This window comes from Pinus tabuliformis, chromosome 8 (assembly GCF_031772625.1).
Source record: "Pinus tabuliformis cultivar Carrire ecotype Pingquan chromosome 8, CPIR1, whole genome shotgun sequence".
In the NCBI taxonomy this organism is placed as follows: domain Eukaryota; kingdom Viridiplantae; phylum Streptophyta; class Pinopsida; order Pinales; family Pinaceae; genus Pinus; species Pinus tabuliformis.
The window spans coordinates 736,899,886-737,188,243 of NC_142294.1; the positions used below are offsets into that span (position 1 = coordinate 736,899,886).

The 288,358-nt window shown below is 38.6% G+C and overlaps 1 pseudogene; it reads left to right on the forward strand.

Annotated features, from left to right (window-relative positions):
- The first annotated feature begins 102,073 nt into the window (after positions 1 to 102,073).
- LOC149237688 (3-ketoacyl-CoA thiolase 2, peroxisomal-like) lies at positions 102,074 to 207,264 on the forward strand (annotated as a pseudogene).
- The last annotated feature ends 81,094 nt before the right edge of the window (positions 207,265 to 288,358 follow it).

The following is a 288,358-nucleotide window of genomic DNA, read 5'->3' on the forward strand; positions in this document are numbered from 1 at the left end:
TAAATCTTAATCAAGGGCTAGAATCATCTTGAAGTCGATATGTGTGAGTTTCTCGAGAATTCTCACCTTGATTTAATTAATTTTGATTAATTAACCAGATTTCCTAAGTTTAGACTTAGGAAACATTAAAAAATAGGTTAATAATCTAATTAAGTCATATCTAGGTGGAACTTCCATAAACGATTTATGGGTTTTGGAGATCTCATGTATTATAACCCTTCCACTAAGTTTTGTGACCAGAACACGTTGGATGCTACAAAAACTAACATTCCCTCTTAGTGAGGGTTGTGTTCTAGTGCTGCACATCCAGCTACAACATTAGGTCTTTGTATCATCCTCTACCACGTTGTTGATGTCTGACAAAAAACTTTGTTGGAAATGACTGTGTTGCTCCCTTAGTCACAATGCTTCTCCCTAAGTCACAATGTTGCTTCCTCAGTCACTGTGTTGTTTCCTCAGTCATTGTGTTGTTCCCTTAGTTATTGTGTTATTCCCTCAGTCATTGTCCATCAACCACTACACAACTCTAATGTTGCAATTGTTTTGTTGTTGACACTGTTATATTGTTGCCAACTCTGCATCTACACTGTAACTTCCTCTCATTGGTTGCTGCTACAACTGCGATTACTAACTACAACTGAGAAGCATATGAAATACTTAATCATTTGTGTCTACTGCATCTCTTGAGTCTTGACTGCTACTATCTTCTGCACTGTCACTGAAGAATTTGCATTGCTGCTAACTTTGCACTGAGCCTCTTGCTCTGTTGTCAACACTGCACTTTTCTCCTCAACACCTGACTGCTACTAGTCAGCGACTGTTACTCTGATATTGATTGCATCTCCTGACACTGATCCATCCTGCTACTAAATATTGTGGGCCCCCGTAGCAAGGTAATGATCCATGAGGTGGAATTCTCAAGGACATTGCCCATATTTGTAGTTATTTAGGGATACAACACTAAGTTACCCCACCTCACTCCTAGAGGTATATCAATGAACATCGCAAAATCTTCCCCCAACCTAGAGGACAACTTATTTATTTCAGCATGTGTTTCTGCCTAGTCCTGCTTGTCCTTCTTCCTGAGAGGACATTGGATACTGTGGTGGCCAAACTTGCCACACCTAAAGCACTTGACGTTATATAGGTCCTTCTTCTTCGTCTTCTTCTCCCTTTGCCCCTAACTAGAACCCTTAGATGCAAGTGCTGCATTCTCCTCCTTATTCACACTCGTCGATCTGTTGCTACTATTGTCGTTGATGGAGCTCTTAAATAGAGCTCGCCTCAACTCCTCCTGTTGTAAGTCGGCCCACATCCTGTCCTGTCTTGGAAAAGTGTCTCTGCCCAATATACTTTGGACAAACACTTTCCAATCCTCCGAGACATTGTTTAGTGCCAATCGCACTAGATCTGATGGTTTAGGTGTTGCTCCAACAAGTGCAAGTTGATCTCGAACTTCCTGAATCCTGTTGAAGAAGGGATCTATGCCTTCTCCCTTCTACATCCTAATGCATCTTATCTTTTCTTCTAGGAACATCTTCCGCTGCACGGAACTACTTCGATACAGCGTGGAGAGAGCATCCCACATCTCTTTGGTTGTACCCTTATCTGCTACATGTGAGACTATATGATCTCTGACTCTATCCAAGATCAATCGCTTTGCCCTTTTCATCTCCTTCATGTATTCTTTTTGTTGATTGGCATCCTGGGGAACTGCCACAACATTATCTGTGTAGGCTTTCAAGCCACCTTCATCTAGAAGGAAGGACATCCTAGCCTTCCATTTGACATAGTTGGAAGCTCCATCCAACCTATCCTAATCTCTAAGCCCTATTGTGGCCATTTCTGATCAAGTCGAAAACTCCATCTTTCCCTATGCTTAGTTGATGCTCTGATACTCATACTCCCTCATGGAATGCGTAGACCTACTAGCTACTACTGCTAATCTGCTTGGAAAAATCGAACTTCTAAGATTCAAAGTTCCCTGAGAGAAACTTTCCCTCTGTGTGTGTGCTTTTCTCTTCCACACAATGTTGGTTCTGTTGCTACAAAACCCTCTATGTCCAACTAGAAATCTTCTCAGTGAAAAATTTGAGTTATTGTTGCTCCTCCTAACTACTGGAATCACTATCCCGAGAAACTTATCTTTTTTGCAACCCTGCAACTGAAAATCAAATTTCTTCCCCAACAATTCAGCTTGTCTATCAAGGAACTACGCAACCTTTGAGAATTTCGGTCTGCTGCTCCCTCTAAGCTATGAAATTCTTTCCTCCACTTCTAAGCTTCCTGGCGATCGCTCACGCTTTGGTACCATGTGAAAATTTCATCTATCATGGCAACTCGGAATTAGTTGTTAATTTTATTTAACAATTTATTTGTAGTTTGCTACGACAAATACTGAATAATTCACATTGTGGTTTTCACAAATAAACTGCGGAAAAATAATAGCACTGGAAACTGAGAAATTCTAGCACACACACATAAAAATGACATCGTTATTTTTGGACAAAAGTCCCCGAAAAAACCCAACTTGGGAAAATTGGTGCAACAACTGAGGGTTTTTAGTATTACATAGTAGTGAGAAATCCTAAGTACAATCTAGATGCCGAAATCTGGCTATCCTACAGAGAAAATACTAGCAAAAATATCTAGAGGGAAATTACCCTCTCTCCGGGCAATTTTGGCACTAGATTGCCTTTGAAAAGCAATTCGTCCAACTCGGCCTGTGTTATCTCTGCGTCACACTAAAGCTGCCAAGCACACGTGCTGCTTGAATCGACTACCAATATAGATGTCCTACTTGTTGCTTCCTAGGAAAACATATCTTCAGCACTTTGGAACCTCTGTCCAACCTCTAGAATTGAAAAAAATAAAAATAAAAATAAAAATATATATATATATATATATATATATATATATATATATATTGTCCTCTTCAACAAATCGAGTTGCCTTCTTGAGGCTCTGCACAGCCTCTTGGAGACATCTCGACCTCTCTGCAAATGTACTCACATGATTTGGAAAACTTCCTCCAACCTTACTATCCCTACCCCTCACTGTCCCTACTTCGATCTCTAGCTCTCTGACAACTACTACTGCTCTCTGGAAATCGATCTGCCAAGGAAATCGAAATGTTGAAGTGTATTCTCCAAGTGCCGATCAACTTCTTCTTATAATCCTCTATTGAGACTCCAACAGCCAATATTAAATCGTAATCAAGGGCTATGATCATCTTGAAGTCGATATGTGTGAGTTTCTACAGAATTTTCACCTTAACTTAATCAATTGTGATTAATTAACCAGTTTTCCCAAGTTTAGACTTAGAACTCATTAAAAAAATAAGTAATAATCTAATTAAGTCATCTCTAGATGGAATTTCTACAAACGATTTTTGGGTTTTGGATATCTCATGTATTCTAGCTTCTCCACCAAGTTTTGTGACTAGAACACATCTAATGCTACAAAAACTAACACAAGGACTTCTACAAAGATTTAGTTTGCAATCACATAAGAAAATATTATAAAAAGGTTGAACATATAGAATGGCTTAGAAAGAGATCGAGGGAAATTCAAATTACACAATTACATAACCCAATGTTAATTGAACTATGAATCCACCCCACACTATCATAATTTTTCATAATTATTGCAATTACAATCGACAATTATTATTTCCATAATTTAGTTATGCCATATAAGAAGCCAACAATTATAGGTCATTATACACCCTCTACGACCAATTATAAATAGTCTATTCAATTTCAAAATTACTATACATGAATATTTTTATAATAGAAAAAATCCTAACAAAGGTGTAAGGGGTGGTACATGTTTGTATATGTCTTCTTTTTACATAAACGATTAGGATTTGTATTATACATGTTGTGTATGTTCTTCTTTTACCTAAACGATTAGGATTTGTATTATAAAAAAGTTGCATGGCAATGAGTACATATGTTTAGGTACCTTTGTAGCAAAAGTTTTCCAATATTTTTTCCAAAAAAGAAAATTAGAAGGTAAAGGACTTCTTAAAAAAAATACTTGTATAGATTCTTACATATAAGCCTTGTAGTAATTTAACTTTACAAAACATTATAATAAAAAAAAAAAAAAACTTTTATCATTATAATTGTAAATCCAAATTGACCAAGTGTTGAGTTTCTTTTAAATGTTCTTAAGCCCTTAAGCCCTTATTTATTACCTTTGATTCTTCTTTTTTTTATCTTGATTGACTGGAGCTTCTTCCATGGGAATCAAGGAGACAATATAAGGTTGATTTGGAACTGTAGAGTGTAGGATCATTTGTGCTATTTTTATGCTCAATTTATTATTTACCTTCTTCAGATTGGAAAGTTATGCTCCATAAGTTGATAAAGTGTTGAGAATAAACATGATTTGTTGGTTGTGTGCTCAAGTCTGGTTATTATAAATATGCCTAATTCACTCAATTTCCACTTGCAACCCCTTAACTTTATTACCCGCATAAGGTTCAAAATTGGAGAGGAGAGGGGCTTTGTGCCACACAAGAATTGTTTGAGGCCCATAAACCAAAGGAGAAATCATGGTGATGAGGAGTGACAATTAAGGCTATTCATGCTTCCCAAAGTGAATAAAGGAATGACCTTGAATAAGAATGAGTTAGACAAATCAGGGCAACCAAGAAAGGAGTGAAAATAATTAAAGGGAGTGATGAGAACCAAAGGAGTTTGAAGGTTGATGCAATAAAAGGTCAATGGAACAAAGTCCTATTAGACCCAAAAACATCCACATATGAAACCAAATGAAGCTAACAAAGCATGCCGGGGTAGAAGTTCAAGAGCCAACAAATGAAATGGAAATCAACATGGGGAGGATATAAGGCTCTCCACACGACATATGTTGGATGAGATAGAGCATTCGAGAAAGGAAAAAATGAGATTTTCAAGAGGAAGAGATGAGAACCTGAGAAGTGACCCAAAGGATGCAAAGATAATAGATTGGAATAAAATTTGATCACACATGAATTTTTCCATAGATGAAGCCAATAGAAACTGGTGGTTAATTTGAAAGGAGACATAGCAAATCCAAGATAGGGGAGCTTGTGAACACACCGTTACATGTCGTCAAACACACAATCATAGATTATACCACCCCAATTGATCATGTAACAATCCATGAGATTAAATGGAAGGGATCAAGCCATTGTAGATATAGTATTTGCTACCTCAAGATGAGGAGGAGGGGAGAGATATGATGTAACATGTGTCAAGCTTGTGGATTGATGGCTTAGCAATTCAAATGAGTGGGTGTTAATCAAGGTTAAGATCCAATTTTGGTTTATTGGATGCATTAAATATTCAATGAATATGGAAACCATTGTTCCTTAAAGAGGTAAAGAGGGATCATTTTGAAGGGAGGAAACCTCTTTAGCTAAGATATTAGCCCTTTCATTAAATTTCTTGAGGATCTAATCAAACTTTACCTATTCAAATTTTTAATTTCTTGCTGGATTTAGACAATATTTTGTTCAAAGGGGGGGAGAAACATTTACCTTTTTATTATGCACTGAGATAATCATCGAGAACCACAAGTATTTTAACATGTTGTACATGTTGTTTTTTGATAATTAGGCCAATATTGAAATATTTTAAGCAAACCATTATAGTTTTGTAACTACTATCCTGCTAGATGGGAAACCAAAATAGTAGCACAAAAGTAAGTCACTTGTCAAAAATATCAAACCAATTCTCATATAGTATTTGTCTAAATACCTGAGGTTGAGCTTATTAGATAAGAAAAAATAGCCATAAGATTTAAACTATCAGTTATCCCAACATGCTTGCTTATTTGCAAAAAAAATTAAAAACCCTAAGTTGTAAATAACATTTAAGCAGCGGGGGAGCCTACTTGAATTGGTGTTGGATTGCATGCTTCCTCATCATTGTTGTTAAAGTCCAAATCAATTATTTTCTTGGCGAGCACTGAAACTATGTTGTCTAGCTGGGTGAGTTGCAACTTTAGGGCATCCATGCTGAGAAAAATCCCTTATTAGGCCTCATTGTAATATACTATAACTTTTCTCATAATGGTTTATATTTGTTAGTGGATATCGGCCATCTACATGTACCAAGTATGCCCAAAGTAGGTGTTACCGTTGTCTCATATCCACTACCCCATGTTCTCTTCAACCTCAATGTCATAAAGGAATCGTCTCTCCACTCTTACTACCTACTCAATGATGTCCACTTCTTATCTGGCTACATTGGAGGTATGTGCCCAATAGTGAGCCACCAAGGCCTGTATGTTAGATTGGGCCCAACTACGAGGGACTTCACTCCTTCCCTCTTCTTCTCCAACGAGTAGAGGAAGAGACATGATGAGGCATGGTAAGAAATGAGACTAGGATGAGAGGGGGATAAAAGAAGCCTGCTAATGAAGCAAAGTACAAAGCTCACAAACCTACAAGCAACCCTTTGCTAGGAACACACACCAAAAAAGGGGATAGAAATATGGATTTGTACTATAGAGGGTGGTAGTAGACCAGAAAATGAGGAAGCAAGAAGAGCCATGGTGAGCACAAAGATAGAGAGGAAAATGTGTTCTTAAAGACTAGAATCAACATGAGATTGCTACCAAACTGAGGCACATTGCAAATAAGTTATGGAAACTCGTAGCAACTTACGCAAATGAGGTGGAGAACTAGGTATCTATCCAAAATCTCAAAGTTATTAAGGATGTTGAACCATAGATCTAAAGTGACAACTATCTTGGTTATGGAGTGCTCTTTAGCCAAGTCACAATAATGTTCAAATGCAGGGATGATCATCAATGAATGAAGGGATTAATTGAAGTGATCACGCTTAATTTCTTCCCTATTATGGCCATCACACATGTTGACTAACTTCACCAACTATCCGCATTTCACAACCAATGTTGAAGATGACTTCATGGAGATGGGGATCATCGTGTATGGTGTCTATATTATACACATGTTGTGAGGAAACGTATTGTACATGTTAGCAATGAGATGGTGAGCCACACACACACACAAAATTCAAAGCCATTTTAATATTAAGAAACAAAAAATAAACCTTGCATTACAATTAATAATATAGTTGTAAAATCATCAATTATAAATGAAAAAATAAAATTATTATAATCAATCAATTTAAACTTTACACTTACACTTCCCTTAACAATGCCTTTTGTATATATAATCTTTAATATCACATTAATATAATTCAAATATATTTTAACATTAAAAGGAGATTTAAACCTTGCATTGTAATCAACAATATATTTATCAATTCATCAATCATGAATGTATAAGTACTATAATCAATCGATCTAAACTTTACACTTCCCTTAGCAATACGTTATCCACCCATTAAGCCCATCACAATAATGTAGTGTTATCATGATGAGAAGAAAAATTATGTATGGGCACACACACATTTGTATTTTAATCATGCAAGGATGATATAAATTATCATTCTCCACTAAACATTTCAAGCATTTTATTGATCAAAATTGGCATGTTTGGTTTTTCATATTTATCTCAATAACTTAGAACACTAACTTGAATATCATGTATTAAGGGCTAAATTAACTAAAGGTATGGGACATAATTATTATGGAGAGCTTGCTTGGCCCAATAATCTTTCATATATTTTTCCAATAGTAATTTAGGTACTATTGTGGCACATGGTTGGGCTAGGACTTTAGATGTAAGATTGGCCCTGGGATTATTGGTGGTGGGACTGGATTAAAGATCAGTTGTGTTGATAATATTGGAGAAGTGTAATAACAACATTTTTTCATCATTTTAAGTTATGTTTCATCCTCTTTGTTTGCCCCTTTAAGGTGTATATTAATGTGTAGCATAAAACACACACCACCATCAACATCACAATTATCAACAACATATTTTATTGTTAAATCTACTGCTAATATTTATATTATATTGGAAAAAGTTTGATATGGTTATATATTTATTGGTGTAATAACTCACCACAAGGAATCAATTCTTATGGAGCCTTTAGAGATTTTTGTGCTCTTTGGAACTCGATAATATTATCTTTCTCTTATGTGAGGGCTTCAATATGTTGGTTGATAATCTCTCTTACTCATCTTCCCTCTAGCAAGGAATTCAACGTCATCAATGTGTATATGCCTATAGTGTATTCGGAGAAACAATATTTTTGTAGCACTCTCGAATCCTTTTAGGATTTCCCATTTGGCTTGTAATGTATGTTTGTTAGTGATTTAATACCACTCTCAATCTCAGGGGAAATAAGGAGGAAATTTGTTATGTGATCCCTTCTGAGAGAGTATGAAGTACCTCATATCAAGCTAAAACCTGATGGACATTCAGAAAATTAAAAGTAAATTCACTAGGATAAATAGAAGAACGGGATCAAGCCATATCACGACTCATTTGGATATGTTTATGGTGCACAACTCATTCTTGGAGGATCCTTTAATCTTATCCTCCTTTGTCCTTGCTTGGAGTGGGTGGGATCATTATCTTATCTCCCTCCTTCTATTAAAGAAAAAAGATTATTGGCCCCTTCCATTTTGTTTTAATCCCCTCTAGACTCATGATCCTTATTTCTTAGAGGTGCTTTGTTACACATGTAGCACATGGTTGATAGGATCTCTAATATACACATTAGAGAAAAAATTCAAACAAGCAAAAGCAACCTTAAAAGCATGGGTAAATAAAACATTTAAATGTTTGGCAAGTGAAATAAGCTCCCTTCAAATTGTCTGGAATAAATACAAAGTAGAATGGAGCAAGGTGAAGTCACTCCCTCCACGTGAAATGAATAAAAAGAAGCCTTCACACATATGTTGATTGCATTTATATTTGGGGATTGAAGTCTATAAGGTTATGGATTAGATCAAGGGATCAAAATACAAAAAAATAAAAAATAAAAAAATCACAACTTTTGATGGGAAGTGACTTAACACATGTGATGGGACTAAAGATGGAAGGTTTTAACAATTTGCAAATCTATACATGGAAGAAGGTTCTATATGCTTGAATGATTTTTTTTTTGTTTTTTTGTTTTTTGTTTTTTTTTTTTTAGAGCATATCATGTCTCTCATTAACAGGGGATAAAATGAATGCCTCACAGTTCTGATCTCTTAAGATGAAGTCAGATCAGTCGTAAAATCACTTGAACTAGAGAAGACTCCTGGACTAAATGGATTCACAATCCACTTGTATATCAAATGTTGGCATATAATCAAGGTAGACGTGCTTCAAATGATTCAATATGTCAAAATTATGCTTGCCTAGGAGGAGTCATCACCTCTAGTTTCTTAAAACTAATCCCAAAAGAGGCGAATTTGTCATCCTTTCCTAGCTTTAGGCCCATCTTGTTGAAAATAGCAACAAGAAATGCTGAAAATAACATTGTTATAGATAGCATTTCAGGATATATTCCAATTTTAATTTGTCCTTGAATTAAAATTCGAATTTAGTCTCACCAGCTGTTTGAAAAATAATTAATTAATTCATCTTGAGTTAATTAGTTGATGAAAATCAAACATGAAGTGTTTGTGAAGACATGCAACGATTATCCCTTTGATTGAGGATGTTATCCCTTAATTAAGGAGATAAGGATGAGTTGTATTTGAGTTGTAATTAGTTAGCTCAGTTAACAGATTAAGTCGAGTTAAATTAGTTCCAAACAGTTTGTGGAACTAATTGTGAGCTTAGTCAGTTAATGCATGCATGCATGCAACTAGTGTTCTCCAGATAACTAAATATTCTCTCATAAATAACTCATGCATGTCAACTTAGACAGAGACCTAGTTGAGATTAAAGGTAGGGACAGTGTACTATCAATTGCTAGAATATTCCCATGTGAATATCTCTTGCATGCAGAAGGAATTCATTCCTTGAGGATTGTGCAGTTACTACAGAGGTCAGAGCAGTGTGTGAGGTGAGAATCACACAGGTGGCAGCTAGAGGACCCAGGAGAAACTGTGCAAGGAAATAGGAGGCTTGGAGGACTGAAGGAAGGCATATGTGTTGTCTATTCTGTCTATGAGCAGCAGTGAGGGATTGTATTGCAAGATCGATAGCTTGAGAGCTAAAGCTTTGTGTAATCCTAAGATATTTCCACTTGTATGATAATACAGATAGCGGGGTTTTTAGCTGAGGCTTTCCCCAGAGTATTCTTCTGTGTTTCATGTGTGATTGAATCTTCTTCTCTGTTATATGTGTTCTGTTTGATCTTGCTCAAAATCGATTAAGCTTCTGCAAGTTTGATTGTAGAAGTAGATTAAGTATTTTGCTTTAGTACATTGCATAATCAGTTTAATCTACAGTGAGAATTTCTACATGGTATCAGAGCCAAGTTTATCGAAGCAAAGGTGATCAAAGCGGAGAACAGTATACAAAGAAGGGAGAAGTTTGAAGTTCTTGATTGTAGGTACAAAATCGATTTCTTATCACATCTCAAAGTTCACCAATGGCATTCAATGGCTTGAGACTCGAGTATGCCCTGGATGGCAGCTCAAATTACATAGCATGGAAGGATCGCATGGAAGCGGTATTAGAGGACAATGGTTTGAAGGACTTCATTGATCAAGAAGTCCCCAAGCCAGTAGCAACTAATGCCCAAGAATTGGCAGAATGGAAGAAATGTGTGGCGAGAGCGAGGAGGATTATTTTGGAGGGAGTTCGAGACCATATTGTCTCAAGTCTCCATGGGAAGGAGACTTCGTTTTCAATGTGGAAGACATTAAAGGATCTATATCAGAACAACAACGACCAGAGGAAGCTGGCGCTGAAGGACAAGCTTCAGAAAATCAAGTGTGAAAAGGGCGACATGATCTCTACATATCTGAACAAGCTCACCACCTGCAGAGATGAGCTTGGAAGTGTAGGAATCACAACAACTGATGATGATATGGTGAGTCTTGCTCTCCTTGGTCTTCCTAAGAGCTGGCATAGCTACTAGGACTCAGTGAATGGAAGAGAGAAACTGCTAGATTAGGAACGACTATGGTTGATTTGATGCAGGAGGAGATCAGGAGAAGCACCAAAGATGGTTCTTCATCAAAGCATGATGATGAAGAAAATCTAGCCTTAGCAAGTAAGGTGCGGAAAGGGAAAGGGAAGGCTTCCCATTCCAAATCGAGTTCTTCCCATGGTGGGAAGAATATTGACAAATCTAAAGTGAGATTCTTTAATTGTCATGAGGTGGGCCACTATGCAACTAATTGTCCATTGAAGAAATCCAATAAGGGATCCTCAAAAGGATCAGATGGTGAGGCACTGGCCTCACAGTTCAAATTGGATTTTACCCTCATTACATGCATGGTTTCATCGATGGTGGGTTGTGTTTGGTACCTGGACAGTGGAGCCTCATTCCACATGACCGACGATAAGAGTTTATTCAGTACCTTGGAGGAGAAAGACCTTCAGATGCGCATAGAGATGGGCGATGATGGAAAGTACCGTGTTTTAGGTGAAGGTACGGTTGTGTTTTAGAGGGAGCATGGAGCTCCTCTCACCCTGACTAATGTAAAGTATGTGCCTGGACTAAAGAAAAATTTGGTATCAGTCGCGATGTTGGAAGACAAAGGCTATGATGTAGTCTTCAACAAAGGGAAGGTGTTCCTAAGACACATAGCCACGAGTCAGACCAAGAGGATTAGGATTCAAGTGAAGAATCTCTACAAGCTAGAGGTAGATGATTGTGCTGCATTGAGTTCCAAATCAGAATTGGTGCAAAGCCAAGATATTGGCGAGTTATGGCATAGACGGTTGGGCCACTTGCATCATGGGGCCTTGAAGATAATGCAGCAGATTTCTATCAGACTTCCCAAAGGTAAACTTGAGCAAGTGGACACATGCAAAGGTTGTACCTTGGGTAAGTATGCAAAATCTTCTTTTCATGATCGAGACAGTTGAGCTGAAGCAATCTTGGAGCGAGTTCATACAGATGTGTGTGGACCATTCTCGACAGCATCCACCACTAAACAAAGGTATTATGTGATTTTCATTGATGATTTTTCTCGTAGACGCTAGATCTATTTCATGCGGAAGAAGGATTAAACCTTCTCAAGGTTTTGTGAGTTCAAAGCCTTGGTTGAGAAAGAATCAGGAAAGAAGATCAGGGCCTTGCAAAGCGACAATGGTGGAGAGTATGTCTCTCAAGAGTTTAAGGACTTCTGTGTTGTAGAATGAATTAATCGGGAGTTGATGGCACCTCATAACCCACAGTAGAATGGGGTGGCCGAGAGGAAGAACAGAACAATTGTGGGAGCAGCTCGGGCGATGCTGCATGACCAAGGCCTACCACTTCATTTGTGGGCTGAGGCATGCAACACAGCGGTTTACTTGCAGAATAGAAGCCCACATCGCATACTTGGGATGAAGACACCAGAGGAAGCTTTCTCCGGGAAGAGACCAGATGTGGGTCACTTTAGGATCTTTGGCTCATCAATTTATTGCCATGTGACCAAGGATGCCCGGAAGAAGCTAGAGCCGACAGCAGAGTTGGGGATACTTGTGGGGTACACTGATACTCCCCACAACTATTGGGTGTATTTGTCTACTAGTCAGAGGACAGTGGTTCGCAAAGATCTTAAGTTCGATGAGCTGAAGGCCATGCGAGTTTCCCTTGAGAGGGAGCTCAAGTTGCAGGTAGAGGAGGAACTTTTGGCTCCTAAGGAGGAGGAGTCTCAAACTGATGCGGAGGAACTGCATGCAAAGATTTCAGGAGTGGAGACATCCACTCATGTAGAGTCTTCTAGAGAGGGGCGAAAATGCACAAGGGAAGCTGACAGATTGTTGATGGATGCGAGAGAGAATGTGGGAGAGCCATCTTCTTAGCGTAGACAGAGGAGGTCACTTGGGCGGTACACTGGTTACATGGCCCTTGTTGGGGAATGTGTAGAGACCGAACCATATTCCTTTGAGGAAGCAGTGCAACAGCTGGTTTGGGTTGATGTTATGGAGGAGGAGTATGACTCCATAGTTCAGAACAATGTTTGGGATGTGGTTCCAAGACCAGAGAACAAGTCAGTTGTGAGTTCCCGCTGGCTTTAAAGCAAGCTGTTGAAGGTAGCGTGGAGAAACATAAGGCAAGATTTGTTGCCTGTGGTTTCTCATAGGTCAAGGGGATCGACTATGATGAGACTTTTGCTCCTGTAGCAAGGTACTCATCTATCAGATTGATGTTGGCACTATCAGCACAGATGGGTTGGAAGATCCATCAGATGGATGTGAAGACTGCATTCCTCAATGGAAAGATTTAGGAAGAGGTGTACATAGAGCAGCCGGAAGGTTTTGAGACCTTCGATCGTGAGTCACATGTGTGCCGACTCAAGAGAGATTTGTACGGGCTGAAGCAAGCACCTCGTGTTTGGTACACCAGGATAGACAACTATTTCACCGGGTTGAGCTTCACAAAGAGTGAAGCGGATGTGAACTTGTACCACATCATGGTGGAAGGTAAGCAATTGATCATTGTTCTTTATGTTGATGATCTAATATTGACAGGTGATGATCAATTGATCATGTCTCAAGATGAAAGAAATGGGTCTCATGCACTACTTTCTAGGCATGGAAGTGTGGCATAAGGACGGGGAAGTGTTTGTGTCTCAGGGCAAGTATGCTAATGAGATACTCAGGAGATTCCACGTGGAGAAGTGCAAGCCCATGCAGACTCCTCTTGCAGGTAACTAGAGGAAGGAGGATGCTACTTCAGGAGAAGTAGTAGAAGCTACTATGTATCGACAACTTGTGGGTTCACTGATGTACTTAGTGAACACACGAACAAATTTGTGCTATGCGGTGAACCAACTGAGTCAAGCTATGGTTTAGCCTACCAAGCTGTTTTGGAAGGCAGCGAAGCATGTTTTGAGATACCTCAGAGGCACATCTCAGTATGGATTATGGTACAAATGGACAAAGGGAGTGAAGCTATAGGGCTTCACAGATGCAGATTGGGCAGGGAGTCCATCAGATCAGAAGAGCACATCAGGAGGAATTTTCAACCTTGGTTCAACTACAGTTTCTTGGTACAGTAGGAAACAGAGGTCAGTTGCACTCAGCTCAGTAGAGGTTGAATACATGGCTGCAAGTCAGGCAGCATGTGAGGCCATTTGGATGCGGAAAATTCTAGTTGGTTTGTTTGATTAGAGGATGGATCCAACTGTGATCTATTGTGATAATCAGAGTTGTATCAAACTCTTTGAGAATCCAATATTTCATGACAGGTCCAAGCATATCGACATTCGGTATCATCATCTCAGAGACTGTGTGGCGAGGAGGATCATGTTGTTGTAGTATATTTCGATCGAGGAGCAAGATGCTGACATTTTGACTAAGGCATTGTCAAAGTGTAAATTCGAGTTCCATAGAGATAGGATCGGGGTGGCAGATAATCCCTTTCTTGTTGAGAGGGAGTGTTGAAAATAGCAACAAGAAATGCTAAAAATAACATTGCTATAGATAACATTTCAAGATATATTCCAATTTTAATTTGTCCTTGAATTAAAATTCGAATTTAGTCTCACCAGTTGTTTGAAAAATAATTAATTAATTCATCTTGAGTTAATTAGTTGGTGAAAATCAAACATGAAGTCTTTATGAAGACATGCAACAGTTATCCCTTTGATTGAGGAAGTTATCTCTTAATTAAGGAGATAAGGATGAGTTGTATTTGAGTTGTAATTAGTTAGCTCAGTTAACTGAGTTAAGTCCAGTTAAATTAGTTCCAAACAATTTGTGGAACTAATTGTGAGTTCAGTTAATTAATGCATGCATGCATGTAACTAGTGTTCTCCAGATAACTAAATATTATCTCATAAAGAACTCATGCATGTCAGTTCAGACAGAGATCCAGTTGAGATTAAAGGCAGGGAAAATTTACTATCAGTTGCTAAAATATTCCCATGTGAATATCTCTTGCATGCAAAAGGAATTCATTCCTTGAGGATTGCGCAATTACTACAAAGGTCAGAGCAGTGTGTGAGGTGAGAATCACACAGATGGTAGTTGGAGGACCCAGGAGAAACTGCGTAAGGAAATAGGAGGCTTGGAGGACTAAAGGAAGGCATATATGTTGTTTATTCTGTCTATGAGCAGTAGTGAGGGATTGTACTGAGAACTGGATAGCTTGAGAGCTAAAGCTTTGTGTAATCTTGAGATATTTCCACTTGTATGATAATACAGATGGCGGGGTTTTTAGCTGAGGCTTTCCCTAGAGTATTCTTCTGTGTTTCATGTGTGATTGAATCTTCTTCTTTGTTATATGTGTTCTGTTTGATCTTGCTCAAAATTGATTAAGCTTCCGCAAGTTTGATTGTATAAGTAGATTAAGTATTTTGCTTTAGTACATTGCATAATCAGTTTAATCTATAGTGAGAATTTCCACACATCTCATTGTGTAATGTTTGCCACAAGATCATCTCCAAAGCTATTTCTACTCACCTCAAAGACATCTTCCCAACGCTCATTTTAGATACTAAGGGGGCTTTTATGGCCTAATGGTAGATTGTAGATAATATAATATTAATCCAAGAAGCTTTCCACTCAACAAAAAAAGAAGCAAAAATGACGTGTTCATTAAACTAGACATGGCCAATGCATTTCCAAAAGTACATCATAGTTTCCTACTCAAGGTGCTCCAAAGATTTGGTTTATGTATTGCTTGGTTCTCCTCTTGTTTCAATAGCCCCTAGATCTCACCATTGGTGAATGGATTATTCTTTCAGAATGTTTGGGTGCATTTTGGATTGCCCACATCCATTGTTAGTGATCGAGATTCTCGCTTTATTAGGAATTTTTGGTCAAGCTTGTGGGGATTCATGGACACCAAATTGAAAGAAAGTACAACTTTTCATCCACACAAAGATGGTCAAATAGAAGTGGTGAACATAACAGTGATACATCTTCTTCGTGGGTATTGCAACAAGCATCCTAAGTTGTGGGATGAACATTTGCACTATATTCAACATGCTTACAACTGAGCCAAGCACTTTTCAACTCAAACATCGGCATTTGAGGCATGTTTGGGATACTTGCCTAAGTCTCCTTTGGATTTTATTTTTGGCAAAGATGTTGCTATTGAAGGTCATAACAATATAGACAAAGCAAGAAAGTTCATTGAACAAATCCAATTAGTACATCAAAAGGTTCAAGCACAACTTGAGAAAAGCCAAGGAAAGTATAAAGCAAGGCACAACAAGCATCGCCAACATCACAAGTTCCATGTTGGTGATGAAGTTTGGCTTCACATTAACAAAGAGAGGCTCCAAGGAGAAGGTAAAAAACTAAAACCAATTAGATATGGTCCATTCAGAATTTTGGAAAAGATTGGTAACAATGCCTTCATGTTGGATTTGCCTTCATATATGCAAATATATATTGTTGTTAATGTTGAGAATTTAAGGTTGTACGAGCCTCCTTTGACTAAATATCAAGGAGAGAATATTCAAATTCCATCTATTGAAGACCTTTCTCCATAATTCCTTGATTATATTTAGCAAGACACTATACTTGACAAAAGAACATGGACATCAAAAAGGGGAAGTATCGATTATCTTCGAGTGGGGCTCAAGGGTACAAATCCTTTAAAAGCTAAATGGATAGAGGTTGGAAAGGTGAGGGAACTATACCCTCACTTGCTAGACAATTGAAAGTGATCTTTTGGGGTCCAAAAGGCTTCCAATGGGGAGTAGTGATCAGGTGCTAAAAATTAGGCTCAAAACTCAAAGTGGCAGAATCTCGATAAACTTAGCTTCATATCAAAGTGCTCGTCATCCTGATTCCAACGTGAAAACGACACTCGAATCTAAGCTCATATGAAGAAGTTAAGATCAAGTCAGAGTTCAAGTTTGACTCGGATAGATGGCAAGAGAAGATGACGTGGCAGGACTCTTCAGCGAATAGGGAAGCGCCAAGGTGCAGGCTGCAATTGGCCCTGCATTTCACAAATTGCATATCGGAGGCAGTTTGGTGTTAAAGAATCGGCTCTAGAGCAAGCCAAGGTGTGATGTGATAATCGCAATCGCACATTGCAACAAGAAAGCCATGGTGCAATGCGATGATCACAAACACACATCGCATAAGGGCAGTGTTATAGAATTGGCCCCAACAAGATCAGGTTGTGATTGCGATATCGTAATCACACATCGCACATTGCAAGTCTCGTTATATGTATTACCCTGGCTCCACCGATTGCGATAATCCAGATGCGATACAATTATCTTGCAGTTGATAGTTCCACCGGGTTCGCCGCTTATCACAATCGCAAATTGCCCACACTATGTTCACAAACCATAATAACCGCTGGTTCTCGCCGATTGTGATTTGCAATGGAGCTATTGGTGCCGATAACTTATGGCCATCGTGCGGCAAATTTTTTGCCTAGTTAGCGTTTTTTGGAGTGAAATTGTAGGGTCATGGCGGAAATGGTGCAATTTGTGGAGTGAATATTGGGAAAACTAGGAGAGGTGATAACTTCTTCAGTGTTCCACCAAATTGGATGCAAAAAGAGGCTAGATAGCCATTTTTGGACATTCCGAACTCCTTGGAGTAGGTTTCAGAAGAATTTGAGCATTGTAAACACATATTTTTACACTTTTGAGCATAATAGAGAGGCTCAAGCCATTGGAAGTTGGACCAAGGAGATGTAGCCCAAGATGGGTGAACTCCTTTATTATGCTCTTGTTGTAATGTGTTTTTGATGATGTTCTGTACATGTTTAAGCTGTTGTTCAGTCTCTTATTTATGCTAAATTTCTCTTGCTCATAAAATTAACATAAAAACTCATCATTTCACTTGCAAAAATTCATGAATCTTTAAGCACAATGAAATAATTTTGTTTCTAATCAGAGGAGGATCTTAGCACAACAATCTGATATTCTAAATCAGATCAGGGGATTAAATAATGATTTAATTTTGTCTGAATGTGTCTCTTATATTGATATAGATCAACTTGTGTTTAATTAATAATCTTGTGCTTAACATAATCAATTACTTGGGATTGAAGATAATAATCAATTAATTGGTCCCCATCATGATATTAATCACAAGATATTTGCATCAAGTGATGAGGGTTCAAAATTATTGTTTAATTGCCACTTCATATCAAATTGTTGGCTTTAGTATATGTAGTTTTGATAATAATTATCAAGAGAATATGACATTTCAATTAATAACTTTGACAAATTCTTATTTTCTTGATGTGATCTTTGAAATATATCCTAATGATGATATCAAGATTCTTTTACAAAACTCTACTCATCATCAAGGACCTTTTGCATCTTCACGTTCTTTCAAATGATTCAATGTTAATATTTGTGTCTATCAGGATATGATTGGAGATTGGCTTGAGTAGTCTTATCAAGTAAAGTTCGCGCATAATGGTAAGATCATACTTGCCTCTTTTTTCCATGAAGACTTTCCAGGTAAGCATGATTTGTTTATTTTTTATTTCAGGATGCTCCAATTCATTTTACTAATTGGGGATCCCTTTGTTGTTATAGGATTGGAGTTGCATCAATGGTTACATTGGAAATATGACTTTACTTGATGTTGTGGCCATTGAATAATTTAGGGTAAGATAGTTAGGTCAATTTTGTTGATTGATTTTACTTCCTTTAAATTGAATAATGCAGGTATGAAAAGCATGAGTTGGAGACAAGTCATCATTATGACAATGTTGGGGGAGTTTGCTTAACTTTTTTTATTTTTGTTCTTTGTATTCTTAATACAATTTTTATCCTTAGATTAGCAAACAATAATGCATTTAGTGAAATAATAATTCATAAAGTTCTCTTTAGTTTTCATGGCTCTCTTTAGTTTTGAGATAAACATCATAACTACATATTTACTTTTGTTTTTTTAACACTTGATTTCTCTATTGTGTAATAAAAGGTTAAATCATTAAACATCTCACATGATGTTTAAATTTCAAGTCCAAGTGTATATTTATAAAAGGGATAAAGTATTAAGGGGAATAAAATATAAGTAAATTTTTAAAATTTCATATCATCCCTATAATTTTTTTCTTTATTATTATCTTTATTGGCTTGCGATTTGATTAATACATTATCGGATGTTTATTAGTTTTTGGCCTATTTTTATGCTTTTGTTTCCTTTTCTTGATTTGATACATGTAGGTTTGACAATCCTTCCCTCCTTGGTTTGGAAAGGGGTAAAATTTTATATTTATGGGTTCTCCTTGGCCTGGTCATTGGGCAATTAGTTTATCCTTTGAGATACATAAATAAAATCTCATCTTTAAGGAAATATTTTTGCAAAGATGTTCCTTATGCTGACACTCAACTTTCTTGATAAGTTAATTTTATGATTTTGTGAACTTATTATTAAATTGTACTTAATGTTTTTTTTCCTAATATTTCCACCATTTTTCAAAAGCTTCATCTTAGACCCAAAAAGGAAGATATTTATATGATAGTTTCCTTAAGAATGAGTCTTTGGGATAACAAGACTAACCAGTAAAGATTAGTCATTATAAACTTTTAATGCCATCCCTTGCTTTTAAGGAGTGTATTTGCCTCCCCATTTATTAAGTAATCTATTAAAAATTAATCATAATCAAAGTTTATTTAAACATAGAAGCATTAACTAAGGGTTAGGAGGTTTCAATACTGGCCGACATACCGTGATTATGAGTCCTAACCAAAGTGACAATACCGCTACTAGTCACCAAGCCAGGGTAATGGCTTTTGCCTATAAAACTAAAAGACAAGAGGTCTCATCACGAGCTGACTTGTTCACTTCTGTTAGTTCTTGTGAATGACATTATCACCATATAATTACTAAGCCAGGACAATGATCTTGAATTAATGTTAAAGTAAATTTCACAAGTAAAGTAAACATTCTCAAAAAAATTTGAATCTATATCTAATAGGTGGGATAAAGACATTTCATTGCATTAAAAGGAATCCCTATAAAGGTTATAGATGCCTTCTGGCAGCAATGGCCATGCATATGGTATTAAAGTTAACCTCACAACTATGATTTACTTGGTTGTCTTGTCTTTCCCTAAACTCACTATCAATAAAGTTTACTGATTTCATTTACAGGTTCATATTTTATCTATTTTTTGAATTATGGTGGAAATGATTTGGGCATGTTCCAAGTATCGAATTTTTGTTTATACAAATACGAAGTGAAACTTTACGGGTTACTTGAGGATCAACATTCTACAACATCTAATTTTTATTCCTTGATTTTTATATGTTTTGGATCATTCAACCAAATATAATTGGTTCACCTAGTCAGTTGCCATTTGTTGGTCTACCAACAACACCCCTATATTTTAGCTTAAAATGTAGGGGTCCCTATTGAAAATTTCAAAAATCCCCTTATTGAATCGCACTTGAGAGGTAATTGGCTTATCCTATTTGAGTTGGATGGTCTTTGTGCTTCTTAATCTTCCAAGGTTTAACACGTTTGTGTGGTCTTTGTTGAGTTTTAATATTAACTTTTGATTGCCTTGTTTTAGCTTTTCAATGATTGAGACTGTCATACATCCTTACAATTTGAGAGATTTATTCTTTATGTCATTTTGGCACCTTACCTTGATGAATTTATTCTTTAAGTGGCCTTGATTTTGATCTCACCTTAATTTCATCTGGTTTTTCCTTAATACAATAACATGTAACACAATTTGTAAAAAAATCATATATTTATATATAATAAAAATACTTACACATATAAGATTAATAATTATACAAATAATAAAAATAATAAAAATTTCCTTTATATATTATAAATTATAATTAAATTAGACACAATATTGTAACAACATATTTTATATATATATATATATATATATGTATTGTGAATATTATATATATTATAACATATAATTATGCACATGTTATAATAGCGATCCACTTAAATTAAAGATTTAAAATATATATGCATATATTACATTACATTGTACATAAACAAATTTATATGTAATATGTAACCTAAAAATACAAAAAGTGGAACTATATATTAAACGAGGGTTGCGGGGGCTGAGCGAGATGGGGTGGGAGCTAGGGTTCCTGCACTGTCCACAGCTGCGGAGTACAGGGTATGTAGACCACACTCACCGACTGCCCCCGTAAGCTTCTACTGCTATCGCCTCTGCCATCCACTGCCCACGTTACCTGTTTCCTTCCTTGCCACTTCCCGTTCACGTTCACCTTAACCTCAGCTGTTACCGGTTTGGCATTTTTACCTGGGCAGTTTAACCTTCCCACTGAATACCCATCTCCCTATTTTTTGCTTCGAATCTTCAGGCAACTGTCAGCAGGCAGTTTTGACAGTTATGGGCGACCTCTTGGACTATTCTAAGGACCCTTTGGAAGGTGAGCCCATTTGGACGGAACCCAGGACAACTCTGGAGGGTTTCTACTCTTTTGACAATGAGCTCTCCGAAGAGATACATGCACTTCCCTCCATCTCTAGCTCTCATATCACGTTAGTCTCGCTGCCTGAAGACACCCCTGTAAACCTTGACCTTGACTACATTTCTCAGCTGCTCTCACCAAATTCCTTGGCTTTTGTTGAGCCTTAAAATACCCTAGGCGGACAAACCCTAGGAGCGATCTCTGTTTCGAACCCCTCCTCGTCTGGCATCAACAAACCCTCGACTGACCACCTTTCGGCTTCCGCATCTCAGGCATCTGCCACTTCTACTTTTCTTTCCCCAATGGCTCCCTTGCAAGGTAATTTCACTGGAATTGGCTCCATCCCAAGTTTCTTTGCCTCCATCCCATCTTCCACAACTAGGGTTTCATCCTCACTGGTGACTGCACAACCTTCTAACATACTTGAAGCATCGGCCACCAGGTTCAGAGAGGGGTCTAAGAAGAAATGGAGCCTTAAGCTTCGAAATTGCAAAGTCTTCCTCAAGCTCACCGAGGATACACCATTGATGGAGACTATGGAGTCGGCAAAGAAAGTTCTTGTTGGCCGGGTCAGAAGCAGACACTATAGTGTGGAGCAACTACATAAATGGACAATGGAGACATGGGGCCATCATCTAAATGACCCCCCCAGGGTGCAAACTTTTGTTAAAGGTTAGTTCGCGCTGTAGTTTAGTTGTTTGGCTCACACCAACTGGGTCCTGTCAACTATTTGGCACATCGACCAAGCCCCTGTACTTCTTCGGAGGTGGACACCGATGTTCGATCCTGAACAAGAAAGGGTGGATGCGAGACCTATCAGGATTCATCTCCCGAGGCTTCCATTTCACTTCTGGACAGAGGACATTTTCAAGAGAATTGGGAATGCAATTGGTAACTATCTCACTTTTGATGCCTCCTTTCAGATCTCCAGGCATATGGCCTACGCCAGGATCCTGGTTCACATGGATCTGATTGATGGACTTCTGGAACATATCAATATACAATGGAGAAATATATCTAGGTGACATATCCTAGACTATGAGGGAGTCCCATTCAGGTGCAGGAGATGCCACAAAGTCGGGCATTTGTTTAAATATTGCCCCCTTAATGGAGAACCATCCAGGAAACCTCCAAGACAAGAGCCATTGTCTCGAGAAGCTTCTGAACAAGAGGAACAACCTCGAATTCCGAAGGAACTGCCTCGGCATGTTGCATCCCCTGCTAGGAGTACTGAAGCACAAACAACCCCTATGGATTCGGCTTCAGCTCCTACCAAGTCTACTCAGAAAAAGCGAGGAAGGCCTCCCTTATGTCCTCCTCCCCCACCACCTGATCGTGCCATGTTTGCATCCGGAGACTCCAACATCTCGGGTATGAGCATGCCCCTTCCTTTTTCCTCTCTATGCTGCTCATCATGATTTCTTGTCATCTAGTTTTTCTTTGGCTTTGGGTATGGGTACGACACCTTCCTCTGCTACCTATACCCAGATTAGCTATGACATTGCCCCCTTTCATCCTATCATTACCCCTTCTCCTCCCTCTTTGTCGATTACCCCCCCTACTCCTCATACTTCCTCCACTCTTACCCCTGCATTGCAGGGGTACATGACCCATTCGAAAGCCAAGAGACAGGCGGTGGATCACGTTGGCCTCGACATTATCACTTCCCCCCCTCCGCTCAAACTCCACCGAGGCCGACCCTCCTCTATCACTAAAGCACAATCCCAAGCGGGAGACGATATCATAGCTGGTAAATAGTACACTATCCTTGGGGTCCTTAGAGCTAGAGAAACCCCCTTAGAACCCCCTCCATGAAGATTCTTTCTTTCAATTGTCGAGGGCTTGCTAGGCCTGACAAAAAACTAGCACTTCGCCGGATAGTTCAATCCGACCCACTTGACATCATTTTTTTACAAGAGACCCTTGCCCCCGCTACTGACATTTCTCGATTCCTTGAGCACATGCTTCCAGGTTGGAAATTCATTGGTCTAGATGCTCATGGGAGATCTGGGGGTATATCCTTCGGATATAATGCCCGCTCTATTAAACTGATCAACTGTTGGGGAGGGGCTGGACATATTGGAGCTGATATTTTTTCAGCGGACATAGGCATGAATTTTAGAATTTTTAACATCTATGGGTTGTGCCAAAATAGACCGGAATTTTGGGAAAACCTCTTGAGGTCGGATACCTTCTCTGTTGATCATCTGATTCTTGGTGGAGACTTAAATTTCTCCATTGGTCACTCGGAGTCGTGGGGCCATCGTGCACAGAGAGATTCACTCTCGGACTACTTTTCTTCCATCCTGGATAATCACCAGCTAATAGACATTCCCTCAGCCAAGATACAAGCCACTTGGAAAAATAATCGGACTGGGGAAGATAGTCTAGCTCACAGATTGGACCGATTCCTAGTCAAAGAGGGTATTCTTGACTTGGGGTTTCGCATTAGACAATGGGTCGGAATGGGAGGGATCTCTGACCACCTCCCTATTTATATGGAATTTGATGGAGGAAGAGAAAAACCCAAAGGACCATATAAATTATGTTCAGCATGGCTCAAGGAAGCCTCCTATATCAGCATGGTTACAGACTTCTGGAAAGCGAACCCACCTGGGGAAGGGAGGAACTTCACAAATGGCTTTTTACACAACCTCAATATGGTGAAGAAAATGTCCAAGCAATGGGCACACAATAAGAGGACACAGGACGATATCTCTTCGAGACAAATTGAATTTGAACTGTCGAATTTTGAAAATGATAAGGTTGGACTGTTCAATACAGCTGAACATAAGGAGATGATAACATCCCTTTACTTTGCAAGAGGGAAAATCCTTAAGGACCGTGAAGAAGTCTGGAGGCTAAGAAGCAGGGAGATATGGATGCAGGAAGGGGATGCTAACACAAAATTCTATCATAAGTTCGCCAATGGTAGAAAGGCGATTAACACTATCTGGCAGCTCCAGAACGAAGAAGGACAAACAACAAACACATTCCCGCAATTAGCCTCTCTTGCTACCTCTCATTTTAAAAGAGTGTTCAGTGCCCCTCAGGAAGCAAATCTGGCGGATATCATCAGGGTTTCCCAGCTCTTCCCATAGTTCGTGGAGCAAGATGAGTGAGGGGAACTAATAAAGGAAGTCACCCTGGAAGAACTGCAGACCACATTGGAATGGTTCAAGAAAGATAAATCCCTAGACCAGATGGATGGACCATCGAGTTTTATCTGGCTTTCTTTGATGTCATAGGTACAGATCTGCTACATGTTATTGAGGACTCCAGAATAAGTGGGCGAATTGAGCCATCCATCACATCTACTTTTATTGCACTTATCCCTAAAGCTGATAATCCATCCTCCTTTGATGAGTATCGCCCTATCTCTCTTTGCAACTGCATATACAAGATTATTGCTAAAATCATAGCAAATCGGATGAGGCCTATTCTTTCCAAGCACATCTCCTCGGAACAATTTGCCTTCCTACAAGACAGACAGATCTATGAAGTTGTCGGCACTGCTCAGGAAGTTCTGCACACTCTTCATACCAAGAAATGCAAAGGTATGATTCTGAAAGTTGATTTATCTAAAGCCTTTGATAGAGTAAATTGGTTATACATCAGAATGCTTTTAACCCATCTAGGGTTCCCCTTCACTTACATAAAATGGATTATGAGCTGTATCACTAACATTCCCTACAACATCCTGGTCAATGGTAGTGCATCCCCTTTTTTTCTCTCGGAAAGAGGACTAAGGCAGGGCTGTCCACTTTCTCCATTACTTTTCCTCCTTGTCATGGAAGGACTCAACAGGAAGATAATTGAGGAGCATAGAAGAGGCAGACTACAAGGCATCAAGATTACAGATGATTGCAGGCTCACACATCTACTTTTTGTGGATGATGTCCTGATCTTTCTGAATGGAAGCATTGGTGATGTGACCAACATCATATCCATTTTTTCTTTATTCATGTCAACTACAGGTATGGTATTAAATGAAAACAAATCAACACTGACAGCGACAACATGCACTCAGCATGAATTACAATTTTTACTTCATCGTTTCCAGTTCACTCAGTTGGGTCTTGCAAAAGGTCTGAAATATTTGGGGTACAAGTTAAAGCCCTTGGGCTATAAGATTGCAGATTAGACTTGGCTAATAGCTAAGATGGAGAAAAGACTTAACATCTGGTATCTCAAATCTCGTGTCGGCCGCCTCACTCTCATAAAGAGTGTTTCAGAAGCCACTCCTGTGTACTGGATGTCCCTGGCCTGGATCCCTAGAGGGATCCTTACCAGGATTCAAGCCCTTTGCTGCAGATTTATATGGAAGGATAGCCAATTGGGCAAGATATTTGCTTGGGTCGAATGGGACGCTCTGATTCTGCCTAAAAAGTGGGGAGGATGGGGACTTTAAAAACTTGATGATTTCTCCACTGGTCTCGCTGCAAAGCTCGGATGGCATCTGCTCATTGGCTAACAGCCTATGGATGAGAGTGAAAAAATCAAAATATATCACCCCCCTTCAGATCCTGAACTGGATCAGGAGACCTATTAGAAGCACATCTGGGATTTCGACTATATGGAAAGCTGTCATTAAGGCATTGGGTCCTATCGAGACTCACCTGGAGAATCCACTCAGGACAAAAAGTACGGGTTGGTATTGACTCGTGGATTGGGTGTGGGAATACACACAGTCTACCTGAAAATCTTCTACTGTAGCTACGTGAACAAAATGTCACTCATATTGCTCATATTGCTGATAGAGAAAACTCCACCTTCCTACATCAGGCCTGGAAAATAACTCATCAACTTAACATTCCCCCTCAATGGCACCAACTTTGGGAGGATTACACTCAGGTACTATCAGAATCCCATATTCGCATTTCTGATGAAGATGATGAGATTATCTGGGCCCTCTCAAAATTTGGAAGATTCTCTCCAAAAGATGGATATTTGGTGTTGGCTGAGACAAGGAAGCCACAGATTATTGAAGCATGGTGGAAACAACTTTGGAATCTGAAGGCCCCCCCACGAACCAGATTGCCCATGTGGTGCATTTTACGAAATAAGATCCCTACTGGGGATAATTTCCTCAAACAAGCTCATTACGGGCCACACTGGTGCCACCTCTGTAAATGCGAAAATGAATCTGTCAACCACCTTTTCCTTGACTGTGTGGAAGCCCGTAAGCTGTGGGAATTGGTCATCCCGGATGTCGCCCCCCCTGTAACTGGACCGCTGCATCTGTAGCTGAGGCCTGGACCACCTGGTTTACCACTGTTACCTCCCTCAAGCAGCGCAACCTCCCAGCTCTGATTTGTTGGGCTATTTGGATTGCCCGCAATTTCCTCATTTTTCAGAACTTACCTCCTCGTTGGCCTATCATTGCGGCCAAGGTGCTGGCTGATTATGCTCTCATCCTGGAAGACCCTCCTCCCCAGAGACCCAGAATTATCATCCCCAAACACATTGACTACAACAAGCCATGGGCTTACTTCGATGGGGCCGCGCAGGAGAATGGCTATTGGGGGGGGGGGGGGGGGGGGCATTTTACATATCTCTCCTCAACACTCTTTTAACATGCTTATGGGTTTCAAAAGAGGCACAAATAATTTTGTAGAATTATCAATAGCAAAACATCTTATTCATTTTGCATTGGAGAAAAATTGCAGAGATTTACAATTATTTGGGGATTCCAAAATTGTTTGTAATTAGTTGATTAGGACTGCTAGATGCTCTACTTACTCATTGAGTCACATTCTGGAAGAGACTCTGAGATTGATTACATTTTTTGACACATTTACAGGGAGCAGAACGCAACAGCTGACAGCCTTTCCAAAGAAGCTGTGCTCCGGGAACTGGGCACTATGATGATCCGGGAACTGCTCGATGGAGCACACTATTAGTATTACCATTGACCTTTCATGGAAATTAATGCATAAATTTATAGGGCATATGGTTTTTTGATTATGTACATATAATCATCTTTTGGACAGTTTTGGTTTTATATCAGTTTTTGTTTTTTGTTTTTCGTTTTTTGTTTTTTGTTTTTTGTTTTTTGTTTTTTTTGTTTTTTGTTGTTGTTGTTGTTTTGTTGTTGTTGTTGTTGTTTTTTTTTTTTATTGTTACCTCCCTGCGTGGATCAAGGTAACAACATATTAGAACATTGGTCTCTTGATGATGACAACTGGTCATTGACATGTTCAGCATATGCATACGCATCTACAAAAATGTAATTTCTTTCTTTAATGAAATCATGATTTTTCCTATGGGAAAAAAAGGAGGGTTGCGGGGCAGCAAGCCCTTTCCTTCTACCTTCAGAACTTGTTGTGGATGAATAGAGATACATCAGGGATAAGATCAGGGCTGCAATACACAAGTATGAAAGCCAGCCAAATCAGTGTTACATGAAAGATTGATACTTAATCATTTTATTGTATTTTTCAATTATCATGCATCACTAACAAACTTGCACACCCAAACTCAATATAGATCACAGAAAACATGACTATTCCTGTCAATGCTTCATTGTATTAGCTCAAATTTCCAGGGACCTTTTTACAAGACAAAAGGGCTAAAAGTATGAAAAGCTTGATTCCATCAGAAGCATAGGAGGTAGAGATAGTTTACTTTGTTTACTCGGAATCGGTGAATGTGCTAGTTTATCATGCGAGTGGAGAAACACTTGTTTTAGTTCGAAAGCTACTAGTTTCAGATCCTTTCGTTCAAGAGTAAGAGGCGGCTAGAGAATATAGGCATATGTGCTCGAGGAAAAGGTGGATATAGATGCAATAAAGTCAGTGTAGGAGCCAAGTACTGAACTTCGTCTAATTATCCAGTTTTGTATAATAAAAATGAGTTGAGATCATGTTGAATAAGGAACCACTGGTTCAATCAACTGGATATTCTGATATAGTAAGAATTCCATTTCCAAAACTTTTCCTAATGGATACTTTGGAAGAGCATGTTGGTTACGACTTAATGAGCATATACAGGCTAGGTGCCAGACAAGAGCATGTTTCTGGTATTACTAGGCTATTGCTTGTCCCATGTTTTGGAAACTCTCTGGTGGTGAGAAAGCGTGTAAGGTTGATACTATTCTGGACCCATTTATAGGTGATTTGGCTGGACAGGAAAATACCCATCACTATAATGGTTATCCATGCTATTACAAGGTTGTTGCAGGATGGGCATAACCCCACTAATGCATTCTTTGTTCATGTTCCAACATTGAAGGATGGAGCTGTTGCAAAAGAGAAAATGGACCTATGCTTTCAATATGGCATGAAATTTCCAAATCGTGGCTATGATATAGCCTCAATCAACAATCTGTCAACTAGCAAGGCAACACAATTGCTATTTACAAGGGTGTTACAGACCTACCAAAGGGAAAAGTGCTTGAAACATGCTACATGTGACTGACATTTGTGATGCCAAAGTGAATTTGAACTAGGAATTTCTTGCTATACCCTCCGGGGGATAGGTGAGGTATCTCATTAATGAGATCCTATAGAATGTATTGAATGCAAAGGATCAAAACCAAAACTTTCTGTTTGGAATTTTCTTGCGACTAACAACATTCTCTTCATGGGTGGAGCTTGCAGGTGTTCAATTGCCATGGTGGGATCAACAGGTCGACTTTGTTTCTGCTAAGTATGAATTCCTCTCATATTTGTCAGACAAAGTAGAGCAAGTTGTTATTGATACTGTATCAAAAATTACTATTAGGCCATGTATTACATTATCATGTAGACTACTAGGATCATTATTGGCATTATTGAGGCACATGGTTGACAGTACCAATTTGAAGTGGCGAGACACTACTACCCAATGAGACCACGACTATTAGAAGGTAGTGTGAATCTGTAGGTGGAGGTTTGGACCTGATATTTCATGTTGATGGATATGCTTGTTGAGCAGGCCATACAGAAATGGGCCCACGTGGTTGAAGGTAGTGAAAGAAGCAATGAAGTGGAGACTATTGGAAGAAGGCATAGAGAAAGAAATTAGAGTGGGGAAAAACCCTTGGCTCGACATGATGCCATTTCTGAAACTTTCCCTAATGGAGTCTTTGGAAGAGCATGTTGGTTATGACTTAATGAGCATATACAGGCTAGGTGCCAGAAAATTCCATGTTTATGGAGGGGGAATAATTTGCTTTTAGGTTCAACAACTTTATGCTTGTTGGCTTTAATTAATCATTTTTGGGGTAGACTTGCTTTCGATCCAAATAGAATTATAATGAAAGGAGGGGGAAAGGAAAAACATATCAGTTGATTATGCGCAGTTGGTACAACAGAAATCAAATTAAATTTAATTCCCCACAACAAATCATTTTGATACGGTCAGAGATAAGGGGAACCCCTTCGGGTAATTAAAATGGAGGTAACTAAAGAAAGGAGTAGCATATGCATATTTAGATTGATACCCAGTATATGTACTCGTTATTTAGCAAGGCACTCGTTAATAGATTCACCTGCTTGTCCAAATATTTGCTTTGTGCTGCACATGACCTAGGAGCCATTTCTGAGTCCATCTATGCAAGGCTAAGTAAAAGTAGAGTGACCCACCTATTGGAGATAGAGCAAGCGCAACATAGTTGACAACAAAATGATAAAACACATGGGTGAAAGTCAATAGTAAAGGTAAGCGGTTGGGACAAACAATTGAAAGGTATAACAGGTTCTAAAGTAGGCATTAGAGACAAAGGCAAAGCCATAACTTGCATCTCTTCCATATCGAGATTGAGAACCTCTAGCAGCATCATATCTTCCAGATCAATAGGCATAGCCCACAACGCCCTATTAAATAAATGAAAAAGGGTGGGGCAACCCTAAGCGATATTGAAGTAATTGATAATTAGGCATTGTGTTATAGATTGATATCTAGCGACAGAGGCAGAGATTAAAGAATGCAGGAGCAATTGAATTAGCACCCACTGATAGATCAATTCAATAGCCAGTTGATCAAGTTCAAGCACTCATTTCCTCGCAATTTATAGACATAAGCTGAAGCATATAAGGAAACAAAGACATAGTGAGAGGCAAAGGTGGTAGTTTCATCGGTTGGAGATCAAGCATAAGAGGCGAAGGCTTCTTCGATAGCACAAATCCAATTATAGAGTCCCCGACAACAGGGAAGGAGGAATCATTTGAGATAGATCGAGACCTAGATCCCATTAAAGCACCTGTTGAAGCACTCATTGATGACTCAGTTACATGGGCCCAAAACCTATTGAATTTGACCTAGAAGAAACACTTTTTAATTGAGTTTAGTTAGTTTTGGAACCTATTGAAGTTTATCTACAAGCAGTTGAAGCTAAAGCAGTTCTATGGTTAATGTTTTATGTCATTCATTTAGTCATAAGGAAATCACTTCTAGTCATATTCTATATGGTGAGAAATTTGCAGATTCCAGATGCAGGAAAACCATTGCAAGGTCCTCTTGAAAGTCCAAGAAGACCAAGGAAGCCCAAGATCGGTGATCCAGATGCTGCACAAGCCCATGAGAAGGAGGAACAATAATTTAAAGCTCACTTTGAACGAATGGAGCAAAATATGGAAGATATTCAGATATTGGTGATAACTCTATGATGTGCTAATGACAGACGAGAATGGGAGGACCGAGGAAGACAAGCCATAAAGCTCTCATTTTCATTAGCATGATGAAAAACATGAAAAACATTGTTAACCCTTTTAATGTTGAAGCAAATCTGAACATACCTCCATATGATGGCACTGTAGATGTTAAAAAGTTAGACAATTGGCTGAGACAACTGAAGGTTTATTTTGGTTGTAATTGTTTAAATTTACTTCACCAAACCCAAAATAAGTAGGAATGTATTTATCATGGTGGAAGGCATATTGATAGAGATTATAGAAAGGAAGAGCAACACTGGTAACAAACTGGGAACAATTTAAATGTTTGCTGAAGAAATAGTGGGATATGGAAGATCCCAATAGATACAATAACAACATATTCACCAAAAATTGGATCAGAATGTACAAGAATTTACTAATCAGCTCAGGCAGCAGGCCATTTAGATGAGCAATGTAGGAAATTCATCTAGTTGTTAGCAAAATACATTGGAAGCCTGCATGATTATTTATAGGGCGAGTTGGCATTGTTTGAGGTGAACACCATTGACAAAGCCAACATTAAAACTTAAATCCCTCTATCTGGAGACAAGGATAAAGAAGATTAGTATCAACAAGAGTTCATAAGTGTATATTCAAATTTTCACTGCCATCTAGTTAGGTTGACAAGGTAGAGTGCAATGTGGTTCCTTTGGACATACGCAAAATTGTTTCAGAAAGCCATTACTTATATGACAAATATACCATATGTTTGAGGGAAAACAAATACATGGTAATAAAGGATAGGAAAGAATTATTTGTCAAGGCTAGTCAAGGCAACAACAAGAGCTCCCTGGTAGCAGCAAATCAGACCAAGAGATTGATCAATTCCACTAAAACATTAGCATTGTTGGTTGTGAACAAAAGGCCAAGAACAATGGAGCACAAGAGTGGTTTCCAAGCCTCCTATGACACAACCTCTAAACTTTTGATGGCTATGTGACCTTTCACAATGTGTCTTTTCGGGTGAGGTTGTATAGGTGTTGGAGTATAAAACAAATATAATAAACTAAAACTAGTGCAAGGATTCTAATATGCATGTAATTGAATGAATTTAATCAAACAAATAATCAGTTTCTTTTTAGGTTTAAAAGGACAATAGATGTTATATTAATTAAAATAGACATCTTGTACAAGACCATAAGACCATTACTTCAATTGAGTATTTTTAGATAAAACTCTTTTTAGGTTTAAAAGGACAATAGATGTTATATTAATTAAAATACACATCTTGTACAAGACCATAACTTCAATTGAGTATTACTAGGTAAAACATTAAAATCAGAATAGCATAGGTAAAGCACCAAACTTAAGTAGTACCTGGGAAAGCAGGAACCTGCTCGAATGTACAAAAAGTCATTGCTATACTCATCAAACAATGTTATTGCAGAAACAATGTGTTTCCTATTTTATTCGTACATAACATATGTTAAAAAAAAACACTAACATTATTTATGATCAAATCCAAGTAACAACTGATCTCTTAACTGTGCAATTTCAAATTGAACATATAGTGATAAGAGTTCCCCGAGGTTGAACATATAGTGAGAAGAGTTCCCTAAGGTTGATCAAATGAAGGTTCCCTTTGTTTTCTATGACTAGGAGGCTTCTGCACAGAATTTCCTTACATATTGAAGTCCTTGATTTCTGGGGAGCTTAAAATAAATCATGGCAAGGCTTAGAAAGAAGCTCTGAGAGCAACATGTAATTGCAAATAGTGGAACTAAAGATGGGAGAGTAAATCACTCTACTTTTTGATGTCAATATATTGCAAAATATATATTTTACCTATGGATTTAATGCTTTTCAAGCAAAATCTGCTTCAAATCCAAATCCAACAAGAGTATTCACAGGTCCTCCATTTTCGTTCAAATAAATGTAAAATATGGTGCTACCAAGTTCCAAAATGGCTCTATGTTCGATAATTCAATGGCAAGTATTGACATTTCAAGTAGAAAATAAAACTATGGACTAGACATAATGGATTTAAATTGAATCATTTATGGGTAATTATCACATCTTAAGCATGCTTCATTTCTAGTGCTCGGTAATTGTACTATTGGAGCTGCACACCTTTAAAAAAGTTATTCTGCTCCGTTTTATGAAGGTTTTTAGCAGTTAATGTATGAAAGTTTTCAAGTATTGAACTCTGTGGGTCATATGGACTTATGCTCAAGTTACAAAAGACCTTCCACTCAAGTCCTGGTCTCCAAAAATGGGCAGAATATATGGGTACTAAATAAAACAAATAAGAAATGAAATAACTAAAATAATAAAATATTTATGAATGGAGGAACAAGCTAGTGTTGGTAGCTTGATTGTCATAGAAAAAAATAAGTCAAAATAACCAAATTAAAAATAAAACATAGGTACTCTTGTAATTGCTGAAATTAGGGAAGAAAATCAAAACAATATAATTACTAAAATTAGGGAAGAAAATAAAAAAATCAAAACAATATTCTAGGATGTGGTTGTTTCTTATGTTCTGGGAGCAACAAATCTTGAAAGATATGCTGAAATATAAAGTTTAGTATAAATCTAAGCACCTTTTTTCTTCCAGAACAAAAACTGTGATCAATATCCCTGACAAACCAATATGCATGGTAAAGAAGTCCCCCGCCTTGTTCTAATTTAGCCTTTCTGATTGGTTATATTGGTTGCACTGTTATTAACAGAAATAACAATGCCCTTGATGCTCTACAAAAGAACTTTCAAAAGAACTTTCGGATGCTTTACAACAGTAAATAAAGTATGATGAGGTTGTTGTTTTGTTTATGGAACCTACAAAGAAAAATTTTATACTAATAGTTTCCAAAAAGTCCATAGTAACAGAAGCTCTTTCGACATTTCTTCTGCTATCAATGCCTTCGTAGATAATCCACTTGTATGCAAGAGTAAAGTTGTTGGTGTTATTTTTTTAATATATGTAAATAAAAATAATTTTTTAAATTAAAATAAATAAATATTAAATAATTTTAAATAAAATAAAATATAAAGGAAACTGCCAAGTGGGGTTTGCATGCAGCCACTGTCCACATCCACGACTATGTTTTGAACCACACCATGTCTTCTTGTTAATTGCATCTGCATGCCTCCATCGTTGCCCATATGTCTTAATTGCATGTGCATGTTTCCACTATGCCAACCCAGCCGCCATAGCAAAGGTAGTAGACCCAAGACCAACCAACTCCCACCCCAGCTATTACTCCCACCTAGCCAACAAGCTAGACAGTTATAAAGCCAAAGCCAACTGCTTCTGTTGCTCTAGCTGGTTCAACAGGACTTGGATCTAGTTCTTTTCCTCGGGGTCATATTGCATTATAGGACAATAGAGAAGACAAACTATAGTGTCAGTAATACCAGAATAAATCAACGAATGCTCTTTCATCTAATGCTGCAAATGACCCTGAAATGGTTACAGCCAACATGAAGAAGACCTACTACATAACTTATTTGACAAAATATGCACGCCTACTTGATCACTAAACTTAGCCTTGGAGAGAGGAAAAGGGTTTGGCAGCCAAAAATGACTTAGAATAGCATTTTGAAACACACTCTTCCTATTGGGAAAAATTGATTGGACAAGATGCGGGAGAAAAAATATCTTACACAATCTTTAGGTTGGTTCTCATTTGACAAGAGTAAGCTCCCTTGAAAGAGTTTCCCTAAACTATTCTCTAAGAAAAGGCTGGGGGTGGATTGATCTCTCTCGTAAACCAGAAGTGCTAATGCAACCAAGTGAGAGGTAGAGTTCTTAGTAGGCACCTTCAAAGCTTAATCCATAAGTTGAGGTCATAAGGGTCGTTATAAGGTATGGGCTTGAGATTTCAAGGAAGTTGATTTGGAATCAAAACCTACGTGGAGGAAATGGATGCTAGCCCACAAGAGTTAACCATTCGTCAGTAATAAGCAAGAAAGGGTTTCCTGGACCAGTCAATAGTAATAAAAATAAGCAAGTCATAATCAAGTAAGAACAGGAAGCAGCAAGCTAGGGTTTATTGGACTAGCCAAGAGTAATGAAAATAAACCAATCATAATCAAGTAAAAACCGGAAGCAACAATTGCATCATGGAGAGCTCAGGACTATGACAGAATGTGGGAGACCGCTTTTAGTTATATGATATGGTAAAAAAATTAGTTCGTATAGTAAAAGGCATAATACCATGAAGGTATGAAGCCAAACCATCCTCTGACTTTCTTGGCTCTTTTGAAACTGCAAACCTTTTCATTGACAAGTGAAAATCATTGGGTCTTGGCGTCCATAGAGGGAACTTGGTGAACATAAACATAGCGAAGGGCCTTACATTAGGGGAATTTTGACGTCTAAAATGGGCCTCTTAAGGAAATTATAAAATAATAGTGGAAATAATAAAGTAAGATTAGATTCCCCGATTGGGGTGCGTGCTTGAGGATGGAAGGGATGTCAGACAATAACGTTAGTTATGAGGATTAATGGAGGGGTACCACCCACCGCCCCCCACATGCTCATGGCAATGGGTGTGGTGGCCTCTCGCATGCATAATGGTAGAGGAGATAGGAAAGGTGGCGGGCATGGCAAGGATGAGGTGGGAGGTGATGAATGTAAGGAAGGACAGGGGAAAGGATATGGTAGGTTATATTGGGGAGTTAAGGCAATTTGAGAGGGGGACAATTGCATTGTTGTGAACACTAGTGGGAGCTGGAGCACTGGAGCAAGCAGGCAGAGCTACTGTCGTTGGCATCAGTGGAGCATATTTGGGTATGTGTCTTGGTTCTGCTATCCCATTGCTATGGCATCTCTGTTTGTTTATGGATGGGGGGTTTGAGAGAAGCCAGGGGAGGGGAACTGGGGGGTTAGTCAGGGAGAACACCGCAAGCTGGGGGTGACAGTGGTCTGGCTTAGTGTCCTGGCTTTGAGAGCCTTGAGTGCCGATTGGGCAAGTAGACGGGACGCTTCTCTTGAGAGCGGCAGAGTGGCTTCGCATGAATATGAGGGTGGAGTGGCAGAAGCAATGCAATGGGGAAGTGTAGACATGAGGGAACGTAGAGGAGGGGCACAACTTAACTAGGCAGAGGGGCATGGGAAGGCTCAACCTCACTGGGGAACCCTTAATGGCGTAGAGGGGAATGGGAAGATTCACCTGGGCAGGGGCATTTTTGCTTGGCCGCGTGAGGGGTGGGTCAACCACAATATGTATGAGAGGCATGGGGTTGGGAACAGAGACCAGCACGACAGGAAAAGTCATCTGGCCTCGCTTCCCGCTCGGGCTGCCACCCAACTAGTCTTTGTCTTTAAATCCATTAGGGATAGACCAAAGCATAAACATAACGGTGGTATGCAACATCTGAGGTTAATTCATCATGCTTTTCAACAGGGAGCAGATAGAGCAGAGATGGCTCGGTCGGCAAGAAGAAGAGGGCGCGGAAGATGGGGGTGGGAGTCTGCACAGGAAAATGGCTCGAGCAAATCAGAACCAAGACTAGGCAGGAAACCGATAGAACACCTCATTAGCGAAGCTGCGGCGACCTACAGGGAGGGAACGAATGCTGGCATCCGAAAGTTGTTGGAAGAATGGGAGGGGGAAATTAAAAAGGAAGGTGAATCCGAAGAGGAGATGGAGAACTGGTGAACTGTAATTCCAAATCTCGGGAACACCAGAGACTGAATAACCCAGTTTAAGCAGACCCTTTACCTTTATTTGCTTATGAAAATCCTTATGGGAAAGGTGATGGAGCAAATATCAGTGGGGATGTCATTGACACTCCAAGACATGCCTAACTATAAAAAAAGATTTGCAGGCAATCCAATTTCAGCTTCACAAGCAGGACATTCGCCTGGACAGAATTCAAAGGCACATCCCTTGCATCATCGAACTAGCTGAGATGCCTGGTGACTCAACCAAGGACCTGGCTCCGGTCGAGTCAGCTTTAGAAGAATAGCAGGAATAGCCAATTACTTGGGCATTTTTTGTTTTTACGGGTAGCATTTACTTTAAAATATGCATGTTTATGATAGATAGGCATATAGAATCTTATCATGAAACTGATACTTATCTAGCTTGGTTAAAACGACTAATACTTTACTGTTTTTGGATGACTTATAACGAGGATAGGTGACCAACAGACTTGGTTTCCCACTAGGCAAGTTGAGGCCACCTATATCACATATGTGGTGTAAATTTTTTGTTTATAAATAGAAAAAGAAGGACCTGCCAAGCTTAACAAAAAAATAAAGCAAGATTAGATTATATCATCAAATTTTAGAGGGGAAAAAAAAAAAAAAAACCCTAAATTTTCAACTCGTATTTTCAACTTATCTCCCTATGGGTTTACTCAAATTTCAAGCGGAAACACTTGTTGGATACAAAATTTGATTCCTCATCCAAGGAGTACCCATGTTGCATACTTTCGATGGACCCTACTACACAAAAAAAAGAGAAATACATGAAAAACATGATTGCAATCACGTTTTTCATGTATTTCTCAATTTTCATGTAGCAGGGCCCATCGAAAGTATGCAACATGGGTACCCCTTGGATGAGGAATTAAATTTTGCATCCAACGAGTACTCCTGCTTGAAATTTGAGTAAAACCTTAGGGAGATAAGTTTAAAATACGAGTTGAAAAAACAGTTTTATTATTTTACTATTTTTAATCTTTTTACTTTTTTATTCCAAAAATGGTGAATCATCCCCCATGGTTGACATCATCATATTGAACTATATTGGTTCTTATAAAGTTTATTTTGGTTGTACATTTTTCTTAGGAGGCCCATTTTAGACCTCAAAATTCCCCTAATGCTCCATCAACGGACACCAATTGAGAAAAACCTGCCTTCAATATCAGCAAACCATCCCTTCCCTCTTCAGCTAGAGCGAAAAACCATGAAGAGAGAATCATACTTAGATCATTATCTAACTCCCATTATTCATACTTGGATCATTAGCTAACTACCATCATTCGCTGGATAGACTATTGCTTCACTTGGTCGTGTTCACACCAAACTCAAAATCCTCGTTGCTTCTATTTTTCCACTCACATAGTTTAGACCAGTCAAAATTGAGGCACAAATATAATGGTGGAATATGGTGCCTTCATCCATTCCCCTCATGAGGGTCATCAACCATGGCGTCGAAGAGAAAAAACTTGAGAGAGGTTCAGAGGCAGATTCTGTGTTGAAAATACAGGACAGAGCAACCCTCAGAGTATTTGACATACCAAGGTCATGCATCAAACCATTTCACTTAGCATTAGACACCATAAATGACATTGCGGTAGACACGATCTCACATGCACAACACCATCTGCCATGTTCTACACCATCTGTCTCTATTCTAATTGTTCTAATTTTATAGTCATATTTCTAAGATTATAAGATAACATTTAATATTTATGAACTAATGTTAGCATTAGTTTCCTGATAGAAAATGTTAACGAAATAGATGGAATATCGTATGAAGAATATAGAAAATATCATAGGTATAGCCTCTTCCCCTCAGAGAGAAATTATCTCATTGGTCCTCATAAATCAATATGATAATTTGATAAATTGTACGATGGTTGGTAAACGCTAATGCTAACTAAAATTTTCAATTACTATAGTCCCATGCAGGGACGACCAGGACTAAACAAAAAACAAAAAAAAACATGTCTCGTTTGTTGTTTTGGGAAAACTATTTCCAAACGGAACGTAATTCTATTGATCATGTGTGTCCCCATCACCTTTATAATGTATATTTGAAATGAGATTATATATATAGACCATACATCGACAAAATGGCATGGTTTAAAATCATGCAAATTTTATGTGTGGTGACATTTTAAAGGTTGTATTGCATCGCGTGGAGTTTTGGATTTAATATTTTCACCGTGGTACATGTTTCATTTTATATTATATTTTGGCTATAAGAAGGCTAGGTGGGAATGGATATATTAATGAATTTTTCCCAACTTAGCATGAATGATCACCTGTTTATACTTTTGCAATGCACCAAAAAACCCAAAATTTTATATATGTTTATGATATTAATGTTCACAAAGAAAATTTATTATTGTAATGTGTGTTTGTCTTGCAATTTTGAAAACAAACAAATTGTTACGTGTTGACGAGTGTGAATCGTAAGATGTTTTTGGGCATACCCTCACATATTCTCAGTGGAATTTGCATAACGCCAACTCATTTGGAACTCAATTTACGATTGCATTCATTTATTTCTTATTTTTCTCATTTTTTATTGCATATTATTATTATTATCTAATTTTAAGCTCACGACTAAGTTAGACACCAAATTAGTGTATAAGACCCTTTTATTTATAGGACAAAAAACCCATTTCTATAACATGAATAAATAAGTTGCAAAGCTTACATAGATATTGTCATAAGCTTAGACCACCTAAAATATTGACGGTTGAATACCAAAATGGAAATACCCAATGAAATTTGCAATCATCGAATGCTAAAAATAACTCCATGCACAAATATGTTACTTATCCAACAGATGATTTGATTATTTTTTAGATCCGATCATGAGCTTGGAGCGCCATATTTTTATTATGGAAGTTAACCAACGAACCTTTCAAATGTTGTTCCATAGCTCGTGAATACCCAAAAGAAATGATGGATTCTATATTCTCACTAATTTGGTTCTATACCTACCTTGATTTCGTATTTATTTTATCGATAATTGTTTGGTTTTTTTTATAGTAATTTTGTAGCTATGTTGGGTTTGTTCTTGATTAGATTCCATAGTGACCAACAAAGAGGAAAAAAATTGAGTTTGAGTCTTTTTTATTGGGGATTTCTCATTCAGATTGGAAAAAAATTCTTCAATGCTTCTTGTCTCCTTTAACGATGTATTAATTCGTATAAGATTCAGGAAAAATATATCAGCAAACACAATCATTTGATTGCATATGAGATATCTCTATAACTGAAAAAGGGGCAATCTGTCTATGTATAAAAGGGATTGATTTATTTGCATCAAGGGGAGGGATAAAATAATATAGAGTGAGCTCACAAAATGGTTGAGGCTGCAGACTGTAAGCCATGTGACTATGGAGTTTTTCTAGTAATAATAATAGGTTTATGTATTTGATTTTAGTCCATCCATATTCTTATTGTGTTGTGTTTCTATAGTCATAAACATTGTGTCCCATATCTTTTATGGATTGATCTCTCAAGATTAGGAAGATATAAGTTCACAATTTTGGTGATTTAATTCCATAAAGAACCCAGAACGATTATTCCATTTCTTTTCTCGTTATATATTAGTCTAGTTGTATCCAATCAACATGGCTCTCCATTGACTTAGGTCTTGAGGTCAATAGTTGATTTGGTGGCTGGTTTAGATAATTGTGATTTGATTCCAGTTATTTAATTGAAGAAGGACACCACCCTTTATATGCAATTTGGATTAACATTCTCACTGTATCAATTCCTATTTAATATCATTATTTTTAATTATAGGTTTATTGGTTTTATTCATAAACTTGTGATTGAAATTTGTTCGTAGTGTTATTGTTCCTCTTAGACATGCCCCAGCTGAGAATTTCTTTTACGATTCATACATTCTTAATGTATGGTGTTGAAACTTACAATATTTGAATTCTATTAGTTTGAAAGACTCAAAATTTTATTTTATGCAATTTCTTGTCTTTCACTTTTATTGCATTAAAGAATCATTTTCTTTTAATTTAATTTAGAACTGCATTTATAAATTTGATAACAATTAGTATATTGCATTTCCATTTCAATATATCATTTCATAAGGTTTATTCATACTTCTCATACTCGATACAATATATGTTTTGGCACTCACCTTTTGTATCATACTCTTGTATATTTTTGTATTATAATGCCTCATTTTAGTTTCTATAATATTATTATGTAACATATAATCATGTAGGAGGTTGTTAGTTTTAGATATATTTGACATTAGTTAGGCTTACGTAGACAATATAGTTTCCCTCTTATCTTTCCTTTTCGTGAGAGGAAGAGGCGAAAGGCTAACAAAGCCTCTAAACTTGTTAGGAGTGACTACTCCGAACGACTTGGGTTATTAAAGAGCTTCAATCTGGGTCACTTCCTCTTTGTTGACTTGGGTGCATAAAACCCACGTCAACAAAATGATGCTAGAAGGAGGGCTTCAGGAAAATTAATAGTTAAATAATTGATTATGCAGACACAAGCAATTCCAGATTTTTTTTTTCTTCCTTTTAGTGTCATTATAACTGACACATTGTCCTCACAAAATGCTAGTTTTTGAAAGTTTTTAATTGCTCATGACTCCTTTTCTAACTTATGTTTTGGAGCATGCTTTAGTTCATGCCAGCCTACTAGGAGCATTTCCAAAAGGACAATCAACCACTTGTCAAAGCTAAGATTTGATGATGAGGATTTTGTTTCTTCTCTTGTACATCTTTGTCATTTTCGGTTTGAATGTAAATGTTTTGGAGATTTTACTAATGATGAGGTATGCAAGTTGTTTACTCTTACTTTCTAGGGGAGCATTCGAAATTGGTTCAAAGTGTTGCCACCGAAATATATTCATTCTTGGAACCAATTCGATAAAGTATTTCTCAATGCTCATCAAGACTATGATTATGATTCATTGTGTTCATAAATTAACAATTTATTTATGCATGAAAATGAATCATTGCAAGAATTTTCTCCTAGGTTTCTTGTACTTTGTTGGAGGTTTCATTTAGAAAATTTAACCCCCAGGCACGAGTTAACCTTATGGTTTCTTAAACTTCCTCTAGCTGGAAATAAATATAAAAAAGAAAAGTACTTAGATTGTTCATAGGTTGAGCATGACATTAAGCCAATGGTTAATCTTGATCTTGCCTTGGAATCTTTAGTGCAAATTGATTAATCTCAAATATCTTTACAACCACTTTCTACAGGAATTGATATTCCACATTCTCACCAATCTGAAATTAATTTAGGTTGTAATTCTCAATTGGAAACTATTCTTGAAACTCCTTTGAATGTAAGTTGTCAAGAGGAAAACTCAACAAAGGAAGACCTTGTAGGAAATATAGAAAAAAAAAATGATCATGTTTTTCCCTTAGAGGTTAATCTAGAAGCAATCCCTACTATTCTAGCAGAGTATTTATCCATTAACCAAAGTCCAACTGATAGTATCATGGAAGATGTTTAATTTTATGAAAATCACATATACTCTGGTAATCATTATTTCATGTATCCTGATTTGCTATAAACCTGAATGCATGCAATAATGATTTAATTGATCTTCATGCTCAAAGTTATATTTTGATTGGTTAAAATTTAATGGAAGAGGAAAAGCATGCAAATCAACGCAATGAGTTTGATGAGGTTTCCTTAGACCTTGTTCATGAAATCGAGGTTGATCAATGTTTTAAGGATTCTCTTACATATCCATTTGTTGAAGGTAATGAATCTAATATTTGTTATGATTTGCAGGAGAAGGAAGTTTGTTATGATGATTATGATGATGATTTTCCAGATGATGACATATAACTCCCTCAACATAATTATGAATTCCCAATTTTATGTTATTCTAATGACAATATTTGTTACTATGAACTTATTAATTCTTTATTAGGGGGATTAAATAATGATTTAAATTTGTCCCAATGTATATCTTCTATTGATTTAGATCAACCTTTGTTTAATTAAGAATCTTGTGTTTATCATAATTAATTACTTGGGATTGAAGATAATAATAAAATAATTGGTTCTCATCACAATATTAATCACAAGATATTTGCATCAAGTGATGAGAGTTCAAAATTATTGTTTAATTGTCACTTCATCTCAAATTGCAGGCTTTAGTATATATAGTTTTTATAAGAATTATCAAGAGAATTGGACATTTTGATGGGGATGAAAAATTGCGCTAAGGCAATACCCTTTTCATTCCCATTTATCGATCTTGGGACCTATGGGTTATGAGCCCATTACTTATCGGAAGCGTTTAATCACTCTTTGCATTAAAAACTCGGGACTTCAACTATCGGGATACACAGGAATACATGAGAAACAAAGGAAAACCCTGCTACGAACCCTTGGGCTGGACTTTAAAAACATTACGGCCCCAACTATAAAATGTCGGGTCCGCTCCTCCAATGCTTCCAACAACGCCGCTCAGATTTCTGAAACGTCGATACCTCCAATCGTGCCTCATTGCATATCGCGATATCGCTTCATCGGCCCTCGGTCTATCACAATATCACATGTCGGCACATCGACATTCCTCCGACTTCCAACTCTTAACCTCTTCGGTTTGCGATTAGCGATTAGATCGCGACCGTCGATCCTGACTCTCGATCCGACGGTCCATGATCTATCGCATCATCGCTATCACAATCGCTCCTCAGCCAGTTCTGATAATACTCAAGGCTTTCTCCAATGCGATATATCAGCGATCGCGGATTGCGATTGTCCAAGGCCTAAGGTATGCCCTTGTGTATGAACTTCGTCGATGCGATATTTATGGTTCTGCTACATGCAACATGATCTAGACCGTTGATCTCACAAATCCAACGGATCCTGTGCACTCTCTCATCTATTCTTCCTTGGCTCGGTTTTGCTTGCCTTCAATGGACTTTTGTGTTAAGCATGGTTCTCTGCCATACTCCGTTTAACACATGATAACTCCACATATATAATAATCACTCGATATCTTTGGATCGCCATCGATCCTACAATGATCGATGGTCGATCGACACACTTACAAATGGGATTTAAACCATCAACACCTATATATACAAGATAACTGAAAAGGTCATAATACACAGACATGCGGAAATCCACAAAACACACAATCTATTCATTATACAATATTGAATACAGGCTAAGGCATCTTAGCCTTAGAAACAAACTCCCAATCGATTACACTTTGAATACTCTATCTCTCACTCTGTATTACTATATTACTCTCCCTTCATAACACTCAGGTTCATAACATATATATATAAGGAAACCTTGGATCGGATCACTGAGAAGGATCCGATCAAATCCACTCCTTGATTTCCTCCCCTAAATCACTCAACTACACGCATACATGGAAAATTACATTTAGTTAAGTCCATCTAATTAGCTCTGTTTTAAACAGATTTTCCCGGTTTTGCTCCAATGGTCCACGTCCTCTCGTTCTCCGCTTTGGATTCCTCTTTTGATTAGGGGGGGTCAGATGCTCCTGCATCACATTTCAATTAATAACTTGACAAATTCTTATTTTCTTGATGTGATCTTTGAAATGTATCTTAATGATGGTATCAAGATTCTTTTACAAAAATCTCTTCATCATCAAGGACCTTTTGCATCTCCACATTCTTTCAAACGATTCAATGGTAATATTTGTGCCTATCAGGTTATGATTAGAGATTGGCTTGAGTAGTCTTATCAAGCAAAGTTCTCGCAGATTGGTAAGATCATACTTGCCTTTGTTTTCAATGAAGGCTTTTCAGGTAAGCATGATTTGTTTATTTTTTTATTTCAGGACACTCCAATAAATTTTACTAATTAGGGATCTCCTTTTTGTTGTAGGATTGGAGCTACACCAATGGTTACATTGGAAATATGACTTTACTTGATGTTGTGACTATTGAATAACTTAGGGTAGGATAGTTAGGTCAATTTTGTTGATTTCCTTTATTTCCTTTAACTTGAATAATGAAGGTATTAAAAGCATGAGTTGGAGACAAGCCATCATTATGACATTGTTAGTGTAGTTTGCTTAACTTTGTTATTTTTATCCTTAAATTAGCAAACAATTGTGAAATAATTATTCATAAAATTCTTTATAGTTTTCATGGATCTCTTTAGTTTTGAGATAAACATCATAACTACATATTTACTTTTGTTTGTTTAATGCTTGATTTCTCTAGTGTGTAATAAAAGGTTAAATTATTAAACATCTCACATGATGTTTAACTTTTAAGGCCAAGTATATATTTATAAAAGGGATAAAGTATTAAAGGGAATAAAATATATGTAAATTTTTAAAATTTCATATCATCCCTACATTATGATGATGATGATGATGATGATTATTATTATTATTATTATATGTGTGTGTGTGTGTGGCTTGCGATTTGATTAATACATTATCAGATGTTTATTATTTTCTGGCCTATTTTTATGCTTTTATTTCCTTTGCTTGATTTGATACATGTAGGCTTTGATAGTCCTTCCCTCCTTGGTTTGGAAAGGGGTAGACTTTTATATTTATAGGTTATCCTTGGTCTGATCATTAGGCAATTAGTTTATCCTTTAAAATACATAAACAAAATCTCATCTTTTAGGAAGTATTTTTTGCAAAGATGTTTCCTTGTGTTGACGCTCACCTTTTTTTATAAGTTGAGTTTATGATTTTGTGAACCTATTATTAAATTGTGCTTAATTTTTTTTCCTAATATTTCCACCATTTTTCAAAAGCTTCATCTTAAACCCAAAAAAGAAGATCTTTACATGATAGTTTCCTTAAGAATGAGTCTTTTGGATAGAAAGACTAACGATTAAAAATTAGTCATTATAAACTTTTAATGCCATCCCTTACTTTTAAGGAGCAAATTTTCCTCCCCATTTATTAAGTAATCTATTATATATTAATCATAATCAGAGTTTATTTAAACATGAAAGCATTAAATAAGGGATAGGAGGTCTCATTACTAGTCGACATACCATGATTATCGGTCTAACAAAAGTGACATTACCGCTACTAGTCACCAAGCCAGGGTAATGGCTTTTGGTTGTAAAAATGAAGGACAAGAGGTCTCATCACGAGTTGACTTGTTCACTTATGTTAGTTCTTGTGAATGACACTATCACCATCTAGTTACCAAGCCAAGGCAACAACCTCAATTAATTTTAAAGTAAATTTCACAAGTAAAGTAAACATTCTAAAAAAAATTGAATCTATATCTAATAAGTGGGATAAAGACATTTCATTGCGTTAAAAGGAATCCCTATAAAGGCTATAGATGCTTGTTGGCAATAGTGGCCATGCCTATGGTATAAATTTAACCTCACAACTATGATTTACTTGTTTTCCTTGTCTTTCCCTAAACTCACTATCAATAAATTTTAGCGATTTCATTTACAAGTTCATATTTTATCTAGTTTTTGAATTATGGTGGAAATGATTTGGGTATGTGCCAAGTATCTAATTGTTGTTTAAACAAATAAGATGTGAAGCTTTATGGGTTACTTGAGGATTACCATTCTACAACATCTAATTTCTATTCCTTGATTTTTATAGGTTTTGGATCATTCATCCAAAGATAACTGGTTCACATAGTGATGCAGAAGCATCCAATTAGAGAGGTAACAACTGGCTATGTTGTTTCAGTTTTTTTTTTTAAACAAAAAGACTATTTTAATTTTCAATTTTCTTTATTGTATCGTTTTTTCAAGAAGGTTGTCACAACCAATGTCATTATTTCTTTTATTTCTTTTAAAAGTCAATAGATTAGGGAGTGACCTTCATAGATTAATTTTTGAAAACAGAAAACGGAATGTAACTATAAAGTTGTAACTGCAAGTAGTTCCTCAACTGAATGAGGCCACAAGCAGTTTATATACATGAAAAAAAACAAGAAGCAGGTTGTTGCTGCCAAACAAAAGAACAGAAGCTAGATAGTGTAAATCTCTGACAGAACAATTTCTCTTTTCTTGAATAGTGAAATAAATTATTTCAGGTAACCATCAGTATTTAATATGAATGACTTCTACCGTGTACGAAGTTAACTATTAGAGGACTGTAACGAGACTGTGCATCGAACTAAGTGACTATATACTGCTAGCAAACTCATTAAGGTATTTCACAAGACAACATATTGAAATTCTTACAAACAACAAAAGCATTCATTTCTTTCCATAAATACATACATATATATATCGCATAAATATTTGTTACAGTAGAGAAAGTATCCTGTAACCCTACGCGGGTTAAAAGTCTAAGGCAAGTTGCCTTTCCAAACAAAATATACAAATACCAGAGACAGTCTGTAGACATTTTGTTTTAGACCTAGGAGGGTTTCTGAAACCCAAGAGAAAAAAACTATTACAAAATAGACAAGATAGCCCAGGACTTTCAACGGAGGAACAAGCTCAAGCATAAACAGAATGAGACTACGTCTCTGAAAGGTCCAACCTATAGCTATCAAGTAAAACACACAGGAAATACACTACCCGTTTCGAGTGACCATGGCCACGGAGAAGTGAAGGAACAGAGGCCATCGAGGGCCAAACCCTCGTCACCACCGCCGAGGAACGAACCACCTGCACAACAAACAAAAGATGTTTAGAGAGGCAACATAACCGACATACAGAAAGCAAATCGAAAGAAGGGACACAACATTACAGTCAGAGGGTTACCTGAGATGGAGGGCGGGTTTCATAGTCGAACCTGGAACTGACAGCGTTCAAACCACAACCACAGAGCCACGAAACCCCAACTGCTCACAAGGAGCAAACCTGTTAGTAAACGAAGAGCAAGCAAGAAGTTTGAAACTGGAGCGGAAGAATTACCTTGCATGAAGACCGAATCGTCACCAGGGAAGTCGGGCTGAGGACCTGACAACAACTACCACCAACTGTCACCAACAAAACGCAGAAGAAAATGAACCAGTAGTTACAGCAAACAAGTTACAGTCACAGAACAAACCTCGCATACCCAGAACAATCACAAGGCTCGACAGCGTTTCATGAAACCATACAAGGAGCAGCCACCAAGTTCGACGGAATAGCATCCCTAAGTTGCCCAAAGGCATAGAACCAAGGCCGAGACCGGGACCAGGAAACGACATTAAGGATTTACTGGAGGAAATCCAAGATATGTTGCATGAATTTAGCGATATAGTGGTGGACGATTTGCCCGATAAGTTACCTCTAAAACGGAGTATTAGCCACCATATCGACTTTATACCAGGAGCCAGCTTACCCAACAAAGCCGCTTATCGAATGAGCCCGAAAGACAATGAAGAGATTAGAAAACAGGTACAAGAATTGTTGGACAAGGGACTGATTCGGGAAAGCCTAAGTCCGTGTGCAGTACCAACAGTTTTGGCTCCCAAGAAAGGAGGAGAGTGGCGAATGTGTACCGAATCCCAAGCAATCAATAAGATTACTATAAGATATAGGTTTCCTTTACCATGCATGGACGATATGATGGATTGCTTAAGTGGAGCAACATACTTTTCCAGGATTGATTTGAAAAGTGGTTATCATCAGATACAGATTCAGGAAGGAGATGAGTGGAAGACCGCTTTTAAGACCAATGAGGGCCTGTATGAGTGGTTGGTCATGCCATTCGGATTGAGTAATGCACCCAGCACGTTCATGCGCTTGATGAATGAGATGCTGAAAGAGTACATTGGGAAGTTCGTTATCGTGTACTTGGATGATATTCTTATTTTCAATAAGACTAGGGAGGAACATTTCAGACATGTCAGGTGTGTCTTGGAAAAACTACAGCAAAATAAATTGCTATTAAATTTGAAGAAATGCACGTTTTTCAAGAAGGAATTGATTTATTTGGGGTTCGTGATCTCAAAGAATGAGTTGAAGATGGATCCGGAAAAGGTTGCAGCCATAGTTAGCTAGCCGTCCCCAAAAAGTTTATTTGAAGTGTGAAGTTTTCATGGGATAACAAGTTTTTACAGGAAGTCTTTAAGGGATTTTAGCGGTATCTACGCGCCCATGGTGGAAACTATCAAGAAGGCCAATCGGCCATTTCAGTGAACTAATTTAGCTGAAATGAGTTTTCAGCTGCTGAAAAAGAAGATTACGAAACAACCTATTTTACGGTTACCAGATTTCAACAAACTTTTTCAAGTTCGTTGCGATGCCAGCAGGACAGCCATTGGAGCAATGCTGAGTCAAGAGGATAAACCGGTGGCCTATTTCAGTGAAAAATTAAATGAGAGCAGACATAAATATTCGTCCTATGATAAGGAATTCTATGCAATAGTACAAGCACTGAAACACTGGAGACACTATTTGTTGGGAAATGAATTCATCCTGTTTTCAGACAATTCTGCTCTGCAATATGTTATGCAATAGCACAAGTTAAACCACAAACATGCAAAGTGGGTGGAATATCTCCAAAGTTTCACGTTTGTATTAAAACACATCAGTGGACAAGCCAATAAAGTGGCAGATGCATTAAGTCGAAGGAGTTTGATTTTGCAGGAAAGCAAACTATAGGTGTTGGGTTTTGAACATCTTAAAGATCTGTACGAAACAGATGCAGATTTTCGCGAAGCATATGAAGCTTGCCAGAATCCGTTGTTGAGGGACAACAGCTTTTGGTTAGATTATAACTTGCAGGAAGGATTGTTATTCAAAGGTGGACAATTGTGCATCCCAGAGTGTTCAATGAGGGAAAATCTAATCCAGGAGAAGCACAATGGTGGTCTAGCCGGACATTTTGGCATAGACAAGACATTGGACCAGGTAAGTCATTTTTATTATTGGCCAAGGATGCAACGAGACATGCAACAATATGTGGCTAGATGCAAGATGTGTCAATTGGCGAAGGGACATAGTCAAAATACAGGATTGTATACACCATTACCTGTACCAGACAGGCCTTGGGATTTAGTCAACTTAGATTTTGTTTTGGGTTTGCCGAGAACACGAAAAGGATACAATTCAATTATGGTAGTGGTGGATCGATTTACAAAAATGGCACATTTTATTCCTTGCAAGAAGACCAACGATGCCACGCATGTAGCGCATCTATTTTTTACAAAAATTGTCAGCCTGCATGGCTTACCGAAGTCTATTCTTTCAGATAGGGACGTGAAGTTTACGGGCCATTTCTTGCAAAATTTGTGGAAGAAACTAGATATTAAACTAAATTTTAGTTTAGGTTATCATCCACAGACTGACGAGCAAACTGAAGTAGTAAACCTAAGTTTGGGAAATCTGCTACGTAGCCTAGTTGGAGAGAATTCACGATAGTGGGATCGCGTACTCGCCCAGGCAGAGTTTGCTTATAACGACTCTCCAAATAGGAGCACCGGCAGAAGCCCTTTCTAGATCCTGTATGGCATGCACCCTCGCGGAGTGCACGAGTTACGGGATTTGGGTCGGTTGGAACAGAGGAGTGCCGACGGAGAATATTTCACCAAAATGATTAATGATCTTCACGAACAGGTGAAAGCTAAATTGTAGAATAACAACCAAAAATACAAGCAGAGAACAGATTTAAAACGACGGGAAGTGCAATTTAATGTAGGAGACCTAGTACTGGCACACCTATGGAAGGAGAGGTTTCCTAAAGGGGAATACAACAAGCTTAAATTGAAAAAGATAGGGCCTTGCCGGGTACTACGAAAGTTTTCTACCAATGCATATGAACTACAATTACCCCCGGGCATTGGGATCTCGCCCATTTTTAATGTAGCAGACCTATACCCTTATATTTCTGATAACATGGACGACAGCTTGACAGGACACACACGGGACACCCAAGGAGACGAAGAGACAGAAACATGGATCAAACAGATGCCACCAGCCAAGCCTTTGGAGATTGACCAAATACTGGACACTCAGGTAGCCAGGCGCACATGCCGAAAGGAGTACTTGCAGTACTTGGTTAAGTGGAAGGACCATCCGATTGAGGACAGTACCTGGTTGGATGCCAGACAGATTCAACGCATAGGGTATTTGATCGACGAGCTCATGGACCGGAGCCATGAGAATCAATCACCCCAGGAGCTTGATGCAGGAGCATCCAATTAGGGAGGCGACAGCTGGCCATGCTGTTTCAGTTTGTTTTTTTTTAAACAGAAAGACAATTTTAATTTTTAGTTTTCTTTATTGTATCGTTTTTTCAAGAAGGTTGTCATAGCCAATGTCATTATTTCTTTTATTTCTTTTAAAAGTCAATAGATTAGGGAGTGACCTTCATAGATTAATTTTTGAAAACAGAAAACGAAATGTAACTATAAAGTTATAACTGCAAGTAGTTCCTCAACTGAATGAGGCCACAAGCAGTTTATATACATGAAAAAAAACAAGAAGCAGGTTGTCGGTGCCAAACAAAAGAACAGTAGCTAGATAGTGTAAATCTCTGACAGAACAATTTCTCTTTTCCTGAATAGTGAAAGAAATTATTTCAGGTAACCATCAGTATTTAATATGAATGACTGCTACCGTGTACGAAGTTAACTATTAGAGGACTGTAACGAGACTGTGCATCGAAATAAGCAACTACAGATTGCTAGCGAACTCATTCAGGTATTTCACAAGACAACATATTGAAATTCTTACAAACAAAAAAAGCATTCATTTCTTTCCATAAATACATACATATATATATATATCACATAAATATTTGTTACAGTAGAGAAAGTATCTTGTAACCCTACGCGGGTTCAGAGTCTAAGGCAAGTTGCCTTTCCAAACAAAATATACAAATACCAGAGACAATCCATAGACATTTCATTTTAGACCTAGGAGGGTTTCTGGAACCTAAGACAAAAAAACAATTACAAAATAGACAAGATAGCCCAGGACTTTCAACGGAGGAACATGCTCAAGCATAAACAGAATGAGACTACATCTTTGAAAGATCCAACCTACAGCTATCAAGTAAAACACACAGGAAAGATACTACCCGTTTCGAGTGACCATGGCCACAGAGAAGTGAAGGAACAGAGGCCATCGAGGGCCAAACCCTCGTCACCACCGCCAAGGAACAAACCACCTGCACAGAAAACAAAATATGTTTAGAGAGGCAGCATAAATGACAAACAAAAATCAAATCGAAAGAAGGGACACAACATTACAGTCAGAGGGTTACCTGAGACGGAGGGCAGGTTTCATAGTCGAACCCAGAACTGACAGCGTTCAAACCACGACCACAGAGCCACGAAACCCCAACTGCTCATAAGGAGAAAACCTGTTAGTAAACGAAGAGCAAGCAAGAAGTTTGAAACTGAAGCGGAAGAATTACCTTGCATGAAGACCGAATCGTCGCCAGGGAAGTCGAGCTGAGGACCTGACAACAACTACCACCAACTGTCACCAACAAAACGCAGAAGAAAATGAACCAGTAGTTACAACAAACAAGTTACAGTCACAGAACAAACCTCGCATACCCAGAACAGTCACAAGGCTCGGCAGCATTTCATGAAACCATACAAGGAGTAGCCACCAAGTTCGACGGAATAGCATCCCTAAGTTGCCCAGAGGCATAGAACCAAGGCCGAGACCGGGACCAGCAAACGGCGGAAGGCATAGGGACATTGTTGTTGGCATAAGGAACAAGGTAAGGAACAGAGCGAGTCCAGTAGTGACAAATGACCAAGCAAACCCATGAAGACACAATAGAACCCTAGCATAGAGGCTGAGGATACCTTGGGGAGGAGGCGAAGTTATTGCGCCATTAAACCCTCACCAAAACCTAGCTACCTTTCAGCGCGGGAAATGGTCACGTGGGCCAGTCGCCACGTAGGTGCCACCTCAGGGTTTTGGGGTGAGTCATTACCCAATCAGTTTCCATTTGTTGGCGCACCAACAATGCCCATGTATTTTAGCTTAAAATGTAGGGGCCCCTATTGAAATTTTAAAAAATCCCCTTGTTGAATCACACTTGACTGGTAATTGGCTTATCCTGTTTGGGTTGAATGGTTTTTGCACTTCTTTATCTTCTAGAGATTAACACGTTTGTGTGGTCTTTGTTGAGTTTGCATATTAACTTTGGATTACCTTGTTTTAGTTTTTCAATGATTAAGATTGTCACACTTGTCATCACAATTTGAAAGATTTATTCTTTATATCATTTTTACGCCTTACCTTAATAAAGCTATTCTTTAAGTGACATTGATTTTGATCTCGACTTAACTTATATGGTTTCCCTTAACACAATAACATGTAACATACTTCGTAAACCATTAACATAATAACTTGTAACATAATTTATAAAGAAATCATATTCATACATAATAATAATAATACTTACACATTAATAATTATACAAATAATAAAATTTTCCTTCATATACTATAACTTATAATTAAATTAGACACAAGAGTATATATACAACAACATATTATTTATATATATATATATATATATATATATAATGCAAACACTGTTCACAATGAAATTTATGAGTGTAATGTGCGTTTGTCTGGCCGGTTTGAAAACACAGAAATTGTTACGTGTTGACCAATGCGAATCGTAAGATGTTTTTGGGCATACACAACCCATGCCAACTCATTTGGAACTCAATTTACGATGACATCCATTTATTTCTTACCTTTCACATTCTTCATTGGCATATGACATGAATAAATAAGCTGCAAAGCCTACGTCGACGTCGTCATAAGCTTACACCACGGACGATATTGATTATTGAATACCAAAATGGAAATGACCAACAAAATTTGCAACCATCAAATGTTGTGAAAATATGTTGCTTATCCAACAGAGGAATTGATCGTATTTTCAGAGCTTGGAGCGCCATATTTTTATTCTGGCAGTTAACCAACGAACCTTTCAAATGAAGTTCCAGAGCTCGCGAATGCCAAGAAGAGATAATTGATTCTATCTTCTCACTAAATCGATTCTATACCTGCCCTGATTTCGTATTTATTTTTATCGATAATTGTTTGGTTTTTTAATAGTAATTTTGTTGCTATGTTGCAGCGTTTGATCTTGACTGGATTCCATAATGACCAACAGAGAGGACAAATATCGAGTTTGGGTCTTTTTTATCGGGGATTTCTCACTTCCTATTGGAAAACAACTCTTCAACGCTTCCTGTCTCCTTAACGATGTACTAATTTGTATATGATTCGGGGAAAATGGATATGCGTTATCTATGTAATTAGAAAAGGGAACTGATCTGTAACTTAAAAAGGGACAAGCCCTTTATGTATAAAAGGGATTGATTTATTTGCATCAAGGGGAGGGATAGGGGAATACAGAGCAAGCTCGCAAAATGGCTGAGGTTGCAAGCTGCAACATAGGGGGATTTGTGGATGGAAAGAAAACATTGTAAGGTATGTGACTATGGATAGAATTAATAAGTTTATGAATTCGATTTTATTTGGACCATATTTTTGTTGTGTTGTCTTTCTATAGTTATAAATATTATCTCTGATATCTTTTGTGGTTTGATCTCTAAAGATTAGGAAGATGTAAGTTTGTTGTTTTGGTGAATTGATTCTATAAACAACCTACAATAATTATTCTATTTCTTTTCTTGTTATATGTTAGTTCAGTGGTGTCCAATCAACATTGGTCTCCATCGACTTATGAGGTCAATAGTCGATCTTGGCATTTTACTACTTTAGATAACTGTGATTTGATTCCAATTATTTAATTTAAGAAGGACGTCACCCTTTGTATGCAATTTGGATTAACATTCTTATTGTAGCAATCTCTCTTATTTAGCTAAAATAAATGGTTGGACAACTATGTGTTATAATGCATGGTGTTTCCCTTCAATGATCGATCTCATTCCTAAAAGCAAAACAAAAGTAAGCAAAAAAATGTACAATGATTAGAGCCATAAATAAATGGTACATTCAACCAAGCTATAAGCTGTCTATCAGAATGAAAGAAAAGAAACTTAGCTATACTACATCACAAAAAAGAAAGGAATGGGGCAGTGTGGGCCAGGTTGGTGGGCCCTCCAACTAGCGCCACACTTCCTAAGAGGCTACAAAACCAAGATTAATATACACCACAAATGATCTAAAACATCAACAATCAACTCTTTGTCATTAAGGATAAATCTTCATAAATATATCACCTAATTGGAAACTCCCATCATCAATTGATCAACAATCTCTTTGTTATAGATATGAACAATGATTTTTTTCAACCTAGCTACCCCCACCCAACTTGCCCTCAACAATACATTCATACAAAAGAGCGAGGGGGCAAATTGGATCCAACTCCCCCAATTATGGATTGTCAACTCATGGTTAGATTGCAAGATATTGTGTTTTATACATTCTTGGTGGACCTTGATTGAAAAAAAACAAAATATGTGATTACATATAATTCATTTAACATATAATTATCTGAGAATAGGCTAGAGTTAGTTCCTTGGCTGGTTGGTTGCTTTGTTTGGGGCGTAGCTTGATAACAACTGCAACCAGAAAGATGCCCTTGAAATAAACACATGTATCTCTCAATCCACACATTCTTTAGGGAAACGAATTGCAAGTCTCCTAATTGGGGTTGTTCTAAACAAAACCCAAGTTGCCGAATTTCTAGATTCTTCATCATTTCTCCATAAATGGTGTCTGCATTTCGTTACTCCTTTCTGCCAGACACACTTTGACTGAGACATTCATGATGAGATGGAGGCATGTGGAATCGACTTGGGCACAATCTAGATAACATAAACCAATTCATCAACTCTAGGAACAAAACCCACACCCATAAATTCCACCTAAAGCTACGTAGATATGCCAACCTTGGAGGTTAGCTACAAGACTACATAGGAACAAAACTAGGTAAAAACCATCATTAGTAATAATCAACTCATAATCCTCTGATTTCACAAAAAAGTAATGGAGACGGAATTTAAATGAGCAACATAGTTACCTTATAGCTTCAGATATCATTTCTAGTAAAAATCATCAAATAACATATCAAAAGGCTTAAAAGGAGATGTGAAAGCATAAGATATTGTAAGTGGAAAGGGATTACATGACAATGAAAATAACGTCAAATTGGAGGCCCGACAATGTCCATGAGAAAAAGTGTGAAAAGAAGAAGAATCAAGGGTAATGTTATGTTTCTTCATCGTTGTTTCTAAGGCCTACATCTTTTTAAAACATTTAGACTCTAGATGAACAACTTTCCCACAAAAGTTGAAATGTTTGTCAATATTGTACTCTTTGATTTTGGTCATTTCTCACCATTGGGAGTACAATATAGTTGAAAGGGTTTGGGACCCTTGTTTTTCTTGTCGTTGTGAGGATATCACTCCTTGGGATGTTTGGTTTTGTTGGGCCACTAAGTCTTTGTTAGATGTACCTGTAGTGATAATCACTCTAAGATGCAATAGCTTATATTGTTTTCTAATTATGGAATCACAAAAAGATTCAAGAGTGGGATCTTGATATATATCCCCTAGATCTTGTCTAGTGACATCAAATGTATATACAAAAACAAATATGTAATATCAAGCTTGTTAAGTTAAGGCACGAATAAGCATTCATTATTACTTTATTACTTATGGTTAAGTTATCTTAGAGGTAGGTTATATCATGTCACTTTATATCCTACTAAGCAATAAAGGATATTCATGTGTATAGGCATCATATCTAGCACATTGGATTCATTGTAAAAGAGGTTTCCCGTTTGAAATGGATTGTATTCATTAACCTTTTAACATTTTCATGGTGTTTGGTTCATAGCATTTGGTATTAGAGCTATGATCCTAGGGTTTTCCTTCTTCATTCAATACATTTCGAAATTTCCAATCAAGACATCTTGAAATTTTCACTATAGACATTTTCAATATATGATTAATTGGATGAGGACATAGTGATATAAGCTTCTCTTTTGATTTCTTGGTGAGACTATGTGGAGGTGTTATGGGACATTTAGCATTTTTTGCTCCTTTAGATGTTGCAATATTCTAATATGATATAAATAGATGAGACTAAATATCCCCTCACACATTACATACTTTTGAACCAAGAGGGTTAATTCATCACAAGGATGTTTCAACAATGTTTTAGGCATACCTTTAGGCTAATTGGGTTTTGTCCTTTATTTTTTTTATAAATGGCGTCCATTCCCTTTCCTCTAATTTTTTATCCTTGAACCATCTTTCCCCATCTTGGGGCAACCTTATAATTTGTGCCATTGTATGTTCAAATAAATGTATTACTAAATTCCCCACTAGAGCACTTTATCCATAAAATGTATAAGCAAAGGCTTTAGTCACTTCACCATTGTATCCATGAAATTTTGAAAGAAAACCTAGCCATCTCGCCTCTCGTAAAATCTTCACTGTATCAACATGCAATTTGGTTATTTCAAACTTGGATGTCTTAACTCTAATTATCATTCTTAAAATATCGTGTTGCAAATCCTATGAACACTATAATTTTATTAATAATATCTGCCTTTGGAAAGGAAAATAGACCAGTGTTTCCAAAAACCAAAAAGAACACTATAGTTTCCCATAAGGAAGTGCAATCATTCTTTGGGGAGATAAAGTTTGTTCCAATATTTATACCACATTTTTCCTCAATAGTGAATCCCATAAACAAGTTGTTAAATAAAGATCAAATATTTGAATAGACCCAAAAAACACATGGCTTTCATGAATACCAAACAAGAAATTACAACAACCCCAATATTGGCAAGTCCATGTAACATCCCTCACTTTACCCATATTTTTGTAATATTAAATAGTGATTGTAATGCCAACATGGGAGCCACGACTTGCAGAGACAATATGTTGTAACACATCAAATAAATTATTTAAAATTCATGGCCAACTGAAGGAGATGATTTCCTTGTGGATCCATTGTTTGAGGGAAGAGCTTGTGAGCCATGAAAGGCCATGAACCTAGCCTAGAGTTGATTGTTGATAGTCAATGATGAGATAAGTCCTACATGGGAGGGATTTTTGTGTGTCATGATTGAAACAAAGCCAATTGCATTGATTTGCCTAACACCCTAGATAATTAACCCACCCACCCACGTTGACAAAATTTATGAGATGGGTTTGTGCATATGGGCGGAGGAATGCACCCTTCCCCATCCCCTTCATGGATCGAAGCAAGGAGATTCGTTGCCTCAAGAAGAAAAGAGGGGAGTCAACAGGGAAGGTGACATAAGGAGATTGGGAAAAGAATGCTAAGGAGCAGCGAAAAGCATTGGCCATTCGAGGAGCACCCCAAAAAAGGGAAAGGAGCTACTAGAGCTAAGCATGAATACTTAGCAGTGCTAGAGTTTTGGCTAAGCACAATACTCATGGATTTGGGGTTTTATCCCATGTATTGATGTTTTTGAGGCCATTGGATTGTGTTTCAAGCCTGAAGGTTCAGAGGGAGGCTTAATGGATGATCAAAACATTGTGGTACTTGTTATATAGTTGTTAAACCACTTAGATAGGGTAACATGATCCATTATGGTGCTTGATGGAAGAGTTGTTAAACCATCTATATAATGGACTACAGACACTTGTGATGCTTTCTAAAGGAATACAACTATAACCACCTAAAAAACTACATTCAATCTCCTGGAACTTTGCAAAAGTCCATCTGGAATTTTGGTGAAACCTTGTGATTGAACTTAGAGAGTAAGTAGGTCACTATGTGCTCACTGCTAGAGAGTAGTTGTTAAACCATTAGGATAGTGAACTCCATTTTGTGGTGTCTAACAAGCTTTGGTGTGAATTTCCCTAAGTAAGCATCACCTCAGACTTTAGATCCAACTCGGGGGTGGCTAGCTGCAAGAAAGACTACAATGTAGCTAGCTTATGGTTGGATCGAGAGTTGAAGTCCCTCCTTCAGTTGTTATCCATCTCCACACACTCAGATAACTCAAACACAATTATATATTGAGTTATGATTTGTGGTGTTCCATGAATTGCATATGTTTGTATCAAATCTTATATATTATTGAATGTTAATGAATACCAAAATGGTGAAGATCATCATTATGCTCATGATTTGCATGATATCTTAGATGTTATGAATTCAGTAGATGTGTGGACTATGTTGTCTAATGCTATGTTCATGATGGATGTGATAAATTGTGTGTTTATGCTCACTTAGATGACTGCTAAGGCTTATGAATAAATATAGTTCAACTTGATCATTGGGTTTGTGATGCCTCATAGATAGACTATATTTATGCATTTGCAGTTATTCAAAGCAATGCTTTCATGTAAGTAAATGATAAATCCCATGTATTTCAATGAGTTTAACTAGCATATATTAAGGTAGTAGAACTAGATTAAATGGTACATTACTCCCCACGCAACATTGATAATGAATGGAAATTTTAGGACCTCACAGCCACAAGCCTCAATACATAAAGGAGATGGCTTAGGGAAACCACCCTTCTTTTTTTAGGTGAACACCCTAGCTTAGTGCTTCATTTGGTCACTTGAACCAATGGAGCAAAATAACCTTTGACATGTACATATAAGTGTATGGGAGAAGGCTAACAGCGAGGGGAGAGGTTCCAACCCTTAGGAACCAAGACTTGTGGACCCCATTGGACCGTTAGACCGATGGGGTAGTTCCATTAGCCTTGGTGTGGAGAGGCTTGATGTCAATGGGCCAATATCGGCCATCGACCACAAAATGTATATCCGCGAGGAAGAAAGGAATCCTCGATGGCAAGGCATCAAGATGACATGGATCGATGGGCTCCACCTATGGTTTCAGGACTCAGACCTTGACATTTTCCAATAGAAGTTAGAGAAGATGGAGATGAGGAACCCCGATGCCAAGGCACCAAGATGACGTGGATAAGAGGGATCCACCTCAAGCACATGGCATGGGATAGGAATACCCTCATCTTTATCCGCGTGTAAAGCAAATTATGGAAAACAACAATAAATTCTAGTGGTTTTTCCCCACACTTAAAGTTTTAAGGTTGGAACTCCTTTCAAATGGGGCAAAATTATTTTGATTGGATCGTGCACGTGGAGAGTGGTATCACCTATTCACCCATGAATTTTGTGTTAAACTACATGCAAGTTAGATGGGAAAAATATATGACAACCATCAAATCAAGGGACTTTACACACAGTACAATGGATTGATGTCGTTGAGTCTTAGACCTTGGACCTCAAACTTTTATACTTGAGGTTAGAGTAGAGAGAAGGTTGAGAACCTGATGCCAAGATGAGATGGCTAGGGTTGTCATGGCCAAGGTGACGTGGCTTGGGGGTGGACCCTACTATCAGATCTCAGACATCAGACCTCAAACCTTTGTGTTTTCCTATTGAATTTGGAGTAGAGAGAAGGTTGAGAACCTAATTCCTAGATGATGTGGCTTGGGGTGATATGCCCTGGAGTGACGTAGCTTGGGCGTGGACCCTATCGAGATTGCGGGTCTTTGGGCCACTAATATTTTCAAAGGAAATAATTCGAGATAAATTCTAGAGATTGATGGTTGAGATTGATTAAGGGCCCCCCCTCATGGTTGATGTTTAACATAGGGTGGGGGGTGCATTTGCGATTAGTGTCAACTCGCCCATCTCCAATCAACGACTGTGATTAATTGAAGGGCCCCCTTCCCGCAATTCAAAACCACCATTTAGGGGTCCGCCTACGAGCTATTTTAGTCAAGGTAGTTTCATACCACAACACGATGCACAATAGGGAAAGTGACCAAAGAAATAGGTAAGTGGTCACAACAGTGCCACAAGGGTACCACATGGAGATCCATGGACTGATGTGGACCCTTCTTATTATTAAACTTATAATGGGCATTTATTTTGATCTGGAACTCAGATTGAGTTAAATTATATCATAAAAAACTCTTGATGAGTTGTTGACAATGGTGGTATCATAATTAAATTCCATAAACTTTCAAAGATGAATTTTTTTCTAACCCCATATTCATAACATATCTTGGAGATCAGGTCAAAACAAACAAGTAACCCTACTGCAACCCTAGAAAACATAAGGGGGTGGGAGGGAGTGATACAAATTGAGAGAGTTACAAAGTGTTATGAGATTCTAGGTTACATACTCGAAGTGGATGGGCCTTAAAAGAGAATTTATTCTGATAATATAATTGTTATATATGTTGAATTTAAACTTGTAGATGTCGTGGATGCTAACCTTGATAGAGTTCTCACATGTCTTTTTATTTCCTAGAGTATGTAACTGGCATGGGTTTTAGATGTGTGAACAACATCATATCAACATGATTAGTGTTGACATGTCAATGTAATGAATTGATATGATTATGATTAATTTAGCTGATAAATGTGTGTGTGTGACAGCACATAAGAAAACACAATTGTAACAAAAATGGAAGAGAAAGTAGCAAAATGGTTCGCTATAGTATGGACCAAATCCATCATGAGTAAGAAGAAATCTCAATAGGAAAAAGTTCAAAAGAAAATTCCCATGATCAAATGGAATCCTTCTGGAGCTTCAGAGCTGAAATCAGGAGTTGCAAAGCATATAATGAAAGACTCGTTAGAAAATAAAAAGAATAGGCAAGGATAAATACAGTGAGCTGCTACAGAACCTATCATACATTCAAGGGTTATTGCAACATGGACCAACCATTGGATAAATGGAAGGGTTTCGTAATGAAAATGGTCAAGGAAAAACATCCTAAGGTAAGAAGGAAAGGCCATTGAAATCTCAACATTTTGGAGGAGAACACCCGATATGTGAATTTCCTCACAAATAACAAAATAAGGATAACACGTGCAAACTCTAGAGACATGAACCGTCAACCAACAATGTAGAAGGAAGTAAATCAAAGAGGAAGGCATTGAAATGCTTTGGTTGCAGAAAGAAACACCTTATTTGTTACTGCCCTTATAAGAACCATGTGAGAAAGGAAATTTTTGATGTCCAAGAGACTACCTCAATGAAAAAAACACGCAACAATGCATTAGGGATAGGTACAACAATGGAAAACCAACAGAAAGAATCCTTGGTAGTGGCATAAAATATCACTAAGAGTTGGCTTGTGCCTGGAGAACTTAAGAAGGTTGAGTCACCCAACTTTGGTGGTAAGGTGAAGAGAGATGTGGGAGAATCCCCACAAGCTCTCTAAAATATTGAAATATCCATGGTAGTATTATGGTAATTACAAACTAATAGTGCATGGCTAAGGCAATCTACTTGCATAACAATGCAAGTGGTAAGGTTTCCCTTGAACTATTTAGAAGGATTTTTGGGATCTTAAGGTTGTTATAGGCCTTAGGATAGACTTTGATTAAATGTTGTGCATATGTTAAGTGCTCTTGCTGAAGTAAATATAGAAGGTTTGAATTGTTACAAATGTCTAATACACAATTGTCATGCAAAACTCAAGAATTTAAGAATATTGAATTGGTTGTGAAATTGAGATGCTATAACTCATGCATGAATTAATTGACTAACAAATAATGTGAGTGTAGGAAACTAATGTGCACATGAGTGAAAAGGTAAATGAACTCCATAATTGTTACAAGAAAGGAATCTGTGTTGCAAGCCTGATAAAAATTTGAGAAAACTTATTTCTATGTTTAATAAAGTTGTTGTGTTTATTCATGTGGCGAATTTTTTAATGAGCTTGGAAGTCTGCCTTACATAGTTGCATTAGAGGGCAGGTGTGGATAAAGGATCAATCAAGGAAGACTTGGTTGGGTCCATATGAAAAAGATGTTACAACTATGGAAATGGCTTAAGAAGGGAGCTTCCATTAACTGGAATTTGTTCTTGGATGATATATTTTATTTTCAAAATAATATGAATGTGTAAATGGTAAGAAAATAAGAAACTAGTACTTCATATGTTTTGGGTAATATGGTGAGGTTACCTAATAGATTCCAAGCCACATGGAATATTCATATGGCAAGTGATCAAGAATGATATCTTGTTGTTAGCTACCACAAGAAAGAAAATAGTGTGCTTATGCTTATGCTCATCAGATATGTTGTGTGAATAATTGAAAACAACAAAGGCTAAAAATTCAGGCTAAAAATAACAATGTGTGAATAGCATAGAATATGTGTGTATATGGCACATGCATGACGTAATGTATATGCACATGTTTGGGTCTATGGTAGAAGACATTGGTTAAATATGTAAATTTGATATCTAATGCAAATTCCCTTTATGAAATCTCAAGGGAACTCGTAAGCAACTGAAATGATAGAGTTGTGACTAATATGTGAGTTTGAAGATAATTTCAGGGACTGCTAGATATTGCAACATTAGATATTCTAAAATCCAGCAGGAATCCTTGAAAAGACTTCATTCTGGATTATCTGTGATGGTATCCAAGTAAACAAGGCAAGCAACAAGCAAAGGTAAAAAGGTAAAGGAAAGGAATTGGATTAGAATTCCTTTTAGCTGAATTTGATATCTTTTGGTTTTCATATTAATGCATGTATTGCATGAGCAGGGGTATGTGATCCAGGTGGATATTGGTGGCCACCTGCCAAGTCCACCTGGACCCCCACCATTGTCTTTCTCAGCATTTTCAGTTTCCTTAATTGTAGCACAACTTACTATTTTTAGCAGTTTTTCGGGTCCTGAACTTCCGGAGCCGTTTTGAGGCCCTAAACGACGTTTTTTGGGAAATCTGGGGGCAACATGGGTCCATGGACCCATGTTTCCCTTCCCAAAGTGGTAGTGCTTGGATAGATCTTTCTAACGAGCTATTGTACGCGTCAAACGGAGATCGTATGCCAAAGTTACGACCCCGGGAAGTTGATGTACCAATTTACCCAAACGGGGCCCACAGTTTGGCGTTTCATCTCCTAGGGTTAGATTTTGGAATGTTAAGGGTTGTCCATTGTTTCTCAACAATAAATAGGCCTTCGAGCCTCATTGTAACACAGTTCAGAGGCATGTAGCCATCACATCTCTTCTCAGAGATATGCTACCATCGCCCTAGCTAGTTTATTGCCATTTCTGTTTGTAAGCATATTTCAGTATTTTCCATTAATGAAATGAAGTATTATTTCCGCTGCATCTTTGTGTATATGGTTATCTCTGTAATTTGTTGCGTTCCTGTTTAAATCCGGATCAGTGGTATCAGAGCGGTCTGCTTTTTCTCTGTTTTTCTTTGCATGTCCCCAACAAGGTCGGGATATAAGGAGTTAGGGCTTGAACTGGTTGAACCTTTGCAAGACCAGCCTCGCAAATCCCGACGGCCTCCCATGGCGGACGAGAAGAAAGACGAGGGGGCAGGAGATCCCATCAAAATCTTGCTCGAAGAAGCGCTCGAGCGACAACGGAACGCGATGATGGACAGCTTTGCGCAGATCCTTCAGCGGCTACCCAGAAGCGGCGCATCGGCTTCCAGTAGCTCCTCTGGAAACGCCACACCCTTTAAGGTACAAGTTAATTTTGAAATCCCCATATTCGAGGGTCAGATAGACGCCGATGCTGTAGATAAATGGTTAAATCTGCTAGAGGGTTATTTTTCTGTTCATGAATTTTCGAGTCGGGAAAAGATTGTTTTTGCTCTTCTCAAAGCAGCCCCCCACGTCAAGGACTGGTGGGAAACCTACTGCGAGCAGAAGGATGAAAGTACTGGCTCACTATTTTCAGCCGCACCCACCTGGGATTCGTTCTGGGATGCCATCAAGGAGCAGTACTACCCTGTCGGAAGCTATGAGGATGAATACATAAAGTGGACCACGCTGCGGCAGGGAAGGGACCAAGACGTGCCGGAGTTCACCAATCTTTTCCATACCCTTCGCACAAAGTTGGGTATCAAGGATTCGGAGCAACATTTGATACTCAAATACCGTGGCTGCCTGCACAAGTACATCCAGGAAGAAATACAGTTCCTAAACATCCCCTCGCTCAGCGCAGCATACCGGTATGCCGTCAAGGTCGAGCAGAAGTTTAAACAAAAGAAGCGAGACTTTGGATCTGCGAATCCAAAGCAGGGGAAAGGTGCCCCTAAACCACAGAACAAAGGACAAAGCCAAGGCGGGACAGCCCAAGACAACCAGCCGAAGCTGCAAGCAAAGAGCAACGCCGCGAAGCCGAGAAAGGACACTGGAAAATGGTGCGAGTTCCATAAGAGCTCCACTCACAACACAAGTGAGTGTCGGGCCAAGCAGTCACTGGTGGCTGAGCTAAAGGTTTCAGAATCAGATGCATGTTCCGACTCTGAGTCAGAACCCGATAAGGGGTATGAAAAAGGGAAGCAGATCATTGATGCGGATCCCAGCGCCACTGTTGCTACCGCAAAGATCCAGAAAAATGAACCCGAAGATCCAGAGGAGGAGGAGCGTCTCTTCCACTCCCAGATGTGGGTAAAGGGCTCCCCGATACAGTTCATTGTTGATAGCGGGAGTCAAAAGAACCTCATTTCGGCAGAGGTCGTGAAGCGGTTGGGCTTACCGACCACAGCACATCCACAACCATACACCATTGGGTGGCTTCACCAAGGGCGAGATCTTCGCGTGAGCCAGCAGTGTCGCCTTCCATACAACATCAAGCCCTTCACGGATGAGGTATTGTGTGACATTGCTCCCCTTGAAGTTTGTGATGTATTACTAGGACAACCATACTTGTGGAAGCGACATGCTGTGTATGAATCAAGGCCCCGTGCTGTTATTATTACATTGGGAAATAAGTTGTTCAGGATACCAGAGGTAGCACCACCTGCCGCCATCTCTTTGATTACTGCAAAACAATGCAGTAAGATCATTTCCAAAACCAGGAAATTTGTTTTCCTGATGATACGCCCTCAAGGGAAGAAGAAGACAGTGGCCGCGGCCTCCAAACGGGGTTCCTCTGCACGGCAGCTACAGATGGACAAGATTGTGGAGGAGTACGAAGACATCTTCACCTCCCCGGCAGGGGTTCCTCTGCACTGTCAAGTCAAGCACTCCATCGATCTGACCCCAGGTGCGCCGCTACCCAATGGACCAATTTATCGGCGCTCCGTTCTGGAGAACAATGAAATCAAGAGACAGATTCAGGAGCTCCTGCAGAAAGGTCACATCCGTCCGAGTTCTTCGCCCTGTGGGAGCCCGATAGTGTTGGTACAGAAGAAGGATGGGACGTGGAGACTCTGTATTGACTATCGGGCGCTGAACAAGATCACTGTCCGTAATAGGTACCCGATCCCGCGGATTGATGACCTCCTAGACCAACTAAAGGGGGCGAAATATTTCAGCAAGATCGATCTGAAGTCAGGATATCACCAGGTACCAATTGAACCCTCAGATGTGTGGAAGACTGCCTTCAAATCCAAGGAGGGCCTCTTCGAATGGTTGGTCATGCCTTTCGGATTGACGAATGCTCCTGCAACCTTTATGAGGCTAATGGATGACATCTTGCGGCCATTCACCAACTCCTTTGTAGTAGTATACTTGGATGACATTCTGATCTTCAGCCAGAGTTGGGAAGAGCACCTCCACCACATCCGACAGGTTCTCCAAACACTGCGGCAACACAAGCTATGTGCCAATTTGGAGAAATGCACTTTTGGCATGACCGAGGTTCAGTATCTGGGATACATCATTGATGAACAGGGGGTGCATGTCGATCCAGCCAAGGTCCAAGTCATTCGGGATTGGCCCTCTCCAACCACTCTAACAGAGCTCCGCAGCTTTCTAGGTCTTGCCAACTTCTACCGCAGGTTTGTGTTGGGATTTTCTCATATTTCTTGGCCCTTGAGTCAAGTCACCAAGGGCGGGGCGAAAGCAAAATTCTTTTGGTCTGAATCTCAACAGAAGGCATTCAGGGAGTTGAAGGATCGCCTCTGCACGGCACCAGTGCTCGCGTTACCAGATTTACAACAACCATTTGAGGTCGAGACAGATGCCTCTGACTATGCTATTGGGGCAGTCCTTACTCAACATGGACATCCAGTGGCATATCACAGTGAAACACTTTCAGACACAGTCCGGAAGTACCCCACTTATGATAAAGAGATGTATTCCATTGTACAGGCCTGCCGACAATGGAAGCATTACATTTTGGGGAAGGAAACGGTCATCCACACAGACCACCGACCTCTGCAGTTCATACAGACCCAAGGGAAATTGCAGAATGATCGCCATCAGAAGTGGTCTACATACCTGCAACAGTTTCACTTGAATATCAAGTATAAAAAGGGCAGCACCAATAATGTTGCAGATTGCCTCAGTCGACCACCGATCATGGCGCTAACCACCGTGCTCAACTCTTGCGGGCACGAGACTTCTGATTGGCCACTTCTCTACAAAAGCGACCCAGAATTCGGCCACACATACCAGACACTCTTGGAGGGTCGGCAGGTTGCAGATTTTCACCTCCAGGATGCCCTATTATGCCACCTCGGTCACCTTTGTGTTCCTTCAAGCGAGCGTGCCAAGATGATTTGGGAAGCACACTACAGTCGGGCTGCTGGGCATTTCGGGGTCGAGAAAACAGTGGCAGTACTGCAAAACTATTTCTATTGGCCGAATCTTCGACAGGATGTTGGGAAGTACATCCGATCATGTACTGCCTGTGCCATTGCCAAACCGACCATTAAGAAGCAAGGCCTCTATACCCCGTTGCCTACCCCTAGTCGACCTTGGGAATCCATCTCCATGGATTACATGTCAGGCCTTCCTTCCACTAAGCATGGAAATGACTGTGTTTTTGTGGTCGTCGACAGGTTCTCAAAGATGGCCATTATGATGGCCTGCAAGAAGAATATCACAGCAGAAGCCACTGCTAAACTCTTCTTTGAACGAGTGTGGGTGCACTTTGGGATCCCACAGTCTATCATCTCAGATCGGGACAGTCGGTTTCTCAGCACCTTTTGGTCCAGTCTCTGGTCAATGCTGGACACCAAACTCACGAAGTCCACAGCCTTCCATCCTCAAACTGATGGCCAGACAGAGGTTGTCAATAGGATGATTGTGCACATTCTGCGCATGTATAACTCAAAGCATCCACGCACATGGGACGAGAGCCTCCCCTACGTTCAGCACAGCTACAACCGAGCTCTTCACAGCTCCACTGGCCATAGCCCTTTTCAGGTGGGTTTGGGATTCCAGCCACTATGCCCCATTGATGTGGCCATGCCACTTGCAGCTACTCACATGAATTCAGCTCATGTCCAGTCCGAAACAGATAAGGCCACCAGCTTCATTGAGCGAATCCAACATATTCGCCAGCAGGTCCATGACATTCTTGAGAAATCAAATGCCAAGTACAAGCAGCGACATGATCAACATCGGGTGCCACACAAGTTTCAGGTGGGCGACAAAGTCTGGTTGCATTTGCAAAAGGAACGCCTTACTGGAGCCTATCGGAAATTGAGACCACTCCGATATGGTCCTTACACCATTACTAAGGCGATGGGAGACAATGAATTTGAGCTCAGCATTCCCCCATTCCTTGGCCTGCACCCAGTATTTAATGTGGACCGCCTTCGGCCATACTTTCCACCATTGCTAGACACATCCGACATTGCAGAACAGCTCAAACCCACAGAATTAAATCCAGATTGCATGGAACAAGCTGCAACTGATCGGATCATGGACACACAGATCAAGAACACTCGCCAACAGAATATCCAACTGTATCGAGTTGTCAAAGCGGGCCAACTCCTTCAGCAGGGCAAGTGGCTCACCAGGGAACAAGTTCAGCAGAAGTTTCCTCATCTCATGGAGGAGCTCAACGCAATGGGGACCATTGCTTCCTAAGGGGGGAGGAATGATCCAGGTGGATATTGGTGGCCACCTGCCAAGTCCACCTGGACCCCCACCATTGTCTTTCTCAGCATTTTCAGTTTCCTTAATTGTAGCACAACTTACTATTTTTAGCAGTTTTTCGGGTCCTGAACTTCCGGAGCCGTTTTGAGGCCCTAAACGACGTTTTTTGGGAAATCTGAGGGCAACATGGGTCCATGGACCCATGTTGCCCTTCCCAAAGTGGTAGTGCTCGGATAGATCTTTCTAACGAGCTATTGTACGCGTCAAACGGAGATCGTATGCCAAAGTTACGACCCCGGGAAGTTGATGTACCAATTTACCCAAACGGGGCCCACAGTTTGGCGTTTCATCTCCTAGGGTTAGGTTTTGGAATGTTAAGGGTTGTCCATTGTTTCTCAACAATAAATAGGCCTTCGAGCCTCATTGTAACACAGTTCAGAGGCATGTAGCCATCACATCTCTTCTCAGAGATATGCTACCATCGCCCTAGCTAGTTTATTGCCATTTCTGTTTGTAAGCATATTTCAGTATTTTCCATTAATGAAATGAAGTATTATTTCCGCTGCATCTTTGTGTATATGGTTATCTCTGTAATTTGTTGCGTTCCTGTTTAAATCCGGATCAGTATGGTTAAGATAGGAAACCTTCAGTGTGAAAATATTGTTAGGGATTTTGTGATGTCTGCAAAACAAGATGGAGAGATAAAATTTCTCATGGATTTAAAGATATGCATCTCTCATCTTTCATCCTTGCACTTTGACTTGCAGAAATGTTTGAATAAATTTTTTACTTGCATTTTGAAATGCTTAGAATGGTGTGACACATATATAATGCCATGATAATTTCATTTCAATCTATTTGAACTCAATTGAAGGTGATACAATTATTACATGTGTAATAATTATATGATCACTTCAGGATGTGTATTTTTGCAATGAATAGATTGTATGTATGAACATTGGAAGTTATTGGTTGATTGAAAGATTAGATTGCAGGTAGAGTGTTGTAATGTGGTGTGAGATAGAAGCAATAATGATAGAATATCACCGCATGCAAGGGAGCCCAACAATGTGACTAAAAGCATCATGTTTATTAGATTTGGTTTCTGAATGAAGCACATTTGGGAAATTAAACTTTTTTATTTAAATTTTTTGAGTATATCTCATGGGAATTGGATGTTGTGACATAGGTGAAATGATGGGGAGAGGAACCTAGGAACAAGACCTTTGTGCAGACATTGCAACCCTGTGACACTTTGATTACCTTATTGAGACACTTTGATTTTGATTCGATGCAATTCTGGTACCCCTTACTCTAGAAGTATAAATCCCTTAGTTCCTCTTTTATCTAATATGTAATTTATTCCTTGCATAATGTAGGAAAATGTTGGCTCATCCTTCGACCAATAGGTGCTCCAATGAAACCCTGATCCTTTTTTAAAGAAAGTGAATTTTTCAAATTCAAGAAATTTCATTTACTTGCTTGTTCGGATTTGAAGTGAAACCTTTGATGTTTCCAATCTATGTTTGTGACAAGTTTTTCATGGCATAAGTGTGTTGATAGTACAATTCCTAGGTGCATTTATTTAACGAAAAAATAAAGAAACAATTTATACCTTTGACTATCGAACATGGCAATTTTATTGTCAAAAGTATTTCCAACATTGATGAATGTGTTGCTTACCTAGGGAGTTTTAAATTAATGTATTAGATGCAATCAAGAGTTTCAACCCTAAAAATATTTTTCATGCCCATATTAATTCTACTAGATATGGTGTTACCTTTCAAGTAAGGTAGGTTGAAGGTGTAAGAGACAAACAAGTCTTACCTGACACCCCTCAAGTTTTTCATGAATATCGCATCACCTTGCATAGTACTAATATGTTCCAGATGCAACATGGACACTCTATTTGAAGTGATAGTTCTACCTTATAGAAATCCCAAAAGAGTACTTCTACGTCTAGGAGTCAATATCAAATAAAAGAACCAACGAGAAACAATAGAGGTGATGTTGGAGAATGTGGTGATGCGAATCACCCCAAATTTAATTTAGAAAAGACTCGTGTTGTAGGAGTTGGTTCAAGAAGGAAAAGAAGTAACACATAAGGGAATGTTGAGATTGCAACAAGATGATGGAGCTTAGTGAAAAGAGTCGCCTTCACTAAGTGGGCCCGCAGGCAAATTATGGCGCAAGTTCTATTTTTGATCACAATGTGAGTGATCACAATGTGGGTGACCAAAGTGTGGGTGATCAAAGTCTATTTTTAGACTGGCTGTAAAAAATAGAAAAGTTAAATATTATTGTCTCATAATAATATTTGGACTATAAACTTGATCTTATTCTCTTGGAGCACTTCAGTTTGAGCTACAGATGTGGCCCATGCAGCTGTCAGAAGGAAGTACGCTTTTCTTATGAGTCAGTTGAGTTGCTGCATGCATGACTTCAGTTAGAACTCAATCAATTGAGTTTGGTGGAGTTGATTGTGGAGTTGTTGGAGTTGTGTTCAGTTTGACTTGGTTAAACTAGTTGTAGTTAGTCTAACTGCAAATAGACTAATGATGAGTTGTTAAACTAATTATTAACTCATAATACAACTATAGAATACATCAGTTAACTCAGTTTCATGTCAGTGCATGTTCAGTTCAGCAGGGACAGGTGTTAGAGAATCAGATTGCTATCAGTTGTGACTATAGTTGTGCATCAGATCTTGCACAATCAAGGGATTGAGTATGCCAATGAGTTTGCTCATGTATTTGCCCAGTTTGTAGCTTCTGCTCACGTCTTACACATTGTGAGTGATTCTTTGGAGGTGAAATACGAGTTTGGTAGACCATTCTCATTCATTCTTGAGCAGGTATTGAGTAGTGGAGGCAGGCAAGCAGTGGAATAGATTTGGAGATCAGATCTTAGCTATATTGTGTGTAACAGGTGGAGCTGGTACTGGATTGCTTGTGATAAGCATTGTACTTTGTAATGTTACATGGTCTCAATCATTAATATACAGATAGTGTGGGGTTTTTAGCGAGATGCTTTCCCCGGGTTACATACTGTGTTAATGTGTGAATGCTCTTGATGTTTTATTGTTATTGATGCTGCTATATTGATGATTAACGTAGAGGAGCTTATGTATTGTGTATGTATTCCGCAATAGTACATGATCAGGATAATCTCTGTTGAATATGTGTTAAATTATTCAAAAATTCTACATGGTTTCAGAGCAGTTGATCATCAGATCTACTATTCAGGAAGTGTTTACATTCTATTTCTTCAGGCAGAGTCTGTAATCGGGCCAGGTATCCTCTGGATTCATCCTTCCTTTGGAAGGTGAGATATCCGGCGAATGCCCATACAGTCAATCTCTGTACGAGAAATATTGTGTTCTCACGAATCTTAGATCGGAAGCGGTTGAGTTGGTAGCTGGTGGAATTCGAATTTGCAGGAGTGTTGTTGAAATGTCTTTCAACGGATTGCGAATGTTATTCCAAAGCAAGAGCGACCTGGCGCTCAAGGATAAACTCAGTAACAATAAGTATGAGAATGGATCTTCATCAAAGGTATCTGATGAAGAGAATTGTGCTTTGGCTGCCAAAGCAAAGAAAGGGAAGAGCAAGAAAGCTTCTCAGTCTGGTGCGAAAGGCAAGAAGCAGGATATGTCCAAGGTGAAGTGTTTTCACTGTCACCAGCACAGACACTATGCCACTAATTGTCCGCAGAAGAAGAAGAACAAGCAGGCTGCTGGATCTTCAGCAGGAGAGGCTCTAGCCTCACAGTTTGAGCTTGATTTTTCATTGATCGCATGCTTGGTTTCAAGTGTGATGGGATCAGTGTGGTTCTTGGACAATGGTGCGTCTTTTCACATGACGGGAGATAGAGATTTGTTCTCTGATCTGGAGGACAAAGATCTTGGAGTGCACATCAAGATGGGCGATGACGGTAGATACAGTGCGACCAGTATCGGTACCATTTCCTTTGAGAGGGAGTCTGGTAAACCCTTCGTATTGAAGGAAGTCATGCATGTTCCAGGATTGACGAAGAATCTCATCTCAGTGGCGATGTTAGAAGACAAGGGGTATGATGTTGTTTTCAGCGAGGGAAAGGCTTTCCTGTGCAGCAAGACAACTGGTGAGACCCGGAAGATAGGGGTTCGAGTGAGGAACCTTTATCAGTTGCATGTAGATGGATGCGCAGCAATGGCGGGCAAGGCAGAAGGATTGGTGAGCCGGGATGATGGCGAGTTGTGGCACAGGAGATTGGGTCACCTTCACCATGGAGCCTTGAAAATACTACAGCAGATCACTACAGGGCTTCCTAAAGGCACACTTGCGCAGTCAGATCAGTGCAAGGGGTGTACTTTGGGGAAGTTTGTGAAAGCCACCTTTCACGAGAAGGATAGTCGCGCCACGACGATCCTTGAGAGAATTCACACAGACGTGTGTGGACCTTTCTCAGTTGCTTCGACAGCAAAACACAGGTATTATGTGATTTTTGTTGATGATTTCTCTCGTAAGTGCTGGATCTTCTTCATGCAGAAGAAGAGCGAGACATATTCAAAGTTATGTGAATTCAAAGCACTGGTCGAGAAGGATTCGGGGAAGAAGGTGAAGGCTCTTAGGAGCGACAATGGTGGTGAATACATCTCGGACGAGTTCAAGGATTTCTGCAAGGCAGAAGGGATTCGTAGAGAGCTCATAGCTCCCCATAACCCACAATAGAACGGGGTAGCTGAGCGGAAGAACAGAACGATTGTGGGTGCTGCATGGGCAATGTTGCATGATCAGGGCCTACCCCTTCACTTGTGGGCGGAAGCATGCAATACAACAGTTTATGTGCAGAACCGTTGTCCTCATAGGATACTTGGCATGAGTACACCTGAGGAGACTTATTCTGGTAAGAACCCTGATCTTTCTCATTTGAGGATTTTTGGTGCTAACATTTACATGCATGTGACGAAGGATGCCAAGAAAAAGTTGGAGCCGACCGCAGAGGTTGGGATATTTGTGGGGTACACTGATACTCCCCACAACTATCGTGTGTATTTGCCAGACAGTGGTAAAACTGTTGTGCGACGGGATATGAAATTTCAGGAGGAGAAAGCCATGAAGTGTTCGCTTGAGAGGGAGCTACACTTGCATGCAGATGAGGAGCTATTAGTTCCTAAGGATGAGCTTCAGGACGTGGATCAGCCACAGGACGAGGTTCATGGAGTGGAAGAGACCACTCATGCAGCGCCAACCATCAGAGGGCGAAAGCGCTTGATAGAAGCTGAGCGACTGGCTCAAGATGCAGAGAAAGTTGTAGGACCACCTACAGCCCAACGCAGGCAGAGACAGTCACCTGATCGGTACACTGGATACATGGCTCTGATGAGCAAGTGTGTTGTGACTGAGCCATCCTCTTTCAAGGAAGCTGTGGAGGATCCCGCATGGGTAGACACCATGGTGGAAGAGCATGATTCTATTGTCAGAAACAGTGCATGGGAGATTGTTCCTAGACCGGAAGGGAAATCAGTGGTGGGTTCGAGATGGATCTACAAGGTCAAGCAGGCAGTTGACGGGAGTGTGGAGAAGTACAAGGCAAGATTTGTTGCCCGAGGCTTTTCACAGATAGAGGGGATCGATTATGAGGAGACCTTTGCACCTGTCGCAAGGTGTTCTTCCATACGGACGATTCTTGCTCTCTCAGCGCAGATGGGATGGCACATTCATCAGATGGATGTGAAGACTGCGTTCCTCAATGGAGTCATTGAGGAGGAGGTGTACATTGAGCAGCCCGAAGGCTTTGAGGTCTTCAGCAGCGAGTCGCATGTGTGCAGGCTCAAGAGAGCGCTGTATGGGTTGAAGCAAGCACCACGTGCTTGGTACACACGGATAGACAACTATTTCACAGGACTTGGATTCTCCAAGAGCGAGGTAGATCCTAACCTATACTAGATTGTGGTGGAGGGTAAGTTGCTTATCATTGTACTGTATGTTGATGATTTGATTCTAACGGGTGATGAGATGTTGATATTGTCATGCAAGAAGGATCTTGCTACAGAGTTTGAGATGAAGGACTTGGGCCACCTTCACTATTTCCTAGGATTGGAAATATGGCAGCGCAGTGGTGGACTGTTTGTTTCTCAGGGCAAGTATGCTCGGGAGATACTGGAGAAGTTCAACATGCATGGTTGCAAGCCTGTTGATAATCCTCTTCCTGGAGGTTGGAGGAAGGAGGATGCCACTTCGGGAGAAGAAGTGGATGCCACTGTTTATCGACAGTTGGTGGGGTCACTGATGTATTTGGTCAATACACGACCTGATATATGCTATGTAGTTAACCAGCTTTCACAAGCTATGGTTAAGCCTACCAAGCTCTTCTGGAAGGCGGGCAAGCATGTATTGCGCTACTTGAGAGGCACATCAGGATATGGTTTGTGGTACAGACAGGAGGATGAGGTGAAGCTATGTGGCTTCACGGATGCAGATTGGGCAGGAAGCCCAATGGATAGAAAGAGCACATCAGGAGGGGTCTTCAGTATTGGATCGACAACAGTTTCTTGGTATAGCAGGAAGCAAAGATCCGTGGCACTCAGTTCAGCGGAGGGCGAGTATATGGCAGCAAGTTTGGCTGCATGCGAGGCTATATGGATGAGGAAGATCCTGGTTGGCTTGTCGGTTCTCATTTGGATCCTACTGTGATTTACTGTGATAACCAGAGTTGCATTAAACTCTCGGCTAATCCTGTATTTCATGATAGATCTAAGCATATTGACATCAGGTACCGTCATATCAGAGATTATGTGCAGCGGAGGATCATGTTGCTTTCATACATTCCAACGGAGGATCAGGATGCTGATATTCTGACGAAGGCTCTCACCAGGAGAAAATTCGAGTACCACCGAGGCAGGATAGGGGTTGCTGATAATCCATATCTTGTCGAGAGGGAGTGTTGAGATTGCAACAAGATGATGGAGCTTAGTGAAAAGAGTCACCTTCACTAAGTGGGCCCGCAGGCAAATTATGGCGCAAGTTCTATTTTTTATCACAGTGTGAGTGATCACAATGTGGGTGACCAAAGTGTGGGTGACCACAGTGTGGGTGATCAAAGTCTATTTTTAGACTGGCTGTCAAAAATAGAAAAGTCAAATATTATTGTCTCATAATAATATTTGGACTATAAACTTGATCTTATTCTCTTGGAGCACTTCAGTTTGAGCTACAGATGTGGCCCATGCAGCTGTCAGAAGGAAGTACGCTTTTCTTATGAGTCAGTTGAGTTGTTGCATGCATGACTTCAGTTAGAACTCAATCAGTTGAGTTTGGTGGAGTTGATTGTGGAGTTGATGGAGTTGTGTTCAGTTTGACTTGGTTAAACTAGTTGTAGTTAGTCTAACTGCAAATAGACTAATGATGAGTTGTTAAACTAATTATTAACTCATAATACAACTATAGAATACATCAATTAACTCAGTTGCATGTCAGTGCATGTTCAGTTCAGCAGGGACAGGTGTTAGAGAATCAGATTGCTATCAGTTGTGACTATAGTTGTGCATCAGATCTTGCACAATCAAGGGATTGAGTATGCCAATGAGTTTGCTCATGTATTTGCCCAGTTTGTAGCTTCTGCTCACGTCTTACACATTGTGAGTGATTCTTTGGAGGTGAAATACGAGTTTGGTAGACCATTCTCATTCATTCTTGAGCAGGTATTGAGCAGTGGAGGCAGGCAAGTAGTGGAATAGATTTGGAGATCAGATCTTAGCTGTATTGTGTGTAACAGGTGGAGCTGGTACTGGATTGCTTGTGATAAGCATTGTACTTTGTAATGTTACATGGTCTCAATCATTAATATACAGATAGTGTGGGGTTTTTAGCGAGATGCTTTCCCCGGGTTACATACTGTGTTAATGTGTGAATGCTCTTGATGTTTTATTGTTATTGATGCTGCTATATTGATGATCAACGTAGAGGAGCTTATGTATTGTGTATGTATTCCGCAATAGTACATGATCAGGATAATCTCTGTTGAATATGTGTTAAATTATTCAAAATTTCTACAGGGAATACCCATGATACACAAAAGTATGTGAATATTCAAGTTATGGAACATATGATTTTGATGAAACACCAGATTGGGCAAAAAAGCAAGCAGTAGAAATCCAATCTATTGTTGAAGAATTTGCTCAATGAGAGCCTATTGATTTCAAAATTGAATCGGTAACATTACATCATGTAGCGTATAACAAAAATTCCAAGAATATATAACTCCAAAGGGTGAATTTAAAAGATGAGAGGGTTAGTGATAAGGTTAATTTAAAAATAGACATCAAAGGAATAAAAACATCCAAGTTGTTTGAATTTCATCAAGCAACATTGGCTTATTCAATTTCTGAGAAGGAGATGAGAAATGTGATATTGATACAAAGAATAAGGGAAAATGGAAATCGTGTTGTTACCAAATCCATTGCTTGTTGAACCAATATCCATTATCGGACCAACTCAAGTTTAAGAAGACATCTTGGGAAGTAGTCCAAGGATCAAATCAAAATTAAGTTTGTTAGTTGGAATCCAATAATACATAGCCAATAATATAATTAAATTTTTTTATGTAATCTAAGAAGTGTGGGAAGTAGCCATGGCATTGACCAATTTATCCATAAGAATTACTTCTCTCGTTGAATATTTAATAAAGGATTTAGAGAATGATGAGATGTTATATAAAGAGGCTTTATATACATTTATTACAAAAATGTTAGATATGAATGAAACTCGGAGAAAATTAAAAAAAAAAAATCTTCCATCCAAAGGAAGAATTAAGCAATTAAACCATTGTTGGATGGAGAGAATGAAAACACCCTTGAGAATTAATTTCCCAAAAGTAACAACATTAAGGCAAGATTAAGCAATTTATTCTTTAAGTTATTAAAGGTGGCTAAAGAGCTTGAGGATCCCAAATGCAACACTGATAAATTGAGACCAAATTTAGGAGTGTGTTAATGTACTAAAGGTCACACGGTGCAATTATTTCAACAAACTTGTTGATTTTTCCTAAGAGTAAATTGAAAGTGGTTAATTCATTTCATGAGCAAGAATAAAGACTAATCAAAGGTAGCACATCAAGATGGCTATGATTTAAAGGACATTAAAGATGACTTATTTGAAGTTTGAGTAAAACAAGAAGTGATTGTTGCACCTTTATGGGGTTACATCAAACAATGGTTCAAATATACTTCAAAAAAGGTAATGACTTCAAGATGACTCATCGAAAGTTCTGACAGTTAGGTATTCAACTTGCATTAAGTATTTGGATTGAAGAAATATTAAACACAAAAGGTTTTTATTTTTCCTACACTATCGTTTCCTTATTTATATGGTTTGCATGAGCCTCATTTATGTCCTTAAATGGACAAATGCATTTTAATTTATCAAATATTATAAACTTTTATTTAAATGCCTATATATTTTTCAAAAAGATTCCTTAGATAACTACCAAAAGTTCATGTCGAGTATGATCTTTTGACTTTGAGTTTTAAGGTTTTTTTGTAAGGAAATATTTAATTCTTAATATTGATATAAATATCACATTGTGGTTTTCCTTGGTCTGCCACTTGGGAAACTAGACCAATAGAAAAACTAGAGTTTTTCCAACATCTAAAAATTGTAGGTATCAAAGTTACAAAAAGTTTGTCATGAGGCCTATAGCCTGCTAATGTTATTGTAAATTGTAAGCAAAAAAACCAACATGGAAAATAATCAAAAGGAAAGTAAACAGGAACCATCATCCAGTCTTAGAGGAGTCCAAATATTTTACTACAATTGGATCTTGTTGCTACGTAGTGAGAAATCTGGGTCTAGAGGGAGGCCCAGGTGAGAGTTAATATGTTGCAAATGTCTAGCCAGACCATGCAAAGAGAGTTGAAGTTCATCAAGCATAAGGAGGATCTCCTCCTTAGCTTAATTGCAATATAGCAAGACTCTCCCCTGATAGCATCTTTAAGTGCCAATAGAAATACACCTTGTATTGGTTGAAGCAACCATGGGTGTGGCCAACATTAGGAACCGAATCAACAATTTCACGTGCAACCTTAGTATATGTTATTCAACCTCGCTCACCCTCAATTTCTCTTTCAATCTATGTAATTTCATCTTGGACAAGTTGGGGCATGTGAGAGTAGAGGAGATTCACCGAGGATATTTCTCTCTAGTGAGATCTAGAGTTTCCATGATTCTTGTAATGGGCGGTGCCATGCCAACTTCTAGTCAACTGCATTGGCATTACAACTATGAAATTAAAAACTGGACAAGGGTCACGAGGAAAGGGGTTGAGACATAATTCAAGTTTTAAGATTAATATTTCAAGGGTGTAACTCTTTCATCCCTATGAGTTTGAATGCAATTATATTTCAAAGTTATCTACAAATGCATTCCATGATTATTGTCCTTTATCCATACATGTGATTATTTACTTACTGTTGTGCTCGAAATTGATGATATTTAACTTTATATATGTTTGTATCAATCTTGTATCATATAATTGTAAATATTTAAGGCCTGGTCATATCTAAGGCCCTTTTTGTCCTACATTTTCTTTATTTGACGATTCTTTGATAAAGAGGAGTGTCAACTTCATAAAAATAAGGGGAAAATTTGTTCCCTCAAATGTTATCTTTGAGATTTGGAGAATACTAATGATTAATATGAGTTTAGGGTTTAATTTATAGCTTTAACCAATTTGGACTAATGAGTTTTTGAAAGGAAAATATCAGACAAGGTTTGAAAGAAGATAATGAAGAGAAGCAAATCAAACAAAGCTTAGAGCTCGTATAGTCTGTATGGTATGAAAGGGGATGAAGGGTTAGGGTTGATTACCAAATCAAGTTAAGGAAACAATATTTTGGTGAAACAAAATTTGATTTGAAGATTAGAGATGATTTAGAAATTGAGACCAATAAACATTATGACTTCGTTGACTCCAAAATGAGGAAGAAAAAATCAAAGGTGGGAATACGCAATTGATCAAATCAAAGAAAAAAAGTGAAAAAAAAAGTGAAAATTTTGAAACATACATGAGGGGTGGCTCGATTCAAAGATTGAGGACAATTCTAAAATCAAAATCCATTCACATTAAAACTAGTGGAAGAATTCCTTGATGGTAGGACCAATTTACAAATTATGTCAAGGAAGATTCAAGGTGATCTAGAAAATTCAAGAAAAGGGAAGAATCAAAGGTTCAAAATAAAGAAAAAGTTGATGGAAAACGTGAAATCAAGTTGATTTCCAAATAAAAAAATATGACTACACAACCAAAGTGGAAAGGAGGCCCAAATTGAAGATCAAACTTGATTTGGAAATTAGGTGCTATGGGAATTCTATTAAAAAAAAAAAGAAGGAAAAATAGGCAAAGGAAAACTCAATAAAGAGAAGAAATCAAGACTAAAATAGGAATAAGACTCTAGAAAAAAGCTAATTCAAAACTAAATAGGTGAAATCTAGAGGCCTATTTAGCTTAGCCATCCCTTATAGAAATATAATGTGAATCAAATTCAATACATAAAAGGAAATAAGCATATCTAGATCAATAAAAATTAAGGTGGCTCTACTAGTTTTACTCAAAACTTAGAGGTGTTGTTGGAAGAACAACAAATGATAACACATTTGGTGTCCTTGGGTCAACACTTATTCAATCACATTTTTCTTTAAACCTGAAGTCATCATTTCATGAAAAGTCATGCCTTAGAATTCACACAAGTGGATGCTTTATGTAACGTGAATCCATAGCAACCCAATCATATAAATTTCGTGATTTAGAAAATTTCATGAGGATAGAAAATGTCACATTGATATCCTCCAAATCTTCATATGATGTTTTAAGTAACAATCATAATCATAAGGTTTCAACTTAAAATGGGGTTAAATATTTTAAAACAAGTTGTTTCAATATCTTATGGTCTTGCTCCATGTCCCACAAGTGTCCATGGCCCAAAAGGAGTAATCTTAGCATCACAAGCCACACTCCACTACTAGAATCTATAGCCTTGATGGAAATATTTGTATGCCTCCCTATAAACGATCTTACTTTCCCCAATATTTATTCCTTTTTTTTGGAGTAATGGATGGTGGAAGCAATAGATTTTACATTCTTACAGGGATAACTGCATGTTGCTAGGAAAAGAGTGGCCATGCCTTAATAAGAATATGCCTCAAGAGAATTTTAAACCTTTGATGTCTAAATAAAAACCCTTTTCATGGTGTGTTCCTTTAATGTGAATCGGTGATAACTTCAAGTTGGATAAATCACAATTTTGCTAAATTATCAAGATTTTATGGGGTTTAGTTCTTTGGGTATGCCCCATTTTTACCACTATTTTAGCTTTTAGGTAGCATGGAATATTTATTTAGAGCTTCTTGTCTAAGTAACGACAAAGGAATAAGATGGGAGATTATAGGAATCGACGAGGCTACATGCTTCTATCAAGTTCTTGCATGTAACCCTTCCATTAGAATGGAAACTAATCATCAAGTATATAAGCTGCAGAGATAATTGAAAAAAAAAAGACATGAAAATCAAACTTATAAAATAAAATTAAATATATTTAAAATAGAACCAAAATAATACAACCTATTCAAAAAACTCAAAACTCAAATCAATAAAGAAACATAAAATAAATTTAAAGCAATGAAGGCTAACATGTGCATGCCAACCACCTTGGGGCAACTAATAGTTAACCATTGACAGGGAGAAGTTCCATACCCCCTTCCACATTCTACACTCTATAAGTGCCAAGACCAAGTTTTCTGGTGACTTGGAATGGCCAAAGCCATGAATGTTGAATCTTTGTTTGCTTTCCTTTATCATTATTTAGTTTAAAAATTTTAGAACAAGATCTCCTATTTCAAACTTTTTGCATATGTTTGAATGTTTTTCAAACCACTTTTTCATTTTTTGTTAAGGAGCAATAAACTTTTCCTTGGATTTCTCCCTTTCTTCTTCAAGGTTAATCAAGAGATTGATTTGTTTCTAAATAATTGAGCAATTTTCCCCTTTCCAATAGAGTGAGTCATAGGGAAGGCAAGAAAACATTTTGTGCTAGGATATTTTCTTGTCAGTTTACTAAAATGTTTGATAAGGTTCCTAGAGCATCCTTAGGTGTTACTCTATTCGCCAAAATACATTTATTAGTGTATTATGCCAGTTGCTTTGGTGACCAACTACATTCTCTTTCAAATTATGGTCGAGTTTTTATTGGTATATTCAACTACACCATTCCATTAAGGGAAATAATTAGCAAAGTACCTTAAATAATTCCTTTTACAAAGGAAAAACAATTAACTATAGAGAAGAGAAATATATAGCATTATTAAAACAAGCACACAAAGAACCTCAATCATAGTAATCAAATGTCATTCTAGGAATTTGATGACAACTTCTTCATTTACCCTAGTTAGTAGGATTTCTTCTATACAACTCGTGATAAAATCTGTAGTAGTTAGAATGTACTTGAGATGCTTCAAGAGTTAGTGTTAATATACCCAATAATATCTATACCTCTGTTAGAATTATGTTTATACTTAGTGTTGGGAAATATACTGAGAGGGGGGTGAATCAGTGTTTAAACTTTCACAATAATATTTTCTTTTTCAAACTGTATACGCTATTTTACAGAAACCAAACAGTGTATGTCTGTGCCTATAATGAATGAAACCAACGTATAGATAATAAATTTGTAAAACAACTAATTCATTGTCTGTTGAACTTAAATCAAAGTGTGATGCATTTACTAAGCAATAAATAGATGCAGTAAGAATAAAATAAATCAACACACATAAGAAACACACATGAACACCAGGATTTTTCAGGTGGAAACCCAATGTGGGAAAAAACCACCACTGTTGTCGTCTCAGTCTTCAATCTTCTTATTAAAAAGTGTTTACAAGTTTTGTACTGGTGTAGACTTTTTCCAGTATGCAAGCATCTACCTGCTGAAGGCTACAACCTTCACTCGTTTTCTAGCTTCTACTAGAAGGGAGCTCCAACCCCCTAGCTCTTGTACTGGTTGATATGTTTACCAGTACATAGGCGCCAGCCTACAGAAGGCTACTACCTTCACTCTTTCTCCAGGGACCACGTTTCATAAATTTTCAGACTGGATACTCCTGGTACACATCAACACAATATGTAGGCCACGTTTCATCAAATTTTCATACTAGACCCATCAGTAACATTGAAGCTCAAAATCATTCACCACTGTAATACAACCATCAAATACAATCATTGAATCCCATCAATTCTGAACAGTCAGGTCACTGTCACTAGAACACAGAGATGAACCCAGAACACTACATCAACAACTAGAACCAACTGCAACCTCAAAATTCATATGTCATAATGTATACGTTATTTCAATGAAGACAACCTGCATGTATACACTACTTTCTGTAACCCAACCTATGTATACCTCTAAAGATATTGAATCAAAAAAAATTTGAACCAAAAAATTGTACTAACCAAAGACATTCTGAAGACCTATTGTCATATTACAGAGTTCTAAATAGATAGCAACAAATATCACCCTTCTTACTCAATCAATCGATCAATCAGACTCAATCTCCTTATACAATCAGTTTTACTTTAGATCTAATGAAGGCATCATTGACAAACAATAGTAAAGCAATAGTATTGATCACATAGATCAGTCATTTATGAAAAACAAGCCCTTCCTCTGCATACACCACTTGGAAGTGTCGAATCCGTGTGTATACACGCCTTCATCTAGGCGAGCCTGCATATAGATCTGCAAATAATGATTTATACCTTCGCATCTTTACAAGACTTCAGATATATCCAGATCATAGAATTTAAAGGACAAAGCATGCATTAGCACTCAGATCTACCATATCCATTATCATATCATACAATGATAAGTCATTTCAGGTCTCGTGATCCTGATCCAACATTGTACCCAAGGGTGCACAAGATATTTCAGATCTATATCATAACCATAACCTTTACAACACAAAATATACTTCAGATATAAGTATTCATGAAAAAACCTTTCATTTTCTCTCTTATCCCTTTGATCTTATCCTCCTTATATACTATAGCCTTTGTCAATACCATGCACCAAAACAACACTTAGAACCTATGGTATTCTTAGACGAGATCAAGTAACCGTTATTCCGCTAAATATTGTGGGCTAATACCATGGCATGGACCCTTAGTATTCTTAAACCTTATTTTTCCATCACATACGCGATTTTCCTTCTGTGAAATTGCGTGCATACGTATACATGCCTTTTGTTTTGTGTACCTACATGTATACGCGACTTGGAATAGGTTAACCAGCGTATACAACTTAAAACATTCTCTTTCCTCAATTTCTTGATTCTGATCTGTAATCCTTTGTCCCATCATCATGTTCTTTTGTGCCATTACTTTGTTACCTCTTAATAGACCTGTTACAATGTGAGTTGCCATCATACATCACTTTATCATTTCTAAACTGACCTGTATGTGGGTTTCCATCAAGGACAACATATGTACCATAATGCCAACAATCTCCCCCTTTGGACTTGATGGCAACCATATTGGTGTTGATCACTTCAAGTTGTAGAACCTATTAGATTTACCAAGAAACACCAAGATACTCTCCCCCTTTGACATCAAGTGCAAAGGGCGGACCAAAATATTCTCCCCCTTAATATATGCGGAGATGCACTATAGTTTCCATGCTCCCCCTGAGCACATGCAGAGTCTGCAGAAATATTTTTCAAAAGAATAACATGACTTTATAACTCAACTATGTGAGTATGACCTTCCTATCACCAATGACTCATACATACATCAATCACCCAACCAAGTGGGGATACATCAAATGTTCATACATGACTGAAAATTTCAATTATTACATCATCCTTCCCATGCATAGTGGGGGTACAAATTACATCATATGTCCAAAAGGACTCATTCATAATAGACTATGACAGAAAGAGACATATTATTACACCATAGGTCTTTACATGACCTTTTCATCAAATGACATTAATAACGGAGACCATAGCTAAATTCAGCAACCATGATGTCGAAAATGCATAATATTTTGAAGGCTAATGCTCCCCCTGAACTTGTGCTACATGTGCATTGTCAACCATTCATTCATTAAGGCATCTTCATCAATCAAATAAACATCAATGAGAAAAGCATATTAGCAGACTGTATCCATCAACATCAGATTGAACAGCCATGTCAGAAACTAATTTTGAGTCTGACCCACTGTTTTTCTATCAGAAAAACATATACGCTACTGCCAGCACAGAAACTCACGTATATACGCGACTCTGCTTCATGAAATCCGCATATAGAAAACAATCCTCTGAATCTGAACAAACTAGTTTTAACAGCAAGATGAGGCAGAAACAACTCTTAGCTTTTGTCTGAGATATTCAAATTCTTCTCTGGGAAGAGGTTTGGTAAATATATCAGCAACCTAATCCTTGGAGGGAAAATACTCTAATTTAACCTTTTGTTCAAGTACTTGTTCTCGTAGAATGTGGTACTTAATAGGTATGTGCTTGGTCTTGGAGTGCATAACAAGATTTTTTTAGATACTAATCTCACTTGTATTATCGCATCGAATGGAGATGGGTGGAGAACATGTAATTTGAATATCTTGTAATGTCTGCATCATCCAAAGAAGTTGTGTGTAGCAAGATGTAGCAGCCACATATTCTGCTTCCGTTGTAGATAAGGAAATCGAACGTTGTTTCTTATTGAACCAATATACTAACCATGATCCCATATAAAATTCACCTCCACTAGTGCTTTTTCGGTCATCAACATTTCCAGCCCAATCTGCATTTGTATATGCATGAAGGGTGAGATCTATATCTTTAGGATACCATATACCAAAGTCTTGAGTTCCTTGGAGATATTTGAATATTCTCTTTACTACCTGAAGATGTGATTCCTTCAGATTGGCTTGGAATCTTCCAACAATTCCTACCACATGCATGATATCTGGTCTTGTACCTGTTAGATAAAGTAGACTTCCAATCATAGATATACACTCTGGTTGATTCACTATAGGAGAATCATCATTATAACTGAGACTGCATCCTGTTACCATTGGAGTACATACGAGTTTGGAATCTTCCATTTCGTATTTCTTCAGAATCTTCTTAAGATATTTAGTTTGTGAGAGAAAGATGCCATATTTTGTTTGTTGCACTTGTAGACCGAGAAAATAGGTTAATTCTCAAAGCAAAGACATTTAAAATTCTTACTACATAACAGAAGTAAAGTTTTGACTCATAGATTCTTCATTATTGCCAAAGATGATATCATCAACATAAACAACAATAATTAGCAGTTTATCATTCTCAATTTTTGTATATAAGTTGTTGTCTGCGGATCCTTTTGTTGAAGATATTTGTTAAGACGATAATACCATGCCCTCGAAGCTTATTTCAGTCCATATAAAGCCTTTTTGAGTTTGCATAAAAGATTTGCATCATTTCCTAGAATGAATCCTTCTGGCTATTCAACGTATACTTCTTCTTCCAGATCTCCATTAAGAAATGTAGATTTTACATCCATTTGATAAACTTTGAATTTTCGAAAACTTGAAAGAGAAAGAAACATTCTTATGGCTTCAAGTCTAGCTACAGGTGCAAAATTTTCTTCAAAGTCTATACCTTCTTGTTGTGCATACCCTTTACAAACAAGCCTTGCTTTATTCCTAATTACCTCTCCATTTTCATTCAACTTATTCTTGAATATCCATTTTGTCCCTATAACATTTTTATCATGAGGTCTAGGAACTAATTCCCAAGTATCATTCTTTTCAATTTGGTCAAGTTCTTCATCCATGACCTTAACCCAACATTCATATTTGCTAGCTTAATTTACATTTTGTGGTTCTATGGAGGATAATAAAGCTAAATAACTAGAAAATCCTACAAGAGTTCTTCTTGTTTGTACTCCAGATCCTTTATCTCCTCGAATTTGAGATTCTAGATGATTCTTTTGAACATACCTGGATGGAGCCTTTTCCCTGTTAGATGTATATTCTTATGATGCTTCATTGATTTCTTCCTATATATCATTTCGATTTGATACAAGAAGCATTCACCATCTTCATTGTTATCATCTTCTTTTGTTGGTGTCACCTATTTCAGATTTCTGCATGCTTCATAGATTACAACATCAATGCATTCAACAATTTTTCAAAGTATCTTATTATAACATTTGTATCCTTTACCTCTAGATGAATAACCAAGAAATATTCCTTCGTCTGCTCTGGGTTAAAACTTACCAAGTTTTTCATCAGTCCTTTTGATGAAACATTTGCTTCCAAAAACTCTAAAGTGTTTTATAGTGGGAAGGTTACCATGCCAAAGTTCATATGGAGTTTTATCACTATTTACACGTGCATGAGCTTTGTTGAGAATATTTACTGTAGTATGTGCAGCTTCACCTTAGAAGGTGTCAAAAGTTCCAGACTGATCAATCATAGATCGAGCCATTTGTTGAACTATTCTATTCATTCTTTCTACCAGACCATTTTGTTGAGGAGTTCTGGCAACATAGAATTGTCTCTTTATTCCATGTTGTTCACAAATTTCAAAGAATTCATATGATATGAATCCTCCTCCCCGATCAGATCTGAGACATTTGATTTTTAGATCTAATTCATTTTCAACTAAAGCTTTGAAGACATTAAACTTTTCAAATGCTTCATCTTTATGTTTTAGTAACCCAATCCAACATATTCTAGAAAAATCATCAATGGATAAAATGTAGTATTCTTCTCCGCGAGGTGACCTTTTCCTTGTTGGTCTACACAGATCAGTATGAATGAGTACAAGAGGCTTACTTGTTGATCCTTCTTTGGCATTGAATTGAACTCTGGTTTTCTTACCAAATTGACATGGTTTGCAAATGGTACTTTCTGGGATGATGATATCTGGAAGATTACGAACAGCCTTGAGCCTGCATGATTTTCTTATTTAGGAAAAGCTTAGATGCCCCAACCTTCTGTGCCATAGCCAGTTCTCTTGTGTTTTTCTTAAATAACATTGTTCTTGACCTCCTTCTAGTATATATAAATTTCTTGGAGTTCTTGTACATTTGATTATGGTCTTTCCTGTGTCAAGCTCACGAACCACACATTCTTTTGATCAAAACACAACTTCATTTCCTTTATCACACATTTGACCAACACTCAATAAGTTATGGCTTAATCCATCAACATACATAACATTTTCAGCTTTAATCCTTTCTTTTAGATAAACAAAACCTTTACCCTTAATTACAGCTGGTGTGTCATTTCCAAAAGAGACATTATTTTCCTTTTCTAAAGCATTGTATGAAAGGAGTCTATCTTTATCACCTATCATGTGTTTAGAGCATTCATTATCAATGTACCACTGATTTTCTTTTCCTTCTGCAAACAAAACTATGCCACATCTTTCCGACTGAAATTCCTTTTTTTCCCATACCTTGGAGTTTGATTATATTTGCTCCTCTTGATATGTTGGCCCAAATTTTCTCCTACATTCAGATTCTTCATGACCAAAGTTATTGCAAAATGAACATTCAATTTCATCTTCAAGAGGTGAAAATTTATTATAAGAGCTCTCCTTGATTCCTATCACGCTCCTTTGTTTTCTTGCTTCTCTACTCATGATAGTTTTGTAAGAAACGCATTAAGCAGCCTTATGACCAAAGTTATGACATGAAAACATTGTCCATTAAAGAAGAAATTTATGCGATCATAAAATATTTTGGTATTGTTGACCTTTTGGTTAGTGCTTCTATTGACTTTCACCCTTGGAGTAGAATGAGCATGATTTACCTGTGGAGTACCTTTAGGCTTTTGCTGAGGATTGACACATTGTTGACTAGTTTTTGCTACATTAAGATAGCTTCTAGTGATGGCTGAAGACTTTTCTGGTTGGGATGTTTCTCCAATGTATCCAAGACTAGTCTTTATAAGAGGAGAACGTTGAACCTTGATGATTTCATCTAAGGTTTTTGATCCTTTAGCAAATCTAAGATTCAAACATTATGTCTTCTCAAGTTCCTTTCTTAGACTCACTACTTCACACTAATTTTTCATTGTGATTTTCCCTTTCCGTGAGTTGATGTGTGAAAGTGTCTATGACTATATTCTTTTCTTCCAAGTAGATTTTGAGTTGAGTGATTTCTTCAAGAAAATATTCTTCTTCTAAGGCATCCATAAACTTATCATTTTCATAAGCCATGGGAAGTTTAATGTCTTGATCAAAATCACCTTCATCACTATTAGACAGGCCATCACTATCTTCATGAGTATAATAACTTTTTCTATTAACAAATTGTTTCCCATTACCTTTTTCATAATCCTTTGCTTTGTCATGGTTATCTTTATGAGGACATTTAGAAGCATAATGACCAACTCTACCACAACCAAAACATTTGAAGGGAAGCTTACCTTTGAATCTTCCATACCCAATTAAAGTTTCTTCACAAATTTTACATCGTCTTCTTCTGATATATATCCTGATTCCTTGAGATCTTCCTTTTCTTTTCCCTTTGTAGAGGCTTTGAAAGCGGCTTCTCTAATTTCTGATGGACCTCCTTTCCTCATTTCAAAGGAATTTAAAATTCCATGAAGTTGAATAATAGTAACAGCTTGTAGATCCTGCTTCTCTTCAATGGCAGATAATTTTGACTCAAATTTACAAGATAGAGATCTTAAAATATTCTCTACTATAATAGCCTCCTTTATTTCTTCACCCAAATTCTTCATATGATTCACAATCTCGTCTACTCGTAAAAAGTAACTATCAATAGTTTCATCGCTATGCATCTTGAGAGGTTCATATTGAATTCTAAGAGTTTGGAGCTTCGCAAGTTTTACCTGGAGTCTCCTTCGCAGCTCTGAATGATTTTGTCCCATATTGCTTTGGATGTGTTGAGTTGCATGACTTTGACGAATTCTGATTTTGATAGACTTCCCAATAATGCATTGACAACTTTGGCATTGGTTTCATATGATTTATTTTCTGTTGGATCTGTGGGGATTGCTGCTAGATATTGGCATTCTCCTTCCACAATTGCCCAAACATCAGCTCCAAGTGACTGAAGATAGGCTCTGGTTCTTATCTTCCAATATGCTAAGTTGTTTCTGTTGAAGATTGGTGGTCTAATAGATCCCATTCCTTCGTGATTGCTCATCTTGAGAGATCTTCCTTCAAGCAATCAAGCTTCTTCTGAAGGACCTGCTATGATAACAATTGTTGGGAAGAATACTGAGAGGGGGGGATGAATCAGTATTTGAACTTTCACATTAACAATTTTCTTTTTCAAATTGTATATGTTATTTTACAGAAACCAAACAGTGTATGTCCACGCCTATAATGAATGAAACCAACCTATAGATAATAAAATTGTAAAACAGCTAATTCATTGTTTGTTGAACTTAACTCGGAGTGTGATGCATTTACTAAGAAGTAAACAGATGCAGTAAGAACGTAATAAATCAACACACATAAGAAGCACACATGAACACTGGGATTTTTCAGGTGGAAACTCAATGTGGGAAAAAACCACCACTGTTGTCGTCTCAGTCTTCAATCTTCTTATTAAAAAGTGTTTACAAGTTTTATATTGTTGCAGAATTTTTCTAGTACGCAGGCATCTACCTGCTGAAGGCTACAACCTTCACTCACTTTCCAGCTTCTACTGAAAGGGAGCTCCAACCCCCTAGCTCTTGTACTAGCTAATATGCTTACCAGTACATAGGCATCAGCCTATAGAAGGATACTACCTTCACTATTTCTCCATGGACCATGTTTCATAAAATTTCAGACTAGATACTCTTGGTACACATCAACACAATATGTAGGCCACGTTTCATCAAATTTTCATACTGGACCCATCAGTAACATTGAAGCTCAAAATCAATCACCACTGTAATACAAACATCAAATACATCTGCATCACCCAATCACTAAATCCCATCAACTCACAAGAAAAACACACTCAGTCAATTTGAATAGTCAGATCACTGTCACCAGAACACAGAGCTAAACCCAAAACACTGCATCAACAACTAGAACCAACTGCAACCTCAAAATTCATATGTCAGAATGTATACGTTATTTCAATGAAGACAACCGACATGTATACGCTACTTTCTATAACCCAACTTGCGTATACCTCTAAAGATACTAAATCATAAAACTTCTGAACCAAAAAATTGTACTAACTAAAAACATTCTGAAGATCTTTTGTCATATTACGGAGTTCTAAACAAATAGCAACAAATATCACCCTTCTTACTCAATCAATCAATCAGTCAGACTCAATCTCCTTATACAATTAGTTTTACTTTAGATCTAATGAAGACATCATTGACAAACAACAGTATTGATCAGATAGATCAGTCATTTCTGAACAACAAGCCCTTCCTCTGCATATGCCACTTGGAAGTGCCGAATCCGCATGTATACGCGCCTTCACCTAGGCAAGCCCGCATATAGATTTGCAAATAATGATTTATACCTTCACATCATTACAAGACTTTGATATACCCAAATCGTAGCATTTAAAGGATAAAACATGCATTAGCACTCAGATATACCCTATCCATTATCAGATCATACAATGATAAGTCATTTCAGGTCTCATGATCCTGATCCAACATTGTATCCAAGGGTGCACAAGATATTTCAGATCTATATCATAACCATAGCCCTTACAACACAAAATATACTTCAGATATAAGTATTCATGAAAAACCCTTTCATTTTCTCTCTTAGCCCTGTGATCTTCTCCTCCTTATATACTAGAGCCTTTGTCACTACCATGCACCAAAACAACACTTAGGACCTATGGTATTCTTAGACGGGATCAAGTAACCATTATTCCGCTCAATATTGTGGGCTAATACCATGGTATGGACCCTTGGTAATCTTAAACCTTAATTTTTCATCCCATACGTGCTTTTCCTTCTATGAAACTGCGTGCATACATATACACGCCTTTTTTTCTGTGTACCTGCATGTATACACGACTTGGACAAGGTTAACCAGTCTATACAACTTAAATCATTCTCTTTCCTCAATTTCTTGATTCTGATCTATAATCCTTTGTCCCATCATCATGTTCTTCTGTGCCATTACTCTGTTACTTCTGAATAGACTTGTTACAATGTGAGTTTCCATCATACATCACTTTATCATTTCTGAACCAACCTGTATCTGGGTTTCCATCAAGGACAACATATGTACCATAATGCCAACACTTAGGGGGGGTTGAATCAGTATAATGGAAAATTTTAACAATATACAACAATTCAAAATATTTGAAAATCAATCACATAAGAAACACACAGGAACACTAGATGTACGTGGAAACCCATGAAGGGAGAAAACCACAAAACTTATGTCAAAATATTGTTGTAGACTTCAACCTATTGTTACATCAAATTTATTGGCACTAACCAAAACAAGACACCCATCCCCTAATTTACAAGCACCAACTTGAAGGAGGCACCAACCACCTTTCATTACAAGCACCAACCGAAGGGAGACACCTATCCCCTTATTTGTAGGCATCTACCTGCTCTACTGCGCTTATCCCTCTTTCATCCATTTTCAAACTGAGATCCACAAGATTTCTTTCATTTTAAACATTTAGACTTATTTAATCTATGCTCCAACTTTATCTTGCACTACTATCACTTATTCAATTCTCACTCAACTAGATATTCAACTAAAATTCATACATACTCACACCACCAACATTTCATATTCCAACTCAACTACATCCACAGACTTTGTCTTTGCTCTACATCTCTTTCCTCAATCCAGATTTGGTCTCACAAATATTTTCACACAATTTATGTATTGCATTTAGATCTTTCTTGATTTACTCTAAATCATTTCTTCTCAAGTTCAAATCTAGTCATAGCAACATCATGCACATTCACTATGTGTTTTGGTTTCTTCTATATCCATTTCTTCTTTTGGTTTCTTCTGTATCCATTTCCCTCGGGCTCTAATTTAATCACAACATCATGTTCTACACTTCTTATATACAACATTTAGATATGGTCTATAATTGTTCTGTACAATAATCAGGTTTTCTATGATCTTTTTTTGTATAGAATTTAGATATGCACTGCATTTCTTTTGCTCAACAATCAGATTTTCTCTCCACTTCTTCTTTCTAGCCTCTACACTTGATTAGCTCACTCAATCACCACATATAGGTCATCCACTCTTCACATACGCACAAGTACCATAGTCAACATGGTTCAACTTTCTAGATCTACATTTTCTCTCTTACACACGTGCACAACCACTCCAGACCTTGACCTGTCTCTCTATCAACCTCTGCACAACATGATTCTTACATACTCAATACTCTCATCTCACAAGTTTTACACCTAGCTCTCTTCTTCACGTAGAAATCCAAATTCCTCACATTATACCATATTAATATGATTGCTTCAGGAGTTTAAAGGGATTACATCATTAGTTTCTTATCAGGACAACACCTCTTATGTTATTCTCTTGTTATTTTATGGTTTTGGCCTTTATTTACTATGGGAATCAATTCATGGCATTTACCCATGAAATTTTTCACTTGACTATATCAAAATATTGCACCCTTTCAACCTCTGAATTTGTCAATGGCCATCCAGCGCTTATGCTCCTTTTCTTTTGGATCTTTCCTCATATAACCATATGTTAGACCGACGAGGATAATCATATTTTTGCTAACCAAATCTAGTATCTGAGCTTTTGTTTGCAGCCATACTCCATACATCTTGAATGTCCTTCTTATTTTTTCCTTAGCACTGAGTGTTGAACCCTTGGATCTTAGTGAACTAGGGCTGGAATTGTGCCTTTTCTAAGATATTTGGTTTCTGGGTGTTTCGATGACACACTATAACAGGCCTGGTGAAAATTCCATGTAATAAAAGCTAATAAAGGAAAAATAATAACCACGGTTGATGGGACACTTACTCCAAGCTGAATGTTGGGAAAATCTTAGTGATGGGGATCACTTGTGATTGTTTAATGGCTAAGGAAATTAGCAAAGGCAATGGCAAAGGCTTTGGAAAGGAAAAATGGCATTTTTGGCACATATTTATGAAAATAATGGCAATTAGGAGAAAAGGGAGGTGAAAGGTCACATGTTGCATGTAAGGAGGAAAATGAAGAAAATAGTGGCCTCATTCATAAAAAGGCTTTTGGGAATCAGTTGGTACCCTTTTGTCAGTTCAGTTTTGGAGCTCTCTCATTATTCTCTCTCTCTCTCTTATACTCTTGGATACTTAGAGTTTTCTTGGAGCACTCTTGGAGGGTGTGGCATACTTGGATTCTTAGAGCAAGAAGGCAAAGGAAGAACAGGAAAACACAAGAGGACATCGGAATCCGCAACAACATCGGATTTTTCTTGCAGGTATCGAGTTGCATGTATGTTTTCCTCACTAGTTTGGGCATGCATGGCATATGCATGTGGTTTATGGATTGTGATATATCATGGGCATGGAGGATGGTCTGGATTGACAATGGATTTCCTAGCCTTGCCATTTCCTGGATAACCATGGTGATTCTGGATTTTTTTTCCTTGTTTTGTTTTGGTTGGTTCTCATGTTTCCTTAGCTTGGGTTGAGTTATTAGTCCTGGAAGCCCTGGTTGGTCAAATGCTCTGGAAGTCCTGTAACAACTTGGGTTGAGTTACTAGTCCTGGAAGCCTTGGTTGGACAAACACTTTGGAAACCCAGTAAAAGCTATGGGTTGAGTTACTAGTCCTGGAAGCCTTGGTTGGACAAACGCTCTGGAAGCCTTGGATAGAGACCAATGTGAAGATGGTTTTGTGATGCCTAGCCATGAGGTGGAATCACTGTTTGATGGGTTGATGTGGTTGGTCTCTAGAAGCTATGGATGGTTCTAGATTGATGTGTTCTATGAGATCCCATATTCATGCTTGGAATATGGCTCGGGGGTGAATGGTTGAAGAGATATTTGGCTCATCCATTCTACGGTCAGGTGGAACGTGGAAGTCCCATCCCGGGTTTGGATTTTTCATCATCAATATGAGGTTATTTCTCCTTTTATTTCTATGAGTATTATACTGGATTATATTTGGCTTATATGAATATGATTTCATTGGTATCTTTGTTGCTATTATGTTGGTTATATAAGTGTTTTATGACAATAGCTATGCGTGGCTATCATCGTGTTTTTACTTGTAAATGAATGATCAATGTATCTATGACCTAATGGATGAAATGGCAGATAATATGTTGAGGCATCAATGTCTCTTAGTGACTCTCGACTAAGTAGGAGGCCCCTATGCTCATATCTGTTAATTACACCTATATATTACATATTCATGATATGTTTGAAGAAATGCCTGTCATGGCTAGTAGGGGTCCAGTCAAGGTCTTATTCAAGTGATTGTATGTATATTGTCATTTCCTTGTTATTTTACCGTTCTGAAAATGTGATTCAATTTTGGGCAGTGACCTGGGCTTTGGGCTTGAAAAAGTGGCTCAAATCCGAGGGACGTTGGCATAGCACTATGTAAAAGAGTCCCTGGACGCTGGCTTGTAGGCCTGTGAGAGAATCCAGAGGTCAAGTAGTCCAAAATGTCAGTAGGACCTACGGGCTAGTTGGCATAAAGGTTGGGTTGGTTCCTGAGGGTCCTAACGTTGATGTTGGATGTTTGTATGATGTTTTTTTGTCGATTCCACTTGCTTAACGTGACTTAGGTGGTCGAATCATATCATAGTGTCCTCTCGTTGCATGTTTACCCCGGCTAGCCAGTTGCTTGGGTAAATGTGGGAGGAGGGTGTTACAAAGTGGTGTCAGAGCATGGTTCACCCCTCAGACTAGATGGGCTATGTGTTGGTCATGCATGCATGTCAGTTGTATGTGTGTCTCTTACACTTGAATTCCATATGCTTGTTGCATTTGCATAATGTTGATCAAGGTTGTAGAAATGTCATCATGAGGAACTTGATGTTGTTTTTGCGGAGTGCATCATCACAAGTGTATGACTTGTTACATGTTGTTATATGTCGCTTGGTTACATTCTTGTATGTTTAGTTAAATTTATCATTCTTGTAGGTTTGGTTACAAGTATTGTTCATTTATGCTTGATCATATGTGTTTATTCACGTGTGTGGTTGGTCACACATTGCTTATGCATGTTAATGGTTGCATGTGGTTGAGTGCATGGTCATGTAATTATTGTTGTCATGCATGAGGTCGTGGTGTGTGTTGTTGATAAGGTCATGCATTGATGACTGGACCCTAGCTAGAAGGATGGTTTCATGATTATATACTTATGTGTTGTGTTTCTATATGTTGTCATGATTATGTTATACATGTATCATGTTGATTTGTTGATCTTGCAGACAAGATATCCTCCCCAAGCTATACTAAGGTACATTGGTTTATTTTGATTTAGTTTAGCTGACATGATATACCTTGTAGGAAGAAATATCAAATGGCTATCAATATGGTAGACTACAAAGACTCTCCCTATGAATCAAATGAGCAGAATGGTGATGGGAACTCTTCTGATTTGGAAGATACATTGAGAATCTTAAAGGAAGAAATAAGGAGTTGTGAGGTAGATAATGACAGAATCATACAGGCACATGAGAAGCTAGCAGAGGCAAATGCAGAGATACTTCAAAGTTTTTCATATTTGCAGCGATAAGGACCACTTCGGATCAGCCATGAGCAAGAGCACAAAACTAATGGGGCATATGGTAGTAGGTCGTATGGTGGTGACACGGTCAGAGATCAGATTGTTGGACACTCCGGATAGGAGGAGGGATAGACACAGGTACCATTCTAGTTCTAGTTCTGATAGGCATGATGATTGATATCATTATCATCCTTACAGGAGGAGTGATAAGGGATACTTTCCAGATGAGTTTAAGAAAGCAAAGCCACCTACTTTTGATGGAGAGATGAATAAATTGCAGGATGCAGAGGCATGGTTTCTTGGTATGAAGAAGTTCTTCAGGTTGCATGATTATTCGGAGAACATGAAAGCCAGAGTAGCTACATTTAGTCTCAAAGGTAAAACGGACATTTGGTAGGAATATATGAAGAATGTCCAAGGTATACATGAAGAAGATTTGACTTGGAGTGAGTTTGAGCGGCTATTCAAGAAGAAGTATTTGTCAGAGATATACTTTGATGACAGGGAAAAATAATTATATGAGCTAAAGATGGGGTCTATGACAGATGATGAGTACACTAGCAAGTTCTTGGAGCTACTGAGGTATGTGCCTTACCTCAAGGAGGAGAAGGCCAAGATTCAAATATTCACTAGTCGGTTACCAATGACATTCAAAGATAGGATTAAGTTCGATGAGCCTAGATCATTGGAGGCCATCTGGAAGCTAAAGAATTGCTATGAGCAATCAAAGTGAAAGTCTAAGACTAAGTCAGACTGGAAGGGAAACACAAAGAATAAAGGAAAATGGGATAAGAAGCGAGTAAGACCACATGATTCAGGTAATAAGGAGAATGTTTCACCACCTAAGAGATTCAATGCATCAAATAAAGGGCAGGGACATTGTTGGCTTAGTGGGTCCTAACCCAGGTTCAGAGTTAGTTAGTCGAACAAATCCCTACACTACTAGCCCTTTCGGCATAAATCCACGGAGTGCGGACTGAAGTCTCACCCGAAGCAGTATGAGGGGATGCTAGAACCAAGTTTCCACACCTAGAGATCAGCATGATGTCGTTTTATGCCCTAAATATGCCTTCACGCAGATGGGTAAACCTTAAAGGCTTATCGGTATAACTTCCTTAAATCGGCCTCTAGACCTCCGTGAAGGTCTACGACTAGCTTCTGCGGACCTTGAACAGGGTAATCAGCTACTTATGTGCATCAAATATTACTCTTAGCCCAGCAATTACTCAGATTGGCCTAAGTGTTCGATAAATTTAACATACAACAAGATAATCTTCACGTAAAGAGTTAACACCAATCGTGTTCATATAACAATATAAATCGTGTAAAGTCACACATCAATACATCATTATTTCGTAAACCCATCACAGCATAAAGTGCATTCATATAAAACAAAAGTAAAGAGAAAACACAGGTATTTTTGCAACAATCTTCTTTATTAATATTTAGTTCAGCTTACAGATTCAAAACTTCCCTGCACACTCAACTGCAGGGGTCTGAACACTCAACTACAAACTCTACTCTAGGCCTCTGTGCACATAGCTGCAGAGCCTTCCTTCTACTCTAAGACTTCTATGATCTTCCTTCTACTGACCCATTACATTTGTCTTCATCTTCTCTTACTTGCCTTAGACATCCTAAGACACACCTATTTATATAATCCCATGGTTTACAGACCATGCATAGATCCTCAAAAATCCGACTTAAGTTACATAAAGAAGGGTAAAAACCTTTATGACTCTTTAACTATCTATGCACTCCGTGACCACAATTTGCAGAGATTTTATATTTTATACATCAAAACTTGGGATTTTTGCCCCAAAACTAACCCAGGGGACCCCATTCCAACGGGCCCCCAACACAAACATCGTGACTCACCCTCGAGTCACTCGGCTAGCGCGGAGATCTTACTGTGAATATCCCCCAGCTCCACTTGTGCAACTACTACCTTAGTCGCGCTCTGCGTGGATGCATGCTTGATTTGTTTCACCAGCTGCTCTGTGGTTAGTCCTGCACTATCCTTCTTGATTTTCTGCTGCGTACTCTACAAGTTTGCCAATTTCTCCTGAATATTGTTAGAGATGATGTAGGCCTCATCCAACCAAGGCCTCAATATAGCCTTAAGAACGACCTCTTTCTTCTGCGTTGCTTCCACCTGTGTAAGCAGCTGCTCCACCTCATGCAGCTTGGTAAGGCGTTGTGTTGTAGCAACAGTGCACATCGTCGCCCTCACTTCATCATATTGTTGTTGGAACTCACAAAATTCTGTATTTAAGACCTGCATGGTGGGAACTTCCAGCAGGCAGTGACTACCTCCATAGCCCGCTCAAATAGTGTGGTGTAGTCCACCACCCACCGTCACGACTCCATCTTTCATAGCAGATTCACGTTGTTCTCTTACCTCTGGCAGGGCTGAAGGTTGTGACTTCAACTCCAGTTCAGTTATCTTCATGTTCAACTCGAACTGAACTCTAGCCACTTTGGCCTTGGTGTCACACATGCCCACAACAAGCTTTCTGATCTTTTCTTCCAACGAGGCTTCCCTGGGAGATGCAATTCTGGCACCGTTCTGCATGCTTCTGCTACTGCAGTTGCTATCTGAGTGCTCTACACCTGTATTATTTCCTTTTCCTTTAGCGCCTCTGTCTTTTCGGTGAACATATGTTCGTTGTTCACTCTATATTCACTTATTAGGCTTAGTGCGCGGTGCTCCCAAGATTTGAACTCTATTGTCACACCTGCCTGCAGCATGTGAAGGTACTCATTGGGGAGCATGGTCAGGTTGAGGCCGATGTTCTTCAAAGAACTCACGATGACCTTGTCATCGGCCACCTCCACGCTCAAGGATCCATCTAGCAACGCGACTTCCCGGAGATCCAGTGATCGAACCATCTTTGTTGCCTGAGTGGTCCCCAGTGCCAAACTCATTGATGCAGTGCTGATCTACCCCGTGCCTACCTAGATCCTACTCATCTGAATCTGCAGCTCGCGCAGATCATTCTGGATGGTAATTAGCATTTGTTGGTGTTGTTTCTCGAACTGTTGGAATAGTTCTGTTATGGTATCATGCACCTCATCACCTATTTTGTCCAGGTCATTGTCTGTCAGAGTGATCAGATCCAGTGATGGCTTTGTTGCTTTTGATTTCTTCCACGGCCCTTCCTTTCCTTATTCCCTATACCTTTTGATCTGGAAGGGAGTGCTCTTCTCCTCCTGACCACCACCACCCTGCTCTGACTGCTCCTCCTCCTCTGTTTGGGGTGAAGGGGACTTACCACTCCGCTCGGAGTCGCGCTCTTCTTGTTCAGCTTGCTGCTTTGCGGCGCGCTCTGCTTCCACTCGAGCCTTCTCCTCAGCCTCTTTTCTACGTTTCTCAGCCAACTGCTGGACATTCTTCTTGGACGCTTCCTTCTATTTCTTTTCTGTGGACTTGTTGGTGTCTGCGACCAGATCGGATGGAGAGTTCCAATTTATCGGCCAACACTTAATCATTTCCTGGATGATGTCATCCGTGGCCAAGTACGACAGATCAAACCATTTTTGTTGTGGATCCTTCCGCGCCCTAATGTATACATGGTGGAAATCTGCTTTGAACTTTGCATACTCCGAGAGTTGTTCAAACACCATCGGAGACAATCGCGGCTTCTGGTTGATGGCCATGCACAGAATGGCCTCCATCAAAACCCAGAACACCTTGGTCTTTGTGACCCGTGCAACATCTTTTGTGGCCCAAAGGGATGCAAATTGGGCAGCCTCCAGCAATCCCTTATCTATAGGAGAAAACTGATTGTCCTCCAGTAGATCCCCAACTACTAATACGATGGAGAGTAATAACCACGTGTAGTGGAATGTTTTACTCTCATCCTGCGCCTCTCGACAGTTCGCGAGGAACTCGCTACAAAGGTAGTGCACCCAATTGAACTGCACACCCTCCGCACATTGTGCAGCCAGAGAAATCACTGGCACTAGAACCTCATCCACGCGACATTTTGTCATAACTTTTCCAGCTAAGATCTGTGTCGCTATTTTCACCGCAGGGTCGGTGATAGATGTAATAGAGTACCCGCATGGATTCTTCACTAGTTTGAATTTCTCCTTCATCTTTTCAGCGAGGTCGTGCTCGCTCATCTTTCCGCCAAACTCCTTGGTCGAATTCAACCCTAAGTGCGGAAACAACGTGATCTGATGGATCAGCATATCAGTAATAGGGATCGGCATGCTCAGCCACAAGCATCCATCATGCACCAAGGTCAGCAACTATTTGATAACTATCAGGTTGATGTTGGAGCGGTGGTAGTGGGGCACCCACAACAAGTTCAACAACTGCGACTGATTCACTCCATGAATCCACTGCACAGGTTCCGACGCGATGACACCTGATTCCTTGTAAAAGACCCTCTTCATGTATTTTTTTGTTTCCAAGTAGGGGAACCTCTCGTGGTCCACCAAATCCCATTCCTCCAGCTTTAAATGTGGAATCCGCACCAAGTGTGGATCTTCGAATGTAATTCTCTTCGGTAAAAGGGGTGTGTGGATCAAGAACTTCTCTGCGTTTGGATCTTTGGTGATTTTTACTTTTCCTTTGCGCTAAGGGATATAATCTGGAAACTTGGATATAGGATCCACCCCCTCGGTATCTATGTCCTCCACGCCTTCTTCAGCCTCCAAATCCACCACTTTGCCCTTATCCTTGGCGTTTAGTTTTTCTTTCTTCTGGGCTTGGGTAGCAGCACGCTTCCTCGGTGACTCACACACCAACATGGGCTTCTTCTGCTTGTCTTTCTTGGGTTTGGGGACTTCTCTTACTATTGTAGGCTTCAGCCTCGGCGACTGCAGCATCGTAGGCACAACAGCTAGAGCCTCCATGCTCATCACCTCTGGAGCAACTCCCTCAGAGGCGACAGCTCCTCCAGTACTAACAGTCTCTCTTGGTTCGGACATCGTGTTGTGAATAAACTGCTTGGTATCCTTGGGTAACTTATCAAATACAGAACTAGCGACCAAATCAGCGAAAACCTGAGGATTCATAAATAATTGACAACTCAACACAAAAATTATAAGGATGCAAAGTGTTTTTTGTTGGACAACCACGCATAATTTATAGGTGAATTCGAATTCAAATTTGACCATTCCCCCCAAAATCCATCCATAAATGCTGATTTGGTAAAAAATCTCCAAATATTTCACTCTTAAATTCAGCCTTAATTGCCCCCCCCTCTCCTCCTAACCGTCTCGTCACCGTCAAATCATGAACAATGACTGTAACAGTCACTTTCTGCCTATGCTGCGTGGTCTCTCCCCCTATAGCGCAACTCCCTTCGCGCTTCTGTTGGTACTATGACATCATTCTATTTTGCATAGCCCCCCTGTTGCGTAGCTCTACAACCCAGGCAGTGTAGTTTATAGTTTCGCGCCTCCTTGCAGCTGCCTAGAGCATACAGACTGTGCTCTCGTCATGTAATCAATGAGTCAGATCCTCGGTGTATGGCTTCAATCAGCTTCCATTTACCCTTCCTGGAAATGGGTCTCCATTCAACTTTGTGAGCTGAACTACTCCATTATCTGTAATTTCTTTGATTATATATGGTCCCAGCCAGTGCATCTGAAACGTCCCTGGAAACTTATCAAACTTACTATCATATAATAAAACCAAATCATTTACCTTGAAGGTGCGTAATTTGATGTGCTAATCGTGCCAACATTTTTTGCGTTCCTTCTGAACCTACTGATGGAATCCAGCCAAAAATATGTCTTCCTCGAGCTCTGTTAGCTATGCGAACCTTTCTTCTAAGGCTCCACAGTTCGCCATTCTTGTGAAATCCGCGATGCATAGACTAGGCACGATATACTCCATAGGCATGAAAACTTCCATGCCATAGACCAACCTAAAAGGAGTCTGACCAATAAGCTTTTTACACGTAGTTCTATAAGCCCATAACATTGTTGGCACGTGCACGTCCCAATAATTCTATTGCGTGTTGCAAACCTTCGTCAGCGCATTTTCCAATATCTTATTAAAAGTCTCAACCATTCCATTGGCTTGAGGGTGATATGGCGTACTCTTCTGATGGTAAATCTAGAACTCTTCTGTCAGCGCGCTGATCGTTTCATTGAGAAAATGCGCATGAAAACTTCCACGCCATAGACCAACCTAAAAGGAGTCTAACCAGTAAGCTTTTTACACGTAGTTCTGTAAGCCCATAACATTGTTGGCACGTGCACGTCCCAATAATTCTGTTGCGTGTTGTAAACCTTCGTCAGTGCATTTTCCAATATCTTATTAAAAGCCTCAACCATTCCATTGGCCTGAGGGTGATATGGCGTACTCTTCTGATGGTAAACCTAGAACTATTTTGTCAGCGCGCTGATCATTTCATTGAGAAAATGCGTACCGCGTTTACTCATCAAAATCTTCGAGAAACCAAACCTAGTCAACACATATTCAAATAAAAAAATCATTTTTTTGCCCCTGTAGAGTCCTTCACAAGTGTTCCTTCACCCATCTAGTCAAATATTCAGTTGTAGTGATGATATACCACGCACTTGTCTTCTTACCTAGAGGCTGAATCGGTCCTACAAAATCAATTGCCCACTTCTCAAAAGGCTGCAATAATACTTGTGGATTCAGAGACAATTCATCCCTCCGTGATGGCCTGCCTGTTCTCTGACACACATCACATGCCCTACAATAGGCTTTAGAATCCTTATGCAGCATTGGCCACCACAACCTAGAGCACAAAATCTTTTGCGTTGTTGATTTTCCTGCATAATGCCCTTCCGTAGCTCCTTTATGAGATTCAGTGAGGATACTATTTTGTTAAAAATTAGGCTCGTAATGTCGAAGTATCTCGTCTGATCCCATCTTATACAAATGCCCTACAATTACAGAGAAATCTGTTGTGCGCACCACCAATTCTTTCTTCTGTTAATTGGTATATCCTTTTGGAGCCGTCCCTGTAGTCAAAAAGTGGATATTATCTGCAAAATGATTATCTGTTACGTGCACCGTGAAGAGTTGTGGTCAGGAAACCCTTCATCCAAATTAGTAGGTTCTTCTCCTATTTCAATGCGCGACAGATGGTCTGGTCCTACGTTCAATCTTCCTGGCTTCACAATTACTTCAAAATCATATTCTTGAAACAACAGTATGCACCTGCATATTTTCCCCCCAACATAGGCTTATTAACTAGATACTTCAATGCAGAATGGTTTGTGTACATCTTGAAATGTTTTCCTAGTAGGTAATGTCTGAATTTCTAGAGCACGTACACCATATCCAACCCTTCACGCTCTGTCATTGAATAGTTATTTTATGCTTTTAACAAATTCCTGCTTGAAAACATTATAGGATGATCCATCTCTCCTTCGTCAGCCTGTGTCAATACTGCTCCTAGCACAATACATGAAGCATCCACATGCACGTGAAATTCCTTCTTCCAATTTGGGAAGACTAGGATTGGCGCAGTGGCCATTATCTCCTTCGATACATCCTGGCTGCACTGACATTCTTCATCCTGAAAGAATGTAGCGTCCTTCTTTTGTAGATTTTCCATAGGTGCGGTAATCGAAGCATAACTTTTGATGAACTTCCGATAATACCCAATGTGGCCCAGTGTTGCATGTAACTATTTAACACTTCTTAGCGCCTCCAAATTAATTATGGCGGCAATCTTAGCAGTGTCCACTATTAATCCTTGTTTGCACACCACATGACCCAACAAGATTCCAAAAGGGACGCAGAACAAGCATTTCTTCATGTTTTGGCGCAATCCGATACCTTCGGCATGTATCCAACATCAAGCGCAAGCTGGCGACATGGAGCTTCACTATCCCAAACACTATCCAATCATCAAAATATACCTCCAAGAACTTGTGAATAAATTCTTTGAACGCCGCAATGACTACACGCGAGAAGATCGTCGGCGCATTCTTAAGTCCAAAAGGCATCACTATATACTAGAAACATCCCCACTCTGTCGCGAAGGTGGTCTTACTCTTATCTTCTAGTGTGATCTTAATCTGATGGTATCCAGAGAACCCATTAGTGAATGAGTAGGCCTCCTACCCTCCAACATTATCCAGTACTTCATCTGTGAACAGAGTTGGAAAAGGATCATGAATGCAAGCATCGTTAAGCTTCCTGAGATCTACGCAAATCCTTATTTCATCCTTTTGCTTCTTTTCTTGAACTACCATTGGACTCACCCAATCATATTCCTCCACCGGTTCAATAATACCTGCTGCAAGCATCTTGTCCAACTCCAAGCAGACCTTTTCCTTGTATTTGGGATTAAGGCGATATGGCCTTTTCTTAACAGGATTCGCGTCTGGTTTCAAAGTTATTTTCATTACACCCAGGTATCCTATGATACCTTTCAGGTCTAAAAATTTTCTAGGGAACAAATCCTAATACTCGTGGAGCAACTCAGTGACCTTATCTACTATGGCATCATCCCAGTAATCTCCAATCTTCGCAAATTTCGGCTCCGCCTCTGTGCCAATGTTCACTTGTCTAGTCTTCAATGGTGCGGTGATGTCTGGATTCTCTATCTATGGTCCCTCAACTTCATGGTGGCCTTCGGCCTCTGGATGTTAATATTCCTTGGATCCTCATCATCTTCTTCAGTGGTCACATTATAGCACTCCAGCGCATGGCGCAGCTAGGTGCTCCAATATGGTTGAATCAATTCTAAAGGATCCTGCAGTATTCTGAAGATTGCTGCCTTAACCTCCTACAGTGCTTCGTCGATGCTTTCGAACCCATCCTCAAAGCTGAAGGTCATAAAAAATCCTTCTCTTAAGATGTCCCACTCCACAGTACCATGGCAAAGCTCTGTTTCCAGGTACCAATTCATAGGAATGATGTCCAAAGTGTGACAGAAAATATGCACCCACTCTGGCTGCGGCTCCGTTCCATAGACCTTAGTCCATTTTGCTAAATGATCGCGTGGATCATTTCTTCCATCGTATTTTTCAGTTAGCCGAACTTTCGGGCAACCAAACCGCAATCTCATCATTCTTCTGTACTCACGCCATTCATCAAAATTGTCTTTATGCATACCCCACCACCATGCAGGCGTAGCGTGCAGCGCCAAATCCAGTGCTTGGAAGCAATACTTCTCGGTAATTGCCTTTCAAATGCATCCAAAAATTTATCTACATCAATCAAGCGGTCATAATAAGGTAAATTTCTTACCTTCAATGACATAGTGCAACGATTTAGTCATCATATTATAGCACAGCGTAGATACTTCGTGAAACCTATTCTGCCAGTGCTTCAATTCTTCCTCTGAATCTGAGGTGCAGGAGCTTTTGCGGTCCCATGCGATTCGTCCATCGGCTGTCAGATTAACCCAGTCTTGATCTTGTGTTGTTATCTTATAGATTTGATCTAAGTCATCATCGGTCTCCTCATAATTGCAGACTGGTTCAGTGTAGCGCGGTCCTTCTACAGGGTCCAATGGTACTACTATGTAGAGCGATTTCCTTTCAAATGACATTGTCTGCTTCTTCAAATTGATTACCCCATTCATGTCGATAGCCCAATCAATTCCCAGGAGCGTGGGGTATGGATTGTTGTCATCAACAATCTCTATTACTTCAAAATCATCCAACGCGCTCGCACCTTCTATATCTATGGTCACTCCATGCAATCTCCCCATAGGGATAATCTTCTGTTGATTTTCCATTCTCAATTGAATTGGAGACCACTGCAGCGCAGGTCTCCCCATTCTTTCCCATGTCTATTTAGGAAAAACATTCACATCTGACCCCAGATCCAAAATAACTTGATCCATCTCATAGTCTCCTATTTGCGCAGTAAGCCTCATCTCGCACCCTATTCTCGTCTTGTGTTTGCCTATCTTTTTGACTGCGTGGTGTCCTTCAGGAGCACCTTCCTTACCAGCACACTTATTTATCAATTCTTGTAGCCCTTTCACGGCCTTGTTGTCACGCAGCATCTTCATACAAGTCTCCAATAAAGTATCAAGCATGGAGGGGTCAACTTCTTCAGATAGCTTGTACTAACTTCCTTAGGTAAAGGCCTCAACGAATATTTTCTTTGCTTCCATGAACGTTTCCTTTGCACACTCTAGATCAAACCCAACCTCCTTTTCTGGAGCCTTATGAACCCACTCACTTTATTCATGTTGCTTTCCTTTATCATCACCAGTCATCATTCCACTTTGTAGCACAATATTCACATTGGGATCCTCCTCGCGAGGCTCGGATCTCATCATCTGTAAATTTTGGGTAGGATGCTGAGGTTGTTCCTTCTTCTCTTGCATCTTAACTATCATTATAGGGCATTCTTCTATCTCGTGGTCAAACTGAGTGAAATACCGGCACGATGGTCACGTCTGGCTCATACATTTTCGTGCGTAGTGTCCTGGAACTCCGCAATTGTAGCAAATAACTTGTCCTCAACCTTTACCAGGTCATCCTCCTCCTCGGCCTCGTCCGCACCCCTGATATCCTCTCCGCGTTCCCCCAACGCCTTGATTCAGAGGCCAAGTTTATGTTTGCATTCGATACACGGGCGTTCTTTCCATCATCAATTCATAGCTACAACAGTTACGCTCATCGTGGCCCACTGATTTACAAAAATTGCAAAATAACTGTTGTGGCATTTGTACAAATTTTTGTAGCAAGTGACAATTTTTTGTTACATGTTTTCCAGCTACGTGACAGATAGTGCACCACAGCGCGGGCCCTGTACTTTGTCTTGAGACAGCCTCCTATCTCAGGGGCATTCGCCCTCCCCCTACAATATAATTCGCGAACACAAGGCAATGATCTTTATCATGCTCCTGGCTTTTACATTTTAGGCTCCAGACTTCTTCATGCACCTCTGGCTGAGCATGTTTTTCCTTCTTCAAGCTTTGCAACTCCAAGCAGAGGTTCTGCAACTCTGCATGAATCTGCTGAACTCCTAAAGCTACGTTTTGAATAGGTGTTTCATGTAATCTCATCGCAATTTCCAGGGCTTCCGCCTGGGTTCCTATATTTTGCTGCGATAAAGCAACCCATAGGTGGGGCAAGAGCGTGGCTAAAAACCATTCGCGGTGTTGGCTATCTATGAGATTCATGTTAGCTTCATGAATCTGGAACTTTAGTCTCTGATCCAACTCCCAGGGTGTTTCACCAGGCCTCATCATGATTTCCTTGAATCCAACGACTGATTGCGATTCAAACTTGGGCCTACCGAATTCCTTATTCATAGCAGTCTGAGTATCTACTAACGATGCCAATGGGTTATCGGTGCAGTACTTAATATACTATGTCAATGTGTGATCTTGTAGAGCAGTAACCAACTGTGCCTTCTTTATATGATCATTCGTAATACTCTGTGTCATCCATACATCCTTTGTGATGAACCAAAACTGATCTGGGTCCTCACTTCCCAAGCCCTTGAAAATGGGCAACTTCATGGTATTCGACATATTGAATGGTGGCGGAGGTGGTGGTGGTGTGGGAGGATGAGGCATTCACGAAAAACCCTGCTTTATGAATTGTACAACGACTGCTCCCTCGTAGTCACTCGAAGGAGGTTCTATCAATGGGATGTATTCAGGACCTGCTCTCTCCTGATTTCTAAAGAATCGTCCACTTCGCGTAGATCCAAACATCAAGGCAGTGGCATAACCCGATTTTCACACAAGAGCATTTTAATCCAAGTATTCAAAGATTTCGGTCCTTTGAAAAAGCGTCGCTCTGCTTCACAGTAGCTGACTGAGGTATCGACCACGAATTCTGTCACAAATCCTCCTATGACTCAATCAAGCTAGTGATCGACAACACGCGCGATCTTATCTTCAGAGGATTCCAACCTTCGCACTAGCTCTGGGGTCCACACTATTGGACCGTCAAGCATCCACCTTCCTTGGTCATCTGCCAATTTAGCGATCCACTCATATAGTTCTATGAGGAAGGTGTAGAAGAAGATTTCATGTATTTCTGTCTATAGATACCTATCCAACCATTGTTCTTTTTTCAGGCACGGATTTCTGTTCTCTTGCGCTGCGAATTCGTGGATATTTCTATCCAACCACTTCACAATTTCTTTCTTTGTCGAATTCCATTGATGCGACATCACTCATCTCTTTATGCAAATCTCAATCCATGCAACAGAACCATTTGTTGGCTTAGTGGGTCCTAACCCAGGTTCATAGTTAATTGCGCAAAACAAATCCCTAAACTATTGGCCCTTTCGGCATCAATCCACGAAGCGCAGACTGAAGTCTCACCTGAAGTAGTATGGGGGGATGTTGGAACCAAGTTTCCGCACCCAGAGATCAGCGTGATGTTGTTTTATGCCCTAAATTTGCCTTCATGCAGATTGGTAAGCATTAAAGGAATATCGGTATAACTTCCTTGAATCGACCTCTAGACCTCCGCGAAGGTCTACGACTAGCTTCCACGGACCTTGAACAGGCTAATCAGCTACTTACATGCATCAAATATTACTCTTAACCCAGCAATTACTCAGATCGGCCTAAGTGTTCGATAACTTTAACATACAACAAGGTAATCTTTGTGTAAACAGTTAACACCAATTACGTTCATATAGCAATATAAATCGTGTAAAGTCACACATCAATAGATCATTATTTCATAAACCCACCACAAAATAAAGCACATTCATATAAAACAGAAGTAAAGAGATAAACACGGGTATTTATGCAACAATCTTCTTTATTAATATTCAGTTCAGCTTACAGACTCAAAACTTCTATGCGCACTCAGCTGCAGGGGTCCGCACACTCAGCTGCAGGGGTCTGTGCACTCAATTGCAGACTCTACTCTAAGCCTCTGCACACACAACTGGAAAGCCCTCCTTCTACTCTAAGACTTCTATGATCTTCCTTCTATTGACCCATTACATTCGTATTCATATTCTCTTACTTGTGTTAGACATCCTAAGACACACCTATTTATACAATCCCATGGTCTGTGGACCATGGGTAGATCCTCAAAAAGCCGACTTAACTTACATAAAGAAGGGTAAAACCCTTTATGACTCTTTAACTATCTATGCGCTCCGCGACCACAATTTGCGGAGACTTTATATTTTATACATCAAAACTTGGGCTTTTTTCCCCAAAACTGACCCAGGGGACCCCATGTTACAGATCCATTTGGGCACATCAATCCCGTCATCCAGATCAGTGTTTTAGGGCTCATCAAATCCTAATTTCAATTGCTACATGCCTGTTACACTAAAAAATGTCACCATGACCACTTACAGTTAGTATGGCTCAAATCAACAGTCATGCTACCCTCTTAGGCAAGTCTTATGCCTCTGTTATCCATCTCAAACTCAAAGAAGAGAGAAAGTCTTGTAAAAAATATGTTTATCTCTGGGGTCGCAGGTTCTCTCTAGCCTTACCTGCGGGGACGCTGACCATGTTCACAAAAGGTGCGTCTTTGGACGCTCTGTATGTTAAGGGACAGGTGCGTCCTTCTGTAAAAGGCAAAATGCGCGAGTTTCATCTTAAAAAAGTTACTTGTGGTTACTTCTAGAACTTTCTAGAGGTCGGTTTGATGAATTGGATGCGCCTCCAGTTGGTTCATGTATCTCTATTAAGGGGGAACTTATCCCATCAATAAGGGAGCTATCCCACCCAAAGAGGGGGATTATCCCATTGATGGTGGACCTGAATAACCTCTTTACAGCACTATAAATAAAGACATTGAGCCAGAGGGAGGGGAGGTTGGAGCTATACATTTTCTTTGGGTAAATGCTGCAGGAATTAGGACTCCCATTTAGAACCTTGTGAGGAGAGATTGTCTTTGCTTGATTCTACTTGGAAGTGGGTGAGCTTTGTCAAAGTAGAGGAAAACCCTTGATGGACCCTGGGAGGAACTTGCACAACACCAAGGCCAGGTTGTAAGAGTTTCTTTGTTTCGTTATTAATACAAACTGGTTTATTTTTCTCAATAGCTTGTGTTAATGAGTTATTTCATGTGTTCCTTGGTCTGCATGTTGAATATATGTTTTATTATATGAAATGCAAGTGCTTGGTAATTGTTTGATTGTTTGTGGTTGCAGGAATTGACTTGAAGGAGGAGCTCATCCGGATCGGCAAGGACGGACTACAACAACAGCGTTTTGGAATAAGGTAAGCCTAAACACTTGTAGTTTTCATGTTTTAAAAGGTATATTTAGAGAAAGATCACTCCATTTTGTCTTGTTTGTCGCTAGAGAGTTTAGACTCCTAGGGAGGTCAGTTGTGTCCGCACAAACGACTTTTTCCGCCACGACAAATTGGCGACTCCACTGGGGAATCCATTAATGAGAGAGTCTTTTCCTTTGTGTGAACTTTGCTCTGTGAAAATCACTTTTATTTTCTGGTTTTTGACTGTGAGAATTAGTATTTGGGTGGCTTAGCTTTAGATTTAGTTAGATTTGGTTTTTCTCAACTTTTCCAGAAGGACGCACCCTCTGAGTACTGCACAGTGCGTCTTTGGACGCGCTGTTGCCGTTTGCACAGAGCGGGCCCGCACCTGTTATAACGGGTTGCCTGCGTCTTCCTGTAAAATTTAGGAAAATTCCATTTTTTGCTTTAATTGCTTTTAGATTTTGATTTTTCTTAGTGTTTTCTGCCCAGATCCTTTAGTACCCTGTCAAGAATTTTCACCTGAACTTGTTTTGTGAGCTTTGAGTGTTTTAGTGGATTTCAACGAAGTTTAGGCCTAGGGTTTGATTTTTCAATAGGTCCTGTAGTGACTTTGACGGTAGAAAGTTGTCCAGCCTTAGATCTCTCTGGTTAGTCAGCCTTCTTAGAAGTCGGGCCTGTCGTAAAGTCTCCTTGTGTGAGCAGCTTGCCATTTAAGTTGTTTTGGGTCAAATTTCGAATTACTTGTTTATAAAGTGTTGATTTCCATTTTACAAAAGAACAAAAAGATTAGAGTTTTGTTTTGACTAGTTTTTGGTTCTGCAATAAGCTAGTCCTTGATTTGATTGTGATCAAGTAAAACACCTTAGAATAATCATTGTTGGTTTTGGCCTCGTTAAGATTGCTTAGAGTAAATTTACCTTTTAGTTTGCTTATGAGTGCATTTTCATAGATTTTAATAGTTGTTAAGATTGATTTTTGGTTATATTAGATTTATTTGCTTTATTAAAAGAAAAATACAAAAACATCTTCTTTAAAAAGTCTTGTTTCAAGTAGCTTTTTGTTTTTGAAAGAGAAAAAGAGTTTTTTCGTGCATGTAAAGAGCGGTCATGTTTTTATGCTTGGAAAAGACAAACGAATTGTTTCTTTGATTGTCTTCAATTAAGAAGTTGCTTTTATAAAGATTGCATTCTCTCAACTTTTTAGTTAAGCAATTCATCGAAAAAGTAAAGTAGTGGGTAAATCATTCTAGGTGCATTTTGTAGTGGTTTCGAGTCGAGTCAACACACCACTGGTTTCACTTCCATCACCTTTTGACTTAAGAAACAACCTTAAAAGTAACGCTTAAATTAAAATCAATCTAGTAATTTTTATTTTTCTAGGGCTCTGAAACACCAACATAGCTTAGGCTAGGGTCTTGGAGTAGGTGAGTACTTAACTCTCCAAGACTACAAAACCAAACAGATAGTTTATCTTGAGTAGATTAAATCCAATTGTTTCAGTTATACTCTGGGAAAGCTCCTCTTAAAGGAGAAGCACGAGCTCGTGTCCGAACCAGTGAGGGGATCATTCCTCCCTCGTTGGGAACGACGCCAGACAGTACGTATTACAAACGGTAAACCTCGGATTAACCATTGTCGAGGAGCCAGGGGTCACTTATCGGTAAACCTTGGATTGTTGTCAAGGAGCCGGTAAGGGGATTGAGCTTGTTACTCTGCCCTTGCGTGCTGTCGGAGTTTAGACTGTTCCCCCAGGTGTAATTGTTGTGATTGGTAACTTTAGTGACCATAATCTTTAGGGTTCTACCGAGGTGACGGTGGAGGGAAGGTCCCACTGTACCTGGAGCAGACGTCGGTTATACTCACTTGGATTTTCTGGGGGGTTCACTTCACTTCGAGACGGTTAAAGTGGAGGAACTTGTGCCGGTCTATTCATTAAGCAGGTTGCCGGGGTAACTGTTCCACCCGCCATTTCTGTACTGAATCCTGCGAGGTTGGGCCTAATCACCAACTAGCGCTTTTGGTCCGGAAGACTACTGTTTGTGTGTGGTTTGACGCTCTAGATTATTTAGGCGTGTGCTTCAAATTTGTTTGCTTCTTTAGAAGACTTTAGGTGGTTTGATTTGAAATTTTTACTTTGTTTTCGTGTGTTGTAGTTAAAAATCTTTAATTGTGGCGGAATTACCGAGACAGTCCCGTAGACTTCGGGGCAAGTCTCCTGAGATTGTTACCGGAATAGATTTGTTAAGAAAACTCCGTAAATCGCGGGGTGAATCTCCTGAAGACATTCCGGGTCATTTAGAAGGGTTAAAGGTCCTTGTAACTCCTCCTAGTGACAGTAGAGTAGGTTCACCTGAAGAAGGAGAATCTTCCTTGGTAGTCCATCCAGATTACCAAAGTTTAGAAACAGGTTACAATCCCGAAACTGTTACAGTTTCCGAGCTTGCTGGTAGTTTTTCATCTGCCAGTGAAACAGGCGAAGAACCTGAAATTTCCGAACCTGTTACTCCAACTTCTAGTGTTCCTGATTCACCGAGAATAGAAAGAATTATCACCGAAAATCTTCCTTCTGGTTTGATTGCTATAGAAGAACTTGCTCCAGAAGAAGATATAGGTGTCTCTCACCTTGAAGGTCAACTTACTATTGATCTAAGGGAGCGTGAATCCATCTTTTACAGTCCTCCTAGAAGTACTTCTTGGTACCTTGCGTTAACCAATTTTTTAGACAACTCAGTAGGTTTTTCTACACCTCGTACTCCTTTTCCACCTGGAGGTATTCATACTCCTGTAAATATGTCTGGTCAGTCGTCCGTGTTTACACAAAGTCCTGAATCTTTTTTACACGGCGGTCCTTCTGTTCCCACTGGGTATCAGTCACTTTCTGGTACCTTTGCGGGGGCATCTCCTCAACCCATTGATCATGGGTTATTTGCTGGAAACAGTGGTAATATACCATTGGGTGTAGGAGACATTTACATGATGTCAGGTTCAGTTCCCGTTTCCCAACCTCAAGGTGGCCAATTACCGCCTGGGGGGCAACCGCAGTTAACGCCTGGGGGGCAACCTCAAGGTACACAAATTGTGTCTGGGGGGCAACCTCAAAGTCAGTATGTACCTATGGTGCAATACTTACCTCAAGGTCAACCTCAGCCTCAATATGTACCCCAAGGTCAACCTCAGTATCAATATCAACCTCAAGGATGGCAACCTCAAGGGTATCAACCCCAAAGTTATCAACCTCAAGGATACCAACCTCAAGGTCAAGGTCAACCCCAGTATCAGTATTTACCTCAAGGTTATCAACCTCAAGGTCAATACTCAAGTCAAGGTTATCAACCACCTCAAGGTCAGTCATATGTTCCAAGTATGGGAACTGCACCTTACAATTATCAATCCTACCCTCAATCTGGTTATGGATCTCAGTATCCTCAACCTGTTACGGGTCAATACCCTGGAATGTTAGTGTGGGATCCCTCACAGGGTCAACAGGTGTTGCAGCCAAGTGTACAGATGGTTCCTCAAGCTGGACAACCCGTAGTTTCTGGTCCAACCCAGCAACCGCAACCTGTCCAGCCAATGTTCAAACTTCTGTAACTTCGGTAGTTACTCAGCCGCCAATTGCACCTAGTACTCCATCTCAAACGGCTGCTGCAACTACCGCTACATCTACCATACTTACTTCTGGAGTATCGACGGCTCCAGTTTCTACTGTCCCTGTTACCACACCTCAGACATCTTTACCGTTGTCTGGATCTACGATTCAAACCACGGTCCAGATGCCTGTAGGTCAGCCTGGTATAAGTACGGTTGTTACTACTCAACCTCAATTTGTTCAACCTCCGTACCAGGGACAGTACCAACCTGGGCAAGCTGTCCAACAACCGGTTTACCAGTATCAACCGTATCCTGGGTACACTTATCAACAACCTCAACAACCCCAGTACGGTCCGGTTAATCCTGGTTTTCCAGGAGGATATAATATCCCAAATGCGACTCCTGTTCCTAGTTATCCTGGATATCCTCCTCCTGGGGCTGGTATTGTGACCCAGAGTTTTAGAGATCCTAACCGGCAGTTACCGTTTATTGCAACTTTAGATTTACCCGACTTGACGCGCCTAACGAACGATCCAATTCAATATCTTCAGTTCTGGCCGCCAATGCCAAATAAGTTGCCCAGCGATATACCCAAGTTCGAAGGTAAGTCTGGAGAGGATCCGTCCAATCATGTGATGACTTACCACCTCTGGTGTGCTTCAAATTCTATCTCAGATGATTCCATCCGCTTACGTCTTTTCCAGCGTACACTCATTGGTCTCGCGGCCAAGTGGTACATTGAGTTACCACGGGCCTCTTTTTACAACTTTAGCCAGTTAGCTACCTCGTTCTTAACTCACTTTCAGTTGCCGGTCAGATACGATAACGGTACGGAGTTATTAACTTCACTAAAACAATCGACGTCCACGTATATTTCTGATCACATTCATGAGTGGAGACGTCGAAGGAGATTAGTGAAAGTTTTTATCCCGGACCAAATCTTAGCTGAATGGTTTGTCAAATCATTATTACCGAAGATTACTGAAGATGTAGCTAAGGCCGGAGTAGTTACTGAGGAGCAAGTCATTGCTCAGGCACAATACCTTGACTTAGTTTACACTCAGTCGGGTACGTTACACGAGAAGATTCCGGATCTTCCAAAGTCGAATCAAATCGCTGCTGCTCCTTCGGGATCTCATGCCGCTGATGGTATGATTGGTATCGTGACTACGAAGAGTAAGAAGAAGTCTTCCAAGGCCTCCAATACTCCAATTATCACTTTGCCTGATTCTCCGACAGGAGAGTCTTCTCCTCCTGAACTTACCGCCGACATTCACGCTGTAGAGTCATCTACGGCCAAATCAAAAAACGGTGGAAAGAAGAAAGGAAAGAAGAAGGCTAAAGCAGACAAGGCTCCAAAGGAGAAAACTGAAAAGTCGGAAACCAATGACGAAAAACGCAAACCTCGATATCCTTGTCTTATTTGTGAAGAGGATCATTTTACGAGAGATTGCCCTCATCGGGCCGAGGTTGTGAAAATAGTCAAAGGTTCTCCCACTCCTGCTGTGTTAAAGAATCCATTTCCAGAGCAGGAGAATAAGATGATAGGTTCTTCTTCGAATGCCAGTGAAGAACCCATTTTGATGATGTCTCATGTGAGGATTGCGACTCGATCGCAAGATTATGGTAGTAAGGCTCCTGTTGATGGTAAGGAAGCAGAATCTTCTCACTCTAACCCATCAACCTCAGCTCCTGGTTCCGATCCACTACAGATCGAAAAACCTAACCCAGACTTAGTGATTAAGCCGCCCGCCAAGGGTGTACTTCGAAGGTCTGCTTTCAATCCACATGCGAGAGCAGCCCAGAATTACAACATTGTTGAGGACTTAGCTGTTTCACCTTCAGCAATGTCGGCACTCGAAGTGCTGCAATCATGTCCAGCACAACGAAAATTGCTTTTGTCGGCTATCGGAGCTGTCGATGTTCAGGACCCGAACCTAATGATCTTTGATCTAGAAAATAGTACACCACGTCTCCCCCATCAAATGGCTTTCCAAATTCCAGTGATAGTCAAAAACAGGCCTATTCATCGGACTGTGATTGATGAGGGAGCTTCTACGTGTATTATGTCGATTCAATGTTGGAGATCGCTTGGTTCTCCTTCGTTGAACCAATCCCCCACCATCCTTAAGGCCTTTGATGGCCGTGGGTTCCGTCCGTTTGGTATTCTACAAGAATTGCCTATAGGGGTTGAAGGTAAAACCGTTAGTCTGGATGTGGAAGTGGTTGATGCCCCTCTAGACTACAACCTTCTTTTGGGTCGAAGTTGGTCATATGCTATGACAGCGGTCGTTTCATCGGTCTTCAGAGTAATTAAGTTTCCACATAACGGTAAGATCGTGACTATTGATCAGCTGACATACTTTTCATCCGACCCAGCCTCTTCAGAGAGTATCCAGCATGTTGGTAAAACGACAATCCCTTATAGGGACGTTGGTGTAGGTTTAGTTAAGGATTCCGGTTTACTGGGAACTTTTCCTCTCCCTCCACTCAACGCAGATCCTTCGTTTGCAACCATTCATATGATTACATCAGAAAACATTATTTATGATGATCCTTGGTTGTCCCATCTGACTCTGAGATAGACTCACTCGGTGATGTTATGCCTTTGAGTCCATATGAAATTGCTTATGAAGCTCTCATGTCTTTTACCGACTTTCATTCAACCGAAGTCGACCAAATGAATGTGGTCAGTGAAGAGTCACTTTTCACCTCACCCTTAGAACGGATAACGTTTCCCGAAGTCGTGTCATCTGACGAACAACTTCGCGAAATCCTAAGTGTAGACGATCTACCATGGGAAGATCTCCATCACAGATCTTCGTTTTTACCTAAGGATGATGCATTTGAAAATGATTTTTCATCTATCTTTACCGCTGAATATGTCAAAGACGCTCAGGATCCAACGAAACATTCTGATTCAGAGCTGAATTTAGGGAATATTTCTCGTACTATTCCCATTGATATTTCAGTGAAGCCCGGAATCGAGGAAAACATTCATATAGGTGCCGCATGTACTGAAGAAGAAATCCAAACTTACAAGGCCCTATTCCAAGAATTCCGCGACGTGTTTGCCTGGTCTTACGAGGAAATGCCGGGAATTGATCCTGCCATTGTTGTTCATGAAATAAAGACCTACCCGGATGCTAAACCCGTCCGGCAACGGTTGCGTCAGATTCACCCTCGAAAAGCGGCTGCGATTAAAGCAGAAGTCGAAAAGCTGTTGAAAGCAGGTTTCATTTATCCGATCCCGTTAACGGATTGGGTATCGAATATTGTTCCGGTCAACAAGAAACAAGGAACAATAAGAATCTGTATCGACTATAGGGATATAAATCGAGCTTGTCCAAAAGACAACTATCCTACGCCTTATATCGATCAAATTATTGATGATTGTGCCGGAAGTGAAATGTTTTCCTTCATGGATGGTTTTTCGGGCTATAATCAAATCAATATTCTACCTGCCGACCAACCAAAAACGGCATTCATTTGTCCATGGGGGACATTTGCTTATTGCAAATTACCTTTTGGGCTTAAGAATGCCGGGGCCACTTTTCAACGGGCGATGTCTTATGCATTTCATGACATCAAGCACATTGTGCAACCCTATCTCGATGATTTGCCTGCTCATTCTTTACATCGAGCTGATCACCTTGTCCACCTACGAGCAATCTTTATGAGGTGTAGGCATTATCGAATTCGGTTGAATCCCCACAAGTGTGTTTTCTGTATAGAAACAGGTCGATTGCTGGGATTTGTTGTTTCAAAAGCCGGCATTCGCGTCGATCCCTCGAAAGTCGAGGCTATCATCAAATTGCCTCCTCCTTCGAGTTTGCGCCAACTCCAAAGTTTGCAAGGGAAAGCGAACTTTTTACGCCGATTCATCCCAAACTACGCCGAGGTCACTAAAGGTTTTACACGGTTGTTGAAACAGAACGCACAATTCTTTTGGGACGAGATTGCCCAACAATCTTTTGATGCACTTAAACACGCGTTGACCCATGCACCGTTATTGCATCCTCCCAACTACAACCAGGACTACTTCTTATACCTCGCAGCTTCGCATTCCACCATTGGAATGGTGTTAGTTCAAGAAGATGAATTCGGAGCGGAGCATGTGATATATTATCTTAGTAGGACCTTGAATCCAACTGAGCTAAAATATTCGCATGTGGAGAAATTGGCCCTGGCAGCCGTTCAAGCTGTCCAGCGTTTCCGTCACTACATTCTTCTCCGCAAAACTACAGTTATTTCGGATTGCAACCCTATGATTTATATTTTGACAAAACAACTGCTAGGGGGCAAGTACTCTAAATGGATTGTTATCCTGCAAGAGTTCGACTTGGAGTTCGAGAAGTCCAAGTCTAAGAAATCCTTAGTTTTTGCGGAATTGATGTGTGATTTCCCGAGTGCTGACACAGAGACTGTGGCAGAGGAGTCCATTGCGGACGAATCTTTGTTTCTTATCAGTACTGTAGATCCGTGGTACGGGGATATAATCATCTATCTCCAAACCCAAACCTTTCGGCCTGAAGCTTCCAAAGCGGAACGTCGAAAAATTCGGTTTCAATCCCAGCCATACAAAATTATTGGAGATACACTTTATCGCCGGGGGGCAGACTTAGTTTTTCGACGTTGTTTAACTCACGAAGAGGCTGAGAGGGTTTTGAATGATTGTCACTCTGGAGCATGTGGCGGTCATATGTCTGGGTATGCCACAGCTCAGAAGGTGTTGCGCGCTGGCTATTTCTGGCCGTCTATGTTTAAAGATTGTATCATTGCAGTCAGGAAGTGCCACAACTGTCAAGTGTTTGATCGCAAGATGCGCGCTCCACCTGCTCCTCTCCACCCTATAATTGCCGTTGGTCCATTCGCCAAATGGGGTATCGACTTTATTACTTGTAACCCTCACTCGGCCGGGGGGCATGCGTATATCATCCTTGCGGTTGATTATTTTACTAAGTGGGCCGAGGCGATGCCTACATTCGACGCAAGCGGCAAAACAGCTGCAGTTTTCGTATTCAATCATATCATAACTAGGTTTGGTGTCCCACAAGCAATCATTACTGACCATGGGAGCCATTTTCGAAATGTCATGATGACTGAGCTTACAAGCCAGCTTGGTTTGCGCCACGATAGCTCTACTCCTTATTATCCGCAAGCCAACGGTTTGGTTGAGTCTATCAACAAAGTTCTAGTTATCATGATCCGACGAACCATTGGTGTTCATCGGTCGAATTGGCACAACATGTTATTTTCAGCGCTATGGGCATACCGAACCTCAGTGAAAAATTCAACAGGGTTCACTCCTTTCCAGCTAGTTTATGGCTTAGAAGCTGTGTTACCCATTGAATGCGAAATCCCATCACTTCAAATGGCTGTCGAATTACTTCCAGCTACTTCCGAAGAGGAGAAACGTTTATTGTACTTGGCTAAATTAGATGAGACTCGACGTGACGCTACATTGGCAATCGAGACTCACGCGAAACGAATGAAAGCTCAGTATGATAGAAATGTAACCCCTCGAAGTTTTTCGGAAGGAGACCTAGTACTATTATATGATCAAGCTAACGATAAGCTAGGTGCCGGAAAATTCGTTCCCATGTGGCATGGGCCCTACATTGTAAAGCGAAAGCTAGCAAAAGGGGCTTATGAGCTAGTTGATTTTGATGGGGACTCTTTGGGTAAACCCAGAAATGGACTTTACCTAAAGAGGTATTATGCTTAAATGATGGGTATGGAGAAATTTTTAGATAGGTTAGATTTTCTTTCTAGCTAGCAAGTGTGTTAGTTTAGTCAGTGTGCTTAGCTTAGAGAGTGTGGTTTTTCGTCGTTATTCTGGCTTATCTTGGTTTTACTCTTGATATTGCAGATGTCGACGCCTCTCCAAACATACATTGGATTTGCTGATGGTGCTTGTCGTAGTACACGGAATATCTCTTCCGCAGCTTGGGTTATCTATTCGCCCTCTGACGAGTTAGTTTCTATGCATGGGGTAAGCCTCGGTCAAACAACGAACAACATTGCAGAATACAGTGCAGTGGTTGAATTATTATCCGAATCTATTTCATTTGGAATTCGACGTTTGATAGTGAGGTTAGATTCTGAACTTGTTGTATTACAGCTTAATAGAGTTTATGCCATTAGAAATCCTGTGTTATTAAGGTTGTTTTTGAGAGTGCGTCTCTTGGAACGTGAATTTGATTACATTGAATATCAACATATTCCAAGGTCTTTGAATACATTAGCAGATGCAATTGCTTCTCGAATGTTGGACAGACATTTACGATAATCATGCAAGTAAATTTAAAAACATTTCATCACATATGTTAAACAAGATAAGCCGGTAATAGTGATATATATAGATAGAAGTGTGTCAAAAAATATATACATCGTCTTCGATCATAGGTTGAAAACACCTTATGATCGGCAAAATGATAGTACAAAAAGTCAAAATGTCACATGTGACTACAAAAGTGACTAGTCAATCACTGGTGGTGCTCTCTGTATGACACCACTGCGCGGGCTACCTTACGCAAAAATCTCCTAAACGGTCCAGGGACCGCGACTACGAAGCGCTGAAGCCTGATAGGAATGTCGTCCATAGTAGTCTCAGGTATATCTGCCGTGAGACGCTCTAGATCATGCTCCAACTCAGCTAGTACTTCTGCAGCCGCGTCCTGTGGGGCCGGTACCGGTGCAGCTGGATGTAGTCTATCAAAAGGCCGGAGGTTGGCTGGACGCTGTGGACCAACATCTGCATTTTGAAAATTTTACTGTTAGTTTTGAGACGATATATATGAAAAATAAAAAATACATAATTAGAAAACTTGTGAAAATAAAAGTACCTCTGTCGTCCCATTGTTCTCCCTGTGGAAGAACCATGTCCGGATCACCTCTGAAATCCATTCCGGCATACGGAAAGTCCTGTATCGAAAAAACCTGGTCCTCTAACCAGTGAAAGTAACTATCTGAGAATCGAACCACTGTCGCACCCTCGTCAGGATGCCGGGCCATCACCGCAACCCATCGTATCAGCTTTGGCTCCCGAGGACCCAAGATATCAACAGTGAGTTGCTGAGGGATCAGCATTGGAACTCTCTCCAAGGCAAAGCTCACGACTATAGGCCCATATCCAAAAGTCTTTAGTCGTCCGTTCTTTGCCTTGGTCAGTTGGCTCTTCATATGAGCCGACACAGCTTCACACCAGTTGAAAATGGTGCCTTGGTAACAGTCAATTGCCATCCGCATTTGGGATCCGGAAGCAATGTGTAAAGCGGCCGCGCCGCAAATTCTGGTAACCGTGAACGCTATGACTTTGAGTTCCGGTAGAGTGATGTGTTTTATCTCTATGCCTTTTGAATGGTGAGCCCCACGTGTGCACCAATCCTCGCGGAGACTATCAAGGGATTGGCCACCCGGCCTAGTCCCCGCAAGACTGAGTTGCTCACCTCTGTTTGGCAAGCCAGTGAGAAAGTATACATCCGAGGGCTCTATCTCGAGCTGGTGCCCTCCTATGTAAAAGCATTGTTCTTGAACGTTCCATCGCTCAACCAGCCATTCCAAGAATCTTACCTGGCCCCTCATGCCCGGTATGGTCCAATATTTGTATAATCCGCATGCTCTTAGGGCATCCAGGGAAGGTTGATGATTTATTGCAGCTTCATCTTCCTCTACATGCTCTCTTTCTCTCCAGTCTAACATGATTAATGCCCTGCATATCAAAAATAGCAATTAGAAATTGATTTGGGAATTTTTGGTGGTTTTTTGAGGGAGTTGGGGTTTTGAAATGCGCACTTCTCGGAAGACGCACCCCGGCTTTGTAGCACAGGGCGCCCGGACGCAGCTGGCCTGAAGGCGGGCTGCGTCTTCCGACCGTTTTCCCGTATGAGAAAAAGTCGGGGGACGCAGGTCACCCGAAGGGCACCTGCGTCCGCCGAGAGGCGCATTCCAAAACCAAAACCCCCCCAAAAAATGAAACTAAGACCTAAAAATTAATTCTAAACGGATAGAAATGCAGAGTAGGATGTGTAAAATACCTGGATGAGACGGCGTTCGATTCCGACGGTCAGATTTTCCGCAGCGACCACGGGAAGTTTCTTGTCAAAAGCTCCTTTTTCAACCTCAAAGTCAAACGGTAAAAATGACATGGTAAAAGGTCTTTTTATAGGTTTTTTGGATGAATTAGTTCATTTTTTACCATGAAAAGATGTTTTTCGATGTATTTTTGCCTATTTTAAACAGGTATGAGTAATGTGTCGCTTTTGTGCAGGACAAAGGGATTTCGAGGGAAATTGTAATTTTTCACAAACAAAATATCAGAGTCATCTTTTAAGCCCTTTTCTGACTCCTAAAACATGAAAAGATCGCCGAGCGTTTCTTTTACACTCGTTAAAACGGAATTAAAAGACGGTCCCCTTTTAGCTCTTTTCTGACCGCAAAATCAGGAAAAGATTGCCGGGTTTTTGTCGTTTCAAACTCGATAAGGAAATAAAACGACGTGTCCTTGATCGCTTTTTACTTTTCAGGTCAACGACACTATTATGAAAGTACTCCTTGGTCGCAAGATCAAGCGGTTCCCCCAGGTATTATTTTATACTTTTTCGGGCTTGAGGGACACAAATATACGAAAAAGTTCAACGTGGAGTCTCCTTTGTTTTTTCAGACTCTCTAAAAATGAAAAACGCCGAGTTTCTCCTATACTGGGCTCGTTAAACTTTTACAGTAAAGGACCTGTTCAATTACAAACAGGAACGAACCACTCCTTCCTAGGGTTCGAATTTAAACTAGGTTGGACTCGTCCGAAGGATGAGCTTATAATCAAGCATATGTTATCCTCCTCAAGCTTGTTAAAAATAAAGAGGTACTTGCCAGAAATGGTGGGGGAAAAGAGAGAAGAATGAACCTATTTGTTACCTTTTGTCTCAAAGAAACTTTATTACCACTCTTGAACACGACACTTTTCATTCACCTGGGTTGGGAAATCTTTTACCTCACAGTTGACCAAACCACTTTGAAAGTCTTTAACCGGGTTTCGGGGATTAACTTTGAGTTATTCGTCACCAAGCCATCTGTCGTGTCGTTATGTGTTCAAGAGGTCTGCAAGCAAAAACTTTCATCTGCAAAATACTTGTCATCCATTTGACCATCCCTGAGTCAGTCCTTACAGCAACATTTCTTCAACTTGAACAATGATTTCGTGTTGCGGGCTTGCCTGCAACGGGTCGCTTTCTATCGACATCGACACATTATCTAGAAAGATGACTTAGGAATCGACAGTACCTTGAAGTCTGCATGCATCAATGGCAGGTTTCTCGCCTTTGACGTCAGTTTACATCATTGACTTTCGATCAAAGGATTCCGTGAAGTGTTCGACATCAAAACATCTATTCACATTTCACGGGTTGTGCTTGGTACTTTGAGAACCATTGACATTACTGGTGGTTTCTCTCACGCTTGTTAACAGTTTACATCATCGACTGGTAATCAAGTGGTTTCTAACATGTTCGACATCGAATCATTTAATCACATGGCTAGAATCGTACCAATTCGGGAAGTAGAAGTGAAGACCCTGGATCTAGTTTCTACCATCCAGGCTGCGAGGAGTTTTGTATTCATTATCTATGTAGACTAATCATAAACAGATGGCTGCGTCCATACTGTGTCTACAAAAGTCTATAAAAATGATGTACTGCAAGATCATTCCTGTATCAGAATAGTTAGTCCATTAGTTAAAGTTTTGAATCTGAGTATGGGAATGCCTACCTCAGTGATGATATAATCTTATCCATGTATTTTGTGTTGAAAATTGCAGGTTCCAACCAGGCCATCCACAAGACAATCCTTGAAATGATAAAGCGCTTCACCCTTCCTAGAATTACAAAACCCTAATCTATTCCAGGCTTCGCACTTTAGGGGGCAATCTGTTACACTAAAAAATGTCACCATGACTACTTACAGTTAGTATGGCTCAAATCAACAGTCATGCTACCCTCTTAGGCAAGTCTTATGCCTCTGTTATCCATCTCAAACTCAAAGAAGAGAGAAAGTCTTGTAAAAAATATGTTTATCTCTGGGGTCGCAGGTTCTCTCTAGCCTTACCTGCGGGGACGCTGACCATGTTCACAAAAGGTGCGTCCTTGGACGCTCTGTATGTTAAGGGACAGGTGCGTCCTTCTGTAAAAGGCAAAATGCGCGAGTTTCATCTTAAAAAAGTTACTTGTGGTTACTTCTAGAACTTTCTAGAGGTCGGTTTGATGAATTGGATGCGCCTCCAGTTGGTTCATGTATCTCTATTAAGGGGGAACTTATCCCATCAATAAGGGAGCTATCCCACCCAAAGAGGGGGATTATCCCATTGATGGTGGACCTGAATAACCTCTTTACAGCACTATAAATAAAGACATTGAGCCAGAGGGAGGGGAGGTTGGAGCTATACATTTTCTTTGGGTAAATGCTGCAGGAATTAGGACTCCCATTTAGAACCTTGTGAGGAGAGATTGTCTTTGCTTGATTCTACTTGGAAGTGGGTGAGCTTTGTCAAAGTAGAGGAAAACCCTTGATGGACCCTGGGAGGAACTTGCACAACACCAAGGCCAGGTTGTAAGAGTTTCTTTGTTTCGTTATTAATACAAACTGGTTTATTTTTCTCAATAGCTTGTGTTAATGAGTTATTTCATGTGTTCCTTGGTCTGCATGTTGAATATATGTTTTATTATATGAAATGCAAGTGCTTGGTAATTGTTTGATTGTTTGTGGTTGCAGGAATTGACTTGAAGGAGGAGCTCATCCGGATCGGCAAGGACGGACTACAACAACAGCGTTTTGGAATAAGGTAAGCCTAAACACTTGTAGTTTTCATGTTTTAAAAGGTATATTTAGAGAAAGATCACTCCATTTTGTCTTGTTTGTCGCTAGAGAGTTTAGACTCCTAGGGAGGTCAGTTGTGTCCGCACAAACGACTTTTTCCGCCACGACAATGCCCTAAACAAGTCACCCCTTTGAATGCCTCCTTCTCGGACAGTTTCATGACATGAAGACATCCTGAAATGACCTCTAGAGGGACTAGCGCAAGTAGGCCCATGTAAGGGTGCGCTGCAGAGCAGTTAAGTCCATGCCAGGGTGCTGTGCAGAGCACTTAGGCTTCCTTTCACCTGTGCTGGGCGAGTTTGAGTGAAATTCACATAAGGTCTGGGGAATATTCTTATCTTTTGGAGTCATCTAGAAGGTTCCCTCACTTATCAACTCCTATGAGCTCGAACATGGATGAGGAATGAGTTAAGATGCATCCTATCCTCTCATCCCTTCCTCCATGGAACTAATTCTAAGTATGGAAGGCCATTCAATACCACCATTTATGAAAAAACCTCCTTCATCTCCTTATAAATTGACCACTCATCTAACTGATCATGGGCTGGACTTTGATAATTGTAAGGAGATAATGGTAGTTTGAGAATTGAGACTATTGTAAGTGTCGTTATGTTGCTGGATTGTCATGCTTATGATGTGATGTGGATGGAACCAAAGCTGGAGGAGTGACTTCGAATCAAACTTGATGGTTGCAATTCCTTCTTCTATTCAATAAAGTATTTGAACATTTTTCCATATGTTTGTATTATTATATGATACTTATATGTGTGAAATGTATCTGATTCCATTCTTGTATTCAATAGATCTTTTGCTTTTATCTGTTCTTTGTCTTCTGTTGATGTTTACAGGTACTTCTCAAGTGTGTTAAGTATGGGAAGGAGCGACAGGATCGATACAAAGGAGACAAGAGGAAAGTGGAACTACAAGTAGCTCTTCTCATCTTCTTTTTCTTATCTATTGCTTATAGGAAAAGGCTAAAGTGCTTTAAACTGTTGTCCTAGATATGGCTACTTATCTAGGGAATTAGTATTTATCCGTAGATAGCAAATTCTCCAAAACAAATTAGCGACTCCGATGGGGAACGATCATCATTCCAAGTAGCTTATCCACGTCCTAGGACATTCTAGTAGGCTTTGCTTACCTTCATTGATCTTATTTTAGCTTTTTTGAAGTGTTTTTTGGTCCAAAAATTGAGGTTAGATGACCCTTGAGTGGCCTCTCAAGAATCAGCGCAGGCTTGGTCAGGGGACTGTGCTCTACAGAGCACCCTTGAGTGAGAGATAGTGCTCTACAACACAGTTAGGCCCTCTTTGACCTGCGCTGATCCACCTTAGGGGAAATTTTCACCTTTGGATTGGGTCTTTTCTCCAAATTTCCTTTTGTTTATGCTTGTTGAAAGATCAATGATTGTAGTATGTCTCTCAAATCAACTTGTATTTCCTCTTTCCAGCCCTACTTTGACTTGATTGATTAATGTTTCTTAAATGTTTTCATTGTCATTATCATTCTATAGTCAAAGTTATAATATAATTTATTAATCTTTGTTTGAAAGAAAGTGTCATAAAAGTCTTCTTTTCCTTCGAAATTGAATTGTCGTAAAGCCTTCGTTCTTATAAAAAGATTGATTGGTTGTATGTGCATTAGTTTCCTCTTTGTTCATCATAACATTAAGGGATTCGAAAAGAAAAACTTGCTTCATTCATAATGTAGTTTGTGAATTCTTGAAAGGGATAGCTAGGGAAATTGCAATAGATGTGCTCTTTGCTCTTTGTCAAATATCTGATTGCTCTATCCCTACTAGCTAAGGTTTTCATTGTTCAATTGAACAAAAATAATGCTTATCATATTAGTTTCATTTTAGGAATTGCAAACATACATCACATGGTGAACCTTGAAAGGAAAATTCTAAAATAGATCAACTTAAAATTTATCTGAATTTACCTAATGGAGCATTGTCCCCTAACGAAAAACATTTAGAGGTCTAGAATAGAGACGTGTTCCGGCGTCGTAAAACATAGCAGTTGTTGCTAACTTGTCTGCAATACATCCCGAGTGTGATACCTCATTCCATGTACATGAGTATATCGTAGCTCGTCCATGTACCTTCAGGTATATAGGGCGGTGTTACAGTACATAAAGTATATGGGAATGCTCTCACTGTGCAGTTTTGCATTAGACAGTGCTTATACGGACTGGGCCTCCATGTACCTTCGGGTATATATGGGAGGACAACACTAGGTTTTTATCCATCCTTAGGTAATCGAGTCGACTGCCTTGTACACTGTGATACACTGAACATAGCATTCGAGGAGATTGCCTGCTCGTACTTCTCGGTTCGCTGGGAGGTATTCTACAGTTCACAGTTGCTTGGTAAACCTTTTGCCTAGATTATCCCTCTTTTGTTTTGTTATGTTACTTTGATTAAAATAAAATTAATTGACCATGGATAACATCCTCCACGCTCACTCCTTAGTTGATATTAGGTTGAAACATATGGCGACAAATTCAAAGTCCACTGATCAAGGAATTCCTTTTGATGGGAATCCTAGTCGTTTTCCTCCTTTTGGAAATATTGGTGCTCCTTATATGGCTACATTATCCCTACTGAGACTTACCATTGGCTTCCCAGTATGGTTTTTTTCAACCTCCTTGGTTCAAAATTTCGTGATTTCTCTGCAATCGAGTACTCCTCCAACTGGACAAAATCAACCTCTAGTTGATCCTAAAGTTGACCCTTTGCCTTCTTCCTCAGTTGTTTCTTCCTCCCCTTCTTCCTCTTTGCTTGGTGAAAGTATTGGTACTATTAACCAGGTGGCTAAGAAGAAGAAGAAATGGAAGAAGAAGAAGAAGAAGCAAATTCAGCAGAGGGGCAACCAAGCAACCATTTCTTTGAGTGCAACATCCGATGAGAAACCGTCCGTCAAGCCTCACAAAGTTCGATATCCATGCAAACATTTTGCGGGAGACCATCTTCTTCGAAATTTTCCTGGTATTCCTCAGATCTTACAAGAATGGTCTTCCCGTTCACATCATCCTATGTCATCAACTTCTGGAGATCATGCTAGTGACACACCATCAACTAGTGGTAGTAAAGTTAATGGAAATAAGGGTAAAGTTAAGTTTCCCTGTAGGTTATGTGAAGGGAATCGCCCCATTCACCTTTGTCCCTACCTAGATGAAGCCAAAAAAGTGTTGGATAACCATCCTACTTCACCGCAGTGACTTCCATCTGCTTACAAGAGACTCTCCCTTAATCCTACACTAGTTGATAAAGTGACTGACCCAAATCAACCATTGGTCAAACCCACTTTCTCTGAATGTGAATCCAATGAGTCTACACCTCACCCATCACAGGTCGAGGAAACATTTGACCCAATTTCACCTTCAGTTAATCATACCTTTCCCGAAGAGAGTGAATATGATACGACTCAGGTTATTTTCATTTCTTCATATTCTAATGAGCTTGGGTGCAGTCCTCTTGTTCCATCAAGATAGGAGGAAAATCCTCCCGCTCTTGTAACTCAAGGTGTTAATTCTCTCGTTTCTATGGTACCCCCTCCAAGTAGTCTGGTCACTTCCTTTGATTGGAATCGACTGGTAGGATGTCATCTTCCTTCTTATGTGCCTTTCCAGATCATAGTACATGTTTGTAATATGATTCTATCTGGAACTATTATAGATTAAGGTGCATCTGTGAGTATCCTTTCCTATACTGCTTGGCAAGCGCTCGGTTCGCCACCACTTGTGCCTGTTACCCAGAATCTGTTGGCTTTTAACAAAGGAACCAGTCAACCATTAGGGATCCTTCCTCAGTTGCCTATTACTTTGGGAGGAAAAATTGTTTATTTGAATGTGATGGTAGTCCCAGGCCCTTTAGATTACAATTTACTTCTTGGGCGCGACTATGTTTATGACATGGGATCTATTGTTTCAACACTCTTTCAAGTGATTTGTTTCCCGCACGAAGGCAGAATTGTCACCATTGACCAACTTTCATTTCCCGGTCCAAATATGGCTTCCAGTCAACCATCTTCCCTAAATGGTCCTTTTGAACCAATGGTATCTTCCTCACCAGAGCATTCTTCTCCCATTTTATGAGAAACTCTTGGAATTTATGACCTCTTATGGGTCGTGAAAAAGGAATATGAGGAATCAGAGCAGAGTTCCTTGTCTTGTGTTAAGCTCGTTAAAAAATGAGACAAGGGATCTGAGCATAGTTCCTTGTCTTGTGTCAAGCTCGTTAAAAAATGAAACAAGTAATATGAGGATATTTCCTGTTCTTGTGTCAACCTCGTTAAATAATGAAACAAAGGGTATGAGGACAGTTCCTGGTCTTATGTCAACCTCGTTAAAAAATGAAACGAGGAGTATGAGGATAGTTCCTGGTCTTGTGTCAACCTTGTTAAAAAATGAAACAAGGAATCTGAGTAGAGTTCCTTGTCTTGTGTCAAGCTCATTAAAAAATGAAACAAGGTCCCAAGTTCCAAGTTGAGTCTTTGATTAGATCTCGTAAAATCCCAGTCGAGTCTTTCACTTGATCTCGTAAAAGAACCTTCATTCCATCCACCTGATAGCCACAAGTAGTCTACTTAGGTGAATGTAATGAAGCTTGGGGGGCATGCACCTAGTGGTAAAGTTAAGTTTCCCTGTAGGTTATGTGAAGGGAATCACCCCATTCACCTTTGTCCCTATCTAGATGAAGCCAAAAAGGTGTTGGATAACCGTCCTGCTTCATCGCAGTGACTTCCATCTGGTTACAGGAGACTCTCCCTTTCATCATGTTGGGGGCATGTAAACCAATCTCAAGCATAGTTTTTCATTTCAAGCTTGTGTAAAAATGAAACTGAATCCAAGCATAGTTTTTCGTTTCAAGCTTGTGTAAACATGAAACTAAATCCAAGCATAGTTTTTCATTTCAAGCTTGTGTAAACATGAAACTGAATCCAAGCATAGTTTCCCATGGTTCAAGCTTGTGTAAAAATGAACCCATCTCCATTTTAACCCTCGTGATTTCCATTCTATCAGCCTCTTTCGTCAGATGAGCCTTGGTTGTTTTCATCCCATCGCCACCATCCCTTTGGCCGATCATACGCTTTCACTTGGTTGTTTTACCCTTTTTGAGGAACAGTTGCAATGAGTGGTCTTATTAGCCAGCCTCTTCACATAAATCAACATGTTTTGAGAAGTTCCAACATCACCAGAACTAGTTGCTATCCTAGACACCACTCGTTCCTCAAAGTGGAGTCCTCTTTAAGCTCTTTTCAGACTCTCGAAATATGAAAATATTGCCAAGCGCTTGTCCTTTTCAGCTCGTTAACGGATTGGAAATGACATCTACTCAGTATAAGTTTAACCCTTTTCCGAACTAAGATAGATTACTTACGAAAAATGAATACGTTGATCAAACATGGTCAATAGGTTCTCTCTCATATTGTTTTATGCTTTTTTGGGCTTGAGAGAAAAATCTACGAAAAAGAACTTGTGGAGTTTTCTTTTTGTCCCTTTTCAAACTCTCTAAACATGAAAAGGACTAAGTTATCTTTGTCGTTAAACTTGTTAAAACATCAAATAGCGACAAAATTGTCCATCTAGACAAGACCGAGTTTCACCTTCGCTAGACTTGTTAAAACATCACATAGCGATGGATTCACCCGAAGGGTGGAATTATACAACAAGCATATGTTATCCTCCTCAAGCTTGATTAAAAATAAAGAGGTATTGGTCAGCAATGACTGGGGAAAATGGGAAAAAGGGGTAAACCACTTTATGGTAGCAGGTCACTCTTGAACATGACACTTTCACTTCATCTCCATGACTATTTGGGTTGGGTTATCTGCTTGACGGTTATCATACCTATGGTCTATCACACCATCCATCACTTTTGGTTTTGGGTCAATGCTGCCAATTCATTCAGACTATTTGGGTTGGGTTATTTGCTTGATGGTTATCATACCTATGGTCTATCACACCATCCATTACTTTGGTTTTGGGTCAATGCTGCCAATTCATTCAGTGTCGCCAATATGTTCAAGAGAAGTCATTCAGTTAAAATTCATCCTTTGCAATACTCATAAACCTTCATTTTCATGACTGCCATTCCTGAACCTTGTGTCGTCAGTCAAATTCCGTCTCCAAAATCATTACACTCGTTTCGTGTCATTGATGTGGGATACATCAAGGCCCTCCTACGATGAGTCGCTTCTTGTCAACATCAGCTCATTATCCAAGAAGTTGACTTAGAAACACCCTTCCAGTACCTTGAGGCTTGCATACATCAATGGCAGGTTTCTCGCTTCCAGCGATAGGTTGACATCAATGGCCTTTGACCGAAAGACTTTGTATGGTGTTCGACATCAAATCATCCATTCACACCATGCAAAATGTGATGCAGTACCTTCAGGATCATTATCATTATCGGTGATTTCTCTCACATCTGTTAACAGCCTACATCATTGGCTGGTAATCAGATGGTGCCTTCCCATGTTTGACTTCAGATCACATATTGACATGGTTAGACTCATACTTGAGCGAATGATTGAACGAGATAGAAGACCCCGGATCTAGTTTCATCTATCCGAGCTGTAATTTAAGGAGTACTAAATCATATGTATAATGGCTTTACATTGATGGTCATTCTGATCATGGGTCTATATCTGTATACGATTATTTATGTACATGTAATGAAAGTTTATAAGCTGAGCATGGGTATGCTTTCCCTCAGCGTTTCATGTAAAAATAAAAAATCTTGATATATGTATTGTAATTGATGCAAGTCACCTTCCACTTCGATACCTCCTCATCACATCGTAAAGCATTTCATTTGACATTGGCATTTTTCCGACTTCATGCTTTAGGGGGCAGATGTTACAAATCCATTTGGTCACATCAATCCCATCATCCATATCAGTGTTTTAGGGCTCATCAAACCCTAAGTTTAGTTGCTACATGCCCTAAACAAGTCACCCCTTTGAATGCCTCCTTCCCGGACATTTTCATGACATGAAGACATCTTGAAATGACTCTAGAGGGACCAACGCAGGTAGGCCCATGTAATGGTGCACTACAGAGCAGTTAAGTCCATGCCAGGGTGCTCTGCAGAGCACTTAGGCTTCCTTTCACCTGTGCTGGCCGAGTTTGAGCGAAATTCACACAGGGTTTGGGGAATATTCTTATCTTTTGCAGTCATCTAGAAGGTTCCCTCACTTATCAACTCCTATGAGCTCGAAAATCGATGAGGAATGAGTTAAGATGCATCCTATCCTCTCATCACTTCCTCCATGGAACTAATTCTAAGTATGGAAGGCCATTCAATACCACCATTTATGACAAAACCTCCTTCATCTTCCTATAAATTGACCACTCATCTAAGTGATCAGGGGCTGGAATTTGATAATTGTAAGGAGATAATGATAGTTTGAGAATTGAGACTATTGTAAGTGTCGTTATGTTGCTGGATTGTCATGCTTATGATGTGATGTGGATGGAACCAAAGCCAGAGGAGTGACTTCGAATCAGACTTGATGGTTGTAATTCCTTCTTCTATTCAATAAAGCATTTGAACCTTTTTCAATATTTGAACCTTTTTCCATATGTTTGTATTGTTATATGATACTTATATGTGTGAAATGTATCTGATTCCATTCACTTGTATTCAATAGATATTTTGCTTTGATCCGTTCTTTGTCTTCTATTGATGTTTACAGGTACTTCTCAAGCGTGTTAAGTACGGGAAGGAGCGACTGGATCGATACAAAGGAGACAAGAGGAAAGCGGAACTACAAGTAAGTATTCTCATCTTCTTTGTCTTATCTATTGCTTATAGGAAAAGGCTACAGTGTGTTAAACTGTTGTTCTAGATATGGCTACTTATCTAGGGAATTAGTATTTATTCGTAGATACCAAATTCTCCAAAACACCCCATCCCAACAGACATTGATCTGAGGAGCAGAATAAGGGTGTAGGCTGGAAGCCTATAGAGTGTTGGACTTGTGGCAAAGATCATCGCAGGAGATATTTTCTGCAGAATCAGGGTGGTAGGCCTCAAATATATAGTGCGCAGGAGGCACAAACTATTGGGGATGTTGGTCAGAGCATTCCTCGTATTTATGCAACATTGGATAACAAACAAGCAGACCATTAGGAATCTATCATTGAGATGGACGGTAAGCTTTGTGATCAAGTTATTTCTATTTTGATTGACCCTGGATCTAATTATAGCTATGTTAGTCCTGACTTGGTGGATAAGTGTGGTTTGAGTAAGGAATTGCATGCATAATCTTGGTTAGTGCAGTTGGCTATAGGTACGAAGAAGTGAGTTCACCATTGGGTAAGAGCTTGTGCATTTGATTTGAATGGTATACCTACTGTAGCACATTTGAATGTATTACCGTCGGGTTCGTACAATATGTTGTTGGACATGGATTGGTTGTATTTTTCATAGAACCAAGCTGGATTATTATGACAAAGATATTGAGTGATTAGATGACAATGGGGAACCAAGAGTCTTGCAAGGAAAGAAGAAATCCACATCAGTTAGGATGGTAACAACTATGCGAGCAAAGCGTAGCCATAGAAAAGGGTGTGTGTTATTTGTAGTACACATTTCTAGTGATAAAGGTAAGGAAGTTGAGGATGCTTATGTGTTGAGTAGGTACCCAGTTTTATAGCAATTTCAGGATGTATTTCCAAAGGATACTTCAGAGTTTCCACCTCACAAGGAGGTATACTTTTCTATTAAGTTAGTGTCAGGGGCAAATCCAGCATCAAAAGCACCTTACATGTCGAGCACACCTAAGTTGGTAGAGTTGAAGCTAAAATTGAAGGAAATGTTGGACAAGGGATACATTAGGCCAAGTGTATCACCATGGGGTGCATTGGTATTGTTTATGAAGAAGAAATATGGTACTCTTATATTATGCATTGACTATAGTCAGTTGAAGAAAGAGACCATCAAGAGCATATATTCGTTGTTGAGGAATGGTGACTTGTTCGATCAATTGAAGGGAGCAACAATGTTCTCAAAGATTGATCTGAGATCTGGATATCATCAAGTACACATCAAAGAGGAGGACATTTACAAGATGGCTTTCCAGACCAGGTATGGGCATTATGAGTTTGTTGTAGTTCCATTTGGCTTAACTAATGCTCCAGCTACATTTATGTGCTTGATGAATAGTGTGTTGCGTCCATATTTGGATAAGTTTGTTATTGTGTTCATTGATGATATATTGGTATATTCTAAAAATGAGGAAGAACATGTCGAGAATTTAGCAACAGTGTTGAGATTTTTGAGAGAGCATCAGTTGTATGCTAAGCTCAACAAGTGTAGTTTCTTTCAGACTGAGGTACATTACTTGGGACATGTTGTTTCCAAGGAGGGAATTGCAGTAGATCCAGAAAAGATAAGGGCCATCATGGAGTGGGTAGCTCCTAAGAATGTGGATGAGGTGAGATATTTCATGGGGTTGGCAGGCTATTATAGGAGGTTCATCAAGAACTTCTCACAGATTTCTTATCCTATCACATCATTGCAGAGGAAAGGTAAGAAGTTTGAATGGACAGAGGAGTGTGAGGCTAGTTTTGAGTAGCTTAAGTAGTTGTTGACACATGCACCAGTGTTAAATATTACAGATCCAAACAAAGAGTTTGTAGTATGCACATATGCTTGAAAAAAAGGACTTGGTGGAGTCCTTATGCAGGATGAACATGTGGTATGTTATGAGTCATGAAAACTGAATGAGCACAAGCAGAACTACCCCACGCATGATCTTGAGTTGGAAACAATTATACATGCATTGAAGATGTGGAGACATTATCTTCTGGGTAGGAGGTTTACATTGATGAGTGATCATAGTGGTTTGCGGTATCTATTTGACCAACTAAATCTGAATGGTAGGTAGGCTTGGTGGTTGGCTACGATCAGTGAGTTCAATTTTGAGATCAAGTACATCAAAGGAAAAGAGAATAGAGTGGTAGATTCTCTTAGTAGGCGAATACAGGTAAATCACTTAGCAACTATGAGCTCCTATGGGACAGACTTACAGGATAGGATCTTGTAGGCAGGTCAGTAGGATGTCATATATATGGAGATTATGCACATGTTGCAACAAAGTACAGGTACAGGTATAGGTGATAGTACATGTACATGCACAGGTGGTAGTAGAGGTATAGGTACATGCACAGATACATGTCATGGTACAGGTACATGTGCATGTGCAAAGGACGTGGATTATTGCCTTATAGCATACAGATTGGTCAGATTCAGAGACAAAATATATGTGCTAGATAGTAGTGAGCTCAAGAAGGTGATATTGATAGAGTTTCATGCAAAACCATATTCAGATCACCTAGGTTATCAGAAGACACTGACTGTAGTGGAGATTTTATTATTGACCGAACCTGAAGAGGGATGTAGCAGATTTTGTGGCTAGGTGCTTTGATTGTGAGCATGTGAAGGCCAAGTGTAAACATCCAGGTGGAATGCTATAGCCGATTGTTATTCCATAATGGAAATGGGAGGTCATTTCCATGGACTTCATCACAGGTTTGCCAAGGACAGTGAGACAACATGATTCCATCATGGTTTTTGTGGACATGTTGACAAAGGTTGCACATTTCATTCTATTGAAGTCTACGTTCTTCGCTAGAGATGTAGCAAACGTGTTCATGGTTTTGTGGACCCTACAGTGTCATTGAGAGATTGGGCCAGTAGCATATCGATCGCACTACCTCCGACAATGAAAGTCCATGATGTTTTCCATGTGTCATTGCTTAAGAAGTATGTTAGAGATATTGATCATGTGATTGACTGGTCTGTATTGCAGGTGGAACCAGATGGAGAATTCCAGCCAAAGCCTTAGTGTATATTGCAGAAAAAAGGTGCTTAGGGTCTGGAACCAAGAAATTGAGCAAGTTAAAGTGCAATGGAAGCACTTTGGGCCCAATGAAGCTACATGGGAGATGGCGGATTAGATGTGGGCTATGTATCCTTCCTTGTTTGCCAGTTGAGGCAAAGCAATTTTGGTATGGTGTTTTGGTATACATTTTGGTGATGTTGGTATATGTACATATGTATATGGATTAAAATACCACCATGAGCTATGTTATAAAGCTCTAATAAGCAGTATAGGTTTCATGTCATTATGATGTTATGTTTTCATGTTGGTTTGGTTCTCAACAGGTTGATCATTGTAAATACTGCATCGAGCTAAGTTATAAAGCTCCATCGGCAATATATTCTACTTAAAACAGTTTTGTGGTTATAGGTTTTGTTGAACAACGAGGATGGTGTTCCCCTAAGGGGGAGGGTTCTGTAATAGCCCTGGTGAAAATTCCATGTAATAAAAGTTAATAAAGGCAAAATAATAACCACAGTTGATGGGACACTTATTCCAAGCTGAATATTGGGAAAACTCCTAGTGCTAGAGATCACTTGTGATTGTTTAATGGCTAAGGAAATTGGCAAAGGAAATGGCTAAGGCTTTGGAAAGGAAAAATGAAATTTTTGGCACATTTATTTATGAAAATAATGGAAATTAGGAGAAAAGGGGGGTGAAATGTCACAATTTGCATGTGAGGAGGAAAATGAAGAAAATAGAGGCCTCATTCATAAAAAGGCTTATAAGGATCACCTGGTACCCTTTTGTCAGTTTAGTTTTGGAGATATTTCATTATTCACTCTCTCTCTCTCTCATACTCTTGATACTTAGATTTTTCTTGGAGCACTCTCAAGGTATCGAATTGCATGTATGTTTTACTCACTATTTTTGGCATGCATGGCATATGCATGTGGTTTGTGGATTGTGATTTGTCATGGGCATGGAGGATGGCAAGGATTAACAATGGATTGCCTAGCCTTTCCATTTCCTGGATAGCTATGGTGATTGTGGATTTGTTTTCCTTGTTTTGTTTGGTTGGTTCTCATGTTTCCTTAGCTTGGGTTGATTTATTAGTCATAGAAGCCCTGGTTGGACAAACACTCTGGAAGCCCTGTAACAACTTGGGTTGAGTTACTAGTCCTGGAAGCCTTGGTTGGAAAAACGGTCTGGAAGCCCTTGGTGGGTTGAGTTACTAGTCATAGAAGATCTGGTTGGACAAACGCTCTAGAATCCTAGTAAAAGTTGTGGGTTGAGTTACTAGTCCTAGAAGCCTTGGTTGGAAAAACACTCCTGAAGCCCTGGAATGCTTGGATAAAGACCAATTTGAATATGGTTTTGTGATGTTCGACCGTGAGGTGGAATCAATAGGTTGAGGTAGTTGGCCTCTGGAAGCCCTGGATGGTTTTGGATTGATTTGTTCTATGAGATCCCACATTCATGCTTAGAATATGGCACGGGGGTGAATGTCTGAAGATATATTTGGCTCAGCCATTCTTAGGTCGGGTGGAACATGGAAGTCCCATCCCGGGTTTGGATTTTGCATCATCAATATGAGGTTATTTCTCCTTGTATTTCTATGAGTATTATACTAAATTATATGTGGTTTATATGGTTTTGATTTCATTGGTATTTCTTCTGCTATTATGCTAGTTATATATGTGTTTTATGACAGTAGCTATGTATGGATCTCATCAATTTTTTACTCGTAAATGAATGATCAATGTATCCATGACCTAATGAATGAAATGGCAATTAATATGTTGAGGCATCAATGCCTCTTAGCGATTCTTATCTAAGTACTAGACCCCTATGCTCAGATCTATTAATTACACATGTAGATTACATATTCGTGATATGTTTGACGAAATGCTTTTCATGGCTAGTAGGGGTCTAGTCAAGGTCTCATTCAAGTGATTGCATTTATATTTTCATTTCCTTGTTATTTTACTATTCTGAAGATGTGATTTAATTATGGGCAGTGACCTAGCCTCTGGGCCTGAAATAGTGGCTCACATCCCAGGGACGTTAGCATAACACTATGCAAAAGAGTCCCTGGACGATGGCTTGCAGGCCTGTGAGAGCGTCCAGAAGTCCCTGGACGATGGCATGCGCATAGCATGAGAGCGTTCAAAGGTCAAGTAGTCCAAAATGTCATTGGGACCTAGGGGGTGGTTGGCTGAAAGGTTGGGTTGGTTCTTTAGGGTCTTAATGTTTATGTTGGATGTTTGTATGGTGTGTTTCCGTCGGTTCCACTTCCTTAACATGACTTAGGAGGTCAAATCATATCATAGTGGCCTCTCGTCACATGTTTACCCCAGCTGGTTAGTTGCTTGGGTGGATGTGGGAGGAGGGTGTTACATGCACATAATTCATAATGCCCAAATCCTAAATTCTCATATACATTTTCTTTTATACTTGAAACCTTGGCCTTGTGGAAAGTTTACCTTTTTACTTCACTTGCATCCAGATCCATTCCTTGTTTATTCTCTTTAATATTTTATTGCATGCACCCGAATTTCATCTAAAACTCCGATGCGAACCACCTTTTGCTTCAATAGTGGCAATAAGGCCACAAATATAGGAAATCCAACATCTAACCCTTTTTTAAAAACAAATATATATAAATCTTTCAACTCCCAAATCCTTGAATGCATAGATTACTTCCACGGTTGAACCATAACCAACGGAACTTGACTTTAAATCCTTACTTTGCTTGTATCTAGATACAACCTCTTAGCTAGTGGCAACACTGTGTATACCCTCTAATGTCTAGATCACTCTTCACACTCCCAGATATCTGGATAACCACGCAAGGGCCCCACTATATTTTGTCATTTTGTTGTTTTTAGTGCATTTTCTTGCTTCAGTTCCATACTGGCCAAATAAAAAATACACTGGAAAACATTTTGCAAACCACTTTCCTAATGCAAATCCTGAGACTTCCACATAGTCTCCCATGTCATTTGCCAACTCAACCAAACTTACCACATGGTATTATCTGTTGTTTCCATGTGTCCATACCTACCACATTTCAACTACCATATAGATAAGTAATCACCCAAAAATGTTGAAAATGGGTGCCACGTGTCACTACCTCTGGATGCTAGATCATCAACCTACCACCTATACTGCCACTTCATTTTACCACCTGTATGGGGTCCACTCTCTTGAGACATATCGTATCCACCCTTTTTCGTAAGTATTTGCATTGGGAAACCCTAGATACCTAGATGCTTGGATAACCTTGAAGCCTAGATAAATATGGATAATTTGGCACCTGCCTCTTTCAATTGCTCAATAAGTGAGCACACCATAGATGAGTTTGGATGCCCAGATGCCTTGAATCCATTTGTGCCTGCTAAAATACCTTCACTTCAAAATTAGTTTTCTCTTTATTCCTTGGGAGTTTGACCAAGTGCCATATATTGTTGGAAAACTCTTTGAGAGGGCTATCTAACCAAACACTTTGCATGCTCTTTTTATCAGGATAGATATAGGAAAAAATGTCTCCCAAGAAAGGTTATCATACTAGGTTATGAAGATAGACCTAGCAATCAATGACGATAGGCACCTTAAGCAACAACATCACTAGCATCATGAATAATCAACAATATCCCCCTAAATTTTACATCATTTTACATCAATGACTAGAATTGACATCAATGACAACAGCAAACTTACAGCACACTCAGTAATATCCCCCTTTGTCTTTTAGGTTTCTGCGATCTTCATAATTGTGTAGATCATTTTCCGGATTCATCGCATTAGGTTTCTTGTTTTGATCGACGTTTCGAACCAGCAATGGTGGTTCATCTTCGGGATGTGAAAGATTAGTGGAAAACTGGTCTTATTATTCAATTTAATAAATAGATGTATGAGATGCATCGCCGACAGATATTAGGATTTATTAAATTATTATTGAATTTTTTTTTTTTATTAGGGTCATAAATTTATATCTTATTATTTTAATTATATTTTATTATTTTGATTATATTTTGTCATTTTAATTTATATTAGGATTTATTAAATTAATTTATAACAACAAAATATAATCAAAATAATAAAACATAATTAAAATAATAAGATATAAATTAAAATAAACAGAATATAAAGTAAAACAATTATAACAAAATATAATTAAAATAATAAGATATAAATTTATGACCCTAATAAAAAAATAATAATTCAATAGTAATTTAATAAATCCTAATATCTGTCGGCAATGCATCTCATACATCATATATTAAACTAAATAGTAAGACTAGTTTTCCATTAATCTTTCACATCCTGAAGATGAACCATCGTTGCTGGTTCGAAACGTCGATCAAAACAAGAAACCTAATGCGATGAATCCGGAAAATGATCTACACAATATCCCCCTTTGTCATTGATGGTAACAACACTAGACATTGTTGGTTATTGATGGTTGTGGACTTGACTTCGGACCCTATCAAGTTGTTGTAACTCCCAATGACTCTAATAATTCTGAAGTTCCATTGTCTACTCACTCTTGCTCTTGCTTCGAATTTCCAATGTATACTCATTCTCCCCCTTTTACATCAATGGGAAAGGGATTTACTTGCTCATTCTCCCAAATGAGGTTGACACCAAGCATAAACATATTATCTATGAATCATGTTGCAAACTCCACCTTACTTATGATGTTTTTCATCTATATCAGGATATACCAATAGTTATTCAAAGAACCAAATGCTCCCCCCACTTTAAACTATTATGCTACTAGCTCTTCTGACTTATAAAAAAAAATAAGAATGCAAGCCTTGTATTTCTTCATTTATTTAGTGCAAATATCTCTTCTTGAACACATGCTACTTTTGTTGAGCTTGCAGCTCCCCCTGAGATGATTCTATATCCTTCTCTTTGACCTTCTAGTATACAACTATCCCTACCATTTTTGCACAGCCACCCTGTTTCCTTGTGAAGGAAACTAGTGATAATATCTCAGCTTATTTATGGCTATGAACTTTGGTGATAATCTATATATTCTAGACTCCTCGTGGACAAATGCTCCCGTGATGTACCTTTTCAGAAAATGAGTTAAATTATAAAAAAATAGGTGTTGTTCCTTTTCATAGCTCCTTCCAAACTAAGATTCCTTTTAATGGGCACCATTTCCTCCAATTCTTATTGTGCAACATTTGTTTTCTTGTTTTCCTTTGATTTCATTCTAAGTTCCACTTGTGCTACTTTCCATGTATGATTTTCCTTTTTCAACCTTAATTTGGTCTGCTTCAATTGAACACCAATTTTCTTCTTGCCTTCGCCTATCTGTTATTCTTGTGGACTTTTCTAGTGTGCCTTTGCTCTTCCTTTTTCCTATTGATCTATCTTTCTTGCACATTAAGCCTTTTCTTGTAGTCTTGGATGTTCTAGGTCAGTTCTCTTTCCTTCTTCCTTTGTATATCATCTTTTGCATTTTGTACTATTCAGGTGATCAATGGATTGTTGTGATTCTTTTTTATTCTCTTACTTGTTGATTCCTCAAAATCCTACTATCATGTGCATCTTGGTTGTCCCTATATTTCCTTTAATTATATTTGCATAAGTTATAACCCTAGTTCCTTGTCTCACTAGTGTGATCAGTTCTTCTATCTTTTCTAATGTGACTTGTGAATATGGCACGATCTTATGGACTTCAGTTGGGTATTGCTCCTTTTATTGAGAAAGTGAAGGGGAGATTAAATTGAATCTCTGATTGTTGTATTTGCTTCCTTTCGGTACATATACATTGTCTAGAATCTTGATTCTTTTTGCCACTAATTTTCCAGAATCTCCCTTCCTTATTCTACATCCATTACAGTTAAATGTGACTTCAAGTACTCTATCAACCATTTGACTTACACTTTGGATGTTGTGCTTTAAATGTTTAACAAACAAGACATCTTTAGCTCTTCCTTTTTCATTATTAAGACTAACTAGTCCTTCAACGCATTTCCAAGAATAACGCTCCCGCTCTTGTCCTTTTTTAGGGAGAGAAATTTTCTTTTGTCTCTCGTCATATGATGAGAACATCCATTGTCTATATACCACTAATAATCTGTATCTTAAGTGAAAAAAACTAAGTTGCATTTCTCTTTTTGTTCTTTCTTTCTTCTTCATATCTTCTTACCATGTTTTGCTTCTATTTTCTTCCCCCCTGATTTGAGTAGGTTCTTTCTATTTGATTTCTATTAAAGGATATATCAACTTACTTTTGTAATATTTTTCCTTGTATCCAACTTTTTTACATATGTAACATTCAATGTGATCTAAGAATGGGGCAAAGGAATTGTGATTTATGATAGAATTCTTATCACGCCCCCTCGAGTTTTTGTTTACATACTCATTCTTTGAGATCATAAATGATATCTTGCGGTGATTATTCATCATATTTTGATTCCTTGCAATATATATAAAATATTTCAATAAAAACAATAGCCATAGAAAATTCTTTGATACCTATGAGCACTTTTCCTTTAAGGAGAAAAGTTTATGATTATTTTAGGGGGATAAGATCTTTACTAATTTTTCCCTTGATATTTGTGGTTGTTATAAACTTTCCTTATTTGTTGTTGCTCATTTTTAACATGTCATTTTCCTACATTGTTGTTAGATCATTTGTCTAATTCAACATGGCCAATTATTTATTCGTTTTTAGCTTTATTTGTGCTTGATTCTCCATCATAGCCCATACCATTATTGATGAGTGGAGATATTTGACTACTAAGAATATCATCTAGGATTTGGTACTCTTATCAAAGTTCGGATATTGGTTTAGTTGATCATAGGCTTTTTCTAGATCATTTCTCAAGGAAACAATATTAGCTTCTAGTTTCTCACAATGACCTTATCTTTCAATCATCTTATTAGTCATCAATTCATTTAGTCTTTTGGCCTTGTCTATTTGGGTCTTTAGGATAGAATTTGTTTCCCTTAATTCATAAAAATCTTGTTCCTTTTTCTCATAGTCTTGAAACACTTCCTTCTATCTCTAATTTGTTACTATGAGCCTCTTAATCTTCTCTAGAGCAGAGATAAGTTTTATTCTAAAATATATCTTCTCATTGAGGTCTTGTTCTTACATGGATTGCATTTCCTTATCTTCATCTAATTCAAGATCCTTTTGCCTTTTGTTCTTTCTTCTGGGCTTCCTCTTTTACATCTAATGAACTATCAAGATCACTCTCATGGTTTATTTTCCTTTCAACTCATTTATTTGAATACAATGTCCCCTCCATATTCATGAGTAGAATCCCTTTTTCATAACTACTAGAAGTGCATCTATTACCTCCTTCAAATGGGAAATCATTTTCTACGGAATAAAGAGTTTTCTTATTTTGCATATGGGGTGTTCTCTCAACTTCAAGTTCTCCTTTATTATTACCATTTTATAAATTTGCAAATGAAAATTTAAAAGAAAGATGACCTATTCTTCTACAATTAAAAATAATAGTAGCTTACATGTGGATTGCATTGCATCCTCTTCAGCTTCATCTTTGTCCTCTGAAAATGAATTATTCTTTTGATGATCAGCTACTTGGGCATTCATGACTTGGGGTTCTTCTTCCTTTTGATATGACTTCTTATCTGTGTTTCACATGCAATGTATATGTCATCTCCCTCATAAATACGTTATAGCTTATCAAACATTTCTTTTCCAGTATCACAGTGAATTACCTTATCAAAATTTGAATTCGACAGCACACTTAAGATATTCTTCATGGATTTTTTATTATATTCATTATTCTTCTTTCCATCCACTACAAACACCCATATATCCAAGCCAATAGACATTAAAAAAAAACTTCATTCTTACCTTCCTAATCGCGTAATTTTATTCATTCAATAATGGTGCTCCATTTGCATAAAATCCATCCTGATTAGCCACGGTCCCTTGCAATCTACATTCCAGTGGTTAAATTGTTCCTGAAGGAACCCACTTAGATACCAATTGTTATAATTATGATTATTCTGAGAGGAGGGTGAATTAGTATAATGGAATATTTTAACAATAATTAACAATATATAACAATTCAAACCATTTAACAATCAATCAGATAAGCAACCCATAGGAACTTCAGATGTACGTGGAAGCACATGAAGGGAGAAACAACAAAACTTATGCCAAAATATTGTTGTAGGTTGAAACCTATTGTTAAAACAACTTTATTGGAACAAACAAGAAGGAGAAACCCATTCCCTGATATGAAAGCACCAACTTGTAGGTGGCACCAACCCCCTTTCTTTGCGGGAACCAGTATGAAGGAGACACCTATCCCCCGATTTGCAGCTACCTACCTGCTCTATTTAGAATATCCATCTTTCAAAAATTATCAAACTCAAATCCACATAATTTATTTCACTTTAAACATTCAGCCTTATTTAATCACTATTCCAAATTTATCTTGCAATATTCTCACTTCTTCAACTCTCACTTAGCTAGATATTCAACTACAACTTAGACATACTCAGGCCACCGATATTTCATATTCTAACTCAATCACATCGAAATATTTTATCTCTACTCTAAATGTCTTTCCTCAAGTTAGATATGGTCTCACCAATATTTTCACAGTTCTGTGTATTGCATTTAGATCTATTATGATTTACTCTAAATGTCTTCTCCTTAGGTTCATATCTGATCACAACAACATCACATATTCACTTTGTGTTCTAGATCCAAATCTACTTTGATCTCTATTTGTTTAGTCACCATGATTTACTCTACAACTTTCTCAACTTCTTCTCTTCTAGTTTCCTCTATATCCCTTTTCCTCAGGCCCTGATCTAATAAAAACATCCTTTTATGCACTTCTTCTATAGAACATTTAGATACTCTATGCATCTATTCTTTATAGTAATCAGATCTACTCTAATATCTATTTGTATAACATTTATAAATGCTCTACGCTTCTTCTATTTAGTAATCATACTTTCTCTACATTTCTTCTTTCTAGCTTCTAAACTTGATAATCTCACTCAATCACCACATACAAGTCACCCACTCTTCACATATGGACAAGTATCATCTTCTTCCTCTCATGGCCTTTTCACATAGCGTGGTTCAATTTTTCAGATCTACATTTTCTCTCTTACACACACACACAGAGTAGCTCCAGATATTGACCTATCTCTCTATGTTCCTCCGCACAACCTAATTTTTACATACTCAATACTTTCATCTCACAGGTTTTATGGTTAGTTATATTTTTCACACAACAAACCAGCTTCCTCACATTCTACCATATTAACATGACTACTTTAGGAGTTTAAATGAATTACATTGTTATTTTCTCATCAAGGCAACATCTCTTACATTGTTCTCTTCTTCTTTTATTGTTTTGGCCCTTTCTTAACCATGGGCATCAATCCATGGTATTTACCCATGGAAATTCTCACTTAATTGTATCAACAAATCACGCCTTGTCAACCATTAAATTCGTCAATGATGTTGGAACGCTTAATCTCCTTTTCTTTTCACACTTTCTTCATATAACCATATGCTAGACCAGGGGCTAATCATGAAGGTGCTAACCAAATCTAGTATTTGGGCTTTTGTTTGCAACCATACTCCATACCAAGCAGATCTTGAATGTCCCCCTTGGTTTTTCTTCAACACCGAGTGTTGAGCCCTTCGATCTTCGTGACCTTGGGCTAGAATCATGTCTTTAAGTGTCTTTTCTAACATATCTAGTATATGGGTGTTTCGATAACACTCCCACTTCAATTTTTTGATCCCCGGATAGCTAGATTACTTCCATTGTAGAAACATAACCAGTGGAACTTGACTTTAAATCTTGCTTTGCTTGTATCCAAATATGGTGAGTTAGCTAGAGGAAACACGAAGCATACCCTCAGATGTCTAGATCACTCTTCACACCCCCAAATATCTGGATAACTAGTAAAGGGCCCCACTATATTTAGTAATTTTGCATTTTTTTAGCACATTTTCCTAGTTTAGCATAATACAGGCCAAATCGAAATACACTAGAAAATCTTTGCTAAACCACTGCATTGTCACAAATCCCAAGATTTCCACATAGGATTTCATGTCATTTGTCAACTCAAACAAACCTTCCATGTGGTATTTCATGTTGTTTCCATGTGTGTGTACTTGTCACGTGTCACTTGCCACTTACCACGTGTTAACTTCCATATGTCTAATGGATCACCCAAAAATGTTTAAAATGGGTGTCATATGTCAGTACCTCTAGTTGCCACTTCATCAACCAACCACCTATAGGTTTCAACCCTGTACAAATAACACATGAAAATGAATTCTTAAAATAACAGAAAAGATACGATGGTAATCAGAGAAAATATACACAAATTTTTCTCTTGGAACCCAACACCAAGAAAACAAGATTATTTTTTTCTTATATTCTTTCAATTTTACAATACATTATATACATGTCGAAGCATTCATAAAACCCAATCCATTAACCTTGGATTCGAATATAATTGTAGTTCATTGAGCCACCTATTTGGGGTCCATTCTCTTAAGAAATCTAGTATCTGACTTTTTCCTTAAGTATTTTCCTTGGCAACCCCAGATATCAAATGCCCGGATAACCTTGAAACGTATATAAAATATGGATAATCCAACATCCACTTGTTTCAACTGCTCAATAAGTGAGCACACCCTAGATGAGTTCAGATTCTTGTATGCCTTGAAGCCATTTTTTCCTGCTAAATTGCCTTCACTTCAAAATGATTTATCTCCTCATTCCTTGGGAGTTTTACCAAGTGCCATATACCGTTGGAAAGCCCTTTGAGAGGGATATCTAACTAAAAAAATATGCATGCTCTTTTGATTAATATAAATATAGGCAAAATGTATGCCAATCTAGGCCATCCAATTGGTCTGCATTCATGGCTTCAAGTCAAACAATATGCAACATTCAATCAACAACCAATGACACTAGACACCCTAAGCAACAATGACATCACTAGCATCATGAATACTCAACAAGTCCCCCCGGAACTTGATATCAGCAACAATAAAAAAACTACCAACACACTCAACAACCCCATTACTAAAATGATTCTTCATTTTCACTAGGTTGCAATGGGTTAGAAAAGTTATTCTCTCTCCCAACACTAGTTTTCCAAACTCTACATTCTTTAGAATATGTGTGAGGCTTTTTGAATAGTGGTGGCTAATAATAGTCATATATTAAGACCTTGAGAGCTAAGGTGTCACTGGCAAAGTGTCCCCTAGCTAGCCATCGTTTATTTCATTATGAACTTGGTCAACGTCTTTCTTTTCTAATACTTCATTATAATTTTTCTCGAATAATACACCGTTTGTCAATTGGAATTGAGTAGATTTCAACTTTTGTACTCTCATTTTCTTTTTATTCAAATTCAATGTCTCTCACTATTTGTAATAAATGTGTCAATTTAGCAAAATAGACGTCCACTACAATTGGGATAAATATTACTTCATGGGAACATAATGAGATTTCATTTTTCCAACCTTCCTCATGTAAGTTAGCTAGTTCTAACACTTTTGACCTTTGAATATTTTTGCAGGTTTAAATTCTAGGTCATATTTTTTAATGATGGCCATCCAACCTCTTCTCTGCCCTAGTTTTTTTTAATGAATAAGGACCTAATAATAGGGCAAGGGGCAATTAAATTGGAATGTTTTTTCAAAAATATAGGGTCGAAAGTTCTTGAAAACCTTAAACACTATAAATTATTGTTTATGAATGACCAGGTAATTTACTTTAGCCCCTTGTAAATCAATGCTCATAAATGATATTGGGCATTCATCCCCTTACTTATTTTTTTTTGTGGCCATTGCCACAAGGGAATGGTCAAATTAAAAAGTCTATAGCAAAAAATCTTCATCAAAATGCAAACTATAGGTGTAAGCACTATTGTTATCACAACTTTGAATTTCTCAAAAAATTCCTTCTCAACAAGTGTTCATTTGAAGACAACATCCTTTTTTATCATTATTTGTAGTAGCTTAATATTTTTAACAAAATATGGCACATCTTTTGACAAAATTTATCTCATTGAAAGGGGATTGCATTACCTTGAACTTGTTGATGGTCATGGGAATTTACATGTTAGCTTCACTTCTTTCTAGATTGGTGAAAACCTGTCTTGTGAGATAGTATGGCCAAGAAGTTTACCTTCTAATATTGAAAATGATCCTCTTAGGATTAAGGGAAATTCCATATTTTTTTCATATTTCAAATATATTTTTAAGCATTGTGTGTGGATTACCCTATTTTTCTAATAAACTATTACATCATCCAAGTAAGCCATGACACTCTAATTTGTTGGGCACCTAAAAGCTGTGTATATGGCTCACTAGATAGTGGCTTCAACATTAGTTAGTTGAAGGCAATCTATTAATAAGTGGATGTTCATTATGTCACATGAAATGTGGATTTCATCCTATCTTCTTCCACCACAGTACTTGATTATAGCTTGAGAAACCATCTAAAAGAAGAAACAACTCTAAACCATAGACTAGCTATATAATCTATTCCATATGAGAAATGAGGTAATTTTTCTTTATTAGATGTTATTTTTAGATTAAGAAAATATACACATTAAATTATTTCTCTTGATTTTTTATAAAGGAACCAAATTAATCACCCATTGGGAATGTCTAAATTTAAAAATAACTTTAACTTTAGTAGCTTCTTTATCTTTTTCAATCAAAGGTTCCAGCATTATATGCACTTTTCTTACCTTTTTTTGGAATGATTTGACGCCGTATTTGAATGACATGTTGTATAATACACGCGTCATATGCTTTCAAGTCACTATAAAGCTAAGAAAATACATCCATATATTGCCTTAATAAGTGGATGAGAGCTTGTTTTTCAATTTGATAGCAACAAATTCCAAGAGTAACATTTTTTAGGTTTTCAAAAGTACCAAAGTTGACTAATTCATGATTTATGGATGAGCTATTTTTCTTGACATTCACAAATCCTCAAAATCCACCCTTTAGATCATATAATTTCTCCAATATTAAAGGTTTTCTTGGAATGAAATTTCCCTTAACATATTTCATCCTATCTTGGAAATATTGCAAGGCTTTGGTGTTGGTTGTGTTATATTCTTTCCACGACTAGCCCCTTCGTTGCACAGATGCGCAGTAGGGGGGTCACAAGGGGGGCGGTAGCCCCCCACCCCCCTGCACGGGGAGTTTGAGGGGGTCGGTAGCCCCCCTCTACGGGGTCCAGGGCAAGACCCCGGGAAAAAAAAATTGGACCCTATATTAGGTCGGCGAACCTATCTATGGTTTTGTGCACATGGTTTTGGGCGCGATGGTTTTCGATCTATGGTATTTTGTAGATCCGATCAAGGGAACTACAATTATGTTCTAATCCAGGGTTAATGGATTTGGGTTTATGGATGCATTGGCATGTATATATATGTATTGTAACATTGAAAGGAACATAATGAAAAATCAATCCGGTATTCTCGGTTTTGGGATCCAGGGGAAAATCTTTGTGTATAGTTGTTTTATGTGTTATGCTCTCACCATTGTTTATTTTCTTTTTTTAGAATTTGCATGCAGGTAATTTATGTACGGGGTTAAAACCTACATTTGGTATCAGAGTTGTTTTGGCTTCAAGGGGATGCCTTTGTTGCTGAGGGGTTTTTCTCGGGCCTGTGGTATACCCTATTCAGTGTGAGATCTGTGGGATCGATTCTAGTGGTGAAACAAGATGGTGAGCAGTGGAAAGATAGAGATCGAGAAATTTAATGGTCATAGTTTTGAGTTGTGGAAACTCAAGATGGAGGATATGTTGGTGGATAAAGATCAGTGGATCACAGTAGAACCAGGTACTAAACCAACGGGAGTGTCCGATGAAGAATGGGAGAAGTTGGATCGGAAGGCAAAGAGCACAATACGATTGTGAGTCTCAGATTCACTATTGCTGAATGTATCAGGGGAAGCTACGGCGAAGTCTTTGTGGGACAAGTTAGGGACTTTGTACCAATCTAAGTCTCTAGTGAATAAACTGTTCCTACGCAAAAAGTTGTATAACCTGAGGATGAAAGATGGAGACTCAGTGAAAGAGCATCTGAACGCATTTAATATTGTGGTAAGCCAGTTTTTGTCTGTTAATATTAAAATTTCAGATGAAGATAACTGCATTAGTTTTTTGTGTTCTCTACCAGATTCATGGGATAATCTGGTTATTGCAATAGGTAGCAATGCAACTGTCTTGCAGTTTGATGAAATAGTCTCATCCTTGCTGACAGAGGAGATGAGACGGAAAAATATGGAGAGCTAGAATGGTGATGCCTTGTCTGTATAAGGACGACCCCAAAACGAAAACAGAAATAAGTCCTTGAGTGGGAGATCTAAATTTAGAGGGAGATCTAAATCTCAAGGAAAATTTGTAAAGGTGTGCTGGAAATGTAGAAAGGAAGGGCACTACAAAAGGGAGTGTAAATCTAAAGCTCCTGACAAAGGAAAGGGATTTGTTGATGCTCCTTCTACAGCGGTGAAAAGCAGCTCAAATGAAGGTGGAGATGTGTACTTGGCTTCTTATTCAAGTACACATGTAGATCATGAGGCATGGTTGATTGACTCAGGTGCATCCTTTCACTTCACTCCCCATAGAGAGTGGTTCTGTGAGTATGAGAAATACGATGGTGATGATGTCTTCTTAAGGGATGATAGGAAGGCTAGAATCGTTGGTTGTGGAAAAGTAAAGTTGAAGTTACAAGGTGTAAGGATTAGAACACTTCCGATTGTTTTGCATATTCCTGCATTGGACAGAAATCTAATTATGTAAGCAAGCTGGATGTTGTAGGTGTAAAAACAGTGTCCGGAAAAGATACCTGCAAGATGGTTTGGGGAGCACTGGTATTGATGCGGGGAGTTCGGATTGGAACTCTGTACAAGCTACAAGGTAGCATTGTTATTGATGGGTGCAACAATTATGTGGTTCCTGAAAGTGGAGCAGAAAATCTAGTGGTCTCTGGAGAAAAGTCCATGCAATGGCATCAAAGGCTTGGACATATTGGAGAGAAGGGCCTTCGAATACTTCATGGTAAAGGTATGGTAGAAGGTATGACTAATAGCTCTATGGATTTTGATTTCTGTGAAAATTGTGTATATGGGAAGCAGAATCAGGTGAGTTTCCCCTCTGGTGGTAAGAGGGCCAAACAGATATTAGAGCTTGTGCACAGTGATGTGTTTGGACCTGTAAAGGTTCCATCACTAGGTAATTCTATGTACCACGTATCATTTATAGATGACTTCTCAAGGAATACATGGATATATTTCCTCAAGAAGAAATCTGAAGTCTTTGACAGGTTTAAAGAATTTAAGGCTCTGGTGGAAAACCAGACAGAGAAGAAGATAAATCTATTGAGGATAGATAACGGTGGAGAGTTTTGCAAGAAGGAATTTGAAGAGTTCTGTAAGAAGAGTGGTGCAGCACGATAGAAGACTAATCCATACACACCTCATCAAAATGGAGTTGCAGAAAGAATGAATAAGACATTGATGGAAAGGCAAGAAGAATGCTTAGTGGTGCAGGGTTAGGACAAGAATTTTGGGCAGAGGCGGTGGAGATTGCATGTTACCTGGTCAACAGATCACCTTCATCAGCATTGGAGGATAAGACTCCACAAGAGGTATGGACTGGTAATAAACCTTCTCTTTCACATCTGAGGGTATTTGGATGTGATGCATATGTACATGTTCCAAAGGAGAAAAGAACAAAGTTGGATAGTAAATCTGAAAAGTGTATCTCTATTGGGTATAAGGATGGTTTAAAGGGTTATAAGCTTTGGAACCCAGTAACAAGGAAGGTTGTTTACAACTAGGATGTGGTGTTTAGAGAGGTGAAATAGGTTATTAAACATGAAGTCCAACCAAAGGAACCTCATAAGTTAGAGTTTGAGCTTAAGGAGGAAGAATCAGACTCTATAACAGAAGAGGAATCAGAAGATGAAGAGCCACAAACTCCAGTTGTGAGAAGATCAGTTCGAGAAACAAGGAAGCCAGAAAGGTATAGTCCATCTGATTTCTGTTCAAATTTTTCTTTATCTATTACTGATGATGATCCCAGAATTGTGAAGGAAGTAGTAGATTCAGAGGATGGAAAACTCTGGAAAGAGGCCATGTTTGATGAAATGGCATCTTTGCACAAAAATGAGGCTTGGGATCTGGTGGAGTTTCTGGCTAGAAGGAAACCCAGTGGCAATAAATGGGTGTTCAAGAAGAAGAAAAATACAGAAGGAAAGGTGGAGAAATACACAGCTCGGTTGATAGTAAAAGGTTATTCCCGGGTGTCGGGAATTTATTTTGGTGATACTTTTTTCTCCTGTTGCCAAGGTAGCTTCTATTAGATTACTTTTATATGTTGTTGTTGCTTTTGATTTTGAGGTAGAACATATAGATGTGAAGACAACATTTCTTCACGGGGATCTGGAAGAAGAGATCTACATGAAGCAACCTGAAGGCTTTGCAGTGAAGGGTAAGAAAGAACTGGTATGCAAGTTAAAAAAAGTCTTTGTATGGCTTAAAATAGTCACCAAGGATGTGGTATCAGAAATTTGATAGATTTTACAGGGACTTGACTTCACCAGAAGCAAAGCAGATCACTGTGTGTGTTTTAAATTAATTGGTGACTGTATTATTTATTTGGTCTTGTATGTGGATGATATGTTGTTGGTTGGAAATGACAAAGAAATTATCCAGGATTTGAAGACCCAATTATCCTCCAAATTCGACATGAAAGATCTTGGTGCTGCAAATTATATTTCGGGCATGGAAATTAAAATAGATCGAGCAAAGAGGAAGCTCTATTAAACCAGAGGAAGTATGTCGAGACAATACTGCAGAGGTTTAATATGCAGGATAGTAAACCGGTGAAGGTTCCTATTCCTGTAGGTGTAAAGTTATCTGTTGAATAGTGTCCCGAGACACAAGAAGAGGAAGAGGACATGTCCTCTGTTCCATATGCAAGTGTAATTGGTAGCCTGATGTATGCGATGGTCTATTCTAGACCAGACATTGCACATGTAGTGGGAGTATTGAGCAATTTTATGTCAAAACCAGGGAAGAAGCATTGGACAACAGTGAAGCGGGTTTTCAGTTATTTGCGTGGCACTAGTGATTATGGTTTGAGCTACCAAGGAAGACCAGGATTTGACAGAGTTTTGGATGTCCATGGCTTTGTTGATGCAAACTGGGCTGGAGATCTAGATCAGAGAAGATCTAAACGTGGGTATGTGTTTAACCTATTTGGAGGTGCAGTCAGTTGGATGAGTAAGAAACAATCTGTAGTGGCACTATCAACTATAGAGGTAGAATCCATGGCAGCCACTCATGCAAGAAAGGAAGCAGTTTGGTTGTAGAAATTGTGTTCAAGTATGGGGTTAGTATAGGGAGCTATAAGAATATACTGTGACAACCAAAGTGCAATTTTCTTGGCAAAGAACCCTGCTTACCATTCAAAGACAAATCAAATTGATGTTCAGTATCACTTTGTGAGGGATATGATAGAAGACAAAAAGGTGTTTGCTGGTAAAGGTGGACACTTCGAAGAATATTGCAAACGCATTCACAAAATCTGTGATCTCTGAGAAGTTCTCTTGGTGTAGAGAAATAATGGGAGTTGCAGGGCTGGATAAATAACTAAGCTCTCTTGTGGCCCCTTGTGGAAAGAAAACAACAAGTGGGATATTGTTGGGTTGTGTTATATTCTTTCCACGACTAGCCCCTTCGTTGCACCAATGCGTAGTGGGGGGGTCACGGGGGGCGGCAGCCCCCCTTGTACGGGGGTTTGAGGGGGTGGTAGCCCCCCTCTACGGGGTTCGGGGCAGCACCCCGCAATTTTTTTTTTAGACCCTATATTAGGTGGGCGAACCTACCTATGGTTTTGTGCACATGGTTTTGGGCGTGATGGTTTTCATTCCATGGTATTTTGTAGATCCGGTCAAGAGAACTACGACTATGTTCTAATCCAGGGTTAATGTATTGGGGTTTATGGATGCTTCAACATGTATATATGTATTGCAACATTGAAAGGAACATAATGAAAAATCAATCCGATAGTCCTGGTTTTGGGATCCAGGGGAAAATCTCTGTGTATATTTGTTTTATATGTTATGCTCTCGCCATTGTTTATTTTCTGTTTTTAGAATTCGTATGTAGGTAATTTATGTACGGGGTTAAAACCTACATTTGGCATGTTCTTCATCAACAACCATTACATCCTTGAAATTATCTTCATTGGTCAATAACTAGACAATTTTTTTATCATCACATCAAATACCCTCTAGATAGTAACTTTTTTAGGGATTGAAGCACTAAAAAGTAATTCAATAGTAAACCCATCATATATCATACTTAATAGGGAGGCAACATTGGCCAACATATCAACAACTACACTTTTATAATGAGGAAGGGAATTATTACCAGAATATTCAAACTCATCAATTAAATTTTTCACCTTGAGTTGGTAACTTCTCAAATGAGGTGATAAATCGTGAATATTATTTTTGTATTGCCATAAAAATATTTTTAAATCACTGAAATTTAATAATAATAAAAAATCACATTCATTAAGCTTTGTAATTTATAGTATTGCTTGTAAATTCAAATTCAAGGTTTGAGGAGAGTGGATGGTGTTATTTGTTATGGAATAATCAAAATTCTATCAACTCCGGTGTCTTCCAAAGATTTATAACCATCAAAAAATAAAGTGCAAATGTTAGTATTTACATCTAAATTAGTTGAAAAATTACTTTATACATCTAGTATAATACAATTGTCATTTTCAACAATATCTATGTAACAAAAGAGTGTGGATCATTTGTCAAAATTGGAAATTGAACCTTTTGTTGTGTAATTTCCCACCTTTTCCAAAAAGTAGTTACTCATAATTGATTGTGTGAACTAAACTAGCTCATTAATTAGTTCCTTCCAATTCTATAAATATATGTTTCATGCGGGCTTTTTGATCTACCTGGATTTGATTTTGCCTTCTACCCTATGGAAACAATAAATGAAGCCAATTAGTTGTAAAATAGCCCTACAATTTCAATGGCCAATCTTTGCTAAGCAACAAACCATAAATTTAGGAATATCAACAAAAATAATATCAAAAATCTGATATACCTTTGGATTAGAGGCTAATGTGATTTCAACATCCTTTAGTTTTTCTATAACCATAACACCATACTTGTAAAGCTAAGTTGTACTTTTGGTGCAAGTAGCATTTATTTTTCTACATGTTGAAAAAGGCATGGCATTCAATGATGCTCCCAAGTCAACTAAAAAACTATGCACATTACGAGTATGAATATTGAAAAACAATTGAAAAAGGTGGGTTTTGAGACAGAATGATTGTTAATAATAGCATCACTCATAAAAACTTTCGATTTTATCTTAGAATTTGAGTTTATCATAGATAGGGCTTGTCTTATTTCACAAATTGCCACTATATTGTGAGATATATTAGCGGATGGCATGAAGTGTTGCAGGATAAGTTATGTTTGTTCAAAAATTTAGTAGATGTGAAAAGAGAAGTATTTGCTTTTTATTTCTCATAAGCTCAATCACATTATTTTCCATATTTATGAAAGGTAGATTTTTTGTTGTTGCTTTCTTCAATGAGGTAGGAACTACAACTTTCTTATGAATAAGAGCAAGTTATGATGTAAAAGGATCAAAGTTGATAAGATGCCTACTTCATAGGATGTATTCCTTCTATACAATTTGGGTAAAATTAACTTCTTCTACTATATGCACTTCATCGTCTTCTATACCCACTAATAAGTCATTTAAGAACGTGATTGCTCCGCTACTATCTTCTTCTTCTTATTCAATGATACCTCAATTCATTTTTGTTGATCCAATAATTGATTTTCCACCAATGTCATAGAATGCAACCATTATGGGCATCTCTTTTCAAAATGGTTAGCATGATGATAATTGCAATAAATTTTTGTGGCTACATCCTCCAAAGTCAAATTAAAGTTGGCAATTTTAGGTGACTTTGAAGAAGTAATGGTTGCTTTTTAATAAATTTTCCAAGTTCTTTGATTGTGTGTACATTTTTTGAAGTTATTTTTTAAATATATAATTTCATTTGATATTTTTTTAATGAGATGTGGGACACTCTCCATGTCCAAGGGATCTTCTTGAAGCTAATTATTTTTAGGGGAGGTTTGGGCAGAGCAAAGAGTTTCTTAGAAGAAAATTTAACCTCTTCATTTCTCAACTTCACTTCCAAACTCCATGTCTACTTTTCCACATCTTTGGCCTTTACAAAATATTTAACCAATGTATTATATCTTATCTCTTTTAACAAAAATGGCAATATGGCTTGTATAACATAACTATAATATTCAACCATTACCCCTTCAACTTCTTCTTCTTCTTCTTCTTTGTGTGTTCATAGTCCTTGGAGATCAATGACTCACTACGTCCACATAATATTGTTCGAGGCAGATCCACTCGAAGGGATCACTTCATGTCGGCTAAAACACATAGCCTAGAACCAAGAGTGTCGAGAGAATTGAACTTGTGGCCTCTCAATAGCAGAGGTGCTTAACTATAGTAACTCGACCAATTAATCTAACCCTCGGGGCTCATTACCCCTTCAACTATGATAAAATTGTTGAGAATTTATTTGACCTAGTGGTGAAATTATAGTTAAAGTCCTTTTGTTCTCTCTTTCTTATCCATTTTTATTGCTATTAATTTTTTTAAAGGCACAATTGGAGTAGATTGTTCACCACATTTATCAATAAATGTATTTCCAAAATCACATCAATTTGTAATAGATCCTATTGGCAATTAAAATACCATGTAGAATTTTTATCTTAAAATGCTATGTTTAATAATCTAATAACCAAATACAATTTTTGATATGATCCTTTGGTGAGCTTGACTTATTAGGGTCAAATTTCCTAATGATACATTTAGGGTTGGAAGATCATGGAGCTAACATGTTAAGTTGAGAACATCTTAAGCTCTGCAGGAAGGTAGCCACCACTGATTTTCAAATGTTTGATTAGTAAGAAATGTTGAATAAATTAACGAGATTATCCAGTAAAATTAGAGTCAAAGTCTAGACTTGAAGGGTTTGAAGAATGAGCAAATGATATAGGTAGACATTTTGGGATTACATTCAAGGGTTGAGGAATTTCGTTAAGTGTGAGCTCAATCAAATCCTCTAAAGTTTCTATAATAGTTTATGTATAAGTCTATGTAATATTCTTTGAATTTTTCTTTCATATAGGTAATGAAGGAGCAATGGGTAGCTTACCAATTATCTTGTTGTATGCCTAGCTAAGTCAAAGTACTTCATTTACTTCTTGGTTAAGAATAACACACAATGATTGGTTTCTACAAAATTAGGGTTTTTCATATTAATAGTTGTATCATCAAATTGTTTCTCAAGAATAGATCCACATCGAAAAGCCTATGTGAGAAATCACTAAGCATATTATTACTATTAGCCATATGATGACAACCCTCCTTATAGCACTAAAACTATTGGTAGGGATTAATCACTGTGTGCACTAGTAAGTATTATCCCTCACGGAAGGTCCTAAATAGACCTTACACTATTTGGAATGGGTGCTTCATCTAGATTATAGCTTGACCATATTTTGATTTTGTTTTGGGTTTTTACTAGTTGCAACTCGATCACCTATTTATGTATTTTTTATATGCAATAAATGAGGTGTACATAATCTACTATGTAAAAAATGAAGAATGATTCATGGGCTAACTAACAATAATGAGATAACCATAGCACCAAATATCATACTACTTTTAACCTTTAACAAAGAGTTACTTAAGAAAGTTTATAATCAAACTAACTAGTTTTATTATAGAAAAGGCCGATAATAATAAAGTGAATAAATTGCTATGCTTAAGGTTATACCAAAGCAGTTGGTGTGATAAATAAAATTAACAAGTTACTTATAAGTGAGAAAAAATTGTAGTATAAAAGCAAATGATTATAACATTCCAAAAAATAATAAAGTAGTTGAAAATGCTCCACATACCACACATTTCAAAAATTAAGTTTGTCTACAAAAAAATCTTGCCCAGTAATGGCTTCTCATTCATTGACATTACATAGAAAATTCTACAAGATGCAAATGCAAAAATCCCTTTACAACTTGAATCATTCTAATTTACAGAAATAGAAGAAATAGGGTTAAAGGATCTTAGCTTGAGTGGTTTGGTGAACAATTTTTTTCCCCAAATGCATGGGTTCTGTTAGTGTCGGTCTTGAAAGCCCTCCATCAGTGATCAAAGCTCTTTGCATTTGCATTAGTAGGTGTCTCATCAGTGTCAAATTTTGCATCCCGTTAGGCATGCCATAACCCTGATGGAGGAGCTGGTCTATTTATACCCCTCTTGGTTTTGCTGGATTAGGTCATATCAGTCATTAAAATTCTTTCAAGATTGTCTTGTTTTGTCTTGAGGTCAAAGGTCCTAGGTCTAGGGTTTTGGTCATTTATCTCTGCTAGGTCATGTCTTTAAGAGTCTTTGAATGCCCAGCAAGCCAGAGGGAGGATGGTAAACATGTTTCTTTGATATTTTCATCATGTACAGTTCATTTTTAACCTTGGATTTAAAAACTCTGTCATGCTAAATTTTTGTAAAAAGAATGAAATTCCAAAAAGTCTTCAAAAAGGCAGCAATAACCCTGGTCCCCTTGCCAAAGTCCCTCAGATGATTTACCTGCAAAAAGAATCAAGTCAAAGCACTCAGAAAGTCAAATTCAGGATAAAGGAAACCAAAAAATCAGTGTTTTAAAAAGTGTCAAAAATAAACTTTATAAAGTGGGTTTATGGATGAAAATTTTCAAATGGAGTTTATAAAGGTTCAACTTTCCTCCTTTTACTCTCATTATGCGTCTCAACGCTTGGAAGAGAAGTTTGAGAGAGTGATAGGCGAAAGGAGCAAAATCGCAGTGATTTCGGGTAGCAGAGTGGTGCGCGACCCGTTGAAGGAGGTGCGCGACCCGTCCGGAACCCCTCAGCAGTGCAGAAATACTACGGGCGCGACCCGTTGGGAGGTGCGCGACCCGTTGGGAGGCCTGCGCGACCCGTTGAGCTGTTTGCCTCCAAACTTCAACCGAATTCCTCAATCTCCCTTCAAATCATCCAAATTGGTCGAGGTAGGCTCTTTACACATTGTCTTGGAGGTTAATGATGGATTGTAAGCCCTCAATGCTATGATTTTAACCTCAAATCATGCAAATGAAAGGACTTGTATGGCTGCAATGTTCATGTGCAAATTGTGTTAGGGTTTATGGTGTTTCAAGCTGTTTTTCCCTTTGATTGGTTTCCTTCCCATCCCTTTTGCCCACACTCATATGTACATTTCCTTTCCCCATGATTATTTTATAAATGAAATATGAATTCCCTTCCCATCCCTAAATCACTAAAACTGAAAACCCTACCCCTCTCCCAAAGCATCAAAAAACAAAACAAAGTGAAAACCCTAATTCCCCTCTACCACATGCATATGCAAGATAACAAAAAATGTTGGTAAAATGTCAACATGTGTGGTGTATGGTTTCCCTTCCTATTAAACATGTATGCATATGTTCCCATGTTCACTTTTATGCATGTTTTTTCCCATATGCAATAATCTTTGCAAATGATTTCCCTATCACAAATATGTGTTCCTTTATGAATATGATTTGCAACATTTCCCTTAAAAATTCCCTGTTATCTTTATATATTCCCATTCCTTGTTAAAAGATCCCTCCCCTAACATTTCCCTCATGTCTGGTTCCCCTTGAAACAACATAGATTTCAGCACTTTTTGCAGGCAGAGACAGCAGTTCAGTTTGTCCACTTTGCTCCAAAACCATGTCAGAAACCGAAACTTATGAGCAAAGTGATGACCATTCATCATCTACAGAGGTTGAGGAATAGAGGAGGCCTCGTAGAGGGGGTAAGGGAGGACATCATAAGCGGGAAGAGCCTACTTCTTTGGCAAAATTACAGGCCTGTCCTTTGGCAGTGAATTGCTTCCAGTACATGTCTTGCTATCAGTTTTGTGAGAGGATCTCTCAGATTCAGCATCATAGAGAGTTGGCCCGCTTGTTTGTCTTACACCTCCATGATGGACATGTCACTCTGGCAGGGGTGAATTTCACATTGACACCTGAGGTGATCTCACAGGCTACAGGGATACCAAATGTGGGTGAGGTGTGGCCTAAGCGCAGGTTGCTTGATTTTGTTCACTTTGAGCCCTATGTCCGGCCATCATTTGTGAGACTCTTGACGGGTGTTTTCCCATTCAGATTTCTCCGGAGCGAGTATGCTCCCCTCATGAGGCTTATTATGCATTATTTTACCTGTGAGGGCAGATTTTCACAGGTCTATTCATATCACATTCGCCTTTTGATGCATTTCACCCGAGTGAGGATGATGAACCTCCCGGTCTTCTTGTTTCATAACATTCAGAGGATGGTGCCCATGTTGCAGAGGAAGACCCCGGCCCAGCAGTACAGGAGCCTATGCCATTATGGTTTGATTCAGCTCATAGTCTCACATCAGTTGACTCAGCAGGGCATCTCATGGGAGGAGTTCATCTCCCGTGAGTTTTTCACAGTGCCACATCAGCCACATCAGGAGGTCATTCATGAGGAGGGAGGACCATCTTAGCAGCCTGATGCTCCCGTCACCCGACATGTTAGCTCCACTCCTTTGGTCACTTATCAGAAAGGCCCAAGGGCCTTATTTGCAGCAGCTAGGCGAGTACTATCTCTACAGCAGGTGGAAGGGGTCTCGCCTTCATCTTCAGCTCAGCGAGTGTTATCTCCACATCAGGTGGAAGGGGCCTCGCTTTCTTCACCAGCACAGGTACTGCAGAGGGGCAAAGAGCCCATGATTCATGAGGATCCGGTGATTGATCTCGAGGCCAGTTCTCCTAGCCAAGAGGTGAAGGAGATCATTCAACATCTTAGAGCTGAAAATGATGTTTTACAGAGGAGACTTGAGGGTGCCCAATGGACCATCACCTACCTGGAGCAGCGGAACACACAGCTAGAGGAAGAGAAGGCACTTGATGAGCTATGGAGGATTCGTAGCGACCGAGTCTTGAACCGTAGGAGGCCCGGTGATCCATTGCCTGCTGACCGAGAGTCACTGCTCATTCAGGAGAATGCTCACTTGGAGAGGCTGTTGGCTAAGGCCAACCAAGAGAAAAGGCTGCTGAGAAACATGAAGAATCATTATTGGGCAAGAATGCATGTATGTAAAGCCAAGATGAAAGTGTTCCAAAGGAGGTTGTTCAAGGCTCTTAGGCGGAGGAAGAAGACCAATCCACTCCGTATCTTGGCTGAGGCATCCCTCAGAGATCATGGCACTCACTAGCATCAGCTACAGCACAAATCCCAAATTTTTTTGAGAATTTTGGGTAATTTTGGTATTTTTGGGAAATTTACAGGTTTTGGCTTCTCAACAGGCTCCGTTTTGCAAAAACTCAACATTTCTAGATTTGTCATGCAAAGTTACACATGCCTATGGATGGACTTGAGTTTTTATGGGGATTTGGGCCTCTAGAACGTCAAAATACAGGCAAAATTTGACTTTCTGCCCCTTTTTTGAGTTGCAGAAGCAGTCTTGGGAGAATTGACTTTTGACTGGGCAAATGACCTCCAAATCCAAAAATTCCAGTTGGGTTGGAAATTAGACTCAGATACCTTTCCAACGAGCTATCCTGTACCTAATTCTGACACCGGGAAGGCCTCCAAACAGAGCTCCAACGTGCGCGACCCGTTGAGGAAATGTGCGCGACTCGTTGAGGAAACTTTGCCAGATTTGACCAGTTCAGCTCAGAAAACGCAGTTTAGCTCCAGTTTGACTTTTTGAGGTGGATGGTGGTCCTCTTGACTGTAATTGTGACACTTTTTGGATACTTTTACTCTTGTTTAACTCTTCTAGAAGATTCTTGCATGTAAAGGGTAAAAATTGAATGTATGAACTGGTTTCCAAGTTTATAGAGGCAAGTTGTTTTGACTACCTATTTTCTAGTGCTTAGTTTAGAAATGGTTCAAACAGCTCCTAGGATAGTGAGCTCGACCCATGGAGGCAGGGAAAGAGGTTAGATCATCTATATTATGTACTTTCTTGCTCATTTTCATGGTTGGACTCTTGAGGGAGAAGCTATCATTGTATTATTCACTTGTATCTCTGCAATTTTTGGCTAAGGAAGACCAGGGTTTTGCAGTCATCTTTGGGATTCTTGTGGACTCATGTGTTGATGATGTGTATCTTAATGTACTTGTAAGTGTGTTTATGTGCTTCATCTCCTTTCTTTCCTTCTGCATATTAAACAAATGAAGTGATAAAGTATGAATTCATGCCTGCCATGCTCTGCTTTTAAATTTGTTTAATTTCTATGTTTTCTGCTGTCTAAAGAGAATTCAAAGTCATTGTTTGCTCTCTTTAGCTCCTACTCTTTCTTTCCTAATCATCCACTTCAACTAAAGGCATCAATACAGGTTCCTACCTCGCCCCAAAGACCCCCCTGCAGAAACTGTGTCAAATCCCCGCACCCTAAATTGCAGCTCCTCAATTTGCCACCAAAAATCCAAAAACCCCAAAATCAATCTTTCTGATCAGTTTACTAGCCTAATATCAGTGTTATCTTGTTGGTCATCTCATCCCATTGAAAATTTGCCGAGATTGACCGGAGAGAGCCTTCTCCTGCCCCGTAGGGCTAGCTACGAGGCTAAATGGTTTGATGTAGCTTTGAGATTTGCCTTTTCAGCCTGAGGTGAAATTTCAAGTGCTAACAGGTTCAAGTCTCCAAAGATGTTGTAACTGGGCCATTTATGGGATTTATGAAATAGTTATATCTAGTGTAATAGTGGCAGCCAATCTTTCAAAGTTATTTATTCTCCAGAAATTCTCGTTATAGTTTAAACAATATATAAATAAATAAAAGAAATGGGGGGGAATTATGAACTGGAGACATTTAGATAATTATTTATTTCCCTTGATTATCTTTATCTCTTGATCTTATTTTCCTTTAAGAGGATTCAACTTCCTCTGATTATCTTAACCTTACTTCTAGTTGTTAGCCATCCCTTTTGGCATATTCAATATTTCCTCTATAAGATAACCTCCTATTTGATTATATGTCTCTTTCCCCTCTTCATTTTGTTACAAGATCACCCATGCATCAAAATTCGAGAAATTTTTCTTCATATGAAAAAATGTATGCAATTGAAGAGCATCATTACATAATGTGATGCTTCTGCTTAGCATTTTCTCATGTTCCTCCAATTTGGGTAGTATATTATTAATTAATTTTGTGTGTCTAGTAGGGGCCTCAATGAATCTCTAAAATAGTTGACTCATTAATCTTATGGAGAGTTCATATACCTTTCCTATTGGGAGGGATTTAACTCTCCAACTATTTAGACAAATATGCTCGGGGAGAGGATTTGTTCCTTGGGTCCAAAAGAAGGGGGTAAAATATCCCTCTACTATTTTTCATATGTGCTTCCATATCTTAGAAGAGCTCTTGACCTCACCAAGAAATTATTTACAGGGCCCCATGAGATTTGTTCTTCCACTACTTAAGGTTAAACTCCATTTCTTGTAAAACATGTGTAGGGATAGTGGGAATTTCAACAAGAATTTTCTTTAGTGAAACTTGTTAATATTTGACCTTGTTGAACTGTAGGTCCACTTGTTGGTACTTCAATTACCACACTTAGGAATATTTCTTGACTTATGATATGTACAACCCTATGGTTTCTAAATGTTGTGTTTGTTGTATAATTTGTTCTACACCAAGTTCAATTCCTTCTACACTCAGAAGGCATATTCAATGAATTAAGGAATCTGATAGTTAGCTTCATAATTTTCCACTAGTATTTCTTATCCTTCAGTTATACATCCTCCTTTGCACTATGATTTATATTCTATGGTTTTAGCATCTTCCTTATCAATTGAAATTATTTCGGCAAGATCTTATAATATGCCAATCACATGTGATTTCACTACAACTTATCTTTCTTGAGGGTCTATCTTCCTTTCCCTGTGTCCCTTGGTGGCTAGATATAACTTACTATAAAATATCAACAAAGTCAAAATAGGAAATATAGTAAAAATTAAAAATTAAATGGACTGAAAATAGTGAATTTCCCTTAAAAAAAAAAAAAATTAGACAAGTTTGTAGGTTTTACAAAATATTGATTTTAATTTTAGTTACATGTTGTATTAACCAAGATTCATTCTTTAATCTTGAATGCAAATTCCCAATGCAAGTTTGACCGTATGGAACAAGGCTTGCATACAAGGTTGTTTTTCCCTAAGTTTGGACTAAAACACTTAGAGTTTTAAGAATTCAAGTGTTACCAATAGGACTAAATAATCAAAGCATAACAATTACCCACTAAACCACAATTTGTGACATTTGTGCTTACAATTCATAGTTGAAGAATTATCTCATCGTTCAAGTTTGAAGATGATGGTTTAAGCATATGGAATTAGTGAGTCATGTTTGAATGTGTACGTCCAAATATTAATCACATTCATACTTTAGATGAGTCAGTTGACTTCAATAAAAAAATTTCTCATGAGAATAGTTTGTTAATTGGGGCTAATGGAGAAAATCAAAACCCCTTATCACTATTACAAGCAAGAGTGGATTTCGATTAGAAAGCCATGCCCAATCAAGAAATCAAGGTATGATTTTTCTTGGTGATCATCCAACTTAGAAATCGATAATGATTTCAAAATTAGGATTACCTAACACCAAGTTTATTAATGAAAACCTTGATCATTATCAAACTCTTAAAATTTCCCACTTGTGAAAAAATTGATCTTGTAGAAAAGAAGCTAATTGTGAAATTAGGACTAATCACTGAATTGTGTAAGAGATAAATATCTTTAGAGACAAGAGGGATCGATTTATAGTTTTGACATGATTTTAACAAATGATGTTTTGAAGGAAAATATTGGACGGGGTTCAAAAGAATACAACGAAGAGAAGCAAGTTAAACATGGCCAAGAGGCCATACAATCAATATAGTACGAAAGGTGATTGGATCTAATAGGGAAACTAGGACCAATTCCAAATTGGGGAAAAGTGAAAATATTTTAGTTGAAAGAAACCTATATTTCAAAATTGGATCTAATTTAGAAATTAGTAACTATAAAGGATATGACTTGATTGATTTTTGAAATGATTGAAGAAAATTTCAAAGGTAATAAGACACATTCAATGAAATTAGAGAACAAAAACTTGAACACAATGAGAATTCAGAAAATGTATGAAGGGTGGCCTAATTTAAACACTGAGCCCTTTTCTAAAATTGAGACCCCTTCACACTAAAGTTAGTGTAAGAAGTCTCCAATTTGGTTGTCGAGGACAATTTACAAATTGGTGCAATGAAGATTTTAGGCAATCTAGAAAATTCTAACCAAAAATAAGAATCCAATGTATGAAATAAATAAATTAATAAAATTGAAGAAAAACTTAATTTTAAAATTGGGCCAATTTCCAAATCATTAAGACGACAAAGAAACCAAAGTGGAAAGGAGGCTTAATTTGAAGATTGGGCCCAATTGGGAAATCAAGGAGTATGGGAGTTGAAACAAAAAAGATATTAGGAAAAGGAAAACTTGATAAAGGGAAGAATTCAAGACTAGAATAGGAAGAAGAAGAAGACTCAAGAAAATACCTAAGCCAAAACCAAGTAGGTGAAACCTTAGGGTATGTTTAGCTTAACCATGTCTTGTAGAAATACAATTTGAATCGAAGTCATTGTGTACAAATAAAGAATCATATCTAGATCGGTAAAAATTAAAGTGGGGCCCCAAATTTTACTCAAAAATTAAGGCGTTTGTTGTTAGCTAATTCAAAACCAAGTACGTGAAACTTTAGGGGTTGTTTAATTCAAACATATTTTACAACAATACAATGTGAATCAAAGTCATTGTGTAAAAATAAAGAAGCATATCTAAATCAGTAACAATTAAAGTGGGGCCCCAAGTTTTACTCAAAACTTAGGGCGTTGTTTTTGGAATAACAACCATGAAAGAGAAAAGGAATTTGTCCTTAACACTTGGTTCAAATCTCCAATTTTTATGCAAAGTTCACTGTCACCATTTTTTACCCAAACTAAAACCATATTAGTGATCCACTTTAAGTAGAAAACTAGAAAGTTGGCATTTCCCTCCAACATTTTGTCAAGTTAATTCTTGATTAAGGCATCTAGGTTGGGGTTAATAGGCCATTATCTTTGTCTAACCAACTTAAAAACCTTTTCAAGAGGAATAGAATGTTGAATTATCTTAGGGTTGAAACCTCTTAAATATTTATAAGACTGAGAAAATATTTTGTGCTTTCAAGAAATAGGGCTAACAATTTGGCATTTTCTTCTTAAATGCATTGGGATTCTATCTACAAGGTTTTAGTATTGTCCTCAAACCCATGCTTGTCAGGATAGTTTGGCCAATATTTCATCTCAAAGTTTAATGGTTCTAACCTACCTTCTTGGATGCATCATTAGTAGAAAACATTTTCTTTAAAGTTACAAAGCCTTTGGGATATATATTGTTTATTATATTTATAATACTTGAAGAGTTAGGTCTTGTTGGCATTATGATTCAAGTTTGGCGCTATGGCACAGGTGTTGTACTTGATGGCAACTTACTCAAGTGAAAAAACTCTGTTCAGGCTCTCAAAATGATGGAAAATAAGGGGTTCGCAGGTGCCCCATTCATAAGGTGCGGACCCGCAGGTACGCCGACCAAGAAGTGCGGTCATACCCGCAGGTTCTCCGTTCAGAAGGTGCGGTCCCTCAGTTCACTCGCTCCAATGCAGAGAAGTGTGCTCACGTGGGGTTTCTTATGTTTAGCCCTTGGTATTTAGCCTGTCGTTCTTGTTCCTATGGTTTTGGCCCGTGGTATAGGATCTAAATTATTGAATCCCAGTTTGGATCCCTTGTATTGGTTTTCGATGGTTTTGTCCCATGGTTTGAATAAGGGCTTGCCTATAAAAAGGAAAGGAGATCACTTGGCTATATACTTGTGAAAAATTGAATATCTTAAGATCTGAAATTTTGGTAATCAGTTTTAAAGGCTAGATCTATATCAAGGTGAAATTGAAGGCGAATCTATTGATAGGTCGTGATCTCTCGGGCGCATGATCAGATCTGTGGATCTGACTGTCTGTGGAACATTGGAGGACTGTTAATTTGGCCCTAATGAGAGGTTCGCACGCGATCCACGGCGTGAGTGCGTGGGTCCGCAGCGCAGGAGAAGGCACAGGTGCGGGGATCCGCAGCGCAACAGAAGGCGCAGGTGCGAGGTACGCAGCTCGGAAGAAGGCACAATGCGGAGGTACCCAGGGAAACATAAGAACTAGTTGCGGAGGTACGCTATTAGGCAGACAGTGCAGGTGCGGATCTGAGCAGAGGTACGCAGGGCAGCAGAAGGAGGAGGTGTGGAGATACGCAGAGCAGAAGACCAACCAGATGTGGATCTGTGCAGTTTAGACACAGAAGAGTTGCGGACATTCGCATGCCTCTATTGGTGAAGTTGCGGACCTATCTTGAAACATTTGTTGGCTATCTTTTATCTATTGCTGCAGAGTTCTGGGTTTAGATTTCTGGTATTACTTTTCTGTTTACAGCATTCTGAGAAGTTGGGTGATTCATTGGTTGATTGTATAAGGGGATTGGGTGATTCTCATGTACTTGATGATTATTTGATCTTCTTGGATCTAGTCTGAAAATTAATGAAACGTGGTCCTTAAAGAAGTAAAAGAGCTAAGAGGGTTGTAGCTCCCTTCCAGGAGAGACTGGAAAATGAGAGAGGGTTGTAGCTCTCTGCAGGTTGCAGCCTGCGTACTGGTAAAGGACTGCACCAGTACAAAATCATTGTAAAAGAAGTTTCTAATTGAAAGAAGATAGAGACATATTGCAGTAGGTGGTTTTCACCCACATTGGGTTTCCACCTTATATCTGGTGTTCTTTGGTGTGATTATCTGTTTTTCTTGTTCTTGGTACTGACATACAAACTAATGATCAATATCTGAAGAAGAAATTAATTGAAAAGAATTTAATAATATTGATTCACCCCCCCTCTCAGTATTATTTCCAACAATTGGTTTCAGAGCAGGTCCTTCTGAAGAAGCTTGATCGCTTGAAGGAAGATCTATCATCATGAGCAACTACGAGAGGGAAGCATCAATCAGGCCACCAATTTTTGATGGGACAAACTTCGTATATTGGAAGGTAAGAGTTACTGCATATCTTCAATCTTTGGGTACAGAAGTCTGGGACATCATAGATACAGGGTATACTTTTCCATCAACAACTCCTATAGATCCGACTGAGAAGAAGAAATATGAAACAAATGCAAAGGCGGTCAATACTCTATTAGGATGTCTATCTCAATCAGAATTTGTCAAGGTTATGCAGTATAAATCCGCAAAAGAAATATGGGACAAGATTGTTCTGAGCTATGAAGGAGATGATCAGGTAAAACGAGCAAAACTTCAAACCCTCAGAATTCAGTATGAAAATCTCAGAATGTACAATGATGAAAGTGTGGCTAACTATTTTCTTCGTGTAGATGAGATTGTTAATTGTATGAAAAATTTGGGTGAAGAAATAAAAGAGGTTGTTGTGGTTGAAAAAGTTCTAAGATCTTTGTCCCCTAGGTTTGAATCTAAAGTTTCTGCAATAGAAGAAAAAGAGAATCTACAAAACCTTAAAATGTCATAGCTGCACGAAATTCTAACTGCTTATGAAATTAGTTAAGGAGGTCCATCAGGCAGAAGAGAAGCTGCCTTCAAGGCTTCAGGCAAAGGAGAGTACTATGAGTCATGAGAAGAAGAAGAATCAAATTTTGTCAGAAATCTTCAATGGGGTACTGGAAGATTCAGAGGTAAGTTACCTTTCAAATGTTTTGCTTGTGGAAGAGTAGGTCACTATGCTACAAAATGTCCTCATAAGGATAAGATTGACAAGGGGAAGGAACCTGTTAGATGGAACAAGAAACAGAATGCAAATAAGAAAAGCTATTACACTCATGAAGACAGTGATGGACTTTCAAATAGTGATGAAGATGAACGAGGTAATGACTATAAACTTTTAATGGCTTTTGAAGATGATGATTACATGGATGCTATAGATGTGGATGGCTTTTATGAAGAGATTTCTAGACTCAAAACATGTTTAGAAGAAAAGAATGTGATCATTGATACTCTGCAATTCCAACTTGATGAAAAAGAAAAATTTCTTGAGAAGTTAGAATGTGAAATTGTTGGCCTTAGAAAAGAAATTGAGAAAACAAAGGCTCTTAATCTTAAATTTGTTAAAGGATCTGAAACTCTGGATGAGATTATCAATGTACAACGTTCTCCACTAATCAAGACAGGTCTGGGGTATAATGGAGAAACATCTCAAGCATCCACCTCAAATAGTTATCTCAATGTAGTAAGAAGGAATGAGCAAAAGCCCAATGGAGATCACCAGGTAAAACAGGGACGAATTACATCAAGAATAAACAAAGACTACCAGGTAAATCAGGGGCAATCCGCCTTAAGGATGAACAAAAGCTACAACTAGCCACAAGTAGAATCTTCTCAATTTGCCTCAAGAATGGATGACAATAGAAACTACAATCATTTGGTAGGTAGAGTTGATAATCGCAGAAGTTTCTTCAGTGGCCAATGTTTCTCTTGCCATAACTTTGGCCACAAAGCAGCTCAATGTGTTGCCTATAAAACAATCATGACTAGAGAAGCTAAAAAACAAAGAAATATGACTGGGATCATGAAAAGGACTTATAACAACTTTTCGGCCCTTGAAAATGAAATTGAATGTTCTATTTGTAATAACTTTGGTCATGAAGATTCTGAATGCAGGAGAAGGTTTTGGCAGACAAAGGAACAAGCCTCGAGTACCAGAACATGGAGAATAAAGGAACCACAACCAGAAAGATGTGGGATAGCTTTTTATGCAGAAGGACAGGAAAATCAATGGTACATCGACAGCGGATGTTCGAAGCATATGACAGGTGATAAAGAAAAACTTGAATCATATACTGCTTTAGAAAAGGGAAAGAAAGTTTCTTTTGGAAATGATACCCCTGCAGCCATAAAAGGAAAAGGCACTGCTCAGTTGAAAGAAAAGGTCAAAGCTAGAAATGTTTTGTATGTTGATGGCTTGAAGCATAATCTACTAAGTGTCAGTCAGATGTGCGATCAAGGAACCGAGGTAATATTTCGATCAAATGGATGTAGTGTTCGTGATCTTGATACAGGAAAAACAGTGATCAAAGGCAGAAGAACTCCAAATAATCTATACATATTTGAAGAAGGACAACAACAATGTTATTTGAGCAAGGATGATGAACACTGGTTATGGCACCGGAGGTTGGGGCATCTAAGTTTTTCAGAAATAAGGAAAGCATGCAAATACCAGGCAGTTCGTGGTCTTCCAGATATCAAAATTCCAGACAACACCATATGCAAATCATGTCAGTTTGGTAAGCAAACTAGAACTAACTTCCTTGAGAAGGAAGGATCAGCCAGCAAGCCTCTTGAACTAGTCCATACAGATGTATGTGGTCCATTTAGGACAAGGTCACCTCGAGGAGAAGAATACTTTATATTATTCATTGACGACTTCTCCAGGATGGTTTGGTTGGGACTTATGAAACACAAGGACAAAGCATTCGAAAAATTCAAATCTTTCAAAGCCTTGGCTGAAAACAATCAGATCACAAAATTAAGTGCCTCAGGTCTGACAGAGGTGGGGAGTTTACCTCAAATAAATTTTTCGATTTCTATGAAGAACATGGAATAAGAAGGGAATTCTCTAGAGCTAGGACTCCTCAGCGAAATGGAGTGGTGGAAAGGATGAACAGAACGGTTCAACAAATGGCTCGTGCTATGCTTGATGAGTCTGGAACTCCCGCAACCTTCTGGGGTGAAGCTGCATTTGCTGCGGTTGTTATTCTCAACAAAACAAATGTCCGAGTGAACAACACTCAAACTCCTCATGAGCTCTGGTATGGTGAGATTCCTTCGGTAAAGCATTTCAAAATTTTTGGAAGCAAATGCTATATTAAGAATAATGATGAACAGCTTGGAAAACTTGAACCTAGAGCAGATGAAGGCATTCTCCTTGGTTATTCTCCCCACAGCAAAGCATATAAGTGTTACAATAAAAGACTTGGAAGAATTGTTGACAGTATTGATGTAGTGGTTGATGAAAAAGGATACATTCCTAAGCAAGTAAATTATGAAAATATCGAAGAGGATGAAGACTACCCTCCAAATCAGACTGAAGATGAAGAAGAACCTCAAGAAGCGCCAGAGGAACAGACAAGGATAGAAGAGAAGACTCCATCCAGGTATGTTCAAAAGAATCATCCAGAATCTCAAATCTTGGGGCAAAAGGAGGCAAGCATACAAACAAGAAGAACAATTGCAGAAGCTTCAAGCTATTTGGCATTACTCTCCTCCACTAAACCACAAAATGTAAGAGAGGCATGCAAAGATGAATGTTGGGTCAAGGCAATGGATGAAGAACTTGAGCAGATCGAAAAGAACAACACTTGGGAGTTGGTTCCTAAACCAAAAGATAAGAATTTCATAGGGACAAAATGGGTCTTCAAAAATAAGTTGAATGAAAATGGGGAAGTAATTAGAAACAAGGCCAGACTTGTTTGTAAAGGGTATGCTCAACAAGAAGGAATAGACTTTGAAGAAACTTTTGCTCCAGTTGCAAGACTTGAGGCCATCTGAATGTTCCTTGCTCTCTCAAGCTTTCAGAAATTCAAAGTATTTCAAATGGACGTGAAATCAGCCTTTCTGAATGGAGACTTAGAAGAAGAAGTATATATTGAGCAGCCAGATGGTTTCATTCTTGGGAATGATCCAAATCTTGTATGCAGACTGAAAAAGGCTCTCTATGGTCTTAAACAGGCTCCAAGGGCTTGGTACTACCGTTTGGACAAATATCTTCATCAACAAGGTTTTTCAAAAGGATCAGCAGATAGCAATCTTTATATAAAAATTGAAAATGACAAATTGCTAATACTTGTTGTGTATGTAGATGATATTATCTTTGGCAGCAATGAAGAAGCCATGAGTCAAAGCTTTGCCTTGGTGATGCAGAAAGAATTCGAAATGTCTTTGCTTGGAGAGCTGACATATTTTCTTGGTCTACAAATCCAACAAAATGAAGGCGGTATCTTTTTGTCTCAAACCAAGTACCTCAAGCAGATTTTGAAGAAGTATGGCATGGAAGATGCAAAACCAGTATGTACCCCCATGGTTACAGGATGCAGCCTCAGTGCAAATGATGAATCAGCAGCAGTACATCAGCCAACCTATAGATCTATGATTGGAAGTCTACTTTATTTGACAAGTACCCGACCAGACATCATGCATGCAGTGGGAATAGTTGGAATATTTCAGGCAAATCCAAAGGAAACTCATCTTCAGGCAGTGAAGAGAATTTTCAAGTATCTTCAAGGAACTCAAAACTATGGCTTATGGTATCCTAGAGATACAGATCTCACACTTCATGCTTATACAGATGCAGATTGGGCTGGAAGCGTGGATGACAGGAAGAGCACAAGTGGTGGTGCATTCTTTATGGGTTCCAGATTAGTATCTTGGTTCAGCAAGAAACAGAGTTCGATTGCTTTATCTACAGCTGAAGGGGAATATGTGGCTGCTGCATCATGTTGCACTCAACTTCTTTGGATGATGCAGACCTTGCAGGATTTTCAAATCACTTGTACACCACCTATCTCTATCTTATGTGATAATACAAGTGCAATTAGCATTTCAAAGAACCCAGTCATGCATTCAAAGACCAAGCATATACCGATCAAGTATCACTTTCTCAGGGAACAAGTGCTTGAACAAAAGGTCAAGTTGGAGTATGTTCCTTCTAAGGAACAGGTTGCTGATATACTCACCAAACCATTGCCTAGGGAGACCTTTGAATACCTCAGGCAAAAGCTGGGGGTAGTTGATGCATCATCTTGTTGTTGAATCTCATCTGTTTCAGAGATTGTTGGTTGTACGCGAGTTCATATGGGGTATACGCATACATTTGCTAGGTTATGGATTGGTCGGAGTTCGAATGGCACAGGTTCAGGGGGAGCATATATAATGCATTGTTGGCATTATGGTAGCACAAAAGGAGAACATGGATGCTGATCTGAATATGGCTGAAATATGTCTCTATCTCTTTCACGGTCATTTATGGTGTATGGTGGATTATGGTTCTTCTTGAAGAATTTTTTTTCTTTTGTAGATCTGGTCTATAGTCAGGGGGAGCATGATCAGCAGAGCAAAGACTTAAGCATGTTCTCAGGGGGAGCAAAACCCTTTGCCCTTGATGTCAAAGGGGGAGAATGACCTTGAGGATCTTGAGGTTGCCATCAAGTCCAAAGGGGGAGATTGTTGGCATTATGATTCAGGTTTGGCGCTATGGCACAGGTGTTGTACTTGATGGCAACTCACTCAAGTGACAAAACTCTGTTCAGGCTCTCAAAATGATGGAAAATAAGGGGTTCGCAGGTGCCCCGTTCATAAGGTGCGGACCCGCAGGTACGCCGACCAAGAAGTGTGGTCATACCTGCAGGTTCTCCGTTCAGAAGGTGCGGTCCCTCAGTTCACTCACTCCAATGCAGAGAAGCGTGCTCACATGGGGTTTCTTATGTTTGGCCCTTGGTATTTAGCCCGTCGTTCTTGATCCTATGGTTTTGGCCCGTGGTATAGGATCTAAATTATTGAATCCCGGTTTGGATCCCTTGTATTGGTTTTCGATGGTTTTGTCCCATGGTTTGAATAAGGGCTTACCTATAAAAAGGAAAGGAGATCACTTGGCTATATACTTGTGAAAAAATGAATATCTTAAGATCTGAAATTTTGGTAATCGGTTTTAAAGGCTAGATCTAAATCAAGGTGAAATTGAAGGCGAATCTATTGATAGGTTGTGATCTCTCGGGCGCATGATCAGATCTGTGGATCTGACTGCCTGTGGCACATTGGAGGACTGTTAATTTGGCCCTAATCAGAGGTTCGCAGGCGATCCACGGCGTAAGTGCGGGGGTCCGCAGCGCAGGAGAAGGCGCAGGTGCGGGGATCCGCAACGTAGCAGAAGGCGCAGGTGCGAGGTACGCAGCTCAGAAGAAGGCACAGTGCGGAGGTACGCAGGGAAACAAAAGAACCAGTTGCGGAGGTACGCTGTCAGGCAGACAATGCAGGTGCGAATCTAAGCAGAGGTACGCAGGGCAGCAAAAGGAGGAGGTGCAGAGATACGCAAAGCAGAAGACTGACCAGGTGCGGATCTACGTAGTTTAGACACAGAAGAGCTGCGGACATTCGCATGCCTCTATTGGTGAAGTTGCGGACCTATCTTGAAACATTTGTTGGTTGTCTTTTATCTATTGCTACAGAGTTCTGGGTTTAGATTTCTGGTATTACTTTTCTGTTTACAACATTCTGAGAAGTTGGGTGATTCATTGGTTGATTGTATAAGGGGATTGGGTGATTCGCATGTACTTGATGATTAATTGATCTTCTTGGATCCAGTCTGAAAATTAATGAAACGTGGTCCTTAAAGAAGTAAAAGAGCTAAGGGGGTTGTAGCTCCCTTCCAGGAGAGACTGGAAAACGAGAGAGGGTTGTAGCTCTCTGCAGGTTGCAGCCTATGTACTGGTAAAGGACTGCACCAGTACAAAATCATTGTAAAAGAAGTTTCTAATTGAAAGAAGATAGAGACATATTGCAGCAGGTGGTTTTCACCCACATTGGGTTTCCACCTTATATATGGTGTTCTTTGGTGTGATTATCTGTTTTTCTTGTTCTTGGTACTGACATACAAACTAATGATCAATATCTGAAGAAGAAATTAATTGAAAAGAATTTAATAATACTGATTCACCCCCCCCCCCCCCCCCCCCCCTCTCAGTATTATTTCCAACAGATCTTTCATCCTAATGGTTTTATAGGAAATAACAAATTTATTTGTCATTATTGAAAATTTTCCAAGACTCGTCATCATCTAGTACATAAAGGAAATAAAGAGAAATGACATTGCAATTAGGTTTATAATTTAAAATCTACCTATTAGAAATAGAAGCAAAAACAACCAATTTACTTGTTGTTGGAGGAGCTAGTTGGTCTACCTAACTTGTTTGATGAAAAGAGGGATAGTTGGCCTAGCCAACTAGCCCAAGTCTATTCAGTACTCATGTATGTAAAACAAGGATAACTAATGATTGATTAATTATCATGTCTGGTCAAACAATTAGACTTCCATAATTGTCCCGACAATATATGTGTGTGTGTGTGTGTGTGTGTACTAATTATGGTTCGATATATAATAAAGAATATATGTGTGTGCTTTTGTTGGTTCTCCATTATTGTGTCTCTTGTATCTTTATTTATGCTTGACGTGTATCTACTTGATGTCTTTCTCTTGGTAACAATGCATGATATTCACTAGGTTACAACACTTGCCATTGAATTCAACTCTCTATGAATATAAATAAAATTAAATGACAAAACACCTTCAATAAAATGATATATTACCATAATATACCTTTCCAAGTTTTTCTTGGTTGGTTTATATACCCTCTTAACCATATTAGTTATGAATTTTGGATATCTAAAAACATGCAAGTGTTTTCATGCCAACCCTAAAGCTTTCTCCAGACTTGAATATAAAGCTTCAAACCCAACAATATTTTTAACATGTGAAATTCAACTCGAAACAAAATAGGTGAGGTTTACCTCATGATGCATTAACATAATATCAACATCACTACCTTCACATGAAGAAGCACCATCAAATTATAGATGCCAAATTTGATCCTACTTGGGATTGAATTGGGAAACAGAAGAATATTCTTCTTATTTTGTGAAAATAACATAAGTACAAAGACCAGTTTTACTAATCATTCTTGAGAGGAGTGGGATGTGAGGGTGGGGTTATCATTAACCCAGAAAGGTATTTTGATCATGCATATGATTGGATCCCTGAAATTCACTCAAATAATCTTGCAGGAGCCTATAACCTCCTATAATATTTGAGGCTTGCTAACCCTATTCACATTCAAAGTCTCTTAGTGATAAGGGATTCAAAGAACATCATTTGTCATTTGAATTTTGTAGCAACCCCTAATTGATTTTCCATGTCAAAAAAATATAAGACCAAGGTCATGGGACACGTGTTCCAACCTGAATGGTGGGAAGACATCCTGGTGGGGATCAATTTCAGTTTCATTAATGACTAAGTAAATTGAAAAAGGCATTGGCAAAGGCAAAGAGGCAATAATTGGCATTTATTTCTGAAAATAAAGGAAAATAGGAGAAAAGGAAGGCAAAGAGACACATATTTGCATGAGAGGAAAAATGAAGGAAATTGAATAAAATAAAGGCCTCAGTGATAAAAAGGCTTCTAAGGATTAATTCATGGATTTTGTTGTATTAGCTTTTCTTAGTTGAGCCTTTTGAGTGTTCTGTTTTGGAGCTCTCCTTTCATTCTCTCATTCTCTCATACTCTTGCACACTTAGACCATTCTTGGAGTACTTTAGCATACAATTGATTTGGAGAAAGAAGTAAAAGGAAAGCAGGAAACCACAAGGAAACAATTGGATCAACAACTACAACTGGATTGCTTAGTAGGTAACAGGTTGCATGTTGATTTCCTTGTTGATTTCTGGATGCATGTGATTTTCCGGTTATGTGTTTTCATTGGCATGGAGAGTAGCTTGGATTGACAGTGGTTTTAGCCTTGCCTTGCCATTTTCTAGATAGCCATGTTGTTGTGGGTTTTTCCACTTGATTGTTTTTCTGATTGGTGCTCATATTCCTTATGGATCTGGGTTGGAACAAATGCACTGGAAGCCCTAGAACAACTTGGGTTGAGTTACTAGTCCTAGAGCCTAAGTTGGGACAAACACTCTGGAGCCCTTGGTGGGTTGAACTACTAGTCCCTAGATCTGGGTTGGACAAAAGTTTTGGAGCCTTAGAAGGTTGTGGGTTGAGTTACTAGTTCTTGGAGCCTTGGATAGCTTGGGTAGAGACCAATCTGGTTGGTGTTAGTGATGTTCGACCATAGAGGTGGAATCACTATGGTTGAGGGTTGAGGTGGTTTGGCCTCTGGAAGCCCTAGTTTGGTTTTGTCTTGGTTTATTCCATGAGATCCCACATTCATGCTTAGAATATGGCATAGGGGTGATTGGCTGAAAGAGGGATTTTGTTAAGCCCAATCTATGGCCAAGTGGTACATGGAAGTCCCTGACCTGGTTGGAATTTTCATATGTTAATATGATAAATTTCCTATTATGATTTATGAGCATTTGTAGTGATTATGTTGGTGATATTATGGCTGAGTTGCCATGGTTTCTATGTTGGTTATTTGTTGGTTACATGATGTATGTTATCTATGGATCTTGTCATGATTTATTTAGTTATATATTGGTTTATGAATATATGGACTAATAAGTGTTGTTGCAACTATGTGGAGAGGGCATAAAGCATTCTTTGTGATTCTCATATGAAACTCAGACTATTATGATCATATATGCATTCATAACCTGTAGCTTCTATGTTTTTCATGTGTTTGACAGAATGTCTGTTATGGATTAGGCAGTCTAGGTCAAGTTTTTTATTCGAGATTGAATGTTTAGCTTTATCTTCATGTTAGTTATGATTCTGGAAAGTCTCGTGAAATTATGGGTAGTGGTTTGGAGGTTGGCCTGAAAATTTGGCACAAATCTCGTGACCGCATGCTCAGAACTGAATATTTTAGGTCCTAACCATTGGTAGCTAAGCTTATGAGTGCGGTTTTAGCCTCATAACCGCATGGAAGTAGTGTGAATGGTGTGGTTGTGGGTCTAGGTTAGTGAAATAAGGTTCCAACTTAGGGATTGACCACCTGGGTTGTTTCTTCAACTCTTGGGCGATATGTAATCCCTGTAGGATGTCCGTCTATGGTCAGTTTGTAGGCCCCACTTCCTTAACTGGAACTAAGAGGTTGGGTCATGTCATAGTGACACCCGTCTCATGTTTACATTGGCAAGCTTATGAAAATGAGTAAATGTGGGGGGGGGGGGGTTATAGGGTGGTATCAGAGTGGGTTTTGTTCTCTTTGGGTGATATCTGATACCACAGGGTTGTATCAAAGTGGGTTTTTGTTCTCTTTAGGTGATATCTGATACCATAGAGTGGTATCAGAGATTCCAAGTTCAAACACTTGGACTAGTTGGGCTAAATTATATGGTTATGCATGCATAGTAGGTTAGACATGCATGGTGGTGGTCATTATGCGGTTTGTGTCATCATGATGTTTTCAGTATGTTATGATGTTGATATGTTGTTTGAGATGGAGCAAGAAATGCATATTATCAGAGCAAGGTTGCAGCATTGTACCTCAGGGTAAAAAGTAGATGATCATAAAGGTTTGTATGTTGGCATGCAATTATGATGGTTAATGGTTGTTATATGCATTGTGGCTATATACATGCTAGTCATTCTATTGTTGTTGTGGTTACATATATGATAGATGCTAGTTAATCAGTGTGATCATATGCATGTGCGTCGATAAGTCATGCAATGTAGTTAACTTGTTGTTATACGCATAGTGGTTATATGCATGATGATTATGGTCTTTGCATTTAAGTTCTTGATATTATTATGTATCATGCTAATCTGGATTAGTCTGTGCAGATGGTTATGGTTATGATATTCAGGTACGAGTCGATATACTTGTGATATTGTGTTGTACTAATCTAGACTGACTTGTGCAGATGTGATAGCCTCCCTTGAGATACATTGAGGTATGAGTTTGATTATGTCATCTATTTGGTTTATCTAACATGGTATGTTTGCAGGAAATAGAAGATCAGGGATGAAGAGTAGAGTAGTGGACTATGGTTCACATGACTCCCCTTACAAGCCTGACGTGAAATCTACGGAATGGAAAAGTGGCATGATTATGTGGTATGTTTTCAAGTACAAAATGTATGAGAAATGAAAATTAAGTTTTGGCAAGTGTGGTTAAACTTAGTAGAGCTTTGGAGATCCCATTTCCATAGTTGGACATTGGAGATCGGACCATTATAATAGATGCCTCCTTCTACCTTAGTGTGGACCATGGATAGTAAGGGGTTATGCTTACATGTTGTTTGAATGTTTGATTAATTGCATGATATGAGTATGTGTCTATATGGTTGCATGAAGGAATGATTTTGTTTTAAGATGGTTGTATTAACACAATATGTGTTGAGACAATTGATATGCACTTGAGTGCAAGTGGGTGATAGTTGTAGTATTATGACTAATGACTGTGAGTTGATTATGACATGATTGTTAGTCTTGGTAAAGGTTGATTTCAAATTAATATACACAATGTCTTGATCTTTGGAACATGTGACTGACATGTGTGAACAGTTGCAGGGCAACATGCTTGGTATTAGCATGACAAGGTAACAATTAATTTGTTTATATAACTAATAGTTGGGTGATGTGATAGCACATAATAAGACTCAATTGCAGCAAGGAAAAAGGTAAAAGAAAGGAATTGGGTGAGAATTCCTTTGGCTATGTTTGGAAACCACAATTCCAAATGAATGAGTACTTTGCATGAATACAAGAAGTCTTCTTAACCTTGATTTTGTCTAACATTATGTGGATATGTGCTATATTCATGAACATGTATTTGACAAGTATAACAACTGGTTTCCAATTATGGCTGGATTTGTTAAGGAATTAGAGTCCCTTGAGAGATGATATATGTACGTGTTCAGTTACAGGTCAGCGCATTGGGTACAACAAGGTAAGGTAACTGATATATTGTTATGTTTATTTATGCACTGATAGTTGTGTGTTTATGGCAGTATGATGCAGGGGATTGCATGGCAAAAGAGACTGCCATGAAATCTTGAAGAAGGCTCAGGTTGATTTCCCTTGGAAGCATTGGGAACCCATGGGGTTGAGTCATGGTGTTTGTTGCTAGTTTTTTGCTTTCAGTGCTTTGTGATTTGTTTGCGCTTTATTTGTAGTTATGTTTATGTATGGTGCATGGCCATGCCACTTTGTTTGCGGTGTTTTATGTTATTAGTTTTCATGGTTTTCTTCTTATTTGCTTCTTGTTCTTACCTTTTATGCTTTGAAGGTCTAGGGAATTGGTTGGGGGGAAGAGGAAATTTAATGGAGCTCAAAAGGAGCTTAATGAAACCCAACAGGTAATGTAAGACCCAGATGAAGCTCGGTGCATGTATAAGGGAAGCTGAAGGCAAGAATATGACAACCAATTGGATTAGTTGGGTCCATTGGGGTAAATGGACGGTGGCAGGACAGCCATGAAAAAGGTAACATGAATGGTAAAGTAAATGGATTTGAGGTGTCAAATGCCTTGGCTATGTTGGAAAGTGTTGTTCTCAATGTTGTGCATGTTATGCACCGATAAATGAAATTATCTTAACCTTGAACTTACGATATTTGGTAATTATGTTGTGATGATGATTATGTTAATGTGTATATATGTATATATATGTATGTATGTATGCCATTGTCTGACAAGGTCACCAGGGATCATTCTTGTGGAAGCATGATTTTTTATGCAAGTGAATGGCATAAAGAGGTTCCTAGTTTATGAGGAATCAGGTGGGCAGAGTAGCCATGACAGATCTATGAGTTCAGTATCATGTGGATATAAATTGATATTATGTACTTGTACTATGCCTATGTTTAATCAATGGAAGGCAATGTTGAAGGATACATGAACAGAATGAAAGCATGAGATCTGCAACATGCTGGGACAAGCATGGACAAGCATGGATGGTGAAAAGAACCACATACTCAAGATTTTGGTTGCGTATGCATGTAGTAAGGTGTAGGAAAGACACCAGAAGCAAGGTTTCCTGGTAGAGACAGTGTGGTGATATGTACATGTGGTGTTGTGTACATGTTGTATATTTGGTGTTGTGTACATGTGGTATTGTGCACATGTTGTACATGTGGTATTGTGTACATGTTGTACATGTGGTGTTGTGTACAGGTGGTGTTGTGTAAATGTTGTACATGTGGTGTTGCGTACATGTTGTACATGTGATACTGTGTACATGTGGTGTTGTGTACATGTTGCACATTTGGAGTTATTTTGACATAAAATCTTCACATTTGCTTTTCTTGTTTAGCAAAACCTTGCCTTTATAGAGTCTGAGGAATTATTTCTCACTTAAGGTTCTCCAAGCCATTTTTACTACTGGACTACACCTTTTGACAAATGTTACCTACAGGGTAAAACCTGTCAATTTACTTAGCCAATGCTTACTTGGGCATGATAGGAATTGAGGAGGGCTAGTCTAAATGCGATAGCTGGGAGGGGCGGTCCCACAGACTACTGGAAACATCTGCCGAGAGGGGTGCACATCACACAATAAACTGAAATCCATTTTACTTGTTTTAGCGCCCGACCTTTCACTTTAACCCCGTTGTGCCTAGTTTCAACAATTAAACCCATGTTTTTGTGTACATGTTGCACAAGTGGTGTTGTGTACAGGTTGTGTTGTGCACATGTTTTACATGTGGTGTTGTGTGCATGTTGTACATGTAGTGTTGTGTACATGTTGTACATATGGTATTGTGTACATGTCGTACATCTTGTGTTGTGTACATGTGGCACTGTGTTATGTGTATTGTGTAGTCATTGTATCGTGACATGTCTATTCGTTGTGTTGTACTCTGTGAACGTATATGTATTGTGTTGTACACTGGGTGTAAATGTATGTGTTGTGTTGTACACCGAGTGTAGGTGTATGTGTTGTGTTGTACATTAGGTGTAGATGTATGTATTGTGTGGTACAATATGTGTATGTGATTGAAAAGAAGAGAAGGCATTGGGTGCTTGTTGGGTTTGGTAACCGATTCAGTGTGTGTACAGAAGGGACAAGAACAAAGGCAAAAGAAAAGAATTATTTGAAAGATAAGTATCAGTATTTTATTTTAGTTTTTATTATGCATGTGATCTATTGTCCCTTAAGAAACCACTTTCCTAGCTGTGTAGAAATTGTGCTTAAGACATTAATGTTTATAATTATTGTCACTTGTTTGTCACTTAATTGTATGTTGTATTCTCAAACGAAGGACCTGAAAGACTTGGTTTTTAACCCTTAATACTTAGGTGACATGAAAATATCATAATGCCATTTGATTGCTGAATATAAATGATGAATGAAGAAAGCTTGAAGAAGTCAGAGACAATATGTTGTTTTACACAGAATCTATTATCTGTGACACTTGGAGAAGTTAAAGATAATATGTTGTCTTACACAGAAACTACTATCTGTAACTTAAAAGAATTGCAGAGGTAGGAACTTCAAGTATAGGAGCGCTCTTTTAAGGGATTTTAACTTCATTTACATAAGCAAATAAAGACCTGTAGCTTCATTACCATACTTAAAGGAAGAAAACATATGATGACACATAATAGAGAAGTCACAAAATCATACCCAACAATGTGTGGAAAACTTCTGATTCTTTCATTAATCAACAATTTTATCAAGAATACAGTAGCCTAGTCTCCAGGTTCTCCAAAGTTCGAACCCTTTCTTTGTAAATTTTCCTCTTTTTATACATTATGAGATAGTTGGTAATCACCAAAACTGTCATACTGCTTAACTATCTATTAACTGTCTAAAGTAAAAATCACTACAGAATATTACATTATAGGGTAAAAGACACCTCATTCTCAAGATAATAAAATAACAAGAAGTAACAGAATTTAGAATGGTTATTCGTTGTTCGGATATGTGACTTGGCTGCTGATGAAGTTTCTCTGTAGAAGTTCTGATAATGGTTAAACTATTTTAACACAACAAACTGCATTTTGAAAAAACTCTGTGTGTGGACTTGGGCCCACGTATGTATCGGGAGTGTTCCGATTGGCGGAAACACAAAGAAACCCGACCAATTACCGTTGCCTTTGGAATTTTAGTCGTTTGTCTCTAACTTTGGTTATTTTGCTAAAACAACGAAATCAATTGATTTACGCGAAATATGGAAAATCACAGAACTGAAAAGGATTTAGACTTTGGCTCATAAACTTATCACGTCCACCTAAGATGTGCACGATCACCATCCGATCACCCAGTCAATGGACGGTCCGATCCTTCGGAATTCAACGAAACTTTAGACCTGTTGATCAAAACCTTATCACGCCCGTTTTTTCAACAACCCTTCGACTCCCACATGGACCCTGTTAGTGTCGGTCTTGAAAGCCCTCCATCAGTGATCAAAGCTCTTTGCATTTGCATTAGTAGGTGTCTCATCAGTGTCAAAGTTTGCATCCCGTTAGGCATGCCATAACCCTGATGGAGGAGCTGGTCCATTTATACCCCTCTTGGCTTTGCTGGATCAGGTCATATCAGTTTTTGAGCTTTTCAAGCTTGTCTTGTTTTGTCTTAAGGTCAAAAGTCTTAGGTCTAGGGTTTTGGTCATTTGTCTCAGCAAGGTCATGTCTTTGAAAGTCCTTGAGTGCCCAGCAAGCCAGAGGGAGGTTTGTAAACATGTTTCTTTGATATTTTCATCATGTACAGTTCATTTCTAACCTTGGATTTAAAAACTCTGTTTTTTAAAGCCAAGGTCATGTTAATTTTTTGTAAAAAGAATGAAATTCCAAAAAGTCTTCAAAAAGGCAGCAATAACCCTGGTCCCCTTGCCACAGTCCTTCAGATGATCTACCTGCAAAAAGAGTCAAAGCAAAGCACTCAAAAAGTCAAATTCAGAGTAAAGGAAACCAAGAAATCAGTGTTTTAAAAAAGTGTCAAAAATAAACTTTATAAAGTGGGTTTATGGATGAAATTTTTTCAAATGAAGTTTATAAAAGGTCATATTCCCTCCTTTCACTCTCATTGTGCATTCTAAAGCTTGCAAGAGAGGTTTTGAGAGAGTGATAGGCGAAAGGAGCAAAATCGCAGTGATTTCGGGCAGCAAGGTGGTGCGCGACCCGTTGAAGGTGTGCGACCCGTCCAGAACCTTTCCACAGTGCAAAATTACTACGGGCGCGACCCGTTGGGAGGCCTGCGCGACCCGTTGAGCTGTTTGCCTCCAAAACTTCAAACAAATTTCTCCATCTCCCTTCAACTCATCTCAATCGGTCGAGGTAGGCTCTTTATGCATGGTTTTTGAGATTGGTGATGGATGCAAGTCTTCATGCTATGATTTTAACCTCAAAACTTGCAAATGAATGAATTTATATGGCTGCAATGTTCATGCCCAAATTGTGTTAGGGTTTATGATGTTTCAAGTTGTTTTTTCCCTTCGGTTGATTTCCTTTCCCTTTCCTTTTGCCCACACTCATATGTACATTTCCTTTTCCCATGATTATTTTATAAATGACATACAAATCCCCTTCCCATCCCTAAATCACTAAAATGTAAACCCTACCCCTCTCCCAAAGCATACAAAACCCTAATTTCCCTCTACCATATACATGTAAAAAACAAAGAAAAGATTCATGTGAAAATAGTAGCAAATGTTGGTGAATATATCAGCAAATTTTGTATATGGTTTCCCTATTTCCCTATTGATACATGTATGCATATGTGCTCATGTTCACTTGTATGCATGTTTTTTCCCATATGTAATACTCTTTGCAAATGATTTCCCTATCACAAATATGTGTTCCTTTATGAATATGATTTGCAAAATTTCCCTTAAAAATTCCCTGTTATCTTATATATTCCCATTCCTTGTTAAAAATTCCCTCCCCTAACATCTCCCTCATGTTTGGTTCCCCTTGAAACAGCATAGATTTCAGCACCTTTTGCAGGCAGAGACAGCAGTTCAGTTTGTCCACTTTGCTCCAAAACCATGTCAGAAACCGAAATTTATGAGCAAAGTGATGACCATTCATCATCTACAGAGGTTGAGGAACAGAGGAGGCCTCGTAGAGGAGGTAAGGGAGGACATCATAAGCAGGAGGAGCCTACTTCTTTGGCAGAATTACAGGCTTGTCCTTTGGCAGTGAATTGCTTCCAGTACATGTCTTGCTATCAGTTTTGTGAGAGGATCTCTCAGATTCAGCATCATAGAGAGTTGGCCCGCTTGTTTGTCTTACACCTCCATGATGGACATGTCACTCTTGCAGGGGTGAACTTCACATTGACACCTGAGGTGATCTCACAGGCTACAGGGATACCAAATGTGGGTGAGGTGTGGCCTAAGCGCAGATTACTTGATTTTGTTCACTTTGAGCCCTATGTCCGGCCATCATTTGTGAGACTGTTGACGGGTGTTTTCCCATTCAGATTTCTCCGGAGCGAGTATGCTCCCCTCATGAGACTTATTATGCATTACTTTACCTGTGAGGGCAGATTTTCACAGGTGTATTCATATCACATTCGCCTTTTGATGCATTTCACCGAGTAAGGATGATGAACCTCCCGGTCTTCTTGTTTCATAACATTCAGAGGATGGTGCCCATGTTGCAGAGGAAGACCCCGGCTCAACAGTACAGGAGCCTTTGCCATTATGGTTTGATTCAGCTCATAGTCTCACATCAGTTGATTCAGCAGGGCATCTCATGGGAGGAGTTCATCTCCCGTGAGTTTTTCACAGTGCCACCTCAGCCACATCAGGAGGCCATTCATGAGGAGGGAGGACCATCTCAGCAGCCTGATGCTCCCATCACCCGACATGTCAGCTCCACTCCTTTGGTCACCTATCAGAAAGGCCCAAGGGCCTTATTTGCAGCAGCTAGGCGAGTACTATCTCCACATCAGGTGGAAGGGGTCTCGCCTTCATCTTCAGCTCAGCGAGTGTTATCTTCACATCAGGTGGAAGGGGCCTCGCTTTCTTCATCAGCACAGGTACTGCAGAGGGGCAAAGAGCCCATGATTCATGAGGATCCGGTGATTGATCTTGAGGCCAGTTCTCCTAGCCAAGAGGCAAAGGAGATCATTCAGCATCTCAGGGCCGAGAATGATGTTTTGCAGAGGAGACTTGAGGGTGCCCAATGGACCATCACCTACCTGGAGCAGCGGAACAAACAGCTAGAGGAGGAGAAAGTTCTTGATGAGCTATGGAGGATTCGTAGTGACCGAGTCCTAAACCGAAGGAGGCCCGGTGATCCTTTGCCTGCTGACCGTGAGTCTATGCTTATCCAGGTCAATGCACATTTAGAGAGGCTGTTGGCTAAGGCCAACCAAGAGAAGAAGCTGCTGAGAAACATGAAAAATCACTATTGGGCAAGGATGCATGTCTGCAAGGCTAAAATGAAAGTTTTTCAAAGGAGGTTGACCGAGGCACTAAAACGGAGAAAAAGGCCAAATCCACTCCGTATCTTGGCTGAGGCATCCCTCAAGGATCATGGCACACACTATCATCATCTACAGCACAAATCCCAAAAAAATTTGAGAATTTTGGGTAATTTTGGTATTTTTGGGAAATTTACAGGTTTTGGCTTCTCAACAGGTCTCACCCCCGGTGAGACCCTTTGTCATCGTAGCTCCGTTTTGCAAAAACTCAACATTTCTAGATTTTTCATGCAAAGTTACATATGCCTATGGATGGACTTGAGTTTTTATGGAGTTTTGGGCCTCCAAAAGGTCAAAATACATGCAAAATTTGACTTTCTGCCCCTTTTTTGAGTTGCAAAAGCAGTCTTGGGAGAATTGACTTTTGACTAGGCAAATGACCTCCAAATCCAAAATTCTAGTTGGGTTGGAAAGTAGACTCAGATACCTTTCCAACAAGCTATCCTGCACCTCATTCTGACACCAGGAAGGCCTCCAAACAGAGCTCCAAAGTGCGCGACCCGTTGAGGAAATGTGCGTGACCCGTTGAGGAAATTGTGCCAGATTTGACCAGTTCAGCCCAGAAAACGCAGTTTGGCTCCAGTTTGACTTTTTGAGGTGGATGGTGGTCCTCTTGGATGTAATTATGACCCTTTTTGGATACTTTTACTCTTGTTTAACTCTTCTAGAAGTTTCTTTCATGTAAAGGGTAAAAATTGACTGTATGAACTGGTTTCCAAATTTATAGAGGCAAGTTGTTTTGACTGCCTATTTTCTAGTGCTTAGTTTAGAAGTGGTTCAAACAGCTCCTAGGATAGTGAGCTCGACCCATGGAGGCAGGGAAAGAGGTTAGATCATCTATATTATGTGATTTCTTGCTCATTTTCATGGTTGGACTCTTGAGGGAGAAGCTATCATTGTATTATCACTTGTATCTCTGCAATTTTTGGCTAAGGAAGACCAGGGTTTTGCAGTCATCTTTGGGATTCTTGTGGACTCATGTGTTGATGGTGTGTTTCTTCATGTTATTGTAAGCTTTGTTATGTGATTCATTTCCTTTCTATACTGCTGCATATTAAACGAATGAAGTGATAAAGTTAGAATTCATGATTGCCATGCTCTGCTTTTAAATTTGTTTAATTTCTATGTTTTCAACTGTCTAAAGAGAATTCAAATTCATTGTTTGCTCTCTTTAGCCTTCTTATATTTCTTCCTAATCATCCACTTCAGCTAAAGACATCAATACAGGCTCCTACCTCGCCCCAAAGACCCCCCCTGCAGAAACTGTGTCCAATCCCCGCACCCAAAATTGCAGCTCCTCAATTTGCCACCAAAAACCCCAAAAATCCCCATATCAACCTTTATAATCAGTTTACTAGCCTAATATCAGTGTTACCTTGTTGGTCATCTCATCTTATTGAAAATCTACCGAGATTGACCGGAGAGAGCCTTCTCCTGCCCCGTAGGGCTAGCTACGAGGCTGAATGGTTTGATGTAGCTTTGAGATTTGCCTTTTTCAGCCTGAGGTGAAATTTCAAGTGCTAACATATTGGCGACCATACTGGGGAGAACAAACTTGTTTGTGGGTTGATGTGTTTGTTTCATAAGTCTTAGACGGAGCCTGAAGTTATGCCAGGTAGCCTTCGAAAACGCTCTTGTTTTACATCAGCGCAAGTAGATAAACGCTACTTCAGTCAATCTCCGTGAGCTTGTGAATACGACCACTTCATTTGCATTTCGCCCCAGTACATGTATCAAGTTCAGATCTGATTGTTGATAGTGGACAACGATCAGACACTTGAAAGGCTGAAATCATTCACTGGCGACTCCTTCACTGAAAAATCCAGAGATCAATGCTTCATGGTGACTTCACTGCAGGAAGATTAGTAGCTTTGAGCTTTTCAAGATGGATCGGATTGCAAGAAGATATGCTCCCTTGAGCCGAGATCACATCCCTGGTTTTCCAAATAAAATTCCGAAGGTAGATTGGTCAAGGAATCTGCCTATATTTAATGATGATGGTAAGAAGGATGCTGCTTTACATCTAGTTAGACTTCATATGCATATTCGCAAGTTGAAGGTGCATTTTCCTGAAGATTGCTTGATGAAGATATTCTTGGCCACTCTAGAAGGTACAGCTCAATCATGGTATGAAAGTTTGCCGCCTGCTTGTATTTATTGTTTAAAGGATTTTCATGCTATGTTCATTGAAAGATATAAGGACTCTTATCCATCATTGAATTTAGTTCAAGACTGTTGCAAGCATGCCTATAGTTTTATTGAAAGCCTTGAGAAGTTTTATGAAGATGATAATTTCATGGATGAAGAGATCATGGAAGCCCTGTATGAAAAGCCGTTTCAGCAGCACATAGAAATCTTAGAGGATGCTTGTCAAGATCAGCAGGTTGAAGATGGCCATATGGCTGTAATTGATGAAAGAGAAGAGCTTGTTTCAGATCTGCCCACAGAAGAAGACAGCGTGCAAGGTAGCCAAGATTCAATTTTAGAATGTAATGCAGTCAACTCAGCTATTTCAGATCAAAATTCAGATCATGGTGACCAAGAATACCTTGTGTTGAATCCTATAAAGAAGAACTCGACTGTTGAGATCAGCTGGCATGAAGAAAACGAAGTTACAAATCTAAGTGCTCCCACCTCACCGGAACTAGATCTTCATGAGGAGGTAATTCAGCCAGCTCATGAACAGCAAGATGAGATCTTTGTTCAAGTAAGTGAAAAATCTTCTTTCAATCATAATTTGGATAGTTTGATTGCCATGTCATATGAAGATGATCAACAATGTTTCCAAGTTTCAGAAGATCAGGACTGTCATTCAGATTTTTCATGTTTTGAAATGTTATTTCAAGAAGACAAGACTTGTTTAAGCAGAAGAGAACAAAAGGCATTGTCTCCTTTGTCTGAAGAGGAGATAGATCAGCTTTTGAAAGGTCTTGTTACAGCCCAAGCTACAGCAGATTTGCAATGCACACATAGTCAGGAAAGTGTTGGGGAAACTTCTTCCTCTGTTGAAGAAGATGATTGTCTTGTAGATCAGCAAACAGATAATGTTTTCCTTCATAAAGATGATAATCCGGCTGTCATATCATATGAAGATCACTTACCATATTGTCTGACTACCGAAGATCAGAGCATACAAGATTACCTTTCAGATTCTTCATATGTTTCATGTGCTGAAGTGTTTTTCCAAGAAGAGATCTGCTCATCCATTTGTTCGGAGTTTTTTGAAGCCCATGAGCATACTTTTATCGAAGCACATGATGAAGGTAGATCAGAATTCGAAACAAAAGACACCTTGTTCTTTCAGCAGGAGGTGGCAATGTCAAATCTTCATGCTTTTTACGATCCTCTAGCAAGTTTGTTACAGTCAGCAGTGAAAGTGATTATTGTTGTGTTCAGTGATGAAGGAGATCATGGTCAGCTATGTTTTTGGATGCCCAGTTACCAGTATCTATTGTTGATCATGAGATCTGATTGGGAGAATCAGTCAAGAAGGCATCTGCTTGATTGGTTGCATTGGCATTATGATATAGTTTGATGTATATTGTCTTGTAAGAAACACAGGTGGTTGTCATCATGATTTCAAATCTTGATGGATTGCTGCCCTTCAAAAAGCTTTGTAAGTTCTTGTTTTAGTTAAGTCAGTCATGAGTCATATGTGTTTGGTCTGTTGAGTGAGTTTTTTCAAGTTATTTCATTTTGCCATCGAGTCGGTTTGAGTCAAGCTTCAGTTAAGTTTCAGTCAGTTTTCAGTCAAGTTTTCATTCAATAAATGTCTCAAAGGTTTTGTGTTCTCCGTTCAAAATAATGACTCCATTGCCCAATGATTGTAAGGCACTGGTCTGCTCTCCCAGAGGTCTAAGGTTCTTGGCACCTCCAAGGAGCTACCATCCCCATTGGAGCCAATGTTAGTGCCGGTCTTGAAAGCCCTCCATCAGTGATCAAAGCTCTTTGCATTTGCATTAGTAGGTGTCTCATCAGTGTCAAAGTTTGCATCCCGTTAGGCATGCCATAACCCTGATGGAGGAGCTGGTCTATTTATACCCCTCTTGGCTTTGCTGGATCAGGTCATATCAGTTTTTGAGCTTTTCAAGCTTGTCTTGTTTTGTCTTAAGGTCAAAAGTCTTAGGTCTAGGGTTTTGGTCATTTGTCTCAGCAAGGTCATGTCTTTGAAAGTCCTTGAGTGCCCAGCAAGCCAGAGGGAGGTTTGTAAACATGTTTCTTTGATATTTTCATCATGTACAGTTCATTTCTAACCTTGGATTTAAAAACTCTGTTTTTTAAAGCCAAGGTCATGTTAATTTTTTGTAAAAAGAATGAAATTCCAAAAAGTCTTCAAAAAGGCAGCAATAACCCTGGTCCCCTTGCCACAGTCCTTCAGATGATCTACCTGCAAAAAGAGTCAAAGCAAAGCACTCAAAAAGTCAAATTCAGAGTAAAGGAAACCAAGAAATCAGTGTTTTAAAAAGTGTCAAAAATAAACTTTATAAAGTGGGTTTATGGATGAAATTTTTTCAAATGAAGTTTATAAAAGGTCATATTCCCTCCTTTCACTCTCATTGTGCATTCTAAAGCTTGCAAGAGAGGTTTTGAGAGAGTGATAGGCGAAAGGAGCAAAATCGCAGTGATTTCGGGCAGCAAGGTGGTGCGCGACCCGTTGAAGGTGGTGCGCGACCTGTTGGGCGGTGCGCGACCCGTCCAGAACCTTTCCACAGTGCAAAATTACTACGGGCGCGACCCGTTGGGAGGCCTGCGCGACCCGTTGAGCTGTTTGCCTCCAAAACTTCAAACAAATTTCTCCATCTCCCTTCAACTCATCTCAATCGGTCGAGGTAGGCTCTTTATGCATGGTTTTTGAGATTGGTGATGGATGCAAGTCTTCATGCTATGATTTTAACCTCAAAACTTGCAAATGAATGAATTTATATGGCTGCAATGTTCATGCCCAAACTGTGTTAGGGTTTATGATGTTTCAAGTTGCTTTTTCCCTTCGGTTGATTTCCTTTCCCTTTCCTTTTGCCCACACTCATATGTACATTTCCTTTTCCCATGATTATTTTATAAATGACATACAAATCCCCTTCCCATCCCTAAATCACTAAAATGTAAACCCTACCCCTCTCCCAAAGCATACAAAACCCTAATTTCCCTCTACCATATACATGTAAAAAACAAAGAAAAGATTCATGTGAAAACAGTAGCAAATGTTGGTGAATATATCAGCAAATTTTGTATATGGTTTCCCTATTTCCCTATTGATACATGTATGCATATGTGTTCATGTTCACTTGTATGCATTTTTTTTTCCCATATGTAATACTCTTTGCAAATGATTTCCCTATCACAAATATGTGTTCCTTTATGAATATGATTTGCAAAATTTCCCTTAAAAATTCCCTGTTATCTTATATATTCCCATTCCTTGTTAAAAATTCCCTCCCCTAACATCTCCCTCATGTTTGGTTCCCCTTGAAACAGCATAGATTTCAGCACCTTTTGCAGGCAGAGACAGCAGTTCAGTTTGTCCACTTTGCTCCAAAACCATGTCAGAAACCGAAATTTATGAGCAAAGTGATGACCATTCATCATCTACAGAGGTTGAGGAATAGAGGAGGCCTCGTAGAGGAGGTAAGGGAGGACATCATAAGCGGGAGGAGCCTACTTCTTTGGCAGAATTACAGGCCTGTCCTTTAGCAGTGAATTGCTTCCAGTACATGTCTTGCTATCAGTTTTGTGAGAGGATCTCTCAGATTCAGCATCATAGAGAATTGGCCCGCTTGTTTGTCTTACACCTCCATGATGGACATGTCACTCTTGCAGGGGTGAACTTCACATTGACACCTAAGGTGATCTCACAGGCTACAGGGATACCAAATGTGGGTGAGGTGTGGCCTAAGCGCAGATTACTTGATTTTGTTCACTTTGAGCCCTATGTCCGGCCATCATTTGTGAGACTGTTGACGGGTGTTTTCCCATTCAGATTTCTCCGGAGCGAGTATGCTCCCCTCATGAGACTTATTATGCATTACTTTACCTATGAGGGCAGATTTTCACAGGTGTATTCATATCACATTCGCCTTTTGATGCATTTCACCCGAGTAAGGATGATGAACCTCCCGGTCTTCTTGTTTCATAACATTCAGAGGATGGTGCCCATGTTGCAGAGGAAGACCCCGGCTCAACAGTACAGGAGCCTTTGCCATTATGGTTTGATTCAGCTCATAGTCTCACATCAGTTGATTCAGCAGGGCATCTCATGGGAGGAGTTCATCTCCCGTGAGTTTTTCACAGTGCCACCTCAGCCACATCAGGAGGCCATTCATGAGGAGGGAGGACCATCTCAGCAGCCTGATGCTCCCATCACCCGACATGTCAGCTCCACTCCTTTGGTCACCTATCAGAAAGGCCCAAGGGCCTTATTTGCAGCAGCTAGGCGAGTACTATCTCCACATCAGGTGGAAGGGGTCTCGCCTTCATCTTCAGCTCAGCGAGTGTTATCTTCACATCAGGTGGAAGGGGCCTCGCTTTCTTCATCAGCACAGGTACTGCAGAGGGGCAAAGAGCCCATGATTCATGAGGATCCGGTGATTGATCTTGAGGCCAGTTCTCCTAGCCAAGAGGCAAAGGAGATCATTCAACATCTCAGGGTTGAGAATGATGTTTTGCAGAGGAGATTTGAGGGTGCCCAATGGACCATCACCTACCTGGAGCAGCGGAACAAATAGCTAGAGGAGGAGAAAGTTCTTGATGAGCTATGGAGAATTCGTACTGACCGAGTCCTAAACCGAAGGAGGCCTGGTGATCCTTTGCCTGCTGACCGTGAGTCTATGCTTATCCAGGTCAATGCACATTTAGAGAGGCTGTTGGCTAAGGCCAACCAAGAGAAGAAGCTGCTGAGAAACATGAAAAATCACTATTGGGCAAGGATGCATGTCTGCAAGGCTAAAATGAAAGTTTTTCAAAGGAGGTTGACCGAGGCACTAAAACGGAGAAAAAGGCCAAATCCACTCCGTATCTTGGCTGAGGCATCCCTCAAGGATCATGGCACACACTAGCATCATCTACAGCACAAATCCCAAATTTTTTTGAGAATTTTGGGTAATTTTGGTATTTTTGGGAAATTTACAGGTTTTGGCTTCTCAACGGGTCTCACCCCCGGTGAGACCCTTTGTCATCGTAGCTCCGTTTTGCAAAAACTCAACATTTCTAGATTTTTCATGCAAAGTTACATATGCCTATGGATGGACTTGAGTTTTTATGGAGTTTTGGGCCTCCAAAAGGTCAAAATACATGCAAAATTTGACTTTCTGCCCCTTTTTTGAGTTGCAGAAGCAGTCTTGGGAGAATTGACTTTTTACTAGGCAAATGACCTCCAAATCCAAAAATTCTAGTTGGGTTGGAAATTAGACTCAGAGACCTTTCCAACGAGCTATCCTGCACCTCATTCTGACACCGGGAAGGCCTCCAAACAGAGCTCCAAAGTGCGCAACCCGTTGAGGAAATGTGCGCGACCCGTTGAGGAAATTGTGCCAGATTTGACCAGTTCAGCCCAGAAAACGCAGTTTGGCTCCAGTTTGACTTTTTGAGGTGGATGGTGGTCCTCTTGGATGTGATTATGACCCTTTTTGGATACTTTTACTCTTGTTTAACTCTTCTAGAAGTTTCTTTCATGTAAAGGGTAAAAATTGACTGTATGAACTGGTTTCCAAATTTATAGAGGCAAGTTGTTTTGACTGCCTATTTTCTAGTGCTTAGTTTAGAAGTGGTTCAAACAGCTCCTAGGATAGTGAGCTCGACCCATGGAGGCAGGGAAAGAGGTTAGATCATCTATATTATGTGATTTCTTGCTCATTTTCATGGTTGGACTCTTGAGGGAGAAGCTATCATTGTATTATCACTTGTATCTCTGCAATTTTTGGCTAAGGAAGACCAGGGTTTTGCAGTCATCTTTGGGATTCTTGTGGACTCATGTGTTGATGGTGTGTTTCTTCATGTTATTGTAAGCTTTGTTATGTGATTCATTTCCTTTCTATACTGCTGCATATTAAACAAATGAAGTGATAAAGTTAGAATTCATGCTTGCCATGCTCTGCTTTTAAATTTGTTTAATTTCTATGTTTTCAACTGTCTAAAGAGAATTCAAATTCATTGTTTGCTCTCTTTAGCCTTCTTATCTTTCTTCCTAATCATCCACTTCAGCTAAAGACATCAATACAGGCTCCTACCTCGCCCCAAAGACCCCCCCTGCAGAAATTGTGTCCAATCCCCGCACCCAAAATTGCAGCTCCTCAATTTGCCACCAAAAACCCCAAAAATCCCCAAATCAACCTTTATAATCAGTTTACTAGCCTAATATCAGTGTTACCTTGTTGGTCATCTCATCTTATTGAAAATCTACCGAGATTGACCGGAGAGAGGCTTCTCCTGCCCCGTAGGGCTAGCTACGAGGCTGAATGGTTTGATGTAGCTTTGAGGTTTGCCTTTTCAGCCTGAGGTGAAATTTCAAGTGCTAACAGACCCGATAAGAAATAAAACTACCAGTTAAAGATTTATTGGGTCAGATTTTAAAAATAAAACCCATTTACTTTTCGACGCGACATTCGTCGAATCTCGTCCCTTTCGATGGACAACTACGATTGATCCAGACTTCAATGGATTAAACTGCATTTCATACACCATCGCGTCTAATTTCTGAAATAAACTTTGTTCTAGTTACCCACGCGATTGTCGTCGGATCTGTTGCCTTGCAAGCGAACAACTCAGATCTTCTCACGGGTTTCTCACATTCAAAAGCCATCAATAAAATAAAATAAGTTATTTCTTTCAAATTTCCACTTTTCCCCTTATTTCGCTACAACATAATATTTGATTTTTTTCATTTTTGTAATAAAACTGAAAATAAAATTAAAAGGACAATGGATGCTACAACATCTGGCTCCACCTGGGGATAGTGCTTTTGCCACAAAAGCACTAAGAACCACAGATCAGTGCCTTCACCTCGGGCATGGAGTCACATATTGCTTAGCCAATTAAACTTCTATGGAATTTGTACAATGGATTCACTCCAGTATCTATAATGACAGGATGCTTATGCTTCAGAACTTGAAGTAAAGCTTGAGGTACTTTCCATTGGCAGGCAACTGCAAAGATTCACTATCAAGATTCTCCAGGAAGAATGTATTATTTGTCCTTGCTTCTATAATTTTGAATGGGCCATACCAGAGAGGATCAAGCTTTCCATGTTTACCCTTATCTTCTCTTCTAGTATCCCACCTTAATACCAGGTCTCCAACTTTAAAATCAATCTCTCTAGCTTTTCTGTCAAAAATACTCTTCATCTTTGATTGATACATAATCAAGTTGTCTCTTACCTTATCCCTATTTTCACTCAACTCCACTACCTTATTCATTCTTCTTATCAGAGCATTGGGCTCTTCTTTTGCCTCTTGAATCATTGCAATCACAGGCTTCACAAGCTGACTTGGGAACAGAGCTTGAGTTCCATACACTAACTCAAAAGGTGATTTGCCTGTGGACCTTCTTGTAGTCACTCTAGCAGCCCATAGAGCAAACTTTAACTTAGAATCCCAGTCTTTCTGGTTCTCTGCAATAGTTTTCTTAAGGATCTTCATCAAAGTCTTGTTAGTGGATTCATCTAACCCATTTCTTTGTGGATGATAAGTTTTTGAATGGGGTAAAATAACATTATAATTTTGACAAAAAGCAATAAACTTACTTGAATTGAAGACTTGAGCATTGTCTGTTATGATTTTGATAGGGCATCCAAATCTGCTAAAAATATTCTCCTCTAAGAACTTCATCACCACCTGGTCATTTGCCCTTTTAGTATGTATAGCTTCTACCCACTTGGTGAAATAATCAGTAGCTGTGAGAACCCACTTGTGTTGTCCACTTGAAGGTGGGTTAATTTTTCCAACAAAGTCCAGTCCCCATTGTCTGAATGCTTCTTCTATGAAGACTAGGATCAGAGGCAAGGGAGATAACCTCTTCTTCTCAGCAAAAAACTGACACTTCTGATAGCGTGACAAACTTATATGTATCACCAAATAGAGTAGGCCAATAAAACCCTGCCTGGAGGATTTTGTGTGCAGTAGCCTTCCAACTATAATGTCCTCCACATAACTTCTCATGATAATCTTTAATGGTCTCTGTAAATTCATCCTTTGTTAAACATAACAACAAAATTCCTACAGGATCCTTCCAATACAATCTACCCTCAACAATCACATATGGTTGGGCTTTGATCTTTAATGCTTTATACTTTGTTCTATCCAAAGATTGAGGACAAGACAAGAAACACAAGTAATGAACTATGTACCTGTACCATTCTGAACATAAAAACTTATACCTGATCTTCATACCTGAGTCTGATTTTTCTTCACCTTCTTCAATTATTTCTTCATTCACAGGTGTCAGCAAGTTGATTCCCAATGCCTAAAAGTTTGACTCTGTCAACATCTTCGCCAATCCTTGCCCTTTCACCAGCTTTGTGGGCTTTATGTCCAAGTCATACTCTTGGATCTTGGCTATCCATTTTCCTCTTTTGCCTTCTACATCACTCTGAACTAAGACATCCTTTACTGCAGCATTTGGCACATAAGCAATGATCTGTGACTGCAGTACGTAAGTCCTGAAGGCCTTTAGGGATTTTACCAAAGAATATACCTGTTTTTCAAGAATATTATACTTTAGTTCAGCATCTCTAAGAATCTTGCTAAAGAAAGCAACTGGCTGCTCCTTTTCTTCATCATTGTTCTGCAACAAGACAACAGTGATTGAATTAGGCGATGCAAATGAAAAAACTTGGAAAGGTTTTTTATAATAAGGGCTTATTAGGACTGGAGCAGCTTGCAATGCTCCTTTAATCCTGGAGAATGACTCTCTGGCTTCCTTGGTCCAGTGCACTTCATTCTCTTTCTTCAACATATTAGTAATTTCTTTTACAATTTCTGTTCTTCAACATATTAGTAATTTCTTTTACAATTTCTGCATAATTGGACACAAACCTCCTTAAAAAGTTTATTTTTCCCATAAATTTCTAAATGTCCTTCTTACTCCTGGGCAAAGGTATTTTCTGCACGGCTTGCACCCTTGATGGATCTATCTTCACTCCATCTTTAGAAACAATGTGCCCCAGTAGTTTTCCCTCCTCCAGAGAAAAAATGGACTTCTAAGGATTCAAGGAAAGCCGAAATCTTCTACATTTCTCAAAATTCTTTTTTAGATGATCTAGATGCTCCTCATTAGACTTATAATAAACAGTGATGTCATCCAAGTATATCACTACAAACTTATCTCCCACAAAAGCAATGTCCATATCCCTCTGAAAAGTAGCACCCGCATTCATCAACCCAAAAGGAATTCTAGCATACACAAAGGTTCCCCAAGGAGTTGTGAATGCAGTCTTCTTCTGATATTCTTTATCCACAGCCACTTGGTTATACCCAAAAAACCCATCCATCATTGACATCCTGAATGGTCATGTTACCTTCTGTAGCACATGATCCATTTTAGGTGACGGATAGTTATCTTTCAAGGAAGCCCTGTTGAGATTTCTAAAGTTTACACATAGCCTTATCTCTCCATTCTTCTTCCTTACATGCACTAAATTGGCCACCCAGTCCAAATACCTGAGTGGAACAATAATCTTGGCATCAAGCAACTTTTTGACTTCTTTCTCGATCAATGGTAAAAGTAGAGGGTTTATCTGCCTGAGCTTTTGCTTAAATGGTTTAATCCCCACTTTCAAGGGAATATTGTGTTGAATAATACTTACATCATATGTTTTAAGATCCTCATAGGACCAAGCAAAAACATCAACATAGTCCTTGAAAAGTTTAATATATCTCTCTGTTACAGATCCATTTGGGCACATCAACCCCAACCTACAGATCAGTACTATTAGGGCCCATCAAACCCTAATTCAGTTGTTACATGCCCTAAAGAAGTCAACCATCAGAATGCCTAGCTTCCCAAGAAGTTCCATGACTGAAATCATCCAGAAACTGCCTCTAAGAAGATTAGCGCAGGCAGGCCTTCATTAGGGTGCACTGCAATGCAGTCCATACACTGCTAGGGTGCTATGTAGCGCACTTGAGCCCTCTTTGGCCTGCGCTGGGCGAATTTGAGCGAAATTGCATTGGGGTTTGGGAATATTCTTATCCATTATATGCATCTAGAAGTTTCTCAATTTTATCTACCCCTTTGAGCTCAAATTTGGATGAGGTAGGGAGTTAAGGAACATCAATCCATTTATCCCTTCCTCCATGGAACTAAATCCTAAGTTTGGGAGGGCATTCATTATCACCATTTATGGCATAACTTCCTTCATTCACCTATAAAAAGACCACTCATCTAAGTGATCAAGGGCTTGGCTGGAAATTATTGAATTATAAGGAGATGTTGTTAGTATGAGACTTGAGTTCATTTCAAGTATTGTAATGATGTCAAAATGTCTTGCTTTTTATGAGGAGAGGATGGGATTGAACTGGAGGAGTGATGCTGAATCGAGCAAATTGGGTTGTAACTCTTCCTTTTACTAATAAAGTGTTCAAAGATTTTTCCATATGCTTGTGTTATTCATTTATGCTTTCATATGTGTATCATGTACTTGATTCCATGCTATGTTTAATCAATAGATCATTATGATATTCTTTGATCGGCTTTTGTCTTCTGTCTGTGTGCAGGTACTCTTCAAGTGGATTAAGTATAGAGAGGAGCAGCAGAGTTGGTCAAGGGAGATAAGGAGTAAGTGAAAGCTACAGGTAGGCTTCTTTACCTCTTATTTAATCTATTGGTCATAGAAAAAGTAGAGAATTCTTTGCATTGTTGTTCTAGACTTAGCTACTAGTTTGGGGGTTTAAGCGTTTATCCGTAGACACTAAAACTTCCCAAAACACTCTCCCTATAATTAGGTGGAACTCCATTGAATAATTTGACTAACCTAGGCTCCTTCTGGGTTCCAATATTGTAATCTTGAATCTGCTCATCCTGTGGAATTTTCTATGAACTAACAGCTACATCATTGGAGTTAAAAAGTCTTTCAAGAGGGACAAGTCCCCTTGGCAGAGTATTATCTTTCAATTGAATAATCTTTTGATCAACTATAGAATTTTTCAAACCACTTACCTCCGCACCTTTTGTTGCTTCATCTTCATCTTGATCAATCTTTGTGCCCTGAAAATCTTCAATCATAGTCAAGAATTCCTTAATTTGTTGATCATCTTCAAAAATCTTCCAGTGTTTAATATTATCAGGAACAGAAGGCCTATGCCTCATTTCAACCTCATATCTCAGCTTTGGATTAATAGGAGGCCTAAAAGTACTAGCAGCCATAGCCAAAGAATCTGCTAATCTGTTTCCATCTCTTGGAATGAACTAAATGTTGAAAGCTTCAAAGAAGTTCTCAACCAAATCCCACACTTCGTTTCTGTATGCCCTAAGCCTAGGGTGTTTTGTCTGACAGTGGTTCTTTATTTTCTTTATAATTAGCTCTAAATCTCCAAAGACAAAAATTGACTTGACTCCCATTTGTTTTGTTGTTTGTAGAGCAATGATCAAGGACTCATATTCTGCCACATTGTTTGTTGCTTCGAACTCCAATTTAAAAGAAAAAGGGAACATAGAAAACTAGCACCTGTTCCTTCCTTAGAATAGGCTCCATCAAAGAAGCACTTCCACACCCCTTCTGTTTGCAGCTCTGTATTTACACTGGCTGAAGTAAGCTGCCTCTGGTTATCTTCAGCCAGCTCTGCATTATCATGCAGCATGAAGCAAGCAAAGTCATCTTTCTCCTGGCTATATACAGGTGAATTACTTGCTCTGTTTTTTGTAATTGTTTTTACAAATCTAGTTTCTCTATACAACCTCCTTTCTTCTCCACCAAAAATTGGTATAACAACATATGTAAAATCTAGTTTCAAAACACCACCCAATTTGGCTCCCCATGACCTAGATAGCAACATTCCAAACCTAGCAGGGATATCTTCTACCACTACATCCATTACCAAGCTTCTAGCTGGGATCTGGGCTAGTGACACCACCATATCTTTAATGACCCCCAGACACTTGACTTTATTTGAATCAAAAGAATACAAGTCTCTGTAAGGTTTAGTAACTTGTAGGTTTAGTTGTTTCATCACTGATAATGGCATAAGGTTATGTGAAGCTCCTGAATCAAACATACAATTGTGCAAGAGGAAATCATGAATCAATAGAGAAATGTAGAAAGGAGGGGTTGAAGAATCCACCTCCTCCACATGTGGACCAAAAACCACTATTGGTTTATCTTCTTGCAGATTCACAGTGTCATTTACATTCACATTCTCTCTTAGATTGATAAACTCAACAATCTCTCTCTGGTAAACTGGTGTTTTTACCAACTCTATGAGGACCACTTGAATTCAAATTTTCTCTAATTCTTTAGTTATACTAAACACATGACCCTATTTAGTATTCCTTTCATTTTCATCTTCACCTCTCTTCATGATTGAAATCTCTTGTGGAATGGAAACAAGTTTTCCTAAAAGAATTTTTTCACTTTTGTCTTGAGAGGACTCACCTTGAAGCATTTGAGTCTTGCTACTTGTATTCTGTTGCTGCTTTCCTTTATTCAATTGTTTTGCAGGTTGTGGTTCTTGTGGAGTCGCCTTCTGTAAGGGAGCTAGAACTTGCTGCTCACCTTCATCTTCTTGACTTCTAGACCTTTTCCTTGATCTCAAGTCATATTTATTATGTAGTTCTGCCTACATAAAATCAGAAAACTGCTTCCAATATTCATCAATTTCATTCTCATCATAAATGGAATATGTTTCAGCATATTCATATTCTTCTCCTTCAACACCTAGTTCATCTTCATTTACTGCATACAATGTGGAAATATGATCATCATGGTCCCTGGAATGCGCTGGTATTTCATCAGGATCTGCTTCTATATACAATGGTGCTTGAATCCGATCTTGATCTTTTCTCTCCTTCTACAAAATTTGCAGAGGTTGTCTTCTATATTGAGGATTAAAATTTCTGTTCTATTGTGCTTGCCTCTGAGAATTATTACTCTCCAACTCTAATTTAATCAATTTATTCGACAAAGTTTTAATTACATTACTCATATCCTCTAATGTTTGACTTTGAGAGGACTCTACTTTAGCCTTTCCCTTATCTTGGATAGGCTATGTCTCTGGTGTTTTACCTGCAGCCACCAAATTTGCTTCTATCTCTAATGCATTAGTTTGGATCTAATCAAGGGTTGCAGATCTTCTCTCCCTCAATGTAAATCCAAAATTTGACTCAAAATCCCCTGCAAAAGTTATTTTTGCACCAGCAGGAGGGGGCTTAATCTCCATTGGAAGACTATTGTACAATTTATTAAACCTTCTAATGAATTCAACAACACTTTCATCAGACTTCTTCTTGATAGCATTAAACTCTGTGAGTGAATACCCATGGTCTCTTTTCTCTCCCCATCTCTGGGTGAACAGGTGCTCCATCTCTTCCCATGTTGTAATAGAGTTATTAGGAAGCCCTTTAAACCATTTTCTTGCTTCTCCATCCAAGGATTGGACAAAAAGTCTTAGAACAACATCTAGGTGTTCAACATTTAGGTTTTCTGCAAAATTACAAAATACTGATATATGATTCTCTGTTGTCTGTTCATCCTCCCCTGTGAAACGAGGAAGAATCTTCAAGTATTCTTGTGGCATTTGATTCAACTGTTGTGGCAATTGAATAGGTGCATACCTATTCATCAAGAATGCAGGTGCTGCCATGTTTGCTCCTGAATTTACTGAACCTTGATTACCAGCAAATGTGGAACTTGACTGAGTAAATGGAGCGTGCAAAGGTGGTAATGTAGTTATAGGTTCAAGCTGAATAACTATAGCAGATACTGAAAAAGAAACAGACTCTAAAGATTTTTCTTTACAGTTGGGTTCTTGAAATGAATTGGATGTAAAATGTGACTCTTGGTCAATAAAATATGAATGTAAAAGATGTGATGAACTGTTGCCTGGTGCAAATAGTGTAGGACTTAGTGTAACTGGAGTTTTAGGCCTTCCAACCCTCTTTGAAACTAGCCTCTCAAGATCTGAAAGGGCTTGAACTTTCTGTTGTGAGGTATCTGACCTTGTATGAGGCCTCTTTGGAGCTAGAGTTATTGCTTTTGTTCAAAACAACCAAATATTTCCTCCTCACTAAACAACCAGAGGAAAATATTGAAAACCCATGGAAAAGTGTTCTTGTCTTCTCTCCCCGGCAGCGGTGCCAATTAATGTTGTCCCTTAAGAAACCAATTTCCTGGCTGTGTAGAAATTGTTCTTAAGACATTAATGTTTATAATTATTGTCACTTGTTTGTCACTTAATTGTATGTTGTATTCTCAAATGAAGGACCTGAAAGACTTGGTTTTTAACCCTTAATACTTAGGTGACATGAAAATCTCAGAATGCCATTTGATTGCTGAATATAAATGATGAATGAAGAAAGCTTGAAGAATTCAGAGACAATATGTTGTTTTACACAGAATCTACTATTTGTGACACTTGGAGAAGTTAAAGATAATATGTTGTCTTACACAGAAACTACTATCTGTAACTTAGAAGAATTGCAGAGGTAGGAACTTCAAGTATAGGAGTGCTCTTTTAAGGGATTTTAACTTCATTTACATAAGCAAATAAAGACCTGCAACTTCATTACCATACTTAAAGGAAGAAAACATATGATGACACATAACAGAGAAGTCACAAAATCATACCCAACAATGTGTGGAAAACTTCTTATTCTTTCATTAATCAACAGTTTTATCAAGAATACAGTGGCCTAGTCTCTAGGTTCTCCAAAGTTCGAACCCTTTCTCTATAAATTTTCCTCTTTTTATACATTATGAGATAGTTGGTAATCACCAAAACTGTCAAACTACTTAACTATCTACTAACTGTCTAAAGTAAAAATCACTACAGAATATTACATTAGAGGGTAAAAGACACCTCATTCTCAAGAAAATAAAATAACAAGAAGTAACAAAATTTAGAATGGTTGTTCGCAGTTCAGATCTATGACTTGGATACTGATGAAGTTTCTTTGTAGAAGTTCTGATAATGGTTAAACTGTTTTAACACAACAAACTACATTTTGACAAAACTCCATGCGTAGACTTGGGCCCACATATGACAAAACTACATCCACAACTTGATACAAATTACCACCAAACTAAACCCCTTGCCTACATAAGTACCACTTGAGAGTCGGTTCATATTAAATCTTGATTGGGCAACTAGGGTCCAAGCAGACAAATCTCAGAATGATGGGGTAATAATGAATCACAAAGATAGTATCATTTTTTCTTTCTCCATTGGCATATAAAACAAAGGCTGAATTTGAGGCTCCAATTCAAGGACTAACTTATGTACTAAATAAGGCAATGATATGCTCAATATTAAAAGAGGCTCTACTCTCCAGTAATCAGGTTTCAAATAACTTGGGTATCAAATATGGGAGTATTCAGGATATCTTGTAGGAAATTAGGTGTCTTGTTGTGAAGATTCGTGTAATAATGTTTTCCTATGTAACAAGATGGTTCAAAAAATGAGGAACTAGATAGGTAACTAAGGAGATCATTTGGGACTAAAGAAAATTTAAGTGAGAATTCAGACCCCTCCTTGTTGGAAGAAATTAAGAGAACGTGCTACACATGTGGATGTATGGGAATACTGGCACCTCTAGTCATGTTAAATGTACAATTCCTTCAAACTTGTTAGCTCACCAAGCCATGGTGGCATCACTTCCATGATACAGCCACCAAGAAGAGATTGTATCATGTGACGTGACTTAATGTTATAAAAGGTGGAGAAAATAGTCAGAGAATGTAGGGGATTGACAATGAATGGAGTTGAACAAAGAGGATTGGCATCATGAAGTTAAGGTTTTTAAGAACATTGAGTTTAAATGGAAAATTCTACTGAAGCTCCTATAGGATAATGATGCAAAATTCACAGATGGAAAATCATAGACTTAGAGGACAACATCACAGATGACAACCTGAATAATAATAACATACAGAACCATTTAAATGTGGACCAAGGTATTGGCAGTTCAACTATCTAAGAGAGTTGGGGGGATGTAGCAAACATCAGGGCCAGACTCTTCAGTGATGATGGATGAGAGCCAAGGTTGCAGGTCATTGTATTCGCAACCAAAATATGAAGAGGTTTATTTATTTTTAAATTTAATTACAAGATTATTGTTCTTTGAACTTTAATGAGTTTTCCCACATAGGTTTTAAAAATTACAGTAGAACTTAACTTCATACAAGATGTTTTTTTTTCAAAATGGACCTAGATCCTTCTACTCTGTTTCCTTTTTATTTTGGTTATTGGGTGCAATTTGAGGCTATAGTTTTTTGGGAATTATTAAGTGTTACAGTTAACTTTTAGGATTATCTATGATTCTAGTCTAATGGACCATGTTTGGCACCGCCCAAAATAATTCCACAAAATTACTAGAATGGAGGGGAGTGAAAGGCAAAAACTCGACTCTCTATGTGCCCTGAAGAATGGGCAGCCCCAACCCACATGATGGTCTTGTGTCAAAGCCTAAAGGGAATTGTAACACCAGAAATAAAGTTAAAGTAATCCATACAAATGGATACTCACTAAGAATTCTTTGAAATAAAAAAAAAAAAATTGGTGAAATCTACTCTATGCTTACATATCAACCTTCCTATTTTTGTTTTGTTTTTGTTTTTGTTTTTTTTTTTTTTTTTTTTTTTTTTTTTTTTTTTTTTAATTTAGTCCGGGTGGGGGTTGGGCAGGGGTTGTGAGTGTTGTGTTTTGTGGATTTTTTGGGTGAAAACTATTGTTCATAACTTTCTGTGCAATGGGTATGGTAGTTGATACTGTGTTGAAATGATAAATTCGATGTTATATGTTCGAATGTGTTGATGGATTCAGAATTCTTGAGGTACTATTGTATGGGGGTTAATGGATGCTTGTGTTAAATTCAACTTAATTGGTGTCATGTATAAAAGTCAAGGTAAATAAACATAATCATCAACACAATATAGAAGCAATCATGCACACTAACAATCCCATAAATACCCTAGGAAAACCCCAACTATGGGGATAACCCAACTAACAAAATTCCATGAAAGCCTGGCCAAGCTGGTAAACCCTTGGCCCCTTACAATGGGCGGGGAGCCCACACTTTCTCAACCTTTGGAACATTACAATGGATACTAATAATCCTATTTATAAGCTTATTTCCATCCAAATATAATTGGCAACCCAAAACCACTAGCTATAGACTATCATTCCTGAGTCAAGGTGAATCCTAACAATTGAATCCCCTTAACTAGATTTGTTGTACCCTTGTTTTAGGCCGTTGTTAATTTGGTTTTTCCATAAATATATTATTAAAAATGTATTTTATCTTCTTTACATTAGAAGAGAGTCAAGATTGTGTTGAGTATATTTAACACATGGATCTTCTAGTGAGAATATAAGTATCGATCATTATTTTTTTTTACTAGGCTTCAGTTTATGCTACTGGAGATAGTGCTTCCTATGAAAGAGTTGTTGAGTTTGGTGATGATGTTGTCATTGTTGCATAAGTTTCCATTTTTTTCCAGCTTAATTGATGGTTTTTCAGGAAATCTCTTCCAATGCTTTGCATTTTATCATATGTGGTTGATTGAGTTCAGAGTTTTCCTAATTCTTGTTGATTAGTTGATCAACACCTAGTTTTTCTCTATCTGATTGTCACTTTTGCAAGGCTTATCGTACCCCTATTTGCAAGGTTAAATGTGGAGGATTTAAGGATACTCTTACCGATGACTTGCTTGCTCCTGTTTTTAAGGTATGGATCAGTGGTTACACCGATAAATTGATTCATGATTTTTTTATGCAGTTTAAAAATTCTCCCTCTAACCATTATGGTCCATGAAGCATGAGTGCACAAATTTGTCTCTGAATGTTCTCTAGCTTCCTGCAAACATTGATTGAAAAGACTGGACTTAATCCAGTTGAAGTTGGTGATATTGTAGTGGGTATTGTTCTTGCACCTGGCTCTCAACATGCCAATGAGTTCAGGATGGTTTCTTTTTATGATGGATTCCCAAGTGTATATCCTACCATTTCATGTGTCAAATGAATTATTTTCTTGTTGGATGCCTAATTTTTTGTGACAACTACATGTTTCTTACCACATCATCTCTCCGGAGACTGTACATGTCAACATTGTCAATAGACAATGATCTTCAGACCTACAAGAAATTGTAGATGTTGTAGCTACAATTAAAGTTGGGTTTTATGACATTGGTATGTCAATATATGTTTGCTACCACTAGATTATCATAGCAGGTTTGAGTTTAGATAAGTTTATGATTTCAATTTGTTTTCTTCAGCGTCAGTGCAGGAGTGGAGTTAATGACTATCAATCCTATGGCGTGGGAAGGTTCTGTCAATTCAAAGGTAGGCATCAATAAAAGTTAATGATGTTGTAAACATAAGGCTTTTCATTTTGTCAATAGTTTCAATTTGATGTTTTTGTCCATACTCTTCTGTCTTTAATATAGCCTTCATATTTATGCATATATATACACCTACAAAAGGATAGATATATAAGTACTTCATTAAAGATTTGTGTGAAAGGAACTAATGGCTTTTGTTGCCACTTGCAATAGGTTGAATTTTTCAGAAAAGCACAAGATTGTCTTTTGCCCATGGGTATCATCTGAGAAAATGTAGCTGACCACTATGGAGTTTCACGTCAAGACCAAGATCAAGCAGTGGTATATGGATGATATTTTAAGATTTTGATTTGAGTGAATTCAATGTTGGTGCAGTTCATATGAATTAATCAGCGAAGGTAAGGAATGGGAGTTGAATATTAACTAGAATTATTTTTCAGGTTGAATCTCATAGGCACACAATAGCAGCAATAGTTGTAGGGAAGTTCAAATATGAGATCATCCCAGTTGAAGCAAAGGTACAAAACACCCATGTTCTGTAATTTCCAAAGTTGGAGTCATTGGAGAGTTTCCGCAATGGTACTTAATGTGTTTCTTGTTTTTGTGTTGAAGATTGTTGATCCTAAAACTAGAGATGAGAAGCCCATGACGATATATGTGGACGATGGCTTTCATCCTAATGATTCTCTTTATGATTTAGGGAATCTCAGATGTGCATTTAAGAAGAGGGGAAGCACCACTGCTGGTATAGAGTTTCTTTCCCAATTGCATGCTAAGCATGTTTTCTATGTTGTTGATTTTATCAAAAAAGTTACAGCATGCTAGATTTTATGCCATTGTAAAGCACTGGATGTTGAGTATTCAGTCTGTGTCAGTTATGTCTATGTTTTGTTTCAATCTCACAAAAGAAAATCAAGCCAAGTAAGTGATGGAGTTGGTGTTGTATTATTGATGAAGAAGGCGGTGGCCATGCAAAAGGGTGCACAATGAACAATAGAAAACAAGATGATCAATTCATGAAGTTTCATTATAACCACAAATATTCTTAATGGATGAGTGAAAATCCTCATCTTGCTGAACCATCTATTTCCCACCTCTCTTGCCTCCACCTTCTGCAAAATGTTCTGAACTAAAATCCCACTGATGCAAAAGTTCATCTCCAACTATAACATTGTTGGGATCAATCCAAATGCATAAGTGCACCACTTAAAAGGTTGTGCTTTACTTGTAGACTTTTACACATGCAAACCTATTCATAAAACAAAATAGAATTTATGCAAAAAAGTTTACAGACTGAGACAAAAAGAGTATTAGGGACCCATATCCTTTTCAGCTTGTATCAATCATGCCTCAAACAACTATGCAAACTTAATGTCTCTAAAACTTTTGTTTCAGCTTAGCTCGAGAATATAGGATTTCCTACCTTCATGCGTATGGGGACTCAAAGCCAGTCATAAATTGGCTGAAAAGAGCCTCTAAACTTTTGAGCTACCACTTGCAGCCTCTTTTTCAAAACATACAACTTACCTTATATTTTTATGTTTCCTTTGACCAGGAACAGGAATTAAGAAGCAGGTAGATTGTCCAAAGTCGGCTTGGAAATGGACCTAGCCTCATTGAAAGTCACAAATTCAAAGGAAGGCTAGCAAACAAAATTTCTTCATGACACTTGGCACTAAATAATCTTGTTACTCTCTCTATGTTTTTTTCTCAAATATGACAAATGATCTTATCAGTGTTTTCAGCAATTCTATATGGTCATTTTGACTACAACAGGGATGTAAATTATATAAATAAGGGCAAGTAAATGATTAAATTTTGGATTATGGACAAAGAGTTTGTATAGATAATAGGAGTACAAATGTATCCTTTTGAGAGGGTGGTCACTTGACAAATCACATGGCTACAAATTCTTTTAAGGTTTTGTAGATCTGGACTCTTCTCGACAAATAGTTTTTGAGGCTACTTGGCCTTTAGGAATGCCTACTAGCATATATGGATGTAATCTTATTATCAATATAAAATTATTGGATTTTTTTTCCAAGGAAAAAGAAATTCTACCTACATGAAAAAACAAGAGAATAGCATATTACTTTGAAACTGCATCTCATCGAAGATTAGCACAAGACATGTTCTAGTAGTAAGCTATGCAAAATGAGATGTTTATTTTTTTTCACATGTAACTTACAACCCCACCTTCAAGCCACCCATCCTCTAGCCAATGAACAAGAAAGGGATAATCCTCATAGATCATAAAGAGTCTCAATCAACCACTGGCTCACGAAGAGTGAACACATCACAAAGATTGAAAATGGTTGAGGTGAATAACAATTTCTTCTTAACCACTTGAGATAGACTCAATTCACAAGATGAATTGATTATTATATTAGACAACAATCATAATACATGGTGAAAATCACCAAAATTTCCTATATAAGTTAGTTAGAAAAACAATCTCCAACCAATAAACCTCAATCCTAAAGGAGAATGGCATTCTTTATTTCAAACAAAAAAATAAAAAATGATTGTTGCAGAGAGAGGGAAATCACCACGGAATATGATGGTGATTCCAAGATGAATAGTTGACAACAATAGGCTCGATATGTGCTTGATATATTAGTTGTGAATGTTCTATGTTGAAATCAAGTGAGAAATTATTGATTATATGATTAACTTTTTAGGATTACCAAAATGCTAGGTAAGATCTACCCAAAAAAATAGCTTTTAGACTTCAAACCTGCCAAAAGAAATTTAAAGTAACAAATGAAATTTCACATAATAGTAATTACATGGATTTGGAAGAAAGGATTAATAGGTGGAAACTCTAGGCCTCAAACAAAATATCCATTTGATCTAGATGACATCACTATGAGTAAAAACTCCCAATGTCATCGTCATTGAATTTGAATAAGATATGCACAATCAATATGTTATCGGTGCATGCTTTAAATTAGAACACAATTTAGAAAACAAATTACATATAAACCTGGTTCGGCTAAGAAATTCCATCAAATGATGAAGTGACACACTTGAAGAAACTCAAAAATTGTAACCCGTAAATATAATTATATGAAGTTTAAACTTCAAATTTATAGTGACTTTGTAGCTAATTTCGAAATTATGGGTCTCCAACCATTTACCTAAAATTACAAAATCTGACATCACGATTGTAACTTCACAAATTACATACTGGGTTTTTCCTAGACATGTGCGTTGAATAAAGAATTATGGATCTCCAAAGAAAATCCAAGTAACTAGTGGAGTAGCAATGGCCGAAGATGACAGGGGTATGGTAATCTTTACTTGTTCTCTAAAATGGCCTAAACATTAATAACAAAACAGAGAATAAGATTTTTCAAATAGAAAACAAATTATTGGAATCTTCCGAGTTTAACAGAAGAAGGCAAGGATTTCATTGGTTTTTCATGAAAGAAGTACAAAGACATTACGAGGAATCTAAACACTATTGGAGATAGAATGTTTAATCAATCAGTTAAAATAGACAGAGAGCTATCTCAGGTTAGTGTTTTTACCTTTCGGGATAGGGCTAAGGCTCTAAACTGAGCTACTTGAACTGCTACAAAATTTGAGGGATTTTTCCTTGCTATCGTCATGGCTCTTTTGGATGAATAGAATACACATTATTCTGAAGGATAGAATGAATAAAGTTAGACAATAACATTTTTGTTTATTTTTTGTCAAAGTAGCTCAGTCACAGTGATTGTCTGTCGACACTCTATTTTCATGTTGGCAATCAGATAAGGGAATAAAGTTTTAGAAGTTGTTGGGAGTTTTGTTTTTTTTTTTTCTTTTTTTAGCAAAATTTATCTACAGTGAATAAGACATCTGGATCCAAAAGAACAATACTTCACAATAGACACATTATAATGTACAATGAATGTTATAAGAATAAGCTCAAAAAACCATTGTTTGTCATTCATTCGTTGTCCCACCTACTTCCACAATTGACTGGTACCTAACCCATGCATGGAAGCAAGGCAAACACAAAAAAGACCTCTCATTATGGGCAGGAAAGCTCATACATAAATCTTCATAGCTTCTTGACTGGTACTGTTAATACTCCTAAGCCAAGGATGTGTCGATTAAATTTCTTATGCCTGAATAAATGTTCCTTCCATTTCATGTTGTCAAATTGATTTTCACAACCTTTCTTTTATGGAAATTATTATATGGCATGCTTCCATTTATTGGCTCGTGTAATATTTTAAATTTGTCAATGCTTTCCTAGTTAATCAACTTTGGATAACATCTGGTTGGGCATACAGTCAAGCTATATGTTAGAGGTCTTTCCAAAGAAAGTGTCAATGAAAATACAATTTTCATAGTTCTTATTTGATTATAATTTCTTTCTAGACAACACATTATAAACAAGGTCTGTTTGGACATATGCTCAAGCTATATGTTAAGGGTATTTCCAAAGACTCTTCATGAAGGGATGCTTTTCCATTGATCCTACTTGATTATAGTTGGGATTTAAGATTTGTTTTTATTCCTGTCTCATTTGCCTATGCACAATAACATATGTTTTCAATTTTTTGCAACTATTCTTATGGTTTACATATTGTATATGTAATTGGCTACAAGTTGTACATTCAGTTCTGCCTTGCTTCTCAAACTTTAATACAAACTTATTTCTGAAATCTTTTTTTGCATACTTATTCACTCAGAAACATGCATAATATGCACATGTATAGTGATGATTTGATCTGCGCATCAAAGATCATCATGAATAATGTAGAATTTGTCTTAGTGGCAAAGCAAGCATTGTGTTCAAAGTTCGAAACTTCTAACCATGCAGATAATGGGCAATTTTACCAGGTTCTAGAGACCATCACCTGCTAATTGTTTAGTCTGAATGACTTTGTGCATGTAGAACCTGATGCATGTGATTTTCCAACTAGGGCTTCTAGGGGCCATCATGTTTTGGATTTCACTTATTCTCCCTGTGTTACAATATTTTTTGTGCATCAGAAAATGTCTGATGCCTGTGATTTGGCAACTAGGGCTTCTAGGGGCCATCATGATTTGGATTTCACTTATTCTCCCCTTGTGACAATAATTTTTGTGCATCAGAAAATGTCTCTGCGTCCTTAGCATTTCCTCATTTGAGAATGTTGGTGGCAGAATTGATTCCTTTCTTTGGTTCTTGGAGAAATTTGTTGGATTCCCCTAATATATACCATAGAAGAGCTAACAATAACAACCACTTTGTGCAGAAACACTTCCGGATCTGGATCCAATAGTCATTGAGGCCTACTATAACAAATGAAGACAAGGAGAGTTCAGAGTTTCAGGAGGAGCTTGTTATACTTGCTGCACAGTTGATTGGGGATGACATGCTCAAAAACTATTTTGATTTTGGGAAACATATGATAGTGAAACAAGCAAATAATTATGTAAAGGATGCAGTCGCTCGTTTCTTAGAAGTTGGGAGGTTGGCCCTGAAGGTTGGGGCCAATGAATCTGCCATCATTCAAATGATCTTCATATTATTACATTCATTAATGAATGTAATGATTCATATGATATAGTGGCTATGAATGTAATTATTCATAGATGAATGTAATGATTCATATAATATCGTGGCTATGAATGTAATGATTCATATAATATCTTCATATTCATGTAATATCGTGGCTATGGCCTGTCATAACAAGCAGGAAGGCAGGACCCATGCATGGAAGCAAGGCAAACACAAAAAATACCTCTCATTATGGGCAAGAAATCTCATACGTACTTTGGTTGGTCGATCAAGGCAAAGAACAAGGCTCACACACACTTGGGTCGATGAAGAACAGGTCAGGGCTCATACGCACTTATACGATCATTAGCCGAGGTCACCAGCTAGAGAATGAGCTCATCAACTTGCGCCCGAGTAGCTTTAACACTATATAGGACTTTCTCACCATGTTAAAGTATCTAAGGCTACAATTTAAGCTATGTGGGATTGACAAGGAGGACAACCAATTGGTTCTGTCCATTCTTTCCAAACTTGAACCTGATTACTTTGTTTTCATTTCTACCTTCCACGCTACCAAGACTGCACTCAAAACTGCTTATAAGATGCCATCCCTTGAGAATTTTGATGTTGTGCTAACTAAGGAGCAGTACAAGCTTATGCAAATGGGTCCTTTAAAGCAATAAAAATCACATGCACTTTCTGCCAAACCCGTCAAGTCCCACTCCTACACCAAAGACGATCACGCAGAATAAAGATTCTAGTCCTGAGCTCTCGCTGGGTATCAATTATAATCTGGCTAAGGACATGAAGAGAACAAGGGCTAACATCTCCTTATTCGAACTCTGCCAGTTGGAGCAGCATCATGCATTTCTTGAAAAAGCTCTTAAACACCTAAGTTACACCTATCTATGGAATGTAACTACCTTTTGCATATCAATAAAATATATTTGGTTTCTTCAGGTTGAAAAAAATAAAACATAAAATCAAAATAACAGTATCTATCTTTGAGTTTGGAGTTGACATAGACGAAGAAACCTTCCGAAGGAGGAAAGTCCATCTGGCACATCTAAGCACATAAGTGAGAAGTGAGAAAAATTAACTATGTGATAGTTTATGCAGTCAAAAACTTAAGCCATGGTCAAGGATTTTGACTTATATTTGTCTGCAATCATTAGGTTGATTTTCATGGAAACTTGTTAGGTTGGTTGTCTAATCGCCCACTAACACCCTTGGTATCACTTCATCATTTAGATGCAATGGCGCCCATATTCCCTCATATGAATCAAACACAGGCTTTTGGACATCACTTTGAGGTAGTGAAGGCTGATTCTAGTAGGATTCTTCAATAGACTATCTACTATGATAGATTGCGGCAGGGGTCATTGTATGTGTCATGGGGCTATAGTGTACATGTTTTTGATAGCCTCCAATTCCCGCGTGAACTCAAATCTCCTTAGCAGACTTTCATGCATTGGAGGAAAACTATGACAGAGCAGTTTATGTTCAACACTTGCAATCAGAAACTTAATACATGGTCAAGGATTTTGAGTTATATTTTTCTGCAATCAATAGGTCGATTTTCGTAGAAACTTGTTAGGCTAGTTGTCCACTCACCCACTGACACCCTTGGTATCACTTCATCATTTAGATGCAATGGCACCCATATTCCCTAATATGAATCAAACACAGGCCTTTGGACATCTCTCTGAGGCAGTGAAGGTTGATTCTAGTAGGATTCTTCAACAGACTATCTGCTATGATAGATTGTGCCAGGGATACACTGTACATGTTTTTGATAGCCTGCAATTCCTGTGTGAACTCGAATCTCCTCAGAAGAATTTCATGCATTGGAGGAAAACGATGACAGATCATTTATGTTCAACACTCATAATGTTTCCAGAAATCCTTTCCTGAGGCTTGCTGTCTTATTTTTGGAAAGTGTTAGCATTGGATCTAAGGGAATCACCACTACCTATACAAGAAAAACTGGGGCTAGTTGCCAACTAGGTAAAAGTGTGTTTCAGGCTCTGCAACAGATCAAAGTTCTATCATGGAAGTCACAACTGAACTGGAAGCAAGTATGTGAACTTTTACATCCTTGTATTTATGATTTATCTTAACTTCTGACTTGAGTGAGTAAATTAGGAAATTTCTACTCCTTTTTATACTAATTAAGAAAATGTGGATCTGTGTTTGCAGTCTCCGAGGAGACATTGTTGTGATGTTCTACCATCTTCCGTGAACAACAGCCTGGAGATTGTGATGAGAAGCTGTTTGGATGGGGAAGTCATATATCCACAATGAAAAAGAAGATTCTAATTTGGATGAACCAAACCCTACTTTGTTGATGTATTATATGGATTGTTCTTGATTATCGAGACATGGCTTTCTCTGGATAAGAAAGAAAAACAGTTGAGCAACATTGCATCTCTTCAGTGATCAAAAGCCTAAATGAATATGAATTCTATTCATTTCATCTGAAAAAATGTTTTAGCTCCTCTTATCAAGTGTTAAGCCATGACACTTTGATTCTTTAGTTGAGTTAGAACTTACAGGGTTCAGAATAAACAATTCTTGTATGGATCTAAAGCATTAGTCTCTATCTGGATTTTGTTATTGCAAGACATGTTTTAACAAATGAACTAGCTTTGACCTAGACAAGATATATGTTATTTTTAGTATCTGTGTTTACCTTTCCTAGTTATCATATTGATGCAACCTGCTTGTCAGCATTTTTCCAGAGTTATCAGTCCTCTGTTACTCTTGTTTGTCATTTGTTGAGGATGGATGAAGGCAATCTTTTTTCAGCTTTTTTTTTCTTTATTTTGGTTGTATGTTTTCTGGATATTGGATGTTATCTGATCAAGTGACATGGGCTGCAGGAAATATCCATATTTCCAATGCCATTTTCAGAGCATGTAGGTGAGGGCCATATCATGATACTTTAAAAAGGACCTTCCAAATTTTATCTGTCGTCTTGGCGAGAAATTTATGGGCTTTTGGGGATGACAAGATCTCGTAAATATTTTAAAATCATACTCATCCAGAGGATAAATGTTCAGTTGAATTTAATAAAACTCAAATTCACATTTATATATCTGGTAGGTGGGGCTTCGCCCAAAAAAGCAAACTCTAAACACAGTTAGAGAAACTGAGAGAATATCTCAATCATTATAATTCCCAGATCATGTCTCTGCTGCTCAGACTCGATGTGATTCAGGTATTTATTTTGACTACCTTTGCCTTTAATAATGGGGCATGAAACCTTAATTATTACATGAGATTTACCATTATGTTTAACTAAATAATATATGCTCTTCTTTCTATGTAGGGTGTGAAGTCATTTGTGCAGGAGTCAAGGAAGGTTGTATATCGTCTAGTGTTTCAGCTGCAAGAGACAATCGATGCCATAATTGTAGAAAAATCATGAGCATATCCCTGAAAGGGATTCTCACTCCCATGCTAACCCAAAGAGTGGTACTCCTGAATTATCAAAAATGGAACCCGAGAAAGAAGAGGTTATGAAAAATTCAGAGGAGGAAGATAAGTGCACGATCAGTGCTGCAGATTGCGAAGAACAACAACAAGAGCATATAGGGGTGAAAACATACAGTGTGCATAGGGAAGGGACAATCGTCAGTCGACAAAATGGAGGATCAGACATTCGAGGTCAAGGTGGTTTTGGCAGATCTCTACAGGAAAGTTGAATCAAATGATAAATTAATCAACGATTTAAGCTTATCATTCCCCAGCACTTCTCGATTATTATAATTCCCCAGTCTCATAATAAAACCTACATAATAGAGGAAGGTTGACCAATGAATAAGAACATGGTGAGGGATGAAGAGGTCTCATAGTCTTGAACATAAAATCAAAATAACAGTACAAATGTTTTACTAAAACAACAATGGACCTAAAACATCTAGATTTGTTATTCAAAACCCCGATTAACTCAAATAAAACAAAATTTTGATGTGAACGAATATCATACTCATGATATAAATGATCGCATAAGAAGAAACCCCCGCCACCAAAAGAGAGATCTTGACATTCCTCGCTCTATGTTTGTCCAGGGCCAAGTCCAGCAAAATTATCCCCACATCACCAAGAAAGAACATAAACCCCGACGATAATATATTTCCCGTTCACTCTTCCAGAGAGAAAGACCACCGGTTTTACGTTCCCTATGATAGGATCTTGTGCACTCCTGATGCCCGGTAGCTCGACGATGATATCATAGATGAAGCCGGAGAACAACAAGAAATAGGTGGCCAAGACAAGGAGAAGATAGTCGTGGCTGAGGGCAAGGAAAAGGAGGGCATGTGGGGTACTCTGAGAGCACTGTAAGGAAGCTTAAGATGACAATCAAGAGATCATTGAAGATGATGATGTTAAGTCTTCGTTTGATGACACCAATATTTGGGAGGAACCTTTGTCGACATTTTTCCAAGAAAAGATTTTGTTTAGAGATGAACTTTAGAACGACTGAATTAAGTATGAGGGTTTAAGTTTTTGGCTAAGGAAATTATCTTTTCCCTCAGTCACTTGGGTTTTCATGTGGCCTTTTAAGCTGGGTTAGCTGAAACCATGTTGCCTAAATAATGAATCGCTATTAAAACCTACAAAGACAAAATTCATCCAATAATGTATAACTGAATTTAATTAAGTTTTAATTAAAAAATATGGAAGAAGATGATGCATTTTATTAGTTTTAATTAAAAAATATGGAAGAAGATGATGCATTTTATTAACTTTTTATCCGAAATAAATATTATTTCATACAAATTGAAAAAGTTCATCCTCTTCGAAGTATGACATACTTTTCATTTACTTAGTATATGACATATTTTTCATTTACTTAGTATATGACATATTTTTCATTTACTTAGTATGGTTTAAGGTTAATTTTTTATTTAATTAAGAGACTCAAAACCTCATTGAAATTTTGGTGAAAATCTTATTGGAATTTTGATAATAGCTAAACTATATCCAATGTTATGACTTTCACTAGAATTTTGAAGGAATCAATTGACACCAAGACTTTCACTTAATCTTGAATAAACCAATATCATTTGATTTCCTCTAAAATATTTTACAAACCAATCATTGGCTATTGTTCTTTTCAAATAAATGTTAGTGTGTACCTAAATTAGCATCTAAGTGTTTGGCTTCCATAGTAGTGGTTTAAGCTTACATACATGTTAGCTAACCCTAATAATATTATCTTGAACAAGTTCATAAATTGATTCAATTGATCTCATTTTTATGTTAATAATTCAATCACCTAAATATTGGTGGTGAGATTGAAAATGGGTTAGTTGCAAACTATTATTTCCAAAGAAAAAACCTATGTCTCCCTTTGGTGAACCCTATGAAAGTTGATGGTAAGGCCATAGAGAGTCCTTTTTGTATGATTGTTAATGACGGGGATATACTTGTAAACAGAATATTAATATACTTGAGTGTTTGTAACTCATGGTGTTGCCATTATAGATGAGTTAAAACCCTCAAACATGTGTTCTAGTTTTCTCCCTTGGCCAAATCTACATGGGCTTGGGAAAAGTCTTTGTGTTGCCAGTTACCCTTTCGATATTAGATGGAATGCAATCTTGTTAGGAAAACATCTTCCTTAGGCCACAGAGTTTCATTCTTCCTGGATTTTTGTTCATGTTAAAGTGTTTTTCTTTTTGTGAACGAAATGCAATGAAATATTATTTTATGATAAAGAGCCTTCATAAACTTTCTCATGGTATGATAGCACATTGATTTGTATGAACCTACTCTTGCAGATTATAATGCAAGTGCAAAGGATTTAGATAAAAGGGGGGTATTTATGGCAACTACTATAATTATAGGGTGTTTCCCCTTGCAACACGAGTAAGGAGCCCCTTGGCCCTTTCACCACCTAGACAAACTTTTCTTAATGTGGTGATAATAGGTCATGTCACATGGTCAGTGGACATATTTGTTAAAGGAGGGGACACAAACACAACTACCCTCCTTCTTCGGTGAATAACAACAAATTCTTGAGTATTGTGTTAGGCAGTGAAGACTCTCAAGACATGATCCTTTGCTTACTATTGGAGTCTAATTGAAGGGGTAAGGCACGAAATTGAGTTGGCATGTTAGTGTAAGACATACATCTAATAGCTAGTGGATTAAAAAAATTTAAGAATAATCCAAGTAATGATTGGGAACACCAATTATACGAGGAACAACATCATTAACATTTATAGCACTTATTATTGGACAAATAAGATATAAGGTAGAGTTGTTAAACATTAAGAAATTGGTTGATATAGATATTATTAATGTAATTTATGGAGAAGGATAAGAAGAGGGTTGTTGCTTAAAATCCTTCTAACTCCATTGTGGATAGTGTCAAACGTTGAAAACTCTTCCTATCTACCATGGAACTCATAATCCAAAATGGATCATGGTATATTTTGTTATATATCTTGATACTTTCTTGGTGGAAAAAATGGAGGAATTGGCTTATAGGGACCAATTTAGAGTCAAGTTCCACATTAGTGATTTGGGGTCTTGTAGATTCAATTGGGAGCTCATTTTTCTTGCATAGCTCCATCCCTTTGATGTTACTCAAGACACTGGAATCTTTCCAACTGCATGAAAACTACCCCAAACGAAGTTTGTATGTGAAAGTTACGCCTCTCATGAGTTGACCTACCTTATTTACCACCATGGCACTACGTGGACGACATGTCAACCCCCATTACTCACACATGTGGGGGTGTTCCAAAATATAGACACTATTTGAGGGTTGAAGCATGCAAAAACCCTAACATTGATGTTGAATGACTATAGGTTGTGTTGTACTAGGTTACTAGGAAAGGAAGGGACTCCATTCTTTTGGCATTATTATTATTCCATAGTTGAGCATGGCATCAAAGAATGGGATATCGAGCATAACATAGGAGGTAGAAGATTTTTGTAGTAACCTTTTCATGCCCCAATGTCCATGCCCACTCCATAGTGAGTGCCCCTTTCTTTGTACTTATATTTCATAATTGAAAAAGAGAGACTAGAGCATATGCCTCACCTTCTAGCTAGGCTTTCTCTCGTATTAGGTTTCCCAAGTAATATATTCTATTAATTTGTGTGGATGATTTGTTTATTTTCTCATTTCTTCCATTTTGATTTCAAATATATCCATAATTTGGAGTGCTACACTAGTAATATTTAATCTAAGATCTAAGATAATAAACTACATAATAAAATATTTCAAAACATTGTAAGAACTAGTGTGACAAACTATTCCAATAGAATATCCACAAAAATTTAAAGATCAATGAAATTGTTCTTATTAATTGCCAATCATTGGATTGACAAACTCATAATAAGACCTAGAGTTTCCTACCTATGAGCGCTCTCCAGTGAAAATCTTATTATATTGTGTAATGTGGTGTGTGGATGTTCTTATGTTTGGCTATCTATTGTTTTCTTGGTATTTTGATTATGAACCAAAGTAATAAATAACATGAAGCATATGTACAATAGTTGTTGAATAGATAAATAATATATATTGTTTATGCATTGGGAAATTTTGACTTGTTCATTAGAACATGTTTAGGGTCCCACGCTAACTCCCCTAATTAGGAGAATAGACTATCACTTAATGTATTAGGGTAATATTTATTGAATAATTCCCATGAGGTAATAGAGTGTCAAATCAATAATTGTAAGTGGTCTCATTGAAGAAGGTCCACTAGTTAGTGGTTGAGGCCTCACTAAGAGAATTCCACTAAGTGGTTAGGGTTTTGGTCAATTAGAAAGTATATATTAGTAGAAGCTATGTAAGCAATTTCCATTTGAATGCTATTGTATTTGGAAATCTAATTATGTTTGGGGTTTCCCCCTCTAGGAGGAAATTGAACATTGCACTCAATTTTGAATATTAATAAAGGTTTGCTTACTATTTTTATCTCCCAATTTTGGTTTTGTTTACTTACTTCTTGCAATTATATTTATGTATATTTTGCTCTAACTATTATATTTCAACAAACAAGGAACACCACAAGTGGTATCATAGCACTTTGTTTTGCTAGCATGCACTCTTAGTTTAGAGAAAAAAAAGACCAAGGATGTGTTTTGATGTCTCTAAATATCATGGTGTTGTTTTTTAATAGGTAAATCGGTGGTTGGGGAAAAATACACATAGAAAATACAAGTGACATGACTTGGTTGGACACCTTTCTAACCTCTATTAGTACCCCTTTGCATAGTATCATATCGAAAAACACTTGTATATGAAGTTGTATTCCACATATCCTCAAGAAAATTGGAAGCCCCCTAGGAGCACTTGAAACCAACATAACATAATCATATCATCCATCTTGTTGGCATCACTTGGTTGGACACCCTTTTAACCTTTGCTGGTGTGCCTTGAAGTAGTATTCCATCAAACAACACTTGTATATAGAGTTGTCTTCCGCATGTCCTTAAGGATAGTGGAAGACCCTGAAGAACACTTGAAACTCGCATAACATAATCCTATCAACCATCTTATTATAATACATCAAGAAAAACATCTGAGGAGATCAATATTGCATACCAAGAAATTGAGTAGTACAACTGAGGGTACTATATGTCCTCCTTAGTTAGTGCCATGGAATATTTGACCAAATATTATTATCAGAAACTCTCTGGTATATCAAAGAGCTCGAAATTGATGCTTCTTTTACCCTAAGACCCTACAAACCCTATATTCTCCTTGCAAACCTTAGCCTCTATAACAAAAGCAACAAAGTTCCTAAATAATTTACAATGTCATGAATTTGAAAATTCCACCAATTCGGTGACACTCCAAACACATTTTTAGAAAAAGAAAGGCCTAGCTCAAAAGACTCCATGTGTGGCATTGATCACCATGGCATCACTCTTGTAAATATTTTTTGGTGGACTCACCAATATAATTTATTTTGTTCTCTCTCCATAGATTTCTCTCAAGGCATTGATTATTTTGGGCTATATCTTATGTTGGCATTATGATGTATGTGTTTTACTTGATGGTAACCCACTTGTAGCAAAACAACTCACTTGTATATGGTAACTAGATGAATCTACAGAAGAGATATCAGATGTGACAGAATTCAATGCAGGGCAGCTTCAAGGAATCAGAGTATAGCAGGCAAACAGCAAAGAATTACATATCAGTCTTCACAGAATGAAGAAAGAGAGGTATACGCAAGTTCACCATTGACCAAGCCACGTATACACGCAGGTTAACAGAACAAAAGGAGCGTATAATGTACACATGCACTTTCACAGAAAGAAAAGCGCGTATACCTTGGAAAACTAAGTTTTGGTCTGAAGTATTTGGTCCATGGTATTTGGTCTGAGGTATTGACCCTAGGTATTTGATCCAAGGTATTGGTCCTAAGTGGTTTTGGTCCATGGTATTGAGAAAGGCCTAAAACTATAAAAGGAGGAGAAGATCATTAGGCCAAGGTACACAAGCATTGAATATTTGATGAAGTGTGAGATCTAGTATGCAGGTTATTGGGTTATGGTGCATTGTTGGATCTGAACCAAGGAGGAACCTTAGCAGTTGATGGAGGATAAGATCTAATGATGGATCGAGATCTTAAGGCGTAAAATGAACTATCATTATGTGTTTTTGCTCATGAATATTCTAGATCTGAATACTGACGCATATATTATTCTGTAAATGATATGATCTGGGTATAACTGAAGTTTGGTATAGCTGCAGAATTATGAATTAATATTTGCAGATGTATACACTGGTTGGATTTGAGGAAAGCGCGTATACATGTAGGTTCGGCACATGAAAGTAGCGTATACCTTATAAAATATGTTCTAGTTGCTGTTTTTTGTTGTTTCAGAGTTCTGGGTTCTAGTTACTATATTCTGGTGATAGTATTCTGAATGATCAGATTGATGGGTTGTCAAAGTGACTGATTGATTCAGTTGTGGTTGGTTAAAAAGGTGATTGGTTGATGCATATATATTTGATATGATGTTGTTGATGGATCCAGTCTGAAAATTTATGAAACATGGTCCCTGGAAGAAAAAGAGAAGGTCGTAGCCTTCTATAGGTCGGTGCCTACGTACCAAGCAAACATAACGGCTAGTACAAGAGCTAGGGGGTTATATCTCCCTTCCAGTAGAAGTTGGAGAACGAGAGAAGGTTGTAGCCTTCTACAGGTAGAAGCCTATGTACTGGTATAAGACTGCACCAGTACAAAAATTGTAAACAGAATTTTCTTATTATTAAAAGAAGACAGAGATGACAGCAGCAGGTGGTTTTCACCCACATTGGGTTTCCACCTTATATCTTGGTGTTCATGTGTGTTGCTTATGTGTGATGCTTTAATCTGTTTTTACTGCACTGTCTAATGAATTCCTGATATATTGATTAAAGTTCAATACATGATAATTTGGGTAAATCAAAATATCTCTGCATATACGTTGGTTGCATTAAGTACAGTTGCGTATACACGCTAGTTCACTGAGCTGAAGTAGCGTATACAAATCAGTTTTGAAAATTAAATTATTGATTTGATAATACTGATTCACCCCCCTCTCAATATTATTTCCAACAATTGGTATCAGAGTAGGTCCTTCAGAAGAAGCTTGATTGCTTGAAGGAAGATCCATCATCATGAGTAATCAAGAAAGCGGGGGATCCATTAGACCGTCAATCTTTGATGGGAGCAACTTTGTTTATTGAAAGGTAAGAACCACAACCTATCTTCAATTACTTGGAACAAATGTCTGGGAAATCGTGGAAGGAGGATATACATTTCCATCAGCAATTCCTACAGATACGGCAGGTAAAAATCAATATGAAACCAATGCCAAGGTTGTCAATATATTATTAGGAAGTCTGTCACAATCAGAGTTTGTCAAAGTTATGCAGCTCAAATCCTTCAAATAAATATGGGACAAAATCATTCTAAGCTACGAAGGAGACTCTCAAGTAAAACATGCTAAACTACAAACTCTCAGAATTCAATATGAAACTCTCAAGTTGCACAATGATGAAAGTATAGCTAGTTACTTCTTACGTATAGATGAGGTTGTTAATTGCATGAAGAATCTGGGTGAAGAGATAAAGGAAGTTACCTTAGTTGAAAAAGTTTTAAGATCCTTGTCTGCTAAGTTTGAATCAAAAGTATCTGCCATAGAAGAAAAGCAGGATCTACAGACTATTACTATGACACAGCTTCACAGAATCTTAACTGCCTTTGAGATGAGAAAAGGAGGTCCATCAGATATGAGAGAAGTCGCATTTAAAGCTTCAGCAAAAGGAAAATAATAACTCAATGAATCAGGGCATCTTTCAGAAGAAGAAGAGGAAGTAAACTTTGTCAAGAAGCTTCAATGGGGTTCCGGAAGATTCAGAGGTAAACTACCTTTCAAATGTTTTGCCTGTGGTAGAGTCGGTCATTATGCTGCCAAATGTCCTCATAAAGATAAATATGATAAAGGGAAGGAAACTGCAAAATGGAATAAAAAACAAAGTTTAAGTAAAAAGAGCTACTATACCCATGAAGATAGCGATGGTTTATCAAATAGTGATGAGGATGAAAATAGTAATGACTATAGACTTTTGATGGCTTATGAAGATGATGATTTTTTGGATGCTTTAGATGAAGATGACCTTTATGAAATATCTAAACTCAAAATCTGTTTAGAAGAAAAGAATATGATTATAGATACCTTGACATACGAACTTGCTGAAAGAGAAAAACACAATGAAAAACTAGAATGTGAAATTGTGGGTCTAAGAAAGGATCTTGAGAAAACAAAAGCTTTCAATCTTAGATTTGCTAAAGGATCAGAAACCTTAAATGAAATTATCAAAGTGCAGCGTTCTCCTTTGATAAAGACAGGTCTTGGATATACTGAAGAAGCATCTCAAACATAGAGGCCGTCAACTTCCACTAAAAGCTACCTTGATGCAGCAAAGAGCAGTGAACAGTTTGACAATCGTCAGCAAGCGCATAAAGCAGATCACCAGGTAAATCAGGCTCAATTTACTTCAAGGATGAACAGAAGCCACAATCAACCTTAGGTAAATCGTACTCAATTTGCTTCAAATATGAATATCAATAGAAACTACAATCACCAGGTCAGTAGATTCGATAATCGCAGGAACTTCTTCAATGGTCAATGTTTCTCATGTCATAATTTTGGACAAAAAGCTACTCAATGTGTTGCTTACAAAACCATCATGACTAGAGAAGCACGAAATCAAAGGAACGTGATAGGGATCAAGAAAAGTTCCTATAATAACTTTTCTCTTCTTGAAAATGAAATAGAATGCTCAATCTGTGACAACTTTGGCCATGAAGAATCTGAATGCAGGAGTAAATTTCGACAAATATCTCAAAAGGAGCAAACTCCATTAAATCCCAAAATATGGAGAAGGAAAGAACCGCAAACAGAACAATGTGGTATAGCCTTGTATGCAGAAGGACAAGAAAACCAATGGTACATCAACAGTGGATGCTCAAAACACATGACAGGTGACAATGAAAAACTACACGCATATAATGCCTTAGAAAAGGAAAAGAGTGTCTCATTTGGAAACGACACTCCTGCTGTCATAAAAGGTAAAGGCTCTGTTTTCTTGAAAGAAAAAGTTAAAGATGGGAATGTTATGTATGTTGATGGCTTAAAGCATAACCTGTTGAGTGTGAGTCAAATGTGTGATCAAGGAAATGAAGTAGTTTTTCGATCAAATGGATGTGTTGTTCATGAGCTTGATACAAGAGAAACCGTGATTAAAGGTACAAGAACTCCAAAAAACCTATACATACTCAAGGGAGGACAACAACAGTGCTATCTAAGCAAAAATGATGAAAACTGGCTATGGCACAGAAGATTGGGACATCTAAGCTTTTCTCAAATAAGAAAAGCATGCAGATTCCAGGTTGTTCATGATCTTCCAGATATCAACATTCCTGAAAATACTATATGCAAATCATGTCAATTTGGTAAGCAAACCATATCTCAATTCATCGAAAAGGAAGGGTCAGCTAGTAAGCCTCTTGAACTTGTTCATACTGATTTATGTGGACCATCAAGGAAAAATTCACCTCGTGGAGAAGAATACTTTATATTGTTCATTGATGATTTTTCCAGAATGTGTTGGATAGGTCTTCTAAAGCATAAATATGAAGCATTTGAAAATTTCAAAGCTTTGGTTGAAAATGAATCAGATTGCAAAATCAAATGCCTCAGATTTGATCGAGGAGGGGAATTTACCTCGGATGAATTCTTTGACTTTTGTGAACAACATGGAATAAAAAGGCAATTCTCCACCGCAAGGACTCCTCAACAAAATGGAGTGGTAGAAAGGATGAACATAACTGTTCAACAAATGGCTCGTGCTATGCTAGATGAATCTGGAACTCCTGCAACCTTTTGGGGTGAAGCTGCATTCGCCGCCATCACTATTCTCAACCAAGCAAATGTTCGGGTAAACAGCACTCAAACTCCACATGAACTTTGGTATGGTAAGACTCCTACTATAAAATACTTCAAAGTTTTTGGAAGCAAATGTTACATCAAAAGGACTGATGAAAAACTTGGTAAGTTTGAACCCAGAGCAAATGAAGGTATTCTTCTTGGCTACTCTTCCCGAAGTAAAGGATATAAATGTTATAATAAAAGACTTGGGAAAATTATTGAAAGTATTGATGTTGTAGTTGATGAAGCATGCAAAAATCCAAAACAGATAAAAACTGAAGATTATGACAATGAAGAAGATGAGGATCATTTTCCCACATCAAATCACACTGATTCTGAAGAAGAAACCAATGAAGCACCAGAAGAAGAGATAACGATAGAAGAAAAGACTCCATCCAGGTATGTTCAGAAAAATCATCCAAAAACTCAAATTTTAGGGGAAAAAGGGGCAGGTGTGTAGACAAGAAGAACTATTGCCGAAGCCTCAAGCTATCTAGCATTACTATCTTCCACTAAACCTCAAAATGTAAATGAAGCATGCAAAGATGAATGTTGGGTCAAGGCCATGAATGAAGAACTTGAGAAAATTGAAAAGAATAATACTTGGGAATTAGTTCCTAGACCTCATGATAAGAATATCATAGGAACCAAATGGATATTCAAAAACAAGCTGAACGAAAATGGAGAAGTTATTAGAAACAAGGCCAAACTTGTTTGCAAAGGATATGCTCAACAAGAAGGTATAGATTTTGAAGAAACTTTTGCACTTGTTGCTAGACTTGAAGCCATAAGAATGTTTCTTGCTCTTTCTAGTTTTCAAAAATTCAAAGTATACCAAATGGATGTAAAATCTTCCTTTCTTAATGGAGACTTAGAAGAAGAAGTCTATATTGAACAACCAGAAGGATTCATTCTTGGAAATGATGCAAAACTTGTATGCAAACTCAGAAAGGCTCTCTATGATCTAAACAGGCTCCAAGGGCCTGGTATTACCGTCTTGACAAATATCTCCACCAACAGGGTTTTTCAAAGGGGTCAGCAGATAGAAATCTATATACAAAGATGGACACTGATAAATTGCTAATAATTTTTGTGTATGTTGATGATATCATTTTTGGTAGCAATGAAGAATCCATGAGTTAGAATTTTGCCTCAGTAATGCAACAAGAATTTGAAATGTCCTTGCTTGGTGAGCTTACCTATTTTCTTGGTCTACAAGTTCAACAAAATAAAGATGGTATTTTTCTCTCACAAACCAAATATCTCAAACAGATCCTGAAAAAGTACGGCATGGAAGATTCTAAACCAGTATGTACCCCAATGGTAACAGGATGTAGTCTTAGCTCAAATGATGAATCAGCAGCAGTACATCAACCAACTTACAGATCCATGATTGGCAGTCTACTTTATCTAACAAGTACCCGATCGAACATCATGCATGCAGTGGGAATAGTTGGAAGATTCCAAGCAAATCCTAAGGAAACACACCTTCAAGCAGTCAAAAGGATTTTCAAATATCTTCAAGGAACACAGAACTTTTGTTTATGGTATCCTAGAGATATCGATCTTACACTTCATGCATATACAGATGTAGATTGGGCAGGAAGTGTTGCTGACATAAAAAGCACTAGTGGTGGTGCATTCTATATGGGTTCCAGGTTAGTGTCTTGGTTCAGCAAGAAACAAAGTTCAACTAAATTATCTACAACTGAAGCAGAATACGCGGTTGTTACATCTTGCTGCACACAACTTTGGATGATGCAAACCTTGCAAGACATTCAGATCACATGTACTCCACCTATCTCCATTCTATGTGATAATACAAGTGCCATTAGTATTTCAAAGAATCCAATCATGCACTCCAAGACCAAGCACATACCCATCAAATATCATTTTGTACGTGAACAAGTGCTTGAACAAATGGTCAAACTAGAGAATGTTCCCTCCAAAGAATAGGTTGTTGATATATTCACTAAACCACTGCCCAGAGAGACATTTGAATATCTCAGACAAAAGCTAGGAGTAGTTGCTGCATCATCCTGCTATTAAATCCTATTTTCTTCAAAGAAAGGTGGTTATACGTGAGTTTCATAAAGCATAGTCGTGTACATATGCAGGTTTATGTGGGCACATTCGTGTATCTGTTGATTTGAAGGAAAGCAGTGGGCCAGACTCAGAAAAAAGGGGTTTGCTATGGTTCTGTCAATTATCTGCTCTGTTTGATGATGGTTTCACTCTGCTGATAACATGTGGAAATATATTAGTCCTCATAAAGTTGTTGATAACTTGATGAATATCTGATTGATGATGATGCTTTGATATCTCTTACTGACATATGCAATGATCAAACCTGACAGTGAACAGGTGGAACAGGTTCAGGGGGAGAACATGGTTGATGATAGTTTGGGAACTAATGATGGACATATACTGGTCTGGATGTTGATTGAAAGATGTTGCTGATGGTGCAAACCATATGATAGTTACTGATGACTATCATGGTCTTGTTTAAAATAAATAAATAAATTGGTCTTTGTTTGTAAAGGTCATGAAAATACCTAATTTGTAACCCCACTATGCATGGGATGGATGATGTAATGTTTCTTGTTTTTTTGATATATCCCCACTTGGTTGGGAGATGGATGTATGTATGAGTCTTTAGTGATAGGAATTTCATTTGTGATTTATGTATAGAGTCATGTTCTTCTTTTGGAACACCTTTTTGTAGACCTTGCTTATGCTCAGGGGGAGCATGGACTCGATCATGGGAGCTCAATCAGCACACTTCATCATATCAGAGAATTCAGCATGCACTCAGCGGGAGCATGACCCTTTGCCCTTGATTTCAAAGGGGTAGAGTGACTTGGTGTGGTTGTTGTTGCCATCAAGTCCAAAGGGGGGGATTGTTGGCATTATGATGTATGTGTTGTACATGATGGCAACCCACTTATAGCAAAACAAATCACTTATATATGGTAACTAGATGAATCTACAGAAGAGATATCAGATGACACAGAATGCAATGTAGTGCAGCTTCAAGGAATCAGAGTATAACAGGCAAACAGCAAAGAATTACAAATTAGTGTTCACATAATGAAGAAAGAGAGGTATACGCAGGTTCGCCATTGACCAAGCCGCGTATACACGCAGGTTAATAGAACAAAAGGAGCGTATAACGTACACACGCACTTTCACAGAAAGAAAAGTGCGTATACCTTGGAAAACTAAGTTTTGGTCCGAAGTATTTGGTCCATGGTATTTTGATCCGTGGTATTGGTCCATGGTATTTGGTCTGAGGTATTGACCCTAGGTATTTGATCCAAGGTATTGGTCCTAAGTGATTTTGGTCCATGGTATTAAGAAAGACCTAAAACTATAAAAGGAGGAGAAGATCATTAGGCCAAGGTACACAAGCATTGAATATCTAATGAAGTGTGAGATCTAGTATGCAGGTTATTGGGATATGGTGCACTGTTGGATCTGAACCAAGGAGGAACCTTAGAAGTTGATGGAGGATAAGATCTAATGATGGATTGGGATCTTAAGGCGTAAAATGAACAATCATTATGTGTTTTTTCTCATGAATATTCTAGATTTGAATACTGACGCATATATTATTCTGTAAATGATATGATTTGGGTATAACTGAAGTCTGGTATAGCTGCAGAATTATGAATTAATATTTGGAGATGTACACGCTGGTTGGATTTGAGGAAAGCTCGTATACACTCAGGTTCAGCACACAAAAGTAGCGTATACCTTATAAAATATGTTTTAGTTGCTGTTGTTTGCTGTTGCAGAGTTCTGGATTATGTTCTAGATTCTGGTTATTGTATTATGGTGACATTATTCTGAATGATCAGATTGATGGTTTGTCAAAGTGATTGATTGATTCAGTTGTGGTTGGTTCAAAAGGTGATTGGTTGATGCAGATATATTTGATATGATGTTGTTGATGGATCCAGTCTTAAAATTTATGAAACGTGGTCCTTGGAAGAAAAAGAGAAGGTCGTAGCCTTCTGTAGGTCAGCGCCTATGTATTAAGCAAACATAACGGCTAGTACAAGAGCTAGGGGGTTGTATCTCCCTTCCAATAGAAGTTGAAGAATGAGAGAAGGTTGTAGCCTTCTACAGGTAGAAGCCTGCGTACTGGTATAAGACTGCACCAGTACAAAAATTGTAAACAGAATTTTCTTATTATTAAAAGAAGACAGAGACGACAGCAGCAGGTGGTTTTCACCCACATTGGGTTTCCACCTTATATCTTGGTGTTCATGTGTGTTTCTTATGTGTGATGCTTTAATCTGTTTTTACTGCACTGTCTAATGAATTCCTGATATACTGATTAAAGTTCAATACATGATAATTTGGGTAAATCAAAAGATCTCTACATATACGCTGGTTGCATTAAGTACAGTTGCGTATACACGCTAGTTCACTGAGCTAAAGTAGCGTATACATATTAGTTTTGAAAATAAATTATTGATCTGATAATACTGATTCACCCCCCCGCCCCCCTCTCAGTATTATTTCCAACATCTTACACAATCTTTCTAGTGGCCCTGTGGTCCCATGACACACTCCTAAAACATATCATCCATAGAGGACACAAAGTAAATGGTTCGGTCCCTCTCATAGTACATTAACACTCTCACCCAGTCACTCAGCACACCATAGACTAACATGCCTTCCCTCACTATGTAAGTTGGCCTTTATTTTGAGAAGATTAGGAGTTGGAGGGTAAGCATGACAAGGGTGTCATTTTCTCAAGACGAGTCTCTCATAAGGATAGGCACTTTAATGAGAAAGAAAATCACAATATTAACCACTCACTTCTTACCATTCCCACACCATAAAACAAAGCCTAAAAATGTCATTCTTAAAATCTCTTGTGTAGTTTCCTAATTTCATTCAAGTAAAATCTCACAATTACTTATGTCAGTAATGGTGTGATCATTTTTGTATTCTCTTAAAGTAACTCTTTCTAGAGATGCACCCCATTAAACATAAATCATCGAGTCAAAATGAATGGAAATTAATGAATACAAGGGTGTGTTGAGGAGTGTCAGTGAGTGGCAGGCGTGCCAAGGAGGGAGTGACAAGGCATGTTAGGCAGTGCCAAGGCATGTTAGGCAGTGCCAAGGCATGCTAGGGCATGTCAAGAAGTGTCAGGGTCTTCTAACATGTGTTAGATAGTTCCAAGGCATGCCAATGCATGCCAGGCATGCCAAGACATGCCATGTGCTAAGGCATGACAAGATGTGTCAGGTGTTAGGGTATGTGAACGTGTGTCAAGGAGTGTCAGGGAAACAAAAGGGAACACCAAGTTAAAATGCAAAGAAATGAACACATAAGAGGGTTAATAAGTCAGGACCTTACCTTTTCAAGAGGGGCATGCTAGGAATACCAACACTAGTGTTAATACATGCCAAGGGCCAAGTGTTAGTGTGTATTAAGTGCCAAATCATCCTCTATTACTTCTCTCTTAATTGTGAATAATTGATCTCAAATAAATTTAATCTTAAACCATGCCAAGGCATTCCAGGGAATCCCAATGCATGCCAAGAATTGTCAGGTTCCACCAAGTGCCAAGAGCCAATATGTGTCAGGGAGTTATAGGGCATGCTATGGAGTGGATAGGGCATGTCAAGGAGTGAGAAGGTGTGCCAGAGACTATCAAGTGCATGTTAGGGAGTGTTAGCACAACACAAGGGAGCACTATGTCAAAATTCATAGAAATGAATGAATAAGAGTGTGTTATAGGGAGTGTCAATGAGTTCCAAGTGTGTCAAGGATTGAGTGTCCTAAGAGAAGTTCAAAATAGGAATGACAAGAAGCTATTATGTGGTTGCAACAAGGAGCTAGACAGAGTAGTTTCGAACAAAGGGAGGCTTTGGGTTGGGCACAACATTGTTTTGTCAATGATTTGGTTGGATTTTCAAGTCATGAAAAAAGGTAAGGCTATTTATAAGGGCATGATAGCTAGGGAGTGCGAAGGTGTGCTAGGGAATCCCAGGAAGTGCTAACACATGCTAGATAGTTCAAAAGCATGTTAGGCATGCTAAGACATGTCAACTACTAAGGCATGCCAAGATGTGCTAGGGTGTGCCAACGTGTTCCAGAGAGTGTTAGGGAGTGTCAGAGAAACACAAGGGAGAACTAGGTGAAAATGAATGGAAATGAACGAATAAGAGTGTGTGATAGAGAGTGTCATCAAGTTCCAGGTGTGGTAAAGAGGGAGTGAAAAGGTATGCTAGGTAGTACCAAGGAATCCTAGAGTGACATGGAAACATGCCAAGATGTGCCAATGCATGTTAGGGAGTGCTAAGGAGTGCCATAGAAACATAAGGGAGAACTAGTTGAAAATGCATGGAAATGAATGAATAAGAGTGTGTGATATGGAGTGTCAACGAGTTCCACATGTGCTAAGGAGGGAGTGACAAGGTTATATGCTAGGCAGTGTTAAGACATGGTAGAGTGCGAGGGTGTGTCAGGGATTGCTAGGGTGTGCTAGGGAGTGTCAAAGCATGCAAAGAAATGCAACATATGCTAACGCATGCCACAACCAAGGGATTGTTAGACATGCTAGGTGTTATGGCATGTCAAGATGTAAACTATGTTGCTTGGTTGTTCTATGGCCATGGTTAGACGTGAGCCTTAACTCGATAACTTGTTAAGTGGGATGAGTTGAGATTGGACATGAGTGGCCTAAGACGAGTTATAGGCAATTCTTAGTGTTGAACATTGGATAAACCAATGCTCCCCATGTGTTTCGTGACATGGACTAACCGCCTCTTGTGGATACTTATATCTAGCGATGCGATCGTTGACTAACGCCTGTGGGTTTTGGTCTAACAACAATCATGATTCCCAACAAGTGGTATTAGAGCACAGGTCACGAGTTCGATACACACATGAATCGTGTTGGGGGGGATATTGTTGCACATTGGATAAACCAATGATCCCCATGTGTTTCGTGACATGGACTAACCATCTCTTATGGATCCTTATCTCTGGCGATGTGATTGTTGACTAACGCCTGCAGGTTTTGATCTAACAACAATCGTGATTCCCAACACTTAGGTGAACAAGGCATAGTTTAGTTGTAGTAACAGTAACTTGGTCAAGTTGTTGTAGTCGAGGAAGGACTTGGTTGGGTTCCCAAGTCCCAAAAAAAGTAAGGGTAGTTATGAGGGCATGATAGCTAAGGAGTGTCAAGGCATTCCATGAAATGAAAAGGCATGCTAACACATGTCGAACATTGTCAATGCATATTGAGGAGTGTTAGAGAGTGCCAAGGCATCACAAGGGAGAACTAGATCAAAATGCATGGAAATGAACGAATAAGAGTGTGTGTGAAGGAGTGTCAGCGAATTCTAGGTTTCCCAAGAACGAAGTGTTTTAGAAGAAGTTCATAATAGGACTTGCAGGAGGCGAGCCTATGGTTGTGATAAGGGGCTAGAGAAAGTAGTTTCAAACAAAGGGAGACTTTGGGTTGGGCATAATACTGTTTTGCCAATGGCTTGGTTGGGTTCTCAAGCCACAAAAAAAGTAAGTCTCTTTTCCCATCTAGATAAAACAATAAAAAACCTATGGGTGGTTAAATTTTTAATCTCTATTCTATAGAGGGTAGTTGGTACACCATCTCTAAAAGTGACATCAATATGTTAAAGTGAACCCACTCGATAAACATATGGATCCATATGAATTGTGGGCCTATCCTAATTGTTTCCCACTTATTTCTCCCAACATGGCTTGTTTGAGCATTAACGAGGAAAATTGTCTAGATCATGATATACCTAACCATAAAGTTCTATTTTCATGGGTTTGTATAGGTATTATGGATGAATAACCTATGGATACATGTGATAGAATGTAATTCATGTAAGATTAGTTTGTCTCTTTTTACTTTTTTCTATATTTAAAAATAAAATTTTGAAATTTTAATCTAAATAATAAAAGAGTGAACATATTTTATACACCAAAATTATGTGTGTTCAGTTTATTTAACAATTTAATAGTACATATATAAATAAATAAGAGTTTGTTTTGAGATAGACGTGTTATCTTCATAGATTAAAAACTTGTTGAGGAAATTTCAATTATGCACTAACTAAAAAAAAATTGTTGACCAAAAACTTTCATCAAGCCATGATCCAACAACCTCCTAAAAACACATAAGAAGAATACACATGTTGAGACCAACTATACATCACAATGATCAATACATTAACAAACCACAACCCTTTCATGTACGATCATAAGCATCACATAATATTCTATATAAGAGGTAGGAGTTAATAATCCCAACTTTCACCCTTAGTGAGTTGCATGTTGAAATGTGGCAACAAGAATATTTGAATTTTAATTTGTCCTTGAATTAAAATTGTGAATTAAATTCGAATTTAGTCTCACCAGCTACCTGGAAATAATGAATTAATTCATTATGGATTAATTAGTTGGAGAAATTCAAGTTAGAAGTCTTTCTGAAGTCATGCAAGAGTTATCCTTAAATTAAGGAGATTATCCCTTAATTAAGGAGATAAGATTGAGTTATATTTGAGTTGTAATTAGTTAACTCAGTTTACTGAGTTAAGTCCAGTTAAATTAGTTCCAAATTGTTTGAGAAACTAATTGTGAGTTATCAATCAGTTGATGCATGCATGCACGCAACCAGTGTACTCCAGATAACTGAAGATTCCCTCATCAGAAACTCATGCACGTCAATTCTGAGAAAGACCCAGTTGAGATTAAAGACAAGGAAAGTGTACCATCAATTGCATGTTTTCTCTTATAAAGGAAACTTATGCACGCAGAAGGAAAAGGTTCCTTGAGGATTGCACAATTTTACAGTGTGTAAGAGAAGTGTTCCACTAGGTGAGGTGAGAATCATCCACTAGGAACAGCGCAAGGAAATAGGACGACCAAGAGGATAGGGATTCGAGTGAAGAATATCTATAAACTAGAAGTAGATGATTGTGCAGCATTGAGTACGAAAGCAAAATTGGTGTAAAGCCAAGACATTGGCGAGTTATGGCACAGGCGGTTGGGCCATTTGCATCATGGGGCTTTGAAGATAATGCAGCAGATATCTACAGGACTTCCCAAAGGGAAACTTGAGCAAGTTGACACATGTAAAGGTTGTACCTTGGGAAACTACACCAAGTCTTCCTTTCATTATCGAGACAGTCGAGCAAAGGCTATCTTAGCGCGAGTTCATACTAATGTGTGTGGACCATTCTCAACAGCATCCATAGAAAAGCAAAGGTATTATGTGATTTTCATTGATGATTTTTCTCGTAAATGCTGGATTTATTTCGTGCAGAAGAAGGACCAAATCTTCTCAAAGTTTTGTGAGTTCAAAGCTTTGGTCGAGAAAGAGTCAGGGAAGAATATCAAGGCCTTGAGAAGTGACAACGGTGGATAATATGTCTCTCAAAAGTTTAAGGACTTCTGTGCAATGGAAGGAATTAAATGAGAGTTGACAGCACCTCATAACCCACAGTAGAATGGGTGGCTGAGAGGAAGAACAAAACTATTGTAGGGGTAGCTTAGGTGATACTGCATGACCAAGGCCTACCACTTCACTTGTGGGCTGAGGCATGCAACACAACGATCTATTTGCAGGATAGAAGCCTGCATCGCATACTTGGGATGAAGACACCAGAGGAATCTTTCTCTGGTAAGAGACCAGATATGGGTCACTTTAGGATCTTTGGCTCAATGGTATATTTCCATGTGACAAAGGATGCACGGAAGAATCTTGAGCTGATAGCAAAGTTGGGGATACTGGTGGGGTACACTGATACACCTCACAACTATCGGGTGTACTTGCCTACCATTCGAAGGACAGCGGTTCGCATAGATCTCAAGTTTGATGAGCAGAAGGCCATGCGAGTTTCCCTTGAGAGGGAGCTCCAACTACAAGTTGTGAAGGAACTGTTGGTTCCTAAGGAGGAGGAGCCTCAAACTGATGCAGAGCAGCCACATGTAGAGGTTCCAGGAGTGGAGACATCCACTCAAGCAGAGTCTTCCAGAGATGGACGAAAGCACATAAGAGAAGCTGACAGATTGTTGCTGGTTGCAAGAGAGAATGTGGGAGCACCATTTGCTCAGCGTAGACAGAGGAGGTCACCTAAGAGGTACACTAGATACATGGCCCTTGCTGGGGAATGTGTTGAGACTGAGCCATCTTCCTTTGAGGAAGCAGTGCAGCAGCCGATTTTGGTTGATGCTATGGTGGAGGAGTATGACTCCATAGTTCATAACAATGTTTGGGAAGTGGTTCCGAGACCAGAGAACAAGTCAGTTGTGAGTTCCCGTTAGCTTTACAAGGTAAAGCAAGATGATGATGGTAGTGTGGAGAAGCATAAGGCAAGATTTGTTGCCCGTGGCTTTTCACAGGTTAAGGGGATTGCCTATGATGAGACTTTTGCACCTGTTCAAGGTTCTCATCTATCATATCTATGTTGGCACTATTAGCACAGATGGGTTGGAAGATCCATCAGATGGATGTGAAGACTGCATTCCTCAATGGCGAAATTGAGGAAGAGGTGTACATAGAGCATCTGAAAGGTTTTGATACCTTCGATCACGAGTCGCATGTGTGCCGACTCAAGAGAGCGTTGTAAGGGCTGAAGCAAGTACCTCGTGCTTGGTACACCATGATAGACAACTACTTCACCAAGTTGGGCTTCACAAGAGTGAAGCAGATGTGAACCTGTACAGCATCGTGGTGGAAGGTAAGTTGTTGATCATCATTCTTTATGTTGATGATCTCATATTGACTGGTGATGATCAGTGGATCGTGTCTTGCAAGGAGGACCTTGCAAGAGAATTCGAGATGAAAGACATGGGTCTCATGCATTACCTCCTTGGCATGGAAGTGTGGCAGAAGGATGGGGAGTTGTTTGTGTCTCAGGGCAAGTATTCCAACAAGATACTCAGGAGATTCCACATGGAGAAGTGCAAGCCCATGCAGACTCTTCTAGCAGGTAACTGGAGGAAGGAGGAGGCTACTTCAAGAGAAGTAGTAGAGGCTACTGCGTACAGGCAGCTTGTGGGTTCACTGATGTACTTAGTGAACACACGACCAGATTTGTGCGATGTGGTGAACCAACTAAGTCAAGAGATGGTTTAGCCTACCAAGATATTTTGGAAGGCGACAAAGCATGTATTGAGATACCTCGAAGGCACATCTCAGTATGGATTATGGTACAGACGAACAAAGGGAGTGAAGCTATAGGGCTTCACTGATGCAGATTGGCCAGGGAGTCCATCAGATCAAAAGAGAACATCGGGAGGGATTTTCAGCCTTGGGTCAGCGGCAGTTTCTTGGTACAGCAGGAAAAAGAGGTTGGTTGCACTCAGCTCGGCAGAGGCTGAATACATGGCTGCAAGTCAGGCATCATGTGAGGCCATCTGGATGCGGAAAATCCTAGTTGGTTTGTTTGATCAGAGGATGGCTCCAACTGTGATCTATTGTGATAATCAGATTTGTATCAAACTCTCTAAGAATCTAGTATTTCATGATAGTTCCAAGCACATCGACATCCGGTATCATCACCTCAGAGACTGTGTGGCGAGGAGGATCATGTTGTTGCAGTATATTTCGACCGAGGAGCAAGATGTTGACATTTTGACAAAGGCATTGTCAAAGTGTAAATTCGAGTTCCATAGAGACAGGATTGGGGTGGCAGATAATCCCTTTCTTGTTGAGAGGGAGTGTTGAAATGTGGCAACAAGAATATTCCAATTTTAATTTGTCCTTGAATTAAAATTGTGAATTAAAATTTGAATTTAGTCTCACTAGCTATTTGGAAATAATTCATTATGGATTAATTAGGTGGAGAAATTCAAGTTAGAAGTCTTTCTGAAGTCATGCAAGAGTTATCCCTTAAATTAAGGAGATTATCCCTTAATTAAGGAGATAAGATTGAGTTATATTTGAGTTGTAATTAGTTAACTCAGTTTACTGAGTTAAGTCCAGTTAAATTAGTTCCAAATTGTTTGAGGAACTAATTGTGAGCTATCAGTCAGTTGATGCATGCATGCACTCAACCAGTGTACTCCAGATAACTGAATATTCCCTCATCAGAAACTCATGCATGTTTATTCTGAGAAAGGCCTAGTTGAGATTAAAGACAAGGAAAGTGTACTTTCAGTTGCATGTTTTCTCTTATAAAGGAAACTTATGCATGCAGAAGGAAAAGGTTCCTTGAGGATTGCATAGTTTTACAGTGTGTAAGAGCAGTGTTCCACTTTCCTTGAGGATTGCATAGTTTTACAGTGTGTAAGAGCAATGTTCCACTTGGTGAGGTGAGAATCATCCACTAGGAACAGTGCAAGGAAATAGGAGCTTGGAGTGTAGAGAGGAAGGCTTTTGAGAAGATTTGTTTGCCTGTGAGCATCCAGGAGGATTGTACTAAGAGCTGGCTAGCTGTGAGAGCTAAGGCTTTGTACAATTCTGATGTATTTCCACCTTGTGTGATAATACAAATAGTGGGGTTTTTAGCTGAGGCTTTCCCCTAAGTATTTTCATGTGTATTATGCATTGGTTCTTCTTCTTCTGGTTATATGTGTTCAGCTCTGATTTAGCTCGATCTTTAAACTTCTGCAAATTGATAGTAGAAGTAGGTTATAGTATTTTGCTTTACTTATATTTCATTATCGGGTTAATCTACAATCAGATTTTCTACATGGTCTTAGAGGTAGATTTGTAGAGAATTTGCAGAATTTCTACATTGCACATGTCTTTATCTTTGTTAGGTAAGTCTTCATTGTCATCTTCCATTGGCTAAATGCATCATAGACACTCTTGATCAATAAAGTATATATATGATCTAACTCGACATTTTCATCTCATTCCTCGATCATGTAGAGATTACCAAATTGTTAGCATCCACATAAGGGAGTGACAATCCACCAAAATACATGGGTGCCTAACTATTGCAACCACTAACCCACTAATATCTCCTTCGAGTACATGGTTCATTCATATTCTCAATGAAATCCACCTAAATGTATAGGAAACTTCAGGTTTTTAGACCTATCACTCCCCATAGAGTTTACAACCAACATAATCCACTCATAGAGAATTCAACTGACACATGGCCCATACTCTATCAGAGGTTGTGCTAAACAAGTTATCCTGATCATCAAGGACACATGGATAATGGGTATGCATTCTTACAAGAGTCATACAATGATACGCCCTTTACATAATACATAGATATTATGTAAACATACTATTTACATGCTCCATATCATGCAGGCAATAAGTACAAGCTTTTATAATGTCGCATATTATTACAACACTCCTCCCAAGTACCAACTCTAGCTAAGATCAAGCTCAAAAACATCAATGGCCAATATACATAATCTACACACAACATGCTAGACTTCCTCCAAATATAAGATGTGATTCATCTTTCCACGTGGTCTTGGTTTTGATTAAATATAATAAAAGGTGTACCTTGTTTATCCATCTCCAACCAATCACCATTGCTACCACAAGAAATATCATTGACATGCTTTTGGGTGAAATTCCAAAAACTCTCTATTATGTCTACAACATCATTCTGTCCCCCATGTTGAAAACTCATAATTCCAACTAAGAAATATCTACCATTAACATTGGGCGTAAAAGAATATTGTAGCAGTGACAAGTACGTTGCCTTGTTTGCAACAAGTCGAATTGCTCACTAATGATACATTGAAAAATATTTTTTACCTCAGAGATGTCCTTTTGCAGGGATGGCATGTTATAGAAATAGTCTTCTAGCAAGAAAGGATCACAAGGATCCTTAATGAGACAGTTCTTCAATAGATAGAAGAATCTTGGAAAGAGTACATTCCACTAGAAGTTTGTGGATGCAGTCTGGCATCTTATGGAAGCAAGCATCAAAGAATTTTATTAGTTTAGTTGCAGCATGAAGGCATAATTGAAGTATTTTATCATCTTGAGAAAGGATTCTCATCATAGACATCTTCTTCAAAAAAAGAGGTAGTTCGTGAAAGAAGCTGACTAGATGACAAAATGAAGAAAAGAGTTATGCACATCTTTAGATAAGAGCTCTTCTTTAGAAATTAGAATTCATGTATTCAAAGATATGGTAGGAAGAGTTAGATGCAAAAATATATTTGGAATCATGTGCATGGTATGTCTTGGTTAAATACTAGATGAAATATGGACTCTTCCATATGGGTACTCGATGTATAGAAGCATGACGGTTGTGCATAAAACCTGCTGATATTGATAAACATCCGATATGGTCTCTGTTAGGGTCATATGTTCCATAGTAATCATGATTTGTTAATATTTCAAGTCAATCAAGGTCAAAAGTCAAATTTTGGTCTATACTAGCAAAATTTGCCAAGTTATAAAGCAAAGAGTATGAGTCACTATATAGGTTTCATTGCTACTCCCACTCCAAAAATCAAGATCATTTCATCATGGTAGGTCATCTCCATATTTCATGAGTCTTTTAATTAATCATGGTTAGTCAAACCCTACCAATCATACTTGCACCTTCTTTCCTCAGAGATTGAGTCAAAATATGCTACTAGGGTTTTTGTTGTGCTTTCCCTTTTCCATGGTTCATAACTTCATTCAGGAGTCAAAGGCCTTCGTTTTAAGCTTATACCTCCTTCATCATCCTTCACTTACCATTCTCCATCATTCCCCTCATCAAAATATTTTCATTTCCTTATTTTACCAAAAACCCTAGAAATTTGTTGCGCTTTTACCCTAGGTCTATGTTTTGACCTTTTTCCCCCCTTTTTCTCACTATTTTTGAGAAATTCCACTTCTAGTATTTTCCTAACACCCATACCTATCCCCCATATTTTTCCCATAATTTTTCCTACCTCCCTTCCCTCTCATTCCCTTCCCCTAAGTTGTTGCTCTTTTGCGCTGCGCTTTTACCTAGTCACCATGTTCTCATCATATCTCTTAAACCTCACTCGTTTTCCATGAAATTGTTACAGGAGATGCATGGGGATGAAATGAAAACACCCACTCAATTTCAGCTCAAAATGATGCACAGTTTTCGAGAAATGAGCCATCGTCATCTACAACCATTTTGGGATTTTATCGATATTTGTGACTCTAATTGGGCTGAAATGTTTTTTGGAGGTTCATTATGATGATATTAACTTTCTGTAAAAATTTCAGCCCATTTGGATTTACCGTTTGGGAGATATTCCCAAAATACAATTGCTACAGGAGAGTTGTTGCGCTTTTGACTCTGTTTTTATCATCATTTTCAAAAGATATTTATGACAAAATGGAGATTAATTTATGAAAATAAAAAAGTTGGTTTTCGTTAACCATGGAACCAATCACAATAACCTCCTTCATTTTTTTCACAGGTGTTATGGTTAAAGAGATATGAGTTTGTCTTCCTTGCTGCTCTTTTCACTATGCTTCTGGACGGTCAGTTTTGGAATCAAGTTTGAAGAGGCTAAAATGATGTTTTTGCATGGTTTAAAGGCTCCAGGGTGTAGTGTAAATCTCCAAGTTTCTTCACAGGTCTTCAACAACACTCAAAACCTCATTCAAGTCATCAAAATTTCAAGTCAACTATTTGTTGCGCTTCTGCCACGATTTGTTGTGTTTTTGTGTCACCAACTTCAATCTTGGATTCTGAACAAATGGGAAAGTATTTTTGAAAATGGGAGGAGGTTTTTGTTCATAACATACCCAAAAACAAAATCCTCTCTCATTTCTTACACAATAGTTACTGTCTTGGAGTTACAGGTGGCACTTTGAGACCCATGTTTCACAATTTCGCTAGGCCAGAATTGCTGACAGGGTTCTAGAACTTTTTGAAATTCGACTTGGTGGACCTCCAACTTGGCATGGTTGACCTCAAATATATTTGGATAATGAAGTTTGAGGATTTTTATATCATATATCATGATTATATCTTCATTTATAACATTTTTAGTTAGTCAAAAACCAAACCCTAGATAGTAGGATATGGGCAAATTTTGCAAATATTTTATCCATGCATGCTAGGGAGTGTGAGGGCCAAGTGTCAGGGAAACACAAGGGAGAACTCATTTCAAATGCATGGAAATTAATTGTCAGTGAGTTCCAGGTGTGCTAAGGAGGGAGTGAAAAGTTATACTAGCCAGTGCCAAGGCATCGCAAGGGAGAACTAGGTCAAAATGCTTGGAAATGAACAAATAAGAGTGCAGTGTGCCAAGGAGTGTTAGCGAATTCTAGGTGTCCCAAGGACAAAGTGTGTTAGGATAGGTTCATAATAGTACTTGAAGGAGGCAAACCTATGTTTTTGATAATGTGTGTACAAATTAGTTTCAGACAAAGGGAGAATTTGGGTTGGGTGTAACATTGTTTTGTCAATGACTTGGTTGGGTTCCCAAGTCGCAAAAAAAGTAAGGCTATCTATGAGGTCATGATAGGTAGGGAGTGCCACGGTGTTCCAGGGAATGCCAAGAAGTGTGTGACATGGAGTGTTAGTGAGTTCTAAGTGTGGTAAGGAGGGAGCGGCAAGATATGCTAGGTAGTGCTAAGGAATGTTAGAGTGCCAAGGCAACATACCAAGATGTGCCATGTGCCAGGGTGTGTCAATGCGTGCCAGTGAATGTTAGGGAGTGCCATAGAAACACAAGGAAGAACTAGTTCAAAATGCATGGAAATGAAGAGATAAGAGTGCATGATAGGGAGTATCAACGAGTTCCAAGTGTTTTAAGGAGGGAGTGACAAGGTTATATGCTAGGCAGTGCCAAGGCATGTCAGAGAGTGCTAGGGTGTGCTAGGGAGTGCAAAGCATGCCAAGAAATGTAGGGGATTCTAACACATGCCACATAGGGCTAAGGAATTATTAGTCGCGCCATGTGTTATGGCATGTCAAGATGTAAACTGTGTTTCTTAGTTGTTTTATGACCATGGTTGGACGTGAGCCTTGTATTGGTAACTTGTTAAGTGGGATGAGCTGAGATTGGACATGAGTAGCCTAAGATGTGTTATACGTAGTTCTTAGGTGAACAAGGCATAGTCTAGTTGTAGTAAGCATAACTTGGTTAAGTTGTTGTAGTCAGGGCAAGATTTGGTTGGGTTTCGGCCAAGTCTAAAAAAAGGTAAGGGTAGTTGTGAGCGCATGATAGCTAAGGAGTGTCAGGGCATGCCAAGGAATGAAAAGGTGTGCTAACACATGGCAGATAGTTTCTATGGATGGTGAGGAGTGTTAGGGAGAGTCAAGGGAACAAAAGGGAGAACTAGGTCAAAATGCTTGGAAATTAACAAATAAGATTATGTGCCAAGGAGTGTCAGTGCTTTCTAGGTGTCCCAAGGATGAAATGTTTTAGGAGAAGTTCATAATAAGACTTTCAGGAGGCAAGCCTATGTTTACGATAGGGCGTGGACAAAACAATTTCAGAGAAAGGGAGACTTTGGGTTGGGCACAATATTGTTTTGCTAATGAATTGGTTGGGATCCCAAGTCGCAAAAAAAGTAAGTTTGTCTGTGACGGTGTTAGTGTCAGTTAGTTCAGTGTGTCACCAGTGATCAAATATGCTCTTACAAGGTTTTGTTAGGGTGTCAAGTCAATTTTTTTTCATTTGAGTGTGTCTTCAAATAAAAATGTGGTCACTAGCTAGTGTGTCTAAGGCTTTTTCCACTCTCTCAAGAATTTCGTATGTCGGTCACTTTCATCACTCAGTTGAGTATACCATCATGAAAAAATCATTAATATCACTTCAGTCACATCATCATCGTCTCCATTCATGTCAGTGTCACCATTAGGTCATTAGGGTTAAGGTCACAAAATCAGTCATTTCATGTATAAATCCGGCAAATGAGGAGTAGCAATAGGTAAATTTGTTCAATAACACTTGATTTCAAATGTAATTTATGTTTTTAGATGTAATAATGTTCCTAAGGTTCTAAAGTTACAATAAGAGGTCCTAAGGCTACAAAACTAAAAAAGAAAGTGAATTGGTGAGGTGGGCCATCCTACCTCATTAATCACTTAGACACCAAAAGAAAATTATAAAAGCACATGGAGGAGCTCATTCACACTCATTTGCACTTGTCTACCATCCTAGAATCGAGCTCCCCCCTCTCTTTTGCAAAAAAAATGTGATTCCATAGCCCTCACTGGCAAAAATTGACTCTCGTTGCGCATAGAGAGCCTTCATTGCACACCTGGACAGCACACTGCACACAGGAAGCCTACCCTGCGCACGGGGCATAGTTGTAAAAAATTGTTGTTTGACCACCAAAATTCATTTTTCAAATCTCCTCTTCAGTCATTTCATCATCCAAGCTCTATAACAAGTAAGTTTAATCATTTTCATGCCCTCCTTTGTCTCATATGTCAAGAAAATGATCAAATGCTTATTCTTCTAGGGTTTACATGATTTTCATGGTTTTGATCATCAAATGATGATTTTCTACCCTAAACCTTAGATTCCTTGTCCCTACACCTTTATCTGTAGCTAATACACCATTTCCATCCATCACAAAGCCTTATCCCCTCATTTTCTATCATTTTCCTCTAAACCCTAATCTACCCTATCTCTTTCTAAGATAGGCCTATGTTTTGGCCTTTTCCACCCCCTCCCCTCACTCATTTCCCAAAATTCCTTTTTCCCCTACTCATTGACATCATCCCCTACCCTTCTAAATTTCCTTACAAATTTAGGAAACTCCTAAGTCCATCATACCACCTCATTCCCTCACAACAGCAAATTTCACTCTTTTTTGCTTGCCTTTCACCTAGGGTTTAAAGTATGGAGCCTGACTCATCACCATTAGAGAAGAGGAATTACAACAAGGGGGAAAAAATACTCAGGTTTGAGCCCTCTAATTGCAATGAAATCACCTCCCCCCCATTTGTCATGAAATGCTTTGAAGATGTCAATCGTTTAGGGTTTTGTCAAAGAGTGCAGGAAGTAGGTTACCATGAGCATCTCACAGGTATATTTTCCCTCACCTTGAAGGAATACAAGATCACCATTGCAGGGACTGATTTTACATTTTCAGTGGATTCCATCTCTCAAGCTACAGGGATACCAAACCATGGTGAAAATTGGTTCAAAGGCATGAACCTAGACCTAGAAGAGTATAAACCCTACCTGAAATCACAATAAAAAGGAGCTCACTCACATGTTTTACCATTCAGATACTTTTTGGAGATATATGCACCATTGATGAAGGTTGTCATGAAATTCTTCACATGTGAGGGTAGATTTTCTAGGCTATATCAATACCACATAAGACTGCTCATGCACTTTATAGCTGCCAAGTATCTAAATTTGTCCAGCTACTTATATAGGAGCCTAACCAGAATGTCTGCAAGGGTGCAATTGAAAGGAAAAGTGCATTATCCCAACCTCTTCACCGTAGCCTGATAAAGGTTATAGTACTCCATCAGTTGGCAGAGAAGAACATGACATGGGACACCTCCATTGAGGCAACCTTGAAAACGCATATAACCACTTCACCAAGCCAACACCAAACCATGTCAATACATCCCATGGAGGTGGGGTCATCAAGAAAACATGATGAGATTTCCAAGGCACCTAAGCCTGAGGTGACCAAGACATATCAAAGAGGCAGAAGGCTTGTGTTTGCTCCTCAAATTGAGGAAGGGGCCAAGCCTACTACATCAACAGAACAAGGATCACCATCACACCATGAGGCTTCTTTGCATGATGAGGAGCCCATTGAGCATGAATTTGACCTAGTTGACTTGGAGGCACATTATGAGCATCAAACCATGCAACAAGTCATAAAAGATAAGGATTCTTAGATCATGGAACTCAAGGACAATTTGGAAAGGGCCAAATTCATCATTTCATTCCTTGAGCAAGAAAACAGTCAACTTAAGGCAAAACAACTAGTCATGGGGAAAGAGCAATTCAAAGCCAAGAAACATGAGATGAAAGGAAAGGAATTGGAGGACCATGAGGCCACTGAGCAGCATGAAGGAAATGTGGCAAGGAAGAGACCAAGGACAATGGGTGTTATGAAGGCACTTCAGAGGGAAAGAGAACAAAATCCACCAATGGAAGAATTGACCTTTGAAGATAGGATTCACATGGAAATAAATGAGGACAGGGATTTTGGCTTGACAAAGTCAATTGCCACCTTGAAAAGCTCCTTGACAAGGCCAATAGGAATAAAAATTTTCAAAAGAAAATGGCCATCCATTATTACACAAGGAATCACGTTGCCAAGGTCAAAATCAAGCAGTTGAAGGAAAAACTCAAGGAAACCCTAATCAGCCAAGAGGAGAAGGGTAAGTTAGATTTTCTTGTTGATGCATCCATCATTGCATAACATACCTCATCAAGCATCTCTAGAAAAATTTTGGGGGGATTTGGAGAAAATTTTGTGTTTTGGTGCAGACTCATGCAGACTTGCAATTTTTTGGCAATTTTTTGTCTAGGAGCGCAGTGAGCTCACGCTGCGCTTCTTCCTCAGGGCTCCAAATGATGGAAAATCAGAATTTTTGGAAAGCTTATGACCCCCTCTCAAAACTAATTTTCCCACCTTCCTGCTCTAAGGCTCAATTTTTTAGAAATTTGCAAAAAAGAGGCCAAAAATCACCTTTCTACCCCTCTTTTTCCATTTTGTTGTGAACCTGGAGACACCTTGGGAGAATGGCCATATCTCAACCAAAATTGGGTTCTTTTAAGTGAAGAAATACTCTAAATGTAGAAATTTCACCTGTAGAACAAACTGATATATGCAATCTCCTAAAGCATAATACTTGTTCTACTTTTACAAAACATTAAGCGGGAGCATAATCAAATTCATGAGCAACATCAAGTACAAACATGCATAACTGATCAAGAGAAATCAATCACACATAACACAGAATATATCACTGGGGAAAGCACCAGCATAAAACCCCAACACTGTATTATCAATCAAGTGGAAATCCTCTTCACAATATAAAAAGAATCAGCTCAATAGCTATCCTGCTCTCTCTGTACTCTGATGATCTTCAATCAGAAGATGAAAATCATGGACTACCTAGGCCTCAATATATAGGCCACAAGTCCTCCAATCTCCTATAATAGATCCTTCTCCATGCAAGGAATACTTACTAGAAATATCCAAGCATCTGATAGTACACTGTCCCACATCTGATCTCAATTGGGTCTCTGACAGAACTAACATGCAACAATTATCCATGAGTGAATCCTCAGTTATCTAAAATAATAGTTTTCACATGCATGCAAGCATTAACAAACTATATTTTATTATTTTAACAACTTGTTAAAATAATCTAACTGGACTTGACTAGTTAGAACTAAGTCAACTAATTCTCTTATTATAAAACTCATACTTAATTCCTCAATCAGTGGAGAAACTAATTGCATGTTCTTAGAAAGACTACAAGTATAATTTTCCATAATTAATTAACTCATGGAGATTAATTAATTAATATTTTAAACTGTTGTTAAGACCAAATTCGTTTTTACTTCCTATAGGTAGACCAGGGACTGCTATAAATAGGAAGGGACCCAAAAATGCTATTTTTAGAACTTTCTATTTTTAGTAGTTTCACCTCTCACCCAATGTGGCCAATGACCTCATTGGCCAAACTGCTATTTTTAGACATGTTATTTTTAGCCGGTCTATTTTTAGCACATTCTAAATTTAACATTTCTTGTTGCACATTTTTCAACACTAAAGACATCTACACACTCCTAGATTTATATAACGGGCTTCAGATCTGGATTTGGACTCCGGAAAGGCACTCAAAAATGGCCTCCAAGAGCTCGCTATGTACCTAGAAATTTCTGGGATTTTTGTAAAATTTTCACTGTGTAATTTTTTGTAATTCCTAGTTTGACTTTGGTGAAAGTCAAAAGGGTGAAGTAGATGAATGTGAGGGGTAAAAGTAAATGTAAATAATGGGTGGTTAGTCTTTGTAATCTATTTTGATGTAAATTTGGCCTCATTTATCAAAGAGGTGGAGTCAAAGTTAATTGTAGAAGTTGTTTTTAACTTCCCTAGACATTAGGGTTTGGTTAGAACACCTTATGGAACAGTTCCTAGAGTCATGGATACGACCCCTGAGAGTGGGGAGATGTTGTTTTGGTATTTATGTATCAGTTTCTCAGTGATAGAACGGGTTGGATTTCAGAGGAGAGAACTATTGTAGCTTGTACTTGGACATTTTCTGGAAATCAAAGGACACAGTTTGCAGCTATTATCTAGGAATTCATGTGAAATAAGTTTATGATGTTGTTTTTTCTTTGTTATAGCTTTATATGAAAGATATTCATCTTCTATTTCCATTCATTAATTCTTCAATGGTTTTCATTATAGTTTATAAACAAATTTCTTTGCATAAAGCTCTGTTTTGATGGAAAAATCATTATGTGTTACTTTCTTTCTTGCTTAATGAATTCATGTTTCATGCTCATTAAGACCTTTTGCTTCTTCTAAACACTACACTACACCAAAAAACCCTAAGATCCATCACAAAAGTAATGCTACCTTGATCCTTTATATCTTTGTTGTTGTAACCCTTTGATCCTGTGACCTAGCTACCTGGTTTTTCTCCCTTATCCGGTAACAAAACCATAAATTTTCCAAAACCCATGTGAGCCTAGCTATCTAGCTTAAAATCCTTTACATTCCATTCATCTCTTTGTTGTGATTTCATAGAGAGATCCCTCTCTGGTTTGGTAGGGATAGCTACCAAACTAAAAGCTTGGTCTGTGGTTACCTCTGTCGATCTCCTCATCAACCTGGGACATTGTGGAGGATAACGAAGGGCATGACAACTAGGGAGTGCCAAGGTGTTCTAGTGAATGTAAGGTTCCCAAGACATGGAAAAATGTAATCCTAGTTGTGAGGTCATAACTACCAAGGTGTGTTAGGGAATGCAAGGGCATGCTAACATGTGCCAGATAGTACGAAGACATGTCAAACAAGCTAAGATATGCCAAGTGCTAAGGCATACAAAGATGTACAAGGGTGTGACAATGCATGCTAGGTATTGTCAAGGAAAAAAAGGGAGGAACAAGTTAAACTGCAAGGAAATGAGCACATAATAGTGCTAAGAAGTCATCAATTTACCTTTTCCATGAGGGGCATGCTAGGCACACCGACACTAGGTGCCAAGTGCCGAGTGTCAATGCATTCTAAGTGCCACATCTTCCTCTGTTTCTTCTCATCTAGTTTCGAATAATTTATCTCAAGTAAATTTAATATTAAACCATGCCAAAGCATACCAAGTCATCTCAACGCATGCCAAACATGTTAAGACTTTCCAAGTGGCAACACATGCCAAGCGCCAATGTGTGCCAGGGAGTTTGATGCATGGTATGAAGTGGCAGAGCATATCGAAGAGTGTTAAGGTGTGCTAGAGAGTGCCAATGCATGCTGAGGAGTGTTAGGGAGTACTAGGAAAACACAAGGGAGAACTAGGTCAAAATGCATGGAAGTGAATGAATGTGTCGGGGAGTGTCAATGAGTGTTAGATGTCATACCAAGGAGGGAGTGACAAGGTATAATAAGCACGGGTAAGGCATGTCAAGAAGTGCTAGAGTGTGCTAGTTAGTTCTGGGATGTGCTAACATGTGCCAAATAGTGCCAAGGCATGCCAGGTGCTAAGACATGCTAGGATGTGCAGGGTCCCAGAGTATGCCAATATGCATCAGGAGTTTCAAGGCAACAAAAGGAATAAAATGTAAGGAAATGAACACATAAGAGGGTTAATAAGTCAGGGCTTTATCTTTTTCAAAAGGGGCATGCTAGGCACACTAATAATATGTTCCAGTACATGCCAAGTGCCAATGTGTACCAAGTGCTAATGTCTTTCAATGCAATATTATGCCAAGGTGTTCCAGGGCATGCTAGGGACTACAGGGCATGCCAACACATGATAGGGGAGTGCTATGCTATGCTAGGGCATGGCAACATGTGCTTGGGCGTCCTACTCATCGAAAGATGTTCTAGGTACAAATATGTTCCAGGTACAAAGATATTCCAAGACATGTGAGGTACCAAGGGATGTCAGTGTACTGTCCCAAAGCATGTTAAGGTGTACCATGAGTGCTGAGGAGTGATAGGTCTCTCTCGTTAATAGAATTGACAGAGCTTGATTATGTATTAAATAATATAGTTCCTACACACGCTAGTGGAACTTTATTTAAATGAAATTTTCTAGATAATAAACCTAATAGAGATTAATCATGTGTTGACTCATAGGAAAACTATATTCTTATGACTTGAGGGAAATGATACACACTAATTACTTCTTAACAAATCAACTGACTATAACCACTATGACCTTGGACACATAATGAAAAAGACTCCACAAAAATGGTCTTAAATCGTTATCTTTTGACAAAAAATATAGTAACATGTACATAGCGTCATCAAAAACTCATTGGAATGATCAATGATGACAAACATTTTTTGATCGTCACCAAAAGTAACCAAAAAGAGCATTGGTGAGGGTCAATAAAAGATCGTCACTAGAAGTGTCACCACAGAGAGAATTAGTGATGGGACTTTAATGACCCTCACTAAAAGTGTCACCAAAGAGAGAATTAGTGACGGGCCTTTAACGACCCTCACCAAAAGTGTCATTGAAAATGGCTTTGGTGACAATCCTTAAAGAACCATCACTATATACACTTACAACAACTTTTTTTTAAATACTGTCACCATATGCGACATTTGGTGACGGACCAAAAGTGTCATTGAAAATGGCTTTGGTGACAAAGCTTAAAGGACCATCACTAAATACACTTACAAAAATGCTTTTTTAAAGACCGTCACCATATGTGACATTGGTGACGGACCTTAAAGGTCCGTTACAAGCATGACCCTCACCAATGACATTTTTTCTTGTAGTGTGGCCTAAGTACAAAAAACCCTAAATTCCATGAGAAACTAGAATTCTGTCTGTTTGGGGCTTTATAGGAGTTCCTTCATCAAACCATGATCCTTGAAGGAAGGAGTGAGGCCAAAACCACCTATTGACAGATTTTTTATGTTCCTTTATCTCTTCTAAACTATTGTTGAAGTAAAACACAAATGGAAGCAAACTAATAAGCAAACTAATCAAATCTACACTACTTGTAGTGAAATAATTCTAAAGACAATTCAATCATTAATCTATGAAATCAATCTAAGCATACAAATACAAGAAGAGGAGCCTTTGCTGCTAGGGTTGGGCCCTAACCCAAGAGCTTCAGCCCTCTGAGTTAACTCAGTGTTGGATCAAGGAATTGCTCATTCTCATTATCAAAACAGAAAATTACATAACAATGTCTTCCACAAGTCTTGAACTCGAAAATGACTAGTGTTTTTACAACAAAAATTCGAATCCTAATGAGGCTCTAGGCCTCTTTATTTATACAAATGGAGTCTCCAATGACTTCCTTAAATCTAGGGAGGCTCGGCTCCCAAACTCGAGATAAACTAACTCTTTAATTGTCACTTGCTCGGCTACCTTTGATCTCCATGACTTGGTTGCTTGTACTCCGAGCTAGTGTGATTGATGGAGTAATATTTGAATGAGGGAGGAGTAAATGAGGAGGATCTACCTCCTACAATCTCTCCTCCTTGTCTCATTCGAGTTTAAGCTCTTAATTAGCCAAAATTCCATGATTTTCTCTCACAAACCTGCAATCAATGCACATTATTCCACTAGGCATAATACATCACTTTGCCTCATCTCATTAAAAAAAAATGCAATCAAAATATGTAATAAATTGTGAGAAGAGTTGATTTGACTAAGCCAGAATGTGGATTAAGGTCCATATAGTTACCCAATGATGAGGCTCATCAATACATAAGTAATTTCAGCTCATACAGTTTTAGATTCAACAACAGAATGCTCGTCTCAGTCACATAGAAAATCATATTCCATGTCTCCCTCAAGCGAAATTGTTAAGCTCTAGTGCAAAAGACCCAACACCTGTGGACTTGTTCAATGAATAGTAGAATGACTTGCATAATTTGACCTTTTACTTTTTATTTGTATAGATGAAGGTTCTGCGGACTTTGATATTTTGTCTTAGTTATCTAGTCACTAGGAGAATTAAGGATAATCATACCTATATAGCTATGATAGACAATCTCAAACTCTTTTGTTTTTGGATGGCTTATAATGTGATAAGGTGGCCAATAGACCTGGTTTCCCAATGGTCAAGTTGAGACCACCTAACCATATGGATATGGATGTAACCTACCTGTTTTTTGAATGAAAATGAATGAAAAATTTATTGCCATGCTTACAAAAAAAAAGCACTTCAACTAGCAATTGGGTTCTACTACTATATATTTGGTTCCCTATCTATTTTTAAGCCTTATTGGTTAAAGTTATTGTCTATTTGGTTCTTTGTCTATTTTCAAGCCTTATTGGTCACATTTTTTACAAAGTAAACATAATAGTAGCAGTTGTTGTAGAACTATTATCATGATGTGTTTTGGCGATAGTTCTGCTATAGCTTGTAGACTTGAAGTGTAGGACCAAGAGGGCTAAGAAACGGACATGAGAATTCAGTGATTTGGGATATGTTGGCCTTGTTGAGTACAATATTGATTCATGCTATGTAATCAGGTGTTTGCAAAAAATTTACGCTAAAACTTGCATGAAAATTCGATACCAAGGCCTTTAAGAGGATTTTGACCAAAAAATATAATTATAATAGGAAGGGATTTGGTCGCATGAAATAAAATCTTAAGTAGGTTACATGTTTTGGATTATTGTCTATGAATTGTTCTATTAGTTCTAAGAAAACATTTGAGGTTCCATTGTATTGCACGTGAAGCAAGTTGTGGCAACAATTTAAAGAATTGGTAGTTAGAGGAAAACATGGTATATTGTAATGACAATTGGAGGAAAACATGGTGGATTGCAAAACGAAAATTATGAAGTCATCCGTGACAATTTATAATAAGATGAGGAAGGATCACAAATTTACAAGGAAATTACTCATCTCAAGGACTATTGCTTATCCAATTGCACTGACCTTGAGATCTCTTACTTGTTCAATGTAGAATGACAATTGCTTAATTTTAGACACATTCATGAAACTATGGATTTTATGATATTCTATTTTTATTTATGATTATCTCAGGCTTAATATCTACAATGTCATAATTTATATAGTTTGCATTTGATAAAGTGATCGCATTGGAAAATGAAATATAAATTAATATAAAAACCTCCAATATTAAAGAATGTGTTCAATTACAAGAAGGTTTCCACCACCTCGAGAATAAAAGTTTGAGTTATTCAACCAATGGTAAGATAGAATAATGATTTAAATATTTAAGAAAAATACAAAAAAACGATGGCTTAATATTAAACTTTGGAAAACATGCAAAAATTTATGGTCATCAAGTAAACTAATATGCAATCCATTGTGAAATGAATGTAACAGGGAATTGAACATGGGACTTAACATCTAGGAGTGCCTTTACAGCGCACCCAATCACCATATATCCAAGACCCCGTGGAGGTTATTGGAGTATTTCTTAAAAAGTCATCTAATGACAAATATTCTAATGTTCTCCAATTATTGTGCTTAAATCTCTTTGAATAATACCTTTTATTTTCTTTTGATGCCTTTTTTTTTTTTAACAGAAACGGTTGAGTTTTATTTATAAGAAGAGGTTGGGCATGGGCCAAACAACCTCTATTACAGTCAATTGAGAGATTTATTGTTATGAAACCAGCTCACAAAAAGATAGAAAAGATAGATCAACGCCTTAGAAATAATCCTCTTCGAGCGGGCAACCTCCTTTACATTACACAAATGAACAATTCTTGGATGATACAAACGACAAGACCTCCTTTCTATATATAGGAGTCTAAGGAGTCATAATATAATGAGAGCCGACATAACAATAATAATGTAAGGGCACAATAATAACAATAGTGGGCTTTTATGGGGCACAATAATAACAATATGGGGACTACATGGGAACAACAATATAATAAGGGGGGTGTACTAATAACAATAAGGGGTTACACTAATAGTATCGGGGCCTAACATGCCCCTCTCCTTCAAAAAGTGTTGTCCTAGACGCTTGAGTAGTTCTTGATGCTTGTGTATAAAATTCTTGTCCTCCCATGTGGAATATCCAGCGAGTAAGTTCTTCCACTTGATGAGATACTCTGAAATTGATCGATTTCATTGTTGTCGAGTTCTTGTTTCTGTGACTCCTCCAGGTTCCAATATGATTTTTCCTTCCTCTTCAAGTTCTGGCAATATTGTTTGAATTGGGATATTCTGCAACTTTTGAATGAGTGGCCATACTTCTTTGTCCTTCCATTCATACCTTGCTTCATTTATCCAATCTGGTTGGATAATAGAAATAGCACAAAACAATGCTTCCACATCCTCATTCTTTCTTGAGAGTGCATCTGCAACAAAAAATTTCTTCCCTTTTCTGTAGATGATGTCAAAGTCATAACCCAACATATTTGTGACCCATTTTTTCTATTCTTCTAAAGATAATATTTGTTCTAAAAAGTATTTAAGACTATCATGATCCATTTTTACCTTGAAGTGTCTTCCCATTGGGTAAGGTCGCCATTTCTTAAGTGCATGTAGTATTGCCAACATTTCCTTCTCATAAATAGCTTGCTTGAGATGTAGTTGTAAAAATAACCAATCACCTACATCAAAACTTTTTTCACTGCGATGTTGATCTACCTGTTGTTTCATTTGATTCTACACCAAAGTGGCGTTACCCTTTAAAAGTTGGAGAACTTGTTGTTGATGCTCGATGTGATCTTTCACTGCTTGAACCTTTTTCTTCTTGATATGTCCTTCTATCTTAAGAGTTTGAGGAGTGGTAATTTCTTCTAATGCTTTACAAGATATGGTCGGATTCATTTCTTGATGCTCGATGTAATCTTTCACTTCTTGAACATTTTTCTTCTTGATATGTCCTTCTATCTTGATATTTTGAGGAGTGGTAATTCCAGCCAATGCATTACAAGATATGGTTGGATTCATTTCTTCTTTCTCGATGTGATCTTTCACTTCATGAGCCTTTTTCTTCTTGATATGTCCTTCTATATTGAGAGTTTGAGGACTGGTAATTCTTGCCAATGATTTACAAGATATGGTCGGATTCATTTCTTCTTTCTCTAGGGTTGGGTCCTGGTGTATATCCTCTTCTTTTGATGTTTCTTGATCCTTTTCTTCCTCCTCTTCATACTCTATTTAAAATAATTTCTTCTCAGCACACTTATGACCTTCAGTGCATTTGCTATCACAATTGTAACAAAGCCATTTTTCTCTTTTTTCTTCCAATTGTTGTGGTGTAAACCTTGTAGGTTGTGGAAGGCTAGGAGAAGAAACACTTTCATAATTACAGTCGTGAGTGGTGGATTGCTTGTTTCCATAATTTTTCTTTCAATTTTTCTTGCCCACCTGAATGCCTTCTCCAATGAATCAGGTTCCCAAAGATGAACCTTATGTTGAATGTTATCATTTAAAGTACCTATGAAGACATCAATCCTTTGCTTCTTTGGAATATCATTTACCCTTATATTCAATTTTTGAAAGTCCTCAATGTGCTCTGCCATTGAAAACTTTTGTTTCAGATTTATCAATTGGCAAAAGAAGTTGTTTCTCTTTGTATCCTCATAATGTGCTATCATTTCCTCCGTGAAAATTAACCACGTAACAAGTGGTTTATGAGAACAAAGCCCTTTATACCATAAAAATTGATCTGGTTCTAAATATGAAGATGCAATACGTACCTTTTGTAACAATTTCACCTCATGTAGATCAAAATATTGCTCCATTTGTAGTATCCAATTTACTGGATCCTTGCCATCAAACTTCCTCATATCGCCTTTTCTTGATTTTAGGAGCTCAATCTTGAAACGACTATAACTCTGTAATTTCAGCTCTTCCAATTCTGAAATTGCGACCTGTAGTAGCCCTCTATGTCCTCTTTCCAATGCCACTAGTCTGATCAAAATTGGATTCTCCAAGAAAGAGTTATGTACAATCTCCCAAGATGACCTGATTATATACCTTTTCAAAAGAGCGAACTTGTATGAAGTGCCACGTGTCACTATTTTGACCTTTGGATATGAAAAATATACACAAGAAACTATAGTCCATCCTCTTTCTGTAACTTCTTACGAAATTTCAATCTGATGCTCAGAGAGACAGTTATGACGATTTTCCCAAGGTGACCTGTTTGGAATGTAATTCGGGGGTCTGCAAAAACCCTAACTTCCTCAGACTATATCTCTGAAACTATAGTGAGACAGGATCTAAAATTCGGAGTCGAGGTTCAGACTGATTTCTTCTCAAATGGGTTTTTGTTTTAGCTTCTGAAACGTCGTAGTGAAAGCGTTATAGGGAAAATCCCACAATGGGCTGTTTTAGTTGAAATTTTGGAGCTTGCAAAAACCCTAACTTCCTCAAATAATATCTCCGAAAATATAGTGATACAAGCTCTGAAATTCAGACCCGAGGTTCAGTGCGAGTTCTTCTCAAATGGGGTTTTTTTTTTTTTTGCTTCTGAAATGTCGCAGAAAACAAGTTATAGCGAAAATTACATAATGACCTATTTGGAGCAGCGAAACCCTAGAATCCAAAGCTCTGATACCAAATGTTATGATCCAGCTCACAAAAAGATAGAAAAGATAGATCAACGCCTTAGAAATAAGCCTCTTTGAGGGGGAAACCTCCTTTACATTACACAAATGAACAATTCTTGGATGATACAAATGATAATGCCTCCTTTCTATATATAGGAGTCTAAGGGGTCATAATATAATCAGAGCCGACATAACAATAATAATGTAATGGCACAATAATAACAATAGTGGGCTTCTATGGGGCACAATAATAACAATATGGGGACAACATGGGTACAACAATATAATAAGGGGGTTGTACTAATAACAATAAGGGGTTACACCAGTAGTATAGGGGCCTAACATTTATGGCTTTTTAGAATCCTCATATTCTAGATTTTATATCAGAGATTAGCTATTGCTTTTGATTCTTTTGGAATGGCTAAGTGTTTCTTGCTTTTCTCTTGGTTTCTGAATATCCTGTCTTACATTTTTGCTTTTCTTTGATGATTTGAAACTTGCCTGACTTACCCAACTCATTTCCAACAACTCGAATCTGTGTCCTCTAACTTTCTATTCGATTGTGTTAGTTGTGGCAAGGCCCGATGTAAGATCGCATTGTGTTGTTGGGTCAGCAGTGACTGCATTGAGTAGCATTTTGGGCTATTGGAGTAGCGTTGACTTTCCAGCAATGATGATCACGTGAGCTGAGCAGTAATACACTGTTTAATGTCAACGATTCATGCCTTTAACCTGTGACTATCACGTGAGCTGAGCAGGCCATTGCGAAGTTATTTTTGGACTGATGGAGCAACGTTGAGACTGACCTGCAGGGCTGCGGTGCTTACCTTTCCCATCAGTGATTGTTAACCTGTGCCAGAGCCTTGGTTCTGCATATTTCTTTTACATTCAATTGCGGATTTGGTGGATGCTATGATCTCTAAGATTTGCAATTTCATGGAGACAGGACTTATGCATAGGGATTCAAGCCCACTGCCTTGTCTAACCTGTCCTTGCTCAACTCTCCTTTTCTGTTAAGGAATTGGGTGCCTTTTAGCTTCTTCATCATTCTTTGCCAGCATACCTTGAGCTAGAAGACATCCTTTGTTAGCCATTATATCAGCTTCCTTGTTCAGAGTTCGTAGGACATGGTAGAATGAGCAGGAAGTGAAATTTTGAGTCATCTTTCTTATTCTTTCAAGGGTCTTGTTTAGAGCAGCGCTATTGAGTTGGTCGCCCGTATTAAGGATTTTAATCAGGATTTTGGAGTCCCCAAAGATTTGAAGGTTTTCCCCTCTGTTCCTCTGAGCCAGCTGACACGCTTTGAGCAGTCCGAGAATCTCGACCTGGTTGTTAGTGCTCTATCCTAGGCCCCAACTGAAGCTGTCCTTTTTGTGCCCATCTATGGAGTAAATTGTTCCTCCTGCCCCTGATATCCTCGGGTTTCCTTTGGAGGCTCTGTCGAAGAATATCGTGACTTTGCCCTGATTTTTCCACCACTTTTTAAAGTTATCCTCAGAGATTCGAAGCTGCCACTCTGGATTGTGGCTAGGCAGGGAGAGATTCTTTTTTATGCTAGCCCATCTCATGGATTCACCTAACCAACTGAGCTCTTCAGGGAGAAGGAAATTGTCAGGCTTATGAGGTTTATTTTCAAAAGTTTCCAACAGTAGGACTTTGGCCTTGGCAATCATTGTGTTGGTGGATTGAAGTCTATTGTTGAAGATGGCTTCATTCCTTGCCAACCAGATTCCCCAGTAGATATATTTTGGGATTGCATTCCAGATTTTAGTCCATGTTGATTTGATTTTCAGATTGTGAGGATATCGTTCTTTCCATGTGGAAAAGAGACTAACAACTGATGTCTACTCAGGGATTTGGGCATTGATCCCCATCATTGCTTGCAACTAGAATTCTTGAGAAAAGGGGCAGTCTATGAACAGGTGTTCGATCGTTTCTTGAGCCTTGCAGCAAAGAGGGCATTTGTGGGGACCAATGATTCCTCTTTTCTCTAAGTTATCTCCAGTGAGGGTCCTTTTGTGCATGAGAATCCAATAGAAGAAGTTGATTTTTGGGAGTTCAAATCAGTCCCAAACATGCTACCAAAGCTTTGTAGTGTGGATCTAATGTTGTTGTTCTTGTAGAGCTGCAAAGCCCAGCCGTGCTGAGTAAGCTCCGGTCTTCCCCCAGCCCCACTTGTCCCTCGAATGGAGATGCACATGGGCCAGACCATAGAGTTTAGCTAGTAATTGATGGAGTTGAGGGAGCATCTAGTCAGGGGGGCGATGGAGGGTCTAATTACTCCAGTTCCCTGTTGAATCCCAAGTGCATATGTCAGCAAGTTTGTGGATACCTTTTTGGATGAGCTAGTTACACAAGTCTACTATTTTCAGTGCAATATTTAGGGGTTGGAGGCCCATGATCTTGTCTTCCCACAGTCTAATTCTTTCCCGTTTCCTGGTATTCTATAGAGATGGTCTTTAAAGAACTTCCAACCTTGGCTGCACAGCTTCCACAGCATGGTTCCTTTGTGGGAAGCTCCTTCTTCCATATTCTTTATTGAGAGTTTGTGCATATATTTTTTAATTATAACTTGACTTATAGGGTATCTTTGATTTGAGAAGATTTTCCAGAGGATCTTACCTCCCATTGCCAAATTGGCCAACCCAGGATCTCTTACCTGTAGTCCACCTTCAGATATTGGCCTTTTCACTATGTCCCAGCTTACTAGATGAAAAAAAATTTGGTTCCCCTTTCCTCCTTGCCATAAAAAATTTTAAATCAACTTTGCTAGCTATTAGGTGATCATTTTTGGAGCTAAAAGGAACGAAGCCTGGTAGATAGGAAGGGATGAGAGAACTGACTTGACCAGAGTGAGCTTCCCGGCTATGGTAAGCCACTATCCGCCCCAAGCAGTCATTTTTCTTTGATTTTACTGATAATTTCCATCCAATGAGGAGCCTTACTAGTACCCAAGGTTAAAGGCAAGCCAAGATACTTGAATTTTTCCCAAGAGACATAGCCGGTGAAGCCCAGGGCTTGGGCAATCCTGAGTATAGTTTGTTGGTCTACCGCCCAGCCGTACACTGCACTTTTCCTCTTGTTGACCATAGCTCCAGAGATTCTGCAGAAGCTTTGGATTACTCCATTGAAGGCCCTTTCTATTTTAATGGAGGCTCCTCCCATAAGGATAGAGTCATCGACGAACAAGGCATGATTGATTGGGGTTGTTCTAGTTATCGCCCCAATGCATGGAAGTGTCCCATTGAGCTTCTTAGCTATGAGCTTTCGGCTTAGAGAGTCTGCCATCAGAATATACAGGAAGGGGGACAGAGGGTAGCCTTGCCTGATTCCCCTCGAAGCTTTGAAGTATTTTGTCGGCCTGCCCTTTACTAGGGGGGCTATCCAAGGTTCTCCAATGCAGGATTTAATCAATTTTAAAAATTCAGAATTGAAACCAAATACAGAAAGAACTTGGAGGAGGAAAGAGTGCCTTACTCAATTGAAGGCGTTCGCCATGTCCAATTTGATGAGCATAACTTGCTCTTTGCATTGATGGATGGAATGGATGATTTCCTGCACTAGTATCACATTGTCCAGGTTGTGCTTGCCTTTGAAAAACCCTCCTTGGTTGGGTAAGATAAGTTTTTCCAGTAGACGCTTTATTCTATTTGCAAGTAACCTGGTGAGAATTTTGTAGGACGCATTATATAGCGAGATTGGCCTAAATCTGTCGAATGCCTCTGGGTTGGCTTCTTTAGGAATTAGAGCTAGGAAAGTGGAGTTTGTGATTCCTCCCACTTTGGCTTTTCGGAGGAAGCCTTTGATCATTCGATACAAATCAGCCTTGATGATGTCCCAGCAGATTCTATAGAAGTGTATGGAGAATCCATCAGGTCCTGGGGCTTTGTCTAGTTCCATCTTCCATATGACATTATTGATTTCGTCTTCAGTGAATGGCTTCAGGAGTGTTGCGTTGTCCTCCTCATTAACCATCCTTGGAACATGCTTGAGGAAGTCATGAGCTTCCTCATCATCCTCCGTGCCTTCTTCTTTGAACAGCTACTGAAAATGAGAGGTTTCTGCCTCTTTTATTAGAGTTGTGCCTTTGAGAACAGCCCCATCTGGCGAGGTGATTTCAGCAATGTGGTTTCTAGAAAGATGGGTTCGAATTTGCTTGTGGAAGAAGGCTGTATTTTTGTCTCCAGACGCAAGCCAGAGATTGTGTGACTTGAGCCTCAAGTATTCTTCCTCCTCTCTGAATGTCCGGAGGGTGCTGATTTGGTGTTCTTGCTCGCTATGAATTTTTGAGCTGGTAATGTCTTGCATCTCCAGGCCCATTTGTAGATCCAGCAATTGCTTTGTGCTCTTTTTTCGTTGGGTAGTGGGAGAATCTGTGGGCTTTTTTATCCATTGTTTCAGGGCTGTTTTGGTGGCTTTTATCTTTTGCTCCCAAACATAGTTGGGTGATCCAAGAACATGGATGGACCATGCCTTATTCACTGTATCCATAAACCCTTCTCTGTTTTCCCACAATGGGTTGAACTGGAAGGGGATTGGCCCCAAGTTTTCTTCTTCTTCCCGCAAAAGGAGGATGGGTTTATGGTCTAAATTCCAATTTGGCAGAATTTTTGTGGAAATGATCTTCTTCTTGGAGAGGAAGGTAATCTGAAGAAGGAATCTATCCAGCCTAGTTGATATGTCCTCCTCACCTATTATGTTATTTGTCCATGTGTAAAGCCCTTTTTTTGGCTTGAAATCCAATAAATACCATTGCTGAATCAGCTTTTCCATTAAGGGAAGAAAGCGGTCCATGATGTTGGTTCCTCCTCTTTTTGCCTTTGGGTCGAGGATTAGATTGAAGTCTCCCGCAATAATTATATTCTTGAGGGAGTATGCTTCCAAAAAATCAGTCAGAGTTTGCCAGCATTTTTCCTTTTCTGCATAGAGGATAGGTACATAGAGATTAAAGAGAGCAAAGTTTATCTTACTTGAGAGGTGTCAGAGTTCGGTGTAAATCCAGTGCTGCGTCTGAAAGGAGCTCTCAAGCTGAAACTTGTCAGCCTCCCAGAGAGTGGCTATCCCACCGCATGTACCTCTAGCACTTACCGCTTTTCCAACTTTTGTTTTCCATTTTACTTTGTTGAGTTCCAGAAGGGCTTTGCCTTCTATTTTAGTCTCTTGGAGCATGAGGATCTCGGGGAGTTATGATTTCAGTAGGCTCTTGACTGCTTCAGCTTTTGATGGATTCCCCAGTCCTCTGCAATTCCAAGAGATTAATCGCATTATTTACTGGCAAAGGTTGGGGCAGCACCTCCCTTGGGAGGCCTAGTTCTAGTATTTCTGCCGATAGACATCTCTATAGTGGCCTGGCTACCTTGCATTTTTTGTCTCTCTGCTTCTTCTTCTCTGGCCTCTTTGTGAGTTTTCCTCCCCACTCTTTTCGAGGGCCTCTCAGTTGTTTCATCTTCCGAGGATCCTGATATCTCTAGGGTCTTCTTCCTTGTCATATTTGTATAGTTTGGGTAGCTAGAGGCACATTTTTGGGTTTCGATTTGGAGAGGGATTGTTTCCTCTTGCATTTTGTTTTCTTCCATGTTGTTAGCCTGTTGTTCAACCTCTTTATCTGTTGGATCTTGGAGTTTTTCTGGTGTGCTGAGTATTTCAAAGGGATTTGTGGGTATGTCTGCTCTTGGTGGGATTGAGCTTCCTTCTGGGAGCACCCCTCCTAGTGGACAAGGATTTCCCTTTGTTCCTGTTGCTTTGCTTAGTTGTTCCTACTTTCAGAACTTGAGTCCATTGATCTCCTTTCTCCTTCTCAGCTCCATCCTCTAATTCCTTTTTACAGTGCTTGGTAAAATGCCCATAGCCATGGCAATGTCAGCATTTAAATGGGAGTTTATCATAGTCTAGCACTTATATGTGTGTCCAGTTAGCCACTGTGAGTTTAATAGCTTCAGGGAGACCTTCCTCCAGGTCTACTTCTATGCAAACTCTCGCACAGGAGTATTGATCTCTTCTTTCTACTCGATCGATGTATTTACCAAGTTTGTTGCCTATGGTTTCTAAGGATTCAGGTTTCCGGCAGTGCAGAGGTGGATGGGGCAAGCGCACCCAGACCGAAATAGCCGAGGGCACATCCTAAGTTGGATTGAAGTCTGGTGTCCATTGACTGAGATACAGACCCTAAGGCCCCATGAAATATGGGTCGTTTCTGAATATGAGGTTCCTGTCTTTTGTTGCTTCAAATACGAATACAAAGAAGCCTTTACCGACGAAATGGCTTTTTATTCCTTCCTTGACCAGAGATCGCCAGTTCCTTTGCACCCAGGCATCTACAGCTTTAGGCGAGGGCCATAAGCCTGTGAACTGTCCAATAAGCCCTCGTTCTGCTAGGTTTAATGCCGCTTTGCAGGGTTCTTCAATCGGCAGAGCAACTGTGGGGATGGATTCCATTTTTTTACAAACTTTTGTTGGTTTTCGGTTACTGGCCATTTATTGCATGCCGCAACCAGATCCCAGAATGTTTTTAGCTCAGGTGGAAAGGGTGGATCCATTTCGCAGCCCCCTCCTGGGGCCATGGCTCTGGAGCTGCATGTAGTCTTGTGGTTGACTGTGGCTCCTCACGCACTCCCCAGGCTTCCTCCTACCAACCTCGGAGGCAACACCAGACTCCCGTTGTCTGGTTCCTCGCACACAGAGCCCTCCTCTGCCCCATCTCCTTGCTCTGCTCCTATTCAAAACTTTCAAAATATTAAAACCTTAATGATATAAATTTTTTGATGCCTTATTTTAATTCTAACGTGCTTTAGCAAATAAAAATTGATTCGATAATTTTTTTTGGAGAAGTCCAAAGCCTTCAAAAAGAGATACTAACCTTCGGAAAAATATAATTTTGCAATGCATGCAAGATAGATAGAGCTTATAAATGAATGTTTACATAACCTTAGTCAATGTCATTTTCTTAACTTTCATAATTGGAAAAATACAACAATTTGATGAGTTGGGAAATCACAATTGCACATTTTTCTTCTTCTAACCTTGGATTTAATAATTGATAGTCATGTTGGATGTAACACCCTCTCCTAACATTTACCCGCTTTCACAATCTCCTAGGGTAAATGTGACTTTGAGTGCTACTATGACATGACTCGAGCTCCAAGCTCCAGTTATGGAAGTGGGGCCTATAATCTGACCACAAACTGACATCCCTCAGAGACTACATACCACTCAACAGGCTACAAACCACCCTAGGTGGTCAATCCTTGAGTTGGAACCCTTTTTCACTGACCTAACACCCCAACTACATTCACAACAAGGCAAGAGTCGGTTATAAGGCCCCAGTCCTACACACAAGCCTACTTCCATGCAGTTATGACCTAAATCCTCAAGTTCAGTGCCAATGGCCCCGAGATCTTAGCCACTTTCCTAGGTTAACTTCCAGACTACTACCCAGAACTGCCTGTAACTTTCCAAAATCATAATTAACATGAAGACAATTCCAAACATTCAAAATTGAAGCCAAAACTTAACCTATATTGCCTAGAACATGATAGACATTTCGTTAAACAAATAAGTTATATTCCATGAATGCATATCTAATCTTAAATCTCTGAACTTCATCTAAGAATCATCGAGAAGGTCTAATGCCCTCTCAAGTAGCTGCAACAACACTTGTTATCCCATGCATTCATCAACCACTCAAATACTTATCAAATCATGAATGAAATCCATAACTAGAGTACATCATAGAACCATGCTTATAACCAGCATAAAACCATAATATTAACCATGACAAATCAGCCATCAAATCAACATAATAACAAGCGTTCATACAATAGGAAAATCACTCTTATTAACATATGCAAAAGCCAACCAAGTCAGGGATTTCCACATACCACCCGACCATATATTGGGCTGAACCAAATCTTTCTTTCAACAAATCACCCTTGTGCCATATTCCAAGCATGAATGTGGGATCTCATGGGATAAACCATGACATAATAACCAAGGAATCCAAAGGTTAAACCAGCTCCACCCTCAATCTATTGTGATCTCACCTAAACTAGCCCCGAGATCACAAAACCAAATGAAGCTTGGATTCTTTAGAATTTCTTCACCATACCTTGAGGAATTTTCCTATCTCCACCCACCTGTCAAGGACTTCCCAGAGAAAACCATCTCCATCCCCAACCCTTGGGAATTTTCCTGAGACCACCTCACCCAGTTCCAAAACCTTCCGATAATCCAAAGCTCAACTGAGAATGAATCCCATCACACCATGGCTATCCAGAAAATGGAAAGGCAAGGCTGGAACCACTATCAAACCATGCAAAACCCATGTCAGTGATGACAAATAAATCAAATAAACAAATGCATGTACCACGCCTTCACACCTCAACTAGGAAATCACACATGCAACCTATTACCTGCAAAATCCTCTTGTTGAACTTGTTGATCCTACCTTCTGCTTACTTTCTTTTTCTTTCCTTTTTCCAAATCCAAGTGAATGCCAAAATGCTCCAAGAATCCTCTAAGTGTGTAAGAACGTATAAGATAGAGAATGAAAGGAGAGAGCCAAACTGAACTGGAAAAAGTTGTGAACTGACCTATTGTTTCCTTTTTATCATTGATGTCTCAATTTTCTTCATTTTCCTCCATTTTTCCTATAATTTCCCTTGCATGCAAATTTGTGTCTCTCCACCTTCCTTTTCTCCTATTTTCCTTTATTTTCATAAATAAATATCAATTATTGCCTCTTTTCCTTTGCTAATTTTCATAGCCATTAATAAACCAAAAGTGATGCCCACTATAGTGCTTGCCCAACATTCAACTTGGAATATGTGTCTCGTGACCTTGGTCTTATTTTTCCTTTATTACATGAATTTTTAACTTGGGGTTATTACAAACCCCTCCCCCTTAGGGGAACACTGTCCTCGGCGTTCTACGACACCTATGACCAATAAACCGCTAAAAACAAAACATACTTCTTATGGTGTTATATAACATGTTATGCAACTAGTCACAAATAGATATATCAACAACTTAAAAATTATCCTCTTCAAGGGGGAAACCTCCTTTACATTATATAAATGAACAATTCTTGGATGATACAAATGAAAATACCTCCTTTCTATATATAGGAGTCTAAGGGGTCATAATATAATCAGAGCCTACATAACAATAATAATGTAAGGGTGTAACACTAACAATAGTGGGCTTTTATGGGGCACAATAATAACAATATGGGGACTACATGGGCACAACAATAATAATAAGGGGGTTACATTAACGATAACAATAAGGGGCTACACTAGTATTATAGGGACCTAACATGCCCCTCTCCTTCAAAAAAAGTGTTGTCCTCAATGTTGTAGTAGTTATGGATGATTATGTATGAAATTGTCATCCTCCCATGTGGAATCTTCAGCATGTAAGTTGTTCCACTTGATGAGATACTCTGAAATTGGTTGATTTCGTAGCTGTTGGGTTCTTGTTTCCGTGACAACTTCAGGTTCCAATATCATTTTTCCTTCCTCGTCAAGTTTTGGAAATATTGCTTGAACTGGGAGCTTGTCACCTATAGCCTTCTTTAAGCATGAAACATGGAAAACTTGATGCGCTCGGGAAGATGTAGGAAGCTCCAATTTGTATGCCATAGTACCAATCTTTTTCAACACCTTGTAAGGACCATAGTACTCTGGTGATAATCTATTATCCTTCTTAGCTTTCTTTAGGGACATTTGTTTGTATGGTTGTAGCCATAAAAATACCCAGTCACCTACATCAAAACTTATTTCATTGCAATGTTGATCAGCCTGTTGGTCCATTCGATTCTACACAAAAGTAAGCTTATCCTTTAAGGGTTGGAGAAGATGTTACTGATGCTCGATGTGATCCTCCATTGCTTGAACCTTAGAATTTTCTCTTAAAGATAATGTGATGGACAGTGGACGATATCCATAAAGTGCCATAAATGGGGTCATTTTTTATGTAGTATAGAAGGAAGTGTTATACCACCATTCAGCCAGAGGTAACCACTTGACCCATTGTGTTTGTTTATCATATACAAAGCAATAGAGATATATTTCCAAACAATTTTTTCACTATCTCAGTTTGCCCATCAAATTGAGGACGATAAGATGAGCTATGAGCTAATTGAGTACATAGACAAGAAAATAATTTAGTCCAAAAATTTCTAGTGAAAATGGGATCTCTGTCGCTTACAATAATATTTGGGTTTCCATGTAGCTTTTGAATTGTTTCCATAAATGCAATAGCAACTGTATTGGCTTTAAATGGATGAGATAATGCACAAAAGTCTGATTACCTGGTAATTCTATCAACTACTACCATGATGACACTCTTTCCTTCAAACTTGGGTAAATCTTTGACAAAAATCCATTGAGACCTCCTCCCAACGCTGACTTGGAATGGCTAAAGGTTGTAACAAACCTGGGGTCTTAATTGTCTCAACTTTATTTTGTTGGCAAACCAAACATTCTGCCACAAACTTTTGAATATCAAATTTAAGGCCATCCCAAAAAAATTCCTTCTTGACCCTGTGATAAGTTTTTAAAAATCCTGAGTGCCCTCCTAAGGGAGAGGTGTGCAATTCCAAAAGAATATTTTGTTTGAGTTGGGAATTCTTACAAATATATAAGCAATATTTGTACCATAATGAATCATTTTTCCAACTAAATGTATCATATGTATTGGGATCTTGTTGCAACTTTTGAATGAGTGCCCACACTTCTTCATCATTCTTTCATTCATCCCTTGCTTCGGCTATCCAATCTGTTTGGATAATAGAAATGGCACAAAAAAATGCTTCCACATCCTCATCCTTTCTTGAGGGTGCATTTGCAACAACATTTTGCTTCCCGTTTTTGTAGATGATTTCAAAGTCATAACCCAACATCTTTGTGACCCATTTTTTCTGCTCTTCCGAAGATAATATTTGTTCCAAAAAATATTTAAGACTATCATGATCTGTTTTTAACTTGAAGTGGCTTCCCAATAGGTAAGGTCTCCATTGCTTTAGTGCATGTAGTATTGCCAACATTTCCTTCTCATAAATAGGTTTGCGTAAATACTTTCCTTTGACTAGAAGACTTTCAAAAGCAATGGGCCTTCCTTATTTCATTAAAACAACACCAATTCCATTTCTCGAGGCATCACCTTCCACAATAAAGGTTTTTGTGAAGTCTGGAGTAACTAAGACTGGTGCTTGGCACATTGCCTCTTTAAGATGTTCGAATGCCTTAGTTGCTTCTAGAGTCCAAGAAAATGCATATTTCTTCACTACTTTTGTTAGAGATGTTAATATTCTCCCATAATTATTAACAAACTTGCGATAATACCTTGTCAACCCGAGAAATCCTCGAAGATGCTTTATGGTTGTGGGGATTTTCCATTTCTTAATGGATTTAATTTTGTTAGGGTCTACCTTAACACCCTCATGCGATACAATATGACCCAGATATTCTACCTCCTATAATCCAAAGAAATGTTTGGAGGTTTTTGCATATAATTGTTTCTCCTCCAATAGTTTGAGCACCTTGTCAACATGTTGAATATGATCCTTCCAAGACTTGTTGTAGATTAGTATATCATTAAAAAATACTAACACAATTTTTCTAAGGAAGGGTTTGAAAATGGAATTCATCAAACCTTGAAATATGGAAGGTGCATTGGTAAGGCCAAAGGGCATGACCAAAAGTTCATAATGACCTTCATGAGTTCTATATGTTGTTTTCGGAATGTCTTCAATCTTCATTCTAATTTGATGTATCCCGAATGAAGATCCAACTTGGTGAAGTAAATTTCTCCATGTATTCATCCAACAATTCATCAATGGCAAGAATGGGAAATTTATCTTTAATAGTGATCTTGTTGAGCTCCCTATAATTCAGAAACATGTGCCATGATCCATCCTCCTTGTGCACCAATAATAATCGAGCAGAGAAAGAACTTTGACTAGGTTGAATCATACCAACCTCTAGCATTTCTGCAACCATACGTTCAATCTAATTCTTTTGGGCATAGGGATATATGTAAGGCCTGATGTTCGGAGGAACACTACTTGAAATCAAGTGAATAGCATGCTCATGATCAAAAATAGGTGGGAGGCCTTTAGGAATCTGAAATACCTTGGAATGATTTTCCAAGACTTTTTGGAGATATGGAGAAATAGATAATTTCAATGTTTGAACTTCTAGTGAGCATAATTGTGCAATTACGCCTCGTTGTTCTTACTTTATAAGCTTGGTCATGCCATTAGAGCTGATTATCTTTCATGGTTTCCCTGCAATACCCCTTAATTCAACTTCCTTTCCTTCCCAAAAAAATTCAAGAAATTTTATTGGAAAATAAAAGCTATTGTACCCAAAGATTGTAACCATTGGACTCCTAGTATAACATCAACACCACCCATTGGAATGGAAAGCATTGAACTATTCAATACATATTCCCCCATAGTTAGCTTGATATTATGGTACTTTCCAAAACAATTTATAGTTCCTCTATTTGCAACCATCACTTGACACTCTGGTGCTAGATATAGGAAGCAGTTCAATTCCATGGCTATCTTACAATGAATAAAATTACGGGTACTGCCTGAATCAATCAGCACTATTACCTTTTTCTTCTTGATTTGTCCTTATTTTAAGAGTTTGAGGAGTGGTAATTCCTTCCAATGCATTACAATCTATGTAAAATAATTTCTTCTCAACACACTTATGACCTTTAATGTATTTTCTATCACAATTGTAACAAAACCCTTTTGCTCTTTTTTCTTCCAATTGTTTTGGTGTCAACCTTGTAGGTTGTGGAAGGTTAGGAGCAACACTTACATCTTTGTAGTTGTGAGTGGTAGACTTCCTTGTTGCCATAATTTTGCTTTCAACTTTTCTTGCCACCCTGAATGTCATCTCCAATGAATCAGGTTCCCAAAGGTGAACCTCATGTTGGATGTTATCCCTTAAATTCCTTATGAATACGTCAATCCTTTGCTCATCTCGAATATCGTTTACCCTTATATTCAATTTTTGGAAGACCTCAATGTGCTACGACATTGAACCCTTTTGTTTGAGATTTATCAATTGGAAAAAGAAGGTGTTGCTCTTTGCATCCTCATAATATGATATCATTTACTCCGTAAAAATTGACCAAGTGACAAGTGGTTTACGAGAACAAATCCATCGATACCATACAAATTGATTTTGTTCTAAATATAAATATGTAATGCATACCTTTTGTGTGTTCCACACATCATGTAGATCAAAGAATTATCCATATGTAGTATCCATGACACCAAATCCTTGCCATCAAACTTCCTCATATCGATATTTGGAATGTGGTTACTCTTAAATTGACTATGTGGGTCTCTAAAATCATAATTTGTATTCCTTTTATCCTCATCATGATTTTCGTGGAGTACTTTTTCACCACTAGGAAGCATTTATTGTAGCAATTTTGTCAAACCTTCCTTCAAACCTTCCAGGTCCCTTTTCAAATATGTTTTTAAACCATCCTTGAAACCTTCCATATTGACATTCATCATTTCTTCCATGTCAGATTTCAAACCATCCATCTTAGCTTCCAGTTCATTTTTGGTTACTCTTTGTGACAGTGAAATTTGTTGCACTTGATCTCGCAATTTTGATATATCATGTTGCATTTCTTCCTCTTCTTATTGTGTCATAGAAGGGATTTTTGTTTTATTGCTATGTGCCCCCATTTTTTTTTTTTTTTTTTTTTTGAGGCATTTTTTAAATCAAATAATGATATATATGCTTCATTATTCCCTTTGAATCACTTCAAACTGATTTTTCAAACAAAAGTTATGCAAAATTTAAAAAATATACACATTTTTCTTGGTTTTTAGGAGCTAGATATTGCAGTTGTTGTATCTCTGTAATTGTGAAACTCCAATATCAAAAATTATGTCCGGTAGTAGTCATCTGAGTCGTATTTCCAACCCAACAAGTCATACCAAGTTTGGATTTTTCAAGAAAGAGTTATGTCCAATCTCACAGGATGACCTTATTATAGACTGATTTAGTAGAGCGAAATTGTACGGAGTGTCACGTGTCATTGTTTTGACCTTCAGCCCTGAAAATGATATCCAAAAAACTATAGTCGGTCCTCTTTCCGTTACTTCTTATGAAATTTAAATACGATGCTCAAATATAAAGTTATGATGATTTTCCCTAGATCGCCCGTTTGAGATGGAATTCTGGAGCCTACAAAAACCATAACTTCCTCAAAACATATTTCCAGAAATATAGTGAGACAAGATCTGAAATTCGTACACTAATTTAATCAAGATTTCATCTCCACGTGGTTTCAATTTCAGCTTCTGAGACTTCTTATAAACAAATTTATAGCAAAAATTCCATGATGACCTGTTTGAAGCAGCAAAACCCTAGAATCAAAAGCTCTGAAACCAAATGTTATGCAACCAACTCACAAATAGATAGATCAATGAATTAAAAATTATTCTCTTTGAGGGTAAAACCTCCTTTAAATTACATAAATGAACAATTCTTGGATGATACAAATGAAAAGACCTCCTTTCTATATATAAGAGTCTAAGGGGTCACAATATAATCATAGCTTACATAACAATAATAATGTAAGGGCACAACAATAACAATAGTGGGCTTCTATGGGGCACAATAATAACAATATGGGGACTACATGGGCACAACAATAACAATAAGGGGGCTAAACTAATGATAACAATAAGGGGATACACTAGTATTATAGGGACCTAACATAACATATATCAATATAGTATTTACAATGACAATGTGCTGAAAAACAAAACAAATATACCACTTATTAGAGCTTTATAACACAACTCATTGTGGTATTTACAACCATACACATACATATACCAAAAACTCATTTTCTTGAACCAGAAAATAATGAAATATACAAGGCCCACATCTGATCAACCATCTCCCATGTAGCTTCATCGAGCCCAAAGTACTTCCACTGCACTTTAACTTGCTCTAGTGCTCAGTTCCAAAGCATGAGTTGTTTCCGCTGCAATATACATTGTGGTTCTGGCTAATATTCTCCCTCTAGTGCCACCTGCAATACAGACCAATCAATCACATGATCAACATCTTGCACATATCTCTTAAGCAATGAAACATGGAAAACATCATGGACTTTCACTATTGGCGACAGTGCAAGTTTGTAGGCCATTGGTCCAAATCCTCTCAAGGATCTTAAAAGGCTCACAATACCAAGGTGACAACTTGGCACATGATTAATCCTCAAGGAGCTCCTCTTGGGCTTGATGTGCAAGTACACATGCTCCCCAACCTAAAACTCCTTCAATTGTTTGTGTTGATCTACATAATTCTTTTTTAAGCCCTGTGTTGCTTTCAAATTCTTCTTAATAACATGCATTTCTTGTTCCATCTCAGCCAACATATCTGATCCAATCATCACCCTGTTAACTAGATTACTCCAATGGATAGGACTATTACAACTCCACCCATAAACAACCTCAAATGGACTTATCCTCAAGGATTATATATACCCATTATTATATGCAAACTCCACTTGTGGAAGATACTCCTCCCACTTCCTCTGTTGATGCATGACGTACATCCTCAACATGTCCTCAAGAATCCTGTTGACCCTCTTTCTCTGTCCATCTGTATGTGGATGATAAGTTGTACTAAAAGCCAACTCTATCCCCAAATATGCAAACAACTCCTTCCAAAACCTAGGAGTGAATTTTGCATCTTTATTTGATATGATATTCTTGGGAACACCATGCAACCTCACTATCTCCCTGATGAATATCTTAGATACTTCACTAGTTGAATTAGTAGACTTCACTATAATTAAGTGAGCTACCTTACTTAACATGTCAACCACAACCATGATGGAATAACGTTGCTTCAATGTCCTAAACAAACCTGTAATGAAGTCCATGGAAATGACCTACCATTTCCACTTTGGAATCTAAATTGGCTGCAATAGACCAACTGGATGCTTACACTATGCTTTTACCTGCTAACAATCAAAACATCTCGCAACAAAATCAGCCACCTCTTTCTTCAATTTCGACTAATGATAGAACTTCTTAACTATTGTCAATGCCTTCTGGTATCCTGGGTAACCTAAATACAACTTGACATGAAAATCCCTCAAGATAAGCTTCTTGTGCTCACTGTTATCTGGCACATAAATCTTGTTCTTGAATCTGACCAAGCCATCTACTGTGAGATGATACTCCCCATCCCTATCACCTTTACCCTGCTACTATAACTTGTGCCTCAGGTACTGGTACCTGTCATCATGTTGTCATGCCTGCAAGATCTGCTCCTGCAAGTTTGTCCCATAAGAACTCATTGTTGCAATATGATTCACCTGCACTCTCCTACTGAGAGCATATGCAACCATGTTCTCATTTCCCTTAATGTATCTAATCTCGAAGTCAAACTCATTAAGGGTAGCCAACCATCAAGCTTTCCTAGAATTCAAACTGTGTTGGTCAAACAAGTACCTTGGTCCACTATGATCACTCATCAAAATAAACCTCCTGCCAAGAACATAATGTCTCCACATCTTCAAGGCATGGATTATAGCTTCCAACTCAAGATCATGAGTCACATAGTTATGCTCGTGCTTATTCAACTTCCTTGACTCATAGCATACCACTTATCCTTCCTGCATCATGACTCCACCAAGTCCTATCTTGCAAGCATTGGTACATACCATGAACTCTTTATTTGGATCTACAATCTTCAAGACTAGAGTATTTGTAAGCAAATACAATCTTCAAGACTGGAGCATTTGTAAGAAAATGATTCAACTGCTCAAAACTAGTTGCACACTCCTTAGTCCATTCAAACTTCTTTCCTTTTCTCTGCAAAGATGTAATAGGATAGGAAATCTATAGGAAGTTCCCGATGAACCTCCTGTAATAACTTGCTAGTCCCACGAATGATCTGACCTCATCCACATTCCTAGGAGCTGGCCACTCCATAATAGATTTAATTTTTTCGAGTCCACTGTTATGCCTTCCTTGGAAACAACATGTTCCAAGTAATGAACTTCAGTCTAAAATAAACTGCACTTGCTAAGCTTGGGATACAATTGATCCTCTCTCATTAATCTTAACATTGCTTCGAGGTGCTTTGCATGCTCTTCCTCATTCTTAGAATATATCAATATATCATCAATGAAAACTATCACAAACTTGTCCAAATAAGGACGCAACACATTGTTCATCAAACACTTGAAAGTAGCTGGAGCATTAGTAAGACCAAAAGGAACCACCATAAACTCATAACGACCATACCTGGTATAGAATGTGGTTTATAAATATCTTCTTCTTTGATGTGCACCTAATGATATCTTGACCTCAAGTCAATATTTGAGAACATTGTTGATCCCTTTAGCTGATCAAACAAATCATCAATTCACGACAATGGATACATGTTCTTGATGGTTACCTTGTTCAACTGCCTATAATCAATGCACAAACTGAGAGTATCATCCTTTTTCTTCACAAACAACATTGGTGCACACCAAGACAATACATTTGCCCTAATGTATCCCTTATCAAGCATTTCCTTAAATTGCAACTTCATTTCCACCAACTCTAGAGTGCTCATCCAGTAAGGTGCCTTTGATGTTGGTGCTACTCCTGGTACCAACACAATAGAGAAATCCACTTCCCTGTGAGGCGGCAACTCTGATATCTTTGTAGGAAACACATCCCAAAACTGCTGCAAAACTAGATAGCTCTTTAAGACTTCATTATCCTCAACATTCTTCCCCTTGTCGCTAGAAACATGCACTGCAAATAATAAGCATAATTTTCTACAACTGCGCTTATCTTGCATGGTTGTGACCATTCTCACCGATGTAGGCTTCTTCTTTCCCTGCAAAATTATGTTCTCTACGTCATCATCTAGGCACTCAATAACCTTCTCACAGAAATCTACCTTGGCCCTATGAGTGAAAAACTAATCCATGCCCAAAAGCATATTATATGATCCCAAAGGAAGCACATTTAGATGTGATGATGTAGGATACCATTCAACTCAAATTCACAAGCTCTCACCCAATGATGAACTCTTTTCTTGATCCCTGTAGCCAACTACACCAACCAAGAATTTGCATGTGCTTCTTTATTCAAGCCACAGTTATCCACCAGGTTAGGACTAACATAACTATAATTAAATCGAGGATCAATTAAAAAGGAAACAACTCGATCACAAAGCTTACCTTCCATCTCAATAATGGATGCCAGATGGTTTACTTGCCTATTATCAAGTGTTGTATAAATCCAAGGAATTCTTTGACCAACATCCCCAACTGTATGTGCCTCCTGAGCACTGTAGATCTGAGGTCTTCCTCCCTGGTATAATGGAAAATCCTTCTTATGATGATCTTTGCCACAAAACCAACATTGCAATGGTTCTCTACCACTACTTTTATTTTTCTTCTCCCGGGCTGAGACCCATGTCCCTTCTCAGCTGGATTAAACTTCTTGTAAGGAGCCACATCTTCTTTCCCACCTGCATCCTAAGGTCTTCCCCACTTTTGAGGCCACTTTCCTTTAGCCTTATCATTCCCTTTCCAATATCGCTTAGGCTTAGAATTACACTTCAACTACTCATAACAATGCTTTAACTTCTCAATAATTTTCTCCAATGACCGAGGCTCATCATACTCAATTTGATCTTGAATGCTAAAGGCAATCCACTCATGAATCTTTGGACCTTTATCTTATCATCCTTGAGGTAAGGCACATACCTCAATAGATTCATAAATTTTGTTGTGTACTCTTCATATGTCATATAACCCATCTTCAACTCATAAAACTCCTTAAACTTTCCATAATAGTATCTCTCGAACAAGTAATTCTTCCTGAAGAGTCTTTTAAACTCATGCCAACTCAACGCTTCTACCTTGATGCCTCTAACACGCTTCACGTCTTCCCACCAGATATTTTCTTTTCCTTTGAGATTGAAAATAACTATCCTGGATTTCATATTCTTTGTATACTCATGAAATATGAAGAACTTCTTCATCCCAGGCTACCATGCTTCTACATCTTCTAGTTTCTTCATCTCTCCATCAAATGAAGGAGGCCTGACTTTCTTGAACTCATCTTTAAAGTATTGCTTTTCACTCCTCCTATAAAGAAGATGAAGATGATGACAATGGTGTCTCTCTAAACCAAAACTAGAATAGAACTCACAAGCACTACCTCTCCTATCAGGTGTATCCAACCATCTGCCACCTCTAACTGTGTCATCCTTGTCCAATCTATATATTGATTGAGACTTGCTTCCATATGCCCCATTAGTCCTTTTCTCTTGTCCATGATTGATTTTTTTTTGTCCTTGTCTGTAAAAATCTGATATGCTCTGAAGGATCACTCTGTTAACCTCAACTTGCTTTTCCTGAGCTCTAGAAATTCTTTCATGTGACTGAATTATCCTGTCATTATCTGCCTTGCACCTTCAGATTTGTTCCTTTAGACTTCTCAAGGTATCTTCTATATTAGGAGAATACTCTTCTCATTGTTGATCGATTAATCTATAAGGAGAGTCATGTGAACTATAATCCACCATTTTTCTTGTCATATTTGATCTTATATCTCCTTTAAACATGCCATGTTAGATCAACCAAATAGAAACATGATCAAACATACCTTAATGAGGTTCTGGGTGGCTATCTCGTCTACACAAATCAGTCCATATGACTTATCATGCATGATGTGAGATGTTGATAGCTTGATGACATTATATATGAGTTATCATGCATGATGTGAGATGTTGATAGGTTTATGACATTATATATAATGTCATCAGCCTATCAACATCTCACATCATGCATGATAACTCAAACTATAACACCGACTATATACATGACAACCATAGCCACTGCAATGCATGCATACGACTGACATGCATGCATAACAATCACATATAGCCCATCCAGTCCAAGTGTTTGAACCTGGAAGCTCTAATACCAATCTGTAATGACCCCTCCCAACATTTACCTACTTTTACAAGCTCCCAGGGTAAATGTGAGGTTGAGTGCTACTATGACATGACCTGACCTCCAAGTTATAGTTATGGAAGTGGGGCCTACAATATGAATATAAAATGACATCCCTCAAAGACTAAAAACCACTCAGGAGGCTACAAACCACCCCAAGTGGTCAATCCCTAAGCTAGAACCCTTTTTCACTGACCTAATACCCCAACCACACGCACAACAAGGCAAGAGTGTGGTTATGAGGCCCCAACTGCATGCACAAGCCTGCTTCCATGTGGTTATGACCTAAATCCTCCAGTTCAGTGCTAACGGTCCTAAGATCTTAGCCACTTTTTTAGGCTAGCTTCCAGACCACTGCCCAAAACTCTTTGTAACTTTCCATAATCATAATTAACGTGACCACAATGCCAAAAATTCAAACTTGAAGCAAAAAATTAACCTAGATTGCCTAGAACATGATAGACATTTTGTCACATGAATGCATACCTAATCTTATATCTCTAAACTTCATCTAAGAATCACCGAGAATGTCTAATGCCCTCTCAAGTAGCTGCAACAACACTTGTTATCCCATGCATTCATCAACCATTCAAATACTTCTCAAATCATGAACAAGAGCCATAACTAGAGTACATCATAGAACCATGCTTATAACCAACATAAAACCATAATATTAACCATGACAAATCAACCATCAAATCAACATAATAACAAGTACAAGTGCTCATCAATAACAATAAGAAAATAAATCGTATTAACATAAACAAAAGCCAACCAAGTCAAGGACTTCCACATACCACTGGACCATAGATTGGGATGAACCAAATCTTTCTTTCATCCAATCACCCCCGTGCCATATTCCAAGCATGAATGTGGGATCTCATAGGATAAACCATGACATAACAACCAGGGAATCCAAAGGTTAAACCACCTCCACCCTCAAGCTACCGTGATCAAGTTAATATGATCTTCTTTATCACAAAACCTTGAGAAATTGCCCTGTCTCCACCCACCCATCGAGTGTTTCCTAGAGAAAATGATCTCCACGCCCAACCCTTGGAAATTTTCCTAAGACGACTTCATCCAGTTCCAAAACCTTCTAGCAATCCAAATCTCAACTGAGAATGAATCCCATTACACCATGGCTATCCAAGAAATGGCAAGGTAAGGTTAAAACCATTGTCAAACCCGACAAAAGCCATGCCAATGAAAAAAATAAACCAAATAAATAAATGCATGTACTAGATATTCACAACTTAGCTAGGAAATCACACATGAAACATGTTACCTGCAAAATCCTCTTGTTGAAGTTATTGATCCAACCTTCTCCTTGCTTTCCTTCGATTTCCTTTTTCCAAATCCAAGTGAATGCTAAAATGCTTAAATAATCCTCTAAGTGTGCAAGAGTGTATGAGAGAGAATGAAAGGAGAGAGCCAAACTAGACTAACAAAAGTTGTGAATTGACCCTCTGACACCTTTTTATCATTGATGTCTCCTTTTTCTTAATTTTCCTCCATTTTTCCTTTGATTTCCCTTGTATGAAAATTTTTGTCCCTTCACATTCCTTTTCTCCTATTTTCCTTTATTTCATAAATAAATGTCAATTATTCTTTCTTTTCCATTGCCAATCCCTTTTCCAATTTCCATAGTCATTAATAAGCCAAAAGTGATGTCCACTATAGTGCTTGCCCAACATTCAACTTGGAATATGTGTCCTGTGACCTTGGTCTTATTTTTCCTTTATTACCTTTATTACATGAAACTTTAACCCGAGGCTATTGCATTGGATTCACAATCCCTAGAAACCTATAAAAACCTTTTCTTGAAGTCAATATGGAAACTTGACATGGAACCAACACTATGTGAAAAAGTATTTTCTAATAAAATTCCATGCCCCACTCAACATATTGCTTTGATTGAATTAAGTTCTATCAATTTGTCTCGAGCCTGTGTTATACACACTTTTAAGACATTGTCTGACATTGGCAAGATTCATAAGCAACTAAAATATTTTAATCCAAGAAAAGGGTTTGTTGGCCTCCGGTGCACTTCAACCAAATCCAACATATTGCTTTGATTGAATCAACATCTATTAGCTCGTCTCATGTCTTGGTTATAGAATATTTCAAGACATTTACTGACATTGGAAATATTCATAAGTAGCTAAAATATTTTAATCCAAGAAAAGAGTTTGTTGGCATCTAGTTCACTTCAAACCAAGCACTTGATGAAATTGTCGATTCTACCCCTAACTCAATTACAAGCTAGGAAATGATGCAAAATTGTTTCATAAATCGTAACAAAGCTAAATAACACTTTTAAGTAGGTGAGATCCAATCAAAACCAGAGGATACAAGAGCATTCATAACCACAACACATGCAAGGTGACAAATGTATATAAAGTAAACTTGCAGAGAAAACCAATATAATAATGCAGCCTTGAGGCATAGCTCAATTGGTCGAGTCCCCATTATTAAAGTACATTTTCTATTGAGGGATCATGGGTTCAATTCTCTTGACACTCTCAGGGTCAGGCTTCGTGGTTGAGTCGATAGGAAGTGATCCCTTTGGGTGGATTTTCCTGGTACAAATATTTTATGGATGTAGCAGTCATCGATCTTTGGGATTCGTGAACCACATTGAAAAAAATATCAATCTAATAATGCAACTACCATAGACTATGCAATTGTGGAAGTCAACATAAGGATTGAAAAGTACTTAGTCAATTAAATTCCAATTAGCAACATATCATTATCTAGTCAAATTAAAAGAAAGTAGATCAAAGTTCACTCGATGACCCTTTCTTGAAATTTAAAAGTGGGACCCCAAGTTGGTCGACTTGGGGGGGTTTTGTAGACCTTGACACCTTGTTATGAAGTGATTGAATTAAGTGATCTTTAATTTGTAATTGGGAGAACACCCCATCCATGGGTTCTCTCTTATTTTTACTGTATTTCCTCTTCTTATATTATGCACCAACCACTTACCTGCCAAGGGAAAATCCTTTACTAATGATTTTCACAAATTAGAAAGCCTTCCATAACCTTTCATTTATTTTTTGATCCAAGCCCCTATACACCTAGGAGTAATATTTTTTTTCCATTGTTAGCTTTCCACAAAATCCTTCATTATGCATCAATTACCTTTCACTGTAATCCTTCATTATGCATCAATTACCTTTCACCACAATCCTTCATTATGCATCAATATTCACATACTCTTTCTAGTCATTGCACGTTTAAACAAATGTATATTTTAAGGCCCACACTCCAACATCTTTGGGCATTGCTTGCTTTTTCCACTTAAATAGAGGAATGGCTTCCTTCTCTCTCTTACATACACATAAGAAGGTAATGTACGTTTCTTTAAACCTTTCCAACATACCCGTCATAATGTTAGATACAAATAACTAATAAATTGGGATCCTTTGTATTACCTTTTTTTTTTTTCTATGTGGTTCACGAACCTTGGAGATCAATGACCGCTACATCCATGGAATAATTGTACTAGGAAAACCCACTCGAAGGGATCACTTCCCATTGACTCAAAATGAATCTTGACCTTGAAAGTGTCAAGAGAATTGAACCTATGACCTCTCAATAACAAAGGTACTTTAATGATGGGGACTCAACCAATTGAGCTAACCCTTAGGGCTAGATCCTTTTCAATACTAATTTTACCAATGCCAATTTTCCTCCCCTAAATAGCCTTATATAACACTACTTTATCACCCTTCCATCAATTTTTTCTTATCGTCAATATACATCTCTAAATTTATAATCATTTAATAGAAACCTATCTATTTTATCCCATGTTCAAATTAGGGTAAGAATAGGAAAGATAAAATATGCTTACATTGTCTTCTATTTATTCTCCAAGTCAAATGAAAAATAGAGGACATGTGAACATCTATCTCCATCCATGTTTCTTTACTAGACAACTCTAGAATTTTCTTAGATTTAAAAAATTCTCTTGTTGGTCCTTTTCCGAATAGCAAGAACGTCATCTCATGAATGAGTTGTAGTAATTGACTTCCTCATATTAAACCTTTAATAATACCTTCTTTCTTGCTTCCTATGATCATCCTAATTAATCCTTAAACTAACAAAATAAAAGGGAAAAAAGACATCAAACACCCCTATCTTAGATGCCCCATGGCATTGAAATGTTGAGATTTGTCACTTGGGATGTACTCCAAACCCATGGTATAGTGTTGTGGAGAAATTTGACCCACATGGGCTTTGTAGGCAAGAGTACCCAAGTTGTGGGCTTTGCATCCAAAGTTGTGGGTGTGAATCCATGAGGAGTTTTGGACACTTAACACTTGGAGATGATAGAGCACCCCAAGAGATGCTTGAAGCACCAAGAGAGGCCTTGTATATTGAGAGAAAAAAATTTATGTGTCCAAGAATGGGCTTATGCAAAAAGTATCAAGTCGACCTCGACTTAGAGGTGCCCTTTCAAGGGTTGTTTGTTACGCCCATAGAGACATATAAATATGAGAGACGTGGAAGCTCGTTAGCATACATTCAAAGTGAAACGACATCACAAGATACATCTTTGAGGTAGTCGTAGCTCTAGGAGGCCAAGACAAGGAGGAAATAAGTCTATTCATGGATGGTTTCTCATAATTGTTTGGGCCAAGTTTGAGCAGGGATAAGCCAACGAAGAGGAGGACAAACTCAAGGTGGTTTTGTCCAAAATTTTATGGAAGAAAATCTTTGAAAACAAGTTGAATTTTTTTTGTAGGAGTCCAAGCTACTATAGTATCCGTTTTGAGGGTCGAGAAGGTGTAACAATGGGTTGGGAGGTGTCTTAAGGACCAGCAAAGGGATTGACCTATTGGAGGAAAGGTATTCACAGACATTTGGAGTAGAATAGGCTAAGTTATAATGGTTGTAGCTATAGTTACACAATTCCCTAACCAATAGTATGAATTGCGAAATAAGGACACAAAACTGAGTTGCAAGAGTAAAGAACAAGGTATGTTAGTCTCCTTTTGGTGATGTTTTTCTAGTGTATATATGGTCCAAGTTTTGGCAGTTTGAAGGGCATATTGTGGTTGTTAGGAGGGTAGAAAGCAGGTGTTTTGTTGATCCCTAAGTGCAGACCGTGAAGGGCTATAGGTTTTCTAGGAGAGGCAGTGACTTGGAGGTCAAGGGTTGACTTTTTGAAGGACAAAAGAAGGCATCCAAGTGGACCAACTGTTGAGCCCAAGTTTGATGAAGAGAAGGACATCTTACAGTGATAGAGGGAAGCCCTCCATGCCCTAACTTTGTCTTCATTAGAGCAGCACATGAAGGCAATAGAGGGAATAAGTCCTTGAGAGTTGAGGAGAAACAATGAGCAGTTTAGGAGGTGTTCACAAACAAAGTTGTGAACAACTCATAAGAAGACCCTTTGTGTTGGATTCATTGTTGAAATAATGAGAAAGTAGAGGGAAAATTGGAGTCGTTTTCAGTGACCTAAAGGAGCAAGATTCATTGATAGAAGCATAGTGGTGTTGCTGCAATTCGGGAGCCAAAGGACCGACATATGTGTTCAACACACATGGACTAAAAGGGTTGTGGAGCACTATATCAACAAGTAGGTAAAGTGTTGTCCTGTTCAGGGTAGATTGGTTGTCATAGTTGTTGACACCAAACCCTAGTTTGAATTCTTGTATCAGTGATTGTATGAGGGCACTGATCCCTATACAGGAGCCCCAGACAATTGTATTATATATTCATAATATAACGAATTTGGTTTGTTGAAAAATTGTACAAAGTTGTCTATTTGTGCACGTGTTGATATACTGTTGTGTTTATCTCGTTATGCAAAGTAGTTTTTTGTGGAATTTGAGTTGTTTGTGTTAGAGATTCTAAGACTTTATCCTAGATTCTCCAGTGAGATGAAAAAATAACATGGTAATAAATCTACTTTGAAGGGCCAGTGAATTAAGGTGTGCACAATGAGTATAACTCAAGAGGGAGTTGGTCGCATTCTTATTGAAGGACTAATATCAATGTTGAAGATGTCAATTGACTTTGGTATGAGGACATGTTGGAAGGGTTATCCAAGTATAGTCCATGGAAGGAAAGGATCAAGTTGGTTTCGATGGTGAACATGATTTGTGACTTTGCTGAGAAAGAGATCAAGAAGCTGACTCACCATAAGGAGCTGGAAGTGTGCGAAGATATGGATACAAGAGCCAAGTTAATCATCCTAGATTGTGTCAAGGGTCCTTTGATACCTCATCTACCAAGGAAGAACACTGCCCATGAGATGTGGAAATCTCTTCAGGATTTGTTCCAGAATAAGAATGAGAACCCGTAATTGGTATTGTAGGATAAGTTGAAGGCTGCCAAGATGACAAAGGGTGAAGGAGTGACTTTGTATCTAATGATATTGTCTCAGGTTCGATATGAGCTTTCCACCATCAGAGTGACTACAGAATGGAAGTCATTCATCAAAGATATCATTGCCAAAGAGAAGCTATCATACTGGAACAAGTTGTGGGATGACTTCATTTAGGAAGAATTGCGAGAGAAGGATCTTCATCTGAAGAAGAAAGATTCTGATGATGATGTGGCTCTTGCAGCAAGGATGATGGGTAAGAAAAAGAAGGACTTGAGTAAGTTGAATTGTTTAAATTGTCGTAAGTATGGTCATTATTCGATGAAGTGTCTGAAGAAGAAGTAGGGAGACGATGAGAAGAAGAAGGGGAAGGTGGTTGTTGCAGGTTTCACCACTTTTTCCGAGATAAGTGATATCTCTAGGAGATTAGAGAGAGAGAGAGGATTTTTCTTTGATTTCTCATTTCTCTGAGGGTGCCATCTATGAGGCAACATGGTACATGGAAAGTGGTGCATAGAAACATATGTCAGGTTCGTAGGATGTGTTCGAGAGTCTAGCTTAGTGGGACTCGAAGTTGCACATGGTGGTGGGCAATAAGAGTCAGAAGTAGAGAAAAGGATCTAGTGTTGTTCCATTCAGAATGGAGTAAGGTCAGTTGATGTGAGTTTGGGATGTACTTTATGTACCAGAGCTTAGATATAACATATTGTCTATCTCAGTGATCAAGATGAAGGGGTTTGACGTGATTTTCCAAGATGGAAAAGCGAAACTCAGACCCAAAGGCTCTAGCTTTAGTGGAGTGTTCATTGGAGTTAGGGATCATGGTTTATATCGGTTGATGGGAAAGCCTATAGATCATGAGAAGAAAAAGTAGGAGAAGGCCCACGTTCTAGAGGTTCAGAGGGAGCCAAGTTATGGTAAAGGTTTTCGAGTTCGGAGAGAGAATGTGCAACCCAAGAAGAGCACGTGATCAATAGGGAGCAAGGGTACTTCTATAACTGGAAATAAGGAACCACAGAATGACATAAAAACATTTCAGGAGAAGAAGAAGCAGGAGGCTTCCAGTGGTACCGATACTTCCGAGAAGGGCGTAGTTCATGCTAGAGGGTATGTTGGAGTTGTGAGTGCCAAGAATCGGGGTAGTATCACCAATTGTGACAGTGATGAAGAGTTACTTCCTAGTCTTGTAAATACCTCCATAGCTAAGAGGGAGTGTTGAGAGTTTATCTTGGGAGGTACTCCAAACCCTAGGGTACAAGGTTGTGGAGGAATTTGACCCATATGGGATTTGTGGGTAAGATTACCCAAGTTATGGGCTTTGCACCCAAAGTTGTGGGTATGAATCCATGAAGATTTTTAGACACTTGACACTTGGAGATGATAGAGCACCCCAATAGGAGAAAAGGTCTGCTTGAAGCACCAAGAGAGGCCTTGCAGATTGAGATAAAATCATTTGTATGTGTCAAAGAATAGGATTGTGGCAAAAGTATCAAGTCGGCCTAGACTTAGAGGTGCCCTTTCAAAGGCTATTCGTCACACCCATAGAGACATATAAATAGGATGCATGTGGAAGCTCATTAGCACACATCCAAAGTGCAATAACATCACAAGATACATTTATTAGGCAACTAGCACTCTAGGATGCCAAGTAAAGGAGGAAATAATTTTGTTAGTGGATGGTTTCTCATAATTGTTTGGGTCGAGTTTGAGCAAGGATAAGCCAACAAAGAGGAGGAAAAAATCAGGGTGATTCTGTCCTAAATTCCATGTAAGAAAATATGCCAAAACATTTATGTATGATTCTGAGCTCTTGTGGTATCCTTTTTTAGGGTCAAAATGGTGTAACAATGGGCTAGGAGGTGTCTTAAGGACCAACGAAGGGACTGTTGGGTGTGGGATCCCCCAAGGCAAGTTTTGGGGCTTAAAGCCCAGATTTTGACCAAATCTGATGTAAAGACTCCATGTTTTGTGGGCTCAAAGTGCGAAGATTGTAAATGAGTAATAGGGCTTTCCGCCATCATTTTTGTAATGTAATGTTGGCTTTAGAAATCCACCCATGGTCCGCGGACCATGGGATTGTATAAATAGAGCGAGGCTCTAAGTTGTAAATCACGAAAGAGAGAGAAGCAATGGAGAAAGGATGAACAATTGAGTCTTATCTAAGTGTAGAGTCGAGTCTTTGGGTCATAGAGTAGAAGAAGGCTCTGCAGCCAAGTGTACAAAGTCCTAGTAGTCCGCAGCTGAGTGCACAAACCCCTGCAGCTGAGTGCGCAAGGCGAGTCGAGTCTGTAACCTTTGGAGAAGTAATAAAGAGAAATTTTAAATTATTTCTATCTATCTTTTTCATGTTTTGTGCATTGAATATATCGGATATAAATTGCATTTCTATTGTTTATATGATGCACGAACTTACATGAAAGTGTTGATAAAGTGAATATAAGATAAAGTATCTGTTTACGCGAAGATAACTAACTGTTATAAGAAGATAAGTAAGATACGCGGTGCAACTTGGGGAAGTAGTGCAGATCGTTTCTTTAGTAGCACAAAAGCACCTTAGCCCCTGGTTAGGGCTGCGCGAAGGTGATTATAATAGATTACGAAGGCCTCGTAGGTCAAGATAGTGCGCAAAGTGACCTACGCGAAGGTATTCACAGTTGGACTAAACCGACCCCTCAGACATCTCAAGGGTGCGGAAGCTTGGTTCCAGCATCCCCCCATACTACTTTGGGTGAGACCTCAGTTTGTGTTTCATGAGCTATTGCTGAAAGGGCCAGTAGTGTAGAGATTTGTTTGGCTAATTAACTTCGAACTTGGGTCAAGCCCCCTCAAGCCAACAAATGGTTCCATTGCCGAGACCAGAATCTGCAAAAAGATGTCTGATGTCGTATCATTGGAATCCAACTAAGAAGGAAATTGAAGGTTAGTTGGACAGAAGGATTCACGAGTTTGCGGCGCAGGAAAACAGGAATCCGCGACTGACAAAAGAAGAGTGGTTAGATTGCTACCTGTACACAGAGATCCACAAAATATTTTTCACATCTTTCCCTACTGAGCTATACGAGTGGATCGCAAAGCTAGCAAATAGCTAAGGAAGGTGGAAACTTGACAATCCTATTGTGTGGACCCCAGAGTTGGTGCAAAGATTGGAAGCATTAGAGGACAAGATCGCGTGCGCTATTGATCACTGGCTCGATCGGATTATAGGAGGATTCATTACTAAGTTCGCAATAGATAATTCAGTCAGCTATAGCGAGGCAGAGCGACGCTTTCTCAAAGGACCATGAGGTAAGTATGTAAAGTCTCTGAATACTTGGATTAAAATGCTATTGTGTGAAAAGAGGGTTATGCAATTACCTTGATGTTTGGAGCTACACGAAGTGGAAAAACCTACAAAAACGAAGGAAGTAAGGGACCAAAGAATAGCCCTTTGATTTCACCTTCGCGAGGGGACGAGGAAGAGCTCATGAAGGTCTCGCTGCGAAGTGCGATCCATTTGATAAGGCAAAGGATTCCGCGCATACCACCCCCACCCACACCGCCACCAGTTTCACCGCCTTCACCTCCATCTTCACCCGTACCACCTCCACCATTACTGCAAGTCAATATGGCAAGTGCGATAAAGTTGCCTGTGTTCAAGGGAGTAGGAAATGAAGATCCGGACCAGTTTTGGTTCGTGATAAGAGCCATATGGGAAGCGCAGGGAGTTACAGATGATAATATAAAGAAAGCAATGCTGGTCAGCGCTCTACAGGATCGCGCGCTGACCTGGTATATTAAGCATTCTAATGACAATCCGAATGTAGGAATCGCGGATATCCAAATTGCGCTAAACAAAGAATTTAGCAGGCCAAAGTCAGAAGCGCGGTCGATCATTAGATTCAAAGAGATCACAATGCTACCAGTCGAGACTCCTTGGGAGTTGGATCAGAGTTTGAAGTGTATGATTCACGAAGCTAATATGACTTTGACGAATGGACAACACCGCGAATGGTTTGTAGCACCAGTAACACTGCATTTGAGGAACGCACTGTCGCAACAGAGGTTAACGACTCAGGTAGAGGCCTTGGAGATCGTGATGAGGATGCATGAGATCCCAATGCAGGATCCTAACTTGGGAGTTCAGCAGATCCACGCGCAGATGAAAAACTTATGCCTTGAGATGCAGAGTCTAAAACAGGACAAGGCAGCCCGACCAGAAGTGCGTGAAGAGATGTGGTGCGTAAAATGCAAGGGTCAGGGTCATGATAAGGAGCATTGCCCTGTTTTTGCAAATTACCTCGCGGGAGGAGGACCGATGTCGTTAAGGCCGGAAGCGCAAGCAAGACCTAGCGCGGCACCTGCTTTGTGGTGCGTGATTTGTCAAATAGGAAAGCATGCTATGGACAACTTCCATTTGTTACAAAAGTACACGCAGAATTCGCAACAGTTGTTGTGTAATTTTTGTAGATCGATTGGACACAATGAGCGCACTTGTAGAAGCTATGCGTTGATGATGGATAGAACTCCCACCTATAGAGTTCAGGCTGGGCGGCCCCTAGACCAGAATGCAGGAGTGGCGTGAACAATATTTCAGGGGTGTGGACGAGACCGAGGTGGAGGAGGACGTGGAAGAGGTCGTAGACAGCTGATATGCTACAATTGCGAAGGGCCAGGACATTATGCCCATGATTGTACGAATCCAACACGTCCATCATATCTGTTTTGTACCTTGTTTGATCATGATACGGAGGATTGTCCTACGTTGATAGCTAGGATACGCGACAAGGGAGCGCTACCACCTCCCCCGACTCAGAACTTGCAAATGATGAGGTCTAAGCTGCGCAAGGAAGATCCAAGTGTGAACATTGTGCTCCGAAGTGGAATCGCGATGAGAGATGATAAAGGAAAACAACCCAAATATAGTACTTGGGTTCACAAGGCTCAGATGAAAGAAGCAGAGTTTGATTTGGAGTGCGCTAATGAAACCTTCATGGAAGCTAAGAAGAGCTTCGCTGATGCCTTCACTTCAGGAAGCAAAGATATATCAGAGCCGGAAATGGACCCATCTATGCTTACGACGTTCCTGGAAACATGCATGAAGTTACTACGCAATAGTAAGGCTGTAAAAGGATTGCAGGAACTCATTAACAGATGCGCTGGGACCGCGCTAGGAGAACCACGCGTAATCTGAAAGATTGGAAAACACAAGACTAGTAATTTTGGATTTAGGATCGGACGTGAACGTTCTGCCGAAGTAGACATGGGAGCGCATGGGGAGGCCTACGCTGCAATGGTCTCCTATCTAGCTGCGAATGGTGAACCAACAGAAGATAATACCCATGGGGAAATTGCAGAGAATCACCTAGATATTGAGGGAGCGAGTGCACTAGCAGACTTCGAAGTGATAGAGATTGTTGATGACAGCAACCCCTACCCCGCGCTCTTAGGAATTGTTTGGGCCACTGACATGAACGGGGTAATTAATCTAAAGAAGCGCAAGATGATTTTTGAGAAGAAGTCTCTATGCGTAGTTATTCCCTTGGACCCTGCGGAAGGATCGCGCTATACAGAGTTGGTGCACAGCTATGAAAGTGACGATGATTTGGACTGCATCTACAAAATAATCGTGCAAGTGCACGATTGGGTAAATCCCACCGCGGACGGACGGATCTCATGGGAGCGCGAAATCTCTTGTACTTCAGATTTGGATGAGGAGATAGAACGATGGCAGAATCGATTACACGAGGTAACCACGCTGAACTGTAATATGATGACAAGATCGTTGCGCTGCGTATCAACAGAAGTGAGGGATTTGCCTACTTATGATGGGTTAAGTGAGGTAGATACTTTCCTAGATAAGTTTGAAAGGGAGGTGTTGGAAAAGAAACATTTCCAGGCCTTGAATTGGGTACTGCGCACTACGCCCCCGAGGTGGTGGGGTACGCACAAAGGGAGCTTTGGGGACTGACGCACATGTAGGAAAATGGTGTGCTCACAGTTTGGGAAACCTATAGTGCAATTGGAAAATAAATACAATGGACAGGATGGTCCGCGCGCGCATCTATCCAGGTGGATACAGGCATATGGTAAACAACCTATGCAGATACACATGAACTGCGCGTTGGGAAATACAATCAATAAGCATGTGTTGAGGGGGAAAATGCGCAAATGGTTCCTCAAGTTGGAACGATAGGGTGTGAAGAGAACGAGCGCATA